The sequence below is a fragment of the Amyelois transitella genome, chromosome 15 (assembly GCF_032362555.1).
Source record: "Amyelois transitella isolate CPQ chromosome 15, ilAmyTran1.1, whole genome shotgun sequence".
Taxonomy (NCBI): Eukaryota; Metazoa; Arthropoda; class Insecta; order Lepidoptera; family Pyralidae; genus Amyelois; species Amyelois transitella.
Window position 1 is genome coordinate 1,844,555 of NC_083518.1, and position 261,921 is coordinate 2,106,475.

At 36.1% G+C, this 261,921-nt stretch overlaps 17 protein-coding genes across 28 annotated transcripts; 12 read left to right on the forward strand and 5 right to left on the reverse strand.

The window, feature by feature from the left end:
- Window positions 1-4,490: 4,490 nt before the first annotated feature.
- On the forward strand, window positions 4,491-34,480 carry LOC106141171 (homeobox protein unc-42). The gene is made up of 6 exons (XM_060948317.1): window positions 4,491-4,998; window positions 18,996-19,162; window positions 20,173-20,280; window positions 26,304-26,487; window positions 29,551-29,694; window positions 34,371-34,480. Exons 1-6 carry the CDS (start codon window positions 4,491-4,493, stop codon window positions 34,478-34,480), a joined length of 1,221 nt encoding a protein of 406 aa, XP_060804300.1.
- A 2,564-nt stretch (window positions 34,481-37,044) lies between these two features.
- LOC106140546 (cilia- and flagella-associated protein 61-like) lies at window positions 37,045-61,606 on the forward strand. Its single transcript, XM_060948331.1, has 30 exons — window positions 37,045-37,190; window positions 37,799-37,933; window positions 40,581-40,741; window positions 41,554-41,698; window positions 42,883-43,018; window positions 43,861-44,015; window positions 44,768-44,858; window positions 45,202-45,413; window positions 46,423-46,517; window positions 47,385-47,505; window positions 47,850-47,961; window positions 48,641-48,717; window positions 49,002-49,178; window positions 49,848-49,926; window positions 50,747-50,872; window positions 51,432-51,544; window positions 51,936-52,067; window positions 52,456-52,650; window positions 53,494-53,622; window positions 54,182-54,342; window positions 54,950-55,134; window positions 56,347-56,542; window positions 56,916-57,085; window positions 57,656-57,756; window positions 58,492-58,624; window positions 58,924-59,097; window positions 59,806-59,919; window positions 60,581-60,679; window positions 60,937-61,008; window positions 61,451-61,606. The coding sequence occupies exons 1-30, from the start codon at window positions 37,045-37,047 to the stop codon at window positions 61,604-61,606; spliced, it is 4,098 nt and encodes a 1,365-aa protein (XP_060804314.1).
- Window positions 61,607-62,127: 521 nt separating this feature from the next.
- Window positions 62,128-73,460, reverse strand: LOC106130467 (REST corepressor 1). Of its 3 annotated transcripts, none has more exons than XM_060948146.1 (11): window positions 73,187-73,460; window positions 72,738-72,875; window positions 72,443-72,657; window positions 72,133-72,321; window positions 71,675-71,755; window positions 70,290-70,405; window positions 69,768-69,999; window positions 68,978-69,131; window positions 68,579-68,740; window positions 66,864-66,958; window positions 62,128-66,315 (listed from the first exon to the last, which is right to left on the reverse strand). In XM_060948146.1, the coding sequence occupies exons 1-11, from the start codon at window positions 73,290-73,292 to the stop codon at window positions 66,223-66,225; spliced, it is 1,581 nt and encodes a 526-aa protein (XP_060804129.1). In that variant the 5' UTR covers window positions 73,293-73,460; the 3' UTR covers window positions 62,128-66,222. The 3 variants fall into 3 exon arrangements, with proteins under 3 accessions (XP_060804129.1, XP_060804128.1, XP_060804130.1); XM_060948145.1 differs by having other exon boundaries at window positions 72,738-72,890; XM_060948147.1 differs by lacking the exon at window positions 71,675-71,755 and having other exon boundaries at window positions 72,738-72,890.
- A 3,516-nt stretch (window positions 73,461-76,976) lies between these two features.
- LOC106130468 (uncharacterized) lies at window positions 76,977-95,047 on the forward strand. 2 transcript variants are annotated; one of them, XM_060948166.1, is made up of 16 exons: window positions 76,977-77,384; window positions 78,233-78,417; window positions 79,513-79,586; window positions 80,193-80,298; window positions 82,768-82,937; window positions 83,107-83,332; window positions 83,914-84,047; window positions 86,380-86,510; window positions 87,070-87,254; window positions 88,287-88,409; window positions 90,136-90,297; window positions 90,817-90,982; window positions 91,450-91,551; window positions 91,988-92,175; window positions 94,253-94,417; window positions 94,896-95,047. In XM_060948166.1, exons 1-15 carry the CDS (start codon window positions 77,267-77,269, stop codon window positions 94,406-94,408), a joined length of 2,226 nt encoding a protein of 741 aa, XP_060804149.1. In that variant the 5' UTR covers window positions 76,977-77,266; the 3' UTR covers window positions 94,409-94,417; window positions 94,896-95,047. The 2 variants fall into 2 exon arrangements, with proteins under 2 accessions (XP_060804149.1, XP_060804150.1); XM_060948167.1 differs by lacking the exon at window positions 90,136-90,297.
- A 90-nt stretch (window positions 95,048-95,137) lies between these two features.
- LOC106140429 (uncharacterized) lies at window positions 95,138-120,880 on the reverse strand. 4 transcript variants are annotated; one of them, XM_060948019.1, is made up of 15 exons: window positions 115,198-120,880; window positions 114,681-114,930; window positions 114,049-114,228; window positions 113,191-113,294; window positions 111,680-111,781; window positions 111,142-111,217; window positions 110,252-110,393; window positions 108,896-109,107; window positions 108,326-108,552; window positions 107,029-107,158; window positions 105,638-105,818; window positions 104,717-104,905; window positions 103,260-103,440; window positions 99,708-99,817; window positions 95,138-97,059 (listed from the first exon to the last, which is right to left on the reverse strand). In XM_060948019.1, exons 1-15 carry the CDS (start codon window positions 120,381-120,383, stop codon window positions 96,752-96,754), a joined length of 7,578 nt encoding a protein of 2,525 aa, XP_060804002.1. In that variant the 5' UTR covers window positions 120,384-120,880; the 3' UTR covers window positions 95,138-96,751. The 4 variants fall into 4 exon arrangements, with proteins under 4 accessions (XP_060804002.1, XP_060804005.1, XP_060804004.1 ...); XM_060948021.1 differs by lacking the exon at window positions 95,138-97,059 and adding an exon at window positions 101,518-101,591 and having other exon boundaries at window positions 99,714-99,817; XM_060948022.1 differs by lacking the exon at window positions 99,708-99,817 and having other exon boundaries at window positions 96,917-97,059; window positions 115,198-120,879.
- A 1,316-nt stretch (window positions 120,881-122,196) lies between these two features.
- On the reverse strand, window positions 122,197-128,421 carry LOC106137593 (collagen alpha-5(IV) chain). Of its 5 annotated transcripts, XR_009657167.1 has the most exons (8): window positions 127,920-128,281; window positions 127,418-127,465; window positions 126,382-126,469; window positions 124,529-124,572; window positions 123,683-123,730; window positions 123,375-123,462; window positions 123,118-123,275; window positions 122,197-122,376 (listed from the first exon to the last, which is right to left on the reverse strand). XR_009657167.1 is itself a non-coding variant. In XM_060948078.1 (5 exons), the coding sequence occupies exons 2-5, from the start codon at window positions 128,015-128,017 to the stop codon at window positions 124,840-124,842; spliced, it is 1,137 nt and encodes a 378-aa protein (XP_060804061.1). In that variant the 5' UTR covers window positions 128,018-128,163; window positions 128,293-128,421; the 3' UTR covers window positions 124,116-124,839. The 5 variants fall into 5 exon arrangements, 2 of the variants coding, with proteins under 2 accessions (XP_060804061.1, XP_060804062.1); XR_009657166.1 differs by lacking the exons at window positions 122,197-122,376; window positions 123,118-123,275; window positions 123,375-123,462 and adding an exon at window positions 124,771-125,742 and having other exon boundaries at window positions 123,713-123,730; window positions 127,920-128,280; XR_009657165.1 differs by lacking the exons at window positions 122,197-122,376; window positions 123,118-123,275; window positions 123,375-123,462; window positions 123,683-123,730 and adding an exon at window positions 124,771-125,742 and having other exon boundaries at window positions 124,116-124,572; window positions 127,920-128,280.
- A 796-nt stretch (window positions 128,422-129,217) lies between these two features.
- Window positions 129,218-133,909, forward strand: LOC106137595 (N-alpha-acetyltransferase 20). Its single transcript, XM_013338455.2, has 5 exons — window positions 129,218-129,411; window positions 131,014-131,129; window positions 132,781-132,910; window positions 133,150-133,286; window positions 133,737-133,909. Exons 1-5 carry the CDS (start codon window positions 129,359-129,361, stop codon window positions 133,820-133,822), a joined length of 522 nt encoding a protein of 173 aa, XP_013193909.1. The 5' UTR covers window positions 129,218-129,358; the 3' UTR covers window positions 133,823-133,909.
- On the reverse strand, window positions 133,903-137,772 carry LOC106137594 (protein crooked neck). The gene is made up of 5 exons (XM_060948077.1): window positions 137,591-137,772; window positions 137,323-137,508; window positions 136,756-136,871; window positions 135,787-135,943; window positions 133,903-135,507 (listed from the first exon to the last, which is right to left on the reverse strand). The coding sequence occupies exons 1-5, from the start codon at window positions 137,627-137,629 to the stop codon at window positions 133,906-133,908; spliced, it is 2,100 nt and encodes a 699-aa protein (XP_060804060.1). The 5' UTR covers window positions 137,630-137,772; the 3' UTR covers window positions 133,903-133,905.
- A 520-nt stretch (window positions 137,773-138,292) lies between these two features.
- LOC106141882 (macro domain-containing protein RSc0334-like) lies at window positions 138,293-140,416 on the reverse strand. The gene is made up of 4 exons (XM_013343515.2): window positions 139,880-140,416; window positions 139,585-139,677; window positions 139,209-139,284; window positions 138,293-138,892 (listed from the first exon to the last, which is right to left on the reverse strand). Exons 1-4 carry the CDS (start codon window positions 140,258-140,260, stop codon window positions 138,594-138,596), a joined length of 849 nt encoding a protein of 282 aa, XP_013198969.1. The 5' UTR covers window positions 140,261-140,416; the 3' UTR covers window positions 138,293-138,593.
- Window positions 140,417-140,554: 138 nt separating this feature from the next.
- On the forward strand, window positions 140,555-143,245 carry LOC106141704 (mitochondrial ribonuclease P catalytic subunit). The gene is made up of 5 exons (XM_060948206.1): window positions 140,555-140,704; window positions 140,960-141,764; window positions 141,897-142,280; window positions 142,598-142,790; window positions 143,068-143,245. Exons 1-5 carry the CDS (start codon window positions 140,659-140,661, stop codon window positions 143,215-143,217), a joined length of 1,578 nt encoding a protein of 525 aa, XP_060804189.1. The 5' UTR covers window positions 140,555-140,658; the 3' UTR covers window positions 143,218-143,245.
- A 585-nt stretch (window positions 143,246-143,830) lies between these two features.
- On the forward strand, window positions 143,831-151,477 carry LOC106139334 (uncharacterized). Its single transcript, XM_060948300.1, has 6 exons — window positions 143,831-143,992; window positions 144,206-144,386; window positions 144,944-145,085; window positions 146,566-146,677; window positions 147,308-147,489; window positions 151,371-151,477. The coding sequence occupies exons 1-5, from the start codon at window positions 143,899-143,901 to the stop codon at window positions 147,484-147,486; spliced, it is 708 nt and encodes a 235-aa protein (XP_060804283.1). The 5' UTR covers window positions 143,831-143,898; the 3' UTR covers window positions 147,487-147,489; window positions 151,371-151,477.
- Window positions 151,478-167,575: 16,098 nt separating this feature from the next.
- On the forward strand, window positions 167,576-171,983 carry LOC106137591 (hornerin-like). Its single transcript, XM_013338444.2, has 2 exons — window positions 167,576-167,669; window positions 170,070-171,983. Exons 1-2 carry the CDS (start codon window positions 167,658-167,660, stop codon window positions 171,663-171,665), a joined length of 1,608 nt encoding a protein of 535 aa, XP_013193898.2. The 5' UTR covers window positions 167,576-167,657; the 3' UTR covers window positions 171,666-171,983.
- Window positions 171,984-183,332: 11,349 nt separating this feature from the next.
- On the forward strand, window positions 183,333-184,382 carry LOC106140846 (uncharacterized). The gene is made up of 2 exons (XM_013341027.2): window positions 183,333-183,350; window positions 183,510-184,382. Exons 1-2 carry the CDS (start codon window positions 183,333-183,335, stop codon window positions 184,380-184,382), a joined length of 891 nt encoding a protein of 296 aa, XP_013196481.2.
- Window positions 184,383-200,397: 16,015 nt separating this feature from the next.
- LOC106138070 (adhesive plaque matrix protein-like) lies at window positions 200,398-211,162 on the forward strand. 2 transcript variants are annotated; one of them, XM_060948186.1, is made up of 3 exons: window positions 200,398-200,433; window positions 204,004-204,195; window positions 209,653-211,162. In XM_060948186.1, exons 2-3 carry the CDS (start codon window positions 204,181-204,183, stop codon window positions 210,988-210,990), a joined length of 1,353 nt encoding a protein of 450 aa, XP_060804169.1. In that variant the 5' UTR covers window positions 200,398-200,433; window positions 204,004-204,180; the 3' UTR covers window positions 210,991-211,162. The 2 variants fall into 2 exon arrangements, with proteins under 2 accessions (XP_060804169.1, XP_060804168.1); XM_060948185.1 differs by lacking the exon at window positions 200,398-200,433 and adding an exon at window positions 203,656-203,776.
- A 13,008-nt stretch (window positions 211,163-224,170) lies between these two features.
- LOC106141791 (uncharacterized) lies at window positions 224,171-237,691 on the forward strand. Its single transcript, XM_060948188.1, has 3 exons — window positions 224,171-224,191; window positions 224,277-224,314; window positions 235,066-237,691. The coding sequence occupies exons 2-3, from the start codon at window positions 224,297-224,299 to the stop codon at window positions 237,286-237,288; spliced, it is 2,241 nt and encodes a 746-aa protein (XP_060804171.1). The 5' UTR covers window positions 224,171-224,191; window positions 224,277-224,296; the 3' UTR covers window positions 237,289-237,691.
- A 7,699-nt stretch (window positions 237,692-245,390) lies between these two features.
- LOC106139751 (myb-like protein P) lies at window positions 245,391-256,345 on the forward strand. Its single transcript, XM_060948018.1, has 2 exons — window positions 245,391-245,411; window positions 252,965-256,345. Exons 1-2 carry the CDS (start codon window positions 245,391-245,393, stop codon window positions 256,343-256,345), a joined length of 3,402 nt encoding a protein of 1,133 aa, XP_060804001.1.
- A 3,844-nt stretch (window positions 256,346-260,189) lies between these two features.
- Window positions 260,190-261,345, forward strand: LOC106139750 (uncharacterized). Its single transcript, XM_013341246.2, has 2 exons — window positions 260,190-260,201; window positions 260,353-261,345. Exons 1-2 carry the CDS (start codon window positions 260,190-260,192, stop codon window positions 261,343-261,345), a joined length of 1,005 nt encoding a protein of 334 aa, XP_013196700.2.
- Window positions 261,346-261,921: the final 576 nt, after the last annotated feature.

Below are 261,921 nucleotides of genomic sequence, written 5' to 3' on the forward strand. Positions count from 1 at the left end.
CTATATCCCTTGCAGGGTAGACAGAGTCAACAGCCTTGAAAAGACAGATAGGCCATGTTCAGCTATTTTGTTTAATGATATAATTGAGATTCAAATAGCGATAGGTTGCTAGCCCATCGCCTAAAAGAAAATTCCCAAGTTTATACGCCTTATTCGCCTTTTACGACATCCATGGGAAAGAGATGGAGTGGTCCTATTCTTGTTTGTTTGTAAAATCTTTATTGCACATAAAAAGAAATGTAACAAAAATAGAACAGTCATTGGATATAGAAAAATACCTATGTACAATGGCGGACTTATACCAATCGGGATTTCTTCCAGTCAACCAAAATAAAAAGGAAAGTCCATAATCAAAGAGGCAGCGCACATTAAAACCTCTTTTTTATTGCCGTGTGGTTCTCGGCACCACTAAAATAACAACAATTTAAAGCAAAAACATGTTCGACTAAGTACATATATTTAGTAGGTACATATTTAGGTCCCGGATGCCTCCACTCGCAAAACTTTCGGCTTACATTAAAACTTTACGAGGAGAATCTTTCGTGTGTGGAATAATTACTTCTACCTGCCATGTTTCGCTAATCTGTTCTACAATTTGATGTAGGCATTGGCTGATGTATATATATTACTGTTATAATGTACGCGATTCATATGTACATAAATTACGACTTCATTATCAACGGGGTAGACAGAGCTAATGATACGAAACTCGAAAGGAAATAAGTGTAAACACTTTTTGTCATAGGAAAATATAACGTTATTGTTAAAATATAATATTCTTTTTAAGCGTATGAGTTAATAAACAAAAAAGAGTTAATTTATTTGTGTTTTTTATTCCACAATGATCACCATCAACTACAACACCACAATTATACCAAAATATCTGAACACAGCCTTAACATAATATTTTTTACTTAGTTAACATAAAAAAGTAAAAAAAGAAAATTTAAAAAATAAATAAATACATTAAAATAATAAATAATACCTTCTTATAATTAAATGTAAATTACAATTACAGTTATATTTCTAATCTTCAATAGATACCTATCTACATAAAATTATATGAAGATACCTACTACTATATAGGCATAAGTTATTTTCATATAGTATGTCTACTATACTTACATATAATTTTATGCAATATCCGAAAAGGTAATTATGAAGATTTATTTTATAAATTTAAGACCTTGATGTACTCATAATAAGAAATAAAATTTTTAATTTAAACTCAATACAACCCAAGTGATACCTACCGCAGCTTGAGACGACACTCACGTAAAAATAATAAGAAGAAAATCCGTTCGAGGAATATTAACTAAACCAAATATAGTTATGCTAATTTTCTCTACGAGCGTACTTTACTTACATACGGTACACGCGAGTACAACTTTCGAAGTCTTACTTCAAGGAGCGTGGAATCAATTAAAACTAAAGTGAAGTTGGAAGACATTTCACTCCCCACTTTCGGGAACTTTCCCGCTCGGTCGCAAGGCGAATCCTTGTTTTAATTTAACTAATTTGGAGTTAGTGGAGCTAATTTAGAATGTGTAATGTGATGTGTTACACAGTACACACTACTCTACGAACTAGTAGGTATATTATGCCTTTTTTAAGTATTTGGAAGCGATTAATAGTCAGGCTGCCAATTGGGATTCCTCTTGTAGGCGGGCTAATAACCTGTCACTATTTGAATTTCGATTATATATAAAGGCAAACAGCTGAGTGTGGCCTGTCAGTCTTTTCAAGACAAGTTGGCTTTATTTACCTCGCGAATTATAAAGATGTGAATATAAGTATGTATTAGAGATGTCGTTAAATGCGACTAAGGAGAATAAGCTTGGGATTCTTCTTTCAGGTTAAAGGTCGCAAACTGTCACAATTTAAATCTCAATACCTACCATCTTAAGCAAAACATATGAACATAGCATTTCAGTCTTTTCAATACTGTTGGCTCTGTCTACCCCACAAAGGATATAGACGTGATAACGTGTATTTATATTAGGTAAAGATTCTTATTAGGTGGTCCTATACATTTCCCAAGTTACCTCCAGCCGTCATATTTCATCTTTGATGTGCGTTTGTCCATCAATCGGTCAGATCATTTTTATTATATTTTGTCATTTTATAAACTGACTTACTGTTTTTCTGACTTACCATGTAGTTTCCGGCAAGATAACAGCACCCCTTCTCTTCCAGGCAATGTCGAAAATGAAACTTAAGAAATGAAGAATTAAAATCGCAATGATGTGTATCAAAATATTTTTAATCGTATGGAAATATATCACTATTAACCTATGGTTTGGTAATGATAGAATTGAGATGCCAATAGTAACAGATGATGATGTATTATATGCAAGATATGATATAGATTTAAATATCTTTGATCTCACATTCAATAGAATCGAACACCGGTAAATCTACACTGCTAATAAATATCATTATATCACAACCACTACGCCATAGGGTTGTGGCAAAGGGTGCGCAAAAGCACTTGTTCTACTTATTATTCAAATTGAACAGATCTTATCACGATCAATTTGAATGCAGGTTTTGAAGTGAAAAATGATACTTTTATTGAAACTTGTAATATATATTACTGCGGCAGCAAATGATGACAGTTGTTGTATTTTATTTTGATAAAGAATTTGCATCGCAATCATTAGAATTTCTGCGATCCTTAACGGCCTCTGTGGCGCAGCGGCAGTACGCTTGTCTGAGACACCGGAGGTCCCGGGTTTGAATCCGGGTCAGGGCATGATGACAAACGAACTTTTTCTAATTGGCCTGGGTCTTGAATGTTTATCAGTATTATTTAAAATAAAATATAGTATCGTTGAGTTAGTATCTCGTAACACAAGTCTCGAACTTAGATACTTCGGAGCTTACTCAATCTGTGTAATTTGTCCCGTATATATTTTTTGTTATAATTATTTATCCTTATAACATTCGGTTCAAAATCAGCAGACGGCCATTTCCTTGATTTACAAACACCAGCGGGACTAGCAGTGCACGCGCGTCGACGTTTTTATCGTGCGATTTATTTTTAATCGCGTTTATATCGCTGTCTCGTTTTACATCTTAATAAAAAGCGAAACAGCGATAATTTATCGCGCGACAAACAGCTAGCCCCTCAGATGTCATTCGGAATTTAAATTCATTTATTACTTATCATGGTAGGTATTATGATAAGATGTTAAGTATACCTCCAAGATAGCAAAGAAAAAACATAATGTGTGCAAACTGCTTCATCCGGCAAAAGTTGCACAATCAATGTTAAACTTCTAAACTTAGAGTTATATGAACTAGCAACCTGTTTTCTCTGAATTGGAAAGCACTATTGCATTCAGCTGAACGAGGCATTTGAGTATTGCCATTTAAAGCTCTGTAATATATATGTGTATGTCTGTGTATATATGAAGTATACTTCCATACTAATATTATGAAGCGCAAACTTTATATTTTTTTCTTTGTTTGTAAACTGGACCTATTTTTATGATACTATTACACCATGAAATTGTGTATGGTGTTCGTAACACAATTTTGGTAAATGAAATACTTCAACAATTTTTGTTTATTTTGTATTATTTATCTAGACTCTTTTCTGTTGGCTCTGTCTATCCCACAAGGGATATAGACGTGACTATATGTATGTATGTATTTATCTTGACATCTATTTCGGCCCTAAGTCTAGCATTCCGGGACCTACTCATATTTTTTTTTGTTGACACAAAGATGTGTTTTACCTATAAGTTCTATATCGATTGGGTACAAAATATGCCTATATTTTATCGGAAAAAATAAGCACCAACTTTATTCTCGTAGTGGTGACCGTGATTCATCGTAGTACTATAAAAATAATGCAATTTTTACTATAAAAATACTTAATTGTGATATGAAACAAAATTTGTAATAAGTTCGTAATGAAAAACTATGAAGCTAATGTATTTGAACACTTAAGATAAATAACACTTCTCCTATCTTGCCGCATTTAAACCAGTATTATCTAACTTCACTTGTCAATTTTAAATCTATCATTATAACACCACAACGTCACGAGGACACCGAACACATGAACGCAACAAACCTCCACCTATCCCTGTTCGTCTTTCTACCTCAAGAACTTCATACATGATTTGTGTTTTGTGAAACAAAACATGGTGCAATGCATAAACTTTAAGCGCAAGATCGACGCGGAGTCATGGGGACAATAAAACAAAGAAAACCGTATCTGGCCCGAAGCGCATCAACCCCAACTCGAGCGGACCAATCGGCGCGCTAGTCTCCTCCACCGCCTCCCGAAGCCCCGCCCCTCCCGTTTCGCTCCCCAGCCGAAACGGGACGCAGCATCCCTATAAAGATTTTACATCGATTATGTGGATGTGGGAGCACCCGTTCCTGTCGCTCGCGAGGGCGGCGTCGTGATATCTCGTCGCGCAGTCGCGAACAATTAGCGCGCGGGGCGGCGTGGACGGTCGCGGCGCGTCACTATAATGTGGTTAGTCAGTGAGCGTCGGGGCCGTTCCGACGAGAGCGAGCACGAGCTGCGAAGCGCGGGAGAGCGCTGTTCGCTGAGCAGTCGCGCCGGCCACAGCACGGTGGAGTTCAAGGCGGCGGCGTGCGCGGGGGCCGCTGAGCCGCCCGCGCCGCCTCTAGCGGCGCTGCCGGACCCGCAGCAGTTCAACATCTTCCCGGCTTTCTTCAGCCGACAACTAAACTTCACCGGCGGAGGAGGGTGTGGGCAGGGCTCCAAAATCATGGAAGAGTTAAGGCCGAACTTAGTCGGGGGCTTACTAGGGGTCCCGGGGTTGTTAGACGAGCATCAGTCGGATGCGAAGTTTCTGCCGTCCGGGGCAGAGAGCAAATACACGCCGGACAAAGGCAGGAAGTGTAGCAATGCGTCGTCGTCTTCTGCTGAGGAGTTCGGAGGACTGTACGGTGGAGACCACGCAGCGACGCCGCCAGCGCCGCCTCTGAGCCGCTCCTTACAGGATCATTCAGGTATGTATTTATTTTTTCACTCAATTGGTATTAGAGCAACAGACTTATAGTTGAGATAATGTGTAGAAGGAAATATAACGATACACCAGATTCTCGTTTTTGAGTTTTTGTTGGTACTGAAATGTAAAGAGGTGTAAACTCCTTAGTTGTTCTATGGCTAGGTATATTCTTTTTATAATCAGCTCACCTAAAATTGAAAATATGTATCCCAACCTAGATAAGTCACAACTCTATTACGAGTAATAACACGGTTAGTAGCGCAAATGTACCCTTTTTATTAAACGTAACTATCTTGCCGTGTGGTTCCCGACACCAAAAGAAAAATGAATCCACTCCATCTCTTTCTCATGGATGTCGTAAAAGGCGACCTGTCACTTCTTGAATTGAATTCTATCATAAAGCCAAACAGCTGAACGTAGTCTATCAGTCTCTTCAAGACTGTTGGTTCTATCTTCGCCACAAGGGATGTAGACGTGACTGTATGTATATATGTAACTATCTTAGCTGTTATAACTTGATCGACTTTGTTTAATTTTCCTTTTGTGACTTGAAAAACTTATCTTAAACCCAATGTCTGCTTCACTTTAGAGAACAAAGGAGAATTATTGTCATTTATTGACTTAATGATGTGTCCTTTTGAAATAGAGGGTACGTACTAGGAACTGGTAGAGGAATGAAATTTCACTAGAAATAATTAGTGCCCTTGTACTAAATTTCTCTTTAGTTTAAGTGCTATTCTTATTTTTTTCCTTTATGTACATTAATTTATAAACCTGGCATGATGTACAATTTGGAAAGAGCTCTAATAAAGTATCACTAACACCTGTGACATTATGTTTATTGTCCATTAAAAAAAGTGCCGTGTGGTTCCCGGCACCAATAGAAAAAAGAATAGGACCACTCCATCTCTTCCCATGGATGTCGTAAAAGGCGACTAAGGGGTAGGCTTATAAACTTGGGATTCTTCTTAAGGCGATGGGCTAGCAACCTGTCACTATTTGAATCTCAATTCTATCTTAAAGCCAAATAGCTGAACGTGGCCTATCAGTCCTAACAAGACTGTTTGCTCTGTCTACCCCGCAAGGGATATAGACGTGATTATATGTATGCATGTATGTATGTCCAATAATAAAGTTTTTATATCGAATTGTTTCATCTTGATGATCAATCGACAAACCCAGAACTGAGGTTACCAAGAATTTGTCAAGTTGTAGAGGGAATTGTCGGTTTTTACGACATCCATGGGAATTATGTATGATTATATCCAAATTGCTGGGATCCTTACGACAAAACTGACATATCCTGGAAAGGTTGGACATATTAGCCAGTGTAAAAAGGAGTCATCGTTCATAAATACACCTTAAAAAACGTCATTAACACATGGCATGTCTTAAGAATCCAACTCGGTAGCTTTTGCATGTAAGATCTACCTACACTCCGATCTTCATTTAATCTGATCTGTTTATTTATTTATTTAAACTTTTATGTAATCATCATTCAAATTAATAAATTCTATAATCATGCCAAAAAGCTGAAAGTGGCCTCTTTTTTCTTTTCAAGACTGTTGGCTATGTGTAACCCGCAAGGAAAAAAGACGTGCAGCGGTAGGGCACAGCTCCATTTCAGTTCGCGGCAAAGTCGAATAATACCGTTCCACGTCTTTCCCGTGAATGACATAAAAGACGACTAAAGGACTTATCAGTTTCACCTAGTGCAACAACTCCGTTCTCTCGATGACAAGAAGTAACTTCCATCTGACCTCTGCAACCATACAGTGAAAAATATATTGAACCATGGTTACACATTCAGTTGTCTTAATGTGCAGATCTAATCACCATGTTTTTCCTCACCCTTAGAACATCGGTTAGCAAACGATCCAACTGCCATAACTCAGAAAGGATTTTCTGGCATTACACGGCCGGGATTTGATTTGAACCTGTGACTCCCTGCGCTTTTATTCGAGCACCCTAACCGCTCGACCACTGCCTCACAACAGTCTTGCATCTTTAATTTACAACAAATGTTCAGCGCCCTACTGCATTGGGGTTCTGTAATATCCATGATTTGTACTGAAAACCTGGGCATGCGCAGTTCAACCCTGCCTCTCGTCACGTAACAGCATTGTTGCTGTTCAGAATACGTGATGATGGTGTGCACGCGCCTTTATTCTACAGAATATATATGTACCCACATATATAACTGCATCACAGACTGTGGAAATATTTTGTTTTGCAAAAAGTGTACGTCTGTGGCGTTCTAGCAGAAAAACGAATGGACAGATTCTCTATTGCCTTTTTGTAAAGATAGTTCTTAGCACTTTTTGAAAATCAGTTTCAAATTGATACCTCTAACTCGAATAGGTAAACCGACATTACGTCTTTCCATTTGCCAAAATCTCTGCATATTCCTCTCGTCCACATTCATCACTTTTTTCGTGTAAGCTTTAGGGTTTAGTAATTCAATTGAGAACACTATTGACCTGGACTTTAACTGAAAGTTATTGGGACAAAAACGGAGGTTTCAAGGTATACCTTCGAACATGCTTGAGATAAAATGTTTGCAAAGTTTTGGACAACATTTAGAATATCATAAATTATCTCTATTCGGCATTCTCACCTTTGTGGGGACCTTTTTTCTGATAAGTTTTGATGAAAATACTTGACCGGTTCTAGAAACCTATGACTCTATACAGCATATACAATAGTATGACATGCCATCTACATAAATTCATATAAAAACTACCTCCTCTTTTCCAGAAGGATAGGCAGAAACCACAACTTTGCACTTGCCACGATGCTTGTAAAATAATTTTGTTTCATTCACATTCATATCTCTCTTCATGCAAATTGTCGGTTTAATATACTCTTGAGCTCTACTCATACAAACATGTTATGTACAAGTAGAACCCTGTTGCCGTGTGGTACCCGGCACCAATATAAAAAAGAATGGAACCTCTCCATCTGATTTCCCATGGATGTCGTAAGCGACTAAGGAATAGGCTTATAAACTTGGGATTCATATTATAGGCGATGGGCTAGTAACCTGTCACTATTTGAATCTCAATTCTATCAAAGCTGAACAGCTGAACGTGGCCTCAGTCATCAGTCTCATCTTGACTGTTGGCTCTGTCTAGCCCGCAAGGGATATAGACGTGACTATATGAATGATTGAGTGTTGAGAACCCTGTTTACAGACTTTGGCACCAAAACCGCTTGAAAATTCAGCGTGCACTCCGCGGGGCTGTAGGCGGTCGTTAGCGGCATTTCGTATTCATGACGTTTGCCCGGGGCCTATTGTTTGCAATATTACTCTAATTGGAATTGTAATTACTCCACACATCCCGGATAGTGTGGGACGTGATGAAGGATACTAGCTGCTCGGTGCGGTTTTGCCCGCAATCTGCCTCTTTGATTCTGCAACTTTCCGTTATGTACTAGGGAGATCAAATTTAACATCACATTTCCAATTACATACATAGATCATATAATCACGTATGTATCCTTTGCAGGGTAGGCAGAGCTAACAACCTTGAAGACTGAAAGCCCACTTTTGGCTTAAAGACTTAGTGATGGAATTAAAATTGTGTTGATTTCCAAGTAACATAAAATATTTACATCAAGAAGAGAATGCAGGGAATCATCTTCGCAAAAAATTTTATATAGAAAAAAAATCACACCTCTTTCTCGAAGGGGTATGCGGAGCCTACATCTTATCACATCTTGCCACAATTTCTGCATACTTCTGGCGTTTTAAAGGCACTCTTACTGACCTTTAAATAGAATCCAATATCGGTCTTTGAAATTCGTATTCATGACATCAGCCCGGGGCCGACTGTTTGCAATATTACTCTAATTGGAATTATAATTATCCTACACCCATATTCCGGATAGTATGCGCCGTGATGAATACTAGCTGCTGAGTGTGACTTTGGTACTCTGTCATCTTGAATAAGAACAATTTTTTTCTGTTGACGAGAAGCTTGGTCAATGATAAATGTTATAAAATGCTTTAGACACGCGGCTCCACTTTTATAAACCTGGGCCGTAGCAAAAAATTACAGATTTCCTGATAAGTTCTTACACCGATATTAATTTGTTCACCATAATTAAGTAAAACTAAAGTTAACTGTTAACTGATTTATGTTACTGTATTAATGATTTGACAACACAAAACCCATATAGAAAGACCTTTTATAAAAGAAACCTTTCTTCACATGTCTATAACGGAGAATATTTTTTATTTTTGTCCAAGTGGCTTCATAATTCCATAGATTCTACATACATAACATTGTTACTCTTGTTCAATTTATTCAGCATGAAATCATAGTATAAAAACATTCCTTTTATTCATCAATAACAAAATAAATTTATCATATAATTTTTGAGCCCTTTGTCTATTCTACAAATGTCATCTTTATTGATACACATTTAAATAATGTACTAAACATATAAGACGATCCCTTCAACATTATAACACAAATCAATCTTCATAGAACACAGTCTCCATTGCTGAAACATTCTTCTCAGTCAGGTACAACTGGCAATACTTGAAAATAAAATTTATTTCTTGTCAATGCTCTCAGCTTAACTTTTTCTTTTTCCTTTGTTTCATGAGTACCATTGTTATTATTTTTGTCATCTTTAACAATCGTAGCGTCAGTAGTAGTTCGATCATTTTGTTCCTTTTCCATTTCTTTCTGTTTATTCATTTCCTTCAATTTATCCAAAAGTTATTGAAGTCCTGGAAATTTTTGTGCTGCTAATTTCACGTCATCATCTTCATAATTACCTTGATTGACTTTTTTGAAAATGTCGCTTTGTACATTTTTATTTTCACCGAGATTCAATAAATTTGTTGCAGGTCTTATATTTGAAATACGGTTATTATTATTTATACCATGATTGAGATTCGGTAAATGATTTCCTGTATTTAATGGGTTTCTGTTATATACATTTTGATTATTTCCTTGGAAGTTGTTACGTGCTGGGAAGTTATTAACATTATTAGCATAAACAGATGATTGTTGACCCTGATTGGCATTATGAGGTACTACATCTATGCCCAATATATTTTCAAAAGTTCCCAGCAGACCTTGTCCAAAAGCAAATAGGAATTGGCCTGAAAAAAATAGTTTTTAATTTTGCAGGTAACTATTTATTCATCGTACAAAAAAATTAGCGAAATGAGGTAAAAATGACAGAATGAAAGTTCATACATTGACGGCCTCTGTGGCGCAGCGGTAATACGCTTGTCTGTGACACCGGGGGTCCCGGGTTCGAATCCCGGCCAGGGCATGATGAGAAAAGAACTTTTTCTGATTGGCCTGGGTCTTGGATGTTTATCTATATAAGTATTTATTATATAAATATATTATAAAATATAGTATCGTTGAGTTAGTATCTCGTAACACAAGTCTCGAACTTACTTCGAGGCTAACTCAATCTGTGTAATTTGACCCGTATATATTTATTTATTTATTTATTTATACATTCATATGAATTTAACCTCGTTGGAAACATTTTACTTATTACTTATTCACTCCTTTTTGTTCTCTACAAATATTGTACAATCCTAAACTTAGATTTGATTAGTATTACAAACATAAATTTTGTTCTGTTAATAATATTTTAGTTAATACTTACCAATTATAAAAAATATCACTGTAAATATCCGGGCCGACATGTTTCAAAAACAATTCTTCAAACACTACTAATTGATACAAAACGGAGACACTTACTAACATTGTAATTATCACAAGACCGCTGGTTTCAATTAGACAAATTAGAAAGTAGTTAATTAACAATCTACTGATGTATCCGTTAGAATATAATTAAGAATTTAGTGGCAACTGCCAAAATCTAAATTTGCTTTATTCTTTTTTTTTTCGGAAGGGAAAGGTCTTGACAACGTAAGTACCTTGATCCAATTAGGGACATTCTGGTTCTAGTGAAAACCCTAAACTGACAAGCTCGCGTGAAAACACTGATACCTATAGGAAAATAATTATACAGGCATAGTGGCAAATGGAAATATGTCACTGCTTACTGATATGAACCTACATACATATAGTCACGACTATATCCCTTGCGGAGTAGCCAGTCCCAACATTTTTGAGAAGACAGAAAGGCCACGTTCAGCTCGGCCACGGCTGTTTAGCTTAATGATAGAATTGAAATTCAAATAGTGATAGACTGCTAACCCATCGCCTATAAGAAGAATCCCAAGTTTATTAGCCTTTCCCTAAGTCGTCTTTTACGACATTCATGGGTTAAATCCTGTGGTCGTCTTCTAAAATGCCAGAAAACACAGTTTATCTTTAAGTAACGATACATCGATTCAGTTACATAATAATAATCGATAAATTTAATTAACTGACCGAGTTCTTAATTCAGTTACGAAACTTAAGAGTTAGTTGCCTAGACCGTAAACTATATCGCAACTTAAATACTAATTGATATTGTTATACATTAAAGATCCGACATCTATAGAAAAGGTGCTATCAACTTATATATTTTCGAATGTAAGCTAATTAGGAGTTATAGTAAGAGAAAAAAATATGATAAGGTATATGTATGAAATCAAATACTTTACGACTACCTACTTAAAAGACACTTCATCCGAACGGCTCATTCATAAAAATAAAATCAACTTACTATAACCAATTCAAATACCTTCACTATAACCGTTCGCGCGTTAACAATTCATTTGACAGCTGCTAACATTTCATTCAACAAAACATAAAAACACTACACAAAAACAAAATTAAACCATAATACACGTATGATAAGGTTGACTATACTAAATGTTGGCTTTTTTCTTTGGACGCGTGGCAGTCGCGTGTGTTGCCACCTGTGCGGTGTGTACACCCCTTTATTTAATTTTTTTTATAAAAATTTGTGCTAAATGTGTGATTACTAACAGTTATGTGTGAATAGCAAGGAAGCTGTTAAATGTTCGCTTTTACTGTGCTGTCATGTTAAAGTTGATGGTCATTCGTTTTTTTTTATGTTGAATGTAGTCTCTTAAACTCAGTGGTCTTAAGCTTTTACCGTGAGGGAAAACATGGTGCTAAACCAACATATTATGGACACTTTTTATTTTACCATAACTCAAAATAGGTTTAGTTCCCCTGCAAAGGTTGCGGAAGTCAGGCGGGAGTAGCTTCGTGTAGAAACCTGACTTACCCAATCCAGGATTCAGGCTCCTCTTCAGAGAAGTAAAGGCACCGGTATTAACTCTAGTAGAATGATGATATGAGAAAAACTAACAAAAACAAAATACTGTTATAAATAAAAAAAATAAAAAAACAATTTCGATCATAAAATTTCGTAAAATAATTACGATAGTTAAACAATTCAAATTGAAACACACAAACTTCAACTAAATAAAAAAAAATGTGTCAAATCAAAGTGCAATATGCGCATTACAAATCTGTAGTTAAGCACCTCTCGACATAATGGAGTGGACCCCCGCCGGGACTCGAATCCGTACCCCAGTGATCCGCTAAGCCTATTGTAATTACGCACTAGATCGGCCGGTACTCAACATGGCACTGTTGGAATGGGTTATGACTTTATGAGGGTTAATGGTGAGTTTTTAAGACATTTTTAATTAATTTTCCTGATATCTTATGTTAAAAAAATTTTAAGCTAACCTTTCGACTACATGACTGTGAAACTTGCATCGAATTTAATTCAGTGATTCTCGCATCAAATTTTTTATTAAGTTTTTGAGTCACTATAGTTGAACGTGGCATTCGTATGTTTTGAGACTATTAGCTCTGACTACCCTGTTAGGGATAAAGTACATGGATATACTCGATTCAGTATGTTTATGTGAACTTCAACAAAATCTGTAAACATTGTGGCTTTAACTTTCGTTCCTTTTTAGGCGCAATCCCTCAGAAGAAATAAAAAATGTTTAAATAAAATATCTTTGCCAATTTATTTTCACTTAAAGGTACTAATAGATGTACGGATAAGACAAGCATACCGACAAAGCTTGCGGCATTTGTGCAGCTCAAACTATTAGGGTCGCGACATATGTGCTCTGCCGGGGGGCCTGGGCCCTCCCGAGGTGGGCCAACTGGGGATATCTGTATTATAATCGTATTTAAGATCAATCGCTGAAATAATTGAAAATTCGGCTGAGGAATCCCTCTTTGCTGCGGCTGCGTGAAAGAATAAATAAAAAAATAGTAACGCAAAATGATCCCTTCTTTTTGCATTTTAATTACGAATTTTATAATTGTTTAAATAATAACTATATTAATTAAAAGTATTAACTTTCAAACATACAAACAATCATACCGTATGGAGAACACATAGACAAATACTGAAAGGTCATATTTAGCTTCTTTAGTCTACCTAAGTTGAATTTTAATCCTAATGTTTTAACTTTTTTGTCGAGAACTGCATGTGCCACCTCAGGTTCGCGTCCAACACCATTCGAAGACGTTTGACGACATACTATACTCGTAATATCCACATTCAATTAAATCATAAAGAAAAGCACTTTGATATATTTATTTACATTTAAAAAAAAAAACAATTTCATTGTTACAACAGAAGAAACAATCCCTCGCGTCGATTTTCACAATGGCGTCACCCGACACCTTTTCGGCCACAGATGGCGCTTTTATGTCAATCGTCGTAATTAGGGGATTAGACCCCCTAAATGACACGTTGTCCTCACGCCCTGCGCAAATGTTAGTGTTGACTGGATTTTGACTTATGGACGTAAGAGTGATTCTATTGTTGGTGATGATGTGTTGTGGTTATCACCTTACATATCAGAGTCATAAATATTTGTGCTGATTTTCATTAAATTTATTCAAAAGCGCAGAATAACTTATGTTAAACTGTTAAGAAAATCATCAATCGCTAAGTTAATGTATTTTTCATGCAGACTCTATGTTGAATATTATGTACTTTAGACCGATATTTTGAAATATTTAAGACTAGCGACCCGCCCCGGCTTCGCACGGATACACAGCCGATACTAAATATATCTCTATTAGAACTAACTAAAGGACCGCCCGCAAAGCGGCTAAGTCTTGCTCCCGGCAACAATGTCACTTCTGCCTGCAGTCCCGGGCCGTGCAGCAGAAATCGTAATACATATTTTAATTTCATCACAACTTCAAAACCAAACGTCCAATTTTAATCATTCAAAGACCAAATATTATCTACATAAACTGGACTTATTGATGAAATTATTTATTTTAATAAGGATTAATAGCATGAGTAAAAAAACGCGTTTAAATGTAGACCAAAAAAAATTCAAGATTTTTAAATAAAAATGTGGTTGTTGTGCCTCACTCGACGTAGATATTTATACGATCTACAATTAATTAAAACATTTTATGGTTCTATCTTTTGTAGTTTAGGCAGCGTACGCAAAATAAGTAACATTTTGGTTGATTTTTTTCAGTTTGTGTCCGAAAAATCCAAATATATTACGGAACCCTATTTTTTTCCAAAGTAAAATATAGTCTATGTTACTCGTGGATAATGTAGCTTTCGAATGGTGAAAGATTTTTTAAAATCGGTCCAGTAGTTTTTGAGCCTATTCATTACAACCAAACAAACAAACAAACAAAGTTTTCCTCTTTATAATATTAGTGTAGACTAGAGGCCGCCCGCGACTTCTTCCGCGTGGAATCAATCCCGCGGGAACTCCGGGATAAAAAGTGGCATATATGTTATTCTGGTTCTTCAGCAACCTACATGCCAAATTTCATTGTAATCGGTTTAGTAGTTTTTGCGTGAAAGAGTAACAAACATCCATACTGACATACTCACAAACTTTCACATTTATAATATTAGTAGGATATACTAACATAATTTAGATAAAGGTACCTTGACATAAGGAAGTGCAATCTTTGCCTACTCTTTCGGGAAAAACACGCGATTTTATACATAATATTAATTGCATATTTAAGAAGCACATAAAATTTCATAAACTGCGTCATAAACACATTCGTGAACGATGGTTTTTTCTAAACTCCGCCGAAACCAATCACAACCTCTCTCCCATCCCATAAACTATGAAAGCGTTTAAAAATTCCATCTCTAATGGCGTAATCACATAAAAAATGTCAGGTAAAAAGGCCAAACCGATATATACTCCATCAAAGCGGCTAAAAACGCGGCGGCGACTAAAAAATACAACCTTTTAAGCATTAAAAGGCCCGTTTACCGTGGACCCAAACACTTAGCTCCATGTTAATTGGTAAGTAGCTGTAAACGCCGTCAAAGAGAATGCGTGAAAACTTGGCCGGGACTCGCTTTTAAAACCCCTCAAATTCCCTCGTCATTCGCGATGGGAGAAACCAAAAGTAAACTGATTATTCGGCCAATATTCAGAGATTTGAGATTTTTAACCCTCTGATGTAGAATTAAAGAGTTGGATAATTAAGGAATGTTATTAGGGTTATGTGATATCAGCACTAATGACCTGAAGTACCTGATGCCTTCGAAAAGGATTGCCGGATATTTTATTATATTAAAAATTCTATTGGAATCAAAAAGTCGAGCTGAAAAAGTTTGACATTGACGCGACGAGACAAACTCAATTATCCAGTGGCTGCATAGAAATCGGAATAGTATAATGTTATTCAGATTTATATTAAGTGGGTGAAAAATATAAAAGAAGTTATTGACTGATTGACTAACATACCAGAGCCTAAACCTCTGTTTCAAGAGAGTCGACATTTAGCAAGTATGTTTCTTATGTGGCCTAGGAATGCATTAAGATAAGAATACATACACACATACATATAATCACGTCTTTAACCTTTGCGGGGTAGACAGAAGAGAAGAATTCTCACAGGTAAGAAAATTAACGGGATATTTTTCTAGGGGAGCCGCAGGCGTTACGTTTGATTTCTTATTTGCCCTCAAAGGAAAAGTATATATTTATGAAATTCATTCATATAATCACGTCTATATCCCTTACGGGGTAGACAGAGCCAGCAGTCTTGAGAGCCTGACCGGCCACATTTAGCTGTAAGGCTTAATGATATAATTGATATTTAAATAGAGACAGGTTACTAGCCTATCGCCTATAAGACGAATCCCAAGTTTATAAGTTTATCCCTTAGCTTCCTTTTACGACATCCATAGAAAAGAGATGGAGTGGTCCATTTCTTTTTTAATATAAGTGCCGGGAACCACACGGCACTTTATTTACGGAATTGACTTCCAAAAACTACACTAAAAATACTTTTTATACTTAAAATACTTAAGAAGATATCGATGGCCTGTTTCTACAGACAGTCACAGCTGAAAACTCGGCCAGTCAAGTCATTAGTTATAACAGCGTTAGCTACGCAATTACCTACAACCAGATGAACTTGACCCGCCGGGGCTTGCGCCTCCGCTATGCAAATAAGGCCTGGCCTTCTTTACCTCTAAGTGGACGTATTAGTGAAATGGAATGCCGCATCCAATGATGATTCAGAATTACGTGTAGTTTTTTATTAATGTTTTGTTTCAAGCTGTATTTAATTTTTAAATAGCTTAACATATCTTATTTTAGTACAAACTTGTCCGAAATACTTTGATTCCATACCGGAACCTATGCAAATATCAGACTTTCAAACTTAGCCTACACCCCAATGAGATATCCATGTTTCTTTAGAAATTGTATATGGATTTTTGTTGGCTGAAATAAATGTATTTTTTATTTATTTAGATAGGTTGCAGGTGAAAACTCGGCTATCGATGGCACTATAGACAGTTACAGCTGAAAACGGCCAGTCATTAGTTATAACAGCGTCAGCTACACAATAACGAACCAACTGAACTTGACCCGGCAGAGGTCGTGTCGCCGCTATGCAAATAAGATGGCCATCTTTACCTCTAAGTGGACGTGTTTCCATTAAAATGAAATATATTTAATTTTTATTTAGATTATTTAAATACTTTCATTCTAAACCGAAATCGATCCAAATATCCAATTTTTAGAAACTTTCAAACTTAACCTACTCCTAAATGAGATATCAATATAGACAGGTTACAATTGAAAACTCGGCCAATCATTAAGTCATAACAGCGTTAATGACAAAACTACAAACGACTGAACTGTGGCCTTCTTTGCCTGCTAAGTGGACGAGATTAGCAAAATCGAATGCCGCATCCAATGAGCCGTTTTAGGCATCCACGGATTTCCTGCGTTTTGTTTTTATATTTATTTTTGTTTTTATTTATTCTGCCAATAAACGCGACCTTAAGTATACTGTTCTGTCTGTTATGTACGCTTTCATGACTAAACCGCTAGAACAATGTTTATGAAATTTTGTTCAAATATAATTAAATATAGGTCAAACATTACCACTTTGATAGACATAGACCACTTAGACACATTCAAAAGTTATAAGTAAGAAAAAAAGATAAAGTAAGATAAGGTAAGAAAGATATAAATACCTAACACAATGAAATGGTATACGTTATCATTTCTCATTAATCAAGATTTTTCTGTTTACATAGGCTAAGAAAATTATTTCAAGTAGAACGATGGAAATGAAACGTAAAAGATGATAAAATTGTATCAATTTCTATGAAAAGTTTTCATAACAAAACTCATCATTTGGACGAGAAACCTGTCGAAACCAAGTCACATCTCGACAATCGACAGTCATTCCCGTCGTCCTTTGCGAGGTGTAACAGCGTTAGTTAAGCAATTACAATCTCCAACCGAACTTGACCTCCGCTAGGTCACTGCACGTCGCCATGCAAATACGATGTTCTTTGAGTTGAAGTGCAGCACGCGAGAGAGATCGGATGCCGCATCTATTTATTTTTACATCCTTGTTCATTATTTGAATTGATTTTGTAGATAGATAGATAGATAAACTCCTTATTGCACCATAAGAAAAATATATATATTTCTACCTTTTTGTACTTTTTCTTATAGTTAACAATTGATATAATATTATTTAAAGCCAAAATCATACTTATTATCCTTATGATATTAACTCATAAAACATATATTTCTATGGTCACGTCTATATCCCTTGCGGGGTAGACAGACCCAATAGTCTCGAAAATACTGAAAAACCACGTTCAGCTGTATTTCTTTGTGATGGAATTGAGATTCAACTAATAACAGGTTGCTAGCCCATCGCCTACTAGAGAAATCTAAAGTTTATAAACCTATCCTAAGTCGCCTTTAACGACATCCATGGGAAAGATATAGAGTGGTTTTATTTTAAAGTGCCAGAAACCACACAGCACGCAATGAGTGATGACTCCATTAAAAATTTGTTATTCTGGTTAACAGATAAAATAACACAAAACATGATATGTAATAATACTCGTATATAAATATGTAATAATAAGTCTTAATTTTAAATATTAAGGCTAGCTTATAATGCTAACTATAGATATAATCACGTCTATATCTCTTGCGGGGCAGACAGAGCCAACAGTCTTGAAAAGACTGATCGGCCACGTTCAGTTGTTTGGCTTTAGTTTAGGTACCTTAATAAAATTAAAATAATGATCAGTAATTTAGATACGGATGAGTCGATTTTAAATAAAAATAATTGAATCATGGACTTAGTCTCATCATCATATAAAATTGGAACGTCATAAATCGTACATACATTATATACATACATATAATCACGTCTATATCCCTTGCGGGGTAGTCAGAGCCAACAGTCTTAAAAAGACTGATAGGCCACGTTCAGCTGTTTGGCTTTATGATGGAATTAAAATTCAAATAATGACAGGTTGCTAGCCCATCGCCTAAAAGAATTTATAAGCCTATTCCTCAATAATCCCAAGTTTATAAGCCTATCCCTTAGTCGCCTTTTACGACATCCATGGGAACGAGATTGGAGTGGTCCTATAATTTTTTTTATTGGTGCCGGGAACCACACGGCATCACGTACAGCACGTCATAAATCGTACTTCAGTTAAAAAAAAAATCTTTAAAACTTCAATAAAAACTTCACTTCAAAAAAATCTAACATCACCCTTGTATTACAGCGGAAGGCGCTTTCAAAAAGTTAAAACCGGAGCCTGGTGGGAACAACACGTCATCAGGTACCTCAGCCCTGTCTCCAGCCCTGGGTCCCCAACACGCGGGGCACACCCCCACCACTGCCTCCTGCCCCACGCCTGCGCGGAGGAGGCACAGAACGACATTCACTCAGGTAGACATACATACATACATATCGTCACGGTATTCATTCATTACTGTCTTCATGCAATCTTGTCGGTTTTGGGTACTCTTGACATACATACATACATACATATGGTCACGGTATATCCCTTGCGGGGTAGACAGAGCCGACAGTCTTGGAAAAGACTGAATGGCCACATTCAGCTATTTGGCTTAATGACAGAATTGAGATTCAATTAGTAATTAGGTTGCTAGCGCGTCGCTTAAAAAAGAATCCCATGTTTGTAAGGGGTAGGCCTTTAGTCGCCTTTTACGACATCCATGGAAAAGAGATGGAGTGGTCCTATTCTTTTTTGTATTGGTGCCGTGAACCACACGGCACTCAGTAGAGTTCTCGGTGGAGTTGGATACAAATACTGGATCGTTGTAAACCTTCAGCCTACCTCAAACCTTGGATGCTTTACAAGCAATGGGCATATCCAACCACCGTCTCGTCGTCCAACGCCTGCGCAGAGGAGACGGTATGACTTTCACCTGGATAACTTCATAGTTTGGTGGAAAGTTAAAAAGAAGCTTGATAGAAAACAGATTGGAACTTGTTACTGTAAAATGTTCTTTAGAAACTAACTTTTACCCGCAGTTTCGCCCGTATTTTTTTAACGCTATCTACAAATAGTGACCAAAATTAGCATACAGAAGAACACAGGTTATTCGCAAATCCCACGGGAACTAAAGTTGTTACCGAGATGAAAGGTACCCTATGTCCTTCTCCAGACTCCTAATTATACATACGTGATATTTCAAGAAGATTAATTCTGAAGATAACCCTCAAGATGAAGAGGTAACAAACAAACAAATATACTCACTTTCGCATTTATAATAAAGTTAAGATAAGATTTTACCTTAGCTATATTTTCTTTCATTTTCAGCAAACATTCTTCTTCTCTTCCTTTCTATTATTACTTTTTCACATTACAACACTCCCTTATTCTTATAATTTTGTTGTATTTTGAATGTATTAAAGTATTATTTCTCCATCAGGAACAATTAGCAGAATTAGAAGCGGCTTTCGCCAAATCGCACTACCCAGATATTTACTGTAGAGAAGAATTGGCGAGGACCACCAAACTCAACGAGGCGAGGATACAGGTTAGTTTATAAGTTTTATCCCGTATAAGAAATCCCGTACATATCTGGGGGCACGGCAGTGTCCCCTCCAAGTCGAGCACAAAAAAGGGGCACGACCGTACCATCCTTTTCTCAGAGCAATTCAGGCTATTTTTATACTAACCTAACTTTTTTGTCGGCCTCAGTGGAGCAGCGGCAGTGTGCTTGTCTGTGACACCGGAAGTCCCGGGTTCGAATCCCGGCCAGGCCATGATGAGAAACGAACTTTCTATAATTGGCCTGGATATATAAGTATTTATAATAAAATATAGTATCGTTGAGTTAGTATCTCGTAACACAAGTTTCGAACTTACTTCGAGGCTTACTCAATCTGTGTAATCTGTCTAAAATATTTATATATTATATTTATATTTTTGTTTGTCATTTGTATAAGGCCGAATATCATCTACGGCCGGATCACAATGTGAGCTTCTCCAAATATATAAAAACACACATATTATGGAATTCAAGGTTATCTTGACTGAGAGGTGTTTTGTAAACGTTTTGAATAAAAACTCTTCTAAATCAAATTTAAAATAGAACATTATGTTATATTCTGAATATGCGTAGAAATCGTTCGATACCGGACTTAAAATGCAGTTGTTTTTTCAGTACTTTTAACAATACATCAAAAGATTTGTAAGTTACCTTTTCTCTTAGAAATGTTCACATTGAAAAGTATGCAACACACGTAGCGCGTAGCCTCGTAGCGGGTCTACGACGGCTACGACGCTACGTGAGCCAGAACATCGCGCTTCCACTGCATTGTCTACGAGTCGCGTCGTAGCTGCTACGACAGCAGCGCCACGAATTTACAATTTTTACTCATAGAGACTATAAATCTTACATATAAAATTCTCGTGTCACAATGTTTTTCTCCGTACTCCTCCGAAACGGCTTGACCGATTTTCATGAAATTTTGTGCATATTGAGTAGGTCTGAGAATCGGCCAACATCTACCACTTAGCGATAAGGGTTGACCCTTAACATTTTTTTTTGTTAACTAGAAATTACTCAACATTTCCTTATATGGAAAAACAACGTTTGCCGGAACAGCAAGTATTATATAATAGTCACAATTTTTAAGAATTAACTGACTATATCATTTGACTATCACTACAAAGTACAGTCCCCGTATTTTCTCTGTCTGTATGTATGCGTTGATCTCAAAAACATTTTGAACGAATTTTGTTCCTGTCTTAAAAGTTGGAAATAGGGTTTATTAAGGCAGGTATATACTTAAATGCTTTCCCGTGCGAAGCCGAGGCGGGTCACACACTTTTTTTCTGGCTGGGTTAAGCAGAGACTACTTCTTGCCACTTGTCTCTTACTCTCCAACTTCCTTTGTCATCCACACATTCTCTTTAAGGTCGTCGGCTTTCAACGTTCAAATTATCTTACAACATAATAAAAAATACCACTCTCTATCATGACTCAGAAATACATCGACGTAAAAGAACACCCGCAGTCACAAGTCGCGACACAACACGGTGAATTGGCGAAATATCAATGATGCGCGAATTCGCGGATAAGTTGGATAATACAATTTGGAGCGAGCCCGGGGCTATTGAATTAAAGCCATCTGTCCCTTTCACCCGTATGAATACGAAGTGCTTGCCAGATAGAGATCTCAGTTTTAAAATCGGAATCCCCTGGCGCCAATATTGATTTGCCCCAAGAGCTAATGTCGCTTTAAATATTTATACGGAACAACTTTTTGCTCCTTTTTTTAAGTGACGGGTAATGTTGTTCCGTGGAAACAGACTCTTCTAAGTTTTTTTTTTTAATTTTAATTTTGTCAGTTTTTATAAGATACACATGCAGTTCTATCTCTGAATCGTAAGGATCAATTTCCCCATAATAACCAATTTTTTACCATTTTTGTAATGCGTAATACTAGGACCGTCATCAAATTTAATTTAATTTTTTTTTCTTTATGTTCATAGAATAGATATATGAATATATTCTTATATTGACAAAGCTATTTCAATTTTAAAATTCTTCTAGACATATCCTTGACTAATTCAAGGGAACATGCGGCTATGTCTAGGAGGAACAAAGAAAAGTGTAAAAGTTAGCACACTAAAGTCCATAAATGTCTTTCTAAAAGGTTAATGCTGCCTATTTTTGCTTGCTGACGTATTTTAGTACCTAACCTATTAGTTAACTTATGTATATAAAAAAACCTCAAAATATACTTAAAAATTAAATGTTATTATTATTATGCAATCCTGATTAAAACTAGAAAAAAAAAATATGTTACTATGTGTTTAAACACTCAATAAGCTATTAAAAAAATTGAGAATGATTTTAATTTACAGAAGATCAAATCAAAATCGATCTAAGAATAATCACAGGGCAAATGAGTAACATTAGCTAGATTTATCACGATACTCTCACAAGTATTTCATAATCCGCGACACAAAGTAACATCACACACACGCTCAGCAACCTTACAAGTGATGTTTTATTCACGGACACATCTGACAAACAATTACTCTTTCTGCCAAGAGCATGTGACAATGTTCCGAGAAAATGAAAGGTTCTACGAAACAATATTACGTAAATACCTACTACGGTTAAAAGCTTGTGAAATGCGCGTAGGCGTTGCATGTACATATATATATATATGTATATATAAAGAACGTCGTATGTGTGTGTTAGCTATTAACGTTTACACGACGCTACATAAGAATGTAAACGCGAAGACGTCCCTTCGAGAGGAAATTTCGATATAAAAATACGAGTTGCGGGGTTAGAGGGGCGCGCGGGAGGGGCGGCCCCCGAGGCATTGCAATCCCATCAAATGGATACGTAACGAAGTTAGCCAGGACCCCCCCGCGCCCCGCGAGCCCCCCCTTTGTCTCTACCCTCAAATGAATTCTACAATTGGAAATAAGAAAATGTTTTGTCGGATCCTGTGCTTTTTCAGTTTTAAGGCGTCCGTTTTCGCTGGGTGAGTTGTGCGCTGTCGAATTGTTGGATCTTCAAAATCGAGTTAGCTGTTCGATATAGACGTTTTGTTCGACTTTAAACGTTCGGATAAACGTTACTGGGATTAGTTGAAGAATTTTTTAAGGCACTGTTTTTGCAGCTAATAGTGGTTATAGATTAGAGAGATCATGGTCGTCGGTGTCACATGGGATTCCGGGTTCGATTCTCGGTCGTGGCGAAATTTAATATTATTTTATTAGATTGACTTTCTGATTGTTTTTTTTTTTTTAATAATCGTTGATGATAAAGTCTGAAACTTATTTAGCCCCTAAGTAGTCATTCTTTTACATTATTCCGATTTCTGTATAGATAGGTATGCGACGTGGGATTATAATAATATTTAATTTCTGAAAATCATAAGATATTCAAAAATTTCAAAATGAAAACTTATTTAATCTAGATTAGAAGTAAATACTGTCATCATGTAGGTACATTTCATTTTATAACCAACAAAATAACATGGACAAAGAAGACATCATATTTTACTTACATTCTTTACTTTTTTTGTAGAAGAACAACAATATTTCTCGAAAAATCCTGCACCGGAAATTATCAATTTTTCATTACAACGCGCGCCATTCCGAGAAAAACTGATATTTTCGGTAGCCACAAAACAACGCGTAACTAAATAAAATACTTACCTACACTTGGAAAATTTAATCCAAATTTTCTATATAATCTAAACTCATATATACATACACATAATCACGTCTATATTCCTTGCGGGGTAGACGGAGCCAACAGTCTTGAAAAGACTATAAGGCCTGTTTGGCTTAATGATAGAATTGAGATTTAACTTATTCAATTTCAATATGAATATTTCATAATCATAATAAAATAAAAGTATATTGTAACCATATTAAAGGAATAAAATCCTTGAATATGGTTACAATATACTCGTAGGTCTTAGTATTTAGGTACAGTTTCTGTGAACACATATTCTACCTCTTAAGGCGTCGGAATTATATACATATGTATATTTTAAATTAGCAGCATATAAAGGCTCTGTCTAATTATGATCATATATAGATAGATAACAAAATCCTAACAATTCGTTAAAATTTTCCTACAGTTCATATTTCAAGTACTTCTACAATACAATACATACATAGGTAGTGTATCGGGTTATTTGTATGGGGTGTGCGTGCGAGGGCGCCGCCCCCTGCCTCCCTCTAATCAGCTCTAATCACCATATCAAACGACAGCCATTCCCGTCCGTGATGACAACACGTAGATTAGACGTGGTTAGCATTGTTTTTTTAATGGACGACAAACGCAATTAAATGCTCTTTTGTTTTGTTTTTTTATGCAAGTACGTTTAGCTTGTGTAATGTTTTTTTAACTGGTTTTTTGTGCCGTGTGAGTCCCGCGCACCAATAAAAAAAACAGTAGGACCACTCCATCTCGTTCCCGTGGATGTCGTTAAAGGCGACTAGGGGATAGGCTTATAAACTTGGGATTCTTCTTTTAGGCGATGGGTTAGCAACCTGTCACTATTTCAATATCAATTCTGTCATTAAGCCAAACGGCTGAACGTGGCCTATCAGTATTTTCCAGACTGTTGACTCTGTCTACCTCGCAAGGGATATATAGATGTAGGTATGTATGTATGAAGTAATTTCCTGGCTTTAGTCTCGGTTGCGTCCTCACCACTCCGGAGAGGAGCCCGCGGTAAGCTCTTGACCATATATCCTGGATTGAGTGAGTCAAGTTTTCACACGAAGCGACTCCCGTCTGACCTCCGTAACCTTTGCAGGGGAACCTAACCCGTATTGGATATTCAATTCAATTTAATATAATATAAACATATATAAATATAGAATAAACCATTTGCGTTATCACTTTGCATAAAACACTAGCAACCTGGCTTGAAGATGCATCAAATAGCACTCAAACCAGGAAGCTGCTCTACACAGGTGATCAACAAACTCAGAGTGACAACAAATAAAATAAATAAATAAAAAAAAAAAAACCCGTATTGGATCATATGGTTACGAATCCAGTTGCCTGAATGTGCAGGGCGTTCTCACGATGTTTTCTCTCACCGTAAGAGCATTGGTTAGCTATCAAACTAATGTACGTTACTTCGAAATTAGCAATCGTGTTTCTCATTATAAGTGTTAATTAGAAAATTCACATGATACCAACAAAAAATCACATGATATAAAGGAATAAATAAGTATAGCTTTTACCAGCAGTTTCGCTCGCGTGAATTAAGCGCCATCTACAAAAAGTGACAAATTTAACGCCATCTACCAAATTTTCACAGGTTTTACGCAAATCCTACGGGAACTTTAGTTTTTTATTGGGATGAAAGGTACCATGTCGTTCTCCAGACTCTGAATTATATATACTTCTGTGATATTCGAAAAAAAATAATTCTGTAGATAATCCGTGAAGTGGTAACAAACAAACAAATAAAAACTTACTTTCGCGTTCATAATATTAGTTGGAATGAACTTCATGTCCACCTTTTACAATACAATACAAATTGTCTTTATTGACCAAAAAAAAATACATTTGTAGCAGAAACATACCTACATTTTGTTGAGCAAAGACGGACTTATCGCTAAGCAATCTCTTCCAGCCAACCTTTGGGTAGTGAAAGGTAAAAGCCTGGGACCGGGTGGGCAGCATACTTAATAAGTGGGAAGTATTCCTGGTGTAATAAATAAACTAAATATATATATACACTAGCTGTGCCCGCGACTTCATCCGCGTGGAATAATTATTTTGGACATCTTCAAGGATGAATAATTTTCCCCGTTTATTTTCACATGTTCCATTATTTCTTTGCTCCTTATAGTTGCAGCGTGATGTTATATAGCCTAAAGCCTTCCTCGATAAATGTTCTATTCAACGCTATATTTTTCCATTCGAACCAGTATTTCTTGAGATTAGCGCGTTCAAACAAACAAACTCTTCAGCTTCACAATATTAGTATAGACAAACTATAAACTTTTTCCACTTATCCACAAAAACATATGACTAAAGTGAACCAATGATTCCAGGTGTGGTTCCAAAACCGGCGCGCCAAGTACCGCAAGCAGGAGAAACAGCTGCAGAAGGCTCTAGCACCAGCCGTCCTGCCTGGCTGCAACGGCATGATGAGGAACATCCAGGGTTACCGGGGGTACCAGCCGTACCCACATCCCAACACCATCAACCGGTATCCGCAGGTACATACATACATACATACAGGTATACATACATACATACATAAAATCACGCCTCTTTCCCGGAGGGGTAGGCAGAGACTACCTCTTTCCACTTGCCACGATCTCTGCATACTTCCTTCGCTTCATCCATATTCATTCATATACGTCTTTATCCCTTACGAGGTAGACAGAGTCTCAGAAAGAAAGAAGGGAGAACTTTCTTGAGATAAGACAAGAAATTGATAGTCAAATAGTCATAGGTTGCTAGTCCATCGCCTAGGAGAAGAATCTGAAGTTTATTAGCCTATCCCTTAGTCGCCTTTTACGACCACCGATCACTATAGACAGACAGACATATATAAAACAACTTTTTAACCGGTTCGTAGTAATTGATTGATATAAATTGTTATTTAACGATGATTACCTGCGGATAATGTGTCGTGGAGTTTTCGACACTTTAGAATAGGGCCATGTCTTTCCCATGGTTGTCGTAAAAGGCGACTAAAGGATAAGCTTATAAACTTAGGTTGCTTCTTTTACGCAATGGGCTAGCAACCTGTCACTATTGGAATCTCAATTCTATCATTAAGCCAAACAGGTGAACGTGGCCTATCAATCTTTATGGGACTGTTGGCTATGTCTATCCCGCAATGGATATGGACGTGACTATATATATGTATGTAGGTACTCTTGTAAAATAACAAATCATTCGTTAATCACATCGTGTGAAATACCCAAAGATAAATAACAAAACCGAAAAGCAATATATAAAACTAGCTGCGCCCGCTACTTCGTCCAAGTGGAATAGTTATTTTGGGCATCATTGAAGCCCTGAAGGATGAATAATTTTCCCCAATTATTTTCACATTCTCCATTATTTCTTCGCTCCTAATACTAGCAGCGTGATGTTATATAGCCTATAGCCTGCCTCGATAAAATTTAAAAATACAAATAAATATGTAGCTTCAATTCCAGCTAAATGCACTTTATAACTGGATCTGCAATATTGAATCGATAACCTTCTGTCGGGCGGAAAACTGCGGGCGAACTCACCCGTCGGCCGGCGGCGCGGCGGATGTAACATGACCGCCGGACAGACATACATACGACTAGTCATACATATATACTTATATTATAAAGCTGAAGAGTTTGTTTGTTTGAACGCGCTAATCTCAGGAACTACTGGTTCGAATTTATTTTTGTGTTGGATAGACCATTTATCGAGGAAGGCTTTAGGCTATATAACATCACGCTGCAACTATAAGGAGCGAAGAAAAAATGGAAAATGTGAAAAAACGGGGAAAATTATTCCTCCTTGAGGGCTTCAATGATGCCCAAAATAACTATTCCACGCGGAGGTAGTCGCGAGCACAGCTAGTAGTTAATATCACGGTTAACATTTCACCAATAAAAGCTGTGCTTAGCCTATCAGTCGTTTCAAGACTGTTTGTTGGCTCTATCTTCCCCGCAAGGGATATAAACGTGACTATATATATATATATATATATCTCTGTATCGGGTTTCGCAATTCGGCCGCTCATTACCGTCCGCTAATCACTGCCCTGATTACGTAGTAATGGGATTCGGCGGAATAATGCAAATACAAACGGACGGAACGTGCACACGCAAATTATATATATCGATTGTCATTCCAATCAATGAATTGATCATGGGAAGCTGAATTAGTAATGATTGTTGATCTAGTTTGGCATATTAAACTGAAGCTAGTGAATCTTACGTAAAATGCAAAATTATGACTAGATGCCGTGCCGTGGTTCCATGCACGACATGTCTGTCTGTCTGTGGCATCATAGCTCAAAAACAGATGAAGCTATTTTAATTGAAGTTTTTACAAATTTGAAGCTGAATTAGTAATGATTGTTGATCCAGTTTGGCATATTAAACTGAAGCGAGCGAATCTTATGTAAAAGGTAAAATTATGCTTACATGCCGTGCCGTGGTTCCCGGCACGAATAGAAAAAAGAATAGGACCACTCCATCTCTTTCCTACGGACGTTTCAAAAGGCGATTAAGGGAAAGGCTTTTAAACTTGGGATTCTTCTTTTGGACAATGGGCTAGCAACGTGTCACTATTTAAATCTCAATTCTATCGTTAAGTTAAACGTGGCATATCAGTATTTTCAAGACTATTGGCTCTGTCTACCCCGCAAGGAATATAGACACGATTATATGTATGTAATAAACCTAATCACTAAAAAAAGGAAAATGAAATAATAATAAATCTGGAAGATTTCTCTAGAAATAAGTAGACGCCTTGCACTAAATTTTTCTTTAGTTTAAGTTCTTTTCTTACTTTTTTCTTGATGCAGATAAATATATTAATAAATAATTAATACTTACTCAGGAAAAAATGTGACACCAACCGTATTACTTTAATGAACGCAAAATATGCGCAGTGTAAAATAATAAATCGGCATATATCTACTGCATCACTGACCGCATAAAATTCGAATTTAAAATGGCGGCAATCGGCCGGCTCGGTTGCCTAACGTAATTCAGATAAACCAGCGCATTAACTAAAGTGTTAATCTGTATAAAACGCGGTGGATAATTCCCGATTAACATAAATAGGCAAAAATGGGAAAATGAACCGTCGCCGCCATTACTGAGGTCGGCGGGGTTTTAACTCCTGCCACGTTCGGCTGTTTTCAGCACTTTTTAGGGTGTGGAGTTTCGGGAGGAAAATCTTTTGATACTGGCGCAGTGGTAATGCATTATTGGAAACTTCCTGGGTTCGAATACTTCCCATGCTGAAGTAGATACAGAGTAGCGTAGTGCAAATGAAATAAGAAGTGACACATACATATCTCACATTTCGGCATTTTCTTTCTAATAAATGTATTATTTGTAAGTCAAATTACTCACACGAAATAACGTACTAATTTCTAAGGTCCGAAATCAACCTAAAACATGGCCTACAAGGGAGAATGCCAAGTTTACTAGCCTTTTAGCCTTTCTCTTCGTCGCTTTCTACGACATCGATGCGAAAGATATTGTGTGCAGTGGACCTATTCTAAAGTGCCGTGACCACACGGCAATTAAATTTACATTGTATAACATATTTTTTTTTCTACCTCACAGCACCACGGCAGCTATGAAGAACTTCAGAAAGACATCTTCTCACTGTCACAAATGGGAGGTGGTTCATACCCCATGCCGCAGGGCTTCTCCATGGGTCACAGTGCCAACATGAGCGCCGTCGGCATGAGGCAGGACACCATGGGTCAGTATTCAATCCCATTTATACCTTAAAAGGTCATAAATTACCAAATGGCTACAAAATTTTAATAGGTATGCATTGAAAACTGTTCAACATATTTTTAATTATCATGGTTTTTTTTTCATATTTATTCTGTAAAACGTTATATAAAATGATTATTATGCCTAAAAACGTTATGAACTCATCAAATTATAATATAATTGTTGTGGTCCAAGTTACAATTTGTGGTAGTCCTGTCATTAAGCCAAACAGCTGAACGTGACCCATCAGTATTTTCAAGACTTTTGGCACTGTCTGTACCTGGCAAGGGATAGACGTGATTATATGTGTGTATATATTCAAAGTTCAAACATTTCATTGTGAATTTTCCCTTTAAAAATGTCTATAGGATGTTCTAAACAATAGATGTAAATGACCCCTGCACCTTGTGAAGAAAAGGTAGTCAACTTTCAATGTGATTAATTCGTTAGCCTTATTGCAATACGGATCAATTTCCTTCTTCCAGCAGTAGTGGTTTTATACATTTTATTAAAAATGAAAAGATTATAACATATTAAAAGTCCACCGACGTTCTATCACAAGTTTGGAACAAAAAGGCTGTCAGGACCACGCCGAGTTTCTTGAAGAAAATTAATCACAAAATAACGAGGGTCTAGAGGTGAAGCAAGCATCATTTTTGATTTGTTCTGTTTATTTTATTGTTAGTAATGAAACTAACAATGACCGCTTATATTAAATATAGAGTACTAGTTTCTACCCGCAGATTTGCCTGCGCGATTTAGTGCCACCTCCAAAAAATACAGGTGTTTCGCAAATCTCAGGAACTATAGTCTTTACCGGGATGAAAATTACCCTATTTCTTTTTCGTTAATAACATATACGCAATATTTCAGAGGATTGGTTCAGTAAATAACAAACCAACTCACTTTTGCATCTATACTAATATTATAATGCTGAAGAGTTTTTTTTTTTTTTTGTTTGTTTGAACGCGCTAATGTCAGGAACTACTTGTTTCAATTGAAACATTATTTTTGTGTTGAAAAGACCATTTATTGAGGAACGCTTTCGGCTATATAACATCACGCTGCAACTATTAGTAGCGAAGAAATAGTGGAAAATGTGAAAAAACAGGGAAAATTATTAATACTTGAGGGCTTCAATGATGCCCAAAATAACTATTCCACGCGGACAAAGTCGCGGGCACAGCTAGTTTATAATATTAGAAACAAAACCTCTGTTTGATGCAAATCTGATACTAGGACACTGTTTTGCGAGACAGAAATTGTATATCCCTTGTAGAGTGTAGGAAAAAAAAATTACCACGTATCAGAAAACACTAAAACAATTTGTACAAGGTTAAGTAACACAAACTTCGTATTCCAAAATACGAAATAATTTCAAATACTTTAATCCTCAAGATAACAGGTAATTACAATGACACACGTGAACTAACAAAATTCATCTGTCTGTTGTTTTATGATCTAGTTAATTTGTACAAATGCAGAGTGGCGCAGCTTCGCGCGTTTTATACAAATACCCGGATAAATGGTAGTAGCCCCGGGTGAACCGAATAAGAGTTCAATTTGATGCGAACGGTTAACTCATTTTCTTTTTTAGTTACAATTAAGCAATTAACCATACCATAAAGATGGATTTTATAAACTAAGAGAACATAATATAATTCGATCATATTTACTATATTTATAGAACATTAATTGATTGCATACATACATACATACATATAATCACGTCTATATCCCTTGCGGGGTAGACAGAGCCAACAGTCCTGAGCGGACTGATAGGCCACGTTCAGCTATTTGGCTTTAAGATAGAATTGAGATTCGAATAGTGACAAGTTGCTAGCCTATCGCCTAAAAAAAGAATCTCAAGTTTGTAAGCCTATCCCTTAGTCGCCTTTTACGACATCCATGGGAAAGAGATGGAGTGGTCCTATTCTTTTAAATAAATAATTAAAACCTTTATTAATCAGTCAAATATTCCACACGGCTCAAAGGTTCCCATCTCCCTAGCTGCCGTTACAGTTAATTTTTTTGTTGAATATCAAAAGGTTTTATCGATTTTCAGTGAATCAAATACAATATTCAATAAATGGCAATAATAGTCACTTTAATTAGTGACTTTTTATAGTGAATTTTGAGTTTAAGTTAGGTTTCGTGACAATTTTTTACACCACATGCTACCTACAACAAAAATACAATTGACACATGATTCGCATTACTAACTCGATTAATTGATTGAGAGATCAAAGCTATATTCACATTAAGTTCTCATTATGTGCAGGTAGTTATAATTTTATAACGTTACCGAAAGTTATACTATAACTGTATAATTAACGTTAATCAGAAACGGAGCAAGTTTCCCTGCAAACCTAATGTAGCAGTACGGAGATTGGTAATTAGTGATGCTCAACTTAAGACGAATGTTAATTGGTAGGTATGTATACTTAGTAATATATAAAGTATATATCTATATCGATACTATCTATCCCGGCAAACGTTGTTTTCCCATATAAATAAATTTAAAGTAATTTCTAGTTAAAGAAAGTGTTAAGGGTGGACAACCCTTATCACTAAGGGGAATGAAAAATAGATTTTGGCCGATTCTCAGATGCTCTACTCAATATGCTCACAAAATTTCATGAGAAAGCTGTTTCGGAGGAGTACGGGAACGAACATTGTGACACGAGAATTTTATATATAAGATGTATTTTACAGCACTCACATATATAAACCGCTCGGTTGATTGGTAGAAATAGTCCCAGAGTTTAAGTCTACCATTTACACGTTTCGTAACGAAGTTGAATAAAAAAATGAAGCGTTAAATTAAAATTGTATAATTTCCGTTCTAACGGGCATTTTGGAAATCGTCTCTTAGTACATCTCTTGACAGCATAAGAAACCTAATGCCAAATTTCAAATCCCTAGACCAAGCGGTTTGGGCTATGGCACGTATCGGTCAATCAGTCAGTCATATATTTTTATTTATCTGATGTATTTAAAATAAAAAAAAAATCCTCATTAATCCTACCTAAATCGAATATGTCTCGACGCAAGTGCGCGATAGAGCGAAAACGCCGCGGGCGCACATTCCGGCGTAAAAAAAGTGGCGGGCATCGCACCGTAGATATTCTAATAAGAAAATTTCCAGTACATTTACTTTGGCGGCGTCCTCGCGGCGTCTTGGCAAATACCTTATTTCCTGAGGCGAGATTGCATCTTGAGATAAAATGTTGAAGGCACAGGAATGACAGTCTCGGCATTTCCCGCTCTAGTTACAGACGGTACGAACGGAAAATTAAATAACAAGAAAATGAAATGAAATCTTTTACATACATATCATCACGTCTATATCCCTTGCGGGGTAGACAGAGCCAACAGTATTGAAATGATTGAAAGGCCACGTTTAGCTGTTTGGTTTAATGATAGAATTGAGATATCAAATAGTGACAGGTTGCTAGCTCATCGCTTAAAAGAAGAATCTCAAGTTTATAAGCCAATAGCCTTAGTCACCTTTTACGACATCCATTTCCATCCGTGAGAAAGAGATGGAGTAATCCTATTCTTTTTTCTATTGGTGCCGGAAACCACACGGAAATCTTTTAAATCTGTATAATAAACTGATTCAGTGATTATTTTTTGGATATTTTAATCCAATTCCATCCAGTGGGATTATAACCACAAGTGAGAGTCTATAACGCATGAATAACGAAAAAAATTCCTTCAGAAAAAAACTTAGTCTTTATTACAGCACTGACTAACTAGTACCTGGTCTCGAAGTTATAAAAATTATAATTTACAAGTTAACGCAAAAGCAATAATTTTACGTTCATGTTTTGTGCAGCCGCGGAATGAGCATAATATGACTTTAACTGAAAATATTAAGAAGGCTTATTTTCGATTTACTGTTACGAAGAATAAATGATACGATTGAACTGACTATGACCTGAATACAAATTGATGAGCCTATTGTGAGTTTTTGCCAGCAATACAAATCACAAGCTAATTTTCTACAAGGTACACATCTATGTTCTCGTTATTTTGTAATCTTGAGAAAACGCGGGCGCGTTTCGAGAACCCTCTATCTTGCCTACCCTCTTACGATACAGTAAATATATATTTATACTTTATACATATATAATGTAGCGAGGGGTGTTTTGTGTCATGGAGTTCGTAGACCGATTTGTTAGTGGCTTTTTAACTTAATTACGACTCGTGAATTAAAGATGGCGTTTCTGTTTTATGTATTTTAAGTGATTATGAATGATTTTGAAATTAATTTGGACATTTTACATGTTAAAATATAATTAAAACTAGTAAAATTAAAATTGTATGTAGCTTTCTACATCCGCGACCGTTAGTATTTAGCAACAAAATTGTTGACTTATGTGTATAGTTAAGACCTATGACAGCAATTCATCTTCTGAAAAAGTTGTAATAGGCGAGCGTTATGCACAGAGGCGTTTACCTGAAGAATTATATATTAGCTAGGTTAGGTAACCCAATAAAACAAGAGGCACCCAGGGTAAACCGGATTTGTCCGTGCTATTACCTGACTTGCATACCCCTGAATCGTGTTCATGAGAGAATACCCAACCAATGACGCCAGATGAGGAAACCAAAGATAAAAAAATATTGACATTTCCTTTCTTAATATTCCAGGCATGAGCGCTGAAGACGAATGGTACAACAAGTCCCTCTCAGCCCTGAGGATGAACAGCGGCCACCATGCAAACCTAGCGGCAGCGCCTATGTTGCAATACCAAACCTAATCGCTGCTGCACGGCGCCGATTACTCGCCGGCGCCTGCGCATGACTACGCACCTCCATAGTCAACGAGCAATGGATTCGTAAAACAATCGAGACGCGATAACATCGGGTTTTCATTGCGCGGACTTGTTTTAGGTGAAGTGTGTGGTCAGGACGATAAAAGGTGTCTTTAAAGAGATGTCTAAATAGATTTAAAGATGGTGTTTGAACATATCGTGCTGTAAATAGCACTTTTGGTGATCAATTGAGAGGCTAATACAATATAGGTACTGAAGTTACTATAAACTAAGTCTTTTTCTCGAAATATAACTGATGAACTTGTGTTTTTACTTAACGAGTGTCATAATAAAGAGCCAACTTAATTTGACAAAAAAAATTACTTAAATAATTTTTTTATATTTTGCAGTTTACGATTTACTTCGCATGTGTTTACTTATACACGAAGAGTAAAAGTCGTATGTTCTGGACTAAAAATATAATTTGAGACCATTTCCACGGTAATAAAAACTAAAATGACATATTTACTTGTATGTAACTTTGAAAAGGGTCAAGTTATCTTACAGTTCTTCCTCCAAATCATGTTGTAAGTATATCACACGTGGAAACTTGTAAGCCAGTTCCTATTATATCGATTAATAATATTAATTGGAAAATTGTAATTAATTTAAATCTAAAAAAATTGGGAACTCTATATGGTCTTAGGGTTTCAAGTGCATGACATTCTTAAATTTGCAATTTAACTATAAAAATAAAATGAAAACCCAATTTGTACATAAAAAATATGTTACATTTCGAAATTTGTAAGTAACAATTAAATTTTCTTATTAAACGTCGAACAACGTTTAATAAATTAGATATATAGGTTCAAATAGCGTTTTATTTCTAAAGTAATATTTGTTTCATGACATAAAACTATATTGAGGAAACTAGTAATTATTGTACAGTCATTAAAAATTATATTGATAAGTACAGTTAACTGTGGATTTGATTGTTGTACGGATTGATTGATATTTAGATACTGCTAATTGTGTTAACACCCTCAAAAAGAAATCATTAAATTCTACTTACTCTTTAAGTGACACAGGCGTCAAAAGCCTTTGTTGCGTTAAGATTGCGTGTTGTATATTAAAGAATGTCATATAAAGTCTATTTAAGGCACTGAAATAATGGAAAACTATCTTATTATGTATACCCCGGGCTCCTCTCCAGAATTATGAGGGTGCAACCAGGGCTAAAAGCCAAGAGGAAGAATCTTTATACGTCTGTGTTGAAAAATACATTTTCAAATTAATTTACAGCCATGAGGAGAAAATCTAAAAACAGTTGACCAATATTAACCATACTTTATTTTATAAATGTTTTTTTATAACAAACAGTGATATCAAAATGAATACCTTTATTTCAGTGCCTAAAGAAGTAGACAATAGGTGTCAAGTTAAAAATAATTTGGAATACAAACTCTGTAAATAATCGTTTTGCATGATAAATGATAATTTTCTAAGGTGTTAACAGCTCAACGATATGTAATGTTAACTATCGATTAGTAAATTAATGTTAAGAGGCCATTTGAACGTAATTCGCCAAATATACCAAAGAATTCTAGTCAATCGATTTTCCTACAATTATGCCATAATAAAATTCTCAGTGTAGTTTAATAGAGTAAAATAAAGATTGATCCATTACATACTTTTTCTAAATCATGATCAATGGTATAATAAAATTTATCCAATACTATCTAATAATTTGACATCACAGATAGAATTTTGACATCAATTATCATTATTATAGTTGAAATATTGATTGATTTAGACAAAGTGAGTGATGGACAAAATTATAATTTGGATTTTGTAAGATATATACAAAGTCATATCAATTAAGACTGTTTCTGAAAATCTCGCCATATGGCCATACTGTGCATTTTATGTAAATATAAGTTAAGGAATTTGTCTAAATAATGAACATGTGTAAAATGAAATAAATTGTCTAAAATGTATTAATGAATATTTATTTAATAATGACAGTTCTTCTTAACTCTCAACAGTTTTTGATGCTCTATCTATTATTAAGTAGTGCGTCAGAAACTCAGAAATTGTTGAGGTGGATAAATCTCGAAACCATTGATATATGTATGTATATACATATTTGTAAAAACTTACAAGCTGTTAAGTTCTCATTCCAACATAATATTATAAAGTCCCATTAGGTATTACTCTATAAAGAACAAAACTCAATTTAAATGGGCCACCTACCTCTCACCTATGATCTGCTCGAGTATAAAGTCAATGCATTTCTACATCTTATGAAAGAAATGATACCTTCATGGTCTGACAATGTCTTGAGATAACCTCACCTACTGCCTCGCTAGAAATTATACTTGTCAATGTTGACGCCATAACCAAAGAGTGAGTTTAGATCTTGGAATATAAACGGTGTGACTGAAAAATAAAACGGATTAATTCTTGAGATGAAATAACAACATTGATATTACAAATACGTTACTAGACTCGGTACAAATAAGAGAGAAAGGATCACTGGTTTTAAGATCTATCTGTTTGTGTTAAACAAAATGGCGGGTCGTTTCTATCACCCCCCGGCCATGGCGCGGCTCCGGTTTGCCAACGCGGATGACGCCCAGGCCATCATGGCGCTCGTCAATGACAGCATGTCCAAGACCTTCCGCGTCACAACCGCTTCTGACATCATCTATCTTTTGTAAGGATTTTGGTACCTTTTTGTGCAGCAAAGCATTTTTTGAAACTTAGACTTAAACAACGTACAACTTAATACAACAACGTATATGTCAACTGCCTTGAAAAGACTGAAATTCCACGTTCAGGTGTATGGCTTAATCATGGACTTCAGATTGAAATAGTGACAGGTTGCCATCGTCTACCACAAGAACCCAAGTTTACATGCCTTTTTTAGCTTTAAACAGAGTAGCTTGCGTATATTTCGTCGTTATTATAAATCATACGGAAGGAGTTTTATTACAAGATGAAATTAATAACCCCTACACAATGAAAATTTTATTAAATTAGTTAAGTTGATAAAGCGTGAAATGTAGACAAACAATAACAACACACCACCCTATTTATTATTATCTATTGATGAATAACACCCATGAATATCTTTATTCACGAAGTGGGTAGGTCACCCACTTCGTGAATAAAGATATTTTTATTTAATTATTTTTTTTTACTTCAGAAAAACAGTCATCTTTCGCGGACCCGGGGCTCCTATTCGAAACCAAAACTAACACGAAGATGATGATTAAAAAAAATTTTTGTAGATCATGCCCCTGGTACTAACACTATTTTCAGAGACAACTGTGTGTTATCAATATGTCAGTTGGACATCCACGATTCTATTGTCGGCTTCATGGCAGTCAAGGACTACCCACTGATACCCTCGGTCCATCCCAGCGCTTGGGAAGGATACATCTGGAGTAAATACAAGTAATTATTACTCATCTATTTAAAAAAAATTGAAAATGCCGTGTGGTTGCCGGAACCAATAGAAAAAAGAGTAGGACCACTCCATCTCTTTCACATGGATATCGTAAAAGACGACTAAGGGATAGACTTAAAAACTTGGGATTCTTCATTTAGGCGACGGGCTAGCAACCTGTAACTTTATGTAAATCTCAATTCTATCTGTAAGCCAAACTGTACGTGGCCTATCAGTATTTTCAAGACTGTTGGCTCTGTCTACCCTGCAAGGGATATAGACGTGATAATATGTATGTTTGCTCTCTATTTTTAAGAGATTTGGGACGAAGATGCGTTTTAAATTGAGTAATTTCACTTCGTCAGGAGTGATAGGCCAAGTTCAGCTGTTTGGCATAACGATAGAATTGAGATCTTTTACAACATCCATGGGGGAGAGATGTAGTGGTCCTATTCATTTTTCTATTGGTGCCGGGAACCACACGGCACAAAATAGAGAGCAGATATACATATTGCTATTTACCTATATTGACCTATGTGGCGCAACGGGAGTGTCGTTGCTTGAATCATGCTAAATACCGAGTTTAGGTACGGGTAAGAGAATAATTAAAATCGATCATGTCTTTATTCCTTACGGGGTAGACAGAGCCAAGAATCCCAATACGACTGACTGGAAGGCTACGTTCAATATGCCTCAATGATGGAATTGAGATTCGAATAGCGATTGCTAGTCCATCGCCTGAAAGGGGTATACCAAGTACCTAAGCCTTATAATGTTACTTTGAGAGAGAAATGTGCCGTGTGGTTCCCGGCAGTGCCGTGTGGTTCCCGGCACCAATAAAAAAAAAGAATAGGACCACTCCATCTCGTTCCCATAGAGGTCGTAAAAGGCGACTAAGGGATAGGCTTATAAACTTTGGATTCTTCTTTTAGGCGATGGGCTAGCAACCCGTTCACTATTTGAATCTCAATTCTATCATTAAGCCAAAACAGCTGAACGTGGCCTATCAGTCTTTTGAAGACTGTTGGCTCTGTCTACCCCGTAAGGGATAAAGACGTGATCATATGTATGTATGTATGTATGAGAGAGAAATCTGTATTGGATTTTTGACAGATCCATCGAGCTTAACTCAAGGAACACACTATGGATCCACCTGTATGTATGTATGTATGTATGTATGAGAGAGAAATCTGCATTGTATTTTGACAGATCCATCGAGCTTAACTCAAGGAACACACTATGGATCCACCTGTATGTATGTATGTATGTATGTATGAGAGAGAAATCTGCATTGTATTTTGACAGATCCATCGAGCTTAACTCAAGGAACACACTATGGATCCACCTGTATGTATGTATGTATGTATGTATGTATGAGAGAGAAATCTGTATTGTATTTTGACAGATCCATCGAGCTTAACTCAAGGAACACACTATGGATCCACCTGTATGTATGTATGTATGTATGTATGAGAGAGAAATCTGCATTGTATTTTGACAGATCCATCGAGCTTAACTCAAGGAACACACTATGGATCCACCTGTATGTATGTATGTATGTATGTATGAGAGAGAAATCTGCATTGTATTTTGACAGATCCATCGAGCTTAACTCAAGGAACACACTATGGATCCACCTGTATGTATGTATGTATGTATGTATGAGAGAGAAATCTGCATTGTATTTTGACAGATCCATCGAGCTTAACTCAAGGAACACACTATGGATCCACCTGTATGTATGTATGTATGTATGTATGAGAGAGAAATCTGCATTGTATTTTGACAGATCCATCGAGCTTAACTCAAGGAACACACTATGGATCCACCTGTATGTATGTATGTATGTATGTATGAGAGAGAAATCTGCATTGTATTTTGACAGATCCATCGAGCTTAACTCAAGGAACACACTATGGATCCACCTGTATGTATGTATGTATGTATGTATGAGAGAGAAATCTGCATTGTATTTTGACAGATCCATCGAGCTTAACTCAAGGAACACACTATGGATCCACCTGTATGTATGTATGTATGTATGTATGAGAGAGAAATCTGCATTGTATTTTGACAGATCCATCGAGCTTAACTCAAGGAACACACTATGGATCCACCTGTATGTATGTATGTATGTATGTATGAGAGAGAAATCTGCATTGTATTTTGACAGATCCATCGAGCTTAACTCAAGGAACACACTATGGATCCACCTGTATGTATGTATGTATGTATGTATGAGAGAGAAATCTGCATTGTATTTTGACAGATCCATCGAGCTTAACTCAAGGAACACACTATGGATCCACCTGTATGTATGTATGTATGTATGTATGTATGAGAGAGAAATCTGTATTGTATTTTGACAGATCCATCGAGCTTAACTCAAGGAACACACTATGGATCCACCTGTATGTATGTATGTATGTATGTATGAGAGAGAAATCTGCATTGTATTCACAGATCCATCGAGCTTAACTCAAGGAACACACTATGGATCCACCTGTATGTATGTATGTATGTATGTATGAGAGAGAAATCTGCATTGTATTTTGACAGATCCATCGAGCTTAACTCAAGGAACACACTATGGATCCACCTGTATGTATGTATGTATGTATGTATGAGAGAGAAATCTGCATTGTATTTTGACAGATCCATCGAGCTTAACTCAAGGAACACTCTATGGATCCACCTGTTGTGCTACAACCCAGCATACGGCCGCGACGTGGTCGACAACATTCTGAAGTCTGTCTTCATGCACGACCCTTACGTTCAGTACATAGCTATGATCAAAACTTTGATTACTTGTCCGTGTACGTATGCGTTTGTTTGTTGTTTTAGAGTAGCTGTTTTTTAGGGATGAGTAGTTACATCAGATTATACTATCTGTCTATACATATAATAAATATAATATACCGACGCCTTCAAAGGTAGAATATGTGTTAACAGAAACTGTACCTGAATAATTTAGACCTATTGTAACCATATTCAAGGAATAAATGATTATGATTAAGATTAAAATTATAACCAATGACAATTCTTGATGGATTATGCTAAAAAAATTATATGAGGATATCTATATCTAAATAGATCTAACCTGTAAAAGGTCAGCTATTTTCCATTTTATCGATGCGATGAAGTCGCGGACACCAGCTAGACATTCAATCATACATAAAATCATGCCTCTATCCCGGAGAGGTTGGCAGAGACTTGATTTTATGTATGATTGAATGTCTAGCTGGTGTCCGCGTCCGTGTCTTTGGCATCATCCACATTCATTACTGTCTTCATTCAATCTTGTCGGTTTTGGGTACTCTTGACATACATACATACATATGATCACGTCTTTATCCCTTACGGGGTAGACAGAGCCAACAGTCTTGAAAAGACTGATAGGCCACGTTCAGCTGTTTGGCTTAATGATAGAATTGAGATTCAAATAGTGACGGGTTGCTAGCCCATCGCCCAAAAGAAGAATCCCAAGTTTATAAGCCTATCCCTTAGTCGCCTTTTACGACATCCATGGAAACGAGATGGAGTGGTCCTATTCTTTTTTTAATTGGTGCCGGGAACCACACGGCACACTCTCTTTGACTACCCTTGACTCCTTTCTATATATTTTTAGTGTTAATCCCTGGACAATCAAGGTCTGAAGGTGCGTTCAGACGGGTGCAGGCGATGGAGCGCGGCGTTCCCGGGGACCAGCTCCCAGGTCTCTGCATAGCCGACAGGGTCGAAGTCAGCCCTAGGTTGAGGGTTAGACGAGCTGTGTTAGTATCCCTTAAAGAACTATTACTAAACTAGAGGCCGCCCGCGACGTCGTCCGCATGGAAACCCTATCAAGCCCGCGGGAACTCCGGGATGAAAAGTAGCCTATATGTTGTTCTGGGTCTTCAGCTACCTACATACCAAATTTCATCGTAATCGGTTCAGTAGTTTTTGCGTGAAAGAGTAACAAACATCCAAACTTTCGCATTTATATGATTAGTAGGATTTAAATGATATAAAAGTATTTTTGTTTTTGTCTCCTTCACTGCTAAAGTCTCAACTGATAGCGCATAGATTCTGCAAAGATGCTTATAGTAAATCCTCTGAAAAAGCTGTCAATATCGTCATGCCTTTTCCTTCAAGGTGTTCTTTTTCAATGACAGTTTTTAAGAGGCAAATTTGTACCTTTAACAGAAAATTTAAAGTGAAAATCTTAAAAAAGACTATTTGCGCCAATTACTTATCTGTGCGCAAGTGCGCAAAAAATCTTCCCGCCTTTTTTGAACGTTTTTCCGAATACACATCTTTTTATCGAGTCCAGAGTTTTATTTCGTCAAAAATTATAAATCAGGACTAGTTGTCCTCATCAAAGACTTGTCGGCAAATGACCAAAAGACCGCGGTCCTTCGAGGTGGACCGGAGTCGGCCCAGGTCCAATCTTCCTTGGACACCAACTTTCACAAAAGCCCCGATGGGAAAGACCACAACAAATACAGGGAAATCATTGGAGAGAAAGTGATTCTGCGGGTGTGTGACGACCCTCAGTAATACGGAATAGACGCGAAGAGAGAGAGAACTTCTAATGACAAAGGAATACGAACAGCGGTATCCGCGAAATTAAAGCTATCTTTGGTCTTCACTCGGCAACAAAAGCGTGCCTCTTACATACATACATACATATGGTCACGTCGATATCCCTTGCGGGGTAGACAGAGCCAACAGTCTTGAAAAGACTGAATGGCCACGTTCAGCTATTTGGCTTAATGTTAGAATTGAGATTCAAATAGTGACAGGTTGCTAGTCCATCGCCTAAAAAAAGAATCCCAAGTTTGTAAGCCTATCCCTTAGTCGCCTTTTACGACATCCATGGGGAAGAGATGGAGTGGTCCTATTTTTTTTGTATTGGTGCCGGGAACCACACGGCACGGCCTCTTTATTCATTAAAACTTTTTCTTCATGATAACAGCGAAGAAGACAATGACGACATAGTGCCTATAATCGAGCACCAGTCGCCTCGCCTGAGAGAGATCTATGGAGAGTTCTATATCAGCGAACTCATATCTAGGCATCCAGAGTCTGAAAGAGTATTGCTGGTTTGCGAGGTATAGTCACTTGCAATGAAACTTGTACCCCTTTTGTTTGTATAAAGAAAGGGGAATATTTCTCTACAGATGACTTTAAGAAAACCAATAAAAGTACACAGAAGAACTTCAATATTTTAACCCTTTATTAACAGTCACATTGCTTAAAAGCTCTTCCTACCCCTCAGGGAAAAAGGCGTGATTTTATGTATGTATATTGCTTTAAAGAAGAGAGATCTTTTCAGCATGAACATTAAACCTTAATTTTGTGACTGATTTCCTAATAATCTCATAAGTTATTTTTTTTTTTCAAACATGTTGTAACCAAATCTGATATCACCTCCGACACATCTTCAATTCGATAGTTGTATACATTCCTAAGGGGCCCACTGTAAATAAACTTATCTCACTAGTCAATATTTTAATAGATACAGGAGCACAAACAACTTTGTTACAAACATACATATAATTACGTCTATATCGCTTGCGGGGTAGACAGAGCCTACAATCTAAAAAAGACTGATAGGCCAATTTCAGCTGTTTGACTTAATGATAGAATTGAGATTCAAATAGTTACAGGTTGCTAGCCTGTGGCCTAAAAGAAGAATCTAAGTAAGTCTATCCCTTAGTCGCCTTTTACGACATAACGGGGAAAGAGATGGAGTGATCCTATTCTTTTTTCTATTGGTGCCGGGAACCACACGGCAAATTCAAATTCAAAAATATTTATTGTGGTACACAGGTATAAAAGATATAAAAATGATAAACATGTAAGGTGTCACTGTGGCCTGTCTATAATAGACGTACAATAATTAAGGTTAGGCAAACAACTTTGTGTTACGAAACAATATATTTCTCATCAGCACAAAGAGGTGGCCGTGGGCGTGATGTGCATCAACACTCAGATAAATTACGAGGCTCTGGAGGAGAACTTCGAGCTGTCTCCGTTTGGTGGTCTTCGTTACATGGAAACGCATACCTACGTCAAGTCCAATCCAGAAACGGATGAGTGCGTCAGGTGATTTAACATTTGAAATTCATCAGGACTTTCGCGTTTTTTCATTATTTTATTTACTCTTTTATTCAATACTAGCGACCCGCCCCGGCTTCGCACGGGTGCAAAATTATAAATGTTATTATACATAAAAACCTTCCTCTTGAATCACTCTACCTGTTACAAAAAACCGCATCAAAATCCGTTGCGTAATTTTAAAGATTTAAGCATACAGATAAACAGACTAAAATAGCGACTTTGTTTTATACTATGTAGTGATGATATTCTTTATCATAATTTACGTCATTTTCTTCTGTATTTATCGTCTTCGTCTCTTTTTCTTACTTTACTTTCTTTATTTCCTCTATTTTTGTGCCGTTTGGTTTCCGATACTTTAGAATAGGACCACTCCATATATATTTCCCAGAGATGTCGTATAAGCCGACTAAGAGAAGAGCTTATAAACTTTGAATTCTTCTTGTAGGCGACGGGCTAGCCACTTGTCACAACTTGAATCTCGATTCAATCATTGGGTCATACAGCGGGACGTGGCCTTACAGTCTTTTCAAGACTGTTGGCTCTGACTACCCCGCAAAGGATATATGTCATAATACGTATTTTTTTTTTTATTCATTATGCTAACAACACATAACTTTCCATAAATATGCATTAGAGTGTACCCGTCGCCAACCTTTTGACATTAAAGAATTTTTAATTTTGAAAATTTAACTTTGAAACTTTAATTACTCGATCTTATCTTGTTTTGATATTTTCAGTATGTCCCCAAGCATGACGATGACCCCGGATATATCTTCAGTCCACAAATTTGATTCAAGTCTAAAAATGAAGGATTTTTTAAAAGCCAGAGTGAGTTGAGTTTATTGCAAATATTGATGTTTGACAAATTTGATAAAACTCACCAACAATACAGCTGAACGATCAGTCTTTCCAAGACTATTGGCTCTGTCTATCCCGCAGGACGTGATCATATATATATGTATATGTAACTTGGGATACTTCTTTTTAGGTGATGGGTTAGTAACCTATCACTTTTTGAATCTCAGTTCCATCATTTAGTCATACAGCTGCAAGAAAATATAGCCTTTTCAGATACTGTTGAACTTTGAATGAAAGGCTTTGTCTAACCTATAAGGGATAAAGGCTTGATTATATTTTTGTACATCCTTTAATATTTGGACTACGACGAAAGGTAACATGGATACCGGAAGACGACAACATGCCTGACAGTGCAGACTTGAACCTGATTGCCGGCCACCGAACCACGCCCACGTACGCCGGCAGCCAGCTGGAGATCCTCCACCTTCTGGAAGACGAGGATGAGGAGTTGGAGTTCGATATTGTCAATATTGACCACGCTCTGCTGAGGGTGCCCGAAGTTCTTGGCTATAAGAACATTGAAGGGTTGGTACTAATGTTTATGAGGACAACTAGTTCTGATTAATAATTTTTAACGAAATAAAACTCTGGACTCGATAAAAAGATATTCGGTAAATGTCAAAAAAAGGCGGGAAGATTTTTCTTTTTTTTTTACTATGGAAATTGCGCACAGATATCTAATTGGCGCAAACAAATGTCGAAATATAATCATGTTCCTCGTGGCTTGGAAGCTCTTTGATTCTCCTTTTAGGCAATGTGCTAGTTGTCTGTTTATTTTTTACCTGTTCATGCGTTATCTACTGAACCAGTCTTCTTAAAATTATGTGCATAAATTCTGGAGAAGAGAGTCTGGAGAAGGACATAAGGTACTTCTCATCCCGTTAAATCTTTAAGTTTCCGAGATTTGCGAACTCCCTGTTACTTTCGTAGGTGGCGCTAAATTCGCGCATGTAAAAGTCGAAAGCGGGTAAAAGCTAGTTTGTATTTTTTCAAGGCAAGAGTGAATAAGCACTATTTGAGCTTGCGCGCACCAAAGGCTATCTTGTTTTCCACCAGGCAGAGTGAGGTCAAGCGCATTCATATCCATTGTGAAGAAAGTATATACATATAATTTTCTTGGCTTTGTGCTCTGCTTGGGCAGGACACCTTAGTCTACGAGGTGGAAGCAGGAATCATTGGTTTACAGTCACATATTCAGTGGAAAGACTATATAAGTTTTCCTCGGTATTTTTCCATTTCCCCAATATATGTGTATATATATATAAAGGTATATATGTATATATTAGTATATATATAAATATATGTGAATTATATTTATATATATATACTTATATATATAATTCACATACATATTTAGTATTCCATCAATACTACAGCCATTTACAAATCAGGTTGGTGCCAAATCGTTTTAGAAATTTAATGGTACCACTAATGGCACAAAGAAGTTGTCTGCAACATCAATTCCCTACGCTAGTAATAAGAGTTTGGCTGTTGAAAATAATCGAAATAGAATTAACGAAAGTGCTATTTTTAGACTGGCTGATAGTATTACAAAGCAAATAGAGGAGACGAGCAAGATAAAGAAAGAGGACGAAGAAAAAGCTGCTAAAAATAATAAAAAGAGGAATCGTAAGTATTTACCGAGTAAATAGTAAATTATTTGTTTGTCTATATACATACATACATACATAAAATCACGCCTCTTTCCCGGAGGGGTAGGCAGAGACTACCTCTTTCCACTTGCCACGATCTCTGCATACTTCTTTCGCTTCGTCCACATTCATAACTCTCTTCATACAAGCTCGGCGGTTTCGGGTACTTTTGACCTGACCCTTTACCAGGACGTCCTTAATTTGATCAAGATACGTTCGTCTAGGTCTTCCCACTCCGACCTTTCCCTCCACACTCTCCTTGTATATCTGCTTAGTCAACCTGCTTTCATTCATCCTCTCCACATGACCGAACCATCTTAACATACCCTTTTCTATTCCTGTAACTACATCTTCTTTCACATCACAACATTCCCTTATCACGCTGTTCCTTATCCTGTCACTCAATTTCACACCCATCATACTCCTTAACGTTTGTTTATATAGACGTTATAATATAGATATAGGAGTTAGAACGTTGCAAAATACAAACGCCCTGAGATAGAAATTACCAAAAATAAAAAAAAGGGAACCTTGGATCTCGATAATTGAATCTTGGAGCCTGAATGTGCGGATTTCCTCACGGTGTTTTTCTTAAGATCATCGGAAATAATACATACATAAAATCACGCCTCTTTCCCGGAGGGGTAGGCAGAGACTACCTATTTCCACTTGCCACGATCTCTTCATATTTCCTTTGCTTCATCCACATTCATAACTCTCTTAATGCAAGCTCGGCGGTTTCGGGTACTTTTGACCTGACCCGATATCGGAAAAAATGAATAATATAATATCTATACATATATATACACATATAGAAATATGTAAAAAGAACCTATGTTTCCAGCCTCAGCGCCAAGTTTCTCCAGCAATTCTACCAGCAAACCTCACGAGCCTAACCGCTACGCCGGGGCTCCCAACGCATTTCTTCTGGAGCTTTTTGCTATCCATCCCGATTATGATGAGAGGTTTGTCTTTACATCTAGTCTATTTCAATTAGTTAGTCTACTTTTAAGGGTAAATTGAGTGTTTGAAGATCTCAAAGTTTATTGCTGGTTAGGCCAATGTGAAAAATGCATTTTTCAGATAAATATATATATACTATATATATATTTGTTTTACTTATCCCGTTGATTTATCTTCCCGAGAATAAACCTCTGTTAGTGCACATGGGCCATATAAGAAATCTAAACGTCAAATTGAAAAGATGATTTAGAAAACAAATCATTTTTTTTTACCTATACAATATAGATTGGGAATTAGTTTAGAAGCAGTCTGTCTTCCTTGGGTTCCAATATCCTTTTATTTTCAGATACGGGTTCGACATATTAGAAGCTGCGTACGAGCTGTTTCCCAACAGGGACTACTGCATACTCTGCCTGCCGTCCAATCATCCATCTTTTCCCCTACTCGATCACTTTACGGTAAATATACCTCTAGTATAGCCACAATCTCCTCTCTGTCAGGAATGCGGATGAAGATAATCATTTGTCTTTCCTCTTTTGCTTCCCCTAAACCATTTCATTCACTTGGAAATGATCTTCCTTGCCATTCCTCTCAACACCGGACAATCTTAAGCTATTCTAGCGTCTAATTAGGCTTTGAATATCTTTGTGCTTGTAAATTTTGAAAATTTATTTAGTCATATTAATTTAGAGGTTTTTACTAAAACAAAATTTCTTGTGTAACAGAAGAACAATTATAACGGCATTAATACCGGATTTATCTTTTAAATGAAATACACATACAGCACATTATGTTACAAGTTATGTACATTTGTTTGAATACTAAAAGATGCTCTTACGGTGAGGGAAAACATCGTGAGGAAACCTGCACATTTAGGCAACTAGATGTGTAACCATGGATCCAATTTGTATTAGGTTTACCTGCAAAGGTTGCGGAGGTCAGATGGGAATCGCTTCTTGTAAAAACCTGACTCATCCAATCCAGATTCCATAGTCAAAGGCATACCCCAGGCTCCTCTCCAAAGAGGTGAAAATACAACCGGGACTAAAATCAGGAGGAAGGAAGATACACATACAGCACATATGAAAAATATATATTTTCCAACTAAATTATACATAAATAAAAACGTGTCCTCAGTTGGTGACACCTTACGGGAACAGGCTCAGATTTATCAACGAGACCTTGTACGTGGCGCACGTCAACTCTGTCAGAGGGTAAGACACTTAACGGCGAACGAATATTTAAAACAAATAAAATGAATCTCTTCGTCAACCAGTTCATTTTTTTTTTTTTTCTTTTTTTTAATCTTTGTCGGTCGTTAACAGTTCAGTGACATTTATTAGGAGGCATTTGCTTATAAGACATTTGACACCTCCACAAGCAAACGGAAACAGAGTCTTGGAGGACTCCCAGAGCACGCGCCAAGACTTCTAAGTATGGTGTACCTATTCGAGTACACCCATTTCTTTACGCCATAAATGTTTAAATAATCTTTCAGCACCATAGCGGTTCGTCCAGGTGAAGCCCATGACCTGGAGAGATTGAGCGATATCCTGGAACACGCGCCGAGGCCCCAGGCCCTGCTGGACCTGTTTGAGTCCACCCTCGACTCTAAGATCCTGTCATCATTTATGCTGCTGAGTGAGAAGCAACCAATCGGAGTCATTGTTATTGGGTACGATAGAATAAGTTGCTTTATATACTCGTAAATACTTCTATAACTGACATCTACAACATTATCGCGTGAACCTAACCCATATTGGATCTTGGTATAAATACGTCCTTAGTGTGGTCGCAGCCAAGAAAAACGCACTTCTGATTCCTTCCTCTTCTTCTACTTCTTTTTTCCCTCTCACCTTCCAAGTTAGAAGCCCATGGTCCGCCTCTGACCACGATACTAAATAGCGTAATCCAAGGCTTTACCGTACCTTACTATCAAATTCCTCTTACTCAACCCCATCTTCAAAATGTCATGCCAGTGAATTTTGTGATTTTAAAGTAATACAATTTACATACATACATACATATGGTCACGTCTATATCTCTTGCGGGGTAGACAGAGCCAACAGTCTTGAAAAGAATGAATGGCCACGTTCAGCTACCTATTTGGCTTAATGATAGAATGGAGATTCGAATAGTGACAGGTTGCTAGCCCATCGCCTAAAATAGAATCCCAAGTTTGTAAGCCTATCCCTTAGTCGCCTTTTACGACATCCATAGGAAAGAGCCATATCCATAGGAAAGGACCACTCCATAGTGGTCCTTTCCTATGGATTTTAGTTCTTTTTTGTATTGGTGCCGGGAACCACACGGCACACAATAATACAATTTGACTGTATTTTAGACCTATAACAGACGGGGCCGCTGTTCGTATGCAGTACGATTTAGAAGCGGAACCACGTCGAGCAGGAACTGATGCCACTGTATGTACTATCAATATAATGAAATCCTTTAAATTTCAACTAACGTAATTAAAAATGAAATATGAAGCCTCTGCCTAACTAAGTCCGGAGGAGGAGGCGTGGTTTTTATTTATGTACTTATTTTAATTGGAAATTTATTTTAAAAAGAAAACCGCCTCCAATTGATATCTTCATTTTATGAAGTTGATTAAGTTTTCAAAACTTTCTCCATAATGTAACAAACAGTTTCCTGCAAACCGCATCAAAATCGGTTCAGCGAAACGAGAGAAAATCGCGGAGAAACATACATACATCATTTTTCGCTCATCATAACACAGGTTATGAGGTACGAAGGTGGACTTATCGTTAAGGCAATCTCTTCCAGTCAACCTTAGGGTGGGAGCAAACTGAAGAATAGAAAGGCGATATGATACATACGTATGTAAAATCAAGTCTTTATTCGTTACTAAGTAAACAGAGTATATCTGTATTGCTTTTCGATGGAATTGAGTTTTAAATGGTGCTAGCTCATCGACATGAAAAAGAACCCTATATTGTATGACGGTGGATTAATTTATGCCGTGTGGTTCCTGGCACCAATACAAAAAAGAATAGGACCACTCCATCTCATTCCCATGGATGGCGTAAAAGGCAACTAAGGGATAGGCTTACAAACTTGGTATTCTTTTTTAGGCGATGGGCTAGCAACCTGTCACTATTTGAATCTCAATTCTATCATTGAGCCAAATAGCTGAGCGTGGCCTTTCGGTCTTTTCAAGCCTGTTGGCCCTGTCTACCCCGCAAGGGATATAGACGTGACCATGTATGGTTTAATTTGCAGGTGGTGGCTGGTGTGCTGTCCCCAGCGTTCGAGCCCCACGGCCGCTGGTTTATGCGCGACATCTTGCGGCAATCGCCGTACACTACACTCTTCTGGTTGTGCCGACTCTTCGCCAGGGGTGATGTGGTAAGTTACATACATACATACATACATACATACATAAAATCACGCCTCTTTCCCGGAGGGGTAGGCAGAGACTACCTCTTTCCACTTGCCACGATCTCTGCATATTTCCTTCGCTTCATCCACATTCATAACTCTCTTCATGCAAGCTCGGCGGTTTCGGGTACTTATGACCTGACCCTTTACCAGGACGCCCTTAATTTGATCAAGATACGTTCGTCTAGGTGGTAAGTTAAACTAGCAGAAATCATCTCGGCGGCGGGATAACGACTGCATATCATTTGGCAGCGTGCGACACCACGTGATTCCCAGCACTTTAGGAATGGGACTACTTTATATCTTTCCTATTGATGTCAGAATATAGTGTCAGCTTATTAATATCACTTGCAGGCTAACTTGAGAATAAGTGTCAGCTTATTAATACCACTTGCAGGCTAACTTGAGAATAAGTGTCAGCTTATTAATACCACTTGCAGGCTAACTTGGGAATAAGTGTCAGCTTATTAATACCACTTGCAGGCTAACTTGGGAATAAGTGTCAGCTTATTAATACCACTTACAGGGCCCGAGCCGCAATCTGACTTCCATGGCGACACACATGACCCCAGTGCACCCTCGACGCACGGTGCCCAATATCACAGGGAATAAGGACTTGGATAAGTTGACACAGGATTTGTTAGTATTTCATTATTAATTCTTCCAGAATTTTCTAATCAGTCTGACAGTCAATTCTATTCTACGACTATCGTCGTTTGGCAAAGATCCAGTTCGACGACTTACTTTTTGCCTTCGGGGATATAAAGCCAAAGGTCTTTTTAATTGAAAGATTCCACGAAAGAAAATTAGGGCTATTATTATTTTGCATCTTGTTAACCATCATGTGAATTGACTCCAAAACCACTCAAATATTGAGTTAAAAACAAAGTTTTGAAGAAGTAATGTCCTGACTGCGAATACAAAGGTCTGCTCCTGCGTTATTCACAATTTCCCTTTCAACCAATTAATGTAAACTAGAAAGAATAAATAATAAAAGTATTTATTCTTTCTAGTTTACATTAATTCCCAGGGCTGTCCCCTTCGCGTTATGGGTCCTGGAACGGCCGCTGACCTCGGTACCAAAAGTGTTTGTCAACAACAGCATCGTAGTGGTGGGAGCCAGTCGGACGGGACTGGCTTTCCTGGAAACACTTATCATGGGGTGATGAATCCTATTTAATATCTCATCATCGCACATTGATTATCACAATCCCATCATCTCATGACTAACACATCACCATTCATCCTTACATTATAATTTACTGATTTTGGTTCGATTTTCGTCAATCCGCTCGAACCAATTATTTTTAAACCTGGTTTTAGCTATTAAAGAAAAAGCATGTGTTCCCATGGATATCGTAAGAGGCGACTAAAGGATAGGCTTATTTACTTAGAATTCTTCTTTTAAGCGATGGGCTAACAACCTGTCACCATTTGAATCACAAGTCTATCATTAAGCCAAACAGCTGAACGTGGCTTAACAGTCTTTTCAAGGGATTTGGACCTGATTATATGTACGTATGTATGTTAACACATTTGTTACCCGCCAGTTCCACAGCACCATACCTGACCTTCACCAACGTGACCCTGGTGACGGAGCACGGTCTACCCACGGTCGCCGAGTGCCTCAAGGCGGCGGACACCTGCGTGCCCAAGTTGGGACGGTACACCGACCGGTACCTCAAGACCGTGCCGTTCTACTTCTACGTGGACGTCATGACCGCTGTCATGGTTAATATTGACAGGTACATACTGTAGAAACCTCTCCTCCTTCACTCCTCACTGGCTCGACAATGCACCTGTGCAACTGTCCCACTACGTCCACTCTCGCCGGCGGCTCTCGTGATAATGACGTAGTGACATTACACAAGTCACACGAGACAGTGTATTTGTATAATTCATATACATACATACACTACACATAATTACATACCTACATGAAATCACGCCTTTATCCCGGAGGGGTACGTAGAGACTACATCTTCCCACTTGCCAAGATCTCTGCATACTTTCTTCTGTTCATCCACATTCATAATTCTCTTCATGCAAGCTCGGCGGTTTCGGGTACTTTTAACCTGACCCTTTGCCAGGTGCATTGCATCAATCTGTGTCTTTTTCAGCTTATTCTCATCCGAAATGTTTTTAGCAACACACGGCATTCTTTGCGGACTTCCGTTGCCTCTCTTCCAATTATTGTCTTTTTTTATTGGTGCCAGGAACCACACGGCACGTTCCCGGCGATGGGCTAGCAACCTGTCACTATTTGAATCTCAATTCTATTATAAAGCCAAACAGCTGAACGTGGCCTTTCACTCTTTTCAAGACTGTTGGCTTTATCTACCCCGCAAGGGACGTAGATGATATGTATGTATGTGCCGGGAACCACACGGCACGGCAATGATCTGTCATCATAGCTTTTCGATCTACCAATTGCTTTTCAAACTGTTGACTTCCAAAGACGGTGGTCATTAAAGTCATTCAGTACTTAAACGATTCTGGCGTTAGTTCATACTATGTTATGAAAATTTGAAAGCATTTTCACTAACTGCTGTTGTTTCTTAATAAATATTTCTTTTTGTTACATTCAGACAAAAGAAATGCATTCATCTGAAAGGCGGCGGGGTCAAGTACTACGACGACTTAGTGCTTACATGCGGCCAGCAGTTCCAGCATCCAGACTATTTGAGCGAATCTCTTGAACTGGTGAAAGAAATCGAGTTAGTATATTATTGTTCCTGTAGGAAGTACTTATAGTTACAAAGTCAGTAATTCCTACAGACTTAAGAGGAAATATTAATATGGAAAATATTCTTAATTTTATGTTAAAACTGATTATTTCTCTCCTCTTTTCTCCTTCTATCATCTGTAGGAATAACTAACTTTGTAAAGAACTATCTTCCTACAACTGGTAACCCCTGAGAACACGGAATTTGCAAATGTAAAGCAGAATTGGCGGACTTAATGCTAGAAGCATTATCTACCAGTCAACCATCGTGTCTGACAGAGAACTTTATAATACATATAATCACGTCTATATCCCTTGCGGGCTAGACAGAGCCAACAATCTCTCTTCAAATAGTGACAGGTTGCTAGCCCATCGCTCACAAGTAGAATCCCATGTTTATTAGTCACTCCCTTAGTTGCCTTTTACTACATCCACAGATAAAAGATAGAGTGGTCCTATTTTATCGAAACGCCGGCAACCGTGTGGTTGCCGTTGCAAGCTATTACATGACGAAAATCTCTATTAATCAGTGAAATCGTACTCTTCCCCAGAAAAGGGAGACCGTGCGAGCGTATGCTGATGGATAATCCAAAGTACCAACCAGAGCGAGTGCCACCTCCCCCCGACATGCCGGACAATCTGTTCCTGGTCAATTCACTGTTCGAAGCCAATTTCAACCTGAGGAAGCTCGTTAAGATGATATCTGAAGCGAGTGAGTTTAATATATTAGATATAGTATTTAAATAGCATTATATAGCATAGCATAGCTATAGCGCATAGCTCTGTACGGTATACGCATGGGTATTGAAGTAGCCTGTACTAAGATAGATTCATCAAAATTTTTCATCGTAATCTGAAGTGATCTTGGAACTCTGTATTCAGAAACAAGAACTTTACTACTGTCAAGATGATTATAATAACTGATAATAACTTAGCAACAAAATTTTATATCAACTGAATAAATCTGAATTCTGTGCTGTTTGGTTTCCGGCGCTTCAGAATAGAACCACTATATATCTTCCATATATATATCGTAAAAGGCGACTATGGGATATGCTTACAAATTTGTGATTCCTTTTGTAGGCGATGGGCTAGCAAACTGTCACGGTTTTAATCTCAATTCCAACCTTAAGCCAAACAGGTGAATGTTCAGTATTTTCAAGACTGTTGACTCTGCCTATCCCGCAAGAGATATAAACATGAGATTGATATTCCAGTTGATTTAATTTTGTAGCTACCTGCATAATTATGAATTCATCATTGACCACTAGAATTCCTTGAAAGGATATCATTCAATTAAATTTTCTCTACATTCCCAGAAGACACACCGCGCTGCCTCAGCGAAGACAACCATGTGATAGTGTACGGAGACTGTATAGAAGTGTACTCGTGCATGGCCGCTCTCCTGGAGCTCGGTATTCAGGCCAGCATGATCACGTTCGTGGAGCCGTTCCCGCCCGAGGACAGCAACGCTATGCGGGTCAACTGCTTCAATGATGAAATCGTGTGTACATATTATATTGGGATAATAAATAAGTCTTTTTATTTGAGAATAGTTCTGCACTGGACGTGGGAAGGAATCCAATTTTCAATCGACATTATTTAAACAACTTAGATTTTATCCGCAGGTGTATAAGTTTTTCGCTAATCCCGCGGGATTTTTAGTTTTAGCCGGGATTAATAGTTTGTCCTTCTCCAGACTCTTAATAATATATACGCAAAAATTCAAGAAGATGGGTCCCCTAAATAACGCTTGAAGCAAAGAAAGAAGAGAAAAAGCTTCAAGAAGAAGGAAACAAACTAATAAACTTACTTTCGTATTTAGTTGGGATGGTCTTATGAGCCGAATTGCTGGAGATGAGCTACTCTCGCTTTATGGTTTCAAAACCGTATCCTTTCTTGACTTCCTACAAATTATCTATGTATTGTGCCTTTTATACTTAGTAAGAGAAGCCATTTAATTATCTTTCTGAACTAGAAAAGTATAACTTGCGCCATTTTTAAGAGATTCACGTAGATGAAACCAAGTATCAATGGTCTTCAAAATGAAGACACTGTAGGCCAGTAAAGTGGTAAGAGAAATGTCGAAAATCGGACCCCGGTTCCCGAAGCATAGCAATGGAAGTTACAATTTGGAACACGCAAATACTATAGAGATATTATTAGTATACCTCTAGGTTTGGATTAGAGATATACTAATTTAGCAGAGTAGTGGTTTAATTTAAATAACGGAGCAATCGGTAAAAAAAAAGATATTTTATTTTAAGTTACATATAAGATGAGTAGCAAAGACATGACATGAAAAATAAAACAAAATCTATCAAATAAATAGAATCAATTCAAAGATGAATTAGAAGAAAAAAAAACTCTTAAACTCTAAAGAGGTTTGTCCCTCCAACAGATATATAATTAAACTAGCTGTGCCCGCGACTTCGTCCGCGTGAAATAGTTATTTTGGGCATCATTAAAGCCCTCGAGGATGAATAATTTTCCCCGTTTTTTTTTCACATTTTCCATTATTTCATCGCTCCTAAAAGTTGCAGCGTGATGTTATATAGCCTAAAGCCTTCCTCGATAAAAGGACTATTCAACACAAAAAGAATTTTCCAATTCGAATCAGTAGTTCCAGAGATTAGAGCGATCAAACAAAAAAAAAACCCTTCAACTTTATAATATTAGTATAGATTAAGAGCCAAGAATAAAGCGTATCCTGTAGGTGGACGGAAGAGTTCAGGCGAGCATCAAAAAGTTGGGAATCCGCGAGCTTCGTCGCTGCACCCTCCACGGCTGGAATGTGCACCACAACAATATCATCTCCGTCGACCTGATGGCCCCGCTGCATGCAATCTTCCTGCCTTGCTTCGCTTTATTCTACTACGGATTGAAAGCAATTGATCTGTACGCTTTCAAAGGTAAGTTTACTGATTTCTTAACTATAGTTTACTTGTGTGTTTCTTTGATTGGCTTCAGACTGCATAGCCGGCCATTTGTGTCATATTCCTAAGCGTGTCACTCTCTATAAAATCTGTATCTCCTAGTATATCCATGTAGACTCAGTCAAGCTTTGCTTAGCTGGATGTGGCCCCAATCTTCATAGGTATTTATTTTATTATTCGATCAAGATTTAAGACGCAGTTCACCTGTAATTAACTTTGAAAACAATTATGATATCATCTTTAAAACAAGAGAGAAAGAATGAACTGAGCGCCGGTTTCAAATTCGTGGACACTAATTCAAAGACAAAACTTTACCGAAAATATATCAACAACTAAACCTTGTTTTCAGCTATAAACGAGAGTGGGTTAGTTTACGACGGCGGCGTCGTGGTGAGTCCCCAATTCGAAACCAACGACCCTCACATCTACGCGGCGGGGACTTGCGTCCGCTATTCTAGAAAATTGTACGCTAAGAGGATGAATCACCGCTATTATTCTTCAGAGGACGTCGGGGAAGCGGTTTGTTTCTTCTGATTCTTCTTGATACCTCTTTTTCGTAATTAAGCCACTAATTGGTGTCTTTTTGCGTGGATTTAACCAGTTGATTGAAATCACAACCACACTTTTTTCTCATCAAATAAAATAAATATATACGGGACAATTTACACAGATTGAATTAGCCTCAAAGTAAGTTCGAGACTTGTGTTAGGAGATACTAACTCAACGATACTATATTTTATAATAAATACTTTTATAGATTATCATCCAAGACCCAGGCCAATCAGAATAAGTTCTATTGTCATCATGCCCTGGCTGGGATTTTAACCCGGGACCTAAGTTGTCGAAGACAAGCGTATTACCGTTGCGTCTTAGAGGCCGTCAAATCAAAGTCAAACATACGCTAATTTTTATGAAAATTCCAACGGGAAACAAAAAACAAAAATTTAAAATCAATTCACAACCAATTTCTAATTAAAGTTCGTACTGTTTCATAGCGCAAATGCGCGCAATAAGCAGCGGAACAAACTACACTGCAGAACAATCATTTTAGATATAAAGAGTTGTTTTTTTTTCCTTCTCTTTTTTCAGCTCGCAAGACAATTTCTAAGAAAAGTGGATCCGTTCGTAATGGCCGACCCCCGCCCGGATCCGACTGACACATTGCACCCATGCAGCTCAAGTGTTCTCGGGTACATTTAATAATTCTTTGCATACTTACATATGTAAATCACTGCTTTATCACTAAGGGGGTAAACAGAACCAATTGTGTCGGAAAGACTTAGGTCAAGCTCAGTGGAATGACATAGGTTATATGGCTTTGAGTTCACTTCCATAATATATAATATGTTATTCCCAAGTTTATGAGGTATACCTACCTATTTCTTACTCGACATGAGTAGTCCTTGTGCCACTACTTGTATTAATTTTTAAATATCAGTTCGTCAAAAATAACTCACTTGATTACAGGTTTAGAACGTCTCAAACTAGTGCCTCCGCTGTCAAACTCGTAATCGGAGTACAGAGAAAGTATGTAATTTTTATTAATTAAAAATAAATTAACGCAGCTGTAATACGATTGTCTAAGAGACAGTAGGTCTCTGGTTCGAATCCCGGTCAGGGCATGACGAGAAAAATAACTTTTTCTGCTTGTCTTGGATGTTAATCTAATAAGAATTTATTAGATACATAACATACGGTATCGTCGAATAAGTATCTCGTAACACAAGTCTTACTTCGACGTTGACTCAATCTCTGTTATTTGTGTCGTAAAATTATATTTATTTTATCATGCAACACTTGAGGCTTTTCTTAACTCCCTTTAAAAATCCTTTTTGTCCAGTTCAGTATTACTCGCCCCCTATTCTAAGAGTGACAGATGAATGAATGTAGGTACCTACAAAAAAATTAATTGACATGTTTGACAGATGGCAACCAGTGTTGAAATTCGAATCGCCGTTGATGGTGGCGGCCACCGTGCCCGGGCCGATGTACTACGTGAAGCTGAGGAAACCAGGGCCAGAAATACCCATGGAAGTGCAGCTGTCACTTCCTCATCAGGTAACATTACCTACTAGTCGTGAGTATTTTCAGACTGAGAATATTGAGGTGTTCATTTTACAAACGTAGTAAGTCAAAATCGGTTTTGGTGGTTAAGGCGTGAAAGGGTAACAGACAGAGTTACTTTCGCATTTTTAATTTTAGTAGGGATAACTATCCAATCTGTCGCCTTAGGCCTTTTGTCAGCGAATAGAGCACTAACGCAGACCGCCGCCATTTTGTATTTTATATTGTACTTACGTTATATACGTTATATATGTATTTTGTATTGTACTAACTACATATTATTTTATTCCCAGGGCCACACCCTGTTGACAGACAAACGAAATAACTACTTCCGCGTGCAAGTGAACGTTTTGCATTGCGTGGATGCTGTCACCTGCCTGGCGAGGAAGTATTTCTCCACGGAGATCCTGTCGCAACTCTATGGGAAACACGAGGCTCTGTTCAACAAGCTTTTGGCTCGATTCAATGTAACATCCAGATTTTTTTACATCTTCGTTGCGTTCTATATAACTTAAGAACAACATAGTCCAGTTATCTCATTTACAACTAATTAATCTGTTTAACATAAATTCTAATCTCATCTTTATTATGTATGAGGTAGCTAGTCTTGAAGACTGAAAGGCCACGTTCAGCTGAATGATAGGTATATATCATAATAAGGAATGGAGATTCAGTTAGTGACAAGGAAGAATCAATCAGCCTTTTTTTCAATTGACTTAAGTACCTACAATCGTAGCAAGTTTTTTTCTTTACTCCAGACCAGCATGGAAACTTGCACTTGATGAATGTGCTCCTATTCCCTTAGTCGCCTTTTATGACATCCATTAGAAACAGGTGGCGTGGTACTATTTAAAGGCTTTTATCAAATTTTCAAGATGTGGCCGGCTGGGTTCTTTTCAGTGATAAAATGAAAACTTGACACAGTTAAACTTAGTTTGCATTCGTGTTTTAGCTATAGATTTACGTACACTACAATAAACAAATTATAACAATAAAACCTTAAACATAATAACAAAATATAACTTACAAATCGTCGCGGTAGCGCACGGGAGGGTTCCTCATTGTGCTTGTACATAGTGTTGCCTGTTATAATTTTACTTTTATTTTTGTCTCTGTTTCTTAGTTTTGACTTTTCCAAATCCTACTGATGTAACATTTTCTTTTTGCTATGGTAGTTGGGACTGATTGAGGATTTTTACGAGTTCTTCACTCAGCCCTGGATGTCCCTTCTCTATCAAGAAACCTTCGATAAATTGATGACTGATATAGCCGAACAAGATATTGGAAAGGTTAGCCTTAGTACCTAGTAGGTACATACTCGTACATAGGTAAGGTCATACTGCTTTCCCGCAGAAGTACCTAGGCAGAGACTACAACTCTCTTCGGAATCTTTTCATAGTAATGCTCTTGACCTGACCGTTCACCAGAACGTCCTCGATTTGATGAAGGTAAATTTACATTCGCCTTCCACCATACCATTCATACTGACAACCTGCAAAACCTATCATATAAGTAGGTACCTAGTAAGCTACAGTCTTGCCACATACATACATATATATACATACATATGCCTTGCGGGGTAGGCAGAGCCAACAGTCTTGAAAAGACTGAATGGCTTTATGATGGTATTTAAATTGAAATAGTGAGAGGGTGCTTGCCCATCAACGCCTACATGAGGAATTACAAGTTTATAAGCATATGCCTTAGTCGCCTTATACGACATCCATGGGAAAGATATGGAGTAGTGGTTATATTTGAAAGTGCCACATGGCACTCCTATTTTATAGCCAACGAAACTATGTATTATATTATATATGGTTTGTCAACTACATCAACTTGTGTAGGTACTTTTTATACTTACTTCTATAATAAAATGCCCATTTTGTATTAATTTCCTTTTTCTTTTTTTCACCTGGGTTCAAACGTTTTAATACCTACTGCTCGTTTCAGACTTGCGAATTTATATCTAAGGAACCACAGAGCGATGACAATGCGGACGACTCCGACATGCCTTCGGGGACTTTGATAGAAGTGTTGCGTGGACTCAATGTAGGTACTACTGGAAGTTGTTTCGTGCAAACATACATACATACATACCAATCGCGTCTTTATCCCTTAGAAAATCCTAATTTTATAAGCCCTTCCCTTGACTTTGAACCTGCGCTTAAGCAACTGGCACACGTTTTTATAAAATAAAGAATGAGGAAAAAATATGCTTGTCTTGTCAACGATCGTGAATAACTGCAGACCATGGTGCCTTTAAAAATACAAATCAAGAAATAACAATTAAAAATTGATTGTTGCAGGAGAGGAAAGAAATCGGCACTTTCCGTTCTGTTCTTGATAATTTCATTGGAAAAACCAGTATATCGCAATTAGTAAGTATTAATTTTGCTTTTTTTTTAATTAAAACTGATTTTTCTATGCATATACCTACGTTATGATTGTTTCTCTATAGATACTTATAACCTTTAAGAATATAGTCGCATCCTCACGATAAATTTTCAATGTATATTACAGGTAGCAGTTGAAGGGGATATACCTTCAGTATGTACCGTTTTGATTTACTACCAAACCTTTAGTTTTTGTGTCTTACTTCTAAATACTCGTAGTTCAAAGTAGTAAACCAAAACCAAGTCCCATATTGAAATCTAACAACCTTGACTTCTAACATTGAAATCAGTATGTATTCAGTATATCATAGATACTATAAGTCAAAGATGGCGTTCACAACAAGATGGCGTGCGCTACAAAATGAAATCCGCTACAAGATGGCGTCGGTTACAAAATGGCGGACTGCATATACATTATTTTTTGCAGGAATGCGGGCAAAGCGCACAAATCCGCGGAGAGGCGAACGCGTTCTGGCGTGCTGTGGGCGGCGATCGCATCGTGGTGGCGCACGTCGCCCGGTTCCTCAACAAGAACTCCGTCACCAACCCGCATTTCGCCGCCCCCAAGCCGGGGTTCTATTGATGTTCGTGAAATACAGTTGTATTCAACTTGTATATAACTTCGATTATTTTTTTGTTACACAGTACCTATAATACCTCTTTTCTTTCATGGCGCCGGATATATATGTAGAGATTACCTTTATTGAACATAAATTATATAATAACGTATGCTATGGTAATGTACAAAAGGCGGCCCAATCGCATTTTGCAATCTCTTTCAGGCAACCACCATTAGACGAGCCATGATCCATTTACTTTTTCACATCACAAGATGAAGATCCACATGGGGTTGATATTCATTTAATAAAAAATCTGTCAGATTCGCTCCTCTCCACAGAGTAGAGGATACCACTGCGGATACGAGTAGGACTAATGCCGGAAGAATGATAACTGTTGATGATGATTTATGATAACATTAACCCTATAAGAACCTTTCCGCGCAGCAAATAAAACGTGTGTTTGCAGTATGGAATTGAAATCAACATCATGCAAAATGTGTATTCTAGCGATGAATTATCAAACAATTTTAAATAAAAAGCCAAATAATTATTATACATATAATTATTATTATCCTTAAAATAAAAACTCCCTAAAGTCGGACTATTTGTGTTAATGTCGGGATAAATAACCGCTTGAGCTCACTTAACCATAAAAAGAACTTCATAAACTGATTTAATTACTTAATATACAGAACACAATAACTAATAAAAAATATTTTTATTCCGTAACAATAATCCTACTAGCTCTAAATTAGCATCAATAAAATGACTTCATTGAGTGGACGTCTTTGGGAGCGATTCATTTTATGCCACAAATAAATCGTAAGTTAGTTTTCTTATTCGGCAATAACACCCCGTTGTGTTTATGTCGGGTGTTAAAAATATTCAAAATTTAATCAAAATATCTTACAATCAAAATACAGTTTATTATAACCGCTCACTTTGTGAAATGTATCTTCTTAGCTTGATTTAGTGTTTAATATTTTGAAATAGGCGAGAAGTTACGAAAAATATATTCTACTCTTGAACACATTTGATAAGTCGAACTACAAGAAATACATTTTATTTCTTTAGTGATTTGCGACTACAAACTAAAACGCAAGGCTAAATTATATTTTGTCAAACTTCTATGAACACACAGATCAAAAGCGGTAAAACTCATTGGCCATCATTAAAATAAATCTCGAATATCAACCAGGCAGTTGGCCTTACAAATATACAAATACATGTCAACTATTAGTAGAAATGGGCGGTACAACTAATTTATAAAGAACCCATGACCCAAACTAAAAGTATTTCGATACTCATAAAAAATATAAAGAAACAAATATTGCTACGTCAGTTGATAGGCGGACGTTATCTGAATGTACTCGTATCAGAAATGTGCAATGAAGATGTGGGAGAGTATAATTATTACTTATCTTAACAAAATATTAAACTATGGTGGGTACTTATATACACAATAAGTTATGCCAATTATGACGCAGTGAAAACATAAAAAACTGAAACTAATTTCGTAGTTATCATGTCCCGCGTATTTTGCATTTTTTTTTTATCTTTTAAAACGTTACTAAGAACGTAACGTAACTCAGAGACTTAATCTTTCCACTTGCCAGGATCCCTGCATACATGTCTAGCAGTAATAATATGATACTACATAATCATAAGTGTTATCATAATATTTTTATTTTTATACTTTGCACTATTTTTTCAATTTTCACTACGTCACAAGGGTAGGTAGTCAATTATAAATAACTAAGGTCGGTAACACATCTTCGATCATCAACACTGCTCACTCGTGATGTATTTATTACAACTAGTAGAACATTATGCTATAAACAAGCGATCATTCAAATTACACTAAATGAAATTGAACCTAAAGTCATATATGATAGAGCCGAATTGTCGATTTAAAAAGAAAAAAAAAACGATACAACAATATTACCAACTAGAGGCAAATTATAAACGTAATTGAATAAATTTGTCATACATTTGATTATCATGCAATAATTTTAATTGTAATCCCATATAAAGATGACCATTTTTATCTAAAAATTCAACAACTCGGCTCTTAAGGGGACTACATAAATTTAATATAATGATGCCTCGACAAATCACACTAACCTCTTCTAATCCAAGATGTCTTTTAAGTGTACAAAAATATAGTCAATATTAATAACATTTATCATTTCTATACATCATTCTGTTCACGATAAATACAAAAATTAGGCTTAACATAAATCGACACAATTTACATAAGACGGGTACATCGTAAGGTACCACCAATCATATCAATATTATTCAGTTCAGAATCTGATAAAATCTGAAACTATCATAAAATAGTACTTAAGCGAGTATCTTCGAATAAAAATATGCCCTAACATCTAATTCATTGTTAGTTCGCTATAATACTACAAGCAAATAATGGACATAATTCAAGAATTGATTATGCTTATAGATTTTTTAAGACTACCAAACAGGCTATTAATTAAAGTATTATATAAAGTTATACCAATTTACGTAGAACAAGATATCTGAACTAGTATTTAATGCGAATATATATGGGATGTGAACAAAGTTTGTTGCAAGCAACATATCCGAGATCCGAGAGCACAGCTCTGCAGCTTACATACAACCAGAAACTACCTATAAGTACTTTGTATATTTAAAGAGATAATTTCACTTTTAGTAACTATAGTTAAGAGGTTGACTCTATTATCAGGTTTTTTGACTCCCCAAAATCGTGTACTGTGTGAGACATCCTTCTCAATGCAGACTACGCTCAAGATTACAAAATTAGCATAGTGATAATTACCAAAAGTGAAACTAACCCTTCAAAAATAAATAGCGCGATATTAAACCAAATATCAAGTCACTTAAAACGTTCAAAAGAAGATAAACGTTACACCCACGAGACTTAAATCTGTGACTTAATTACTTGTGTTATGTCACGTTTTCCTGTTAACCTTTTTAATATCTACCATACAAATTAAAGGTCTGTTAACACTTTGACACAGGAAAAATTACTATTTCAAATTTCCTGTTTTAATGCATTAAGTGTTCACAAATTCTTGGAAAAATATATATTTATTTTTATGGAAAGTCATTTACATTATCAAGTTAATCTTTCAATAAAACATATCACAAATTTTTTGGAGTGTTAGGCGAATTTAGTTCAAAATCGGGTGAAATGTGTGAAGACCTTTAATTCAACCAAAATGTCCATCGGCATAACTGTTGTTATTTTCCACGATTACGTTAATTTTTTTATTCTAATACTATATTTACATCCATACTATGCGTATACTGTCATTCCTTACACGAAAATCACAATTCACCCCCCCACCGTCGCTCGAATCCAACTGTTGTTTATAACACAATTATTAATGCCCATATACCTACATGGACGAAGGAAAAAGATAAATGCCAGCGATTTTGCCATACAATTGAATACTAATGCTGTCCAAAACACTTAGACATAGACAAAACACCACCTAATCGCAAACAGTAATCCTTTTTTAAGAAAAAAAAAAACGAACGGAATGAAATAAAATTTAAACAAACCGTTATTCATGTTCATTCCATCTGGTCTTTTTTATATAACAAAAGTGTTCTAATTTGAAATTCTATCTACCATCTATTTCAGATTTGATACATAATATAGTAAACTATTTATTAGGAACGCCTCTGGTGTATACTATTTATAAGTATGTGTTTTAAAATTTTATATTTTTTACACTTCCTTCATAAAATACTCTTTAAACTTGCACTCATTAATTTATGTCTACAATCTAGCGATATGGTAAAGCATTTAAAATAGTACATACGCTTATAAATATTACATAGTTTCAGTTTGTGCCTATATCATAGCAATTGTGACATTTACATGGTTAAACTATGAAATCCAGCGATCATTTCTATAACTCCGGTTAACCTTGAAGATTGAGGGAGTACCACTTCAATGGCCACCTTCCTCGATTTTGTAAGAAAAGCTTTCATAGAGACACTATGAAAGCTTTCATAGGGACACTATGAAAGCTTTTCTTACATCTCAAATTAAATTGCTCTTGATTTTAAATATAATCCCTATAAGGCTTTTTTACTACAATCACTCTTTCTATTACTTGTTTGAAGTCAAGTTCAAAATTTAATTTAAACTAACAAGCTTACCTAGTTGAAACTGCACTTAATGTCTGCACATAAAAAAATATGTATCCACACTTAATTGTGTATTGTGTTATTTTTAAGAAATAATATGTTATTAAGATCCTACATACATATTTTGATGAAGTCTAATTTAACCTAGCCTAGGCTGAAACCACAACAGGACATATTATATCACGCATTTATACAGAATAGTTTATATAGAATCCTAGAGTAGTAGGTTATATTAAGAAATTAAATGTACACTTATTTTCAAAACCAAACTTAAGATTAAAACTCGCAGAAAAGCACGGTACTTAGATAAAAAGGCAATTACAAACTATCAAGCGAACTTATAAATGTGGCTCAAACTGTGCTCTTAATGTTTATATTCACATTTGCACAACTGACTCAGAAAATTTGCACTAAACACAATTGGATGCGATGACGGGTGTGGGATAAGTTAGATGCGAGGGCAAGCCTAATGCGGCGTGGATCACTTGCCGGGTTTGTGTTTGGGCGGCGTGGTGGGCGGCCCCCCCTGCTCCGCGGACGCGCCGATAGCTACGCCCTCGCTGTCTACCTCCATCTGAATACATACATATTATATCGCATATGTATTTATCAACAATGTCTCGAAAAGACTCAAAGCTCATGTTCAGTTAGATAACATAAAAAATGAATTGATCGCCTTATTGCCGTGCCGTATATCTGCCGTGTGGTTCCCGGCACCAATAGGAAAAAGAATAATACCACTCAATCTCTTTCCCATGAATGTCGTAAAAGGCGACTAAGGGATAGGCTTATAAACTTTGGATTCTTCTTTTAGGCGACAGGCTTAAACCTGTCACTATTTGAATCTCAACTCTATCATAAGCCAAACAGCTGAACGTGGCCTATCAGTCTTTTCAAAACTGTTGGCTCTGTCTACCTCGCAAGGTATATAGACGTGATTATATATATGTATGTATCGCCTTATTGAAGAATCTCAAGATTAGCAAACGTTTCCTTTGACTAACTATTACAATCTACAAGGAAAGGGAAGTAAGTGGCTGACACACAACAAGTTTATCATTTCTTACTACCTTCTAAACTTGTGGTAGCAATATTCAAAACAATTTCATCGCACAATCTTACCTTTTCATCCTTACTAGCGGCCTGAGGCGAGCTCGTGCCATTGTTGGCGTTCGCGCTCTCGTTTGCCGTGTCCGTGGCTTCTGTGCTTGTGGCGCCTGCGTAGAAAAAATATTAATTTAACATTATTCCAATTTAATTTAATTTGTGCCGTGTGGTTCCCGGCACTAATACAAAAAAGAATAGGAATACTCCATCACTGTCCCGGATGGATGTCGTAAAAGGCGACTAAGGGATAGGCTTATAAACTTGGGGTTCTTTTTTAGGCGATGGGCTAGCAACCTGTCACTAGTTGAATCTCAATTCTATCGTTAAGCTAAATAGTTGAACGTGGCCATTCAGTCTTTTCAAGACTGCTACCCCTACAGGCTCTGTCTACCCCGCAAGGGATATAGACGTGACCGTATGTATGTATGTATGTATGTAAATATGCAAAATACGAGGGTCAAACTGAAAGTTTTTAGAAAATCAAAAACTGAGCATTCTACTATAATATTAGTCTTATTATATCTTTTCAAAATAGTGTCCCTTTACGTCAATACATCGCTGCATCCGATGGAACCATTGGGAGAAGCACCTTGCCCACTGTTCCGGTGTCTCTTCGACGGCCCTTTCAAACGCAGCGACTGCTTCCTCAGCGTTCACAAAACGTTTACCGCTAAGTTTTTCTTTTATTTTGGGGAATAAATAGAAATCACAAGGTGCAAGGTCGGGGCTGTATGGCGTCGAAGTCGATGGTTCGCCGGGCGGTGTGCGCCGAGGCGTTGTCGTGATGAAGGAGGATTCTGCTGCGAGGTCGTTTCTCCCGAACTTTTTCAAAGACAAGTGGCAAACAAACATTGGGTTACCACTCTGCATTAACTGTTTTTTGATCTTCTAAAACAATTGTTGCGTAATGGCCTGTCCTTCCGAAGAACGAAGCCACCATCTTTTTTCCCACACTTCGACCTCTCTTTACATTTGTGGGCAATCCCTCGAACGGAAACACCCACTGGGCCGACTGCCTTTTAGTTTCAGGATCATAACAATAAATCCAGCTTTTGTCACCCGTAAGTATGTCGAATACGGCATTTGAGTCACCTCCGTTAAATTTTTCAATCATATCACGGCTCCAATTAACACGACGGAGTTTTTGGGCCTCAGTCAAATTATGGGGTATCCACCGGGCACAAAGCTTCCTGGCCTCTAAATGTTCATGGAGGATTTTATGGACTTGGCTCATACCAATGCCTAGACTTGTCCGAATCTGCTGATAGGTAACTCTTTTGTCAGCCTCTATCATACGCCGCACAACACTGATGTTTTCTTCAGTCGTCGCCGTAGAAGGCCGTCCCTCACGCAGATCATCGGTGAGAATAGACCGACCACGCTTAAATTCATTGAACCAGTTGTAAACAGTGGCACGAGATGGGGCTTCATTATGGAAGGCCAATCGAAGTCTATTGTAACTTTCTTGTTGATTTAACGTACACCGAAAGTCATAAAAAATCATTGCAAGAAAATTTTCTCGCGTTAAATTCATATTTTTGTAACGAATTATTTTCACTTTGCCGCCAAATTGCAAAAATAATGACAATTGAATGAAATTTTTACTCATAATTATTGCTAAAGAGTTCCAATTTTGAAATCCGATTAAATTCTTTTTATTATATAAATAACAAATGGCCAGTTCTAAAAACTTTCAGTTTGACCCTCGTAATCTCCAATTAAGTTCTCACCGGTGCGTTGTATCTGTAAGTTGACCCTGGCCGCCTCGTCCGCCTCGTGTTCCCTCAGCACGGCGTCCAAGTTGTAGCGGCGGCGGTATGACACGAAGAAAGTGCGCACGTGCGCTTCAGTTTTCGTGCCGAGCGTCTCTGCAATAGCTTGGAAGTCGCGGCCTGTTCACAAGACGAAATTGAATATATTGATTGATGAATGATTGGCTACCATGTTAGATGGAATATTAAATAAGTATATAGATAGTATTAGATATGTACAAGCGGCATTTTAAATCAAAATGAGTCAAACTCTCGCCGACAACTGCTGAAATGAAAGTGGACTATACTGGAAAAAAATACCTAATTGAAGATCAGTTCTCAGGAGATATGTGTGATTAAAACTTGCTGAAAACTCACCATATTTCCTGACGGCTGTAACTGCCATTAGAAGCTCATCGTTCGTCCAACGCGAATTGATCTTTGCCGGGGGTTCCCCTGGCCTTAATTCTTCAACGCCCGCATCGCCAACTTTACGCTTCATCGCGCTCAATTGTTGTTTGTTCTGCTGCACCTAAAAGTAAGTCCAATATTAGAATTATTTGTTCATAAAAACAGTAACAAACAAGCAGAATTTTCCTTAACATAGAAAATTAAAACAATTCAGTGTATGTCTCATGGTAGTCACAATTCTACAGGAAAATAGATGTGCTATCTGGATTTTCCAATTTGTACGTGGTATTTTACTAGGGGGCCGACGCAGAGCAGTAGAAGCTTTGATGGATAAAAGCGGATTCGAATCTAACGATCTAGTGACTAAAATGTGTGCAGAATAATGCTTCAGCAATACCGCGTAAAGTATTGCATTTTCAGCGAAAACTACAAGTCGTTTTATTGAAGTACAATAATATTATACAACCACATTCTCACATTACATCACACATTCATGCTTAATCGAAAAAAGGGACAATATTTGTGTTGCATGATGGCCGATACACCGCTCCCACGCAGCAAAAACAAATAAATCATATCAAAATACATATCCTCTGAAGCCACAAATATAGAAAAAAGAAGCACGGAGAAAAATATGAACAAGACCAAAGTTTAAAAGATTCCTTTAACACATTTTTTGCTAACAGGGAGCGATGTGACCCGAACGGCGCCGACGTAACAGTGAGAATGTGTTGCCATCAACGTGGGGAGCGCTTACTTGTCTTTTAAGCGATATAATTTCCCTGTCCATCGCTTTAAGCATCGCCTCGCCCTGATTGACGAGGCCTGGCGTGGGGGCGTCCCCGGGCTGCGGGCCGGTCGCCATGGCCACGAGATCGTCGTGATTGATGTAAATGCCACGAGGCAAGTGATGTTTGTACCGCTGCTGTTTGGAGCCCGGCCCTCGCCGCCCGGAAGGCCCGCACAGGGGTCGCATCGTGCCCGTGCGTCTGCCACAACCGCCAACATTCAAACAACGGTCCCAATAGGTTGACTGATCGGAAGAATCACTTTCAAACTACCAGACGGAGTTACTTTAAATCTAAAGGTTTTTCATTGTTTTGCTTTTTCGTCATTTTGTTTGAGCTACAGTGTACTTTTATGGGTCTTGCGGTTTAATTTCCCATCATAGGATAAATTGCAAAACTATTAAAAAAAAAAGTCATCAACATAACTATACCTAGCCTACCAACATCCCTATGGCATGACATGCAAATTCAATGTAATAAAGAGTACCGACCTGGCATGCACGAGGCACGCTTGGCACAACTTCTGCGAGTTGTGGGGCGTGGTGTGAGAGCAGAAAATGCCGCATACGGTGCACGTTTTGCCAGCGCCCTCTGCCGCCGTCTCGCCCTAAACCCCAATCAACATTTTACATTCCTGCCTCCAAATCTATCCACAACACACTATGCGGGGGGCGGACAACACAATGACACTCCTCACACACTTCTTTTAAAAACCCATTAGAATATTAACATAATTTAATTCTGCACACATTAGTTCACTAGATAATTCCATTTCCATTTGGGGCTGTTAAAGGAAGCATGCGGGGGATTCTTAGGATTAAGGAAAAGGATAGGCTTTTGTTACTTAATATTTGATTTTAAACGGTTGTTAGTGTACGAAATGGGTAGAATGTGATTCAGTTATAAAAGGAATTGATAGATAGATTAACATACGATTAGTCATGTCTCTAGTCACGTTAGGTAAAATATATCTTAAATTCATCAATATTGTAGACGAACAGTTAAAACCGGAACATATTTCTCTGATTCAAAACGTGGTTATATGACCATGTCACGAAAGTCATGTTCAATATACAATATTTACACTGTTCCAAAAGGGATATTGTGAATTAGCAATGAGTTATTGGTAATAATTTTTTCTGCAAAGGGAATGCATCTCAAGAACAAGTCATCACTATTAAGATATATGCCATTTACTATTTTTCTCGATTTGACAAGTACTGACCAGAATCTACTTAATTTCAAATGATCATCAAAAAATAAAATTAGTAAATGAATGAAATCTTAGTTTGTAGATAAAAATGCAGAGCGTTCAACTTATAAAAAAAAAGGATAAAAGCAATGTAAAAGCCAAATAAAATTTGAAATTTACCATTCTCTGAATATAACAACGAATTACGGTGACATGAATGGATCAATAATTACTAATGATAAGTATATTTACTTTATATACATCATAATGTGCGTATATCTCTCACAAGGTTTATCTTACGAAAATTAGTATCGCAACCCCCACCCCATAGATATACCCCATGAAGATAACGCAGTTCCTATTGCATGTTTTTTATACTCAATAATTCTTCAACAAAGTAAATATACTATGCTTAATAGTATCACCGCTAATGATATAAAAATAAAAGTAAAAATAAAAGTTAATAAGCGTGTATCGTATAACATAAAAACTAGCATGATACAGATATGACATGAAGTGCTAAATGATAATGACGACCATAATTCCAGATTTCCAGAGCGGACCAATGGAAAGTATGGAATCTGCCAAACATCAAATGGATGACATAACACCAATTAAAGTGACAGTATGATTGAAGACATTGCACATCCATGGTGACATCTTGTGGGGAAGCGTTACACCCACCTGGCCTCCGGAAGTGCGAAGCGAGGCGCCCGCGGTCTGGCCATTCCCGCCACGCACAATACCTCGGTGGATAGTCCACTTCTGTCATATCCAAGATACACGCATAACTCAACATAGTTTAGCAGTAAATGTCATTAGTCATGTCACTCTTCCACTTTAAGGAAACAAGATGATTTCATTTGAGGGAACTCTACATGCAGAGCTAATAAGGTGTTCAAATCACTCTGCTCGCTTTTATGGCATACATTTGAGTATCGTAATATTAAAAAACAAAGCTACTACTCTGCATTTCTATTTACTAACTGCCATGTGTGATTTGAGGGAAATCAAACCATTGAACAATCCAGACGCACCATCTGAGATCGCTAATCATCTGAATTCCTGTTTTGACATAACAATGAGACTATACAATGAAACAAAATGTGACAGTTTAATTTTAATCTTGTCAAAATACATACCTTTTCATCATTGTCGGATTCTTTATCTGAGCCTCCGGGCTCCGAGCCAGCTCCTGATTCTCGTTTGCCAGTGCCTGAACTGGTGGCATTCCGACCCTCACCTACTACATCCATGAGGGATGTGCGCGCTCTTGTTTTCTTCCATGAGTAGTAATATTTAACTAGAGATGCTATTGATTTATCAGGCAGCTGTAAAAAAATTATTTACACTTTTAAATATAAATGTAATGTAAAGCATATCATCAAAAGTTTTTAAAAAATGATATGATGATATTTTTTCATGTCAGCAAAGAAATATGTATGTAATTACCATTTGCCGTATTCTGTGAAAGCTCTTGCCGTGGAACTGGAAAGCCTGTTCAAACAACACCTTATCCTCGACTGTCCACTCATCAGGGAATGGGGTGAAATTAGCAAGATCCATTGATGCTCTGTTGAGGTCATGTTTATGCCAAAACAACATGCCAAGTGCTTGTTCTCCGTTATATCCATATTTTTCCTTTGCGGTGGTTATATATTCGTCCACTAAAACAATTGTGAGATTTATCAATTCACAATAATAAATCGTAAATAATTTTAAAACAAAATACTGGATTTTCACTTACATTTAATATCAGAAATATCTGCAGTAGGTGACCACACCAACAAGGCACGATCTGATATTTGCTCTGGTTTCCGCTGCTCTACAGGTTCAAGTTCAGGACACACTGCCTGGTAATCCCTACCCACTCTAATTTTCTCAGCTGCAAATGGGATTACTGCTTGGTTTCATGGTAAATGTGGGATGATAGATGGTTCGTCGCATGATGGCAGATGGTGGAAAGCATAAAAAAAATAAAGCACATCAGATGAGTATGAATGATTAATATCATGTAATAAAATGTAATATTAGTAAAAGCAATCAATATGAGACGCCTACCAGGTGCGCGTCTCGTCTTAGTTCAATCTTCGACATCATGAAATGACGTTTCGACATGCAAAAGCCCAATGTTAGTAAAATGTATGTTCCTCAAATATTCGTACAAGCGGTGTATTATCTTGGAATATTGCTTACCATTTTCATCTTCAGAGCTAGAATCTGGACTTCCATGACCATTGGGGCTTGGGCCCCTCGACCGCTTCCCGTTTCGAACATCGGTACTTCGTTCAGCCAAAACCATGATTTTTCACTTATTATCACTAAAATCACTACACAATCACACCGCGAAGAATCTCATTTATACATTAAAGCACAATATGGGAGGAAAATCAAGTCAAATGCCGAGCCTCGCACTTTAATTCAAACGTGATTCAAACCACCGCATCAATATTCTGACAAATCGTCAAAAGAGAGCATTGGTTCATTTAACGGCGTCGGTACCTGGGTTCAAGCATTCACTTTGTGCTTTTGAAAGTTTCATATCAAATTTCTCTAAACTTTAAAATTTTTGAGTTGTAGAAAAATTTTTAAGTATAAAATACTGAAAAGTTTACATAAAATACCCCAATATCATTTGTTTAGACCTAATTAGAACAACTTAAAATAAATGGTATAATTTTTTATTATAGTAACACTTAATGTACGGACTCTTCGGAATGAACTGATACATAAGTATTTAACTAATTACAATTTAATTAGTATTTACAGATTATTTAATGGAAATTAAATTTAAACATATAATTTAATATTATATTATAATAATTGTGAATAATATAACATCTCCAGTAACTCACTAGTGACGTAGTATGTAAACAATGTACTCAGTATTAGCATTTTCTTATTTTTATTGAGAGATGGCGTTAGCATCTCAATCCCACTGAAATGAAACGTATACACTAGCTAGAGCTTCGGCTTCGTTTTTTTTTCATGAATTGAAAGCAATGTGCTACTAGATTCACCGCAAAACTTCCTACTCATTTGACTTGACACTAACTATAACTAGGATCTACTTAAGGAATCTTGATGATGTAGTCAAAAAAGGAAAATAAGGTTTATTAGAAGAAGTCGATGTATCTAACAAGGTCAATAGAAGCTCTTTTACCCGACTGCATATTATGGAATTATCTGTCGCAAAGCAACGTCCTAACCTAACGAAGTATCACGGACGCATTAAAATTTTAGTTCGCATTTCATAAATCAAACAATCAAATCTTGTGGTTTTGCTACGATCACGAAGGTTTCATAGGCATTCTCATTATGTAGGAAACAAAACCGCCGTGCCACACGATTTGACTAAAATGTAGAGTTTGTGAAGTTAGGGCGCATAGATCGAAAATCTTTGGCTCTACATGAAATCGGACCAGCTTTTAGGTTTAAAGCGTATGGATTTCAAAGCTTGGTTTTACAAGAAATGACGTCAAATTGGACTCTACCAAACCTCCCATGCACGCGGTAATGGAATGTCCACGTCACTGTTTTTTACTACGCTTTTATTAGCTTGGGTTGTATGTATGTATGTAACGGAATCTTTGAGCTTAATTTTTTTAGTGAATGGTTTGAAAGGAGTTTACAAACTGACACCATGAAATTTGATCTATACAGAGTAAGCGCCATATGGAAGATGATGTTGTACTTAATTGACCCCTCTCGGCTTGAATCGTGGTATTAGGTATTTTCAGACCCGGGTTCCCCTTATTGGTAAAAAAATTGCCAGGAAGATAACTGACATCAGTATTGCGGGCTTGATCATAAAATAAATAAATATAAATCGTATATTTTACTAAGACGTAAATAGTAAAAAGCGACTAAGGAATAGGTAGGCTGATAAACTTGGGATTCCTCTTTTAGGCGATGGGCTAGCAACCTATTTGAGTCTAAATTCCATCTTTGAACCGACAGCTGGACGTGGTTTTTTAGTCTTTGGGCGAATGTTGGCTCTGTCTACCCTTTAAGGAATAAAGACGTGATTATATGTATGTACCTTAGATAGGTACCTACATACGTAGACATAACATGACATATGCTTAATCAGATTTTATCCCTTGCGGGGTAGAAGGTGACAACCTTTGGATTTCGTATAAGATGTAATTGAGATTTGCGTCTCAATTACATCTTAAACCGAACCGAACTAGTGACAGGTTGCTAGCTCATTCCCTCGCAAGAAGTATCCCAAATTTATAAGCCTTTCCCTTAGTCGCGTAGGTACCTTATTTTAAAGTGCCTACCATACCGACGTTGTGTTTGTCAGTCAAATCACAAAAGACAAATACTTTTTTGTGGAATTTTAGGTGGAATGTTATGCACTATCATTGCCTGAAAAGGGTCTATAACAGAGAAGAGAGGAATGAAATGTGGTAAGCACTGTGCTTGGAGTGAGCAGTGCCTTGATACGAGCACTGAAACCTTTATATAAGGAGTCGAGGACTTGTGTAAGGATAAACGGAGCACTCACTAAGTGGTTTATACTCAAACTCAAAATATTTATTGCATAACTGTGTATTTGATGGAAATACATTTAACAGTATCAACAGTTTACCAGGCAGGCATGCAATATTATTTAGCATTGATGATAATACTAACTGAACGGGCCGAGGGTCTGTTGTCTGTCTGTCTGTGTCTAAATAAAAACAGAATTTAGCCCGTTCAAGATACGTCTTGTCGTCTTCTCGTCTTATGGTCGATGTTGATCGTCCTTTTTTTCCTCAGTCTGTCAGTCGGTTTTGGTCATCTAAATTGTCAAGTCAAAGAGTCTCGTTTGTCCATGGAGGCTGAACGGCCGCTACACTAACATTGAGTAAGTTTAACTTTGAGAAAGGCGTTAGGCAGGGATGTGGTGCGTGACCGTGGCTTTTAGTTTGTGGACAATTGTGTGACAGATTTGATGAAAGTGGATTAAGGATGAAAAGAAAGAAAGAAAGAAAAATCTTTATTTTGATGAATGAATTACTCGTTAAATATCTTCTCTATGCCGACGATCAGGTTATAAGAACTTTGAATAAAAAAGGAATGAAGGTGAAGTAAGTAAAACTAAAACATGGATTTTTGAAATGGAGAAGAATTTTTGAAATGCCATCATGTATTGCTTTGATTGGAGGAGAAAAAGTGGAGCAAGTGAAAGATTTTGTATATCTAGTATCAAAGTTTACATCCGATGGCAAGTGTGATAGTTATATTGAAAGGAGAGTAAACGCGGGGAATAATATGGTGAATGGAGCTTTGCTTGCCTTTATGAGCAGTCAGAAACTGTAAACAAGTCCAAAAAGGTTCGCCTGGCTGTGCATTGGGACTTGTTGCTTGCAAAAGAAGCACGAAAGCAGAATAAATGCGGTGGAAATGAGAACTTAAGGAATATGATCAGTGTGAAATTGAGTGACCGGATAAGGAACAGTGTAAAATAAGGGAATGTTGTGATGTGAAAGAAGATGTAGTAACAGGAATAAAAAAGGGTGTGTTAAAATAGTTTGGTTATGTGGAGAGGATAGTTGAAAGCAAGTTGGCTAAGCAAATATACGAGGAGAGTGTGGAGTCGGAGTGGGAAGACCGACGTACTTAGATCCAAGACGTACTTAGATTCCTGGCAAAATTTCAGGTCTCGAGTACCCGAAAGTTATGAATGTGGATAAAGCGAAACAAGTATGCAGAGATCGTGGCAAGTGGAAAGATGTAGTCTCTGCCTACCCTCCAGAAGTAAAGCGTGATTTTATGTATGTATGTATTTTTCACTTCCAATGGAACGCAGCTAATAATCTATTAAAGAAACATGAAACGCAGCTGGAATAGTCATTGCTTACTACTGCAGCCAACCAATAACAAAAAAAATTAAATAAATTTTAACCAATTAGCTGGACTATAAAAATAAAAGACTTGCGCGGATTGGTTGATAATTTTTACCTATGACAATATTTGGGTATACGTCAAAATTGACAATACATACAACTTGATTTTCCTGTGTTGAGTTTTCGGGACGTATTTTTCTCGTTTGAGAATGTTATCAAAATAGATAACGATTATGTTGCTTTATAATTCTCTCACCAACAGGTGGTGAAATCGCACCAGAGCGTGCTTATAATTTAATTTAAAGTTTTCGTTTGACATGGCATTGCCGTGACCGGGACCGCGTTGTGATATTTTTATTATTTCACTTTATAAAAGGCGTGCAATTATTTTGTTATGTAACGTTTATAGTAGTGTTTTCGGTGTTGTATTATCATAAGAATGATGAGGACAGTGGCTCTGATCAGCGGCGGCAAGGATAGCTGCTACAACATGATGCAGTGCGTAGCCGCCGGGCACTCCATCGTGGCTCTGGCCAATCTCCAACCGATACAAAAAGGTTACTTTACATCTTTCCAGATTTAGACATGCATCTTTCAACACCATTCCAATATGTAATTTTTAATAAATAAGCATAATATTTTTTTTGCAAGTAAAATGTCTTATAGTATAATAAATCTCAATTTTGAATTGATTCAGGCCATGTTTACTATTGGATGGACTATGAACTGAAATTAAACAGGTGTTGTCAAGGATTATGTTATTATAGCAATATGTAATATTAATAACTGATATCTTGATGATTTTATTACTATTTTTATCACATTATCCTTTAATAAATTACTGCATTATTTGAAAAAACAATTCATGCTTATTGCACTTTTTTCTGAATTAGAGACATTTATATGTTTTATTGGCAATAGTATGAGTTCCTCCCTACATCCCAAACCCACATATTAACATGCTGTAAAAAGCAATAATGCTAATTTGTATGAACACCAAAAATGTTATTCATTGTGTTTACTTAAGATAGAATTTATCTACAACACAATGATTTGACTATAACTATTTTCACACTATTTTAAATCCCAACTAGTATCATAAATATATTGCTTTCACATTTACAAACTTATGTTTGTTTAGTTTGCCTCTCCATAGTTTAATTGCTAAATCAACTATATAATATAATTAAGACCATGAAAAGAACAATAAAGAACTGGAATTACTTTTTGATATTGAATCATAACAATCAGAAGGATAAACATGAAACACAAATAATAGAATTTATTTTTAAGAACTGTTATAATCAACTGAGTAAAGTCTTATTTATTTTTTGTTATTATCCAATAGGAATCTGAATTATAACTATATGTAAGTTAGTATGAAATATTTTAATTTATATTGTAGATGAACTGGACAGCTACATGTACCAAACTGTGGGCCACCAGGGTATAGATTTGTATGCTGAAGCCATGGGCCTTCCCCTCTACCGGGAGGCTATAACTGGTGTGGCTGTTGACCAGGGTAGGAACTACCAACCGACGGACAATGATGAGGTGGAGGATCTGTTCAGGCTACTATCCAGGATTAAGGTAAATGTGATTTTATACTTGGTTACCTGAAGCAAATTGCTATTTTTAATTAATGGTTTTCACGATGGAAATATTAAGAAAATTTGTAGGAGTAAATTGAGTTTTAAGTAAACAGAGTGCGAGATAAAAACTAAGAACAAACTTTCGTTTTGTATATTTGTAAGTTGGGTGAAGCCATAGGGTGCAGGGCTAGGACTACGCTTCTACAAACAATACCTATATATCGATTGTTAGTCTTCCAAATTAATAAATAAATAAAACTATTTTAAATAACCATATTGATACAATAACCATACAGAAAAATTTCTATTCTCTCTACCAAAATATCTTTATGTTCCATAGGTTAAACAATATCACTGCATTGACGTCAATCATTATAACAGCGAGATAACAAAATAATCTTTTCATTCACAAAATGACTGAGAAACATCATGGCGCCAAACTTCCTTTATTATGCATACACTTGCATAAACATGTGCCGTGTGGTTCCCGGCATCAATAGGACCGCTCCTTCTCTTTCCCATGGATTTCGTAATAGGCGACTAAGGGATAGGCTTATAAAATTGTGATTCTTCTTTTAGGTGATGGGCTAGCAACCTGTCACTATTTGAATCTCAACTCTATCATCAAGCTGACTGTTGCCTATCAGTCTTTTCTAGACTGTTGGCTCTGTCTACCCTGTAAGGGATAAAGAGGTGACTATATGTATGTTGTATAAACATCAAATGAGTGCATAATTTGAAATGTCCTTAAATGAGAACATTATTTTTAATTTTGTAAACAACTTAATAATGAGTTGAGCACATACATTAATACTAATTAAGCACTAAGATGGTCATAAAACTTTAAATAGATACGTAATTTTTAAACTGTTTTTTGTAAGACTTTAAATATGTGACAGTACCTATTAATAATATGCATATAACCTACATGCTTGAAATCACGTCTCTTTCCTGGGGGGGGTAGACAGACTCTACGTCTTTTCACTGGCCATAATCCCCGCATAACAAAAGCTTTTCAATTTGTATGTAAAGGAGATAAAGATACTATTATAGTATTTATGTATGTTGGGGCTAAGTTATATTCTATTTTCAGGATGAATTAGATATAGAAGCTGTGGCTGTGGGTGCAATCTTGTCAGACTACCAAAGAATTAGAGTTGAAAATGTGTAAGTATAGAATATAGAATATTTATTTGCATATGACTAGGGTTTTTTTTTTACTAAAAATTTATCATAAAAATCACTTTGCATGCTATAATTATAAATAACAATAAATTATTCCTTAGTGAATAATAGAATTTGACTCTAAAAATCTCTGGAAAAGTGGTTGACACACACATAAAACCACTGAATGGATTTGCAAAAATTTAACAAGCAATTAATTCAATAATGTTAACGAAAATTTTACAGAAATTCTCATAGGAACAGAGTCCTTGATAAAAGTTAAATTTTAAACTTTTATTAATACATTTTTAATTTAACAAGCTGCGCGCGCGCGAATTAAACACCACCTGCAAAAGGTGATAAATTTAGCGCCACTACAAAAGACAGATACAGATTTTTCGCAAATCCCACGGGAACTTTATTTTTACAGGCATGAAAAGTATCCTGTGTGTCTCCAGACTGTTACGCAAAATTTCAAGAAGATTGAATTACTAGATAATGCGTAAAGAGGCAACAAACAAATAAACTTACTTTCGTATTTATAACTTTAGTTGGGATTAGCCTCCATGTCTCATTATTTATTACGTAATTGTTTTTTTTTTATACCAGGTGCCGAAGGTTAGGTCTAGTCACATTGGCATATCTCTGGAGGAGGAATCAGAAGGAATTGCTCCAGGAAATGATAGCATCCGGGATTGAAGCTATAATCATCAAGGTGTGTATATTTGTATCAAAGTGTTAGCCGTGTGGTTTCCTGCACTTTAGAACAGAACCACTCCATGTATTTCCCATGGATGTCGTAAAAGGCGACTAAGGAATACGCTCATTAACTTGGGCGATTTTTCGTAGGCGATGGTCTAGGAAACCTGTCACTTTTTAAATCTTAATTCCATCACTAAGCCATACAGCCGAACGTGGCCTTTCAGTCTTTTCAAGACTGTTGGCTCTGTCTACCCCGCAAGGGATATAGACGTGACTATATGTAAATATTTAAATACATATCCAAATGCGCGAAGCGTTAATTGAATTTATTCGTTAAAAAAAAATATGATTTTTTTTTATTGCAATACCAGTATAGGTAATGATGTGGTCCGTATTCGATTATTCAAAAAAGGAAACTAACTAACACTCCGACGACTCATGTACGGAAAGCAATTACATTACTAACCGGAATAAAAAAACTTAATTGAGTCACCTAGTTATCATTTTCGTAGTCATAAAAAGGTTATCGCGTCAGGTATTACTAGGTTTTTTTTAAACTAAAGGTGAATTTCCGTGCATCTTAACGATTATTGTGCGCATCGTTTCCGAAATGTATGCGGCAAAAGCCTGCGTGCACGGATGTCGTAGGAGGAGACTAGATGTCCAAAACAAACATAAGTGTATCAGAAATTACAAGGCCAGTAACCGTTTTAACAAAAAAAAAATTTCACAATTTTGATGTTGAATGTATGTAGGTTTAGTGTGAATCCACGTGCAAAAGCTAGTATTATGTATGTTGTAAGTCGCAAGTACCTTGTTTTAGATAGCTTAATTTTTATGGCATTCAATGTAGCAATGTAAATAAATGCAATTTATTTGCAGACTTTTAAAAAACAAACACGCCTGTTTTTATTAACACGATGGTTTATCCGTTATCTGTTCATTGGCATAGTTTTGTTGAATAGAGATAAATTTTGTTTTGAGTATATAAATAAATATTATTTCCGTCATGACACATACATATTCCTGATTGCATTCTCAGTTGGGCTTTAAGTAAAGCGGAAGCGTGTGTTTCTCAATTAAATTATCTCATCAAAATATCTATCGTTGCTTAAAAATTTCAGTTACAATTTAGTAATGTATTGCTAGACGGGTAAAAAGTGTTACGAGTTTTAAAAATTAATCATATCACTACCTGTATTTCAAATCCATCGTTAAGCCATACAGCTGAACGTAGCCCTGTCTACCCCGCAAGGGATAAAGACGTGTGATGTGATAATATATGTAGTATGTTAAAGACTCGGTGGTCGAATCGATTAGGTGCCCGGTTAAAATCGTGATGTAATCAAAAAGGCACAGGTTCGAATCCCACTTCGGCCATGTACCAACGACTATTTCCGAAGCTATGTACATTAGTTTGAATACTAACTGACGCTCTTACCGTGAGGGCACATTCAGGCAATTGAATGTGTAATCATGATAAATCCAATACGGGTTAGGTTTATAGGTATACCTGCAAAGGTTGCAGAGGTCATACAGGAGTCAAAGCCTGACTCACCCAATCCAGGATCCATGGTCAAAGGCATACCCCGAACGCCTCTCCAGAGTGATACGAGGCTAAAGTCAGGAGGAAGAAGAATATGTATGTTGTATGAAGAAACTACCCGCCTTTTCCTCATAATATTAGCCCTTATTACTTCAGTAGTGATAAACGCCTCGGTTTATTTTGTTATTGATAAACCACTGCACTTGTGTACTTTTGATAAAGGAGATTGATAGGCGCACGCATTCAATGTTATTTATTGCTCAGTAAATAAATAATTTGTTATGAACGAGGGAAATTTTCTTGGTTTATTGTAACCGGGTTTCGTATTGGCATTGGCACAGAAGTAGTGAGGTTCCCGGCACAAATTGAAAAAAATTGGACCACTCCATCTCTTTACTATGTATGTAGTAAAAGGCGACTAGGGGATAGGCTTTTAAATTTGGGATTCTTAGGCGATGGGTTCTGTCTACCCCGCGAGGTATAAAGACGTGACAATATGTATTTTTAAATTGATCATTTACTTTTCACCCTTTTACTGCAAAATATAGAAAAATATATAAATTCTTTATCGCACTAAAAGAAAAAAGAAAAACAAAAAAAAAACACAAGTTATGAGGTACTTACAAAGGCGGACTTATCTCTTAAGCAATCGCTTCCACTCGACCTTAAGGTGGGAGGAAATTAAAGAATATAAAGGCGATTGGCGCAATACATATAAAATAAAATACAAAGCATAAATATAACCTAAACATAATATTAATACATACTACATTCAATACAATTCTGTTATTACGCCAAACATCTTGTCTTTTCAAGAATGTAGGCTCTGTCTACCGCGCAAGGGATACAGACGTGATTATATGTATGGTTGTATATGTACTACATTAAAATATAAAGTGCTCTTTCCACAATACTCTATCAAATGTTTTCTTCCAGGTCGCCGCCCTAGGCCTTGATCCTAGGATACATCTTGGCATGAGCATTCGGGACATACAACCTCATTTACTACTAATGCAAGAGAAGTACGGACTGAACGTGTGCGGCGAAGGCGGCGAGTACGAGACTTTCACTCTGGACTGTCCGCTGTTCAGGAAGCGGCTCGTTATGTGAGCTTTTGTTTTCATCTTGTTTACTTCATGTTTACATTTTGTTTACATCTTGTTTGCATCTTGTTTACATCTCGTTTACAACTTGTTTACATCTCGTTTACATTGTTTATGCTTCTCAGTACGGGCGTCATTGTATTGTATTAATTTCTCATTTCCCCCATTACAGAGACGAAAAAGAAACTGTCATCCACACTGACGACCCCGTTGCTCCAGTCGGCTACTTGAACCTCAAGCTCCACTTAGAGCCGAAAGACAATACGGAACTGAAACTACCTCCGAACGTGAAGAACTCCCTGGACTTTGTGGGCGACCTCAGCGACACCGTGTTCAGTGATCTCAGTGACATCGAACTCAGCGAGGCGGAGATCGACTCTATTGAGAAGATTGAGAAGGTAGGTACTTAATTCATTGGGGTAGGCTTATAAACTTGGGATTTTTCTTTCAGGCGATGGGCTAGCAACCTGTCAACTGTTTGAATCTCAATTCTATCATTGAGCCAAACAGCTGAACGTGGCCTATTCATTTCGAGACTATTCGCTCTGTTTACCCATCAAGGGATACGACGATGATATGTACTCGTATGTAATTCATTGAAATAAGCTCTAACAAAAAAGGGAAGATATTGTTTTTTTAAACCCATGGAACTGTCATGTCTTAACCCCCCAAATAGGTTAACAGGAAGCAGATGGATGCACGACCCTTACAAAAAACATTCACAAATCAGATGGTTTAGTTGACAGCTCGTCTTTTACGTCAGTATTTCGGCATTACAATGGTACCAAGAAATTTGAATTTATTTTGAGTTTGTAGCGGGATATTTTAAGTTTGTTTCGAGCTCGATCGCCAAATGGAAGATATTCCGCCGCGATTTAGACTCTTCGCTGTTATTGGCTCACAGCGTCGCGTGATTGTCTGTAGAGATGTCGCCACAAGTTTAGTAACAAAAAATTCCTCACCATCCACACTGTTTCAGGAGGAGAAGAAGAAGCAAAAGGAACTGAACCCGTTGCTCACATACTCTGGAGACAGGACTGAGGCCGTGGACGAGGACAAGACGGATGAAACTGACTGCATAGACGGATACAGCTATGAAGAACCTTTGGAAGGGTAAGCGTATAGTTTTTGTACAACTAGTCTAGCCAAGACCGTGTCAAAAAAAGAATAAGACCGTTCCATATCTTATCCGTTGATGCCGTAAAAATTGACTATGGGATAGGCATATAAACTTGGGATTCTTTTTTAAGGCGATGGGCTAGCAACCTGTCACTATTTAAATCTCAATTATATCATTAAGCCAAACCGCTGAACGTGGTCTATCAATTTTTTCAAGACTGTTGGCTGTGTCTGCCCAGCAAGGGATATAGATGTGAATGTATGTATGTATGCATGGTCTAGTCAATATACTTAGTAGAACATTATGTACTTCTTAGGATAACTAACATAGTCCTATAAAACAAATCACGAACTTACTTTTAAGTATCATCTTCTACCTCCTGGCTTTAGTCCCGGTCTGGAAAGGAGTCCGGGGTATGCCTTCGACTATGGATCCTAGATTGGATAAGTCAGGTTTTTACATGAAGCGACTCCCATCTGACCGCAACTTTTGCAGGGAAACATAACCCATCCTAACACATCTTGTTACCTGAATGTGCAGATTTCATCTTCGTGTAGGTAAAAAAAACTGTTTATGAGTTAACTTGAGCATGAAAGAAAGAAAGAAAGAAAGAAAAAATATTTATTTGGTACATAATAATATATCAAGAACATAAAACCTTAATCTATAACAACATTTGTACCAAAATGGCCCCCCCTCAGCATTTGTCGTGGTATATACCGCAACGCTGGTCTTCCGTGGGCACCAACGTGGAAAATAAAATAAAAAAATAAAAATAAAATAATAAAATAAAAAATTAAAAATAAAAATTATATGGCTGCTCTCTCGGTACACTATTGCTCGTTCGTTTTACAATACGAAAAAAAAATCACATAAAAATAAAAAAGGAAGTAATTTAAGCTGCTTATGACTTTTGTGTATCCAAAATATGACATTTTAATTTAATTTTAAAAGATCTAGCTGTGACTGATTGTCTTATAGGAGGAGGTATGTTGTTCCAACAACTGGTTGCAGCATATCTAAAACTTCCTCGAAAGGCAGCTGTTCTATGTCGCGGACACATGAGACGATCCGGTACTCGGGCTCTTGCAGTAAACCTCAATTTGTCATACAAATAAGACGGGCTTTTATTCTTAATTATACCAAAGAGTAAAGATGCGAAATGTAGGTAACGTCTAGATTCCATGTTGAGCAAATCATTACTATTTAGATAAGGGGTCACGTGAGATCTGCGGGGAATAGAGAAGCAGTACCTAGCACAAGAGTTTTGCATTTTTTGAATATCTCTTTTTGTGCGAGCTAGTAAACAATTACCAGTTACCACATCAGCGTAGTTCAGTTTCGATAAAATAAGACTTTCGCATAGGTAGATGCGCGTTTCCACACTCACGTAATCACGTATTCGATACAGCACTTTTAGTCGGTAATAACAAGTTCTTATTGTTTCATTAACAGCTTTCTCAAATTGTAGATTACTATCCATTATCACACCAAGATTTCTAGCTTCACAAACCTCTTCAATTTCAGTGTCTTTAACCTTTATCATTGGTGTCTGAGACCTAATCCTAGAAACCTGAGCCTTAGTGCCTATTATTAAATATTTGGTTTTCTTTGGATTCAAAACTAAACCATTTTTAACCGACCACTCCGCAACGAGCGTCAAATCCGCGTTAATTTCATTAACTGCATTTACGGTATCACATGGCTTAAAGCTTTTATAAATTTGTAGGTCATCCGCGTAGAGATGGTGTTCAGTATTATTTATAATTCACATTCACTTTCTTCTTTATTCTCTTTGACATCAGAATAAATAAAAAACAAAAGATCGAGTGATTGAACATTTCTGATTAAAGAAGCTTTTAATCATTTGTTAACTAAAAGAAAGTCATCATATGAAAAGTAAGAGGAACAAAAGGTATGCGTTGTATCGACATATGACGCTACTATCGACACCACCGGTGCCTTGTGGTTCCCGGCACCAATACAAAAAAGAATGGGACCACTCCATCTCTTTCCCATGGATGTCGTAAAAGGCGACTAAGGGATAGGCTTACATACTTGGGATTCTTTTTTAGGCGATGGGCTAGCAACCTGTCACTGTTTGAATCTCAATTCTATCTTAAAGCCAAATAGCTCAACGCGGCCTATCAGTCTTTAAAAGTCTGTTGGCTCTGTCTACCCCGCAAGGGATATAGACGTGATCATATGTATGTATGTAATAATTTTGTTAACTAAAAGAAAATCATCATATGAAAGTAAGAGGAACAAAAGGCGTTGTATCGACATATGACGCTACTATCGACATTTACCATATGTCTCTTTAAGGTATACGCACGTAGTAGAGGACCACAGGACCATATACGGGAACAAACATGGATGGTACTACATCGGCGGTGTAACCGGCGACGGGGCGGACACAGTCCTGGCGACTGAGGACGCGATGAAGAAACTCATTAGTAGGTAAACTTGATCGAGTTACTATTATTTAGTTGCATGTTTTTATGTTTTAGTCTATGGGAAATCTTTGATAAGTGAGTATTACTTATGTTATTTGATGCAAGGAATGAAATTTAAATGCTGCTATAACCGTTAAAAAATGAATTTGTAGGAATAAAAACATGATTGCAGAGATCGTGGCAAGTGGAAAGAGGTAGTCTCTGCCTACTCCTCCGGGAAAGAGGCGTGATTTTATGTATGTATGTATGTAAAAACATGATTAATATGATTAACTTCAAAGTTTGTAGCTATTAAAAGTTCACTTATTTGATGAACTAGTTATGATGAAATGAATTGTTACGATAAAACTTACTCGTTTTTAAAGCTGAAACAACTAAACGCAATTTGCTCAAATTTGGCAAAGAGTAAGGAATCTGCTATGAAAGTTATTTTTATTTTTAATTATCATAATTACAATCATTTTTTCCTTGAATATGGTTACAATAGATTTTATAAATAATCTAGATAAAAATCGAGTGGTTAATCAAGCAGGTTACGTGACTGTCGCCTAAATTTCAGATCTCCTGGATTCGGAAGGCATGTACTTAACAGATATATGTTCGGTCAACATATATATGAGGGATATGAACGAATATTCGGCGCTTAACGACATATACGTGAAACACTTCAGCTTCCAAAACCCGCCTACGCGAGTTTGCGTACAGTGCCCTCTACCGGCGGACGTGGGACTTATTTTAGACGCCGTAAGTACTCTATTTATTACATAGATGGCGTTAGTCCTGCTTGTGTCTACCTGTGTGGAGAGAAACCCGATGTGTGCCTTTTGACCATGATCCTGAATTGGGTAAGTCAGGTTTTTACACGAAGCGGCTACCGTCTGATCCCCGCAACCTTTGCAGTGTTATTGTATCCTTCATAGATGGCGCTATCTGGCCTTATATTTGAATTCTGAAGCGAAAACCTAACAAGCAATCCTTATGGTGCGGAAGAATGATAGCAGGATAAATATAAATTGATAAGTACATTTTATCAAAGTAAATCAGTGTAGAAATTGATCACTGTACCTAAATATGGGATCGATTTACCATAAAAATTCTCTGTGAGAATAAGATAAAAAAAATTGCAGTATTTCTGTAGTTCACATCAAAATCAATATTTTATTCAGAAAATAGGCCTTCACAGCCACTTTTTCACGTTATTTACATTTCAATAAATTAAGTTATATACTACATATTAGTATTTGTCAAAATGCTACAAACAACAAACTTCCTTAACACTTAACCCCCTTGAAGAACTTCAAAATTATGATAAGATGACTTGACAAAATCATTGAAGTTGTCATTCAAACCCATTATATTCTTGTTCTAGTTGGCAAATAGACAAACAGTAAGTTGTTCTTTTTTTTCCAAATTGAATGCATGTTGCATGTATACCTTTTTTTCATATTACTAACTGAAAAAACCAATACTTTGATTTTCGTACTAGTATTTAATTTATAAATCTTTTATGAAAACATAACTATAATAGGTAACTTAAATTATGGTTTGGATCGTCTATGCCCTCAAAATTTGCGTCTTAACAGTCGTTAAACGTTTAATCATACGCATGATTATCGCTGTTTCGCTTTTTATTATGGCGTGAAACGGGACAGCAATAGTTTTTCGCTGAATTAAAAAACGCCGTCGCGCGTTTCGTACCACGAGGGCAGGACTAATATTCCTTTTGATGGTCAAATAGTCGCTTATATAATTATAATAAAGTTTGTTTGTCTGTAGGTAGCGCACAAAAACACGCCAAACAACGAGACTGAGCCGCCGAAGGAGCGAATGACGATGCACGTCCAGGGAATATCGCATTGGGCGCCGGCCAATATTGGACCTTACAGCCAAGCTATAAAGGTTAGTTTTATTTGTCAGTTAAATTAGGTGTCATGAAAGCCTTTTTCGAGGGTCTTAATTAAATTTCGTATATCTTCCAATTAGTGTGGTAGATCCTTAATTTAACCTTATATCAATTCTAATTGGTCCTTCGAGCCAGATCCCTATAGAACTTGTCAACTCAATTGATAAGCTTTGCAGTTTTTATTTTCACATTTAAAGTTGATCAGGATGGCTCAGGCTTCATAGGATTATATGGCGTTTGCAATTTGTCGGTTCAATGAAGAATATTTTTAGAGATTACTTTTAAAATACTTATTTAAAAGCATACCCAAATTAGGTCAGAAGCAATGCAATCTGAAAGCTTATTTTGTTATTGATAAACCACTGGGCTTGTGTACTTTTGATAAAAGAGATTGGTATATATGTATTTATGTATGTACATACATATAGTCACGTTTATATACCCTGCGGGGTAGACACGTCACGTTCACGTGTTTAGCTTTATAGGATAGAATTGAGATTCAAGTAGTGGCAAGTTGCTTGCCCATTTTACTACATCCATGGGAAAGAGATGGAGTGGTCCTATTCTATTTTATTTTAAAGATTTAAGCACACAAAAAGCAGTTCGAAGCAACGCAGTTTGAAAGCTGCACCTATGTACTTTTGATAAAGGAGAATTGATATATGTGTATGTAAAGGTCCGTACAGATTATATAACATAAAATGTTAAGTATTAAGGTCATTTACATACATACATATGGTCACGTCTATATCCCTTGTGGGGTAGACAGAGCCAACAGTCTTGAAAAGACTGAATGGCCACGTTCAGCTATTTGGCTTAATGATAGAATTAAGATTCAAATAGTGACAGGTTGCTAGCCCATCGCCTAAAAAAGAATTCCAAGTTTGTAAGACTATCCCTTAGTCGCCTTTTACGACATCCATGGGAAAGAGATGGAGTGGTCCTATTCTTTTTTGTATTGATTCCGGGAACCACACGGCAATAAAAAATTAAGGACATTTCAAAGTAACAATAAGTTTATTATTGTTATTGTAATGTGTTAAGGCGGAAACATATTTACGTGTCGTGGCGTGTTGTGATGCTTACTGTCGTGACGGTGAGTGTGCACACTAACGTGTCGTGACGTGGCGTACTTTGGCGTTATTTCTTAATAGTACTTAACGAGCCTTTGTAGCGTTCAAACATACGCAATGTTTTCTTCCGACTCGGATTGTGATTTTGATGAAGATCTTCAATTTCTATTAGCACTGAAACAGGAAGATAAAATACTGGGTTCACCCTATAAACAGAGAGAGACAAAACAAAGGCTAATTTTATCATCTTGTTAACAAATTAGAGAGTGACGACGTGATCTTTGTATTCTTTGCACTTTGGAGTCATAAAGAACTTTTCTCTGACGCACAAGTTCTATTAGATCGTCAGTAATTTTTTTACTGCGAATTGCTGCTAATATAATAAATTTAAAAATGTGCTGTAGAAACACATTTGCCTTGAAACACAGTTGTTTCGTGTCGCGCCATAACCCCCCACCGCTCTGGCGCGAGAAGTCGGCGCCACGACAGAACGCGTTGCGATACGACGCGACATGCAAAAATATGTCCCTAACCATATTAAATGTACCAAACTGATATGCTTGCTTCTGGCGCGTCACGACACGTAAATATGTTTCCGCCTTTATACGTGTCGCGTACGCTAAGTGACGTAATGTGGTGGTCGGTGGAGGTGGGCGAGGTGATCGGCACGTGCGGGCAGATCGCGCTGGTGCCGGGCAGCATGGCGCTGCTGCGCGGCGGCGCGCGCCGCCAGTGCGCGCTGGCGCTGCGCCACCTCGCGCGCGTGCTGCGCGCCGTCTGCGCGCGCGCGCACATCCGCAGCGTGGTGCAGGTGAGCGCCGTTTGTATGCTGATTTTAACGTTTTGTTAGTTTCATCTCGATTTTGATTTGTAACGTGTTTACTGGAGAACTATTTGTTGATCTTTGTTGAATTTTATTTTGGTGGAAATTAAAACTACACTTGCGTAGGTAGGTACTTTTAATAACGCATTTGGACTCCATCTTAACTATTTACATCTATTTTTTTTTTGAATTGGTATCATTAAACATTGATTTTACATACAAGCAAATTTCATCCTAATCGGTTCAGTAGTTTTTGCGTGAAAGAGTAACAAACATCCTGCCATACTCACAAATTTCACCTTTATAATATTAGTAGAATAACATGTGATGTAATCTTACAATTTTGAAATCTAACTTGATGTTAATATGTATGTGTTTCATTGTTAATATTAGTTTATTTGCTATAATCCAAAAATTTACTGATAGAGAAAGCTATCAGCATTAAATCCACCATTGTGGCTCGGTTAAATATTTAAACAAGTAAACACACGTTCTTGGCGCCACCAGAGCGTGTGCTACATGACGCACGGCGGCTGCGTGGGCGAGGCTCGCAGACAGCTGGAGCGGCGCACGGCCGGCGCCATCGTGCAGTACGCGGTGGTGCAGGCGCTGCCGCGCGGCGCCGCGCTCGAGTGGCACGCCTGGGCGCACACCGACAACAACCGGTTCGAGTGTGAGTGTGTACATGTGCCGAAATCTACACGACACAAGATAAAAGATTAAATCTATCAGCCAAAAACAGCCTAAATCGCACAAGCAAATATTTCACGGATTGGAGCTATATATACAAACTCCGACACAACATCGTTGGAGCCGCGGTTCCCCAGGCATAACACCTAGCCTGGCGGAAGATCTTCCCTTTGGTGGCGGTCGAGCCGAATTATCGCTCCCGCTACATATATGTATATATATATATATATATATACTGAGAGAGTGTACGCTGCATGCCACATTGCGCACCGGCGGGCAGTACGCGGTGCAGGCGCTGCCTCTATTACAGTTACGCTATACAGTTAATTTTATTTTCCAGACGTGGTCACACTTATAAAGGGTCTTAGCATTACCTAAAAACACGTCTAGATGGTGTAAAATAACCTATGAAAATTTTCTTTTGAAACTTCATTACATATTTATTTTCAGATGAAGAAACAGGTTGTAACGTGGGCGAGTACAAAGTGGCCATCACTCGGAGGTGGAACTACGAGAACACAGTCGCTGCGTTTGTGTGTTACGTCGCTACAGGTAAATTCAGGTTTTAAATTTAGGTATTCTAACAAATAACTTCAATCATTTTCTTTTTTTCTATCTAACTCACCCAATACAGGATCCATGGTCAAATGGAGTGGTGAGGATGCAACCGGGACTAAAGCCCGGAGGAAGAAGAAGTTAATATTATTGTGTTCATTTTGGTACTATAAAGTTCACTTACTAATTATCTCATGCAAAGTTATCAAATTTGACTGGAAAAGATTGCATAATGCGGCGAATATGGCAAATCTATTTGTAATAACATATTTTAATTCTAACAAGAGTACCCGAAACCGCCGAGCTTGCTTGAAGAGAGTTATGAATGTGGATGAAGCGAAGAAAGTATGCAGAGATCGTGGCAATTGGAAAGATGTAGTCTGTTTACCCCGGGAAAAAGGCGTGATTTTATGTATATATGTAATTCAAACAGGTTCTTCACCATCAACGTGTCAGCTATCGTTTCCAAGCGAGGAAGCTTGCCTGTCTCACCGTCGGCTCGCCGCGGCCATGTCGCAATCGGACGTGGAACAAGTGTTGGAGTACGCGCTCAACAAGTTGCGCAACAAGCCGCCCGGCAACTGTGAGGAGACCGCGCTCAAGATGAGGATATTCTATCAGGTCGGTGGTGTTCTCTCACTCTTCATAGCGTATCCTCGAGCGAAAAGAAACAGACTGTCCCATTGTGCCATGGTAGGACCAGTGTTTGGATAGTAGGATGGTAGTATGATTTTTGTAGGACACTTACGTAATTGTCAATATCTTCTGGGTTCTTCCTTCGGCAGATCAAAAATGGGTCATCAGCATTGCCATTCAAATTGGCAATGCTGCTAGCCTTCTGGGCACACTCCCGCATGTTGATGCTATGCCGGGACTGTACAATTTGTAAATTAAATTTTAGTTTTTAATCATCTTTTTTGTCTTTCTTTTTTATAAATAGTTTTAGTTTTGAGTTCATTTTAATTTGTATTAGTTAAACCTTAATAAATTTACTGTCATCCTAATTTATGTATGTTTATGTATTAATAATGTACATATTTTGTGTATCTTGTATGTACTCTCTGTCAAGAAAGTATCGGGAATGGATTATTTATTTATGGTTCCAAATTCAAATTTTTGTTTTTTTTTGTTGTTGTTAGATTGGCACAACTGTTTTCCATTTTGGCGCGGAGTTTGAGTTGCATCTGTTGTTTACATTAAATACAGTGCTATTTTTAGTTATATCATATCTAGTGTGTATTGCTAATTTCATAATGGATAAAAACATCGAACAAAGAGTTTGTCTTAAATTTTGCATTGCCAATGGAATATCGTGTTCGGAGTCACTGAAAATGTTACAGAAGGCTTACGGTGAATCGACTTTATCAAAAACTCGTGCTTATGAGTGGTACAAAGCGTTCAAAAGCGGTCGAGATGTGATGGAAGATTTGCCTCGCTCTGGTAGGCCATCAACGTCTGCAACTGAAGTTAACATCGCAAAAGTGAAGGAAATAGTGACTGAAAATCCTCATTCAACTTTGAGAGAGATAGCCACCGAACTTTCTGTATCTCACGAGTCGATCCGTACCATTTTAACTAATAATTTGGGTATGAAACATGTTGCCGCTCGGCTAGTCCCAAAAAACTCAATCGCATGAGAGTCGCTGAGGACATGCTAGAACGAGTCAATTCCGACCCAACATTCATGAAACGCATTGTTACTGGTGACGAGACGTGGGTTTACGAGTTTGACATGCAAACTAGTCAACAAGCTTCGGAGTGGCGCCTTCCAACTGAACCGAAACCGAAAAAACCACGCCAAAGTCGTTCAAAAGTCAAAGTCATGTTGACTGTTTTCTTTGACTATCGCGGTGTTGTGCACTCGGAATTCTTGCCGGAAGGTCAAACGGTAAATAAGGAATATTATTTGAGTGTTATGCGGCGTTTAAGAGAGCAAATCCGACGAAAAAGGCCAGATTTGTGGAAAGAAAATTCTTGGATTTTGCACCATGATAATGCACCTTCGCACAAGGCCATCATTGTGAACGAATTTTTAACCAAACACTCAACAAATACCATCGAGCAACCACCATATTCACCAGATATGGCTCCAGCCGACTTTTTTCTTTTTCCTAAACTCAAATTACCACTTCGTGGCACCCGTTTTCAATCGGTAGAAGACATAAAAGAGAATTCGCGGCGAGAACTGACCTCAATTCCGGAAACAGCGTTTAAAAAATGTTTTGATGATTGGATTATTCGTTGGCGTAAGTGTATCGTTTCTAAAGGAGCATATTTTGAAGGTGATAAAATAAATTTGGATGAATAACAAACAGTTTGTGTATTATTGATCTTTTCCTGCTTCTTTCTTGACAGAGTAGTATTTATGCATTTTTTTTGTTTATGCACCTATGAATTTTGCAGTATGTATACTAAAATAAATATATATAATAGGACAATTTTTTTGTGCAATAAAGTTTTAAATAAATAAATATCTGAAGCAAGTTTCCGACTGAAAAATTACTTTCCGTACATACTATTGGTATATTTTGTAAAATATAAAATAAAAAAATATATACCTATATTTTCTAGAATCGTTAATAGTTTCAAATTTAATCAGTAGAAAAACACCATTACTCCGAAGAACTTTCAACTGTAATTAATATCTCGAGGAGACAATGAAATTTGATACTAGAAAACGTTCATCGTTGCCCACCAGGTGTGGAGTTCCCCCAGTGCCGCCACTCTGGTCTCGGCGCTGGAGAACGTCCGAGCGAGACTGAACGTCCGCGCGGCCGCCACGTGCGTGCCCGTGCTCGCGCTACACAACGCCTTCACTTTCCTGTCCATTAGCGGGTTGAGACTGGACGAATGAACTGAACAGGTGAGCGGGTGCTGAACAAAACTGTTTGAAAGTTCTTGATGAGACTATTTGAACAAGTCTATCACAGCCCCGGAGCATGGCACGCGCGACGCCGTTCTTATCGCGCGACAAATCTCTGTTTCGCTTTTGTTTTTTTTTAAACAAGATAGCGATAGGTTTTCGCGCGATAAAAGGCGTCGCACCTATGAAGAAGCAAAACATGTTTTTGTGCCACACACAATCAAATCTTAAGTCTTATAAAAACCTGTGTAGTTATACTTTTTGGTATTGTGGTATATTTTGCCCGAGGCTTCGCTCCCGTGGCATTCCAGGGTCTATGCTTCCAGGATACAATCTACATATACCATCAAAAAATCTATGTATAAAATTGAATCAAAATATACTAAAGAGATTTTTACTACAACATCTTGTTATTCTATAAAAGAACCATACGCGTATGAGCAATACAGCGGATTTATATGGATTTTTTTTGTTTCAGGTTTTCTCCTCAACAAATAAGAATTCAGATGCTTTATTGCCGGTTTATAAAATATATTTGCTGAATATTTTCAGTGTTTATGAAAATTTTGTTATTACGCTACCGAGTTTACCGTACTGTAAGTCAAATTATATAAATTATTTTTTATTGCACATTTTTGTTTTATTTACACATGAAAACCTCAAAAATGAAAGCCATTAATTCAAATTAAATTTATTTATTTTTTTTTACAAAATTGACCGAACAGTGCGAGATTTCTAGAACGTTTACACTTGCATTAAGTAGACATAAAGTTATCATTATTCCTCTTACATGTAAGTCTTAATTTCACCTGTGTCAAAGCAATGCGAACTCCGGCCGCGGGAAGCCGCGCCGGTTGTGTACATCGTAAAAAAGTTATAACATGATTTGATGGATTATACTTCTGCGGACATAAATTTTATCTTAAATTGTCTCTAAGTAAATTATGATTAATATAACCAAAGCACAATTATAAACTAAAACACGATAGATACATTACAAGTATTCGATGACGTCGCTCCGAATACAGTGGTCATAGTATTTGTTTATATATTACATACGGGGTCATTGCACTGTGGAGCCGAAAGCGGTTACCGTAAGTACAGCGGGCTCTGCGAACCACACTCCCAACTTCGCTATATTTAATCTATCTCGTAACACAGTTGAATAAATAAATAATTTTTCATCATGAAATAAACATAATTATACTCTGAGTTAAATAATTTATTTGATCTTTCTATAATAAATCTATAATCATTGGGATCGGCATACATTTTCCAGAACGGCTGTGAGATATTAACATAAAAGGAAGCCTTTGTGTTTTGTACTTTGAAATTAAGTAAGAGACGATCACTTGACAGAGCTGCTGAAATTCATTCATACAAATTAAACTAAATAAATCCTTAACATAAACTACGGTGTAATTAATAAATCAACATTGTATAAATCGCATGATTAAAGAGAAGTTTGCAAATAACAAATTCATAAGCAAATTCATACGCGTTCGGGCGTCACATGTCATTGAGTTGAGCGAAAATATTATCTTTTTATATTAAACAGAACGACAGATTGTATACTGGTGTATCCATATGAAGTACAACTAAAATAAATACCTTATAAAGCAAAGTTAACAATAGTCTTATCTAGAACAAAAAGAAAATGCGCACTGTCGCGAGAGCAACCGATTGGACACAACAGTGACGATACAGAATTTGAGAAATAAGAACGAAATGCATACAAAGGCAGAATTTTAATATACACATTTATTCCAGCTCTAGGCATCGACGGTACATTGTAATAATAATAATAATCGAGTTAAACTTAAAACAATAAAACTTTATACTTATTTAACAGCGATTTCACTCACAGAGTTAACCTGTCCGGTCCCGAGCGAGGGCACACACATCGCACGACCGTCCGAGAAACTTACGAACAAAACTATTAATATTAAAAACAGTACGAATTGCCCAGCTACCCATATAGTGAAGTTAGTTATAGTTACTGTACAGTATACACGTTAGTTCAGCGACCTACCGCCAACCACTGGTGGAATCCGATCCGCGGGTACCGCCCCCGCTAGAAGCATACAATATACACATTCCGCCGTCACGTTACATCTCGATGGAAACCGAAAAGCACTACGGAAAATAAGACAATATACAGCTAGTATCTCTTCACTATCCGATAACTTACGTAGCCTACCGGTTAATCGTTATATTAATCAGATTTATGCAACAGTTTTTACCTTACAACCGTATTACCGAAGCGAATAAGAGTTACAATATGCTAATAACAGCTATATATAATACACAACGGGTCAGTTCAATATGTACAGTTCAGCCGTCGTAGTCGAGGCTGATGGAGGCGACGGCGGCGTCGGTCTCCCGGGAGTCGGTCTCCGCGGAGCCGTCGTCGGAGGGCTCCGGCTCGCCGTCGGGCGCGTCCGCCGCCTTGGCCCGCAGCCGGCTCTGCAGGTACTGGCGGTGCGCGTACTTGTTGAAGCGGCGCTTGGCCATGAACAGCGTGGCGATGGTGCGCGGCGCCAGGCGCACGGCGGCGGCGCGCGACGTGATGCCGCCGCGCCGGCACTCCGCGCACGTGTAGTCCAGCACGCTCAGCGCCGGCACCGTCTGCCTAACACACTCTGCGGAATACGCGCTCCGATTAGGCGGGCGGCCGATGTGGCGGAAAGCGCAGACGTATGGAATTGTTAATGATCGGCGGTACATGGGATAAGTAAAGCTAGAGCCACTTATTTTGTTTAGAGCAAGGTCAAACTATACACGTTTTTTTTTTTGATCGAAATTTACTTTATTCACTATGGCTGTTGTCATAATTAATATTATGCAAGAGAGCAATATACCGATGTATCACAAGGTCTGCGTCTGCGCTTTATTAGTGCGTTTTATATTAATTATTATTATACGAATCACAAGAAGAAATATCGACCAACAAATATTTATTTATTTTTTACTAAATCATTGTATAGATTTTAAGGAATTATAAGTCTTTTTGTTCCATACTTCTTCCTGTGATTGACGTAAATATATATCACCTAATATATACAGGAACTTGATTCTTCAGGGTGGCAGTGCTTATGAGAATTATTATAAACGAAGAAAGTTGTAACATAAATGTGGACGCCCATACAATTTCCTGGCAAAAGAATCAAGTTCGTGTAAAGCAGGCCCTTTAGGGCGAGTCTAGACCTCTGCATGCACACATCATGTGTGTGTATTTGTCGCGTCTCCGTTTGCTATTCACAAACGAAGGTGTTAAAAATAACATATATAAGGCTCCAAAATGCTCGCAAACCACACGGCGTTATTTTGCACAAGTCTAGATCCGCCTTAAGGCCGCCTGCGGGATGAAAAGGTATCAGAAGCTATCGTAGGCGGTATTTTTATAATCATGCGCCCAAGATGAACTTCTGTAGTACCCTTTCTACATAGTCTGAGATCACGTTGCCAACGACATACCAAAATTGTTTGCGGTGACTTTATGCCTCAGTTTTGGTATCATCTAGCAAACGCTTTTCCTTAATTCCTTTAAAGGCGGCAGTGGTATACACTAAGTGGGAACATTATCGTTATATTTAGGCGCTAAGCTCAATTCTACCGCCTTAAAAAGGTTTAAGACTCTCCTGTACACTCTAAAGTTTCCATACAAACGTAACTTTCACTTCCATTTTAAAGTTATTAATAAAATCGCCAAACTTACAATTGGTGTCGAACAACAACTTACAAGAAACTACATTTTATATCACAGCGAAAAGATTATTTGAGTGTAAAGGTTGAGTCTAAATTCATGCAACTCATAATTCGCTCATGCGTTCTAATAACACTCTTCTACGTTATCAAGTCCACCTTCTCCCACATTTCTGTAACATTTACCCATTCTTACCGGCTGACTGACCTACACAAATACACACAAATATTTTCTCTTCATTTTATTGTTTTTTTTTTTTTTTAATGTCATATATTTGTTTTCTAACTCGTGTATTCACATCATGCGTCTCGTAAACAGTTCTAACACACATCTAACAAACAAGCTTCCTATTGTTTTGAGCTATCATTTCGATATATTTGGACCAAGCTTATCCTTACAGAGATTGCAACGTGACCAAAAATTTAAGACAAGAAATATGACCTCCTACTAACATTTTCAATAAAGAACACTTCCTGTCTATGACAACTTCAAATGCGTACAGTTAATTCGAAATAGGCTATCTCTTTCGCTCTTATTTCATAGTTATATTTATTTCCTGCTGTCATTCGTTTGATATGGATAAAATGTGTGGGGGATTGAAAATAAAACAGTGCTGGATATGAAAAAGAACTTCCTATTAAAATCTAAGCCCATTTTCAGTTTCTTGTCGTTACTAGAGCGAGGGAGATAGAACTGATCAACTCTTATAATTTTCCTTTTAATTCTTACCCATTCTAGAATATGGTTTTTTTTTTGATCCAGTGATTAGACTAAAGATTTCCATAAATGCGAGACCTTTTTAAACCTATAATTGTGCTCGATTTAACGCTTATGATTCAATGGCACATAAAACCTTTCCATATGGACGTACGCCATAACGGATCATGTTTATACGCTCTTGACTGTACAATTAATTACATTGGGTCACATTTCCAGTTCAAACCTTTTTGTCCGCGGCTCAAACTCAAAAGAACAAAGCTCATTACGACGCGTGATGTAGGCAAGCACGCAAAGAGAACGCAAGCAGAGCATTTACCAATAAAATAATACAAATAATTCAAATACTATGATAAATGAGTAATGTAACAAGCGCGGAATGGGAGCCAGCGAAGCGCAAAATGCTGAAACACAAGGGGGAAACTATAATAAGAGCATGCTGAATGTATTTTCAAGGGACTACAAGCATTGAAAGAGGAATGTATGTTATGGATGTAGAATGGTCTTATTGTTGTAACAGTCTGCAAATTTTGTAATTGTTTATTTGGAATGGGACATTTCACGATATCTACTATTAATCAAACAATTTTGAAGCTCTTTGACCCAAAAGTTTTTTTTAACGTTTTCTACTCCTTAACACTTACAATTTATTTCATGCAAAAAGTTACCTTTCATTATGCTTTAAAATTTTTTATTGACGGAAAATACCTTATTACATTAAACCCACTGACAGAACTTCCCATAGCAAAACTATCGACAAAACATCCCCCAAAAAGTCGCATCCCACCTCCGATACTCCCACAATTTTCAAACCACTCTACATCCATACAACAGGCTATTTTGCGTTGTACTCGTTCCGTGACGTACCTTGATGTAGTTGCCTATCGCACAGCTTACAAATGACGAGCTGCAAATTCCCCTTGGGCCCGATGAAGGAGCGTTCACACAGTGGGCAGTAGCGACCGATGCGATACGCCCTACACACACATAGCGCACGCGCAAAAACCCGGAACATAGAAACACGCCATTAGTATTTGATGCCGAGTGATACCACTTGTATTCTGAGCGGCGGTGTTTTTATGTGCTTCGTGTTAGTTGGGAGTTGAGAAGAGTGTCGGATGAAGGCATTTTAACTGACTATAATGTATTTTGTAAGAATATAAATAAGCTTTAATAATTTGAAGGCTATTATATGAAATTTGTAATTTAATTTGAATTAACAGGACATGGAACGAATAAAGTTATTCAAAAGATATTGTACTTTTTTCACTGTCACGCTTCAACTCGATGTTATTAAATATTATGAAGCTTCTAAAATAGTATTTAAAATGCCTTCGTGAAAGTAAGTTAAAGAAATAAATATAAATAGAAGTATAACTGTAAAATGGAATATTATTCAAAAGGGCCATGAAAAAGATAATCTTAATAACCTCATGGCATAAATCAAGTTGATTATTTGAATTACTCATTAGTGGAACCATTTTTTAATTAAGCTCCTCAAACAATTTAGTGTAAAAATATATAAAATTTGAATATGAACTACTCCATAATTTTAGAGCACTTACAGAAAGATAAATAAATAATGGAAATCCGAGTGTATTACCATAATATTTTTAAATCTATTGTGTATACTCATTAATACTGTTAAGAAGTCATAGATTAAACAAAAAAAAAGTAAACAGAAAGTACCATAAAGACCGTTCCACAGTTTGTGTATCGTACACCGCGCTAGAATACAAGTGGTAATGGTGACATGACAGTTAGCGCCTCAATGCCGCCGGTACACGCCCAGTGTTAGTCGAGACAAGATGAGGTGAACGTTAGTCTGTTACAGGGGACACCGATCTCTCGAGGCAAAGTTTCAAAAAAAGCAAAGAGTAAAAAGTATTACGAATCTAACTATAAATTGAAAGATGTTGAACAGTAAAGTTGTTATTATAGGTGGGAGTTAAATGAGTCTTCGCTTTGGGGGAAGTCGTTTGAAAGAGTATGTCTCCAAAAGAAAACAGAAGAGCACAGACTCATTATACTATCTGTCACCTTCGCTCCGATTTTATTGACATACCTCTCCAACGTCTATGATTCACACAGCGATGACAAATTTAAATGTTCACACCTATATGTAAATTTGCCAATATGTTTTTGAAATGCTAGTAATTTTGAGAGTTTTAGTGTCCCACAACCAAAGGTGTAACGTAAAGTCACTATAGACTTTGCTGTTCTGTGAGTGAAGATTGTTTGCTCAAATGTGTTACTTTATCTGTGCAAAATTTGACTGTTTTAAAATATAAATACACAAGTAAGTAAGAAAATGCTACTTGTATCTCAAATAACTTTGCCAATATATTTTTTAAACCCAGTTAGCATATGAGCAAACATCCATCACAAAGACATAGTAATAAAACTTATGATTACTGATCAGCATGCAACTTATTATAAGGGGGGATGGTGCTGAGTAAGAACGCTGCGTTGGGGCATAGAGAAACATTATGCGGGGCCAAAATGCTACGTTACCAGAGACAAAGCGGATGTCGTAGTGACACATAGAATGAACCACATCGTGTTAGTCCACATCAAACACGCAATGAAACGATGATGACGTCAAAACAACTACCAAGACCAATTAAAACAAAAATAATGACACATAAATCATTGAATAGACTGTCAATGTATGTACTTCATTTGCGTCCACAATAATCCTCCTTGTATTTTTAATGCGTTCACGTATTCACGTAGCCCCTCTTGGATTTACTTGAAAATAATATTTTTTTCTCTGATTATTTATATATTTATTTATATCAAACATTTTGACAAATTCGATTCTTCACTATGGTCGAGTGCCGTAGTTTTTTATTAACTGTTAATGATTAGACACATACCATTTACCTTTGCAGTGAAGAACCAAATGGGAGGTAACATTTACATTCTGAGATCGGGGAAAACAAGGTATTTTGAATCCTCAGCTTACTATTACTATGCTAGATATCATATGCACAAACTATTTTGTAATTTTTAATCAATACTATTCTAAAGAGGCTATATATAAAGTCCAAAAAAATAAATTTTTCTCCAATAGTAAAACAAAATAATTTGTAAATGTTTGTAGTGTGAGAGAGAAATATTTAGACCATACATTAGGTATGTTCTACATTGCAAATTACATACACACACATCCGTGTCTTGTGTTTTCCGGCGGAAAAAAATAGAAATACCCCTACCCCATTTCTTTACATGGACGGCATTGGAGGAGATTCGCGCTTGAAACAAATAGCGCATCAAATCTCGTCGAGTAAGAAATCTTAAAAAGTATAGCATACATAGATTGTAACAATATGTAATATCTTTAACTTTTAGTTCTTTTCAAAACTGAATAGGTTTATATTTTACCTATATTACAAAATATTATCAATTGTTTGGGATTGCAATACTTTCGCCTCACACTACTTAGGGAATACTAAGTCTAAGACAAATATTTCTATGCGGCTTGATTATATATTTTTATGTAAGTGATGATATTACTCAAAAATTAATTGATTGATTTTGACGAAATTTGGCTTAGAGATAAAATAGACTTTCAGGAGTAACAAAAGCTTTTTTTAGAAAGCACCACGTAAAATAAAATTGTTATTAAATTCAAGCCCCATTGAAATAGAATATTTACATCCTTGGTTTTGTAAGGGAAATAATAATAAAATATTCAATAATATAAACACTAGGTTTAATTTACAAAATGCGTAACCGTAAGAAAATGTAAAGTTATATTACAGATAATTATTTGTGTAACATGATCTAGAAAGTATTTGTATTTATTTTCCCAGCCATTTGTGTCAATCTACCTCATAGCAGAAACTATGACAATGCTATTCATTTCACGATACATATCTTATATTAATTTCCTTACAGAACTTTAATTTTAAATACATTTCAGGAGACTGTATTTTTAATGACAATTGTAACTAGGAGGCTGATAATTTAATTCCTAGTATTATTTTAATGTTCAGTTTTTCCCTTGTTGTTTTTTTTGAGATGAGATAATCATTTATTTTCAACTGTGAATAGGCTTATATACTTGGGATTCTTTTAGTATCATCAAGGTATTTCGTGTAGAATGAAGTGATAATAAATGATTGTTGTTATATGATTTGTTTTGTTTGAAGAGGGGGTTTTAAACACTGATTTTTAAAAGAGCCTTGTAGCGTTTCTGAACGCAACTTGTATTGACACAAATGTCAATGTCATCAGATAGACAGAGGACAAAAATTAGAAACTTGTTTTCCCGCAAAAATCGTTTTAATTTTTTCTGGGAATTGTTATTCTGCATCGCGTAGCCCCACAGCCTCCTAGCTATAATCACCAAAATGGCAATCTCATACCGTACACGTACACCATTATAAATGTGTCAACTATAGCAATACCGACCTGGCGCAGGGCGTGCACAGCGAGTGCGAGTAGACCTTGTGTCCGCCCGGGCCGCGCTTGGTCTGGTGGTGCCACTCGGCCGCGCCCCCCGCGCCCGGGGTCCCCGGAGCCCCGGGCGCGCCGCCGGGCTCGCGCGCGCCGCACGACCTGCACACCGCGCACTCCACGCAGTGCCACCGCCCTGCGAATGTTACAACTCAAATATAACACCGGACAAATCGTACCGATAACGTTATCCATCAATCCATACGATCAAGTCTGTAATCCCTTGCGGAGTAAAAAAAACCAGCAGTCTTGAAAGTCTGACAGGCCACTTTCAGCTTTAGTTTAAAAAACTTTATTTCCCCATAAAGAATTAATAATTCACTTACTGAGAAACTTACAATTAAATTATTACTTAGCTATTTGGCCTAATCATAGAATTGAGATTCAAATAGAGACAATTTGCATACCCATCTCCTATAAGAATCCCAAGTTTATAAGCCTACCCTTTAGTCGCATTTTACGACATCCATGGAAAAGGATGCAGTGATCCTATTCCTTTTTATATTAGTGCCGGGCACCACACGGCGAAGTATTAATATTGAGAAACGTTATTAATATTGAATATAAAACTGTCATTTATTATTATTTAATTTTCATCTTACTGCCCATGTTTAAGATCCCGTTCTTGTTTTGTACATTAGATGTACCAAATTAACATTATTTTCTTTCGTTCATTCATTATTTGAATCTTAATTCAATCGCTAAGCTATACACCTGCTGGTCTTTTCGAAATTGTTGACTCTATCAACTCTGCAAGAAATATAGATATGATCCAGCGAGTTATATTGTTGTTGTTGTTGTTGTTGATGGTCGCGTTGCTTCGATGTGGTGCTTTGGAAGATATTTTTTAACTTGTCATTTTTTTTTTGTTTCTTTTTTCCCTCTTTTTTTAAAGTTATTTGAGTACTCAAGCCAAACAGCTGAATGTGGCCTTTCAGTCTTTTGATTACGTAATTATATGTCATGTTATGTTTTTTTTATATGTACGTCAATTAACCAATCCATATTGTTAATTTGGTACATTAGAACAAAACAAGAACGGGACTTTAAACATGGGCAGTAAGATGAAAATAAAATAATAATAAACGACAGTAGCTTGCATGAAGAGAGTTATGAATGTGGATGAAACAAAGGAAGTATGCAGAGATCGTGGCAAGTGGAAAGAGGTGGTCTCTGCCTACCCCTCCGGGAAAGAGGCGTGATTTTATGTATGTACATTCGGCACAGACGAGGAATCTCTCGTGAGTATACTTCCTGTTGGCCTCCAATCTCAGCTTGCACACTTTGCACAAGTCCACTTCGGCGCCGTCGCGACTCTCCTTTTTTATGTCCTTACTGGCTTAGAGGCTTCGTGACTGCTCCGCTTCACTTTTGTGAGACGGTTTCTCTGTAATGTGAGTACATCCACTCACCACTGGGCACTTTGTCGAGCCCCACGCAGTAGCTGTGGAAGCCGCGGTCGCAGAGGTCGCAGAACAGCATCTTGGTGTCGTGGCGCGAGTCGCGGCACGCGTTACAGGTCTTGCAGTCGGCGCACTGCCACGGGTACTCGCGGCACTTGCGGACCGTGTCGGCGCTCAGCTCCACGCAGCCGGGATGCACTGCGAATGTAAACAACATATAAACATATAAACACGTCTATATCCCTTGCGGGGTAGACAGAGACAACAGTCTTAAAAAGTTTGATAGCTTTTCAGCTGTTCGGCTTTATGATGGAATTGATATTCAAATAGTGGACAGGTCGCTAGCCCATCACCTAAAAGAAGAATACCAAGTTTATAAGCCTATCCCTTAGTCGCCGTTTACGACATCCATGGGAACGAGATGGAGTGGTCCTATTCTTTTTTTTTATTAGTGCCGTGAACCACACGGCACCTTTAAAGAAATTATAGTCATTTCTTATAATCAAACCCAATTAACATATTATAAATGCGACAGTTTGTTTATTTGTTTGTTTCTTGCCTCTTCACAGGTTATCTATTGAATTAATCTTATAAAAATATCACGTTTTCGTACGTATTATTTTGTAGATCTGGATTTTGGTATTCTGTCCTGTACTATCTGGGTAAAGAAAGAGTAAAATTTACATATAATGTCCTTGCGAGGTAGACAGAGCCAACGTCTTCAAAAGACTGGTAGGCCACGTTCAGCTGTTTGGCTTAGTGATAGAATTGAGATTGAGATTCAAATAGTGATATGTCGCTAGCCTGTCGCCTAAAAGAAGAATCCCAAGTTTACAAGCCTATCCCTTTAATCGTCTTTTACGACATCCATGGTTAAGAGATGGAGAGATCATATTCCATTTAAAGAGTAAAATAAAGTGCATTACTCACGTTTGCCATTACATTCGGCACACACGAGGAATCTCTCGTGAGTATACTTCCTGTTGGCCTCCAATCTCAGCTTGCACACTTTGCACAAGTCCACTTCGGCGCCGTCGCGACTCTCCTCTTTAATGTCCTTACTGCATGAGGCTTCGTGACTGCTTCGCTTCACTTTCGTGAGACGTTTTCTCTGTAATGTGAAATGGAATTTTATTAATTTCGACAGGGTCAGTGAAGAGCGGTGAATCTTATTTATTTATTTAAACTTCATTGCACAAAATACAAATGTATAGCACAATTGGCGGACTTAATGCTAGAAGCATTATCTACCAGTCAACCATTGGGTCTTACAGAGAACTTAATGTGGGGTTAAACTAAATAAATATATTTATACCTACACAATCTTTTTGTTAAGAATATAATTCCTTTCGAGTTATCTCAATATTTGATTATATAAGTAGAATTAACGATACAGTAGTCTAGTATATTACTATATTACACTGATTAATTTATTTCATTTCCATTTAAGATTACATTACATTGTAAATTATCTTTGGAGAATAAAATGCATTATAATCTCTATCTGTTTTATGCTGTTTTGTGTATTTCACTCTTATGGTACAATAAAGTTTTATCTATCTATAATACTTGGGATACCACTTTAGGGTACAACTGCTTACTCAATCAAACCTGGAAATACTACAAAGATTCCCCAGGTTCTGCAAACTATTGAAATGCGCCTTGGTACATTTGTACATACGTGTACGTGTATTGTGATTTGAAAATCCTAACTATTGTTTGTTTGTTTGTAAATACTTTATTGTACATAACAAATTTTAAGTAGTACATAAAAATACATTAAAAATAACGATGTACAAGGGCAGACTTATCCCTGTGAGGGATTTCTTCCAGTCAACCAGGTAATTCAAAGAATCGTATTATGTTAAGGGACAGTAGCTACAGCTAGGAACAATGGCTGGACACTATAAAAAAAATGAAACTATTATGAAGATTAAAAATTTAACATTCTAAATACAAAAGTAAACGAAAAAAAAAAATCCCGCTAGCCAGCTTGCAACTAACCTTGTGAGGAAAAGAATGGTGTGTTCCATATTGAAAAGGAAAATCTCCTTTGGAGTTGAGCACATGATATTCTTCTTGTATGACACGAAAATGACAATTTATTGCTGCATACATTCATCTCATATATAAAATTCTCGTGTCACAATGTTCGTTCCCGTCCTCCTCCGAAACGGCTTGACCGATTCTCATGAAATTTTGTGAGCATATTGAGTAGGTCTGCGATAAAACCCCCATGAAAAAGCGAAGGTATAATACCTTGTTCAGAGGATGAGTACTCTACAAGTACATTTTTAAAACCTGTCCAAACGAATGTATACCTTGTGCAGATGATGATAAGTGTTGACGTCGGAGTCCGCGCTGGAGTCCCGCTCGGAGTCCGAGCCCGAGTCCGAGCTGCTCTCGGGCGGCGCGGGCGGCGCTGCCAACGCCGTGTTCAGCGGGAAGTATCTGAGAATATTTATTATTTGTAAAAACATTACAAAAAAAATGCTTCGAATTAAAATGTTTGCTTAACTGAAAATATGCGTGTCACAGCGGAATGTGCAAAAAGAAAAGTATGCAATAAATTCAAATTCCAGACGAGACAAAAAGATACATATATTATATCGTGAACTTTTGAATAACAAAATAATTTATTATTTTATATTTAAGATAATAAAATAAAAGTAGCCTAACTAAGTAGGTTTAACAAAGGTGCAATTTTTATCACATAATCCGTTTTCATAGCACGAATAGTCACACACATAGATTTATAGTACTCTTTATTACTTCCAGTCTAAATTCTTAAGTACTAATAAAAATTCCGAATTGTTTTTTTGTCAAATTATTCTCAGCGTGCCGTGAACGCGATCAGCGAATCCCAGCACGTCCCATTTATCCACACATAATTCAGTGCGCAAGGATTCAACATCATTGAATAATTTGAACAAAATTCTCTAGATAGAACAAAATCAGATTAAAGTAAAATAAACATTAAACATACTGAAAAATATAAAGTAAAAAAAAAAAGATATATTTAAAGAATAAGTTCTCTTTTAAAAACGGCTGAATCCAACCGGCGGTTATATGACAAGAACCAAACTCGCTACATTTACAAATAATTCTTATTCTTGAATATAACCTAGCCCATTACGTTTGAACCCTAACCTTTACGTGTTATCACTTGCATTCTCTACCACTATGCTTCAGGGCCTGGGGTTGGAAAAACATACTACTTTTATAAGTTCTGCTTTGAAATCTGAACTTGTTAATAGACTCGCAGTTATAGGTACGGTAGTATAGCCCGTGCTGATAATGTCCCGGCTGTAACGGGTGCGGGTATAACTAACGGACGGTCCCATGTTCTTTATTCAAACACGTTCAAAATCTTTCTGGCCAGTCCCTATCCTGTTCTAAATTTGAAACCCGTAACTCGCCTCATGACATGGGTAACACGGGAGAGTAGCGGCTATGTTTGTTCCATATTTAAACCCGTTTTTTCAACTCTTACTGGCCAGTTATCTTAGTTGTTCGGAAATAGCCTTCGCTCCACACCGCAAATAGGTAGGTTTATAAACCGTCATTTTTAAGCGCTGCCGTTCCAAATTCAAAATTTCTTTTTAATAATCGCCTCACCTGAGCTGGTCGGGAGTGTAGCGCCTGTACGCGTGCTGGTACTGGCCGGGCAGCAGCGCGTGCGGGTAGAAGCCGGCCGGGGGCCGCACGTGCGCGCGCGGCGCGGCGGGCGCGGCCAGCCGCCGCTGGATGGTGAGCGACTGCAGGTCCACGCAGGCCGGCCGCCGCAGCGCGTTCATGCGGCTGTTCCACTCGCTGGCCGAGGCCATGGCCGCTAGGGCCATGTCCTGTACACACATTATAACCTCAATAACTATTATTGTTTTCGAGTTTGCTTAGAATGCAACGGAGAACGAACGGTTTCCGACACTTCAGTATGGAACCATATCTTTCCTATGGATGTCGTAGGAGGCGACTAAGGGATAGGATTATAATCTTGGACTTCCTTGGGCAACCTGTCACTATTTGAATTTCAATTCCCTCATAAATGTACAATACATTTCACACACAGCTATGTTACATCGATTGAGGATTTCCGAGATGTCAGATCTGAGAAAACCCTTGATAAAATTAAGTTTAAAAAAAACAAAGTATCCGATTGCATAATAACTAGATACCGTTTCATCTTACCTGTCTAGTCTTCTCCGGGTCGACTTTAGGCGGTTCAGGCTTCACGTCCGCTTTGACTTCAGCCTTCATCTCCACTTTGTCCACCCTCTCTTCTTTCACGTCGTCCTCTGTCAGCTGTCTCTGTCTCTGATATGAGCGGTACTCTTCGTACTTGTGCGGATAGTCTGACAGCATAATGTCTAGAACTTCGCTCGCGTCTACTGCTGTTAAATCTGTAAAAAATATCGATAAAAATGTGAACATATTATACTTTTGTATAAATACAAATGAATTGAAATGAAAATTCACAAGATAAATAAAAAAAAATTTTGTGATTATATTCGCTTCGATTGCAAACAAAATCTATCTCATGCGCAAATGTTCTCTTTCACAAATGTCGCGTCAGGGACTTAGAATAAAATTTTATTTACTAAGCAAAATATTTCATTAAATTACGGAGTAATTATAATATTATATTTTTTGTTTGTTTGTTACATCTTTATTGTACATATGTGTAAAGAAAACAAAAATACAGTAAATTGGTAATACAATATACAGTGGCGGACTTATCCCATCTAGTCAACCATTTAATAATTTTTGACGATAACTGATTTTGCTTTGATACATACATACATAAAATCACGCCTCTTTCCCGGAGGGGTAGGCAGAGACTACCTCTTTCTACTTGCCACGATCTCTGCATACTTCCTTCGCTTCATCCACATTCATAACTCTCTTCATGCAAGCTCGGCGGTTTCGGGTACTTTTGACCTGACCCTTTACCAGTTTAATAGTTGGTACTTAAATACCTGCATATTTTTATTGAACCTAAATTTTCTTTGTACACATAAATTATACATTTCGGTATTGTTTTTATTATGCAAATACATATAAGTAATTTTTCTGTTTTTCTGAGGAAGTTTCATATCGAAAGTTATCATAGATATAAACCTTCCTCCTCTACATATAATGCAACCCATGCGAAGTTCAGTGTGGTTCCCGGAACCAATAAAAAAATAAATAGGATCACTCCGTCTCTTCCCTATGGATGTCATAAAAGGCGACTATATATATATATATTATCCTTTTTTTTTGGGACAAATTACACTGATTGAGTTAGCCTCGAAGTAAGTTCGAAACTTGTGTTACGAGATACTAACTCAACGATACTATATTTTATAATAAATACTTATGTATATAGATAAACATCCAAGACCCAGGCCAATCAGAAAAAGTTCTTCTCTCATCATGCCCTGGCCGGGATTCGAACCCGGGACCTCCGGTCTCACAGACAAGCGCACTGCCGCTGCGCCACAAACTTGAGATTCTCCTCTTAGGCGACAGGCCAGCAACATGGTATCTAACAGTGTGACGTACCGGCGGGCGCGGCGCGGCCCAGCAGCGCGGCCAGGCGCGCGCGCTCGGCGCCCGCCACGCGGCGGCGCCGCAGCGCGGGGTAGCGCCGCCGCAGGCTGCGCGCGCCCAGGAACAGCGCCACCTGCTCCTCGATCATCATCACCTGCGGCCCGCAACGTTCATCACTTTAACTGCCGACTACTAGCTGAATCACGTTTCTATAGCTTTTTTTTATATATCAACTCAAATAATGCCGTTTCACTCTTGCCTTAAAAATACTCAAGCTGTATGTATCGGAAAGAGAGATGCGGTTCGCTTTTATCATGCGAAAATCCCTACACACGCCCTCTTAAAAATTAAAAAACTAACCCTTATGAAAGTTATAGTTATTATATGGATTTTTAAATTATTTCTCATCTCTCTCACCTGCGACGTTTTACCTAAATGTCATCTTTCCAGGGATTGTAGTTGATGACTGACCAAAGATGACTTTCACAATAATATATTTGTTTAGACTGTTTTTGGAATGAAGGTTTTTAAATACAGTAAGTAGATGTTAACTTAGTTAAATAATTTAAGGTTTAGTTCTGTTAAGGAGTAGTTTGGTTCTTACCCAACGAAATAATATTTTATTCACACTATTAATAAAGACAAAAGTTTTATATTTTGATATGTTTGTTATAAATAAATTCAAAAACTAATAAATTTGGCACAGATAAACTGTTTATGACCAGTATCAAGTCAATCAAATGAAAAACACAATTACCTAATACAAGTATAAACTTATGATCAGTATGAATCCTTACTTTAAAAAAAAAACTAAAGGAAAATGGCATCAGACTCCAAGTCCTGTGCACTTGGAGTCTAATGCCATTTTCCTTTTTAAGGCATGACGCAGAAAAATAATTTACCTGAGACTCCTCATCACCTTCGCCGGGTGGCGGCCACGTGTATTCTTTCACGTCTTCCGCCGTCCATATTTTATTACTGCAAAAGGGAACCGCATTATGATATTGTGTAACATTTAACTTAACGTTAAACTTGTGTGTTACGGCTTTTAAGATTGCCCGAAGATTTGCAAGTTGTACCAAGCAGGTAAAATTTACGGGTTTTAAAGCATTTTGTGACTCGTTTTACACGTGTAATCTTTGGACATATTAAACCCAAAAAGCATACGTAATATCGTATAATAGTTACAATATATCAAACTATTTATAAATAATACAGGTATTAAACGATCATTGTAATATGATTCGAAAAGTCCAAGATAAAATAAAGGTACGTTACGTGCGCGTTTAATATTTGTATTATTTATAACTAGTACAATGCAACGCAAAAGTTTAAAATCAAATAGGTACATTAAAGACAAAACACTTAGATATTTCAGACTTTGAAAACATGTTTACAGCTTTGTTTTAAAAAATCTATGTAATTTGAATTGAAATTTACCTGTCAAATAAGTCCGCGAATTTCGATTTCTTCAATTTGTTGCTCTCATTCGTGGAGCTCTTGACGGAGCTCTGGGAATCTTCGTCCAGTAAGCATGAAGGCCTGTAACAAAGTCAACATACATACATACATAAAGTCACGTCTATATTCCTTACGGGGTAGACAGGGCCAATAGTCCCGAAAAGACTGAATGGCCACATTCAGCTGCTCGACTTAATGATGGAATCGAGATCCAAATAGTGACAGGTTGCTAGCCCATCGCCAAAAAAAAGAATCACAAGTATGTAAGCCTATCCCTTAGTCGCCTTTTACGACATCCATGGGAAAGAAATGGAGTGGTCCTATTCTTTTTTGTATTGGTGCCGGGAACCATACGACAAACAAAGTCAACGAGTCATTTATTTTTCACACAATAGAAATCGAAGCAAGAATAAGATGTAGTAACTAACGAAAGAGTACTGGTGAATATGGGTGGTGGAACCGTTACGAGGCTCACATATAAACGCGTCTGTAGCGGGAGCGATGATTTGGGCTCGACCGCCATCAAAGGCAAGGCCTTCCGCCAGGCTAGGTGTTATGCCTGGGGAACCGCGCGATAGACGATGTTGAGACGAAGCTTGTATTTATGCTCCAATCCGTGAAATCTACTAAATTGCAATTTATCACACGCGCCGGCAAGGCTGGTGGCCTTTTTCGATGACGCCATAGACTCTTCGCTACTATTGGCTGAGCGCGACGTATTCTCACTATCATTGGCTGATGGCGTGTGACGTTCGTGAAGTCGCCACACGTCATTCACACGGAAAAAGGCAGAGGTTCAAATCCCACCTCGACTGACCACTTGTACCAATGACTCTTTTCCGAAGTAACACACATTTAGGCAACTGAATGCGTAACCATGTTCCAATATGGGTTAGGTTCCCCTGCAAAGCCGGTTTAGAGGTCAGATGGGAGGCGCTTCGTGTAATCTTCTCGTAATGTGACTTATCCAATTCCAGGAACATGTCAAAGGCGCACACAGGGCTTCTCTCCAGGGAATTGAGGATATAACTAGTTTAATGTCAGGAGCCAGAATCTCTCGTATAGAGGATAGTACTAAGAAACTGGTCATCCCAGAATAAAATAACCTTATTATTTAAAAAGGTATACATACAATCACTTCTATATCCATTACGAGATAAACAGTGCCAACAGTTTCGCAGAATGAAAGGCTTCATTTAGCTGCATGGCTTAATGATGGAATTGAGATTCAAATAGTGACAAGTGGCTAGCCCATCGCCTAAAAGAAGAATCCCAAGTCGCCTTTTATGACATCCATGGGAAGGAGATGGATCTAAATTACATATTTTGTCTTATGATTTAAAAGATGTGTCATTTCTACACTTTAATAGTAATTTTGGATCATTGCGTATTCTCGGTCAAGTGGTACGGAGTGTTCCTATTCTATAGTGCCGGGAACCACACGGTAAAAATAGTAAAATATGATTATGAATACTATACAACAAACTCACTTGGCTGGCGTCGCGTTATCATCCATCATGCATGTCTCCTCTTCGAAGAGTTGCACGGTGGTGGTGGCAGGTCCACACACACGCCCGTATATACCAAGGGTTTCCTATAACAATGGTTTATTTTGTAGAGATATTTTTGGAAGCCTTACCATAATAAACATAAGATACAGTTTTTTTTTCATAGTTGGTTATTCCCACTAAGAGAGTATTACTAAAATTTTTCACTTATCTGCATACCATATTTTCACATTTTAAAACTGAAACTTTGGATTTCGGCCACTCTTATTTTTGCAACGAAAAATAAGTAAAACTTTGCTTATAAAATTGTATACCATTTTTTTATTTGTTAGTTTATTATAATTTCGAAAGTGATAAGAACAATTAAATTTTTTTTTACTTTTATGTATTTGGTTGTTAAAATTATACTATCAGTTAATTTTCTTTCCTTCATTTGCAAGAAAACTTTTAGCGCCAATTTGTACTGCCTGCTGTGTTCCTTTTTTGAATATTAAAATGAGTTGCCTATAGGAAAATTTAAAAATCTTTGTAATTTTTTTTTTTCAATAATTTTATTTGCGGTCATTGTTATTTTGTACATTTTTCCATCAAATTTTTCGGCTATGAACATTATCAAATTAAAGACTCGAGGTCAAACATGACAAACATTAAGGGATTCATTTTTGCCTTAAAGCTATGAAAGTTTGAAATACCGTCTGGTGTTATTGGTCTATGCTGATGAAGTATACAGTCACTTATAAATAGTGTCATCTAGCTAAGCTTAAAAGAAAGAAAACCCTACTGGAACAAATGCAATAATGAATCAATGGCGTCTCAAAGAGGGAAGGAAGTTATCCTTACCTTCATATACATAGCGCCGCGTCCTCCCCCGCGGCCGCGGCCTCCCCTGCGGGCGCCGCGCGCCGGCGAGCGGCCCGGCCGGGAGCCCCGCGCGCGGGCACCGCGCCCGCCGCGACTTGGCGACGGGGATTTCATGAACGAATCCTCTTTGGAAGTTTCATCCATCACGGAACTGACGGACTGGAAATTTAAATAATGTGTTCAATTGATCTGGCTGGATGTAAAAAACATATTAGACCGACCTAATTATGTCGTCTAAGGGCGGTCGGATTCATCTCAGATCATCAGAAAGTGATACAACGGCAATAAAAAGAGGTTTTCAATATAATTTGTAAATAAAAGTTTAACTTTCAGATAAATTGTACTTCCTTCAGTAAACCTTATTTTTACATAATTGTATATACATAATTAACAACAAATTATTTTGAATAAGCCTAGCGTTTATTACGTGTGAATCCTCCCTGGGGAGGAGCTTGTTATACTTTACGACCATAATCCAGGAGTATATTAGTTAATTACAGACGTGTTACGGAATTATCGGGAAAAGGATTGGCAAGACAAACTTAACATCAGTTCTTTAATAAATTTAATGTAGAATCTATTGGTCTAAAAGTATTTTAAAAAAAACTAACCTGAGAATCCCCAAACAGCTTCATATCCCCACTCTCGCTCAGCCGACGACTCGACAGCGGCGTTGAGCACACTGACTTGTCCAGGGCTTCGGTCATCCTCGGCAGCTTGATCCTTGAGCTCGTGGGGTCTATGGGCTCGGGCTCGGGCTCGTCCGGGGCGCTGGGCCCGGACGGCGGCGCGTCCGGACGCCGAGCCCCCCGCCCGCGGCCGCGGCCTCCTCTCGGCTTCGCGATTATTGCTGGACGGTCTCTGAAGATAAAAATATGCTTACATTTAAGTGTATAGTAAAAAAAGGTGAGTCTATAGACTCAGTAGAGTCTAGATAAGCAAAAAAATCACCTTGCCATCAAAGTCAAGAGACTGAGATGGTTTGTGATGACTGTTTGATACAATTTACAACACATTTTAGTAGTAAAAGAAAATCATCATTAATATTTGAATCAAATGGATTTTTACCATTGCTGACTAAAGATCATGACTTGTTCTAGATACTAAAAATAAGAAATGTGTAGTTACCTAGACAACCTCAAAGAGCGCTGGGGCCGTTCCTCGAGTGCAGTGACGGGAAGCGCCACCACAGGCGCTGGGATCGGCTTGGCGCCCTCCGACAACGGAATTTTACGCGGACGACCCCGCTTCTTGGGCTGCGGAGTCATCTCCACTGCCTTCGGAATGTTCACCTCTTCATTGTTTAACTTAGAACCATCCACTTCCAACGGATCCTGAGACATCTCATCAGCACTGATACCGAAATTAGGAAACTCAAAACTCTCATTTATCATCATCTCCTGAACTTCTGGATGACAATTCTCCCTCACAATGTCACATTCTCCACTCCCTGATGATATATTCGAATCAACTTCTAAAGTAACAGTCTCGTTCTTGTCGTTAATAACAGGTTTTACTTGGATCTGATTTGCTTGCAAGTTAGACAAAATGTTGTGCAGTTTGGAGTTGCCATTTTTAGAACAGTTTTCGTTGTTCAGCAAACTGTGATTTACAGTCTTTCCCTTATTATCATGTTTAAAATCTACAGATTTATTGACAGAGGTCTCCTGACTTACTACGACAGGGGAAATAGTGAGAGATTTGTTTGATAACAGCTGACCAAGTTTTAATCTCTTTGTTTCGAGAACAGATAGCTCTGGTTCATTGCTTTGGAGTGGGCTCTGGTCTATTTGCCTTTTTCCAACATTGCGTCTTACTAAAGATGATGATTTATCCATACTTTCAACAATTCTGGAACTACGTAATCTTTTGCCCACTGGTGCACTCTGTGTAACAGAAGACTCGTGTTTTCTTTTACTGTTGACAACATTTCTTTTTGGACTCTCCTTATCATTAATTATCTCATTTGTCATCTCAGCCTTCTGCTCTTCTGTGTCTGGCTTACTGGGATCCTCTGTTATAATCTTTGCAGAAGCTCCATGGTCAGTCTTATTGATTTTCAAAATTATTCTTGGTGAATCTTGTCCAGAGCTTTGATTGACTTTTTCAGAAATATTAATCTCTAATGGATTTTTCAAGTTTTCACTTGCTTCTTTGGATATTTCTTGAATGGTTCGAATTTTTATCGCTGCTGGACTGACATTAGAATCACTAGGTACTTCAGGGCTCTGACTTCTGTTTTTTCTGTCATGGATCGAGTCAGAGTACAAATTTCCAGTACTTTGTTGATCAGATTGTTTTTCAAGGCAGTTTACAGGCTCTTGACATAGTAAAGAAGGTGACGATGACCTATTCGTTTTCTCTTCTGATGGCTCAAGTCTATTGTCTAAGGAATCATCAGACGTTTCCAATAGCTTTTTCAACAATGTACAGTTCTGTACAGATCTGTTTTGTTGTTTAATTAAATTCCTTATTTGGGATACATCTGATGTATCAACAGGTGGTTCAACTAATGAACTTGAGTTTTCAGTTTTCTGATTTATTTTATTATCCTCTGGTGTAGATTCCTCTTTTTCAAGTATTGAATTTTCTAGTTCTAATGATGTGCTATTAGACACTTGTGATATTTGTGTTTTCTCCTGAGTGGTATTTGACTCAATGATAGGTTTATCCTCTATTTCTTCTGTTTTCTTAATTTTTAAAATACTGCTTGAAGGCAGCTCTCTATTAGAATTACTCATGTCATTTGTAAGTATTTCTGCTGTTTCAGGTACACAGTTTTGTTTTAATGAAGTATCTAATTTAATGTTTACATCAGCAACTCTCGCTTCTAATTCTATGTTTTCTTCTTTATCACTTACCCTGTCTATTTTGGAGTTACCTGAGGAGATTCTTTCTAAATCATATATTTCAGATGATTTTAAATTAACCTTTAAATTAGTTTTGGGTAGTTCTTCACTAATGTTATTAAAAATATGTTCTCTAGTATCATCAACATTGTTAATTTTTTTATCTACACATAATCTTTCACTACTTGATGGATCTGCCACAGCTTTCATATTAATTTTCATTACTATAGGTGGATTTTTTACAGAATTATCCTCTACATCATCTTTTAACTTTTGATTACTATCATCCTCTGGCTTAACCACCGGTTTGATATTCAACTTTGTGACAACAGGAATAGAAATTCTTAAATCTGAACCTTTTTTAGGAGATAATGGTGAAACACTTTCCTCAGGCTTCACCAATGGCTTTATAGTGAGTTTAGTTACAACAGGAATAGCTGCCTGGTCATCTGAGGATTTCAGTTTGCAAACATCTTCTAAGTCATTAGGTTTCAATATAGGTTTGATATTTAACTTTGTAACAATTGGTATATTGTCTGTATTTTCATCGCTGGAATTCCCAGTCTCAGAGGATTGATTCCCTGAATCTTTAGATGTCTCCTCATCTGCAGGCTTAATAATAGGCTTAATATTAAGTTTAGTAACAACAGGTATACTATTTTCTTCGACTTCAGCTTTCATTTCATCACAGTCTTTTTCTTTTGAAGAACTTCCTTCAGGACATTTTATGGGCTTAATATTCAATTTTGTAATTTTAGGAATATCTTCTAAACTAGAATTTATTTCATTATCTTTAGGTTTAATGACAGGTTTAATGTTTAATTTTGAAACTACAGGAACCTTTTCTTTCATACTCTCTGATGATTCTTCACACTCTGATGGCTTCAAAATTGGTTTGATATTTAATTTTGTCACTACAGGGATGTTTTCTGGGCTCTCATAAACTGCAGTTGATTTTTTAGGTGGTTTACTATCAATGTCAACCCTAGTAACTGGCTTAATTGTAATTTTAGGCACATGGGCATTTTCTTTTACCTCTACTACAGAAGAAAGGGGCTCTGTAGATATTTTAAGTTTGGGGATCGGCTGAACATCTGATACACCTTCTTTACTGGATAAGTCTGAAGGAGGCTTTATGGGTTTTATTGTAAGCTTGGGACTTAAAGGCTGACCTTCTGCTTTTGCTACTGTTTTGATTGTTAATTTAGGTATTTTATCTGATTGTTTATCCTCAGATTGGCTGATAATTAACTTAAGTTTGGATGAATCTGAGTCCTCCTTCTCACAATGTTGAAAGCCCTTTATTGTCAGCTTAGGTATTCCTTTCTCAGGATCTTCTTTTTCATTGTGATGCATATTTATGTTCTTTATTGTCAGTTTACGAATGTCCTCCTTCTCATTTTGTAAACCCTTTATAGTAAGTTTAGGAATATTTTTTTCTGTATAAAATTTGCCTTCACTCTGAGTTCCAGGCTTGCCAAGTTTTATGGTTACTTTAGGAACCATATCCGTTGGCCCTTGATCAGAAGCAGATGCTTGATCAGATGTGCTTGTGTCATCATTTTCAGAATATTCAGATTCAGATATTTCGCTACTACTAGACTTGCGATGGACTTCATTAATCTTCTCTGGAGGCTTTGGAATTGGCTTGATGTTAATTTTTGTCACTAATGGAATTTGTTCTTCATCTTTTTCTGTTCTGTTTTCAGTTTTACTTAAGGATCGCATTGAATTGTCATTCACCTGTGGTGGTTTAGGAATGGGTTTAATGTTCAGTTTAGAAATACTAGGCATTTGTTCTACATTTTCCACTTTTTTATCCTCAACAGGAGGTTTAATAGGTTTTATAGTTAACTTAGGCACAGGAGGAGACTTTACCTCATCAGATTGTTTGCTACTTAACTTAATGGTCAATTTTGGGACTTGTTTAATTGATTCAGACTGTTCTTGTTCCACATTCTCACATTTGCTTTTTGAAGTATCTATCATTATACTTGCCTCTGACTCAGATTGGTTTATTAAACTTTTACTACTGGAGCCTACATTTGTAGGTATTGCCGATTGTTCTTCATTTACATCTTTTGATTCAGGTGCTAATATTAAAGCACCTTGGCCTGCGCTAGATTCTTCTTCTATTTTTTGTTTATCTTCTTTTCTACACTCATTTGAAGGAATTTCTATACTGATTTCATGCATTACCTCTTTATTATGATCTGCCATGGCATGGCATTCATCTGAGCTTGTTGCACTTGTAGAATCAGTTACTAATGGGCAAGGTTCACTTATAATAGCTTCAGTAGTCTCTGCAGATGTTGATTGACATTGCTCATGTTCAAGCAACAACATTGGTTTGTCTTGCACATTATGGCCAACAGTACTTGATTTTTGTCTAATAAGTTTTATTTTTTTAGGAGGACTCCCAGATGTTTCTGCTTTGCAGACACTAATTTCACTTACATTTCTAATCTCTTCATTTACATTACCATGTACAGTTGCAGGCACAGCATCTGATGAACTAGAAACATCTTTAATTTCACTTATTGATTGTTCTGTATGTTCATCACTTGTTGAAGTGGACGACACTGTGGAATCTGGCCGCCGATCACTAGGTGCAGGCCGCACAAGCCTCCGCCTCAGGGGGGATCGTGTTGGCGCTTCATGGACCTGAACTTTACCATCACAAACACTATTATCACTAGACGTTGATTCAGCACTTCCTACTACAGTCACATTGTCATATGTAGACGTCACACATTTCACTGTTCGGTCTTGGGCTAAACACACACTTACATTAGAAACACTTTGCTCTGTCTCCACTTCACTGCTGGTAGGAAGATTGAGAGGTGGACAGTCACTAACAGACTCAGTATTTGCACTTTCGTCTGGATTACTTTCAGTCATGACAGGTGTATCCGCTGGTTCTGATTCAACCACAGGCTCACTTGATTGTGGGGAACCAGTATCAGCCAAACCAGCTACAGTCGCCGGAGCTTCTGTATCACAAGGAGAAAACGTACTTTTTGTTTGTTCACTCACAGACGCGTCGTGCTCCTGACCACTTTTGTCACTTGGTTCAGGGCATGGCACTGATATTTGGACGGCAATGTCCTCTGAAACCACTTTAGTTAATTCTGGATTGTCACTAATAGGGGCAGACTCGCTGTTAGCGTCCAAAGAATGCGGCAGTCGTTTCGGCGCGCCTGGACCGTCTACAATCTCATCAATCATGTCCAGGATAGCCTCAGTGCTGGTGTTAGCATCGTGCGATGACGGCGAAGGCACACTATCGCCGTCAAAGTTTTCTTCCGACATAGCAGGCGTTTGGCACCAAGTTCGGGCTTCGGATGTTTCCATTGACGAACTACTAGTTGCGTTGCCTTTCTCAGCCCCATTATCTTTTTCCCGCGCCGCTGAACGGCGGGGTGCGTTCGCCGCAGCGCCCGCATCATCTTCTGAACTCTCCATTATCTACTATTTTGCATTGCTGTCATATCTGAAATGGAAAACGCTCGCTGGGTGTTATTTACGTTACGAATGGGTAACCTGACGACGTGCAAGATTGACAAGCCACAGGCACCATTCTAATTCACCATAACGCTACAAAACTTGGTTCACAGGGCTCAAAGTGTTGATTATATATCGGCAGATGTACTTAAATTTCATATTCACGACGTTTACGTCAGGTATGAGAGCGCGAGAGGTCTTGGAAACGGTTCAACAGCGTAAACCGGCAAACAAAAAGCTTGTATACGCCATTTTTAAAAACCAAAGACATGGCAGGTTGGGATGTATGGGCCAATAAAAAATATCCTATTCGGACAATTCGGCCATTGTCGTGTTGGTAAACTGCACAAGAAGCCCATAGATCGCTCCACTTCAGCTTTGGCTTGTAAAAAAGAGTAATAAATATGAATTCGACATGTGTTAGAAAGAGTAAAATTATATTATTTGAAATGCAAAATTATTTCATGTGGCAAGAACCGGGAGAACACGAAAATACTCGAAGTTGCCATTTGAAGCAAAGCTTGTTTTTAAGGTTGATTGTATTTGATGTGTATCATCAATCCAAGCATCAATCTGTCTCAGTTTATTCACGAACGTGGCCTTAGGTAGCGTAAGTTTTATTTACCCTCTTTTTCTTTATCTCTTAAACAGATAAAGATATTTAGGCTTGTCAACATTCATAAATCTCCTCTTTTTAATCCATTACTATTAATATTATAATTTTTAAAATATGTTTGTTTATCAATCTTTCGTTCGCTTAGTTTAGTAACAGGTTTAGTAGTTTCGCGTAGTTTAAAGTGAGCTGAACGGCGTGTGAATGCTAATAATACTAAAAGCAAAAGTGTGTCGATTACGCTGACAATTTAGCATGAATCAAACATCCGAGGTTAAATATAGGTAAAAGTGTGTACACCAATCTTAAAATCTTAAACCTTAAAAATTAGTGACTCAAATCTGTCAATTAAGATGAGATACAAATAAGGCCTATACAGAAAGAAAGCTGGAAACTTAGCGTAAAAAAAGCGTTAGGCGCTTGAAAGCGCTGGTAACCCGCGCAGGAATTTATATGATCACACGCCAATAAGCACTGAACGATGCCGACAAGTTCCGATAAGCTTCAACACGCGCTGGTCAGCGCTGGGCGCTGCCATTTATAATTAGCCTTCGTCTACTTCAACCTGCTTCCTTTGTATAGAACGCTTACAGGCATTGGTAAGCGTTTAGGTGGAAGCTTTCCACCTTTCTTTCTGTATAATTTCTGTTTGTACGACCTAAGTAACTACGGGCCTGAGTTACCTAAGTAGTTACGTTTGATTTCAAAGTTTGTTAGGAGGCAAGACCAAATATTTATTTCGGGTTTTACCACGTGTTTTTAGATTATTCCTTACATACATACATACAATCACGTCTATATCCCTTGCGGGGTAGACAGAGCCAAAAGTCCTGAGCGGACTGATAGGCCACGTTCAGCTATTTGGCTTTAAGATAGAATTGAGATTCGAATAGTGACAAGTTGCTAGCCTATCGCCTAAAAAAAGAATCTCAAGTTTGTAAGCATATCCCTTAGTCGCCTTTTACGACATCCATGGGAAAGAGATCCATGGAGTGGTCCTATTCTTTTTTGTACTGGTGCCGGGAACCACACAGCACTTTCCTTTGTTATTACATTACTACATGTATAAAATCTCGCCTATACCCGGAGGGGTAAGCATAGGCAAAAACATAACATACAAATTAATAACCAAATAAAAGTACAATCGAAATAGTCGTTTTTTTTAATTAGAATAAATACTTATAATAACAAAATAACATTAAATTAAATAAACTTAGTTGAACGCAAAGAGTTGATTTGAAATAATAACATTAGAACAGGTTCACGAAAATAAAATTCCTTTGAATTGACCAAATAATAAAACTGATATCATATTATAATTTACTCCCATGTTGCAATTCTCTGTAGACAAAAAGGTTAATAGTAAGAGGTATATATTAATACTCTTGGTGTTCTTCAGAATCGACAAAAGTTCACTTGGAAGTAGTTACATTATTAAGAAAACTATCTGAACTATCTAGTTAAGTATCTTTTTCGACTCCAGGAAGTCATTAGTCCCAGTTACATTTTCATCTCTCAAGACAGAAGTCGCCCCTGTATCATTGCACCGCGACGGCGTTTATAGCGCGCGAAAAACTATCGCTGTTTCGCTTTTTATTATGACATGAAAAAGGACAGAAACAACGTCACGCGTGCCATGATACGGGGGCTGGGGTGCACCTTTAATCATAATAATGAATTGGATAACTCATACAAAGCAACTTCCGTTTAACCTCCGCGACTTTTGCAGAGAAACCAAATCCATATTGGCTGATGATGATAATATATCCAGATGCATAATTGTTCAGATTTCCTAATGGCGGTTTTCGTCATCATAAAATCATCGGTTGGCACTCAAACTAAAGTACATAACTCAGGAACGAGTCATTGGAACATGGCTTCATGCACAAAATCATTTTGATTGGGCAACTTATTGATTTGACCACCGACACTCACTACTACTGCCCCATTATTTCAATGCAATTTTATACTGGCCGAAAAATGGTATAAAGGTGGGGTAAAAGGTGGATGTATGCAATCACAGACCTACTCTTTATTGGATATTTAAGCTTAAACAGTCCAAAGCTTAATACTTTTACTTACCTTTGAAAAATAAGTATTTCATTATTCAGTTCTCAATGTATTTCTGTTCTTTCATATACTAAATCCAACTAAGGGTAGTACTCTGAATCTAAGTCTATATCATCGTCCTCAAGAGGGTTATTTTCAGATAAAGCTTTTGGGCCGGCGACTTTGTTACCCTTAAAAAAATTTATTTAATTAACATTACATGAGCTTTAAAAACTTGCATTGACACAAATTTCATATTATTTTATTTTTGAGGTACATCAAATACATACGAATGCATATTGTATCCATGCTAACGTGGTGTTGTGCAAGCGTGGTCCAGCCAAGGGATTCATTTGGGCAATGTAGGCAGTGACCCAGCTAAAATTACAATTACATGATAAAACATATACCTATCTAAAGTGACGGACCAATGTTTTCTCAAAATGTTATTTGTAAATTCCCGATGGAACGAGAAAAATGCAAAATAATGCGTACTCAGCAACAAGCAAAAGACAAGTAATATAAAAACCCTTCAAATTAATGAAGTAAGATTCACAATTTATAGGATTAATTATACAAAATTCCAAATTGTACTTACAATATCCAGATACTAAACGAAGTCATCATAATGCAAGCTTTAATAATCCTGTAATGAAAAATAATGACTTAACTTTCGAGTTAGTCGTACTGGCAAAGTAAAAACCACATATTCGATAAGTAAATGTACCCTCTATTTGGCCCTTTTCGTACGCAACAAGGCCCAAATGCAAATATTGCTCCAAAAATGCTTGTTAATACAACTATTGGTATATATTTATCATCCATTGTTAGATTCGATCGAAATATAATAAGCAAAAACAAATTTTACAGATATTAATAAAAGATTATGTTAATACTTGTTAAAGTAAATTCTATCCTCTTACAATAAATATGCTAACACAATATGCTAAGCCAAAAATAAATCATTACATATAGACACGTATTTATTAACGTATATTAGACGTAGAATGTCAAAAGAAGAAAAGTCTCAATTAAATTACGAGTATTTATTTAAACAAAAAAAAAACTTTTCGGACAGGTATAAAATAGTATAAAAATAATTCTGTGGTTGCAAACAGAGATCTAGTTAATGTGCTTAACGTAGTAATCCAAATTTCTGGAGTTCCTACAGAAATAAGATACATTATAATTGCACTTTTGTATAAAATAATAAATTCGCCACTCTTGCTTCATTTCCTATGATTTCTGACATCTGACGGACTCGTACATTAGCAATTTTAATACATTGTAACTGAGGAAAGAAAATTCATCTTAAATAATTATACCTTTTATTAAGTAGTAATGTTAACAACTTTAGTTAGATTTAAGATAATAAATTGTAAGTGGAATTATACTAAACTTAATCAATAATGATCCCGTATTCCGCTCCAGTAAAGATACCTACCACGGAGAAAAATAAAACCTCTTCTTTCTGTGTAGGTATGCAACCTGAGGATGAAACAATGACTGCTTTAGAAATAGATTTATTTTTAAAATAGGAAACAAGGTATCGCTTATTGACGTCAACATAACTTAAGTATAATTATTATATTTACTTCCGCTTCCAAAGCGCAGGTGTAGAATATGATAATCCTGCTTGATTCTGATGATTGATAGCCGATTATGTATATCTACCTTATTACCTACCCATTTGTGTATTTAACCATGTTTAACCATCTTCTTGTACTATGTACAACTAAACATCCTGTCATAGTCTTAATCTTTTATCATATCGTCTGGTATTTCATCCGGAGGTTCATCAGGTATATCCGTGGGATAAAGATAATCCGGGGCCAAACCTTCTCCGCCTGGTTTATTATCTGGGTCTTTACCCACTCCACCTGGTCTACTCTCTGGTTCAACACCAGGAACATAATCTGGTCCATCACCTGGTCCTTCACCTGGACCAAATTCTGGTCTTCCATCTGGTCCTAACCCCGGTCCTTTATCTGGTCGAAATCCTGAACCACCATCTTGTCCTAAGCCAGGTCTATCGTCCGGTCCACCATCTGGCCCAAAACCTGGCTTTCCATCTGGGTCATTGCCTGGTCCAATTCCTGACCCACCATCACCATCACCAGGTCCAAATTTTGATCCACTATCTGGCCCATAATCCGGCCTGCCATCAGGACCAAAACCTGGTAGTTTGTCCGGCCCATTTCCTTGTCCTAAACCTGGGCCAATTCCAGGTCTCTTATCTGGTTCTTGCTCTGGTCTATTATCTGGTCCGCCATCCGGCTTATTACCTTGCCCTAAACCTGGGCCAATTGGGCCAGGACTTCCATCTGGTTCTTGTCCTGGTTTATCTTCTGGTCTATTACTTTGACCTAAACCTGGTCCAGTTCCTGGACTACCATCAGGTCTTAGCCCTGGTCTATCATCAGGTCGCAAACCCGATCCACTATCTGGTCCAAATCCTGGACCACTATTTGATCCCAAACCTGGTCCATTGCCTGGTCTACCATCTGGTCCAAAGCCTGATCCATTTTCTTGTCCAAAATCTGGTCTAGAGTCTGGTCCGAATTTGGGGCCAAAATTAGACCCTTCACCTGGCTCAATCCCATCACTAACATCAGGCATTTTCACCACCCTTAGGTCAATACCAGCGACTGTATTACCCTGAGAAAAAATAAAGGACCTATCATTGAGCATTTATATCAATAGACCAGTTGGTGGTTGGTTGGACCGTACCGTTTAAACTATGTTCTTTATAACTATAAAGAACATAGTTTAAACGGTACGGTTCGCATCTACTTAATTAGTTTCTGTTATCGTTCTTGTCAAATGCGTTAAGTTTCTTGTATTTTCTTCATTAGGTGTAAGAGAAGCCAATGTTTTGTTTATTTAAATAATATCTCACTCTCATATTGGCGCATTCCCAATTGCACTCTTCGCATTAAGCTTCGGGACCTGGGTCTGCTTTCCTACTTCTTCCGGTTTACAGTGATTTCCCTTCTATCCGGACCCAGCGGAAGTGGCATAGCCAGATATCTGCTTCAAATATAGTTTGCAAGCTTTCACAAGATATGGCCATGCCAGCACTGGTGGCTCTCTTGCATTTTATCTGCTCTGTCATGAACATGAAGGCTGCCGTGAATACGGGAGTTCCTTACGTTTATCTCACACACACAGACACACACAGGCACACATAGCTCCTGCTTGTGCTGCTCTAACTGACCATATCTCACAGTTAAACATCAGGACAGGCCTGAAGGTGGATTGGATAGATTTAATTAGAAAGTAACATACAGTACATACAAATGCATATTGTATCCATGCTAATGTGGTATTGTGTAGGCGAGGTCCAGCCAAAGGATTCATTTGGGCAATATAGGCGGTTACCCAGCTGAAATATAATCATATATTATAAATACCTTCTTCGATTTCAAAGCAACAAGAAAGGCTAGACGGCTCTAGAACAACAGACATCATGTGCTTTGTCACAATGTAATTATCTCGCGCCTTTCCATCGTCTATCTATATGGCGTGGGCTTGGAATTCATTCATACGTGGTCCCCACTCCCCACCCCAAAGTACTATGGGATTCGCCAAATCTTTTATTACGAGAACTGCTAATTCTATCTAAGTTCTGTTTCCGATACCACAGCTTAAGGATTTTCAGGGCAGAGGGAGTCCTATAAAAACGACGAATGTAGCGCCAACTACAAAAAATACATGTTTTTCACAAATCCCACGGGAACCATAGTTTTTACCGGGATAAAAAATACCCTATGTCCTTCTCCAGACTCTAAATTATGTATAAGGATTATTTCAAAAAAATTAATATATCTTGATAATATAATTATAAGTAGAATACATAATGCACATATAAAGTATAGAATATACCTATATAGGGTTATCTACTATACGCTACGATCGCCAGCAACGAAAACTTTACTTTTTTTTTATTTTTACTACTTTGATGATGTTCCTGACATCCACTGAGCACCGCTCGGTCACTCAGGTAGAGGCAGATTGAGGTCGAATGCACCCAAATTTCCATTAGAATGAACGCCTTACTCAAAATGATAATACATTCAAGTTTGATAAAATTAAACATATAACAGTAGACAATATAGTAGATATATAGGTATATTTTATGTGGTTATGACGTCACATCAGCATCATAAAACGCTTTTCTTGCTAAGTTTTTATAGTGTAAAAAGTAAGCTTGTGTATATTGCACATTACTAAGCATTTGGCTACAAACTCCAAATTTAAGTACTAGATAAAATTGGATTGCTCGTGCTGTCTACATGCTTTACAAATTCAAAGTTCACAAAAATATACTCACAAAATCCAAATGCTAAACGCTGACATCATAATGCAAGCTCTAATGATCCTTAAAATATAACATTAGGGTTTCAGTCGATAGTAAGTAAATTGTTTTAATAAATGAAAAATATATGCAAGTAATGTAACAATCCTGCATGCTATCTATAGGTTTACATTGTTGTTGATATCTCACTTTGAAAAGTCTTTTGAAGTCACGCAGGGAAGCTTATGAACGACATAGATAATTTTGGCGTGGATTAACATACATACAATTATGCTTCTTTACCGGAAGGGTACCAAAGCCTACATCTTTTCATTCACCACGATCCCTGTCTAATTCTTTCTCTTCATCCACATTCATAATTCTCTTCATGCAAGCTGGACGGTTTCGGGTACGAAATTAAAATTTACAGGTGCTATTAAAATATACATTAGTTTGGTGCTATGCGTTAAGATCATTTCACAATAATTAACAAGTAGAACACAATAAATAAGAAAGCAATTTTAATCTGGTATCTCACCCTCTATTAGGACCTTTCTGTACCAAAAATGGTCCGAAAGCAAATATTGCTCCAAAAATGCCTGTCAGAACAAATATTGGTATATATTTATCCTCCATTTGTGGATAAAATATTTATCTAAAGTATTATTTTGGATCGATTGCAGTAAGACTTGTCAGTTCAATTTATTCAGTGTGCTTGATCGAGTACAGATTTTTCAAGACGACCCTTGCAATCATTTTTTCTTGAGTTTTCAACATAATTCCTGTAGGTAATAGAGATAATTAATATAGTACTAAAAATATGGGATGGATTAACGATAGACTAATGCGTAGACACGAGTGAATGTTGACTTGACGCAAGGAACATATATACCAAGATAAATGATAAATACCTTTGACGTATCTAGTTTTCTCAGAAAATAGGTTATTTATGTAAAGAGACCTATTGTAGATTCAAAACCTCACTCAACAAATTTAAAAAACATTATTTGAAGCGTCACTCATTCGTTAAAGGATTATTGTCGTTGTCAATTTAGTGGCTGACTTTATGGCTGGCGTTACATAATTAAGACTCAGAAATCTTAATGGTGAATATGCCAGGGAAAGAGTGTAATTTGTCTTCTTTCTCCTGGCTTTAGTCCCGGTTGAATCGTCACCACTCTGGAGAGGAGCCCGGGTTATGCCTACGACCATGGATCCTGAATTGGGTGAGTCAGGTTTTTACACGAAGCGACCCCCGTCTGACCTCCGCAACCTTTGCAAGGAAGCCTAACCCGTATTGGATTGATCATGGTTACACATCCAGTTGCTTGAATGTACAAGTTTTCCCACGATGTTTTCCCTCACCGTAAGAGCATCGATAAGTTTTCAAATTAAGGTCCTAACTTGGAAATAGTCATTTGACATGGCTGGGGTGGGTTTCGAACCTTTGCCCTTTTTCGTTACATTTTACGTCTTTTAGTATAAATTTTGCTTGACTCCCAGTGCTTATGTGAGTTTGGCGACAAAGCTTATGCGTGAATTAAATTTAGCCACCACTGTTTATGTATAATATACAATAATTTTCTGTCTGAGGTTGAATTTGATAGAATAGACTGACAGCTTAGCGTGATGCAGTGATTGGTCTGATTAATTATCTCCAAAATCCAGAAATTATTTAACTTAGCTCTAATCTTTTATCGTAAGAATAAAGTATTTACAAGAAAGTATCGATTTAGTTTGAATGTTTATTTAAATCTTATTGTTAATTTTTCAAAGTAGGTACATACTTCTAAGATAACTAGTCTATGCTGAGCACGAATGTCAAAGTCATGCCGGTCATTACAAATTTCAATCCTTCTATTTGTTTGTTGGTTTGGTTTGTTGCATGTTTGTTGGCTTAATTCGGAAAATTATTTTTTACAATAGGTACAATAATTAAATTCCAGTGATATTCAAAACAAAAAATTAATTAACAAGATGACGACTATTCGGCCTTTTACTTGTGAAGATATGTTAAAGTTTAATAATGTGTAAGTATAACCCACTTATCTTCTATTCTAGTATTTCTATTAGGTTCAATTCAAATCCATTCAGTAGATTTTGTGTGAAAGAGTATCATCCAATTTTTGCATTTATAATAATAGTTAGATTTTTATATGATTTCTATACTGATCTTACAGTGAGGAAAAACATTGTGAGGAAACCTGCACTTGGATGTGTATCCATGATAGAGATTGCATCTAAGTGTTACAATTATTTTAATGTTGTCTTATTCAGTTTTGTACTATGAAGTTACCAATGTAATTTTTTAATAAAATTTACAATCATTTTGTTGATTAACCTCTGATATGCCGGATCGTAGACCTACGCTAAAAAAAAAGTTACAGTAGTATGCCGGAGCGTAGATATACGCTTCTACGATATCTTTGAAAAATTAACTAAATCAGTTTGCATTGCGGCGAATGAGTGTCATCAGAGAAATCATACATTTTCATTGTTCGTAGCAATATTTATATTGTTATTAAGAAAATAAAACAAAAAATAAAGAGATTGATATTATAAATAGTTTTTATTCGCCAATTCTCTTGGACGAAAAAGAATTGCCTATATATAATAAATAACTCTTTATTCGGTGACGTAAACTATAACAAAATAATGCTGAAGTAACTATATGTTTCTACAAACAGTAAATGACTATAAGTTTGATTTTTAGTTCGAAAATGATGATTAGAAAAATTACGCGTCTGCGGCATTTCACGCGGCAGTTAGCGCGATACTAACGCGGCGCGGCTCGGCATTTCAGAGGTTAATTGTAATACTACCTATCTTTATTAAATGAAAAGTTTTCATTATTTTATTCAAAAATACTATGGCTACTATAGATATATAAGAATCCCAAGTTTGTAAGCCTATCCCTTAGTCACCTTTAACAACATCCATGGGAAAGAGATGGAGTGGTCCTATTCTTTTTGTGCCGGAAACCACACATAATGATAATGTATTGTACCAATATGAAAGTATGTATGTACAACCATACGTAAGTATGTATTATTATCTGGCGGCCTCTGTGGCGCAGCAGTAGTATGCTTGTCTGTGACACAGGATGTTGCGGGTTCGTCGTCGTCGTCGAATCCCGGCCAGGGCATGATGAGAAAATAACTTTTTCTGATTGGCCTGGGTCTTGGATGTTTATCTATATAAGTATTTATTATAAAATATAGTATTGTTGAGTGCCGTGTGGTTCCCGGCACCAAATAGAAAAAAGAATAGGAGCACTCCATCTCTTTCCCATGGATGTCGTAAAAGGCGACTAAGGGATAGGCTTACAAACTTGGGATTCTGTTTTGGGCGATGGGCTAGCAACCTGTCACTATTTGAATCTCAACTCTATCATTAAGCCAAATAGCTGAACGTGGCAATTCAGTCTTTTCAAGACTGTTGGCTCTGTCTACCCCGCAAGGGATATAGACGTGACCATATGTATGTATGTATGTATGTTGTTGAGTAAGTATCTTGTAACACAAGTCTCGAACTTACTTCGTGGCTAACTCCATCAGTGTAATTTGTCCCATATAAATTTATTTTATTTTATTATATGCCCTGGCATATTAATTTGTAAAAAACTATTGCAGGAATTTGGATCCTTTGACTGAGACTTATGGCCTATCTTTTTACACTCAGTACTTAGCTCATTGGCCTGAATATTTTCAAGTAGCAGAGTCACCCAGTGGAGAAATTATGGGCTATAGTAAGTAATTATGAGAAATTATGTATACTTTTTTTATTATTTGGTCCCTCCTTGCCTACTCATACTTTCCTTTATGCTATCCTATCCATCAAATTCTTTTTCTATCTTGTCTTATTTCTAATACATTCCACTTAAATATTTAAAGCCCTCTTAGTAATATGACATTCCCCTCTTCTCATGATGTGCTATACAATACAAACAAACCACAAACCTTGTTATTTATAACTACAGTCAAAACTGTTTATAACGACATCGTTTACAACGACCTATCGGTTATTACAGCCAGATTGTATGGTCCCGTCCGAATTCCTAGTAAACTATTCAGTAAACAAACCGCTTATAACAACATCGGATACAGCGACATATCGCTTACAACGACGAAACTTTATCGATATTCATCGGCTATAACGACCAACCGATCCGCTCAAAACAAAACAATACAAACGATTTTAAATCTTATTGATAAGCATTGAAGAAATATTTTGTATATTATTACTTACTCCCACTTTGCGGCCATTTGACCTTGCATATTTTAGACCAATTGTTTAAAAACACAATACAGAAAACTTCAAGTGTTACAAAATGATACAGAATATTGATATTGATAACAGCATTAAAACTCTCTCTGTTCTGGATGCTATTCTAATGATGTCGGAAGCTTGGGAAAAGGTCACACAGACCACTATAGCTAACTGCTTTCGCCATGCAGGTTTCAAAGGTCTCTCTCTAACACAAGCGGAGGACGACGAAGATATTCCGAAATTTGTTGCATTTAATGAACAGTTTGATATTGATGATACTCATACCTTGAGGAGTATGAAACGTAAAATGCAAAAAATATTTGAGACTGACTGATGTAGTGTAATTTTGTAACCCGTAACTAGCGGCTAAGTACATTTTGTATTCTAATTATTTCGTAATAAATATTTTTATGTCTTATCTGACTCTTTTACATTCATAACCTACACTTATACTAGATAAATAACTACATATGATAAAACATACATATATGTAACTACTGTACTTGTGTATATGACTGTATTGCATATAACGACAATCGGATATAACGTCGGCAACTATACGGTCCCTTCAATGTCGTTATATCAGGTTTTGACTGTATTCATGTCATTTTATAATAGGTAAAATATAAAGATACTAAATAAAAATGAAAAGAATGGAAGCTATATCATATAAATGTTAGCCAATCTCAGCCATTTAGTGCAACAACTATGATCCAACCTGGGTTAGAAAGTCCAGGGTAATGATGATGAAACTTAAGTTATGGTTGGTAAATTGACAAGTGGCTAGTTTTATTAGGGTTCTGTACCTAAAAGGGAAAAATGTAACCCTATTATTAATCCTCCGCTGTCTGTCTGTCTGTCTATCACCAGGCTTGTATCTCATAACATACACTGTGATACCTGGAAAGGTGAAATTTTCACAGAATATTTACTTTTATATTACCTTATAATGAAATAAAAACATAATTTTTGGGCAAATTTTTGGTCCATTTTAATAAACAAGTAGAAACGTGAATATAAAAATTAATATTTAAGTAACAAACGCGATGATGGTGATGATGGTAGGAAACTCTTCGTGTGCGAGTCTGACTAGCACTCGCCAGTTTTATATGTATATGATTTTTTTGCAGTTATGGGTAAAGCTGAGGGGATTGGTGAGAACTGGCATGGTCACGTGACAGCGTTAACAGTCAGCCCTGACTATAGAAGGCTAGGTCTAGCCGCGACATTGATGAAAATACTGGAAGATGTATCAGAAAAGTTGGTTACAAATTACTTTGAGCATTTTACCAATGGAAAGCATTTCATTATTTCATATATATCTTAGTCTTGGAAGTATATATACATATATATAATAATATATATTTATATATAATATATATAAGTATTTATTTCAAAATAGTATCTCATAACACAAGTTACTTTGAGACTATTTCAATTTGCCTGACCTTTGCCAGGATATTCCTGATTTCATTAAAGCGTCTGCTTTTTCTTTTCAGGAAAAAAGCCTTTTTTGTAGACCTATTTGTAAGAGTAAGTAACAAAGTTGCCATTAATATGTACAAGAATCTGGGCTACATAGTCTACAGGATAGTTCTGGAATATTATTCTGGAGACCCGGATGAAGATGCTTACGGTATGGTTTGAATTTTTTAATTCTCATACAATACATAAATCCCGCCTCTTTCCGGAAGGGGTAGGCAGAGACCACATCTTCCCACTTGCCGCGATCCCTGCATACTACTTTCTCTTCATCCACATTCATAACTTTCTTCATGCAAGCTCGCCAGTTTCGGGTACTCTTTATCTTATACATATATAAAATTCTCGTGTCACAATGTTCGTTCCCAAAGTTCTCCGAAACAGCTTGACCGATTTTAATGAAATTTTGTGAGCACATTGATTAGGTCTGAGGATCGACCTACATCTATTTTTCATACCCCTTTGCGATAAAGGTTGTCCACCCTTAACCTAAAAATTATTTATATGGCAAAACAACGTTTGCCGGAACAGCTAGTCATCCAATACAATTTAAAATTTTCTATAACCCAAGATCCAGCCTTAATCTTTTCAATTATTGTTTCAGACATGAGAAAAGCCTGTTCAAGAGATGTGAACAAAAAGTCAGTTATACCATTAGCACATCCAGTAAGGCCGGAAGACGTGGACTGATTTGAAAATGTTTAAAATGATCATCAAAAGTACTGATGGAGTCACATAATAAAACAAGTTTTTTAATAATAAATGTATTACAATTAATTACTGTTCTCATTATCCAATGGGGGTGTGAAGCTTTCTGTTTGATCTTGCTGTACATCTTCTGTCTCTTTCTCCCCATCGGGCTCCTCTGTGACTTCTTTCTGTTTTCGCCATTGTTTAGCAGCGGCAAGAAGTTTCAAGTTCGGTCTTACCATTTCATCCTCTGGGAAAATATAATCGAAAACTTCCTCCCAACCTTCTTCAATTCCATCCTCACTGACAATCTTCTGTCTCTTTTTAACCCTCCTAGGCATTTTCGACAGTACCTTCTCAAGTTTAATTTCGTCCCCAATTTCAGTTTCGAAATCTTTCCAGGCTTCCAAAAGCAACACTCTGGACTCCTTCTCACCAGCACTACGAAGGCTATCATTAGCCCTTTCATACACTCTTCTAGCTAATTCTATATTGATGTTATCTGGGTTCTCAGCGTTCAACTCAAATTTAGCATATGAGAGCCATACTTTCACATGAACAGTTCTTTCTAGCAGTCTTTCATATAACTGTCTGGCTAGCTCGGTTTCTCCTTGAGACACTTCAAAATCAATAAAACTCTTCCACAAGAGCTCAGGCATGTCTAACCGTGGTTGTCCCACAGCAATTTCATATATCGCCCTGGCTCTATCAATATCTCCTAACAACGTCTCCAACTCGGCAAATTTGATCCAAGTTATGCAGTTTTCTGGCCCGTATTCTAAAAACTTTTGGTACAATATTCTGCATCTGTCAAATTCCCTCAATTGGATCTCCAAGTCAATGTATCCTCTATACAATTTATCTCTCGGACACATACCCAAAGCCATCCCCAGAGTTTTCCGAGCTTGTTTCAGATCCTTACATCTAACTTCAAATTGGGCATACATCAACCATATTTTTGAAAAAGTAAATATTTTATGAGGTATCAATTCTAAACATGTTCTGTATACTTGTCTCGTTCTTTCGATGTCTTCTGCCTCTAATTCTTCATATAAAGCATAATTGATCCATAAGTAAATGTATCGGCGCCAAAATTGTTTGTCTTTGGAAGGTGGTACATTCGCAATGGCTCTTTCATAAGTATCCCTGATGTCCTCAGGATTGCTTTCATTTTCCACAAGCCTGATATAGTCAAACCACGCGTCATAGTTAGTAGGATTCTCTATGACTTCCTGCTCATACATGTATTTCCTCTTGTTGACTATGACATCTTCAATACCAGACCTGTCCCCATATTTCTTCTCATGTATAGTGTACGCTTTGTACAATTCTTTATTTTTATCCTTTGGAATATGATCTAAAGCATATTTGTATATAACCCTTGCCCTGTCATGTTCTTTTTGATTCTCCTCAAATTTCGCGAATGCTATGAATAGTCTTTCGTCTAATTCCTCGTCTCCAAAGAATTCAACAGCTCTTTCATATACTTTCCTTGAACCATTGATGAATCCATGATTTTCTTCAAATCTGGCATACTTTATCCAGTTTTTAACATCAGGGTGGACCATTACAAACCTTTCGTATATTTGTCGTGCCCTCTCCAACTCTTTATAGCGCAGTTCAAAATTGATGTATGTCTGCCACGCCTGCTCATCTGGCTGCCATTCCATCCATCTTTCAAACACCTGGGAAGAAATAGAAATTATTGTTTTAAATGCCAAAATCTGTCAGTCTGTTTGTTCTGCTTTCACAGCTAAACCATTGGACAGATTTAAAGAAATTTGGTAAGAATATAGTTAAAAATCTGCATTCTACATACTACATACGATTCTTCTTTTGTTTTTAGTTTTTAGAGTAGCAACCTGTCAATCCCACTTTCACCATTAAGCCATCCAACACATACACACAAGGTTACCCCATAAGAAAAGCAGAAGAAAATATAAGTGTATGCTAAAATATCTTACTTGTCTAGCTCCGGCCACATTCTCCAACATTTCCTCCATATAAGTGTACTTGTACCAGAACTGAGAAACCCTCGGCAGGATCGTAACGGCTCTGTCCCACAGGTTCCTTGCGTGATTTACTTGCCTGTTGCGCATCTCCATCTCTGTATATTTCAGCCTGCAAGTAAAAAATTATTTGTGATCAAGTTAAAACCACATCAGAAAATCAGACATCAGAATGACAGTAGACAGGTCAAGGTGTATGGATGAAAAACTCATCAGTTTCACCTATTCAAAGATCTCAAGCAGGTAAAACAGTGCTTTTTAATATTAAAATCTGCATACATACATATCTTCACGCCTTGGGGGTAGGCAGAGAATATGGATTTCAACTTGCTACAGACCTACATATTTAGATCCAAAGTTGTGTGTCACCCTCCTACTACTAGGATAGATAATAGGGGTGCTGAGAAATAAAGTAGATAATCATCGTTCACCTTGTTTTTGAATAATACCAAACATGTGCGCAAAAAAAATTCAATGGACATTAATGAGCTGCCAAAAATCATGATCAAGTCATTCAGTTCAATGTGGACATTCACTCCTTTCAGAACTGTTGACTACCTCATGAAAGGAGGTTTGTAAAAACTACTCATGAGATATACCTCGGTCACCAATACATGAATATAGGTAAGGTAGCACAGCTATCTGCTAAGCTAATGTTTACAGAATTGTGCTGTGTGGTTCCCAGCTCTCTGGAATAGGACCATTCCATATCTTTCCCATGAATGTTTTAAAAGGCTACTAAGGGAAAGGCTTATTAACGTGGGATTGTTTTTGTAGGTGATGGGCTAGCAACATGTCACTATTTAAATCTCAATTTCATCATTAACCCATACAGCAGAGCTGAACATGGCCTTCTTGGCTCTGTGTACCCAGCGAGTTATATTTAAATCATTTTTAACATTATATGTGTACAGTAATACATACCACAAGGTAACATTTCTGTGGTCCACGTCCAGAGCCCGCTCGTAAATTGAGCGAGCTCGCTGCACCTGCTTTTGTGACTCCTCCCATTGTGCGTACTTCAACCAATTACCTATCACCTAAAAAAAAAAAATAAAGTGAAATAAAATTTCCTTTTGTCATATTTTGACTTTCTGATTGAAGTGTCCAGAAATGAGCAATGTCAATCTGATTAATGGGGTAGTTCAAAGTTGTTTGAGTAAAAGAAAGTATACATAGTCCTGAAAATTGCGGAATACTATAAAAGAATGAAGAGAAATATTATCTATATTTTTCTTCATTCTATAACATTCTATTCTATTTTTTTTACAATTTCCAATATTTCTCCTTATAGTTGCGGCATGCTGTTATATAGCCTAAAGCCTTCCTCAATAAATGGTCTATTCAACGCAAAAAGATTTTTTCAATTCGAACTAGTAGTTCCTGAGATTAGCGCGTTCAAACAGACAAACTCTTCAGCTTTATAATATTAGTATAAATTATAATATTAGTATAAATTCCGCACGAACATTTGTTAATATATGTACTTACAAGCCTGTTTTTTCGAATGTTATCCTCAAATGCTTTCCGTTTACGATGTTGATAGTCTCTAAGCTCCTCGGGGTCGGATATTTTCTGTTTCGGCGGCGGTGGAAGTATTTCCAAATCTCTTTCCTTAGCTTCTCTTAGAAGCTGTTCAGCAGTAATTTGTATCTCCGCTGGCGCTTTGTTTTTCACCTAAAGAAACAAATTTAGTTGTAATTAATGTTAGAAATTTCTTCACATAAAATTTATGAAAACCTTGTAAGATAATTCTTACCTTTGCCACTTTTGGCATTTTTGTGGGTTTCCCTTCCATGTTATTTGATGTATATATTACACTTATCACTTGACACCTACGGATAAATTAAATAAAGCAAAAACCTTAATTTAAATTGAATAAAAATCCACGCTTCTATTTGGTTTCACAACACAACAGCAAGCAAAGCATATATTAATTTACTCTTTGAAGCAAAGTAAATCAAATGCCAAGCCAATGACATTGACAAGTTGTGACAGTACCATATTTTTTAATAATGGTAAGATAGTTTGTTAATAGTTATAGCGCTGGTTATAGGCGAGAATGCAATGACTGCCTTGCCTTGTGCGTGTAAATAATTAAATATTATCATAATTAGATATTATTATAAAGAATTATTTTTATTAGAATTTACAGGACTTCTAACGTGGTCACCATGAAATCTAACGGAACCATAATCCCTGTGTCCTTATCATAGCATGATGGTGGATGGACGGTAGGGTTGGTGACCAACTCGGTTATTGGTATAATTGATTGGATAATAATGTACTCTTACTCATTGGCCTACTTCAGTAATACACTATTGATCAGTACCATTTATCATTACGACTGATTGCACTCTACTTCAGACCATTGGATTATTCTGCTAGCAAGTCTGCAAAGTATGATTCTGTGATTGCAGAGCTTAAATAGGGGTTTTCTAAAAATAAAATTTACTTTTTAATTCATGTGTTTTTATTTAACAAAAATCCTACGAATTTGTAGCTCAATACAACTTGCTGCCTTAAATATTACACAACAATTCATCACAAATTTGACTTTTGTTGATAATAGAATATTCACTTAGATAATGACATTATCTTAGTGAATATACTATAACTACACATAAATACCCACGTCAAAGCAAATAGAATTTTTAATCAAGGCTTATTCTACTCATCATAAAAGGGACCAACTTATTAGGGTAAGACCTTGAACATTTTCTGGTACATGCAAAAAATTAAAAAAGTTTATATCCATATCATTAATTATAAACCTCAGTGGGAAAGTACATGTGCATTAATGTCTCATAGATCTCCACGTCAATTGGCATAAAGGTGCAGAAGATGATTCTGTCCATTTCATTTGTTTCCAAAAACTTTCTCGCGGTGCGTAATGCTATGTGGGCCGCTAGTCGGTTAGGGAACCCGTAAATGCCAGTGGATATACAAGGGAATGCTATGGTGCGGAGATTGTATTGTTTTTGGTAGGACAGACAGTTTTCATAACAGGATTGAAGTTTGGGTGCTGATCCGTCTTGGGGCCCCACTGTGTGGATCACATCTGAAAATAAAATAAAGATAATTTCTAAGATGCATTTCGTCAAGTTATTGTCCATAATATTTTTTTCTTTTCAGTGAAACATATTGTTTACAAAATTTTTATACCTTTGTTTATTTATTTATTTAAAACATATCGTAAAAAAAAATTAAAATAAAGGCAGACTTAATGTGTGGCATTCTCTACAAGTCTACCAGCAGACCTAACAGAAAAACTTAAAGGAGTTAACGTAGGAGTATAATTTTAGAACATCAAATTTGCTTTCTTGTTTTTGTGACACCTCTACAACCATAGATAATTTTTACAAAATTAAACTAACATTTGGCTGGTAGGTTGTAGCCCCCAGAAACTTTTGCTCCTCCAGTTGGACAACCACCAAGGGTGTTACATTCATCCTGAAAAAAATAAATGATTGCATAAGTAGTTTTCTTTCTCATTAAATAAAACTCTGATCACATATGCAATAGTGTGCTTTAAAGCTCAGGGTCACTATTGCATCAACATCAAGGGCTCAACAAACCTTCCTGTTATGGGTGGGTTGCGCTAGTCTCATGTTTCTTGGCAGAATGCCTGGTATAAAGTACCTATACTTTATACACTAAATGCCAGAAAAGTAAATAAATAATATTTGTTTAAATAATGTTAAGATGTACCATGTTATAGTGACAAAGATGGCCCCTTATACGAAATTGTACCTGAAGTAAAGAACCAGCAGCTCTATGAATGGCTCCATCCACACCCCCTCCGGCAATCAAACGGGAGTTGGCTGCATTCACTATGGCATCCACCTGTTGAATTGGTAAAAGAAAGTGTGTTTATAAACAATATTGAGACAGGCTTGACAATTTATGAATATTTCAGTATTGAATTACCATGGTTTATGAATGTTTGTTTGTGGTTTCAGGGAGAGTAGTATCTTAAGCTCTACTGTGGTTGTCGTAGAAGGCGACTTAAAGGGCAAAGACTACAAGAAAATCATGAAATTTGTACCTCCAATTTCGTTATATCCCCTTTGAAAATTGACACTTTGTTTGCAAGTTCTAAATTTTTTTCTACGTTTATTTTAATTTTCTTAAATTCGGTCTCATCATCTTTATTAGGTTTCTGAAGCGTAGTTCCTTTCGTCTTCAGTATGTCCACGTATTTTTTCCATGGATCAACACTATCAACAACAATAAAATCACTAGTTTTGTACAACTTGCGCTTCTCTTCCAGTGGTAAGGATATGATCCTCTCTTTTTCAATCTTCCATTTAGGATCGGAATTCATTTTTGGCAAAGTATAAAATCGTGGTCGATGAACAAAAATACCTCTTCCTACAATTTCGTAGAAACTTGCGCAGCAAGACTTCACAGACACAGACGAAAACATAACCTAGGTATTCAATATTGAATTGGTTTTTACTAGAAAATAATATTGTAGTTTCTTGTTCAGAAGGGAAGAGAAGAAATATGAATAAACATTAACGGTAAGTCCTAATTATTTGGTAAAAAGAAAAGCTATAAATAAATCAGCTAAGTTCAGCTAACTTTGTTTTTATTGACATGAAGTTTTCATACTGGAAAAAATATTTTAGGCTGGATGCGAAATTATCGTTGCTGGTGGATATGTTTTTTATTTCAATGTCAACCGAACTATGTGACAGTGACCGATGACAGAACAATTTTAGGTAGGTACTTTGCTTGCCTGTTTGGTTCTTGTGTTGTTGTGTTTTGGTACACTTTTGGTGTTTATTTTTATTACTACAATATCTGTAGTTTGTTAAGAGAATGTATCGTTCAATACTTCGCATTGTATACTCACCATGTACATCACGTATGGAATCTCAATATTTTAAATTATTACGACATGTAGCATATTATTATAGGTTATGTCATGTCCCGTATATATTTTAGCTTTTGCCCTGGCCTTCTCTCTTGTAGGAATTTCTAGAAATAGAGTGCACTGTGCTTCTTATGAGGGTTATTTTATATTCTATGCTTGGGCAGTTTTTATCAATATCGGTTTAGTAGTTTCCCTACCTTTAAAATATATAAATTATTTTTAAATATTGATTGATAAACATTTCAGATAATTGGAGAATTTCTCGGTGCATGAAAAAGGCCGCAGTGGTTGTCAAAGCTAAAAACGCCACAGATCAGGTAAATTTTGTGCGGGAAGAAATAGACAATCATATACCAGATTGGACTTCTCTGAAAGCAAACACTTTGTCCATGAGAGGGAACATAGATGAGAAGAATATAGATGCAGTGTTTCTTAAACTTATGATGAATGCACAAAAATTTGAAGCAGCCAGTTCATTTGCTGAATATTTAAAAAAGTCAAATGAAGAATTAAGCATTGGAATAATAAATGGTTTGCTGGCTCTATACTATGAACTAAGTATAACACGTAAACTTACTGACGAAGAAAAAGAATTTATATTGAAAAGTTACAAAGACTTGCATGCTAGATATAAAGTTTTAGATAGTACTACATGTGAGCGACTGCTGCATGCCTTGTGTGCAATTGATGAATGGAAAAAGGCAACCAAAGTCCTTGCTGATATACATCTCAGTGGGAAACCAACACATTCAGCATACAGCACATTAATAGCTAATCTTTTTAAAAATAACAAAAAGACTGAAGCTCTGAAGTTAATCGAAGAAAGTTTAGATAATAATAGGCCGTTGAGACATGATGCTTATGAGTATTGGATCAAATATGTGCTTACAAAATACAAAGATAAGAAAACTATATTACGACACTTAGAAGGTATATGTGAGCATGTGTCAAAGAGTTGGGTGACATTGAGTGTGCAATCGGCTGAAGTTTTTCGTAATCTTTATTCAAATGCAGGGTGGACTGTACAGTATACACAGATCAGGAAGCTTGAGTAAGTAAGTTTTACAATAACATTGAATTGTTATTTAATCCAATAAAATATTTGCTAGGTGATAATTATAAATGAAAAATATTGGCTTCTAAATTTAATTGACTATTAAACACAGTATTTCTTCATTTTCAGTGGCGAATGCAACCGATGTAAAGAGAAACTTACACCTTTACAGCTTACCGATGATGAATTCCAAATGCTGCAAAATGTAATCAAAGACAAACTTATAGTAGGTTCAGATCTATTCTTGAAAACATCTCCGGGAGAATTGCAACAGTTCATGGCATTTATAGACAAAACTGGACCTTATGATATTGTTTTAGATGCGTTGAACATTGCATTTTCGGCCCGAGGTGGGCAGATGAATAAGCTCGGTTTGTTGAATGAAGTTGTTGATTATTTCCAAAAGCAGAATATGAAAGTATTGGTATTGGGACGGAAACACATGTTGGGATGGCAGAAAAGGAGCATCAATGACTTAAAGCATAAAGCGTGCTGTTTCTTCACTGATGACCTGTAAGTTAGGTAAATTCGGTATGATAACCTTTTTGATCGTATCATATATCTTTGTCTGCCAATTAGTATAATAAGGATGTCATGAAAATGATGGCGATGACTTTATTTTCCTAATAATTTCAATCCTACAAAATATTATAAATATTTTTTTCTGTATGCACTAATCTTGGAAAGTTCTAGATGGATTTTGTTCCTGTTTAAAATATTGAAAAGAGGGTTTATATAAGTGCTAACCGTGCGAAGGGGCAGGTCGCTAGTTACATTATAAATAGAAAACTAATGTGAAAATCTTCTAAAACCATTTTATTTTATTCAAGATCACAGGATGACCCATTCTTCATAACGGCGGCAATACTTAGTGGTTCCCACACTGACATAGTGTCAAAAGACCTCCTGAGAGGTCATAGGTTTGTGTTGCAAAATGAGCAACTGAAGATAATATTCAGGAGATGGCAATGGCAACACCAGTGGATGGTGTTTATCAGTAAATACGGGAAACTTATCTATCAGGTTAGTATCAGAATGTGTGTTATCATAGATTTATAATGTCTATTCTTGTTGAAGAAATTGGAGAGCGGACAAATTCAAATAAATTTTTTTTATTCATTCGTATGGCACATTTCGACATCACTTAGTAATTGTCATATTTTTTGGTTGGTTAACGACAAAACATTGGTTAACGTCAAATAAACTACTTAAAACCAAGTTTACTGCCGCTTCCAAAGCGTCAGTGCCGAAGAAGTCACCACGCTGTTATTACAAATTTCTAGTTTTTTCTTTTTTCTAGAAACCGCTGAAATTCGACCCGTACGCACAGAAGAACAACAACAGTTGGCACATTCCGTTCAAGAAGGAAGACGAGGTTACAGCTCAAGTCAACGACGGAACGCCAAATCTGAGTAGTTGGTTGTGTTTGAGACCGCAAATAGCTAGATAAATTATTTATTTAATAAAATATTGTTTTTATTTAATATAAGTCTGTTATTTTATTACTTTACTAGCGACCCGCCCCGGCTTCGCACGGGTGCAAAATTATGAATGTTATTATACATAAAAACCTTCCTCTTGAATCACTCTACCTGTTACAAAAAACCGCATCAAAATCCGTTGCGTAATTTTAAAGATACATGCATACAGACAAACGGACTAAAATAGCGACTTTGTTTTATACTATGTAGTACTTACAAATTCATTGGAAAACGTACCTATGTATGGATAGGTGGGCTAAAAAGCTTTTCTTTTTGTAGTCTCAGCCTTCTCTCTGTAAATGTAACTGCTTAATATTTAACTGTGGTGTAAAAAGCAATTTAATTATCAATGGTTTTAGGGGTTTTAGAAAGTTACAGTTACACTTTCTGAAACGCCTAAGGTTAGCTTATCGCCTTTCCTCTGATAGGCTTTTTAAGACCTGCACAGGCAGAGAAGCAGCTAGCACACTAAGTTGAGACATGACACGACACCACAAAATGTAAAACCTCTTTACTTTGAGTTATTAATATTCAAACTTCAAAACAATTCCAATTATGTCACCAAAATATCATTGCCAACCACAGTGATAATAATTATGTGATATTCGGTTCCTTAAATAAATTTTTAGTAGGTAATAGTATCAACAGTCATGCCGAAAGCCAGCTCATCTAGAAGTTCTAAAAATGATATGAAATCAAAATCAGATCAAAATGTCAAAGTGTGTAAACCCGGTTGCCCAGCGGGTAAGGCCTGGGGAAATTTGTCATTTTATTAAGTGATTTCGTCTTTTACGACATCAACTGAAGTGATATAATTGCATTTATTGCATGCCATTTTGAATAAAATTCGCGCCAAAGTAGCGCCCTTTTCTTTTTTTAAATTTTTCACATGCAATGGGTCTGGCATAAGTAGTAGTATTTGTTCACCTTAGTTATTTTTTAATAATTCTCCCGCAGAAACCACTTGTCCGAAAGTGTCGTCACGTATTCGTCGAAATATGGAGCGTGTAGAGATGTTGGCTCGGCCCAACGCCCGCAGATTACGCTCCTTGTGGGATGAAAAATGCAGCATCCTCTCCCCGGCTCGACGGGACAAAATAAAGAGCGCTCTCGAAGAGGATTACTTCTTGAGTCCTGAGTAAACATCTTCAATTTTGCTTTCGATCTGTGTATATGCGTTATCTATTTCGTTAAATGTTTTTAAGTAACTTAACTTTCGTCCGAAAGCTAGATTTAACTAAAATCTAGCTTTCGGGCAAAAGTTAAGTTAGTGACCTTTTACTCTACTACTCGGAAAAAAAGGAAAAGAGGTTTAATCTACCTAATTAGCATACTCACGCATCTGAAAAGGATCCGAGATTGTATAGGTGAGCCTAACCTACTTATATAGACGTCACAACCTATAGTCACGTACATATCTCTTGCGAGGTAGACAGAGCCAGCAGTCTTCAAAAACTGAGAGGCCACGTTAACCTGTATGGCTTTATGATGGAAGAGATAGAAATAATGACACGTTGCAAGCCCATCTTTTATGACATCCATAGCAAAGAGACTGAGTGGTCCTATTCTTAAATGCCGGAAACCACACGGCACGGCAGATGAATGTGATGTATTCTCTTTCGCTTTAATCCAAAGCTTCAATCTCAAGAGAGAATGGTCCTAAATTGTTTAAAGATACCTAAGAATGTTTTTTAGGCAAACGGAGCAGTATTTCCAAGCTCTGGGCCCGCAAAGACCATGGACGGGCCCTGGAGGTATGGTGGACCGCAAGGAGTTCATCGACAAGTCCAAGGAGCTGCGTCAGAGACAGAAGTGGCTGGTTAATTTTAGTGCACAGGTTGCTATTTTATTTAATACACATGTACTGATAACCTACCTTTATCCTACGTGGAAGATACGTAGAAGAACTTGATATGTTTCTTTGAATTATCTGGTTGACTGGAAGAGATCCCTTACAGGGAAAAGTCCGCCCTTGTGCATTGTTATTTTTAATGTATTTTTAACTATGTACCTACTTCTAAAAATTTGTTATGTACAATAAAGTATTTACAAACAAACAAGAAATAAAGATTAGGTAGGAAATAAAATTGACAGATATTGCAAATTCAATTTATGAAAACATTGTGATCATATCTCAGTAGTCCCATTGTGTTCTTCCATGGTGAGACTGGGGCAAAATATATACTTATACTAATTTTATAAAGCTGAAAAGTTTGTTTGTTTGAACGCGCTAATCTCAGGAACTACTGGTTCGAATTGAAAAATTATTTTTGCGTCGAATAGACCATTTATCGAGGAAGGCTTTAGGCTATATAACATCACGCTGCAACTGTAAGGAACGAAGAAATAATGGAAAATGTGAAAAAAAACGGGGAAAATTATTCATCTTTGAGGGCTTTTATGATGCCCAAAATAACTATTCCACGCGGACGAAGTTGCGGGCATAGCTAGTCATGAATGAGAATTATGAAATATCCATAAGGCACTAAGGTGGCACATTTTGGACGTTAAAGCGGAGCAAGAAACGATACTTTGATCGGTATTAATTAACCTTAACGGTAACATTTGTTATACATTATTATACATACATTCATATAGTAGCACCTATATTCCTTGTGGGGTAGGCAGAGCCAAGAGTCCTGTAAAGACTGAGAGGTACCATTGTAGGGAAGCTTTTTAAGGTGATCTTCTTCTATTATCGAAGTGGTATTATAAAACTTACGAGGGCGATGGTATTGGGTGTTAAAATATTCGTGTGGTTACCTTTGTAGGGAAGCATTTTAAGGTGATCGGTTACATACATACATATGGTCACGTCTATATCCCTTGCGGGGTAGACAGAGCCAACAGTCTTGAAAAGACTGAATGGCTACGTTCAGCCTATTGGCTTGATGATAGAATTGAGATTCAAATAGTGACAGGTAGCTAACCCATCGCCTAAAAGAGAATCCAAAGTTTGTAAGCCTATCCCTTAGTCGCCCTTTACGTCATCCATGGGAAAGAGACGGAGTGGTCCTATTGTTTTTTGTATTGGTGCCGGGAACCACACGGCACACGGCACGGTGATCGGTTAGGAAAGAACTATTTATTGGACACTCTTTTATACATTTTCCGAGTAGGTATTTTCTTTGTAAAGTTAGGTAGTATGTCTAGTCAACGTTCTCCCTACGATCTATTTAGTGGCAGGACCACCGAGTGATGCGATTAAAAATTTCTTATATTCATTAGATTTTCTTTGAATAAATTCTTTTTACTTTACTTTACTTTAGATGAGAAGTTAATGTAATTTTAGCAATATTTATAACCTATATGTTTAGGTGGCGTATTGTCTTTGTGACTACATAGCGAAGGGGCAGAAAGAGATGCTGGTCTCCAACAGACTCCGGAGCATCGCCGATGTCGTTCTGGAGAGGGTTGCTGAGATATTGGGTTAGTTTGATCACGCTTCTTCACTGTTAAGAGTGCATTTATTCAGTAATAGCCGTTTACGTACCGGCACCACTAAAAAAGAATAGGACCACTTCGTCTCATTCCCATGGATGTCGTAAAAGGCGACTAAGGGATAGGCGTATAAAATTGGGATTTTTTTAGGCGATGGGCTAGCAACCTGCAACTATTTGAATCTCAATTCTATCCTTAAGCCAAACAGCTGAACGGCTATCAGTCGTCTGCCTACCTGTTGGCTCTTTCTGCCCCGCAAGGGAAAAAGACGTGATTATATGTGTGTATGTATGTAAAATATTCGAAGTCAGGTATCATACTCAATGTTGTGGAACCGTTCGTAGGCCAGACGACCGCTGGAGGCTTTTTTTTGACTCCGAAAAACATGGAGTGCTCCAATTTACTCACTGAAAACCACCCGGTGCACATAAAAATTCTTAGTAGTATTCGGTTAAAAAAAAAACAGTAAAGGCTAATTTTCAAAGCTTCTTAAATCATTAATTACTTTTTTATAAACAGAATATTCCTTGCCAGAATACAGCACTACAGTTAAAAAACACAAAAAAGTTATCTATAAGTATTACAGTAAAAGGTTTTTAATATTATCCATCGTTTCAGGCGAACCCAAGCCCTCGAGAACTCACCCCGGCCGCCTCGCCCGCTTCATGGTCGCCATATCCGATCGGATCGCAGTTTGGATCGAGAATGCCGTGTACCGAGCGGATGCCCTGGAGCCGGACGATGACTTCCGCGACGATCATATCAGATTAGACGCCGAGAAACCACTGACTTGTTAACAGGTTCGATGCTACAATTGTTAATTTCTAGACGCTTTTGTTTGCTTTATGGTCGCCATGTAGGTCCAAATCCGACCGGATCGCAGTGCAGAACGCATACGATGATTTTCACAATGATCACAAAGACACCACTGACTTCTTAACAGGTTCGATGCTACAATCTTTAATTTCCAGACGCCCTTATTAATACGGGACATATTACAATGATTGAGTAAGCCTCGAAGTAAGTTCGAGACTTGTGTTACGAGATACTAACTCAACGGTACTATATTTTATAATAAATAGATACTTATATAGATAAACATCCAAAACCCAGGCCAATCAGAGGAAGTTCGTTTCACATCATGCCCTGGCCGGGTCTCAAACCCGGCATATTGCATGCATGCATATAATTAAAGATTATCCAACCAAATTTATGAAAAATCAAACCATAGATGCTGTGAAACCATTGGTCTTAATAGATCTGTTAATATTAATAAATTAACCTATAAAATAATGAGATAAAGCTAAATAGGTGACAAAAGAGAACGGGGAAATGATGTAATCAAAACAGCACGTTGCAATGATCTCAAGTTTACCCACTAACAAGTATCTATTTGTGCATAAATTCTATATTTACAGTTAAGAAGGTATGGCTAGTCTAATAAAATGATACAGAAAAAAATATTCTAATTTTCGAATGTTGGTTTTGAAAATGGTCATAATATAAAAGGTTTATTTATCTTTTATGTACTTTTTTAATTTTCTATTATTCATCCTCTGGTTCGTTTTAACGAAGAATAACATAGAAAATCTCAGTAAGAAGTTCCATCAGAAACTACGCCGAATACATCCTGGTGTTTATCCGGGTTACGTTAGTCCTTAGTAGGATGATGACGACCTGGGGGAACATCTGCCTACTGAGTACCATGATTTTGTCAACTTAATTACTTGAAAAATTTAGGTCATAGTCACACATTAAGTTGCTGAATATGCAGGTTACATCACTTGTTAACTGACAAATATAACTAATTTAAATCATGGTAACGCATTTTGTTACCTGGATGTTCAGGTTACCACAATGTACTCTCCGTATTTTATAAAGCTACTAGCTGGGCCCGCGACTTTGTCCGCGTGGAATTGTTATTTTGGGCATCATTGAAGCCCTCAAGGATGAATAATTTTACCCGTTTTTTTCACATATTCTCTGATTTCTTTGCTCCTTATAGTTGCAGCGTGATGTTATATAGCCTAAAGCCTTCCTCGGTAAATGGTCTATTCAAAAAGAATTTTCAATTCGAACCATTAGTTCCTGAGATTAGCGCGTTCAAACAAACAAACAAATAAACAAACTCTTCAGCTTTATAATATAAGTATAGAAGATACAAACAAAACTAACCTTGTTAAGCTTACAATGATGAAATAAACATGAGAAATTGCCAAGATGCATTTATCAATAGCAGGCCTGAATAATTTATGCCGCTAAACTGCTACACTTTATTAAATCAAATGGTGCAGTTATAAGTACCGCCCACAATTCCTGTTTAGAAGACACTTGGCACCTAAGGAAACAACCTTGGCACTAAATAAACAAAGGACTTTATTAATTCGTAGCAATAAATTACAATTTGTGTACATAATCATATTTTTTTCCTTTACGTTGTAGATAGAGTCAACAGTCTCGAAAAGATTGAAAAGCTACGTTCAGCTTTATGGTTTAATGATAGAATTGAGATTGAAATAGTGATAGGTTATTAACGCATTACCTAAAAGCAATCCCGCAAGTTTATTAGAATTGCCTTGAATTTATGTATATGTGCTTATAACTTGTAATCAGTATCTGATATTTAGGTTTGGAAAATTATGTTAAAATGTAGATTGATATATCTATATATATAAAAGCGAAAAACACTTACTTAGGAATCACGAAATCTTGAAATCTACTGAGCCAATAAAGATCAAATTTGGCAGGAAGGTAGATTTTAATTAGGAGGGATCTACTAAGAAAGGATTTTTGGAAATTCTATTCCTAAGGCGGTGAAATAGGGGTTGCAAGTTTGTATGAAACATCGTCATTTTGAGTGTGGGTTACGCGGACGAAGTCGCGGGCAACAGCTAGTATAGGTATAAAAATATATTGTGTTGCAACAAATTGTATTGTTCTGGCCAGTGATGCGCTCCAGTTGTCAGGCGTCATGAAGAACCAATAAATGTGTAAAACAATAACAGTGAAAGTCCCAATTGAACGTGCCTGGGGAATTCATATTCTGACGACTACCTACCTAAGTACTTATCTTTTGGCAGTATCGAGTAGACAAACTTGGACTTCTTCAAAATACTATGTATTTGGACAAATTTTTACCGGTCACAGCCTGCGGTTCCGACACACTAAGCTCGTGTAAAATGTACATTATATTTTTCGTAGTCAACAAGGTCTCCTTTTAATTTGGGCATTTGCAAGCAATGTAGAAATTTTAGAAATAAATTATCACTCAAATGTTGGTAGAATTGGGATCCCTAATTTTATTAAGCTATTTTTGATTCATGTTTTGTGTTTTGAAAGTTGACCAAACGTGGTATGCTGTAGAATAGACAACAGAAAGTCAAAGACATGATGAATCGTCAGTCGTCACAATGCTGTAGTCATTGTTGAGAAAAATCGGTGTTCTTGTAAATAAAATTTGGCGTAATCTCACCTGATGTCCGGCAGTGCCGTGTGGTTTGCGGCATTTTAGAATAGAACCAATCCATATATTTCCCATGAATGTCGTAAACGGCGACTAAGAAATTTATAAACTTGGGATACCTCTTGCAACCTGCCGCTATTTGTATGTCAATTCCATCATGAAGCTATTTAGCTAAACATGGCCTTTCAGTATTTTAGACACTGTTGGTTCTGTCTACCACGCAAGAGATATAGACGTGACTATGTATTTGTATGTCATCTATGAATTAATTTCTGCTAATTTATTGGTGTATAATAGAATGCGCCTTATCAGGCTTTATAAGTACTTGTTTTGATTTTTTATCAGCGACAAGTTTTATTAAGCATTCAATGTATTGACCTTAGGGTCTAGGCACGCCTAGGGCTGTCTTGACGACCTTCTAGGGCCCTATAAATGCGGTTCTCTTCCGTGGGGTATCATAGTCTGCACTTGGAAGGCCTGTAAGCAGTTCTAGTGAAACACTACCAACCCTCTAACCAAAATGAAATACGCCGTGAGTAATATATAAAAAAAGTAATTTTTAAATATTTAATTTTATTTTATTCGTGATATTAAGGTGCAAATGCGATTTCACATAATAAATTACAAATTAATACTTGTATAATTGCGATTTTTAAATATCTATATCCAAAATACTGAATACATTATATACATGATGCTATTAAGTTCACCATAGGTACATTTACGTCTATCATACATTAAAAATGCCGTGCCGTGTGGTTCCCGGCACCAATACAAAAAAGAATAGGACCACTCCATTTCGTTCCCATGGATGTCGTAAAAGGCGACTAAGGGATAGGCTTATAAACTTGGGATTCTTCTTTTAGGCGATGGGCTAGCAACCCGTCACTATTTGAATCTCAATTCTATCATTAAGCCAAACAGCTGAACGTGGCCTATCAGTCTTTTCAAGACTGTTGGCTCTGTCTACCCCGTAAGGGATAAAGACGTGATCATATGTATGTATGTATATGTATACATTAAAAAGAGCAAACCAGCCCAGTGTCTTATAACCTAATAGAATAACTTTAAAATCCGTTACCCTTCCGCTTGTGGCTTCGCTCTCCTAGGAAATTTAACAACGTCAAAATCGGTTCAGTAGTATTTTTTTAACATAAATGTTTTCCATCCATAAAATAAGTAAGAAAACATGGATTACTTAGCTTCTTTTATTTCCAGGTAATCTTCCTTCTCTCCTGCGTGGCTCTGGCCAGCGCTGCTCCTCAACCACAACTGCTGTGGCCCGGACTCCTCGCCCCTGGAGTTGTTGCCCCTGGCGTGATCTCCCCTGGCCTGGTCGCCACTGGCTTGGGAGGGGTAAGTACATCTTCCCTGTCTCTGTCAAAGCTTACGCTGTTCCTCATCGGAAAACCGGGACATAAACCAGGAGGATGGTAATGATGCTGAGGTCATGGGATGGGAGTCTTTCCTTTAGAAATCTGAATCAAGGATCACGGTCAAATGGCACAGAGGTGAGGATGTAGTTACATTCCATGTGAGTCTCTGTTTGGACTGCAGCCAGGAGGAAGAAGTGGACGAATACACTAGAAATATGCTGAAATATCACGTCATAAAATAAATAAATAAAAAATAAAAATCTTTTATTTTCAGACAACAAGATCCATATAAAAGTTAGTAGTAGGTACTTACACTATGTTAGTAAACTTTTATTTTACTTGATTATTTCTAACGAGTTAGGCAATCATGTTATTGTGTGAGTTTCCTTGATCACCCTCCTCACCAGAGACTTCCACAGCGTGCACTTCATAATGTGCTCTCACACTTTTAAGTGCATTTCTTATGACTTCAAAACTCCGTATCTGCAAAAGATAGCCTGCAAGTGATTTTAGTGTGAAAATTTTTGTCAGTCATCACGGTCTGCTGCTCCCGAATATTTTCACTTTAATGCAAAAGAGGGTTGTCGAAAGAAGTTGGCGTACCCAGGACCTATTGAACGTTTAACGATTCCATCATTCTAGTGTAGGTCTCCTTCAATCCTCTCTGTTTTGGACAGATAAAGTCTAGTTGTTTGCCGCTCGAGCTTCACAATGTCGTGTTCCACCTGATTGTGGCCTTTCAACACTTCTTTTTCGCTTCTACGACACCTTTATATCACCTACTATTGCAACAAAATTATATATTAATTAAAACAATGTTTATATTTCAGACCGTCGTAGCCGGTCCGACCGTACTCAACGGCCTCACTGGTTTAGCTTCAGCGGGCCGCATCATCGCTCCAGGTCTACCAGGAGTGGTCGGAGCCACCATCATCTAAACCCACCCCCTTACCCCCAACCTTCGACCCCTCCTTCTTTCCCCCTGAGAAATTAGACCATACAATTCTTTTGTACATAATGTTCAATTTACAAAATTAAATTGTTCTATCGATAAAGTCTGTGTTTCTGTTTTTGTTTCCTACTCGGAATTATATAGATGTTATTTTTACTTGGTTATCTGTGTGAAATAACGAAAGAATATAACTAGGTATTGAGAATTGGATTAAAAATATGTTAATAAAATAAAATGACTTAATATTGTTGTTTCTATCTTAATTCAATGAAGAAAGTGTTAACCAGAAAAGAAAACAATTATTTTTGTGTACAAATTGCATAAGACAATACCTAATAATTTAAAAAACTTAATATAGGTACAGGGTAAAAATAGGTTTCTTTGACACTATCAAGTTAACGTTGGCATACAAAACCAATTCACTCTTCTGCAAATTCCACGCGAACAAGATGTTCGTTCTAATTATTCTGTCGAAATCAGACTACAATACAAAGTAAAAACTATATACGGCTTTATTAAATACCCGAAAAAACCGCGCTCGAAATCGAAAATTAGTTCCACAGTTTAATATGAGCGACAGAAGATTACCAACCTAATTATAATTGCTCGTTAGACATACCTAATTGTGGAGAATGTTACCTAACAAACGTTTTCAGATTCACGTAAGAGTTGATTTTTGAACGAAAATCTCGCGACACGTGCGGTTTATGTAGATAGCTGAATAAAATTACCATGAATTAATCGAATCTCACTGGAATTTAATGAATTTGTTGTGTAACGAGACGAGACAGTATTGCTAATGTTAAACAATGTTAGTTTTTTTTTTATTGCGTTCAATTTCCGAATTCCGCGGACGTGAATTAAATTTTATTATTATATCTTACTAGAGGCCGCCCGCGGCTTCGTCCGCGTGGAAACCCTTTCAATCCCGCGGGGCCTCCGGGATATAAAGTAGCCAATATGTTATTGATATGTTATTCTGGGTCTTCAGCTACCTACATACCAAATTTCATCGTAATCGGTTCAGTAGTTTTTGCGTGAAAGAGTAAATCAAACATCACAAACTTTCGCATTTATAATATTAGTAGGATTGTCTAATTCTTCTTCCTCTTTGCGAAAGTCCCGGCGCCTTTGAGCGTCAGTGGTCGAATCGGTGCCCGGTTGAAAGTTAAAGGTTCAAATCCCACCCCGGCCATGTATGTGCCAATGACTATTTTCGAAGTTAGGTACATTAGTTTGAATACTAACCGATGATCTTACGGTTAGGAGAAAACACATCTGTTTTTTAAGTCCTTAAAAGGCTTTCTAGTTTGTTTGCGATTTGATACAAATCAAACTAGTTGGCCTTTGTTGTACTTATTCAGAAGACGCTGATGGTTTATTCTGTATTCATAAATATTTATTATATTATAGTAAATTTAGTTGAATTATTTTTATTTAAATTATTGAGTTAGACTTCCGGTTTGATTGCCATTTGATGCATTTCAAACCAAATGGCCACTGCATTATTTGTTTAGAAGTCACAAATGACTTATGATATATTCCTATATGTACTAATATTATATTTATATTATCCAAAACGGGTTAGGTTTACCTGCAAAGTTTGTGAAGGTCAGATGGGAGTCGCTTCGTGTAAAAACCTGACTGATTGGACTAGTTTGATAGAGGAAAATTTTAATTTTAGGTGACTACAATGAAATAGAAACATTATCTGCAAATCATTACATATTTTCAAAATCGATGAGTCACTATAAGATGTCTATCCGCGCGAGGCACGCCCTGTATTTTATTATTATGTCACAAAAACAGTCGCCACAGTATTTTTTACACTAATTACATAGTTTTGTGGTCGCATTCAAACAATAGATTACGTTTTAGATGTTGCCTAATGTTGCCGAGAAAATTGACTGAGACCTTAGAGTAACTATCGTTATTAGAGCACTCTTATGTTTTAAAGTACTAAATGTAAAACCGAAAAAAAACTAAATTTGTAAATATAAATTGTGTTAGAACAATGTTTATTTAACATAGTACATATAATCACGTCTCTATCCCTTACGGGGTAGCCAGAGCCAATAGTCTTGAAAAGACTGATAGGCCACGTGCAGCTTTTTGGCTTAGTTATATAATTGAGATTCATATAGGTTAGATAGGTAGGACAGGTTGCTTGCCCATCGCCTAAAAGAAGAATCCCGCCTACCCCTTAGTCGTCTTTCACGATATCCATGAGAACGAGATGGAGTGGTCCAATATTTTTTTTATTGGTGCCGGGCACCACACGGCACTTATATTAAATGTGTTTATAAGCATCTATTCCTATGAGGAAATTTACTGATTATTTTTATTGAATGGCAAATCAAGGCATGCATAGCGTTGGGTCTGGCTAGAGGTTTTTAAAGAAAAAAATTAATTTGGCAGGTAGGTTCCTTGATATAGAAGAAGTGTATTTAACGAGGATTTTCTGAAATTCCCACAAGAAATGAAGTTAGTTAAGTTCAAAAGCCATGTGTTTGATTACTAATTAGTCAATTTTCTCATAGTTATACTGAAGTAGTAGGTAGTTTACAAAGACATTTATAGTACCTATGTGCGCTCTACTACAGGAAAACGAAAATACCTCCTTCTATGACTGGAACACTTTTACTTATTATTTATTTAAGAGATTTAATTTATCGGAAAGTTTGTAGTTATTTTATACGAGTATTTATTTATTTTGTATAAAAATGCAGTTCGACGATCCGAAACATTAGTTCCACACAATTACAGTTGTACTTTACAAATTGTAATTATTACAATAAAGAATAAATAAATAAATAATCACGTCTATATCCTCTGCGGGGCAGACAGAGCCAACAGTCATCAAAAGTCTGAAAGGCCACGTTCAGCTGGTTGGCTTATTGATAGAATTGAAATAAAATTTATTTTGGAATACAATATCAATAGGTACATCCTATCCTATCAAGAGGAAAATCCTATTTTATCTTTATTTATTTGACGAAATATTCTTATCGAAATCATTAGTTTTATAATGTAGACAATGTGCATTCGTCCACTTGTATCCAATTTTGAAAAGAAATCTAAGTATTCTATTTGACGGCCTCTGTGGCGCAGCGGTATTACGCTTGTCTATGACACCGGAGGTCCTGGGTTCGAATCCCGGCCAGGGCATGATGAGAAAAGAACTTTTTCTGATTGGCCTGGATCTTAGGTGTTTATCTATACAAGTATTTATTATAAAATATAGTATCGTTGATTGTAGAATCTCATAACAAGTCTCGAACTTACTTCGAGGCTAACTCAATCTGTGTAATTTGTCCCGTATATATTTATTTATACTGTATCTGGCTGGTATCTCCTGAGCCGTGTGTATGTCAGGTATTTACACGAAGCGACTCTTTTCTGACCTCCTTAACCTTTTCAAAGAAACATTACCCTTATTGGAATACGATCACACATCCAGTTGCCTGAATGTGCAGGTGTTATCCTATTGTGTAACAAAAGCGAAGCCTTCGAAAGGTATTGGAAAGGTACGGATGTGTTTAGGAAGTGATTTTATATATATTGTTGTGTTGTTAGTATTGTGTAATAATACCTCGGTGATAGTAAATGCTCCGATATATTGAGCTCGAAAGGAATCACGTAATTCTATGTAAGTTTCACCCGACTTGGTTGAAAGAGGGTGTTATAATACATCCTGTTTGCTTTAGACCGTTAAGTTAGTGGCCGCCCGCGACTTCGTCCGCGTGGAATCAATCCCGCGGGACCTACGGGATCAAATAGCCTTATGGAGTTTAGTAATTTTCCGCTTTGGTTATTTGGGTTATAATAATTATGTTTTGAACTTGAAAAACTATCAATAAAGTTTATAAAATTGGGATTCTTCTTTTAGAAGTGGAGTTAGCAAACTGTTGCTATTCATCTCTCTTCTTATAGGTCTGTCTACTGGAAAGGAAGAGATTTCTATTGAAATAAGTAGCACCTTTGTACTAGAAATACTGTATTAAATGCTTCTGTATATAATTTGGTGTACATAAATAAATAATTAAATCAATAAACTATGTATGTGACCTTTCAGTCTTTTCGAGACCGTTTTTGCCTCTGACTACCCCATAAGGGATGATTGACGTGATTATATGTAAGGTATGAAGATGTGATACGTAATAGCTTCAGTGACGAGTGAAGCGAGATGATGACTGACATTTTATTATTAAGTTTATCACTGACTGATTCACTATTATACTGATTATGTAGAACGGAACGACGAGACAGATTGCGACATAATGTTTGAACATTGATTTTTAATGTCTATCTTACTACATACATACATATAATTATGTCTGTATCCCTTGCGGGGTAGACAGAGCCAACAGTCTTGAAATACTGATAAGCCACCTTCAGCTGTTTGGCTTGATGATAGAATTGAGATTAAAATAGTGACTGGTTGCTAGCCCACCGCCTAAAAGAAGAATCTCAAGTTAATAAGGCTATTCTTTAGTCGCCTTTTACGACATCCATGAAAAAGAGATGGAGTGGCCCTACTCTTTTTCTAATAGGAACCACACGGCACAATCTTACTAAGAATGAATTATGTAGTTCCGTGTTCTATACCTACTATTAATATGGGACCCTGTTTCTTTTTTTAAATGGATGCCGTAAAGGCGACTAAGGGAATAAACACGTTTTCCCAATACTCATCATTTACCAGAACGTCACCGATTCCGAAGACACGTTCATGTTGAACTTCTCATGCCTCGATTGTTTCGAAGTGTCAAAAATATGGAACTATTCATAAAAAACAATTTTTTTACGAGTATGCTCATCTCATAAGGCTATCAACCTAATTATCATGTTATGATTAATAGTAATGTAACAAGAAGCTTTCTCGCGTGGGTGTGGAAATGGCCAGATTCTGAGAAAAAGAAACAAGAGTTCGTCAGACTAGTGTCAATTAAAGAAAGTACAGAAAAGAAAGCTTGTAAAACATATAAGCTTTCTTTTCTTTTCTTTTTGTTTATCAAGTAAAATTGCGTATTATATAAACTTACATACAATCACGTTTTTGTCCCTTGCGGAGTTAACAGAGCCAACAGACTTGAAAATTCTGATAGGCCATCTCTATGATAGAATTGAGATTTAAAAGTGACAGGTTGTTAGCCCATCACCTACAAAAAGAATCAGAAGTTTAGTTGCGTTTCTCTTAGTCGCCTTTTACGCCATCATGGGTATGATGTGGAGTGGTTCTTTTCTTAAATGCCGAGAACTACACGACACACGATTGTCTTAATATATTATAACTAAGTTAAAATAAAGCTTCACATTTTTCCGGTGAACGATATACAGTAATATTTATGGGCTTACTTCTGTACTTTTTTATTTGCTACGAGCGTCCGTTCGTCTGGTTGCGTAACTCGCAAAAACTGACGCATTTTGTAGGCCGCTCCACTTCCGATTCCGAGCGGTGATACAATCGTGTGTCGATGTTGTTTTGTGTTAAAAGTAAGTCAGTCAATAAATAAATCAATATGGGACAAATTACACAGATTGAGCTAGCTTCAAATAAGTAAGAGACTTGTGTTTAGATTAGAGTTTCTACAGATTTCAGCTAATATAACCTCCGACTCAACATCAATGGAGCTGCGGTTCTCTAAACATAATACATACTCGTAGCCTGGCGAAAGATCTTCCCTTGGTGGCTTTCATTATATAAATCCTACTAATATTATAAATGTGAAAGTTTGTATATCAGTATGGATGTTTGTTACTCTTTCACGCAAAAACTTCTGAACCGATTACGATGAAATTTGCCACGACAGAAAAAAACCAATGAAGGATACAATATTGTATTTAACTTCCGCATGTTTTCTTTCTAGTTCGTATAACTAATGAGAACCTACATCAATAAGCACCTGTCCCGTTCAATTGCCATCAATTATACGTTCACTTCTCGTAACTTTGAGTAGTATGATTGGTATGCGAAGAAATTTTCTTCTTGCATAAAATATGTGGTCAGATGAAAAATTCCTCAAGAACCTCATCATAGACTCATATCCTAAATAATAGGATATGGGTCTATGATGAGGTTCAATCAGTTTTAGAAATAAAAAACTAAACTATAGGAAATATCGAAATGACGTCTTAACAAAAGTTGTTCAACCTGATGAGCATTTTCTTTTGGCGCAAAAAAATGGAAGATCTGTATGGATAATATATATAATAAATGTACGGAAATATGAGTAAATTTAATAAGCTTAACCTACGTATTTCCAATAACACGCAAACGGAGTTGCGGCCAACAACTAGTAATATTAATATTGACAGTCTATATTAAGTACTTCGACTTCTTATATTAGAGGTTTCCACTGTATTACGGTCTTTATAAAATGTTACAAGGATTTAGAAGTTATACAAGACTAGAGAAGTACTAATAGTTATGACGATCCGTCTTTAATTTCGTGCATACACACATACATACATACATAGATCAGGAGATCTCTTAGTAGCTAGGCGTTCAAACATGCTTAAGTCATGCATAAGTCATCCCTAATGTTATTGTATGTATGTATGTGTAACAATTAATGTTATATGTATTTTGTACGTATTAAGTAGATAGAGCCTCTTTTATTATACCGATTTCTATGCTGCCACTGCATTATGTTCTGAGATATTATTGAGGCTATGAAACATTATTACGTGATGGACAGACAGACATACATACATTATTTATTGCGCTCATTTGTAACACGTTCGTATTATCCGGGTTTTTAGTTTAGCGCGCGTTTGTGCGTAAATAATTAAAATTCCTTAGCTATATCATTACAAGCATAATTAGGTAAGAAAGATTTATTTACGTTTCTGACGAGTTTCATTAAAATGGGTTCATTCGTTCAAATGTTCCGCGTTTATAATATCGTCTTGGCGAAAGTCAGGTCAGGTCAAGAGTACCCGAAACCGACGAGCTTGTACGATTTAGGTAGGTGCGGGAAGGCCTAGACAAGCGTACTTACCTTGATAAAGTTAAGGACGTCCTGGCAAATGGTCAGGTCAAGAGTACCTGAAACGTGGATGTGGATGAAGCGAAAGAAGTATGCAGCGATCGTGGCAATTGGAATGATATTGTCTCTGCCTACTCCTCCGGGAAAAAGGCGTGATTTTATGTATGTATGAATGTATGGATCCTATTACACAAAAAATAAGTGTTATGACCTTTTAATTTCATTGTTCTCAATAAACAAGTAAGTATGTAATGAATACATCACACTGAATTGTTTCGTACGTAATTCTTGTAATTTATTAGCCATATTACTGCATTATGCTAACATAATAGTTATCCAATCGATATCTAACCATAAAATGCGCATAAATTGTTTTCTACAAAGCTTTGCAGAGGTGTGTCTAGAAAACATTATTATATAAATAAACACATTTTCTGTGAATCTGGGTTAATAATATGCTTTTTATAATAAAATTTCGGATACCTACAAATTTGTGGAGAAAATATTTGAAATGAGGCACAGAGTCAAAACCTTCAAGTGGGCCGTATGTCTATACCTATAATATATGTATAACGTGTTAGTACATGTTAGCAGACACAAAAGGTACAGATATCTGCAAAACTCCATACACACTTTTTCAGAGCATACATATGTACTACTCTGTCAAGAAAGTAGCAGGAAAAGATCAATAATACACAAACTGTTTGTTATTCATCCAAATTTATTTTATCACCTTCAAAATATGCTCCTTTAGAAACGATACACTTACGCCAACGAATAATCCAATCATCAAAACATTTTTTAAACGCTGTTTCCGGAATTGAGGTCAGTTCTCGCCGCGAATTCTCTTTTATGTCTTCTACCGATTGAAAACGGGTGCCACGAAGTGGTAATTTGAGTTTAGGAAAAAGAAAAAAGTCGGCTGGAGCCATATCTGGTGAATATGGTGGTTGCTCGATGGTATTTGTTGAGTGTTTGGTTAAAAATTCGTTCACAATGATGGCCTTGTGCGAAGGTGCATTATCATGGTGCAAAATCCAAGAATTTTCTTTCCACAAATCTGGCCTTTTTCGTCGGATTTGCTCTCTTAAACGCCGCATAACACTTAAATAATATTCCTTATTTACCGTTTGACCTTCCGGCAAGAATTCCGAGTGCACAACACCGCGATAGTCAAAGAAAACAGTCAACATGACTTTGACTTTTGAACGACTTTGGCGTGGTTTTTTCGGTTTCGGTTCAGTTGGAAGGTGCCACTCCGAAGCTTGTTGACTAGTTTGCATGTCAAACTCGTAAACCCACGTCTCGTCACCAGTAACAATGCGTTTCATGAATGTTGGGTCGGAATTGACTCGTTCTAGCATGTCCTCAGCGACTCTCATGCGATTGAGTTTTTGAAAAAAATTCAGGTCTTTTGGGACTAGCCGAGCGGCAACATGTTTCATACCCAAATAATTAGTTAAAATGGTACGGATCGACTCGTGAGATACAGAAAGTTCGGTGGCTATCTCTCTCAAAGTTGAATGAGGATTTTCAGTCACTATTTCCTTCACTTTTGCGATGTTAACTTCAGTTGCAGACGTTGATGGCCTACCAGAGCGAGGCAAATCTTCCATCACATCTCGACCGCTTTTGAACGCTTTGTACCACTCATAAGCACGAGTTTTTGATAAAGTCGATTCACCGTAAGCCTTCTGTAACATTTTCAGTGACTCCGAACACGATATTCCATTGGCAATGCAAAATTTAAGACAAACTCTTTGTTCGATGTTTCTATCCATTATGAAATTAGCAATACACACTACATATGATATAACTAAAAATAGCACTGTATTTAATGTAAACAACAGATGCAACTCAAACTCCGCGCCAAAATGGAAAACAGTTGTGCCAATCTAACAACAACAAAAAAAACAAAAATTTGAATTTGGAACCATAAATAAATAATCCATTCCCGATACTTTTCTGACTGAATGTATATACAAGAACACGAAATAACTTATAATATGTATATAAGTATGTTTATATGAAGGCGTAGGGACGCATTAAAATACGAATTGAAATTCCAACAATAACGGGAACACGCACACAAATCTCACGTCCTCACCGCCTACGGGGTAGATAGAGCCAATAGAAGTCTCAAAAGTCACGTTCAGCTGGATGGCTTATTGTATTAGATATAGTGGGGGAAAAATGCAAATATTCACGTATCTTGAATCTATAAGGAAGTATTACATAATCTTCATTAACTCAATAAATTTGTATCGTATTATTCAGATTTTCGCGGTCGGAACACAATACGAACAATAGTAATGAAGGCTGTCAAAACATGATGCCGAACGAGACGCTTTCACATCGCAGCGTCTGAAAACAGAAAAAGAATTATTGCAATTACTGTTAGTCTTCGTGTACTTGAGGATTTTTGCAACAAAAGTAGCCTTAAGTTAGTATCTTAAGTTTATAGAGCAAACGGTTATGATACCTGACCTAAAAAGAATGTGTTATGCATTAATAGGTACAATTCTTCATTTAGGCGATGGGCTAGCGACCAACTGCCTAAAAAAGAATCCCAAGTTTGTAAGCCTATCCCTTAGTCGCCTTTTACGACATCCTTGGGAAAAAGATGGACTGGTCCTATTCTCTTTTGTATTAGTGCCGGGAACCACACGGCATCGTAAGACGGAGACGTTTCATGTAAAAAATTTGGCTTTAATCACTCGTGAAGCTTATGAGTATGATTATTCAGTTGCCTCAATACGCAGATTTCCTCACTATGTTTTCTCTCCACAAACGGATCTACGCTTATTCTGATAATCAACAAAAAGTACCGATACGGTCTCATTTTATAAAATAGAATGCAATTGTTAAAAATTGCAAAATTTGTTACCAAAGTGAATAAGTGAGGCCATCACATAATATATAGTGATACATACATACATATAGTTACGTCTATATCCCTTGCGGGGAAACAGAGCCAACAGTCTCGAAAAAACTGAAAGGACAGGCTCAGCTTTATGGCTTCATGATGGAATTGAGATTGAAATAGTAAGGTTACTAGACCATCGCCTGCAAGAAGAATCCTAACTTTAATACCCTTTCCCTTAGTCGCCTTTTACGACATCCATGAGAAAATGATGGAGTGGTCCTATTCTTTAGTGCCGCGAACCACACAGCTCAAAAAATAAATACAATAATATAAGTATTTTCCGGATCACCTTTTTGTATGGACAAAGCGTGAGATATAAAAACATTATGTTGTTTATAGTTGAAGATGCATTGCGCATCGTTATTTCAATCAAAGTTGCGACATAGTTTTTTGAAAGTTCGAATTGTATCATCAAATATACCTCTTGCCGTGAGGTGCCGTGTGGTTCCCGGCACCAATAAAAAAAAAGAATAGGACCACTCCATCTCGATCCCATGGATGTCGTAAAAGGCTACTAAGGGACAGGCTTATGAACTTGGGATTCTTCTTTTAGGCGATGGGCTAGCAACCCGTCACTATTTGGATCTCAATTCTATCATTAAGCCAAACAGACTTTTCAACTTTTCAAGACTGTTGGCTCTGTCTACCCCGTAAGGGATAAAGACGTGATCATATGTATGTATGTATGTAATATACCTCTTATTTTGGACCGTGGTCTTGGTGACTCCATGATTTTTACTCGTTCCCACGAAGCACGGAACCGGGATTATTACCAGGATGATGCATGTGTATTATCAAACTTTTCCGTTTCTAAGCAATGTGATGACTGACAGACAAATATTGGGAATTTACATTTTTGTTTGGATGGAGAGTATAGCGAGTATATAAGATGGTTTCACGAAGCACAGGAACAACAGGAAAGAGATGGGGTGGTCCTTTTCTTTTTTTATTGGTGCCGGGAACCACACGGCACATATTTATTATCTCTATTAGGTATATATACAACCTAACCCATATAAGTTACCTACATATTCAGTTGTCTGAATGTGCAGGGTGGTTCCCGGCACCAATACAAAAAAGAATAGGACCACTCCATCTCTTTCCCATGGATGTCGTAAAAGGCGACTATGGGATAGGCTTACAAACTTGGGATTCTTTTTTAGGCGATGGGCAAGCAACCTGTGACTATTTGAATCTCAATTATATCATTAAGCCAAATAGCTGAACGTGGCCATTCAGTATTTTCAACACTGTTGGCTCTGTTAACCCCGCAAGGGATATAGACGTGACCATATGTATGTTTGTATGTATGATTATCTACATTTTACAATTTCATCTATCGTTTTTATGTAGAAAAACTCAATAAACATAAATTCTTTTTTTTTGTCAGCTTCCCACGTCTAACGCACTCTTTGTTTACCGTCCAAGCCGTCAGCTGTTTAGTTAGAAGATTACCGTTACATAATCATTATTAAGTAGAACCTAACACGTGTGTACATCACGCAACGTCGAACTTCCTTCTCGGATTAAACGTTATATGGATTGCACGAGATCGGAAGATACCTTACGATACATTTGTTACATTTATATGTACCAAAGACGGGTCAAAACTCCGGTGGTTCGACGGTTTTTTTTTAAAATGCTAATGTGTTTTTGTTGGCAAAATTTTAATTTTAATTTACGTAGATAATCACTTGTATAACGCAATACACCTTATTTGATTCCTATAAAAGAAAACATTAATCCTACTACTATTATAAAGGCGAAAGTTTGTATGGATGTTTGTTACTCTTTCACGCAAAAATTACTGAACCGATTACCATGAAATTTGGTATGTAGGTAGCTGAAGACCCAGAATAACACATAGGCTACTTTTTATCCCAGAGTTCCCGCGGGATTGATAGGGTTTCCATGCGGACGAAGTCGCGGGCGGCCTCTAGTATTTTGTATCTACTAAAATATATATTTGAGTTTTCTCTCATCTTCGAAAGTAGTCCAACTGACTGAGAAATTCCTATGGGTTATAACCTTGAGACCTTCCAGTTTGTGTTTTCTGGTGACTGCCACTTTAGAATAAGGCTACTCTATCCGTTTCATATGGATGTCGTTAAAAACGACTAAGTGAATAGGAGAACATTCCTCCCATGCTGGACGGATAGCGAAGAAAAACAAAGTGTATACTATCTGTGTCTTTTCCAATGTAGATTGTTAAAGCCAATCAAGGGAGAGGCTAATTAACTTAGGGTTCTTTTTTGTGAGAGATGATGAGATGTGAGCATGATGGGGTCTCTACCTACTACCTACCCCTCCGGGAAAGAGTATGGATGTTCTTTTTTTTGGAAATGGGGAGGCAGCCTGTCACTATTTTGCTTTTCAGTATTTTCGAAGCTGACTCTTGACTCGTAGTTGACTCTGTCTTCTATGCAAGGGACGTGATTTTATGTATGTATGTTATCACTATCTGTGCCCGCGACTTCGTCCGCGTGGATTAGTTATTTTGGGCATCATTGAAGCCCTCAAAGATAAATTAATAATTTTCCCCGTTTTTTTCACATATTATATATAGTTGCAGCGTGATGTTATATAGCCTAAAGCCTTCCTCGATAAATGGTCTATTCAACACAGAAAGAATTTTTCAATTCGAACCAGTAGTTCCTGAGATTAGCGCGTTCAAACAAACAAACAAACTCTTCAGCTTTATCATATTAGTATAGATTAAAAACTATGTAACAGGCAGGAAGGAAACATAGTACTAAGTCTAAAGATTACTTCGTAACGTAATATTCTGTGAATGATCTCCGCTATCTCCCGGCTTTCGCTCAGGGTCGACCAGGTCTTCGTAGCTATTAAATTAGACAAACATATTATAAACTTGTGAAATACAATTTTATGTACTTACAAGATTTAAAAATTCTATACTAATGAACGAGCAATACCTTGTTGTATTATTAACCTATTTGTTTGTACTCTCGTTTTCAAAAACGACTCTAATGATGGTCGTTGAAATTCAAAATACAAATGTATTTACACGTAGACCTAAAATAGCTAGGAAATTTCGTCCTTTCGATATGTTCACCAAAATTTTTTTTGTAAAGATTGAATAGTATATATAGGAAGAAGAAGGTATATAAAGCAAATAAAAAATTTCATTTGGAAGTTACTGGATCAGACCTCGTACGTACGTCAATAAGATATCTTTAAAGTCTTTGCTCGACAGCTATTAGGCGTAATTATAGAATTGAGATTCAAAAAGTGACAGATTGCTAGCCCAACGCCTTAAAGAAGAATTCCAAGTTAATAAGCCTTTAACGACATCCATGAGAACGAGATGGGGTGGTATTATTCTTTTTTTATTGGTGCCGGGATCCAAAAGGCTAAAAAAAAATAATTACGAAATCAACACACAGTACATCCATTATTTATTTTGCATAAAAACTAGGACCATTATCGATTCACTAAGAATACATTATTCAATTTTTCATAAAAAAACTTGGTACAATTGGAGCACTTGCTATATTATAATTGGTAATATTTAACATTCTCTTTGTACCTATACCTGTTACTGAAGTTGGTAAATGATGACATAATGACCAAATGAAAGAGTTGTATAACCACGTAAATCGTTAAATTACTTATGATTTTGTTTTTCATGTTGGTCATTCCGGGATGTAATTAACTAAGTTTATAAAAAAAATCGAAAAGCATAGACTATCAAGTGGTTCTGACTGAAAGTGTGGGCAACCTTTTTTAACCATTGCCATGGTTTGTTAGTTAGTTTGTTAGTTAGTTAGTAGTTATTTTTGATTTTATGTCCAACCATTAATTTTAGCTCAGCTCAAGAGGGAGAAGATCATCACGTCTATATACTTTACGGGGTGAATAAAGTCACATCAAAAAACTCGAAGGCCACACTATCTAGATCCAGATTAGTGACAGGTTTTTATCTTATCGCCTAAAAGAAAAATCCCAAGCAACTGGCTTTTTCTCGCTTCCAGACCAGCATTGAAGTACTCGTAGTATCAAATTCTTTATACTTAGACTAGCTGTGCCCGCGACTTCGTACGCGTGGAATAGTTATTTTGGGCATCATTCAAGGAGAAATAATTTCCCCGTGTTTTTTCACATTTTCCATTATTTTTTCGCTCTTAATAGTTGCAGATAAATAGCTTTAAGCCTTCCTCGATAAATAGTCTATTAAACACAAAAATAATTTTTCAATTCCAACCAGTAGTTCCTGAGATAAGCGCGTTCAAACAAATAAACAAACTCTTCAGATTTATAATATTAGTATAGATATTCAGGAAGCCATTTGGTTTCGGCGATCGGAACTGTTCCGATAACGTACTGGTGTCAATTGTTTTTTTATAACAGCACGTAATAGGTCCCCGTAATAGTTATTTTTTGTGTCTTTTGTATCAAAATACTGTTACTTTTGCTATAAATAAAAAAAAATATTCGATGTTATTTTGGTGAATGAGGTTAGTGGCATTATAATAGGTTCGATAGAATTTTGAATAGGTTTTCATTAGAAAAGGCGATTATAATACCTATTGAAAAGAGTGTTTTTATCACACTTTACAAAAGGAGGTTCCAAGTGTTTTTTCATTGTTATCTGTTTTCGGTAAATATTATGCGCGATAACTTTTTCCAAATATATATTTTGGGAAAAACCAAAATTAATGAACAGGTAGATAATAATGTGATTACAATACTACATCTAATTGAACCTAAGTAAATGTTTTTATTTTATGTATTTAAAAAAAAACAATCAAACAATTTTTCCGCAAAAATAAAGCCTTAATTTTAATAAAATGTTTCATATTTTTACTGCTCATGTCATTCATATAGATCGAATCAAAAAACAAATTTTAAATAAATCCACGCTGTGCTTACTTAATTCCGGGCGACGACAAAAGAAGAATATAAAGACATTCCATTTCTTTCGGTCGTGAGATCATAGAGAAGAATGAAAAAGAAAATACGTTCCATTTCTTTTGTTCCAAATTCAAATGACACCAATACAGATCGATGCACCAAAAAATCGACGTAATTCACTTCCGTCGCATCTATTGCCTCAGCGGGTTCGCTCCCAGTGAAAGGGTCCACTTTTACCCTCCCAGGCGGGTGCGCGTGCGCACGTGTTGTGGTGCGGTTCACTTATAAATTCGGTGAAAACACACAAACGTCACATTCCAAATTCGGCCGCTGCCACGGCCGATCGTGTTTACTAGTTCGAAGGAAGATTACAAATAAGGCAAAATGAAATTAACGGTGAGTGTGCAAGTGAAGTGATGTGACGTGACTCTCTAACGTGAATTAGAACGCGGTTGATGTTATTTAATTAATGTTGTGAATATGCGGTGTTAGGGTCGGAGGATATAAATTAATGTTGAGGAAGTGTTATATTGATTTTACTGAAACGTAAGAAGTATACTGATAAACACAATTTTTAAAACAAAAGTTTTTAAAATTCCAATTTGTCTTGAAAATTGTAATAATTATTAAATTTTAATGAAAACGTAGAGCACAGTGTAATTTTACGTCAAATATAAATTTATAATATTATACTTGATAAATAGATAGATTTGATCCATATTACAAAATATAATTTTATTTATTTATTTATTTTATTTTATTCAGAAAATATACAGTCTTAAATAATGATTTAATAACTATATGAGAGACTATTGACCATTTACATATTTTCACATGTAAAAATCTAAACAGCCTGTCAGCAAAACCATACTACATACGTAATTACTAGGACAAAAGGAACCAGAAAAAAAAAATAGAATTGACAAATAGATTTGAACCATTTGAGAGTCATTAAGCCACCGGACTAAACCAAGCCTTGGACATCCCATTTACAAACTGTCTCGGGCTGGAGTTGAACAGATCCAGCTCGGAGCCTACAGCTAGTTTATTTAGCTCTTGAATGTCAAATGTCGAGTCGTTCTATAAATTAACTACTTACTATTAGACTTATCACATTATCTAAATGTCGCATCGGACTAGAATTTCAATGCTTAATTTCAAATCCTTCAATGCTAGAGAGAGGTTTGTTAAAAACTAGAACTAGTTCTAGATCTAAAGAAAGATCTTTGATCAGGATTTTAAATGTGTAAAACATTGTGTCAGTCTACATTCATAGACAATCTGTACTTAAAGATAGGCATTGGCCAAAAAATTTTAGCATATTCCTAGTAGCAACCTACACCGCTATGCTTTAGGACAAGGAGTCCGCTAAAGCCTCCGTAATTTTAAAATATTTATGTCTAAGAAAAAGGCTTGAGAATATGATAAATTGTATATAAGCACATTTATAATTATTTTATTCTATAAACTAATATTTAAAATGACAATTCTAATTATGCAACTTTTCTTTCAATGTTATTTTTATAAGAGAGCCTTCTTGTTATTATTAAGTTTACAGAGCGTGAACTCATACTTATTATACATAGTTAAAAGACATCGATAACATTCCTCGTCCGTCCAATTATCTCGATACTATATCTTAATTACGATCATAAGTGCAAGAGAGGCACACATGAGCGAAGTAAAAGTGGCAAAAGTGAAAACAAATTTGTTATGTGGGTCTTAATCCGAGCATCGTATACGGGTGCATTAACTGGAGTGCACCCACTGATTTGAATATTATAATGCGCTGGACATATAAATAATATTACAATTTTATAATTCGCAACAATAACAAATTCTAATAATTAATAAACATAATAATCACGTCAATCCCTTGCGAGGTAGACAGGGCCTGCAGTCTTGAACGACTGACAGGCCACGTTCAGCTGTTTTTTTTCAATGATATAACTGAGATTCAAATGGTGACAGGTTGCTAGCCCATCGCCGGAGAGAATAATCCCAAGTTTATAGGCTTATCCCTTTGTCGCCTTTTACGACATCCATGGGAACGAGATGGAGTGATCCTCAAGCGCAAGGGTAGCAAAAGCGGCTTCTACTAGTAACGTCATCAAATCACCTAGATTCAGATGTGAGCCTTGGTAAATTGTACAGCTAAGGATGCAAACGGGATAGAATTCATATTGTAGATTAAGATAAGTCAGGTCAAAAACCCTAAATTTTTAATTCTAAATAAAGAAATATATTTTTAATCCGATAATTTATTCCGAGGTAAAAAGCGAAAACTATAACCTACGAATTTAATCCAGCGTATGTACATTAAAAATCAGTGAATGCGGTGCAACTAGTTTGAGAACCGATCTCATTTACATTAACGAAAGTGAAAAAAGTGTTTGTACGGGAATCTCGTCCGCCACGTAACGAAATAAATATGGAAGGTCGCTCACCGGAATTCTAATTGGTTGTTATAACATCGTTATAACGTTTTGTCAAATTGGAAGAACTTTTAAGAATAAAGTCTAATAAAATGAAGTAAAACAAAGTCTGCATTAGACACATAATTTTATTTTACTAAATTAATGTCGGTTCACCGTTCGGTTGATTCAAACTCGAAATATGTTTCTCAAATTAAGTCGGACTACTTCTTTTCCTCATTTTTTCAAGTCAAGTTTACTTGATATCGGTTTCAATTATTTGAAAGTACATAAGGTTTTATATTTTTTATGTACATAAATATAGAAATAAAAATAAATAAGGCTGTAAAAGAGCCTAATAGATTTTTATGTCTGTTTTCAGGTTGCATTGATTGCCATACTGAGTATATCCTCATCATGGGCTAAAGAACTCAACAAGGCTGAAGACCCAAAGGATAAAAGAGAAGCCGCCATAGGCTACGGATCCCAAGGCATCTCAGCTCACAGTTACCAGGCCCCTATTGGACATGAAGGAGGCAATTCCATCAGCGTTGGTGCTGGTTACAGCGTAGGTGGAACCAAGCCCAGTTACAGCTTCGGTGGCCACTCAGCTTCTCCACTACAGTTTGCGCCAGAAGGTCTTCAATCCAGCGGACATGCCACCATCAAGCTGCCACCCATCACTCTTCAACCTTCCCATGGACTAGCAGCAGGCGACCTTTCACAACTCATGAGCCAACTATCTCATAGCATCAACTCAGGTGCTCTTAATCTTCAAGCAGGAGGATTTGACTCTTACGCCTTAGCAGCTGCTCCTCAGGCCGAACATGGTGCCCAAGAACTGTCTCTACCTCAATATACATTCGGAGCCCCGAAACTTCAACAGTATACTTTCCAAGAGCAACCGCAAGTAGCCAGTCCACCGTCTTACGCAGCTGGTACTAAAGGTCTTGGTTCGTATGGTTCTACCGGACCAGTTCTCTTTACTCCATCCGACTCTCAAGCAAACGTAGCTTTGCAAAGCCATGCTCCTAGTTCTGGCCACTCATTTGAAGCATTAGGACCGGCTTATGCCATCGGAGCTGCTCCCAGCTCAGGTCATAGCTACGGTGGCGCTGCTGTTGGACATTCTTTTGGCGAGGGTGCTTTATCTGGACACTCATTCGGCGGCGCTGGACTTTCTCTAGGCCAACCTGGACATTCCTTGGGTGGATCTGGACATTCTCTGGGTGGATCTGGGCATACTGTTGGCGCTGGATACACCCTTGGAGGTTCTAGCCATTCCCTTGGGGGATTGTCGTTAGGTAGCTCTGGCAATTCGTACGGTGGATCGTACAAGACTCTATTGCCAAGCAAAGGATCTTTCAAACCATCTGCTTTCTTGGGATCGTCAATTCAAGGAGACTCAAGCCACGGGTTATCAAGTCTGTCCAGTTCTCATGGAGCCCCATCATTTGGCAGTTTCAGCAGTGGAGGTCATAGTGGCTTATCCCTTGCATCTTTGAGTCACGGATCTAGTTTTGGTGGGCATGCACCCAGTTTTGGAGGCCACGGAAGCAGCTTTGGAGGGTCTTCCACAAAATACTTAGCTGCGTTTGCTCCATCGAAATCTGAAGGCTATGGGAACACGGAGTCTGTTTCTAATTTCGCTTCAAGCGGTCACTTGTCTTCTCCTGGTAGCTCGTTTTCCTCACCTTCCTCCTATGGTCATAGTAACAACGTGCACTCTGCCTCTTCTTCCAGTCCACAATACTATGTGCCGTCTTCTAAATACTCCTCTTCCAGTTTTGGTGAAGGAAGGTCATCGTACAAATCTCCTAGCAGTCATGGATCTTTGAGTTCGTTCTCGTCAGGGCCCAAACACAGTTACGGACGCGTCAACCGTTATTCACCCCCTAAGGATATTGAAGGCTCCTACAGTGAAAACACATATAACACAATCAAATACAGCGAAGAACTGAAACCACGCACTCATTAAGTTTATATGAATATGTTTTTACAAAGCGGCCTAAAATGTTGATTTTCCTGTAAATAATTAAAGAAGTGAGGGTGATGCGAGTGACTGTGATCGCTGTGGTTTGATTGTAGGCGAGTCTCAGAGAAAATGTTTGGTCTGTCGTGCTTAGTCGCTAAATAGCGGCAATTAACATATTTGTTGGGTCACTTCCCTGTAAGTACAGGGATAAGTAATTTTTAAGCCACACTGTGCTTTGCAAGTCGAGTGCTGATTAGGTTGCCATTATTGGTTGCAATAATTGATTTTGTATTCTTGGACTTATTTTCTCATTGAGTAGCTTATCGTTGGTAGGTAATACAGTATTATACAATGCTTGTTTGCCTCCAAATTGATCTTAAGCCGAAATTGTTAACGCCTTTCTACTTTATCGATAATATTACTAGCTTAATGTTCCTGTTCTTCTTGCATTGTCTTCAGGTTTGAGTCTTACAATTTGTCCTTAGGGACGCAAAGATATTTGAGATTAGTTCCGATATCCATGTGAAACTAGTTGTGACCACATCACGAGAAATCTTCATGTAACCACCGCGGATCGTATCATATGCACCGTAAATTTCTGTAAATAGGTAGACTGTTAGCTATTTATTGTAACGTTTAGTTTTAAGATTGTTTTTAATAAAAATGTTACCGAGATATTTGTATTATTTGTTAGCCTTTTAACCCTTAAAACATAGGCTTATATTGTGAAATTATTAAGGCTTATGATGTGACATTCCTAAAATAGCTTTTAAGCTAAACTATAAATATTCTGGTAACATCAGCCGTAGTAAAAATACTGATTTTGAAAAGGAGAGATTAATTAAATTCGCTTGATTTAAAGATAATATCAATTGGAAAAGTTTTGAAGATGAAGATATACGTAAAATTCATCGAAAAAATTATAAAATCTTACATACGATAATCCTAAATTAAAACTTATAAAACCTTTTTTGCGAAATCAAGTAAAAGCGACTATCTTTTATTGAAATGAGCTTGAAAAGAGAAGTAAGATCGGAATATTGTAATGTAAATTTTCTCTCGGACCCGCATGAATGTGGTGATGCGTGAATCAGGAAAGTGCTATCGTGTGATGCATTGTTTTGCATCCGAGACAGGGCGTGTCCGCTAGTTTGAATACATATAAAGATAATTTTGTATGTCAACGAACATTAAATAAAAACTTAAAATAATAAGTAAAAAGGTTTAGCATTCATGACTTGTTGTAACCAATTGAGATTGGTTGGGGCTTACTGAAGAATGGATGAATTGGCATTTTACTTCTTGCGGGCTGGGAAAACCTAATTATTTAATTTTCTAACCTTAATTACTTATATTGAAGAAAAAATTTCGATTCAGACGACGTATCAATGACACTTTCCATACTTTTAAATTAGCAACGTTTTTCTGATTTGTACTTGCGCCTGACCCAATCATTGACGGACGAGTATTCTTTTGTACTTTGATTTTTGCGTCGATGTTCTCAGAGAAAGAAAGAGACGTTGATTGGTAGATACTACCATTAGTATTAAATCCTCTTATTATTGGTTGTGTATTTATGCAATAAAAATTGAATAAATAAGTGCCGTGTGGTTCCCGGCACCAATAGAAAATATAATAAGACCACTCCATCCCTTTCCCATGGATATCGTAAAAGGCGACTAAGGGATAGGCTTATAAACTTTAGATTCTTTTTTTAGGCGATGGGCTAGCAACCTGTCACTATTTGAATCTCAATTCTTTCTTTAATCGAAATAGCTGAACGTGGCCTATCAGTCTTTTCAAGACTGTTGGCTCTGTTTACCCCTCAAGGGATATAGACATAATAGGGATGTGGACTGTACTTCAAAAAGGTATAAAATTTTACCACAAAAAGGTAGTTTCAAGGGATAAAGACGTGATTATATAGAATAGAATAGAATAGAATAGATTTATTTTCAAAATTGGATACAAGGTATCACTTATTGACGTCACATAACTTAAATCTAATTATAACTACTACCGTTTCCAAAGCGCATGTGTAGAAGAAGCGGCGGAACAAACTACACTGCAGCATTTTCATAGGACGTCAATTTACAAATATAGATCTCTTAAATCAAAATCGTGGACGAATGCACATTGTCTACATTAAAAAACATGTATGAATGTAGAACTGATTATGTCAATACGAATATTTCGTCAAATAAAATAAATATAAAATAAAATATGTACATACTGTACAAATTATGTCAAGATCATGTCAAAATACACAAGAATTAAGAGGCTATTATGTGCAGCTCGGGCCACACATGTTTATCATTAATATAATCATCCGTGCTGTAATAGGCTTTCCTACAAAGCTCAACTTTAATATACTGTTTGAATTTTCTATCATTCATTTCAAGAACACTTTTTGGTAATTTATTATAAAATCTTATACAATTAATCAGAAATGATTTCCCTACCTTAGCCAGCCGATGTGCTGGGATCGACAACTTGTAATTGTTCCGCAGTGATCTACTAGTACATTCACCTACTTTTTTGAAAGAGTCTAAGTTTTTCCTAACATGCATGATGTTATCGAATATGTATTGGGAGGGCAAAGTTAAAATATTTAGGTTTTTGAAAAAATCTCTAAGGGAATCTCTTTGTTTAAGACCGTAGATATATCGAATTGCCCTTTTTTGTAAAATGAAAATAGTTTGTATGTCTGCTGCTGATCCCCAAAGCAGTAGACCATATGACATTAAACTATGAAAATAACTAAAATATACTAGCTTAGCAGTTGCCACATCCGTCAAATGCCTAATACGACGAATAGCGTATGCTGCAGAACTAAGCCTTTTAGAAAGTTTTAAAATGTGAGCATGCCATTTCAAATTTGAATCTAATGTTATTCCTAAGAAAGTAGTACTATCAACAAAATCTAATCTTTTACTACTTATACTAATATCCACATTTGCCTGCCGCACATTGGGAAGTGTAAACTTAATGCATTGGGTCTTATTTGCATTTAACAATAAGTTGTTGATTGTAAACCAGTTAGAGATGGCGGCTAAAGTGCTATTCACATCATCACAGATTTCGCTACGGCGGTTCATTTTAAAAATTAGTGACGTATCATCTGCAAACAACACGATGCCAGTCTGTTTCTCAATCATGCAAGGCAGGTCGTTGATATATATCAGAAAGAGAAAAGGTCCCAAAATGGAACCTTGCGGTACCCCAATTTTTACCGTCGCTCCTTTCGATTTTGTATTATTTAAATCTACCGTCTGTAATCTATCACTAAGATATGATTTAATTAGTTCAACGGCAGCAGTATCGAACCCGTAATGAGCGAGCTTGAGCAGAAGAGTTCTATGATCTACGCAATCAAATGCTTTGGTCAGATCGCAAAACACTCCGATGGCATCCTGTGAGTCTTCCCATGCATTGAGAATATGAGTGACAAGAGCCACACCTGCATCTGTTGTACATTTCCCCTCAGTAAAGCCGTATTGCTGACTATGAAATAATTTATTAGACTTAAAGTAACGCTGCATTTGATTAAGCATGATTCTCTCGAACACCTTGCTCAAAATTGGTAAAATTGAGATTGGTCTATAATTACCAGGATCTGATTTTTCACCTTTCTTGAATAATGGAATTAGTTTACTATACTTCATTAAATTTGGAAATATCCCTTGGTCAACACAATTATTGAATATATATGCTAAGTCCCCAGCTATAATATTTATAATATGACATATCACAACAGCCGACATACCCCAATAATCCTCAGACTTTTTCAGATTAAGTTCTTATGTATGTATAAATAAATACTATTCTCCAACAACGAAAGATCCACAAAAAGGATATATATAGCCCGACAAGTGAAGCCCCGGGTAAAAGTTAGTATAAGTCACTCTCGGGAAGCATATTTCTTGCTGAGACCCCGTCCATAGCGATTTCTCTCAGAAGAAAGTGGTGGAAATTGAAAACATAAGCGTCATCGCGTAAGGCTCATAGAATATTAATTGAGTTGAGTCACGTGTTAGTATCACACTATATTTTTAGATGCTGTTACATTTGAGATGACGTTATGTAAGTATTAAATTTAATGGCATTTCATTGTGTTGGTTATGCGTTTTATGAGCCTGTTACGTGGCTGATTCACAAAGTTTTTCTCACATAAACTTATTGGTTATCTTTCTTATTTCGTGGTCAGCTGATACAATTTTCGCGAACAGAGTGTTCAGGGACACTGTGTGATACAGATAAAGATCTGGGAGGGTACGAATTGAGATTCAAATAGTAACAGGTTGCTAGCCCAATATAGCCTAAATATACCTAAATTAATCTGGGTGTTAATAATTTGGTAATCTGCATTAAATACCTTAATTTTTTTAAAAGGTTTTATTTAATTTAACCTGTATTTATTATATGTATGTTAAGTAGGTACAAATATTGCAAACTAAATAAAAAGCACTTCTTTCCTAGACCATTTCACCTTCCGTGTGGTTTCCAGCAGTGTAAAATTGGATCACTTTATATCTTTCTCATGGATGTCGTAAAATGCGACTAAGGGAAAGGCTGATAAACTTGGGATTCATCTCAATTCCATCATTCAGCCACACAGAAGAACGTGTTCATTCAGTCTTTTTAAGACCGCTGGCTCTGTCTATCCCGCAAGGGATATAGAAGTGATGATATGTGTATGTCCTTCTTCGACTTCCATGAGGAAGAAGGAGAATATGAATTCTACGGACTTTAGCACACACGTTCTGTTCTGATAACAATGCATGAATATGATGAGCATGAACTGATCTGAGGCCCAGGAATGGCTCCATATAACAGATCTTTTTAACGGTGGACGGCATAAATCAAATCAATCTCAAAGTCATTCTCTAATTCTTTCGACAAGTCAAAAAGTTAAAAGTGGCCTATCAGTCTTTACAACACTATTGGCTCTATCTAACCCGCAAGGGATATAAACGTGATTATATGTATGTATAGATATCTAAGTCGACTAAAATGAGCCTGCTGCGCCAGGAGTTGGCTCCATTCAACAGATCTCTGCAACAATTTACAACATAACGACATATAAACAATTGGGATAAGTCCGCCATTGTACATATTTTTTAATTCCAGGAACTGTGTTATATCTTTTTTTTTGTGCAATAAAGAGTTTACAGACAAACAAACAATAAATCTTATTCGTTGCACGGCTGAATAAAAGTTTCCAATATTTGTTTCCACTTGTCTATATCCTTAGTCTAGTTAAGTACATGACATAACATATTGTTTTAGTGAAATCCTGATTCGTACGGCTAATTTTTTTAGAACAGAGACATCTAGCGGGATTTTCTAAGACTCTCGAGAAGTGAAAGGAATAAAACAAATGTAGAACATCGAAGCATAGCCATCGATACTCTTTCCAAGTCTCATATCAGATAAACTTCAGTTTCGTTGGTTTACATAGGTGTCGCTGTCTTCATCATACTGCATATAACATAAATATATAACGTCTTTATCGCTTACCGAGTAGACAGAGCGAACTGTCTCGAAAAGACTGAAAAACCACCGTTGAGTTGGATGGCTAAGTGATAGAATTAAATTTTATGAAAATTATTGGGCTTTCCTTTTATTGTCTTTTACAATTTACACACAAGAAATTACCAGCTATTATATTAGCTATTATTATAAATTAAGGCATGAATATGCCTTTTCCTTTAGTCGCCTTTTACTACATCAATGGGAAAGAGATGAATAGGTCCCGTTCTATAGTGCCGGAAACCGCACGACACAGTGTTTATTCATATGATATTACTAAACTATCTGAAACAATTTCCTGGTCTCCAGCAAAAATAACGAATGACTCTTGCAAAAGCTTAAATATCATGGTAATTAACGAACTTTACAATGTAAAGCTTATTATAACCTGTCAACTTATAGGCGCGTTGTAAACTTTTCGTAAAGTTTACAACGCGCCTATAAGTTAAAATATACATAATTGACAGCTATATTTTTTGTTTGTTTAAGTTTATATAACTTGTAGCAATATTTCAACAGCGTTATATGTAATAACTAATAACTAAACTTTACCAGATCAGACCGATGCCGTGTGGTTCCCGGCAACAATAAAAAAATAGGACCACTACATCTCGTTTCCGTGGATGTCGTAAAAGGCTAAGAGGCACCAATAAAGAAGAAGAATAGGACCACTCAATCTCGTACGCGTGAATGTTGTAAAAGGCTAAGACTAAGGGATATGCTTATAGACTTGGGATTCTTGGTTCATATGCATCTAAGACTCAGGGTTTAGATACTGAACTTGGGACCTCTATTGCTACTGGGCTTAAAAGTTGACATAAAACTTCATATTTTTTGGACAATTGTTTTCTTACCTTTTTGGTTGTTGACTGTACTACGAACGTGTCAAAATAGTATTAATTAACTGTCAAATTAGCAAATTAAGTACTTGAATGCAAAATTAAATACAAAAGTGGAATTATGAAGGATGTTACCGTAATGGTTACATCATATGGAATGCCGTACATTGAAATATGTAGATTCATATTAGCTATCAGTGAGTATTATATTTCTAGAAATACATACACACATGTAATCACGTCTAAATCTCTTACGGGATAGACAAAATCAACAAATCTTTCAGCTGTTTGGCTTAATGATAGAATTGTGATTCAAATAGTGATAGGTTGCTAGCCCATCGCCTAAAAGAATCCCAAGTTTATAAGTCTATACCTTAGTCGCCTTAAAAAAAATTCTGAACATTGCTGTTCATTAAAAACAAAATAAGGTGAATAGGAAAAAAATGAAAAAAAGTCCGTCTGTTTGTTTGTACACGCTGATCTCTGGAATTGGTCGGATTTCTATGAAACTTGTCCTGTTATATAGCAATTAAGGTAAGACACCGTTTTGAAAACCACAACTCTATGTGGGGAACCATGATGTCCTTGCTAAACTATTATAATTATAAAAATGACGCCTTAACCAAAGTTGTTCAGCCTGATGAGCATTTTCTGATGAGGTATAAAAATCAAAGATCTGTATCTCCTGTCAGTAAAACTATAAAAATATAGAAATGACACCTTAAAAATATTTCAACCAAGCGAACGAAGTCGTGGATATCAGCTGGTTTACGATATATAGCTGAACGTGGTGTTCAGAACTTTCGAAACTGACATTGGCTTTCGACAGATTCTGAGCTCCTCCCAAGAGAGGACGCGATCGGAACTTACGCTAGGGGCTCTAAAAATTTAGTACAATTTAAGAGTATGCACATACATACATATAGTCGCATCTATATTGAAAAGACTGAAAAGGCCACGTTCAGGTGTTTGGCTTAATGATAGAATTGGGATTTAAATAGTGATAGGTTGCTTGCTCATCGCCTAAAAAAAATCGCAAGTTTGTGAGACTATCCCTTAGTCGTCTTTTACGACATCAATGGAAAAGAAATGGTGTAAGAAGTGGTCCTGTTCTTTTTTGTTTTGGTGCCGGGAACCAAACGGCACTTAAGGTATAGTGTACAAATGAAAACCGGAAAACGATTTTAATTTGTACTATAAGTATAGTACACAGATATTTATAGGTAGGACCAATCAGACTGCACCTGCAGTCAGCCGCATTGCTCTCACTTTCTAGCGCAGACTAATTAGGATAATGGAGCTGTCTTTGCTAACTATATGTAAACAGATGTTCTTATCCCTCACTAATATAATAATACGATAGTATGTTCCGTTTTCACAGCTAAACCGCTGGATCGGTTCAAATAAAATTTAGTAATGCATGTAATTAAATGCCGTTTTCTAATACAGGAAATTTTTTTTTCAATAATCAACCCCTTTTATACTAAAATGGGGGTGAAAGTTTATATGAAATTTTTATTTCATGCTAGCCGTGCGAAAACGGTGCGGGTCGCTAGTTAGTCATAAATATGTTTTGAGTAGTGTCTATTTATTTTAAACTTTGTGAATCTTTAAAATGTTTATCAAACTTATCATATTTGCTGTTGGAATAATATCAAAGAAAATTGGTAAGACTCAAACTTTTCTGTGGATGTCAGAACAGACAAGAATTTTATACTAAATTTATTGATTCTCTTATTAGGATTGGAGTCTACGCTATTAACTAAATATACTTAGTGATAGTGTATATAAAAGTTAAGAAAAGTCGGTGTCAGGCAGGTATCCGCCGACGTTTTTATTATGACATACATAGATTTAATCACGTCTATAACCAGGGTAGATAGAGCCAACAATCTTGAAAAAACTGATATGCCGTGTTTAGCCGTTTGGCTTTTCTTTTTATTCTATTAGAATTGATATTCAAATAGTGATAGAATGCTAGTCCATCGCCTTAAAGAGGAATCCCAAGTTTATAAGCCCATCCCTAGGTATACAGTACGCAAAAATCTTAATATAAACTTGAGAATCGTACCTCAACTAACTACTTAGTATGTGCATAGTAATACGTTCATTTGAAACAATGTTTTATTTACCTATCCAAGTTCGGTGTTTACCTAAGTTGGTAAGATTTTATTAAAGCAACAATACTCTTGCAAATTAGTGAGAGTAGATTCTATCGTAAAAGGCGATACTTAATGTTTCTCTTCTTCATATTAACATTCCGCCCGCGGCTTCTCCCGCGTGAAAAGTACCCTATGTCTTCCGTACTCCAACATTGTATATATTTCAAATTTAATGTAGATCGATTCAGCAGTTTTGATGTGAAAGACGGACAAGAAAAACACATGAACACATTTATGATTAATTTATTTGTTCAATCACACCAATATTCCTTGCGAGGTAGACAGAGCCAGCAGTCAATGATCAGCTATTAGGCTTAAAGATTTAGAACTGAGATTAAAAAAGTGACAACTTGCTTGTCCATCGTCTAAAAGAAGAATCCCAAGTTTATAAGCCTATCGCTAATATATACAATATAAGTATGGATATGAAATTATGAAGACGCCTTTATGTTATTTTGAAATATACCTACAAAATTAAAGTTTCGACAGAAGAGACCTTTGTATTAAACTTTTTTATGTTGCCCTTTTTTACTAATGCAACAACTTAATAAGTAATGAATATTTTTTTAATTTACCTAATCCGGATCTTCAGTTAAATAAGCATGCCCCGGGCGAAATATAGTTTCACATTTTATAAAGTACCACAAATTAATATGGCGTTAGTACATTTTTCTTTCTACATATAATAAATATATAATTTCCGCATTCCATTCGGCGTTTCCAAGGTGTGAAATGTCTTGTTTTGTTTTCATTATTATATTCACATTACGTTGTTAGTATGTAGTTACCTTCATTCATACATGTAAATACGTATATCCCTTGCCGGGTAGACAGAGCCAACAGTCTTGAAAAGACTGAAAGACTTTTCAGCTTTGTTAATCTATCGCCTACAAGGGGAATCCCAAGGGATAGGCCCTTTGTCGTCTTTTTCAAAATCCATGGGAAAGAGTTGGTGTGGTTCAATTCTTAAGTGCCGGATACCACACGGTACCTACGTATGTACATGTAAAAGCTGACCGTACCAACTTTGTTTTTTTTCACGAAATGTAAACCACAGTGATTATTTGCAAATAGATATATAGATATTTTAAGCTAATTTAAGCGTTAAGTAGTTAACATAATGCTTTATATTCTCAGTTCATAGATATTGAAGTAAGACTATATAAGTCTATGAATTAGACAAATTTTTATTAAAGTTTGTAGGACAAAGGAACCCAAAAAAGTATTGTATTCGTGAGTTTAAAATCCAACAGCCCACTGGTCAAAATCATAACCTTTTCGCTTCGCCGTAGTCGGGTAAAAAAAAAAACAGGCACGTGAGCGCAAAAAAATTGTAACTGTAACAGCCTTTTAGTTCGGAATATCGATGATGCAGCTATTAAGAATTTTCCATGTTATTAATAGAACTTTTTACATGTGTAATTAGTCAATATTGATTGATGGAAGCCATCTTACGGAAGCGGAAGTGTCGGATATGTGCACGGTATTACATTAACACAACAACAAATTAAGAACAACATACAAGTACGAGACATAAAGGTCAGTTCACACTAGCAGTACCTTAAAATACATTTGACATTTTTCTATAAGATAATAATACTCGGACGACCTCAAACGATTATTTCTAGTTTTAAATTTTTATTTTTTAAAGTACTTTGAATTGTAAGTTAAAACAAAAATAGTTAATGCGCTGAGTAAATAATTAACCTATTTGTCTTAATTTAGATGCTTCTATTGTACCTACTTCTAGAGTAGGAACTTGGATATAATTTGCTAAGCATTGTAATAGGCGGAACCCGGTTCTCCCTAGAGTATGATTTATCGACTGTTGATTTTGTTTAACTGAACAACAGAATATTAATTATTAATAGTACTAACACACTGTCAGTGTGAGTCTACCTTAAGCCAATAATGAGACAAACTAGCCAACGCTATAATGGGTGGTCTTATTATGACAGATTACGCAACCAAATTAAACGCAATCATGTCAGCGGAATTGGTGATACGATCACAGTTATCTTTAAATTATCCGATTATAAGAATCGCTTACGGCAAGGTTTTGAATACATCTGATCTTCCGATCATATTCGTTCGGGTCGTATAATTTATCCAGAATTACATTGATGAAGACAGTGTGGTTCTTGCCACTTTAAAATCTTTCTTTTAGTGGATTTCGTGATGTAAAAGGCGGCTAAGGTAATAAGAACAGTCTTTAAGTTCAAGTTTCCATACTGGTAGCTACGATCAAATAAACATTGTCTATGGCTTAACAAAAAGAAGTAAACTTAGTGAATGTTGCTTATAGATGTAATGTAGTTGGTTTTTTTTCACGTGCATATTGTAAAAGTTAATCAAGGGAGAGTTAATAATCTTACTTAGACTTTACTTTTAGACTATATTTTCTGTCTAATTCGCACGACATCGCTATTTTCAATTTTGCATTATCCTTCAATCTATATAATACAAAGTTTCAGATCACAGTTCAATCGGACATTGAATCGTCAACATTAACTTGCATCATTATACAATATACATACACGTCATGTTAAGTGAAAAATATTTTGTTAAAAAACAACCGTGTCTATTATCATAATATGCTATGCATGATGATCATTCAGATCTCAGTTTATGAATGTGGACTCGATATGGACATGAAAATAAAACTACAAGAACACTTAACACCTATTACCAAATTACGATCGCTTTTTAAGGAGCGGCCACTCATCTTACAATCGATGCACTTGTGAAATAAAGACCGATTGATATTAACTAGGTCAGTGTTGTATTGTATCCTTGAATTGCGAAACTTTATGGGAAAATCTATGATCGATTAATCGGTTTAATCTCGTTTGCGATTAAGAGTAATTCGAGTAGGAAATGCGTGTCTTCCGCGTACAGTTTCCGTGCACGTCCAAAGGAAGGCGATCTCTAGAACTGGATGCAGGACAAAGACCTATCGAGCGGTCATTCCCTCGATCTGGACTCGGAGGAAAGTTGTCCACACTCGCTCATATAAATACGTGAACTTGATACACTGTCGCACTTTTCCACGAGCAACTGAATCGAACACTTTTCCTCTCGGAGCACGGTTCCCGACAAATAATGTGATTACTTGTGACCGTAACATCCGTATAATCATGGCGAAAATACTCTTGGTAAGTTTATGTAATGAGGAAGCGTCAAATTTAGATAAATTGCGTCTCAAACTTGTTATCGGTCTGGTGTAATGCAAATGTTGCATTAACGCGGTGATTGATTGGGTTCCACGCCCGTTGTGAATTAGTGTGATGGATCGGAGTGTTCGTCTGTTTCAGGTGATCATTGCTTTCGCTGCCATCGTGTGCGCCGAGGAAGATGTGGAACAGAAGAAGCGAGGAGCCGGAAAGACTACCAGCCTGAATTCAATCCCGACTGGAGTCCAAAAGCCAGACTACACTTATAATATTTACTCGCAAAACCCGAGCGGAGGACAAAGCAGCTCACCGAGTTCATACCAATCGTCTCAAGCAGCGTATCAAGCCCAAATCCCTAATTCCTTCTATCCTAGTCAGAGTAACCAATACTATACTTCAGATACGCCCACAGATTCATCGTATCCACAACAACCTCAAATAAACTTAATCCCACCAACCACGCCTTCACAATTCGTGCCCCTAAACTTCGTACCCAGTTCTGGTTACCAAGCTAAATACCAAATTGTACCGTCGAAGAACTCCCAAGGCAACTTGCAGCTAGCCATCGTTCCGCAACCGTCTAGCTACCCATCTCCAGTACTTCAGTATCAAAATCCTCTAATACCATCGGCTAGTCAAATCCCCCACCAGCAGAGTCCTTTCGGCGGAATTCCTAATGGATATTTCAATGTAGCTCCAAACTTTCAGCCCTTCGCCCTAGGAGGTGGTCAAATAGGACAGCCGTCAACAATGGTTCTAGTGCCTCAAGCGAATCCCTCGTTATACAATAACCTTCTTTACCCCAATCCAGTGCAAAGTTTCTACAACTATTATCCCACAAATTCACAAGCTAAGTATAGTGTGTCATATGGATCCTCCCAGTCTCCGGAAGGATCTCAAAGTGCTCCTAAAGACGGTAGTGACGTCCAGAATCTCGATTATGCATCTTCAGATCAAAGCTATAAGAGTGCTTTTGCACCTAGTCGTAGTGCTTCGTATGCCAAACTAAAATGACCTAATAGCTAATATGTATTTATCGTACTTGTTTTGTTGTACTTGTTTACCACGTAATATACTTTTACCAATTTATCAAAGAAACTGTATGTGCTTTAACATCCGTAAAGAATGTTTAGTATAATTGTATGTCAGAATACAAATAGCAATTGTTTGCACTTACTCACATCATTATACTAATGATTTTGAAGATAAATATAGTTGTTACAATATTTCGTTGCCATTTAACCAATATTTATTAAGTTCTGGAAGACTGGTCTAACTATAATGTCTTGTTATTTGTTGTTGTTTAATATAATTTAATAAATGAGTACACGTTGTATGATAATTGTTTCATTCGTTGTTATTTTTAACGAGCTTAGTGCATATAGTCTATTAATATTTTCCATCAAGGGAAATACTATTTGAATTTAAATTCTATAATTAAGCCAAACAGCTAAATGTGGCCTATCGGTCTTTTCAAGACTGTTGGATCTGTCTATCCGCCAGGGATATAGACGTGATTTTATTTATGCATGTAAGGGAAAGGCTTCTAAACTTGGGATTTGTCTTGTAGGCAATTGCCAACCATCTGAATCATAATTCTCTAATCGAGTCTTTTAGTGACTATTGGCTTTGACTACCCTGTTACGGATATAGACGTGAGGTATAATGTATAATAATATTCTGTCAACTACCAACTCAATATAATCTGTACCTAAATATTTTTAACACTTACAATGCCTCTCTAATTCCAAAGAGATTAACTTTCAATAGACGATTTTAACGGAATTGCTTTGATGTTATTGTTTGGGAGTCGGGCGTAGTCTGAAAGTGTTGATCAAGTTGAGAAAATTGTTATTTCTAAAGGTTACTGCATGCGCTATTGTGTTTCAGCAAAATAAAGAGAGTACAAAAGAGTAATTTGAAGAAAGTTTATTTTAAAATAGAAAATAATTCTATTCGGGTATATTTAAAAATATAAATTTAACATTATTAAGTTACATATTAGTTATTTTGGGCATCATTGAAGCCCTAAAGGATGAATAATTTTCCCCGTTTTTTTCACATATTCCATTATTTCAGGAGCAAACCTTATAGTTGTAATGTGATGTTAAATAGCCTAAGGCCTTCCTCGATAAATGGTCTATTCAACGCAAAAATAATTTTTCAATTCGAACCAGAAGTTCCTGAGATTAGCGCGTTAAAACGAACAATAAAAATCTTCTTCTTTATAATATTAGTATAGATTTCTGGCGTCAATGATTCTTCCTAAACAAAATTGACATTTAAATAGTACTGGACCGCCTTGTCCACTAATATTCGACTAAAGGATAAAATCACTATTGCAGATATTATTAATATCTTAACTCAACTTTCTCCGTCAATTAAATCTCTGATAAAGGCGAAAACAGTTAAGTCTAGAAGCTGTTTGAGAACTATGATATTAAGTATTTAATAAACGTTGTAAATATCAGTAAAAGTTTTAAAGCTAAGAACTAGTTTGGAGTAACTGTTATTATAAATTACTATTTATAAAAGTAAGTGCCGTGTGGTTACTGGCACCAATATAATAAAGAATAGGATATGCTTATATACTTGGGATTCTTCTTATAGGCGATGGCCTAGCAAAGTGTCAATATTTGAACTAACTTGCCTAAAAACTGAACGTGGCCTGTCGGTCTTTCAAGACTGCTGGCTCTGTCTACCCCGCAAGGGAAATAGACGTGACAAATGAATGAATAACGTCAGTAAAGTCAATCGGTTCTAAAATGATACGTATTTTGGTTATAATGCTGGTAGCAAAGAAAAAAATGTAGTGTACCTACTTGTTGCTTTTTTTCCGCGTTTGTTGTAAAAGCCATTCAACGTCAAGTCATGTAAACATGGGATTCTTCTTTTAGGTAATTACATGGGTGAAAGTAATTTATCATCACCTGAATATTAATTCCACGATTAATTTATTAGTTAAACTTTGACTTCGAAAGATAGGGTTTTTAGGGGAACTTTAAAATTTGTATAGAGACTAATGACTCTGTCTTTAGTTTGACCATAAGGTTATATATGTGATACAAACGAAGGTATCTTCAATGTAAACGTGGTATTCTTCTTTTATTTGAATATTAATTACACGATTAAGTTATTTGCTTAAAGTTTACTTGAAATCGAAAAATTTGTTTATAACTTCAACAATCGTGAGTATATCTTTTCACGCATAATTTTTCTCTTCTGTGTGACGATACTGTAATATCATGGTAAGCATTGCAAAATATCCAATTACAAAAAGAAATACGTATCTATAAGAATCGAATGATTCTTTTCTTAACCTAATAAGAACAAGACAGATATTTTTTATATTTCATTCCGCGACTTTTTATATCATCAATTACCCGTTTGAAGGTTGCCTAAGGGATTGATTTTTTTCCACTTTAGTTATATTTGTTTGTATATCAGCAACATCTTCTCCAAAGCATGTCCAGCCTAAGGCGACATCTAGCAGAAATTATTACCCGATTAATTAGACACAACCTCCTCAATGTTGTTATTTATAAATCCTCTTACCTAACCGTAAAAATATTTGAAATGTTCAAGAAACTTGCAATAACTCTGACAAGTTGGTGAAAAATAGTCGCGTTAGTACAAATTCTTTTTAATGAACGTGAGATCCGCGGAGTTGTGCAACTTTTCGCGTGGAGAAGGTAATGAATGAGGCAAAAGTTGTACTTATTATAGACGCTGAACGAACAGAGTCGGTGGTCAAATGATTGACGAATAAAAACGCATGATACACAGGTTCAAATCCTACCACATTATGACTCTTTTTAGAGTTATGATGTGCCGATGATTTTATGTTTACGGATAACATCGTTAGGAAATCTATTTTTATATTTAACAAGTTATCTCTTACCTTCTATATGTATGTCTGCGATATTTATTTGGTTAAACTTAAAGAACATAGTGAAAGATAAAACATTTCACGTTTACACGTTGGAGTACATTCGTATGGTCACGTCTATACCCCTTGTGGGTTAGACAGAGCCAACAGTCTTGAAAAGACTGATCGGCCACGGTCAGCTATTTGGCTTAATGATAGAATTGGGATTCAAATAGTGACAGGTTGCTTGCCCATCGCCTAAAAAAAGAATCGCAAGTTTGTAAGACTATCTCTTAGTCGTCACTCAGAAAGATAATGAAAATTTTTAAGATGCCACCTCCTTCATTTCACACATCATATGTTCTTCGTCATGTGTACTAAAGAGTGAAAGGGAACGCTTAACTTGGCTCGATTCGTATTATTTGTATCATTTCTGTGATGAGCAATTCGCCACACCTGTCTCATATAGGATGTTGTAATGAGATCTTAGAAAAATATATTATTATAATCTGTGTTAATTAATGCAATTAGACTGTCAATTGTAACGTGGAAATAAAATATAGTTAATTGAATTTAATAGCACTTATGATTATACAATTTCCATTTTAGAGAGGGTGGTATTTATTTTATTTAAATTCTGAGATATATTTTAATCATTAATTTTGCAGTGGAGTCCTGTCCGACTATAGATTTTTTTTGATGTTTTTGCTTTGATAACATACATGATGTTAGCTATATATAAAACTAGAGGCCGCCCGCAACTTCGTCCGCATGGAATAAATTCCGCGGGAACTCAAGGATAAAAAGTAGCCTATATGTTATTCTGGGTCTTCAGCTGCCTACATACCAAATTTCATCGTAATCGGTCTAATAGTAGATTTTGCGTGAAAGAGTTACAAACATCCATACTGACATTCTCATAAACTTTCGCTTTTATAATATTAGTAGGAATATACAATCTTATTAGCGTTGTCTTTGGTCATAATTAATTGATGTATTGTTTTCAAATTTGAGATGATATCTTTGTTAGATAATTTCTGAAGGATTACTACCAGATAATGACAAAGAATTTGTTTACCTATTGACGTAAAGTTAGTCACAGTAAAGTTTAAATATTTCACTTACCTATTTTTTTATTCTTAACCTCTGGTTCAACGGTTAATAAGTACGTGTATTCTGTGAATATTTTTTGTTAAACTGTAATTAATGAAAAGGATTGCGTTTAGAATATGGCTATAATGCTTTTAAATTGTTTTATAATAATTGTAAAATATAAAATTAAAAATATAATTTAATTATAATTATTATTTTTATTTTGAAACAGCCTGTGTTTGCAAAAGTAAATACTGAGTAAAGCCTAGTTGAGGACCGGTCTCTCATCACTTTCAACAAGCGCACGTAACTTATATTAATTGATGATATTACCTCATGTTGCGGTCCACTTTCAAATTAGATTCGGGTGCTAATTACCCAAATGAAGATCGATATTTTCAAGGTTTGCCAGACTCAGTTTCTAGTTCTAAAATTAAGGTATATTGCTTAATGGCTTACAAATTCGCCAGACGATCTATGTAGCGCAGTGGTCCTTTCTCTGTACTTCAAGTCTCTCATTCGATCTTCGGTCAGGACATGATTAAAAACGAACCATTTCTGATTTTTATTTATATAAGCATTTATTATAATTATACTATAGTTAAGTTTGTATCCTCACTAATCTTGAACATGCTTTGGGGTTAGTAAAAACTGACTAATTTGTAGTAGTACGAGTAGATATATATTCATTCAACAGTCGGAATAGCATATTTACTCTAGTATAAAAAAAAAACATGTGAATATCTATATGAAGAGTTCAGAAAAACTGCATCTGTGTTTAATAAAAAAAAAAATGTTACAATTAAAACCTTTTCTTTTAGAAACAAATTAAAATTTAAAGTTATAAAAACTAATGTTAGTAAGCAAAGTAGACCATAAAAGACACCAACGATAAATATTGAAGTGTTATGTAGTAGGTACACTTGATTTCACGATGTTATTCCAAAATTTAAAGTCAGTTTGCAAACAAAAAGATCTTAATAATAATTTCTTACATGTAATCTCTCATATGTTCTACATTTATCCTACGTTGATGGAAATAAACTCTTTATCTCTCAATCTAACGTAACAACATATGTATATCATACCTTATCATTATAACGTTTCGCCGACCAACAAATCTCTGCCATCAGTCATGCGTCTGCGTCGAAATTTATCAGTTTTTTTAAAGTAAGCGACATGAAATGTCAATTTTTTTGCATTTTTATTTTGAATGTAACTATAAAGACTATCAGATCTAAGCATTTGAATAGATTAAGTAATTTAATTAAGTAACCAATCAATATGTATTTCCAAATTTCTAAAATTTCCTACGAATTTTCAAATGTCCATACAGCTGAGCGTGGCTCTTCAGACTATTCAAGAATGTTGGCTCTGTTTACCCCCAAGGGATATAGACGTGACTATTATGTATGTATGTACGATGTAATTTTCCAAGTTCTTATATATTAGGAATATATCTTTTCAAACAAATAAATGCTCTGCTATAAAACCAAAACTGAAAACAATTGCATAACTACATACGTGTCAGTAATGTTTGTATAAATCAGATGGTATCTTAGATATGAGAGTTTATTCCTAAGCTTTATGGCTACGATATAGTGAATGTGATGCTAGACTTTCTTAAGGATGTATTTAGCTAGAATAATTTATAGTTATGTTAGTAATTAAATATACTAGTAACGATTCAATGTGCAATTTCAGAATGGTAATCTAAGTTTATAAGACCAACTTGGAGCCTTAAAGATTAGCATGGGTACTATATGCTTCCAGGCTCTTTAAAATAGGACCACTATACATGTCGTAAAAGGCGACTTCTTCTTTAAGGCGATGGGTTAGCAACCTGTCACTATTTCAATCTCAGTTCTCTCATTGCCTCTCTCTCATCTTTTGAGTCGTGGAATTTGCGCTGCTTTTTTTTCTTACTCTTCTTTTTTGCTTCCTTTATAAGATTTTAATATTATGTAGATGAACATCCGATAATCTGATCTGATATATCATACAAAATAAAAATTATGCACTAATAGATCGCTACCGGCGTTTAAGATACTTTGATGTAACTGATACAAAAACCCTGGAGCCAGGTATTAGTAATAGTACAGGCACTAAACAACTGGTCCCACCCCCGGCTTCCTACGAACTGTTAGTAATAAATATAGTAATTACAGAATTGACACATTGTAACTCTTGCCCTTGTTATAATTCCCTTTTCTTCTTTCGTTGACTTGAAGACAATATTTTATTTATTATATATCATTATCAAATACAATAAAATAATACTTTTAAAAAAGTATTCGAAATGGCATAAATAAATGATTAAGTAAAATGGTTGTAATTTGAACCTGGCAGGCTGAACCTTTTTTATTTGACTACAATTGTTTTCAGAAAAGTTCAAATAAGTTATTTTTAATTTAACACTTTCTTATTTATTAATACCCTTTTAAATTAAGATTGAACTTATGATAAATAAAAAAATCATTTCAAAATGTATTTTTTCTATTATTTACGCGTGATACAAAGGTATCATCTACTTGGTTTAGAAGTTTCACTTTCAAAATTCAAAATAATTTTTAAATTTTTTATTAAAATATTTTTAAAAAGAAGCGTTTGCGTTCCCGTTAATTTGAGACATGATCATTGCGTAACACTTACTCGGATACCGTCCCTTTCCTGTGAAAGTCGTCGAGACAATGTACGGGCTATACATAGCTTGAATTCTTAGAAGCAGGATGAATGCTATCGTGTGGTAATCTGAATTATAGACCTGCTAGTTTTTCTTCTATTTATTGCGTAATAAACTCTATGGATTTTAGCTTTTCTAACACTTCTTTTCTGATTTTGTGCATACGCAGTCTTAGTTCATTTGTAAAAATATTCGTTAATAAAATAAATTATAGCAAGACAATGGTTAATCAATTTTATTGAAGTCAAATAAAGATTGATTTCTTTTCTAATGCCATTTCTATTGCTGAGAAAAACCTTTTTTATGTTTTCTTGAAAACATCTATATCTCATAAACCAACTCATTTAGTATATCAAACAAGACGAACCGTAGTACAGTGGGATCAGGAGATAGCTGTGCCACATCGCCTTGATTGTTGTATTTGAGGTTGCCCAGATATATCCCGAGCCGTGTGTACCTATACTTCCTATTCAAAATAACACGTATTGCGTATTAGGATGTAGTCTTCTGTTGCTTGCCACGCATCAGTGACAGGTTGCCAAAAATCACCCACCGTAATATTGGATAACATGAGTTGCGCAAGCGCGTGCCATTGTACCGATTCATGGTCTGAACTGGACAGAGGTTTTGACACTGTAGGGAAACTGAAGATTAATTTTTCTGCAGTTTTGGCTGATCAAAGATTACTTAGGTACTTTACTTTTCATGTAATTGACGGTCTTTGTGGTGCAGCGGTAGTGCGGTTGTCTGTGACACCGGAGGGTTCCGGGTTCAAATCCCGGCTAGGGCATGATGAGAAACGAACTTTTCCGTCTTGGGTGTTTATCTATGTAACTATTTATTATAAAACATAGTACATATCGTTGAGTTATTATCTTGTAACACAAGTTTCGAACTTACTTCGAGGCTACTCAATCTGTGTAATTTGTCCCGTATTTATTTAAAAAAAAATGTTTTATATTTAAAATTTATTCAATCTTAAGGCTTACCTTTCCTTTCATGGTCAAGGGACAAAGATGTGAGTCCGCAAAATCCCAAACAAGTACTTTTCACAAATTGATGCTGGCAACCCTAGCGATAGTATGTGATATTATTAGCTAATAATAATAACCCGACTACAGTCATCGATTGTCTTATGTCAGTATGTCTATATGATAGCACCCAGTGCAGGTGTTGAGATGAATAGACAGATTGTATCTTGAAATAGTGTTGATTACTATTTAATATGCTTATATATGCGAGTATCATGAGAGTGCCGTGTGGTTCCCGAAACCAATAGAAAAAAGAATAGGACCACTCTATCTTTTTGTAATGGATGTCGTAAAATGCGACTAATGGATAGATTAGCTTATAAATGTCACTTTATATGAATCTCAATTCGATTAGTAAGCCAAACAGCTAAACGTGGCCTACCAGTATTTTCTAGACTGTTGGCTCTGTCTACCCCGCAAGGGATATAGACATGATTATATGTATCTATTATGGGAGTATGTGGCAAGTGGGTTCTCCGACTTAGTGTTATATCGGATTCGAATCCAACTGCTGCCATCAACTCGTATATTAATCTTTTTAAATACTAAACAATAAAAAAGCCCTAGTTGAAGAAATAGAGAAAAATATTTATAATTTAAATTATGACGTCGTAATTGACAAGTTATGAAAACAATTTGGCTTAGATAGATATGTTAAATAGAAAGGCCTAATGAGTTTGGAATTCGGAGATGGGTTGCGGAATTGCTCTAGTTTCGAAACTATGTTTTTTTGTTAAACAAATTTCGATTCTCGATAAACTGTTATGTAACGATGCACGTCTGCACAAGTACTTCTATTTGTTGTATTTTTCGGCGGCCATTGTATTTAGACATAGACATGCCATACGAATACTCTTCTAAATTTAAATTTTGTGGAACACGGAACTGGCCATTGTAAAACCGCGCTGCGTTTTGTTTTTATTAAGAGTTTGGTTTGGAATAAAGAAAAAGAATAGATGGTTCAACATTCTTTTGACAGGTTATAAATAAAACGTTACTTTATGTAATAGTTATTTAAAATATTTTCAACATTGAAGTAGGTATGTACGTATTTGTTTATTTATATTTTTGTTTGGTGATTGTTTTGTATGTGACCCTTGTTTGAGGTGATAATGATTAAAACTTTAAAAGTGAAATTTGGATGATCAAAGCTATGTGCAAAATATTATGTGCAAAACACAAGCATTTCTAAGTATTTTGGGCACCTTAAAATGACTGGATTTATTATTTTCTCATTTAAATGTGCATTAAAAGTTAAGCGGAAGTTTTAACTTAATTGGCTTCACTCATTTGACTATTCTGTTTTGACAGGTTTATTTGCTTAACTCGGGATTAAGTCAGGTCGTAATAGCCACAGACTAACCTTTCATCACTTAACGAAGTAATTAAAAATACGAGAGTAATTAATTTGTTTCACGTTCCACCATCACTATGGAGTATTAAGTAGTGGTGCTTGAGATCAGATAAAAAGATGTAGTTTTTGTTTTTAGAGAGCGCCGGTGGCAAATTGGTTAACATGAAACAACGGGTTCGAATCACTCTTAGACTTATGTGACAATGACTTTTTAGCGAGTTTCAAATATTTATTAATGAATCTGATTCTATTTTTTCCTCTCGTGAGTCAAGAAAACCAATTTTACCTCATCGTTTGATTCGTTTGTTTTTTTTTAGAGTTATGGCTAAAGTATTTTCACTGTCATTATTAGACGTACCCACTCTTTAATTATAGTAATTTATTTATTCCCTTCACACGATATGTACACATAGTTTCATGGAGATCTTCTCCTTAACTCGCGAAAAATGCATCAAACTATATTCTTAACAGTATCGTGAGTAATTAATTTGTTTATTTGTTGTAAATTAATTAACATGATGGATATGTTAATAAGTTTTGGTAAGAGCGTAATTACTTTTTTCCATTTAAAAAGCCATCGTCATTCATTCCGCTTTTGTAAGAGTAAATAAAGAAATGTTAACATGTTATTAACATCTTAATAAAATGACTGACATGGGATGCGCGTGCATATGCATCAACAAGGCGTTAGTAAGTTTTTTAGTGTTCCAGCAATTGCATAGGTTCTTTGGGATGTTAGAACCTTAAGGAGATCCCGGGTCCGAATTCTGTATACTGTAGTTTGGTAATAATAAAGACGGTTCAATAATCATACATATAAACACGTCTGTATCCCTTGCGAGGTAGACAGAGCCAACAGTCTTGAAAATACCGATAGGTACGTTTGGCTTCATTTAAGAATTGAGATTCGAATAGTGTCAGGTTTCTAGGCCATCGCCTAAAAGAAGAATCTCAAGTTTATAAGCCGTAGTCGCCTTTTATTACATCCATGGGAAAGAGATGGAGTGGTCTTATTCTTTTTTTATTGGTGCACTACACATTTTTAGAAATTTCTGTACTTTTGCTAATTGTAGTAAGGAGGAGTATCCTATTCAGTGGCGTAACTACAGGGTGGCAAGTCGGCAAAATGCCACGGGCCCCCAGCCAGAAGGGGCCCCCGGTCAGAGGAGAATCCCAACTCCCAACATTTCTTATTTATCATACATGTTTAGTAAAAAAAAGTTTAGTCTTTGATTTATTTTTGTTGCTTACTCAGTTTCCTACACAAGTAAAAAAAATATTAAAAATTCAAAGCTTTTGTAAAAAAAGGGTTGTAACCCAGTTTTAGAACGTACCTATCCGATGAATTTGCCACGGGCCACGAATGGTATAGTTACGCCACTGATCCTATTAAAGGAGATTGACAACACGGCATCAATATTTATCAAGACACAAATATGTAATATACCTATAAGAAGCCTCAACACGAAAATTCATTCGTATCTTTGACCTTTTACATTAGCACATCCTTCACATCCTTCAAACTTCACGACAGGTACATGCGGACCATCACTTCATTCATTCCCATGACTTTCTGCCGTTCAACACAAACTTATACAGACAGGAATAATGCACTGACTATATTGTAACAAGCTGTAGTGTTCCGTACGGCAAATACCCGGAATATAAGTTGAACTTAAATGGTAGAGACATGCAGTGTGAGTCGTCACGCCCTTCATTACCGTAAATTTTAATACAGCGCAGTTTTAACATTTGCGGATGATTCATCAGATTAAATTCGCTTAAGTAGATGTACTTATCACATATCTAGATTATAATTGGATTCTAGAATAAAGAAGTTACCAAATAATATCAATATTTAATTATTTTTTACTAAAAATATCACGGAATTTGTGATATTTTCTAATAATTTCGGGATGATTCTAATGTCGGGAATGCTAAGATGGTTTGGTCATGTGGAGAGGTATAAATGAGAATAACTGTTGGAGTGGGAAGGCCTAGACGAACGGTAAAAGATCACGTCAAGAGTATCTGAAGCCGATGAGCTTGCGTGAAGGGAGTTATGAATGTAGATGATGCGAAAGAAGTATGCAGGGATCGTGACAGGTGGAAAGATGTAGTTTCCTTTGCTTACCGATAAAGAGGCGTGATTTATATATGTATGTAATTTTGGGTATTAAGACAAACAAAATCCTAAAAACGTATTAAACTATTGTTTGTTTATCAAATACTAGCTGTGTCCGCGACTTCGTCCGTGTGGAATTCTTATTTTGGGTATCATTAAAGCCGTCAAGGATGAATAATTTTACCCGTTTTTTTTTTCACATTTCCATTATTCCTCTCATAGTTGCAGCGTGATGTTGTATAGCTTAAAGCCTTCCTCGATAAATGGTCTATTCAACGCAAAAAGATTTTTTCAATTCGAACCAGTAGTTCCTGACATTAGCGCGTTCAAATAAACAAACACTTCAGCTTTATAATATCAGTTTAGATATGAAAAGGAATCCTAATTCTTTTTCTGATAATATCGCATGCATTATATCACCCATACCCACTATTGCAGACACGAAGCATCGTCCAGGAGGGTGATCTGATTGACGTACTTAGATGTTGTGATAACTTCCTGACCCTTGTGTTAGAAATACGATTATCTTATAGCGTCCGGCAGGTAAGTTGACCTATACTTGTACTGAATTATTATGACCAAATAGCGGTAAGACATTGCCATGACAGACAGCTACCGTTGAAATTAATTATTACGGTTGTCATTAATTTAGTGACTTTGAGCTCTGTTGGTCTGAAAAATAGGTTTAACCTGGTTTATATTGGAGGTAGTAGGTATAGATTTGACCACTTGTAACTATTACGTACATAAAATATTTAAAATATTCCACCAAGTAACGAAATAGTTTAGACTTGGTGTAATTTTGTTCTGTCGTATTGTGAATACAGGATTGAACCACACTCTGGCATATTATTTATGTATATATACTACTACTCTAGACTTGATTGGTTAGAACGTTACATACATTAGTTTATGCTCTAGTCGACCTGCAATAGATTATTTGATATTAGTACATAGGTATTGTGTTTATTTTTAAATACAATACCGCCATTTCTCGGATCAACCAAAACCATTTTCTGAATGGTGGAAACACATACATACATACATATAATCACGTCTATATCCCTTGCGGGGTAGACAGAGCCAACAGTCTTGAAAAGACTGATAGGCCACGTTCAGCTATTTGGCTTTAAGATAGAATTGAGATTCAAATATTGACAGGTTGCTAGCCCATCGCCTAAAAGAAGGTGGAGACACCTTTAGTAAAATACCTTTTAAACCTTTTAAAAGTAGCCTATCAATCTCTTCAAGACTGTTGGCTCTGTCTACCCCGCAAGGGATATAGACAGGACAATATGAATGAATTTTCTGAATTGGCTAACAAACGTTGGAAAAAACCGATCGCCCCACACAAAGTAGGTCCACGCAAACGCCTAAGACCTATTTATACCTAGTGCTAATAAACGCAGACCATTGTCACCTTTCCCCGTTCAGTTTCACTAGTGCTTTCTCAGCAAGTAGAGCATTACATCGCTCCCTTCTGTAATTGATAGTTTAACAGAGAGATCGATTGTAAGTCACTGCCAACAAATGATAATGTCATACGCGAGTTGTAGTGAAACCGAGTTGAGAATCTATACTAATATTAGAATAGAATAGATTTATTTTCAAAATTGGATACAAGGTATCACTTATTGACGCCACATAACTTAAATCTAATTATAACTTCTACCGCTTCCAAAGCGCATGCGTAGAAGAAGCGGCGGAACAAACTACACTGCAGCTATTATAAAGCTGAAGAGTTTGTACGCGCTTATCATAGAAACTACTGGTTCTAATTGAAAAAAAAAACACTTTGTGTTGAACTGAGCATTTATCGAGGAAGGCTTTAGGCTAAAAAACATTACGCTGCAATTATTAGGAGGGAAGAGATAATGGAAAATGTGAAAAAAACGGGGTAAATTATTCATGCCAGGGCTTCAATGATGCCCAAAATAACTTTTTCACGTGGACGAAGTCGCGGGCATAGCTAGTAGGTGATAATTCTAATCATTGCAGGACTGACATGTTGAATCTTGCGGGTCTATCGCTAACTAAGTATAACCTAAGATCAGTGTATGATGAGCCTACCTTTGCCTTGCGATGTATGCTGTCAGATTATGGAATCAGCTTCCAATAATCCATATACATATTTATCTGTATTTATGAAAAGAGGAATAATTGACTGACTCACATATAAACACACAGCCCAAAGTGCTAAGATTTTAAATTTGGCAGCTTAATGGTCCAGGGCTAAGAAAGGATTTTCCGAAATTCCCGTGGAAAAGAAAAATTAATGATTAAATACATGTAGTCACGTCTATATCCCTTGCGGGGTAGACAGAGCCAATGGTCTTGTAAAGATTGAAAGGCCACGTTTATAAGCCTGTCCCTTGGTCGCTTTTTAAGACATCCATGGAAAAGAGATGGATTGGTTCTATTCTGAAGTGCTAGGAATAACATAGCACTTTAGAATAGGACTTTGGCACCTAGAATACCTACAATAATTACAATTACTAGTATATTAGTACATATATATATGTATGTACAGTCACAGGCAACATCTAGACTTAATAAATTCACATTATGTAACGAATTCACCAATCACACACATAACATTCTATTTTTTTGTACACTACTCAAAAAACATCGATGAAGTCAAAAGTCAGGCAACATAATAATTCATGTGAGACCAGAGGAAGTCTATCAAATTATGCAATGTTAGGTAAATTGCATTCGTTTAAATAAATGCATTTGATTCGATGTTGTGACGCGTGGTCACGTGATCTTGAATCGTAACCAAAGATGCCGTTGCCGTAAAATAAAGAGGGTCAGAGGAAAAAAAGCTTAGAATATTTCAATTTTGCTATAAGTTTTGTTCATTGGAATTTCAGGATAAAAAGCCTAGTTTTTTCATTGAATAATTTAAACTTTACATACATAGTAACATGTGTATCCCTTGCGGGGTAGAAAGAGCCAACAGTCTTGAAAAGACTGAAAGGCCATGTTCAGCTATTGATCAAATAGTAACAGGTTGATTCAAGTACAGTGTTAATTCAAATAGTAACAGGTTGCTAGCCCTTCGCCTACAAGAGGCATCCCAAGTTCATAATCCTTTACTTTAGTCGCTTTTTACAACATCCATGAGAAAAATATGAAAAACCACACGGCACCATGTAAACCTTTAATAATCTAGTAAATATTTAATAGTAATTTACCCTTCTTCGTCTGGTCCACGTGGTCCTCAGCAAAAGTTTGTTTGTTTGTTTGTAGAAGTGTTACTGAGCTCCGATTTTGTTAAGACGGCACTATAAATTACGGAACTATACGTTACACCTTTGGTCGAGTCTTCGACTCCAAAAAAGAACGAATAATGTTTATGTTTTTAAGACTAAATAATGTTAATTATTTTATTGTAGCTTTTACATTTTGTAAAATATAATTTTTTTCTTCACACTCAAGTAAACCTCTTTATCCGAATAACTCCGACTTCGCTTCCGATAAAACTGATCTCATGAAATGCGTATTCGTTTGTACGTTCGTTATTTTTGTGATCCTGCATTTTTTTTCATAATTAAAATAGTCTTCATTTCAACTGTTGAAATGTGAGTATGTTAATTATTTTAAAATTAATGGTTTTACACATTTCTTAAGACACACATCGACTGGCATCTCAAAGAGATCTAGTACAAAAAAAATATTAATGTTAATATGATGGATTACTTGACGATATGATAGTTGTAACTTCTTTAATCTATACTAATATTATAAAGCTGAAGAGTTTGTCTGTTTGTTTGAACGCGCTAATCTCAGGAAGTACTGGTTCGATTTGAAAAAATATTTTTGCGTTGAATAGACCATTTATCGAGGAAGGCTTTAGGCTACATCACACATAGAACATCATGCTGCAACTATAAGGAGCGAAGAAATAATGGAAAATGTGAAAAAATCGGGGAAAATTATTCATCCTTGAGGGCTTCAATGATGCCCACAATACCTATTCCACGCGGACGAAGTCGCGGGCGCAGCTAGTTTATATGTGTGAATTTTTTCCTACGTCGCATTTACACACTTACTACGCACCTACCTCGTAAAAAGCCGTTTAAGTGCCTATAATATGTATATGTTTATTTGCAGGGATACAAATATTAATGTTCAAAATAAGTTACATTTTGTATTACTTAAAAACCTACATGTAATGCTTCCAATGCGTAGAAGCGCCACTAACAACATGTTTTGGAATAGGAAATGAGAACTAGAAAAGGCGTCAGTTATTTATAAATCCTCTAACGACCAGCCCCGGCTTCGCTTCGCTTTCGGGGAGTATTTACACATAAAAATCTTCGTCTTGAACTACTCTATGTATTAAAAAAACCATATCAAAATCTGTTGTGTAGTTTTAAAGATCTAAGTATATATACATACATACAGACGCAGGAAGTTATATTACTTCATACTATGTAGTGATATTCTGTATAAGTATATTTTGCAATACTGACCCTTTTAAGTTACAAAAATGAACAATAAAATAAAAAAAAACAAGTTGTAATTCTTATCACTCGTCAGCCATCATACATTACTGCCCTACAGTGCACATGGATATGATCTCAGGTATTAACACGCCTTACACAAACATAGAAATCAGAATAATATGAGACAATAGAAATGCCATATTATATACATGAAACTATACGAAAGTTGTGTTGTTTTCAGCGCAATAGTAAACCAGCTAAATAAGTTACATGAACACGTTACGGTATGACAAATTTAATTTGCAAAATCATATTAGTACGAGTAGTTACCACTTCTATATTCTATTATTATTCAGAATTCTATGCTTATGCAATGTGATCATCACGTGATGTTGGAATGGCTGTGATAGGATGATAGTGCGTGACTGACTTGATGTGACCGCTTCGTGTTACAGATCTCGGTAAGCGGCATCAAATCTAATACTATATCAATTGTCTTTTATTTAACTACTAACTTCACATAACACACAGACAGAGCCAATAGTGACATGACTAAGTACACGTTTAGTTGGATATCTTAATTATATAATCGAGATTCATAGATAGTGACAGATAGATAAAATGTTTATTCGACAATGCTACAGACACAAAAGAAATATAACAATAACAAATCCTTTAATATAATAACGTCTATATCCGTGTGGTTCCCGGCACTAATAAAAAAAAAATAGGACCACTCCATCTCGTTCCCACGGATGTCGTTAAAGGCGACTGAGGCATAGGCTTATAAACTTGGGATTCTTCTTTTAGGCGATGGGTTAGCGACAATTTGAATCTCAATTCTATCATTAAGCCAATCAGCTGAACGTGGTTTTTTTTAAGACTGTTGGCTCTGTCTACCCCGCAAGGGATATAGACGTGATTATATGTACATATGTATGTTTATATACTTGGTCACGTTCAGCCGTATGAAATTTTTAATTTCATAATCTTGTTTTGTGCAGATAAATCCTACATATATTCTCAATGCGAAACATTGTAGATATGTGTGGATGTGAGTTTGTCACTCGAACGAAAAAAAAAATACTGAACGGATCGTCATTAAATTTTGCAGTAACAAAGCTTAGCCATTGGCATAATATGTTAAATTTATTGACATTAAAAGACGGTCGGAGTTGCGGGCTACAGATAGTTTTACAATATAGTTATGTGCATACCTCATGATTCTATTTTATCGCAATGACTTTTTAGATAGTCATAACTTTTTGACGTTATTACGTCAGTTATAATTTACTGTGCAATAAATATTTCCTATCGAACTTTTAGTTTCGAAGTGAACTGGATAAAATTGGCCAAGCACGAGTCGGAACAGAGGAACAGGTTCCTCCTTTTTTATATGAGCATTTGTAATTCACACTTAGTAGTACAAAGCTTTTATTACGATATTTCTGATGTTAATCTTTCAAACAATTAATAAATACAAGGTTCACATTCACAGGACTTAGACTTTCACATTCATGTCTGTTTTTAAAGAAATGATGTGGATAATATAAAATGTATCGACTCTTTTCATTTCATCATTAATCATGTGAAAATCTCATTATGTTTACTGGTACAAATTATAATAAAATAATTGTCATATCTTTTGGTTTACAAAATTGGTTGACGTCAAATAAATTACTTAAAACTAAAATTACTGCCCCTTCCAAAGCGTCAATGCAGAATATGTAGTAACAAACTGCATTGCAGCATTTTCGTCAAAATGTTGTAAATTTATCAAAGTTAAAAATTTTAGTATACATTTGTTATTATATATTAAATTATTTTTAATTTTTAATTCATAAGATGACAATTAAATAAAATGATAAGAATAAGATATAAGGAACCCTAAAAATCTTCTAATAACCCAGTTATTAAGGAGAATTCGATCGATTCATGGCTATTTGGTAATAGTGTAGCAGACACATCAACATTGAAGTAAAATTATATCCCATAATCAACTTGTAATGGCTGCTATTAAAGTTATAATGACCGCTTTTAGTCTTAATTGTAATAAAGATATGATTTTTTGCATTGTTGTAGTTTTTATTTTTCGTATTACTGTAGTTTTTCTTTATTTATAAGTTTTTGTTGACAAGATGACGCAGCCAAAACAGAAAAGCTGATCAAATTTGATAAGAGATTTAGAAGAGTATGTGCAATTAAATATATAATCGTCTGTCTAAGCGAATCAGCCATCGCATCATATTCAAAGCGTAATTTTTTTATTTCGACCTAGCTTTAAGCAACTATTATTAAAATATGTTAAACTTTTACCAAAAACAAATAGTAGTACCGCAAATCCTTCGACATGTTGCTCGGGATGAGAGGCTTATGACTAAATAGCAAAAAAAAACAAACAACTCAATTTTATATTTATATTATTAGCAAATTGGAATGTTAGGTATGACTTATGTTTTTTTTTTATTTTACAATACTTGCCAATATAAGTAAGTAGTAAATAATAAATTATAATCCACGGATGACCTGTAGGTATGTTACAAAAGGAATTTTTGTATAAGATTAAAAAGTCTCAATCTATGAATATGAATTGAAATACTTTGTGTATAGTAATTGTGGGATAAAAGTCAGCCAACTTGTTTCCCATCCCAGTGAAGATGAAAACTTACTTAATTGTTTTGTTTTGGCAAAGTTTGGAAAGATTTCAATTATAACTCGAACATGGTAACACTGCAATTTCTAGACTTTCTAAAGAATAATATGTAGTATGTACGTTTGGTTTAGAGCAGTGATTGAGAAATTATTTTGTTTACTGAATACATGTAATATATATGTTTATATTGTTCGATTTGAAACTTATGAGCAATAATATTGATTTGAACTATGATATAAATAAATTATAATTTTCGATACGTATAAGTATTGAAATAATAACAAACATTAGAAATATTAAAAATGTTGTATTTTCTTGCATTTAATATGTACATAAAGTATGTAAATAATAATAAAATAATTATGTACCTTTTTTTCGCTATTATTATAACGTTATTTAACTTGCTTGATTCAAAGGTATTTTAAAATAATAAATTGAAGTAAGCTTAAATGTCTATTTAGAAATTATCTAAAATTATGTGACTTACGATTATTCAAAGTGCTAAGAATGACCTGATGACACATTATAATGATGACTTTTAATTTGGATGTTTTGCAACTGTTATCTTTATAGCATTATCTATTAACTTACATACATACATATGGTCACGTATATGTCCCTTGCGGGGTAGACAGAGCCAAGAGTCTTGAAAAGATTGAATGGCCACGTTCAGCTATTTGGCTTAATGAAAGAATTGAGATTCAAATAGTGACAAGCCGCTAGCCCATCGCCTAAAAAATAATCCTAAGTTTGTAAGCCCATCCCTTAGTCGCCCCTTACGACATCTATGGGAAAGAGATGGAGTGGTCCTATTCTATATAACTTTTTATGGATTAATTATTGTTTATTACAGTTATTTCTAAAGAAAGTGATTATTACACTGTCTTTAGTTACAATTTACATAGCAAGCATACTTATTAGCGCAATAAGACCAGCTTATATTAACAAAATACGATATTTTCCTAACAATATCGACTAATCTTCAGTTAGATGGGAGACGTTCGTTCGAGACGTTCATAGCTGGATACTACTATCACTCGCCAATATGTAGAGTAGTGCGGTATTTAACAACAAACCGTTGATACACGTGCCCACTTTCTGACCGGCGGGCCGGCTGAACGCATTCGAATCTCACGTTCTAAAATTAAAAAGTTTGTAATTTTTTTACATTCAAAATTTAAATATTCTAATTACCCTAACTATATATTTTCATTCTTCACAATATTTGAATTAAAAAGTAAATTGCCAATTGTCAATTGATATGTCAAAACTTCCCGCGCAAAATTAGCAATTTTCTTCAACTATCAACTAGTGCAATGCAAATAGTGTAATTAGTGATTAGCAAACTTTTCTAACCAATGGTCTATTAAAATTATAGGGTTTCCTTGCTGCGCTTGCGTGAAGGCTTTCATCGCAACGGATATGTGGACAGGCGGCTGTGGAGTCAAGATGCGGTGTTGAAGAAGTGTAGTGACCATAGACTATAGTGTGGGTTGATGGTGTGTGATTATAAACTTCTTGGACTTCGTGAATTAAAAAGCGAGTGTGCGCCAAAATGCTGGTTTACAAGGTGAGCTGAAAAAAAATATTTCATTGTTTCAAACCATTGAAAAATTGAAAGGATTCTTATTAATTATTCTTTACATTTTAAAGACTATTAAAGTTTTAAATTAAAGGAACGTTAAGCAACCGGCAAACTTATTGAGAAGCAAATCATGTTCTTTGCCATCATTGGGCTTTATGTTTATTTCCTCTGTATAAAAAATAATTGATCGGTCTTAATATTTTTGAATTAAAATGTTATCAGAACTTATACAAGTTAGTTAATAAAAAGATGACAAGTTGAAACATATATCTGCCGGAATAGAGTTACTAGACGGTGGTTGGTAATAATTACATACATACATGCATATAATTACATACATATAATCATGTCTATATCCCTTACGGGGTAGATAGAGCCAACAGCATTGAAAAGACTGATAGGCAACGTTCAGTTGTTTGGCTTAATGATATAATTGGTAATAATTATGACTTCAATTTCTAAGTATAACATGACTGCTAATGTTTCAAATCGCTTCTAAGCATTACATACATTATATGGATCATTTTATGCCTCTGTACGAGTTAATCTCCGGAAATGGCTGAGTCTCATGTAAGTGCGGGTAATAATAAAGATATTACCTCAATTTTCACTTTTAAGCTCGTTATATCGTCATCGGTGAAGAAGTAACATTCTAATAGGTACAATCGTATTGGTACCGGTTATAGAAATTGCCTATTTATTCCGACTTTTTTGATCATATTGAGCTATGCAGATACATACTTATATATATCACGTCATAAATTTTAGGAGGTAGATTGAGCCAGTCTTAGAATATACAAAAAGTCCACGTTCAGCTCGGTGACTAAATGACGGAATTGATTCAGATACAGAGCAGGTTGCAATCCCATTGCCTAAAAAAATCGTTATGCTGAAAGATATATAAACAAAATAATAATCACATGTAATATAACAGTAGGAATAGTCTGTTATTATAAATGTGCTTAAAGAATACCAGTACGATATTAATTAAATAACAACCTACTTTTTTTTGTTTGTACACGCTTATCTGAACTAATGAAGGGATTCTTGACCCTATCTAATTGTGTCATATTAATTTTATGTTGGTAACTTAAGCTCCCGAAAATCCTCGTTCGCTCGGGGCATTCGCGTGTAAATAATATAAACTAAGTAGGTACATTACTGTGTATGGTTTATTCTAAATCCGTTAAGGTTTTTTTCTGAAAGATATACAAACTTTCGCATTATTAATATATAAGTATTATTTGTTGAGTATCCAGTGATCGGTCAACCAACCAATTAGCCCTCGAAGCATGGCAGGCGCTACGCCGTTTTTATCGCGCGTAAAACTACCGCTGTCCCTTTTCATGTCATATTAAAAAGTGAAACAGCGATAGATTTTCGCGCTTTAAAAACGGCATCGCGCGTGCCATACTACGAGGGCAGGAAAATGTTATGATGTGATAGAAAATAAAAAAAAAATTTATAACTATATAGCCCTTAATGGAAACTACATTTTGATGCAAATTGTTGACATTTGAAAGTTGAAAAATAAATGAGAAAAGCTACATACGGCAACTTGTGCTTCAAAGTGAAAATGTTAAGCAAGTACATGACGAAATAAGCCCTCAGATCGTACTTAGAGGCCTTTTTTGGTCGTTCTAGTTTATATCATTCTACCTACGCATGTAAAATCATAAATAAATTTAAGTCACCAAGTAGGTAGGACCTATAAGTAAAGCGTCCCATATAATATGGATATGATGTTTTCTAAGTGATGCTAAGCATGATTAATACATACATTTCACATCTTTAACCTTTATAGGGTAGATAGAGTTAGTGCTCACAATACTGTAAGGCAGGCACCGTTCAGCTAGATAGCATAATATAAGAATTGAGATTCAGATAGTGACAGGATGTTAGCCAATTGACTAAAAGAAGAATTCCAAGTTAACCTTTCCCTTGATTAGCTTTTACAATCTGAAGAGAAGCATCTGAAATTTATGATTTTTTTTGGGGCCAAACCAATACGATCTACTAGATGAATGTGCCGATTCCTTTATTCGCCTTTAACGAAATCCATGGAGAAGAGATGGAGTGGTTCTCTTGTAATAGTACCACGAACCACACGATACTTAAGTGCCGTTCATGCCATCTCTTACGTCAAAATGTCATCCAGAAACATCTCTCATGCAAGTTTGTCGGTTTGGGTACACACCTTTCGCAAAATGAAATCTACTTTTACCCAAGACTTTTTAAATTAGCTTCTGTCTGCCTCTCTCCGTGGCCAATTATTTCTATTTATCTAATAAATAACACATATTACGTGTTCATCAGATATTTATTTTTATGATGCTCACTCGAGTATTGTGTAAATAGTAAGACTTGCCTTGTGACAGCCGCGTAGGCTTTAATAGACCATTCAAATTCAACATAAAATATATCTGTTATTATATCCGCAGACAATAGCTCTACATCATATTACTTCACTTTTGCTATAAAAGGGTTAATAATAAGTGTTATTAATTTTAACAAATAAAAAAATTTGATAAACCATTAAGCCATTCAGATGAATGCCACCGTTGAATATTAAAAAAAAGAAAAATTAAGCAGTGATCATGGCAAGTGGAAAGATGTAGTCTCTGCCTACTCGTACGGTAAAGGTCATTTTATTAATTTACGTATGTATCTTTTAGTTTCTAAAAGCTCTGTGTAAGAGATAAAGTAAAGAATAAAGACGACGAGATCTATATTTGTATAAAAACGGTCTCTTGTCTCTAAAACAAGTATTCTTTAAACGTATTTATTATAATAGTAAAGTGGTAAATTATATTTCTGTTGCCATTATAAGATGGTAGCAAGTGGTTTGGATGAAGTAAATGTTTCTAAATTTCATACAAAAGGCAATGTCGCAACAATTGTTATCTAGTTCTGTCAATTTGAATAGACAAGCCATTTTGTTGTATATTATCCAAAAAGTTATGAAACATAAGATGAAACTAATCCATATATTTAACAAAGCCGTTGTCAACCGATTAACCTGATTTTTCGTATGAAAGATTATTTTGTATGTTTTGGCTTTAAAAATTATTAAGGTCTTTTTTAAAGGCCATAAAAAATTAAGAATAAAATAGTTTATTTTAAGTAAAGATGTAGTCTCAGCCTACCTCCGGAAAAGAGGTGTGATTTTATGTATGTATTTGGCCTTACAATTGTAGACAGATGATTTTTTTTTCATATGAATACATCTTGAAAAGGGGTAGATGAGAACTTAGTGAAAATATCTTGAAATCTCACGTGAATGGGAAATGAACAAGATTTTTCTCATGTAAAGTCCAGTATAATATAAAAATTAGATGAGGTTAAGATGAAAAATTAAGTTAAAAGCTTAGGATTCTTCTTATAGGCGATGGGCATAGCAACCTGTCACTATTCGAAACTCAATTCTAACATTAAGCCGTACACCTACACGTGGCCCTCCAGTCTTTTCGAGATTGTTGGCACTGTCCACCCCATAAGGTATAAAAACGTGATTATATATATGTATGTATTTAGGTAAATGTTTAGCCACTAATGCATAATCATTATTTTAGATTTTGAATCTCTAGACATAGTAATAAAATGTCTAGAGATTATTCAAATCAATTTAATTTGCACAAACAGTCTAAAGTCTAGATTTTTTGGTCAAATTATAGCTTTTAAATCACCTAATTTGAATATATTATTATGAATAAACCTCTGTGGTGCAGTGGTTGGTGCTTTGTTTCATTCGCAATTTTTAAATTCTGGTATCATATACAATGATCTTAAAACTAAAAGACGTCGTAGACCGAATAAAATGGAAAGATAAAATTTAAATAAAATAAATTATTATTTAATTACCCTGCAGGAGATATAGACGTGATTATATGTTATATATTAAAAAAAAACAACTGGGAATACACAAAGATGCAACATTTGTTATAAACTTTATTGTGGATCTCATTTAATCTGTCCTAGTTGTATACCTTCTTACCAATAAAAACAACTTCGTTCAATTAGAGCGTGAACGAAGGGCGAACATCCAAATGAAAAACGCGCTAAATGCGATTAGTCTATTACATCATGAGCACAAACAATTAAATGTAATAAAAATCAATAGACATTGGTGAGAGGTGATTACGTTTTGGCAATAAAAATATGTAACGTCCGGCGGTGTACAATTAAACACATTGCCACGCCTTGAAGAGCGGTTAATCGGTAATTTTTATGGATACTCTTATTTGAGCATGGCATTATTTGAGTTTGCATTCAGCACCTTAGGCCTGGTCTTGCTTACCAGGCAGATTGAGGACAAACGCACTCATATTATTATTAAAAAAATACTCTTATTTACTTGTGCCTCTTTATAGAGTACTACAGGCCGCCCGCGACTTCGCCCGCGTGGAATCAATCTCGCGGGAACTCCGGGATAAAAAGTATATATGTTATTATGGGTATTCAGCCACCTACATACCAAATTTCATCATAATCGGTTCAGTAGTTTTTGCGTGAAAGAGTAACAAACATCCGTACTGACTTACAAATTATCGCATTTATAATATTAGTAGGCTTCCAAATTGTTGTATTAAAATTGGTTTTCTGAACAAAAACATCTTAATATTTTACCAAAGAAGATGCGAATATTGGTTTTTTACAAGTTTAATATCTCTTATGTTCCCAGTACACCTTAAGTTAAATCAAGCGACAAGAGCTGAGCTAATGGCATTACTTCGAATGTTAAACTGATTTAGATGCAGATAATGGAATGATTGATTTATATCTAAGTATTAAAATTGAATGATGTAGGTAGATAAATCTTACTTTTATAATTGAAGGTGATTAAATTAAAGGCAGCAGCAATGATGAAATGCCAATTAATATTTCGACAAAGGAGAGTACGGGAAAGAAAGGTGGCAGCCGTTCGGAACAGCCTCAATACTATCGCATTCGCATGTGATGTGAAACTTCTAAACAAAAGGCGATTCCGTTTCACAACACTCTTCAAATTTATGCCTCGTTACTTTTTGAATCGAACAATTCACACATCAATCCGCACCATTCTATTTGGTACAACATTCGACGCGTAAATATTGCCTCTCTAATTATAACACTATTTATTGTCAAACCACATATTGAAGAACATTTGCAGCCGTGATATGACCATCTCATTTTGCTATTAAACCTAAAATAATGATGACACGGTATTAGTATGACCACGTAAGAGCATGAAAGCGTTAGTATCTCTAAACCACATAAATTACAAGTAAAAGCAGCTAAAGCGCTGCAGGTTAACCGGTTTCATAATAGGCTCTAGTCTATTTTTTGCCATTCACCTGTTTACCGTAATGGTGTCTGCGGGCGGAGGCTCGGCCCATCTGTGGCGAGTCCATGCGACCGCCACGCGCCAGCACAGACCACTTATTTATTCGCTTTTACTTTCAGGTCGCGCCAGTTTTCCTTTTCATCATCGTCGTGGGAGCCGAGAAGAAAATTGAATTGCAAGACATCGAGGAGGATAATTTGAAGAGTGAAAAGGAAAAAGAGCTAGAGAAGTCTGAGGCGCGAACGCAAACTTCGGCAGGTCAGGGGCTGCTTCCGTTCGAGTTCCTCAAAAATGGTTTCCTTCGATACTTCGAGAATCCTACTCACTCGCAAGCCGCTCCGCAACAACAGCGTTACGTTTCGCAGTACGCTGTTACTGAACCTCCAGAGAGTCCGCCACCATCAGTACAACCCAAAGTACAATACGGCCCGCCAGCCGCACAACAAGCCATGGTCGGGTATTTATCCAACGTTCCAATGCAGATCTATTTAGTGCCACAATATTTTAATGATCAACACGAGCAGACTGCGAGCGCCCAGCAGCAACAGTACTTGAACGCAGCTCGTTTAACGGGCTATGCATCGGCGCCTGAAGCAGTACAATCACAAACAAATTACGTAGAAGTTCCAAGTTACGTCGCTCCGACTGGGAAGACATATGTGCAGCAGTATACATCACCTGTCGCCTATGTCTATACGCAACCGACCGTTGCCCCAGCGACGGTCGCTCCAGTTGTTACTTACCAAGTTCCTGTAATGCAGTATCCCACAGCAATAGCTGCGCCACCAGTTGTAAACAAGGCCTACTATCAAACATCGCAATTCGAAGGGAACACCGTTGAAGAACAAGAAAATGAAGAAGTTAAATACACAAGTGCGACTGAAGTGCCTTATACAAAGGCCACTCCTGAGTTTCCTAGGTATTACTCATCACAGGCTCCTATCAGAGAGCAGTACAGACCAGGCACAGTATCTGAGTTACCACCACCGAATCCATTAATCTTAAAACCACAGCCATCTCATTTAGCGCATTTACCTAAAGCTCTTCCATTTTATCGACCGCTCACGAAGTCTGTTTATTCTGGAAGTCATTTAGCTTCTGCTTACTCATCACGACCGTTCGAGGCTTATGGGCCACCTTACAAGAGGCGTCCCACATCACTTCTAGACTCATACATACCATCGGGTGTTCAGTTAGAATATATGAAGAGAGGTTTCACCAAAGATCCTCTGCTGGCCTATGAGGAATTGTCTAATGGGAGACATTTAGCTCAGTCCCCATCCTCACTTTCCTCGGTAGCTCATTCCCATTCTTCTATTACCCACTCTCCCGTTATTCCCAGACATTATGAAAGGGGCTTCCTTCCGAATCAAATGTATCACACGGCTGCGGGAGGGGTCACTTTTGGACACTACAAAAGAACACCGAAAATTGAAAATAAGGCTTCCAAAAATTAACCCACTCGAGTCAATATTTAACTTCTTAGAATAGATGTCATCTTTATTTTGACGGTCTTAAAGATCGCAATGGACTTATGTTAAGGTTTTAATGTAATATAAGTAACTGTTAGTTTAAGAACGACATTTAATTTTTTATGAGGCTAACTTAACTTAAAAAGTGCTAATCTGAGAGGTCAGTATTTCATAAATGTGTAATTATTGTTATTTATAATAAATGTTGTTAATATGTTCTGGTTTTATTTATACCTAGAGAGTAAAGAGGAAAATATACAGAGTTTTTTCATAACGTATTTCATAATTATAACAGTTAAAATTTGCATAACAAAATTAAGAGATTCTTTCAGGTACATTACATAACTACATTTTCTTAAAATGCACTATTTAGATTGGGTAATTTTTTAAACTTTTGCCAAGGATGTCGCTTCTACTTACGAGAGTATTATGATATATAATATGACAATCTTTACTTACTTATACCGCAATTTGCGAAATTTATAAAAACCCCTTTTAGAATTTAGAAATTTTAAGTCTTTAATATGTGATGATACTGATAGTGACTCCTGATGAGACATAGCCTTCCTATCTCAAATCGAAAAAAGTTCTATAGGACTAACGCCCATAGGATGACGATTTCCATTTAGAAATACATACATATAATTACGTCTATATCCCTTTCAGGATAGACAGAGTCAACAGTATTGAAAAGACTGAAAGGGCACGTTCAGCTGTTTGGCTTAAGGATAGAATTGAGATTCAAATAGTAACATGGTTGTTAGCCATCGCTTAAAAAAAGAATAGGACTCCATTTCATTTCCTTGAATGTCATAGAAGGTGACTAAGGGATAAGCTTAAAAATTTGGATTCCATTATAAATCAATAGTTAATTAAACTCGTGTCATCCTGCTTACACAGTCATCAAGTATATTTAGTAGAATATTAGTTCAATATAAATGGTTTTCTTCTGATCATCTGTTTCACAAAACTTTGATTAAATTTATCTACTTTGGCTAGCAAAAACAATAATGATATGCTCCAAATCTCCAAATTGTATAATCAAATTTACATTAGTCTGATAAATCCTTTCACGACGTAATTATATATCTGAATAATTTATGTTATTCAATTCTAAATATAACTGAATTTTGCTGAATAGCAATAGCTCGAGGTATAATAAAAACTTAATACTCGTAATAAGTTTATGTATACAATAGTAAAGAATAGGACCACCACATGTCGTTCCCATGGATGTCGTAAATGGTGAATAAGGTTCAGGTTTATAAACTTGGGATTCTTCTTGAAGGCGATGGGTTAGCAATTTGTCCCTATTTGAATCTCATCTCAGTTGAACGCGGCTTATCAGTCTTTTCAAGATCGTTGGCTCTGTCTACCCCGCATAGACGTGATTATATGTATGTATGCATACAATAGTATGTGATCGCTGTTTCAAATTCTGTTTACAAGTATATTATGAACTAATGATTATAGGGAAATAATAAAACATGTTTAATATAAAGTGGGTAAGTTTTACTAAAAGAGTCGAATTAAAATTTCTAAAAGTACTTCTTTGAAATTCAGAATTACAGAGATTTCTTTCCTAACATAATAAAACATATAAAATTACTTCAATTAAAAGTAAACATAAAGGATTTGCAAGTATATTAACTAGAGATAATCTGCGTAAGGTTAGCGAAATTATAAATGTCTCAAATAGTGACAGGTCGTGTCAATATTTGAATGTCACAGCTGCTGTCGTAGCCTTTCTGATTTTTGAGTTTGTTGGCCCTGCCTACCCCGAAAGGGATTAATACTTGATTATATGTAAGTATTTTACATGTTTGATGGAGGAGTAAGCAGAGATTACATTTTTTAACTTTACCTGCATACTTCTTTCGCTTCATCCAAATTCATCATTCTCTTCATGCAAGTTCGTCGGTTTTAGAGTAATCTTGACTAGAATTACTATTAATATACTATCTTGACCAGATTACGTTCATTTAAGCCTTCTCCATTCAACGTTCTCATTCAGACTTTCCTAAATTGTATCTATATACTTGTATAAGCAACTATAGCCCAATGTTCCCGTAACGCTGAAGACCGCAACAAATGGAGACGCATCGCTGGGGCTGCTTATCCAAAGAAACCACGACCACTCTGTCAAGAGTGAACGACTGAGGAGGAGGATCTATACCTTTCCTTCATCGTTTCTACATGAATGTTGAAAAGAATCCTACTTCGAAGTAATATTAAAAATGCGAATTTTTTTAATAATATGTGAATGTGTGTTTACATAGATACATATGGTCACATCTATATCCCTTGCGGGGTAGACAGAGCCAACAGTCTTGAAAAGACTGAATGGCCACGTTCAGCTATTTGGCTTAACGATAGAATTGAGATTCAACTAGTGACAGGTTGCTAGCCCATCGCCTAAAAAATAATCCCAAGCCTATCCTATGTGTGTTTACAATTTCAAGGAAAAAATATTGAACGGATTTTCATGAGATGCAGTAATACAGCTTCGGTATAACAAATTATAATTAATAGAGATTTATTCTTATAAATGTGAAAGTTGATAAGAATTTGTGGATATGTGGTGTGTGTGTGTTTCGAACAGATTTTAATGAAAATTTATAGAATACACCTTCGACATTGGATTAACGTAAAAAGTTAAAATTTATAGATTCGAGCGGAGAAGTCGCGGGTAACTGCTAGTATTACATAGCACATAAGTTCAGAAACATAACCGTTTTGCAGATAAAAACAAAGTCATTTCATGTCTGTCTCGTACGTAACTTGCTACCATAAACTAATATCAATTACCTATGACCGACGTTTTCGCACTTACGTAAAAGGTAGGTACTATTAATAACTCTGAAGTAAAAGATTTATGACCGACAGATATGTAGATCATTGATCGATAGCTGTTATTGCCCGTGAGTCTACTGCGTAATGATCCATGATGATTTATTTATCAGTAAATGTTCCAACTTTAAATGCAATTTATCACAATCTTCCTGTGTAAATCGATAAGAGATTGTATCATCAAAAATTTGTCTGTATATTTTAATGGCGTGTCACATTTTTTTTGTTGTATTTTTATGATTAATATTTATATCAGAATTGCATTCCTAGTTGAAAGATTTAATTTACTAGTATTAATTTAGGTAGGTATATTACTACACTTGTAATTACAACGAAACTCCTGTTTAGGGGATAGGCTTACGAACTCAGGATCCTTTTTTTAGGCGATGGGCTAGCAACCTGTCACTATTTGAATCTCAATTCTATCATTAAGCCAAATAGCTGAACGTGGCCTATCAGTCTTTTTAAGACTGTTGGCTCTGTCTACCTCACAAGGGATATGGACGTGACCATATGTATGTATGTATGTACCTACCTAATATCTGCATATAAATAGTATTTGCTGCAATACAAATGTGTGTGTGTGTAAAATGAATCCACCTGAACGTGGCTTTCAACTTTTTTTACGACTATTGACTCTGTCTACCCCGTTTGGAATAAATATACATAAATGTATGTGCGTAAAAGTAGCGCCATCTTTTAAACATACTAGGAATTATTAAGTGACATGAAGATTTATTAAAACGATCAATGCTTCATGAAAAAGTAGTCGTGAGAGCAGCACCTTTCACTCACATCATGCAGGACAGTAACATATTTTAAACTTAGATTTACTTAGTTTTTAAGTATAACGGTAGATGGTGCTTTGATATCAGTAGTGTATAGAACTTACTCTCTCGCCCTATAAACAAATAAAAAAAACACATACACACAGTCACGTCTATATCCCTTGCGGGGTAAGCCAACAGTCTTCAAAATACTGAAGGCCACATTTAGCTGTATGGCTAACTGATGGAATAGAGATTCAAATAGGTACTAGCCCATCGTATATAAGAAGAATCCTTAGTTTATTAGATTTTCCCTTAGTCGCCTTTTACGATATCTATTGGAAAGATATGGAGTGGTACTATTCTTAAGTACCAGGAATCACGCATCTTTCATTTTTTAAAGCCGGAAACTACATAATTTTTAAGTTAAATGAAACAGGTGATTTGAAATCAATATACTAATATTATAAAGCTGAAGAGTTTGTTTGTTTGTTTGAACGCGCTAATCTCAGGAACTACTTGAAATTTGGTTCGAATTGAAAAAATATGTTATGGAAAATGTGAAAAAAAAAACGGGAGAAATTATTCATCCTTGAGGGCTTCAATGATGCCCAAAATAACTATTTTACGTGGACGAAGTTGCGGGCACAGCAAGTTACTAATTAAATTACATAGCAAAGAATTAGAGAGTAAATCAGAATAATTTTATCCACTCACGCCAATATAATTATTTATACGCATTACAATTGATTATACACTATCGCATTAGATTAATTATTTAATGGTAGATGTAAGAAAGTAAATAAATAAATGACGTACATACATATGGTCACGTCTATATTCCTTGTGGAGTAGACAGAGCCAAAAGTCTAGAAAAGACTGATAACGCTCAGCTATTTGGCTTAATAATGGAATTGAGATTCAAATAGTGACATGTTGCTAGCCCATGGCCTAAAATAAGAATTCCAAGTTTGTAAGCCTATCCCTTAGTCGCCGTGTGGTTCCCGGCACCAGTACAAAAAAGAATAAGACCACTCAATCTCTTTCCCATGGATGTCGTTAAAGGCGACTAAGGGATAAATAAATAATAAAACTGATTGAACTCGTTTACGACAGGTCCGTATCAGTAATAGTAATGACTCGTGTCTTTCGTATCAAGAACATCGCAGTCTCATGGCAATGAGTTATTGCGAGTGTAACGCAATAGCTCAATTTTAGAGATCCACAAAATAATTTAAAAACCATTTGGTTTCCGGCACCTTAGTATATAACCACTACATATCTTTATAAGACTAAGGGATAGGCTTTTAAAGTTGGGATCCCTCTTATAGGCAATGGCATGCAACCGGTCACTATTTGAATTTCAATTCCATCATAAAGCCATACAGCCGAATGAGGCCTTTTAATTTTTTAAGACTATTAGCTCCGTTTACTCCGCAAGGGATAAAGACGTGACTATATGTATGTATGTGTGTATGATCATCATCAACAGCCCTCCATCACTGCTGTTACCACCTGCTTTATCCTGGGATGACTCAATCTAATTCTTGCTAGCGCTGTTCTGTCATCGCTCAATCTATTTACAAAGTAAACAGTTTTATATAGGTACAGTGTGACATGGATTAAGCTGAAAGTTATGTCCACATTATGGTATGTGAAAGAAATAATCATAAGATATTAATCAAGAATCAGTGTTTTCGACTACTACAGTCGAAAACATTGAATATAGGTAATATATTATTAAAATATATAACTTATAAGTATTAAAAAGCCTTTTATACTTATAGTTATATACATACCTATATGTTTCTCTCTGTCAAATAAGAATTATTTTTAAATATAACTATTAGTATTTGATAGGGTTCTAAGAACCAAGATAATTTCAAAAAGACTTGACAGCCACGAATTAAGTTTCGATAGCGACATACAGTTAGGAAGTTTGTAAGACTCTTGATAGACTTTTACAGTCTGCCAGGAAGAGAAGCAGCTGTCTCAAAATAAGATTTTTCATTGTTATCAGCATGTGAATTCAATATTAAGTAATATTTATTATATTAAAATTATTTTATAATTAATTAAATTTATTATATAAAAAAAAATATAGGGAATACGGAACCATAAAAAATTAAGGTGTACTTTTGTTGGACTGTTTCGAAAAAATAGTAGATATTACAGTGTATTACGCTATAGAGCTCATTTAAACTTGATTTAATGTCAATGATCGTCAACAAACACTTTTTGGGTAAACGATGATTCTAACGTATTGGATTACATAAAATGGTATAATTTGAGGTTAGGTGGTTTTTCCGCGAAGTTAGCTGTCGCGAAAAATGTTTGTATTGATTGCGTTTTTTTTTCATAGTTTGTAAGCGAATAAGAAACAAAAAATGTCCTGTAAGTTTTATGGCACAGCTTAAAAATAAAAATATTTTTAAACAGACCGCATTGTTTTTTCAAAACTGCAAGTGTAATACTGAACTAAACGCAACAGCGTTTAGTTTTCACTTCTAAGATCAGGAATCTGCGTTTTACATGCATGAATTCAGGTGCAATAACCGAACGTGCATGCATTATACATGAGGCCGAGTTTTGTTTTGAAGATCTCACTTAAAGACGAAGAGAAGTGTCTCATGTGATGTAATAATATTTTGTTTTTGCATTCTTAGGGTCGATTTCTCTCCATTAATTTTATGTATAAGTTAAATAATGTGGAAAATTACTAGGTGAATCATTTATGACAGAGTATGTCCTGGTAAAAGGTCAGATCAAGATTATCCGCAACCGATGAACTTGCATGATAAGACTTACATACACAAGAATCCTAAATTTGTAAGCCTATCCCTTAGTCGCCTTTTACGACATCCATGGGAAAGAGATGGAGTGGTCTTTTTTGTATTGGTGCCTGGAACCACATGGTAACCATGATATGACTTATGAATGCGGATGATGCGAATCAAGTACGCAGGGATTGTAACAAGTGGAATGATGTAGTCTCTGCCTCTCTCTTCCGCAGTGTGTTTGGAATGAGACGGAGTGGCCCTCCTTTTTTTTATTGGTGCCAGGAACCACACGCCTTAAATTTATTACTATTTTTTAAGTTACTATTCTAGACATTTAAAGGCAATTACGTAACTTTGATTTGTAGTTTTGTTATTCAAATTGTGAGTTTTTTTTTTTAGTATATTTTATTAAGATTTTGCATAGGTGAAAAGTTAAGCATTAAATCAGTTGCATTACTAATTTCGATGCTTATAACTTCATATAAAACAAACAAGGAGATTACATCTGACTTTACATAATCAACTAATTATTTCGCCGAATGTCCAATTAGAAAATTCAGGTAAAAAAAGTTGAAATTATATAAAATGTCATAAATTCTCGTGAATGATTTATGTTAATTATATGTGAGATAACAAGTCGAGGATTTGAATCAACAAATAGACTGTATTTAAGGCTTACGTAAGTTGGCTACTAGATTTAAGTTCAGTTTTTAACCTCTGACCATAAAGATTGGTTGCAAATGAAAAAACAATATGTATATACAAACATGCACGGTTTCTGTTCAGGTTTGTTATTGTTTTTTACATAATACATATAATCACGTCTATATCCCTCGCGGGGTAGTCAGAGTTAACAGTCTTGAAAAAACTGATAGGCCACGTTCAGCTGTTTGGCTTAATGATAGAATTGAGATTCAAATAGTGACAGTTTGCTTGGCCATCGCTTAAAAGAAGAATCCTGAGTTTATAAGATTTTTAGTTTATTAAAAATTAATTAGTTGGTTATAAAATGACTGTTAGTTATTAATTTAAATAATTAATTAGGTAAGCAATGAAGAAAAGCAAAGCTATTGGTAAGTTTTACATGCATATATGTTAACACGTCTTTATTCATTACGGAGTAGAGATCAGTCTCTACCCCGTCGATATAGAGATGAGTCAATAGCCTCGATTAGACTGAAAGGTTACGTTCTGTATGGCTTCAGGATGGAATTGAGACAACTTTTAAAAATTATAGCTCAAAAGCCAGCCTTACGCACCTCATGGGTACCTTTGGAGATTTCAAATCCCTTTTCAGTACATAAGTGCTCAGCTAAGGCTCATCGCTCCCGCTACAGGTTGCCAGCCCATCGCCTTAAAGAAGAATCCCTAAGAAGAAGAGAAAGGAAAGAGTATCTTCATGCTATCTATCTATGCAAAGTAAATCTAGAATGTCTAGGTAGTTCGGCATTAGAATTACAATTTTTGTAACTGTATACATCGAATCCTTTCACTTGGCACTGACAATGAAATAGATGGACCGACTGATCTAGATCGTGAGCTGAATGCAGAATTAATATGTATACATATGTATGTATGTTATTTCAACGGTTGGGTAACAAAAGTATAAAAATATGACTCATTCTGTGACAGTTTGCCAAATTTAGATTTTTTGAAAGTTGTGATAGATAGTTTCAATTTTATGATAAGTAAGTATAATGTAAGTATGTTTCGGAGCAGTTGTACTGGCCCCTGGTTTTTCAAACGTTTATTTCATAACAGGAATAATTCTGTTATTTGTTTCGTAGACGTTTGAAAATCATAAATATTTAAGTGCGTCTAACTTTATTCTGTCTGGAAACAAGACAAGGTGGTGCACGAAAGCTTAAATAATGCCTTTTTCCTTTTGCCTGAAAGAACTTTACTAAATTATAAGTATCTTTGTACACAGACGAAGTGATTTCCTTTAATTTGTTTAAATATTAATCTTATCTAATCTTATAAAGTAAAGAAATTAATTTTTTTTGTTTTGTTATTTAGCAAAGTATCTTTGATGTAAATTGATGTTTAAAGTAATTTTTTCTAGTAAACGTTTAATAATTTTATTAGGTACACCGCATGTTAGCAATTGCAAGCTAGTATGTATTTTTATAGCAGCTACAATAAAATTACAAACGATCGTCTAAGACAATGTTTAAGATCTCACATTGCACAGAATAAATAAACCTGTGTTTACACTGTCGTAATGTTCTCAGACGTGTGTTGTAATTGTGAGGCCTAACAAATGCTAGTATCGAGTGCTACGCAACGCGTGCAAATGGCATGCACCTTTAGTCTGAGGTATGCTTAAATGTAATTAAAATGTAAACAATCTTGATATAGCCTTTATGACAAAATACGGTTAGTAGAAAAATTATAATCTTTATGACACCAACAAATCGTGTTAGATATAATACAGAGTTGAGACATTATTTTCAACCATGTAGCGGAACATAAATTTAGTCAAAACATTTCACATTTCTCATTTTATGGCAGCGACAATTTATATATATCTGTGTTTCTGTATAAATACTTTTTTACTTCCTTCTTTTTTCTACAAGTCTATAGATCTATATCTGTGTCAAAATATGTATCATCAAAAAAAAAAACTATAGTAATGGGGAAAAAAAGTAAACTAAAAACTAATTCATAAGACCATAAATATATATACTTCGGAATTATTATAGCCTGTAGGTATGTTTCATATTAAAAAAATGAAAGCATATTGCATAAAAACCTACACTTACAGAGGAGTCATAAGGCCAGAATGCAATACAATTAAAAAAGATGTTATCTACTTTTCGATTTAAACTAGTTTAACACTCACAAAGTGATGTGCTCATATATCTTGAGGTAACAGTTGTAAGTTCATTTCTCAGTCACGACCGACCCTTCCGATGGATAAAGATCTCAAAAAGTAATTATAACATTGGTAATTACGCATTGGTTATATTTATTACATAACCGATTAGTTTTCTTTTAATCTGGGTTATTTTGAAGTGCTTTTAGATTTAGCTTTTTTTTTTATTTATATGTACATATATATAGTGCCGTGAGGTTCCCGGCCCCAAAACAAAAAGAATAAGACCACTCCATCTCTTTCCCTTGGATGTCGTTAAAGGAAACTAAGGGATAGGCTTACAAACGTGGGATTCTTTTTTAGGCGATGGGTTAGCAACCTGTCACTATTTGAATCTCTATTCCATCATTTAGCCAAAAAGCTGAACGTGGCCATTCAGTCTTTTCAAGACTGTTGGCTCTGTCTACCCCGCAAGGGATATGGACGTGACCATATGTATGTATGTATGTATGTATTAGACTGAATATTATTTTCACTTGCTAGGTTCTTAGTACGTTTTGATTAATGCCGACAATTGAATAAGCTACAAGTCATGTGGTTTCCGGCACCAATAAAAAAAATAATAGAACTACTCCGTCCCTTTCCCATTGATGTCGAGGGGTAGACTTATAATTAGTCTTTTAGGCGATCAATTCAATCAATAAGCCAAACAGCCAAAAGTGGCCTATCAGTCTTTTCAAAACTGTTGGCCCTGTGTACTCCGCAAGAGATATTAGACGTGATTATTTATATGTATGAATAACCTATTCAGTCTTTCGGTGAAAAACACAAAAATTTTATATAAAAAAAACCTGATAAAAGCTACATTTTTTCTACCCTTTACTTTACAGAACTCACTTTTTAGGGTCTCATCTATTCTATTATAATGCAACATGGAATGCACTCAGATTATGATGGAATTACTTCATTTCACTACTAATTGGCAGAGAGATTTTTAGTTACCTAATATTAAGTCTTATCTGGTGTAATTAATGATAATTTCGACAGGCGAACGATGATCATTGTATTAATGTTACGTACATGATACGTATTGCGTATATTGGAGCATCACACGTCAGAATAAACAGATGATATATCAAAATTGTAAATTGTAATTGGCAGCAATTGCTCAATTTTGTTACGTTCGATATTTAAATCAAAATTGTTACTGTTTGCAATTTGTTATTGTAACGCAATATATCAATGTATCCCAGGCCTAATATTACAACATGCTTAGGATATTAAAGAAGGAAACGTTAATTTCGTCGATTTTAATTTTTTTTTCACTATCCTTAGAACTTAATAGATTTAAAAGAGAAAATTGATTGATTGTGTGCAGACTGCAGACAGACTAAGGGAAAGGCTAATTCAAAATTTTTATTAATTATTATGGGATACTTCACATCACTTAATAATTGTCATATGTTTTTGTTTCACAACATCGGTTGATGTCAAATAAATTGATTATTATTAATTATAAACCTGAGATCCTTCTTTTAGGCGATGGGCTAGCAAACTGTCAGCTAAGCTACAGCTATAAGTTTCCTTTCAGTCTTAAGTAGTACACTAAGAGGGACTTTCTCGATTTACGCGGACGAAGTCGCAGGCGTATAGGCAGACTGAATATATAATTACAATTTAAAATAGATAATAATATTTCATAACACTGTCCATCAAAATAATTAGCAAACAATGAGCCTCCCGCGATCCATTGATAAAAATATAGTTTTTTTTTACAGTCAAACACACAGGTTTTTTATGGATATATAAATTGTACAGTCATTTATAAATTATTTAGTGTCCTCTTTAATAAATATATCATTTATATATTTATTAAAGAGGACACTAAATTGAATGAATTACTGATATATAAAGACACAACCAACCAATGGTTCAGGTTATAGAGAGTCAAAATTTGAAATAAGAAATTTTTGGAATATAATGGGTGAAAATTATGATATTATGATGTGGGTGCCGTGTGGTTCCCGGCATCAATAGAACAAAAAGAATATGATCACTCCATCTCTTTCACATGGATGTCGTAAGAGGCTCTGGGAAAGGCTTACAAACTTGGTATTCCTCTTTTAGGCGATGGGCTTGCAACCTGTCACTATTTGAATCTCAATTCTATCATTAAGCCAAACAGCCGAGCGTGGCCTTTCAGTCTCTTGATGGCTCTGTATACCCCGCAAGGGGTAAAGACTATATTATGTTATGTTATGATGTGGGTTTATCTGCTTGACAACAATTCTCGTTGGAATTCTGTGGACTGTACAAACAAAAGTCGAATTAAGGTAATAATTAAGGTATTGCATAACGTCGAAGTTTTCTTCCGGACGAGCGACAGTAATAGGTGCTCGTTCCCGCCATTGTTTCAATTTACATCACTGCTCGAATTCATACATATTAAGTATCGCGTCTTTAAAAATAATGACGTTGATAGAGCCTTGAGAAAAATCAGAGATCACGTAGAATAAAAAATAAAATAAAATAATTTTAACAGCTGAACGTGGCCTATCAGTCTTTCAAGACTGCAGGCTCTGTCTACCCCGCAAGGGATATAGACTTGATCATATGAATTAATGAATGAATAATTTCAGTGAGTTAAGCTGGGCGTCGACAGTTACGTTATTTGTCGTTAATCACTTGCTTACAGTACATAATATCATCACACTTATTTTCCGGAAGGGTAGGGAAGCTATAAGAATACATATTTTTTTTAAATTCTTCTTTTAAGTTGTATACTATTTCCTTTACATTTTACAAACAGTAAATAAATTGATATTTTAATACGTAAATCTAGAATTCAGTTATAAATGATCCCTGTAACCAGTGTTGAGATTTAGTCAACATTTTCTCAATTCATTGACCCGTGTATTGCCAAAAATTGTTGTACTGACACAGAACAGTCTCCTCCACTGTGTATGCAAATCAATTGAAAGCGTCCAGCGCCACTCGCGGTACTGGTACATGTAAAGTGCGTGCGCTAAACTACGTTGTTATATTTTTATTTAGACATACATACATATAATCACGTCTATATCCCTTGCGGGGTAGACAGAGCAAACAGTGAGGAAAAGACTGATAGGCCACGTTCAGCTGTTCAGGTTGCTAGCCCATCGCCTAAAAGAAGAAAACCAAGTTTATAAGCCTATCCCCCAGTCGCGTGTTAACGACATCCATGGGAACGAGATGGAGTGGTTCTCTTTTTATTTTTTGTCGCCTTTATGGCCCTTTTATTGGGAATCACACGTCACTTTTTTTTAGAACTTTTCATATGTAGGAAAAAAAATGTTCAATTTCCATTAGGTTGTGTGGTGTACTTGCCTCTGAAAACGAGCTCTGAGTTCTGTTTCAGCCCAGGTGAGGGTAATAAAAGGAAATAATTCCTCTTTATTACTGGATGTTGTGTTTATTACTAAGTTTCGTTGAATAAGTATCCCATAACACAAGTCTGTGACTTTAGTACAAGCTCAATTTTGTGTGACTTGTCCCGTAAATACAAATTATCAAGACCAAAATGTCGCTTAGTAATAGACATCTTATGTCGGGCAAGACATTCTTAAGCCTCATAGATGCAGAAAAAGAAATTAATTACGTTTTACAAATATCTAAAAAACTATGACGAGTACAACATTCGAAACGAAAACATAATATTAAAGAATGACTACTTCATAATCAAATAAACTCATAAATGCACTACATACATCGAGGATCTCCAGTCAACGACCTTCGAAATTCAAAATCAAGTTTTTTGCACTAGTGAAAGCACGCACCCAAATTGGTCTTACAGACTTTACGTATACATGTGTGCGTGCTTTCGGACAAGAAGACGCATCTTACGTTTCCGAGGTATAAAAGATGGCCGCGTTGTATTTTACCGAACCATTACTTTGTCGGTTGGCCGTTGGAGTATCAAAGTACACAAACAGGTATTAGTTTAACTATGGAGTGTTGTGTTTGTGTAGTGTACGTGTTGTGTAGTGCTGTGATTAAAGGCTTGTTTTCTTTTGACAGAGCCAGCCGTTGACGTCAGGATGCGGTGGATTAGTTTGGTAACGTCTTTTTGTTGATTAATATCACTTAATATATTTTATCATTAAGCCAAATAGCTGAACGTGGCCATTCGGTCTTTTCAAGATTGTTGGCCCTGTCTATCCCGCAAGGGATATAGACGTGACTGTATTTATGTATGTTTTACTTAAAATTAAGTGCTGTTTGGTTCCCGGCACTAATGAATGGGACCACTCTACCACTTTCCCGTGGCTGTCGTATAAGGCGACTAAGGCATGCTACGGCAGGCAACCATTAAACCTTTGCACAAAACCTTCATGCTATATTCAGCAGACGAGCTTTTAAGCCTACAGTGCTTTTAGAAAAATTTGATAATTCATTATGGATGATTATCTCACATTTTATAATCTTAATTTTACATACATATTATCACGTCTATATCCCTTGCGCGGTTCAGCTGTTTGGCTTAATGATAGAATTAAGATTTAAATAGTCACAGGTTGCTAGCACATAGCCTAAAAAAAGAACCCCAAGTATATAAGTTTATCCCTTAGTCGCCTTTTACGACAGCCTCCTCGACGGTCCTACTCTTTTTCCTATTGGTGCCGGAAAACATATGGCAAACCAGAATTTAAAACATAACAAAACATATGATCACGTCTATATCACTTGCGGGTCAGACAGAGCCAACAGTCATCAAAAGACTGAAAGGCCGCTTTCAGCTGCTTGACTAAAGAATTTATTTTTCATAATATCATTTTGTGTTACAATTTTATAAGTAGATGACTCATAGTTTCTTGAAATTGGAATCAGTTGTCATTATTTTAAAAGCATGACCCTTACTATCTAGGCCTTCACATCACGTACTTATATTTTGTAACTTTATATAACCAAATTCAAAGCTTGCCGAAGCTAGAACTATTTTGAGTGCAATCATGATGGTTATCAAAAACATAACAATTATCTTACATTCAAATTTCATTGTTGCAAAATAGTGTTTGATGTAAGGTAAGTAATTAAATCTGAATCTTTCATTTCTGTAAGTGAAGTGAAGGCAACTTTGACTTTAAAGCTAAGATCCCAAGTCTAATTAAAAATCTAGGTCATGTTATTTTGGAACGTAATGTGTTCCTTATTAGCTTTAATGATCATTATATTGTAAATTATCCATACTGATGACATTCTGAATTACTGATTTCATAGAGACATACTGATTAACACTGACATACTAATTTCATACTGACAGTTTATAATAATAAGACAAAAAAAATATATTTTATTTTGTTAATTGTACTTGATTGTAAAATCTTCTGAAATTATTCGATAGATGTATGTGTGCTGAACGAGATAAATGTGATATTTCATACAAAAATGCCTATAAGGGTGCTAAGCCGCCATTAATGATTGGCCTCTGTGGCGCAGCGTCCCGGGTTCGAATCCCGGCCAGGGCATGATGAGAAAATAACTTTTTCTGATTGGACTGGGTCTTGGATGTTTATCTATATAAGTATTTATTATAAAAATATAGTATCGTTGAGTTAGTATCTCGTAACACAAGTCTCGAACTTACTTCCAGGCTAACTCAATCAGTAATTTGTCCCGTATATATTTATTTATTTAACATTCAAAATAGGTCTTCTTACAGAATCCATAGATTTCGACTTGTTTTGATCCATTATCTTTATTTACCGCTTTGGCTTCTCAAAAAAGATAATCAAGCCTAGAAAACGGCAAAACTCTTAATTGGTGTAAAAAATATTTAATTTTAATACATAAATGTACTTTCTAACGCATTGCATAACTTTATATTAGACTTTTAATGCGCATCACTTAACTCCGCGACCATTAACTTACGGAACATAGAATATTCATTAAATTTATAAAGATATACCACGTAATCAAGTTTTCACACTTATTTATTTATTTAAAACTTTAGTTCACAAAAAATGTACAAAAAGCGTTTGTGTCGCATATTGTTCGAGTGTAACCTCGGGATTTGTTGAAGACATACTTCTTTCTTCATCTGTCTTCAGCGGACCTACACATACATACATATAATTACATCTTTATCCCTTACGGGTAGACAGAGCCAAAAGTCTCGTCGAGACTGAAAGGCCACATTCAGCTGTATGACTTAAAGATGGAAATGAGATTCAAATAGTGATGGGTTACTAGCCCATCGCCTAAAAGAAGCAACCCAACTTCTCAGCCTATCCCTTAGTCGAATTTAACGACATCAAGTTAAGGAAATGGAGTGGTCTAATACTAAAGTGCGGGAACTACACCAGCCAATCTTCTCCTCTTTATTTGTTTCCAGTGATACACTTAGTCGCGAAAGTTTAGGTTTCGGAGCCGAGCTTACATCAGATGTCTTTGGGGGAAACTCATACTCATACATACATACATAATTACGTCTATATCCCTTGCGGGGTAAACAGAGCCTACAGTCTTGAAAAGGCTGATAGGCCACGTTCAGCTGTTTGGCTTTATTACTCATACTCATACATATGTACACATTATTCCTTTGTACCTATGCATTGTAGAAAGAGTTTTAGCTTTTTACTTAATAAAGCTAAAAGTACAATAGTGCCAGAAATAAGATAACTGGGAAAACCCCTAGATGATTGATAGCGAACAAAAAAAAAAATTTCAAAGTAACAAATATTACAGAAGTTCATTCATTCATTTATATAGTCACGTCTATATCCTTTGCGGGGTAGAGAGAGCCTTGAAGAATCCGGTAGACCACGTTCAGCTGTTTGGCTTTATGATAGAATTGAGATTCAAATAGTGACAGGTTGCTAGCCCATCGCCTAAAAAAAGAATCCCAAGCTTATAAGCCTATCCCTTAGTCGCCTCTTACGACATCCATGGGAAATGAAATGGAGAGGTCCCGTTCTTTTTTATTGATGCCGGTAACCACACGGCATACAGGCATTACAGAAGTTAACGAACACAATTTCATTTGGCTCAAGAAATTCGTTGCAATTTGACAGTCATCATGACGGTTGTGTACATCATGAACAGAGGTCGTACCATCATTATAATGGACGATGTGACATAATGCGAAGCGGGTTTGTGGGTTACCGCATCTCGGTGGGAAATGAACGGGCATTTTCAAAAACTTTGTCAATGCCGAGATGACTAACTAATTTGTTGAGACTTTCACTGATAAACATAAGTTAACTTACTTAGACGGCCTCTGTGGCGCAGCGGTAGTGCGCTTGTCTGTGTCACCGGAGGTCCCGGGTTCGAATCCCGGTCAGGGCATGATGAGAAAAGAACTTTTTCTGATTGGCTTGGGTCTTGGATGTACATAAGTATTTATTATATAATATAAGTATCGTTGAATAAGTATCTCGTAACACAAGTCTCGAACTTACTTCGCGGCTAACTCAATCTGTGTAATTTGTCCCGTATATATTTATTTATTATTTACTTAGCAATAACACAGACATACCGCGGTATAAATGTGAGATTAGAAGTTTCAAATCCAATATAAGTTAGCTATAGCATTGAATTAATTACTTCTATGCTTATAACATGCCGTGTGGTTCCCGGCCCCAACAGAAAAAGAACCGAACCACTACATCTCTTTCCCATGGATGTTGTAAAAGGCGACTATGATATAGGCTTATATAGTTGGTATTCTTCTTTTAGACTATGGGCTAGCAACCTGTCACAGTTTGAATCTCAATTCTATCATTAAGGCAAACAGCTGAACGTGGCCTATCAGTCTTTTCGAGACTGTTGACTCTGTCCACCCCGCAAGGGATATACATGTGATAATAAGTTTTATATATAACATTTTTTTTATAAAAAAGGCTGTGTAAATTAAGCGCAAGATTACATCGCTACTTACATGTATGTATGAGCTAATTTCGGAAAGTTGTGAACGGATTTGTTCCTGTTAAAATGTAGGAAAGAAGGTTTTCTGAAGAAGGTTTGTATGTATATAAATGCTACTCGTGTAAAGCCGGGGCGGATCGCAAATATAAACTAAAAGTGCTTTTTGTCACAAAACTGAACCCACCCTGAAAATAAAATCGATCGAACATCTCTGACGTAGTAAATCAGCTCAAACCATAAACGTTTTCAAAATTATATTGCTGAATACATTTTTTCCAACCACTTCTATCAAATTCATCGTAAATTGTTACCAAGGATATAGAGTAATTTACACAGTAACTGAACGGCGATTTCTCAATAACTACAGACTAATCGATGTCAGATTGTTACTAGTATACTAAACTGTTACATAACAAAAACTAGCATTATTCCGATAGAAACATATCGATAAACGGCGGGAACAAGGAAGTCTGTCTGTCTGTTTCTGTTGCAACTCCTGACCCTCGCTTTCTCTTAACACGATTCTTACTTTCATCTCGTTTACTTCAAACCTTTAGAGGTAATTCTTTGGTTATTCGATTTTTTTTATCGATTAGTTGCAAGATCATTTAATATAGCATACATAAGTACATTATTATTTTAAATATGTACATTGATATAAACACGTCCCTTTCCCGGAAGGGTAGGCAGAGATTAGATCTCTCCATTCGTCTCGTTGCCACATTCATTGTCATTGATCAACTTTTTCATGAGTGCTCGTCAATTTATCTATTTAAATTTGAGTGTTTCAACGTGTCTTATGGTAAGATATGATCTAAGGTGAAACACACACGCTCAAATAGTCTGTTGTTTCTAGATTAAAAAAAGAACTGTAGATTAATCCCAAACCTAACATGTTTTAATCTTAATTCAACAATACTTTACACTTTCTGCAATCAATGCAAGCCGTTATTTAATTTAAAAGTATGCATGCATATCTGATTTAATGTACATAATTCCATAAATATCGAATAAAAAAAAATTCTTATCTTATTATTAAGATATCGTACACGCAGAATAATTGTTGTTAATATAATACATACTCGTATGCTATATTTCTTCATGATTGTAATGCTGAGATGAAAACCTCACGTTATGGATTACTGCTAATTACATAACACATAATTGGATCTATCCATCACGCGTGGTCACAACATGTAGTGTGGCCGATATACATATATTCAAGTATCGATAAAGTTTCGATAGACAATCGATACAAACATACATATAATCACGCTCTTTCAAGAGGGATATGCGAAGATTACATTATTGAACTCTGAAATTTGCTAATAATATGTTTCGAACATGTAAATGTGCATTTATAATGTGTTAGTGGATGCCATTCATATTTTTGAATTGATTATAACCATAATATTATCTTAGTTACTTCTTCGATTATAAGACTGAGGTTATATAATGGAATATATACATATATTGGAATTGAGAAATCGTATGATAATTGAAACGGAATATTTGTGAATATAAGCAATATTAAAATAACTAATTAATATGAGCATCTATTATACGTCCTACATACTTTTTGTATGTATAAATTAAGCCTTTATTTTATGAGTATCTAATGATTAAATGTTATTTAAATTTTAAAAAAGCTTTTGTTTTGGTCAGACTGAGACTTGACTATGAGGATAAATTACTTCATGTTCTTATATGAAGATGATGACATTTATATTATATACAATGTTGTATAATGCTTCTATATAATAATATCACCAAAAATTTGTGAATGGAAATCGTAAGCTTATTTTTTTTTTAAATTTGAGATGTCCTGACGGTAGGTCGAGTCAAGAGGACCATAGTTCAACAAGCTTACAAACAGAGTATAGAATTGTGACAAGTTTAAAGGCATTGTGACATTTTAAAGATACGGCCGTAAAAATACTAAATATTTTTTTTACATTTTAAGACCTACTTTTTGATCTTTTTATTCTATAATTAAATAAAAATTACTCGTGCCTAGTTAAAAGGTTGTAACATTAATATGACCATTATGGCGTTCAAAATTCCATCTAAATTGCTCGACCTGCATACACAAAGACAAGTTACACGCTCGGTTGCGTCTCCTTCCCATAGCGATGGACCGCGGATGCCATTTTTTGTACAACATGTGAACCAACATACATATGGTCACGTCCATATCCCTTGCGGGGTAGACAGAGCCAACAGTCTTGAAAAGACTGAACGGCCACGTTCAGCTATTTGGCTTAATGATAGAATTGAGATTCAAATAGTGACAGGTTGCTAGCCCAACACCTAAAAAAATAATCCCAAGTTTGAAAGCCTATCCCTTAGTCGCCTTTTACGACATCCATGGGAAAGAGATAGATTGGTCTTATTCTTTTTTGTATTGGTGCCGAGAACCACACGCCACATGTGAACCAACATTGTACATTTAATTGCCAAGATGAGGTATAATTTATTGCCTCGTGTGTAACACCGGGGTCGTGGAAAGCGGTTACCGGGGGTCGGTTGCATGGCTCGAGAAAATTGAAGTTACGTAATGCAATGTTAAGCTTTGCCTTCGTGCAGTTACGCGGTTTTTAATGCTCTTCGTATCAAATTATGAATCAAAATTAAGCTGAGGTTAGAAGGAGGCGTAATGCCATATATAAAAAAAAATGATTATTTAGGTAACCAAAGGTAAGTACATAACACAAGTTGTGGGAGTCTCCTTTTAGGCAAACTTTGCTTGTGCCAGGAGGCACCGCTCTTTCATAACATAGCAATTATTATTACTACTAAATAAACTGTTAACAAACTTATATATATACTAGCTGACCCGCGCAACTTCGTTTGCGTGTATCCCGCTACTTATTACACACACATTATGACACTAACTCCCATATTATTCGCATGTGCCTCAGTAAAAAAATATCTAAATATGTACTTAGAAACAAAAGAAAGATACCTATTCTATTAAGTTCTTTTTCTGAACTTATCTTACCTTAAATTACGATTTTTTTTTTAATTATTTCCCTAATATTAAATTGACCTACCTAACTTTAAATTTTAACCAAAATCTTAATAGAAAATATCAATCCATAAATTACGGTTTTATATTTTAAAAAACTAATCTTACTAATAAGTGCGATTTAATACTAACCTTAGAATACAATACCTACTATTATCATACAATTATTGTTGTCGCGCTGAAAAGCACGTTTTATTTTTCTCAAAGAGCTGCGATAAATAAACGCGTCCGATCGCTTCCAATTTCAAAGTGCTAATGGGGAGCCGACGACGACGAGGGGTCTTCCCAAACTCCTGTGTGGGAGTTGGACCATTAAATGTTTTTTTAATACAGAAAAGTAGTTTTTGTGACTTAAATAAAAAAGCTGGATATATGTCATCGCGGACTTTTTTGTAGAACTAATAAAGACCAATGTTTTTGCTATACATTGTTCTTACTTGTATCCAACGGTATAAGCGGCGCACGCACAAATGCAATCTTCAATTAGAATTTTTTTCTGACTTCTTGGACATAAATCGCTATAACTCAGCTAATATAGTTTCAATGTATTTCAATTATATATAAAAACCTGTCGGAGAAAATACTCTTTCTATTAGTGAAAACCGCATCAAAATCCGTTGCGTAGTTTTAAAGTTTTATGCATACGAAGGGACTACAGACAAAATGGGCGACTTTGTTTTATACTATGTAGTGATGATGAATCACAAGTTACGCGTTTTTGGTTTCTCCATTACCGTGGGAAGCTTCAAAAATAAGAGAAGCCTACGTTTGACCTCTGAAAACTAATATTTTCATATAAAATGTAATGAAAGTTAGTTCATTTTTTAGCAGTGACTACAGATAGACTTACGCATTTATATTATAATATATTATAACTCATTTTGGTTCATTTTAATATATCTCTTGGAAATTTGCACGCACGTGGCTAGAGAGTTCTAAGTCGGACATATGGTATATCCTGAACAAAGAAATATCCCGTGATATTTGCGATAAAGGCTAACACGAATAAAGCCAGCGGTAAAGATACATACATATGGTCACGTCTATATCCCTTGCGGGGTAGACAGAGCCAACAGTCTTGAAAGACTAAATGGCCACGTTCAGCTATTTGGCTTAATGATAGAATTGAGATTCAACTAGTGACAGATTGCTGGCCCATCGCCTTAAAAAAGAATCCCAAGTTTGTAAGCCTATCCCTTAGTCGCCTTTTACGACATCCATGGGAAACAGATGGAGTGGTCCTATTCTTTTATGTATTGGTGCCGGGAACCACACGGCATCACGCAACCAGCGGTAAAGATAGTAACCTATATCGTAAAATGAGACCACATAGACCAACCGCAGACTAATAATGTTGAAGTTATGCAACCGGTGTTAACTTAGCATAGATGTCATCCCGCGACATATGTAAGCACATCAGGTAAATGTAACATTGTGTAATGACACAGGCGTTTACAATCTCAAGTTGTAAGTAGTTACATTGTGCTATTTTATTCCAGTCTGTGTAATATGTTAATAGTGCCGTGTGGTTCCCGGCACTATTACAAAAAAGAATAGGACCACTCCATCTCTTTCCCATGGATGTCGTAAAAGGCGACTAAGGGATAGGCTTATAAACTAAGGATTCCTCTTTTAGGCGATGGGCTAGCAACCTGTCACTATTTGAATCTCGGTTCTATCATTAAGCCAAATAGCTGAACGTGGCCATTCAGTCTTTTCAAGACTGTTGGCTCTGTCTACCCCGCAAGGGATATAGACGTGATCATATGTATGTATGTATGTATGTAATATGTTCTATTGGCATTTGTTCAGTTACCGCCTTTACTGGAGAGGAGGCCATTATCCGCGTTAGGAAACTTAGACATTTCTTAACGTTTTCATTTAACCTGTTTATAACACGACTTCGACTTCGATCCCTTACGGGGTAGACGGAACTAACCGTCAGGATGATACAAAGAAGCTACCTGAAGCAGGATGGTTTAAAAATTTTAATTGAGATTGAGACAGTGGCAGGTTTCAAGCCTACATAAAATGTGTAAATCTAGATGTTAATATATAGTAAATGTAGATATAATACGGCCTTTTTGAAAAAGCTTATTTTCAGATGTCGAAATTATTTTTTTTAAATACACAGAAGTTACAATTATTAAAGAAAAATGTCTCCAGATAAAACAGTACATTTGAGCGTGTGAATGACAAATCAGATAAATATATTAAAGGCTAGGTAACTCTTATCTTACGATGTTCATTTTGTCCATAGTTTAGATAACACATCATAAAAGTTGCAGGTCTAGTAATAAAATATACAAATGACATTGCTTAACGTGTCTTCAATCTACATGAGACTCAATTATAAGGTAAACTTACGATTGTGTGGGTATTCAAAGCTTAATGGCATTGTGAAGCAATTGAGGAAATGTGATAGGTATCTACAACAGCTTCGCAATAAATCTTTAACCTACGACTTATGTGTGCGGTGGCGGAATACATTATGTTAGTACAAAATACTTAAAGACCGGAATATTAAAACGTAATACTTTTTTATGCTTACATAATTAATAGTTAGTGAGTTAGCCCCGAATTAAGTTCGAGACTTCTGTTACGGGGTTTTAATTTAATGATACTATACATAGGTTTTAATTTAATGACACTATACTATATATAGGCGTGACTTTATGTATGTTTATACATAAAGTCACGCCTCTTTCCCGGAGGGGTGGGCAGAGACTACATACCTCCACTTGCCACGATATCTACATACTTCTTTCGCTTTTATCCACATTCATAACTCTTTTCATGACCCTTAGCCAGGACGTCCTTAATAAGATCAAGATACGTTCGTCTAAGTAATGATACTATATTTTAATTATAAATACTTAAATATCCAAGATCTAGCCCAATTAGAAAATGTTTTTTTTGTCATGCCATGACCTGAAGGACTATGGATCAAACTCGCGACCTTTTGGTACAGAAGCGAGAATCTACGACTGCGTCAAACAGGCCAACTTAGTTGCAACCTTCGCTGGTAAGCCGAGTGGGCTTTAGAGTCATTGACTATATTTACAGCGTAATTTATGTATGTAAATTATTATGTGTATCTAAGTGTATATACCTACCTATTATACATATTTATATATTTTTTAACTGTGATCGCACCACCACGTACGTCCATCTCAGTTTGGTCCAAGGTTTGACTGGCGGAGAATGCCTTATTGGATTAAGTTCCACAGTTAAACATACATACCTACATATAATCACGTGTATATCCCTTGCGGGGCAGACAAAGCCAGCAGTCTTGAAAAGACTGATAGGCCAGCTGATAGTTCAGCTGTTTCGCATAATGATCTCAATTCTAAGATTCAAATAGTGACAGCCTTTGATTATGGGGCTCTTCTGTTTCATAAAACCTCATTTTCTTCATCCAGCGTTTTGTAATATTGGCCAAGAATCTAAAGTTACCTAATTGAGGAGCACAGTAGAGAGTGAAGTATAGTAATTGTTGAGAACAATCACGCGATGTTTAATGAGCTATAAATTGCTGAGTGTGAGAGATACATAATGCCCATAATACGTGTAATAGATTTGGTGCTATACGAGTTTCATTATCGCTTAGGTACTAAGATCCTCGTGATTTGAATTAAAATTTATGTATATGTGGGTCACATAAAAATACCGTACCAACTTCGTACATACATATCTCTTAAATCAATTTTTATGTGACATTTCGTGGCTCACTGTGCCAGATTTAACAAATTTCATATGATCGACTGCCTTTGACTTGAAACTTTCGGAAAATTAAACTAAATCTTTTTAATAATCTATCTAACAATATAAAAAATAAAGATGAAATTCTTGATGTTCTTCTTCAAAGAAAATTATTAAAATGATGCTAATGAATGATATTTTCAATTTCAGATACTCGCCTGTGCAGTGCTGTCAACGACATTTGCTGAACCGGACCCAAAGAAATATAAACCAGACACAGTAACGAAGAACAAAAACTCAAACTCAAGTTTAACAGACGAAGAAAGAAAATTTTTAAGAGAAGTAGAAGCTAAATTTGGTGTTAAATCAGATGTATTGCCTGAAATAAAAAAAGTTAATGAAGAAAAGAATAAGACTGAAACAAAATCGGAACCGTCAATAAAACCACCATTTCCAGCTGTTATAGCTATAGAAATAGTCAATGATACAGAATCAAAGCCAAAAAATGGGAAGCGAACAATCGACGCTAACCTTGGTTATGGATATAGGACCAATAACGGGTATACATACTCTTATTTGGGGCGCCCAGGTCAAGAGAAAGGCAAGTTTATGATATACCCATATTCACAAGAAGATATTCCGCCAGCGCGTCCTAATCAATATTCCCACCAATCTTCAGGATCCTACACTTCATCGTCTCCACAATCTCCTAATGTAGAAATTCAACCTTCAAAAGCGTATGAACTGGTTGAAATGAAAGATGAACCGCAGCCTTATCAGTACAACAGGCCAACTGAACAAAGACTTAATTATGATATAAAAGGACTCGTCACACCTCCAGCGTATACCCCTCAAAGTCATCAACAACCTATCCAGGCTCCACCAACTACCTTGTATACAACCTATAATGGTGAACGGCTCTCTGGCCTAAGCGGACAATTTCCAATGGTTATGCCAAATTACTTTGTAGATCCATCACAATTGCTAAAGTATCCTCAGTTCCAAAGCGCAGGATTATCACAGGATCATTTACGCTCTTCGGGTTCACCAGTACAGCAAAAGGTTGTGCCTGTCTTAGTACTTAGAATCCCAAGTTCATATATCAAAAATCCATCAGCTGAGCTATATGCTAATCTACCGCAAAATTACCCCTTATCTCAATATTTAAATCAAGTTAATTTACAAGAATTAGTTAACAATTATTTCAAGAAAATTGGTTACTCTTTTGCACCTCAAGTTATGGCATATCAGAGACCGCTTTTAGCAGATGCTGTATCAACGCCAGTGACGCAATATGAACCACAACATTATTCTGCTCCATACATTAATCCATCATATACTCAATCAGATTATTCTGGGGTTCAGTATTCTGCTGTAAAACCAGTAATGGCTAGGTATCCTTTGAGTTATACTCGCCCTCAATACTATATTCCTTCCGCTCAGACGGCTTATCAACAGCCTGCTCAACAATATCAATATACTTACCAATACGTACCTAATACGTCAAGTCAACAGACGTATTATATTCAACCACAATCACAACAGACTGAGCAAGAGCATCAAACTGAACAAGTTTCTCAGCAAACACATGTTCAAGATACAGCTAATCAAGTAGAATATGTGTCTCAACAAGAAGTTCATGTCACTACTGCGGCTCCCTCACTCGAATACGGGACACCTGAAACGCCAACTGAATCCGAACATAATTCTGTTGAATCTGTAGCTCCTCAATACGAGGCAGCACATGCTTCTACCCAAGAATATGGAACACCAAAAGCCGAAAATGTGGAATACGCTTCAAAGGAACCAGCAGTTGAATATACTGGCCCTACGAGGGTAAACATACCAGTTGCGTACACTACTCAGGGTCATCACGATACTATTGCTGTATATCCTTCGCAGGCTGGTCATATTCCCCGTCATTATAGCTCACAAGCCGATCTTGGAGCACAATATTATTATCAAGGCCAATCACCTGCAAGTCATCAAAATAGCAACTTAGTATTAACTGAAAACTACCCAAGTAAAGACCACACTATTGCTACAGTTTTACCTTACAGTTATAAACAAGCAGCGAAATCTAATGCGGGCGCTGTCCAATCGGTTAGTTACGTTACACCAATGCCATTTTCTTCTAAATATCAGTCGCAATACAGAATAATGGTGCCACAGATGGTTTTTAAGAATCCTAGTAGTGAGAAGGTAGCTTATGTTAATTCTCACTCGCTACCGTATAGCCAAAATAGTCAGGAACATAATCCTGAGGCAGAATATACTGTGCCATCTCACTACAGTCCTCCTGTTGGAAGACAAAGACCGCCTTCTTACCCTAAAAATTATCATTCTACTCCGAAAAGAATGGTTAAACCTCAAGATAAATCAGATAACGTGTCGCCGAAGAAACAAGTAGAAAGATCTGAAAAGGAGGCGTAATTTTAATTGGTATTTATGTTAATTTTGTAAATATTAATGTAAGCGGAGATAAAAGTAAGCTTTGCTATGTTGGTCATCACACGAAGTTATGGTAAAATAAAATTACAGAAATCCTTGAGCTTAAAAAGAGATTTGAAAGTAACAAATAAAATGATGATGGAAGTAAATTTAAGGTTGTTACTGAAGCGTACAACATAGAGTAGGAATTTAAAAAACCTCCTTTACATCGAGTAGATATACAATCATATTTTTTTAAAATACAGTATACCTGTCTTCGTACCACGTACTTTAGTGAGTAAAAGTTTAATACAACAATTTTACTATTTGTTACCTAAATTATGCTTGCCTTAAATATTGATCTTATGAATTGTTATTTATTTCTTAGCCGGAAGAGGCTGTATAGATGTGCAATATATTTCAATTAGGCATTATTGATATATGTTGAAATTTTAATAAACTGTTGAACTTTGTTGTTTTTCTCAATTCACTTATATTGTAAAGTAACTTTTACAGTAGAATTAAAATAGATAAACACTTCATCATTCCTCTTGAAATCGTATGAGGCGAATAAGATACTTATGAGCACCTAAAATGAGTGCCATATAAGTTTTAGTAAGGCGAGAATGTATTTTCGCCTCAATAAAACTTTTTATTTAAACAATCGTAAAAACTTTTTCGAAATGATAAGAATATATCTATTAACTTACTGGACAGACATATCCAATAAAAAGTCACAAGACTTGGAGTCTATATTACCTAGAAAGTATAATAATGATAATAAAATGAAAATGAGGGACCATTTTGATTTTGAATAAATTTCAGTGAAGGTAGGTAGTATTACTATTTTACATTATTACTACGTACTAAAGTTACGTATTAAACTAAAAGAAATATTGAGATTTATTCTGCACTAGCTTAACCCGTGCCTGCGCCTACGCTTATTTAGCGCCACCATACTTTCGAATTTATAATATCACAGTTTGGATAACTGAGTTTGCCACTTGTCACTACATATAAAAATTTATTCATTTGAATACCAATCTAAATTAAGATAGACAAGCTTTATATTGCATCAAAAGAAAATCAGAACATCAAAAATAATAGCCTAATTGTACCCTACATACATATAATCACGTCTATATTCTTCGTCTGTTAACAGTTTCGAAAAGACTGAAAGGTCATGTTCAGTTCGTTTAAATGTACCCTAAGGTGAAGACACTGCGGACCAGATAGATACCGAGAAAGATGTCGAAATGATGACCCTAGGCTCTGAAAGGCCTCCGCGCCAGAGGGTGCAACAGGGAACACGCCGACAGGGAATATTAAATTTTCTCTCTTAGTACATCACCAAGGAAAAGTAGATGTTTTTCGAAATATGTGCATATATATCCAAGAGATCATGATTCTTCTTGTAGGCGAGGAGTGCCTCTGCACCAATCTGGGACTATTTATTTTATTTTTCTTCTTTGTGGCAATATATTTGAACCTCAGTGCCTTCAGTGAGCTCTCAGGGATATAGACGTGATTATATTTATATATTTTCAATGGACTTCCAAATCAAATAAAATTTCATTGCCCTTATTTTTTTCACCTTTTTAAAATAGACCAATTAGAAAGACACAAACTCCAATCGAATAGATAAAGGCTTTTTTTTAGTAAAAACCGACTACAAGATTGTAAAAGGCAGTGAAACCCTTTATTGGCTTTACAATAATATATATCCTAGACGAACGTATCTTGATCAAATTAAGGACGTCCTGGTAAAGGGTCAGGTCAAGCGTACCCGAAACCGCCGAGTTTGCATGAAGAGTTATGAATGTGGATGAAGCGAAGGAAGTGTGCAGATATCGTGGCAAGTGGAAAGATGTAGTCTCTGCCTACCCCTCCGGGAAAGAGGCGTGATTTTATGTATGTATGTACTATATATGTAGGAACCTAGTACTTCATATATTTGCTGTTGCTTTCTTCATAAAATAAAAATCAACATACCTGCCATCTAGCGGTCGCCATTATCAACAGATATCATAGCTTCAATAAGGCTTTCGACTTTTACATTTTGATGTAACGGTATATAGTAGATGGCGCGCTTGGTCTCAAGCCTTATAAGGTAATACACATATCTCATCTCGATCCCTTACGAGGTAAACAGAGTCAATAGTTAGAAAAGTCAACGTTAAGATGGATAAGTTTTTGAGATAGTGATCAGGTTAGTGGTTGCACATAAAAATAAGCAATTTGCATAGTCTATGTTTTATCTTTGCTAACTAATATATAGTTACTATATTTTAGTCACATGCGATGTAAGTGTCCATTGCAATGACTTCACTTGCTTTTGTATGTTTATACATATATACTTATAATCCCGTCTATATCCCCTTGCGGAGTAGACAAAGCCAACAGTCTTGAAAAGACTGAAATGCCGCGTCCAGCTGGAATTGAGATTCTAATAGTGTCAGGTTGCTAGCCTCCAAGATATGGAGTGCTCCAATTCTATACCGGGAACCACATGGCACATATTTCAAACAATAAATATACAATCACACGTATTGATTTTGCTGTAAAGTAAAAGTTCAAGACTTGTTTTACTAATTCATCGATACTTAATTTTATGAAGATAAACATCAAAGCTCATTAAAAAAGTCGTGAGCCGTGTGGTTACCGGCACCAATAAAAAAAGAATAGGACTCCATCACGTTCCCATGAATGTCGTAAAAGGCGACTGAGGGATAACTTGGGATTCTTATTTTAGGCGATGGGTAAGCAACCTGTCACTATTTGAATTTCAATTCTATCATTAAGCCAAACAGTTGAACGTGGCCTATCAGACATTTCAAGACTGTTGGCTTTGTCTTCCCCGCAAGGGATAAAGTCATGATTATATGTATGTATGTATGTACAAAAAGTAATTTTGACCTTGTGACCAGGAATCGAACCCATAGACAATCATTGGAAGTAACAGGCTGTCAGGATGTCAATTGCAACGGTCTAATCGAATTTCCCTTATAACGATAAGACTTGATATCTGGATGATAAGTGCGAATAATTAAGATTGTCTAGGAGTGGCTTATCACGAACCGTTTCACTCTTAGTTCCGCATTGGACGCCGGTTATGTGGAATCAGGAAAAACTGAGGTTGGCCGGTGAGTTATCATTAGAAGTGATACACACAGACCGCAAGAACGGGCAATATACTTGTTGGTTTGTGGAAGTATACTCTAAATACCCTCCATTAATATTTGCTTGAAAAGTACGTTTTAAAATTTGAACAAATGAAGGATTCTTAAAAATGAACATATATCACAATTCAACACTTACTTATTTATATTACTATATAATCACGAACTTAAAAATTATATTCATAGAACCTACATCAGACCAACGTTTTAAAATTATCGCGTTACAAATATACAAAAAATGTAATTTACTATTGGTAGATATCAATCGTTTCGCTCGCTTGGTTAATCATAAGCAGAAAAATAGGTGTTAGGAGCGATCAAGCAAAAGTGTTTTGGTAAGAATTAGGAAACAAAAAATATCATATTATTTGTATGTCGGTTAGTAAAACTCTGAAACTATTGAACGAATTTAAATGACCTTACCTAGACACCCAGCATATAGGGTACATACATGTAATCTCGTCTATATCCCATGCGGGGTAGACAGAGCCAACAGTGTTGAAAAGACTGATAGGCCACGTTCAGCTGTTTGGCTTAATGATAGAATTGAGATTCAAACAGTGACAGGTTGCTAGCCCATCGCCTAAAAGAAGAATTTCAGAGTAAAAGCCTATCCCGTAGTCGCCTTCTAGAACATCCATGGGAATGAAATCGAGTGGTACTATAATTTTTTCTATTGGTGCCGGAGATCACATACACTGACACATCAACATACACGGATACATACAATTCATTCTAATAACTGTAACGCGTGACGTAGTACCATGATAGACTTTTCCACGTGTTCGAGTCGGGGGCAACAGCAAGTTATTAAAAGATCGATGTTTACCGAACACAGAGATCGTATGTCGCGTTACGTTAAGAAGGGAAACGCGTAGGAAATGCGCGACCGGCTAGATCGGTTGCGTAACCCACACTGTACAGGATATTCCATATACTACGTGCAGCACGCGGTTCCTGTCGGGTTGCTCTGCAGGTTACTGTTCCGTGTTAAAGGACTGCACATTTCCGATGATAAAACTATGATGCTTAACAGTTAATTTGTTTTGTTACTTATTTTTTGTAAATTTATAAACGGGAAGATCAAACTAACGTATCTTGATTAAATTGAGAAAATGGAAACAGAAGATTACAAGTTAATTTTACGGTGAGGAAAAATTGTTGGAGAAAATGCGAAGTGTTATGTGTAGTGTAATCATGATCCAATTTGCCTGAGTTTGGAGCCCTGTAAGGTTGCGAAGGTCGGAAGGGAGGTGCTCCGTTTAAAATCTGCCTAATCCACTCCAAGATTGTGGTAAAGTAACTTGGTAGTAAAAATATTGATAAAAAAGATGCTTAAAATTACGAAAGAAACTGTTTCGGGCTCGACCACCACCAAAGGGAAGATCTTCCACCAAGCTAGGTGTTATGCTTGGGGAATTGCGGCTCTGACGATGTTGAGTCGGAGGTTGTATTTATGCTACAATCCGTGAAATCTTTGCTTGCGCGATTTAGCATACGCACTGTAATTGGTTGGTGGCTTGTGACAGATTCTAATCTGTGGCGACATCTCAAACGTCACTAAGCTATCATTGGCTGAGAGTGTCGTATTCTAAGCTGTGATCGGCTGATGGCATGTGACGTTATTGATGTCATCACAAAAACTTATTTTTGAGTTAGGCCAATCTGCGTGAGATTTAATGTTGACATACAGACGCCCATTGACCTTGTGTTGATATAATGTTATCTATCTTGTAATCAACTGAATATATTTCAAAATCTCGTTTCCAAAGATAGAATATGCAAATGTATACAAAAATAAATACTTAGTCTATTTTAAGATGAAATTCTGCAATTGTTTTATCTCGACAGCGCTCTTTTTTGAAATGCAGCGATGGACCCTCGCTACATACATATATATTTATAATCACGTCTATATCCCTTGCGGGGTAGACTTAATGTTAGAATTGAGATTCAAATAGTGACAGGTTGCTAGCCCATCGCCTTAAACAAGAATCCCAAGTTTAAAAGCCTATCCCTTAGTCGCCTTTTACTACATCCATGGGAACGAGATGGAGTGGTCCTATTCTTTTATTATTGGTGCCGGTATCCACACGGCACTTCACACACGCTTCGCTTTGCATCGCCCATTTTTTTTATCCAACCCTATCTTTTTGTCAACATCACCTTTTTGACGTTAGTCTTTTCTTCTTTTTTCTGGTGAGGATTTCCAGGTGCAAATTTGACCATGATTCCAGGTTGGGTAAGTGAATTTTTTTAAGGAGCGCCTCCCGTCTGACCTTCACAGTCTTGGCAGAGGAACCTGACCCTTAATGGATCATCATCAATGTATAGGTTTCCTTGCGATGTGGACGAAGCATTACATTATTTAAACAAATTTCATAAAAAACAACATACAATAGTATTTTTTTTTAACCATAGTTGGCATAATACTTTAGCAAAACAAATAGAATAGAATAAATTTATTTTCATAATTGGATACAAGGTATCACTAATTGACGACACATCACTTAAATCTAATTAAAACTACTACCGCTTCCAAGCTACCGCTACTAGCGCATGCGTAGAAGAAGCGACGGAACAAACTACACTGCAGCATTTTCACCGGACGTCAATTTACAAATATATATATGTAGATCTCTTAAACCTAAATCGTGGACGAATGCACATCGTGTATATTAAAAAATATGAATTGATATAAAAGTAATGATTCCAATACGAATATATCTGTTCATTCACCATGTAATTATACATCGCTAAAGCTCAGCTTTTGCGTATATTTCCTGACAACAGCCTTAGGATCTAAAGCTCTATAAACAAAGGTTTCTCTCAGTGGGCTGTGGGCGTGGCGGAAGTAGATCTTACAGGATGCGCAAAAGCCTTACGTAAGTTTGCACTTTGAAGCTTAGATTATGCAGATTGAGCTATCTTATACCTATAATATACCCTTTTCCTAGAGGGGTAGACAGAGACTCTTACCACGTCCCACTTTCATACTTTTGTTGTCCATACTTTTGTTTTATTCACATTCTTCAATCTATTCATGTCAGCTCGCCGTTGAAACTTGTCAAAATTTTTTTTATTGAAAAGAAACTCAACGACATTTAGTGTAATTGAAAAGGTATAAAATAATTTTAAATCAGTTGTTTTTTTAATTTATATAAAGAGAGATAAAAAACGTGAAACGCTTTCGTTAAATTGATTTCATCAGAGTCGGACTTATGAACAACAGAATAATCGTTTTTGAAAAGTCTCCTTTTTCGACATCAATGGGAAAGATATGGAGTGGTCCTATTATTAAGTGCTGGAAACCACACGACACGATTATGAATAAGTTTGATTAAAAAAATAAAAAGTGATTTAAAATTTATACCAGTGAGTCACACTTTCCAATTAATTTGTAGTTGTTATAACCATGAGATCAAAAGGGCTTCTACGATAGGTCATACTGGTTTTGTAGAAAGCTCACCATATGGAATAACGAAAATGTAAACAAGGCATGTACGCAGCATGTAACTTTTATTACTCATCTATAGGTGATTACCGTCTCTGTAGCTAGACTTAAATGTTAATGCTCTGGTAGGAGTGTACCCGATAGGTGGTCAGTGGTTCTAAAACACACTACTATATATAATACTGTTTACATAATCAATACTGTTTGGTAAATAACTACTTAAGATTAGGTTTATCCAGGGCCCAATGTCAAAGGCATACCCCGGGCTTCTCCAGAGAGTGGTGAGGATGCAACCGGGACTAAAAAGCCAGGAGTAAGAAGACTATTTACTAAATTTTCTAAATAAGATAATTTTTTTCTTAGGTTTAAAAATTAAGTTTCACAGCTAATCAACTTTCTTACCATTTTTATAAATGCTTTTAGATCATAAATTAATTCTTGGAATAATACTTTTGTATTAAAATAAGAAATTTGTGTCATGACATTCAATGTTTTATGAATGCGAATGTTGAAACCTGAACATCGCAATTTACTTTAACAAAATAATATTAACCTAATTTAATAAAGAAATATAAACCCGTGATGTCTAAAAACAGATTAAATATTTTAAGACATTGGCGTTACAACAAATTGAGTAATATTAATATAAATCTCTCTAATATGACACGTTTCGAGAATTTACAAGAAAGTTTCGCCATTTGGTTAAATTTAATGACATATTCGACATAGGCCGTTAGGTAATATTATAATTATGTCGTTTAACTATATTGATTTTAACACCTTTATGAATATTAAGTTTAATCGAAAGTGTGCAGGGCGATGTTATAGAATAAAAAGTTTTTTTTTTTAATTTTTATTTTACAGTCGTGAAGTTATCTTTTACTCAGTATTTTTGAATGAATTTTGTATTCAATATTGTTACTTATAAAAAAAATCTCAATGTCTTAGATGTCAATAGAATCAGCCTAAGATTATTCCTGACACAAATATCTCTCACAGAGCCATACTTACTGGATTCGAATTCCACGTTTAGATGAAAGGAATTGAGATTCAAAGTATGTCCCTGCCCACAGAATACTAACAGATAAAACGGCGATATACTGTGCCCTTTACACGAGATAAATTCATCAAATCTTATCAGATTCGCTGACAAAATACCACGAACGCGCCTTCAGCCCTTTCACTTTCTAAGGACTTAGGTCAGCATTGTCATCCATACTTTGAGAGCCACTTGTTGGATGCAAGTGTGCAATACTACGGTGCATCTCTATTGCACCCTGCGCACGCGCACATACACAGTCCCACGGTCCGTTACCCTCGTATATAAACCTGACTCGCGGTAACCTTGAACCCACACCGCTAACGCCACGGCATTTAACACAACGTATAGTAAAACTACCCCATTTTGGTTTCGGGATCGGTTGTGTGTGAAAACTATGTGAAGTGACATTTGGTGCTAACTCTGTAACAAGATGAAGGCCGTAATGCAAGCGGTGAGTGACCCCGGTTATCAAATCGATAGGTATAAATTAAGGTGCGAGTTATACAATCTTGGCAGAGATTTGGGAGTCAGTCGATGAGTGCTCTCAGTTAAAATAATAACTATTTATATTTTTGTTATGGATTTTCGAAAGATCAAATTAATAAATTAGATTTATATTTAGCAATTTTGTAAGAATGCCTATTATGGAAATATCCTTAATTTATAAGTTTATAATTTTTAAAAGTTCATAAAGATAATATTTTCTTCTTTCCCGCAACAATTGTTTATTGAATTTACAAAAAAAGAAATATCAAGTACGTTGTATTTGTAAACGAAACAAACAAGGTACTTTCAATAATTTTATGTGTACACAACAAAATAATTATTTAATATCTCTGGATTTGTAAGTGATCAATTCTAAATAGTTTCCATCAATATCATTTTACACTGAGAAACGTTATTTATAAAAACACACATATTCTATTCATTATTATCATTATTTCATTTGAAACAACAAAATATTCACAGAAATAAAGTTATTTTTATCACAATTATACAAAAGCATGTATTAATTTTCAGTTATAGATAAATTATTTAAAAATGTTAGTTTTTAAAGAATAAAAACACTATTTTTATTTAATTTATAAGTCAACTTTGTAAACGGAAAATGTTAAGTTTCCATAATAGTAATAATGCAAGAAAATTATATTTGAGTATTTGTCATAGTATTAATAATAAAAAAGTATAAGTTACGTTTCGATATACATATAACGTATAGTCTGTTAGATTTAAATACTATAACATAAATAAAAGTAAAAATAAAATATACATATATACTGTATTATACATACACTTTGCTATACAGTTTACCTTATAAATAGTTACATCATATCAGATAATCTCACACATTGTATATAATTAGTACAATTAACAACAAAACAACAAAGTTCAAGCCTCCTATCGTACATCGCGAGGCGCGGCGCTAACTTTGTGCGCATACGCATTCGATAAAATCGACATAAAGTAGGAAGACTTTGTATGTTTCGCAGAGTTCATTGTCGGATAAAGGAAGTTATAGGATAATTATTCATTAGAATATAATTTTTGGTTTCTTCCGTATACTTTCCATTGACGTCGTAAAAGGCGACTAAGGGATGGCTTTTAAACTTAAGATTCCGCTTGTAGGGGATGTGCTGGCAACCTTTGACTATTTGTATGTAAAGTCCATATTGTGAATACATAAATACATACATATGGTCACTTCTATATCCCTTGTGGGGTAGACAGATCCAACAGTCTTAAAAAGACTGATAGGCCATGCTCAGCTATTTAGCTTAATGATAGAATTGAGATTCAAATAGTGGCAGGTTGCTAGCTCGTCGCCTATAAAAGAATCACAAGTTTGTAAGCCTAAAATCTCATAAAACATCAGCAATAACCTGTAAATGAAATTCCTCTATACTATTTATAAGTGAATGGCACGACTGCACATATGTCGTGAAGAACTCTACTTTACTCTCGTGCGGCAATTAATTTATATGTGTCCAATTAACTAAGAGTGAAAACACATGAGTAGTTTATTGCTTAATGTGGTCAGTGCCTTGTCATTCCCAGTACTAAGACAAAAAGAATGGGACCGCTCCATCTTTTTCCCATGGATGACATACAATGCGACTAAGGGATTGGCTTAAAAACTTGGGATTCTTCTCTTAGGCGATGGGATAGCAACTTATCACTATTTGAATTATAATTCTATTATTAACTTCACTCTATTAATTATTAACTAAAAAGCTTATTAAGGTCAAACACACTTAAACCTTTTATAAAAATGTTCAGCTGAAACTGCTAGGCCTTTGACGTGAGAGTTTCAAGCATAGAGAAGAATTAATAGACAGTATCCCAAAATTCCCACGGGAAGGAAAAATAAACAAGAATCGTTAACGCTGCCGGAAATCCGACTATAATCTATTGAATATGCATCAGAACTTTACAGAAGTAACGTTCGTTTAATGCAACAATAGTAACGTTATTTATGGCTACTTATAATATCCTTCCGTTACTTAGGCGTGATGAGTTACTGATGGTCTAGGAATTATTTAACTCAGGAAGCCAAAAAAATTGCATGTTCTTTAATAAGTTTAGGGACAACGAGAAAATCTCTATGGGAATGAATGATTTTGACTGGACTTTAATCGGAACATACAAATTGTTATCGTTTTTTTTATATTCCATTAAATCAATGCGAACTAATACAACATCGTGATCACCTATTGGTACTGAAAAAAAATAATAAATTAAAAATAATAAATATAATAATATCTAATAAATTAATTAAAGTATAATAATAAATAAACTAAATTAATAATAATTCGTTTTTTTTTTTCAGTAAAAAAAATACTAAGAAAGTCATACACTTAATTGATACTTAGAATGATGGATTAGAATCTGATGCGCTTATCAAGATCTCATGAATGAACATTAAACTCAAATTCAATAAATTTATCGTGTTCGTACGAGACAGCAGTTTGAAATGATGAATGTATTTATTTGCTTATTATTCTCTTATAAGATGTATCTTAAGACCACCCAAATCTCAATAAATTATCTGATTTTTGTTCTTCAGGTCAATCAAAGGCGTATTGGTACTCGTATTTCTATGATTATTTACTTAGTCTCGACAAATCGAAGTAATAAAATAATAACATTGATGTTTCACTCCGGGCATTTTCCTATTTCCCTTGGAGACGAGGCCTGGATCACATTCATGATCACGCAATACAAAAGTCAGATACTTACACAGAGCGAATCGTCCAACTTTATTTCAGTTTTATTAGTTTTTAATCAAATATCACTACGAGAATTATATTTGTACGTATCATCACAAAACGATTAAAAGTACTTTAATACGTTTCTTTTAATGTTTCTTCTTAATTTGTATTTTGGAGTATAAAGTTATTTTAGGAATCATGTCTCTACTTTGTCTTCAATAAATGTTGTTCTTAGTAGGTAATAATATTATAGGTCCTATCGGTTTTTGTGAGATTTACAGTAATTTTCATTTAATTTTCATGATAACTATGTTATTCAAAACCAAAATCCATAATTACTTTCAGCTTTGCCAAGATACTCGTAGTTTATTCAATTACCTTAATGATTTAAATTAATGGTACCTATCTTGTTCATACCCGATGTGTAACAAACACACACAATTCATCATCGATTTGTCACATAAACTTATTATTCGCTGCATTGATTCGGAATAATTGACTGCACAGTACTAACTGCTATTATAGCCACTATACTATGGTTATAGGAGCGTTTGATCATGAGCTGGCAAAAGGGAAACCTGGTTATTGACGGGCCGTTGACCAGAACTATTAAAGTGATTCTATGCTGAAGATGTAACTAGGAATTGTTTATTGAAATTACTTGTTGGGTTAGGCTAGTTAAAACCTAATTGCGTGGAGAAAATATTATTTATAGGATGATTTCTACTTATAATAATTTGGGATGCATTTATGAGAACACTTATCTTCATGCGCCTCGGTGGTAGAGTAATGTTAGTATCCAATTGACAAATTAAAGGTGCTCGTTTGAATTTTACTGCTGTCATATTATATTGAATTTTATTATACCAAGCAATGCTTTTAGGGAAGGAGTCACTGTTTATAAGCGGAATCAGAATCCGCTGTAGTTTAAAAGACATAAATAGATGTTAAATAAATAAACAAAATCTTGACATTTTCAAAGAAAGTAATTCTCTCTAGAAACATGTATTTAATATTAAATATGTTTCTAGTTGAGGGCCCAATTAATATAAAATAACATGACGTAACTCAAATTTATCGTAGCCCACAAGTGGGCCAATTCTGGGACATTCACGTAACTTCGATAAATCATAGAGAAAGCCATATTGTGGGGTATTTATAAATTTAACCTTACGACAATGGCATATATTTGTTTTATGAGTGATTCTCATTAGTTAGACGATATAATTTTGTAAGTTATTGAATTTTTTTAAATTATTTATTCGAATCACCCTCTTTTTGTTAGCGACATTGACATATCATATTTGTGAAGAGGCGTATGCAACACCGTTGTATCATTATCGGGTCTGCTTCAAATTTTTTTTTAGCAAAAACAGTTAAGTCAGAATAAATTGATTTAAATATTAGTAGGTATCAAATTGAGGTACTTTTTGATCCATCCGACTTTGAGATCACCTGTCGCAATTATCAAGATAAAAAAATATCTTTCTGTTTTCGTAGATCCTTTTATTAAATAACATCATTCAGCTATATTATTTTAATACACAAATAAAATTGAAAACCAATGAAATGTCTTAACCAAAAGACAGGTCCGTGACAACGAAAAAAATGGCGATACCAATTTCTTGGTGTAGCGCAGTGTCAAGATTCACTTTCATCCCTGACATGAAATTCTTCTTCGCTTAGCAAAAGCTAATTGATGTCATTGATATTATAAGCACAATTTATCCCTATATACAAAACACATTAACAAGGCTATAAATCCAAACTACGTAATCCCTGTCACGTGTCAAAGGTCGCGGAGACGCGAAGATGGTAGGATTTCACTGCCCTTTACTAGGAGCTTTTCACCCAGCGAAAGCTCTTCCTACTATGTTGCTTTTAACTTGCTACTACCTGTTATCTACCTATGACCGTGGGAAAGGGGAATGTTGATAGGGAAATTGAATTGAGTGGCGTATCAATTAGATGGATAGACTTGCGTGGATATATTTTAGTTGGTAACTTGTCATTGTTGGTGCAAGTAAGGATTACTATTTAGGTTTTTTTTGTTTATTGTTTGATTGGTTAGCTATTCGGAACTAGAGCTTAAAGCTTCCTCATTGAACTTGACCGTATTATTTTCTTTCTTATATCGCACTAGCTTTTACCTGCAGCTTCGTCCGCGCGTATTTAGCGCCACCTACAAAAGAATGAATCTGACGGCCTCTGTGGCGCAGCGGTAGTGCGCTTGTCTGTGTCACCGGAGGTCCCGGGTTCGAATCCCGGCCAGGGCATGATGAGAAACGAACTTTCTCTGATTGGCCTGGGTCTTGGATGTTTATCTATACACGTATTTATTATTATTATAAAATTATTATAAAATATCATTATAGTATCATTGAGTTAGTATCTCGTAACACAAGTTTCGAACTTACTTCGAGGCTAACTCAATCTGTGTAATTTGTCCCTACCTATACTTATACTTACAACTACCTATACTTTTTAGTGCGATGAAAGGTACCCTATGTCCTTTTCTGTACACCGCACCATATGTTTGCTGAATTTCATGTAAATCTGTTCAGTGGTCAACTGTTAAAACGTACAAATAAACAAACTCACTTTCGTTTGTGTAATATTAGTCTGGAAGTTTGGCTAGTATGAATATTCTTAAGATTCGTGGGTCGGCCTCAGACCATGTGATTACAATCTTAGGTAAATAAGGAAATCAGACACTCGTCTGATGTCCGTCACGAATAACCTAATCCAGCTTTGGTTGTGTTTTTTCAAATTTTTTGAAGTAAGCACACTTTGATATTACGTTTTATCAATAAACGTACTATAACACACCATAATTTACATAATAATGTGGTGGTATAAAACTGGTAAGGCTCGACATTTGACCCGAAGCTGCAGCATTTGCAATTTAAGCACGCTATTGAAAGCTAAAGTCGCCATGTTAAGCTTTCTATTGTGGAAATCTGCTCACGACATTCTGCCTCCATCTGGTATTCTTGTGACTATTATTTATATCTTTTACTGTGCGTTTCATGGCACTTAGAACAGGACTTCTATTCCATAGATGTCGCAAAAGGCGACTAGCAGAATAAGCACATTATTCTGGTGCAGTACTACTGTGGCAACTTCACTAACGTCACATGCCATCAGCCAATGATAGTAAGAATACAACGCGTTTAGCAAATAGCAGCAAAGAATTCTAATCTTGGAATTTTTCTTTTAAGCAGTGTAATAACTATCTACTGTATTTAAATTTGGATCTCAATTACATAATTAAGACATCCAGCTGAAAGGGGTCTTTGAGACATTTCAAGGTTGTTAAGTTATCCTGTATCCTTCTACTCTTCACTATCAAGTTTACAAAATTTCATGAAAATCGGTTCAGTGGTTTTGAAGCGAAAGACGGACAAACAAACACACTACACATTTGTTATATTAGTATAAATAAAACGAATATTTGTAACAAGGTAGACGCTGAAAATATCGCAAGGTAAACGACCGTTAATTCTGTGATACATTTTAATAACCATTTCACGGCTGAAAAGATACATCATGTCACTATCACATACATTCCAAGTGCGCACGCGCCGTTCATGACAATCATTCTAGGCAGCTGTTAATCAATACACAAGCATGTTGTTTCATTAGAATGATTCATTAGTATGATATATATGGACAGTTATAAAGTTTTGTGAAAGGCGTTGAAATTTTACATGTTTATATTTTCCGTTTAATTTAGCAGACTTAAGGCACAATACAACTGTTACAAAATACATTTAAATAATAACATTAATTTTCAAAAATAAAACATACATACATATAGCTATGTCTATATCCCTTGCGGGGTAGACAGAGCCAACAGTCTTGAAAAGACTGAATGGCCACGTTCTGCTATTTACCTTAGTTTATCATAAAAATTACGGAACATACTAAAAGTTATCACGTTTCTTGTTGTATGTTATTTTGAACAACTTCCAAAGGTTATTTATACTTAATTAATATTTTTTTTTAATATTAAAAATGACAATACACTCAACCACAAATTTAAAGAGGTTTAAGGTAGGAATGATTCCTCTGCGCTAAGTGAAACTTTTTGATGCGATAAAACATTTGTGCAAAATGGGTACACAATCATATGGCAGATAGTTCTTCTAACATTAAATCCACCTATAGTGCTAGTGTAGGCAGAGATCACTGCATACTTCTTTCGCTTCATCCAGATTCATAACTCTCTTAATGCATTCAAAAAGTTTAAATAAACATATTATTTAAAATCGTTAGGTAGCCCTTCAACTTGTAATTCATACATTGTATATCTTTGATGTGATTGAAGGAGAAACTTGTATATGGTAATGGTGGTAAAATCGTCTTGAAAAACTTGTACACAGCTATCTTGGAATAGGTTACTAATTAGTTTCAAGTCCATATACAAAGTACTTGGTTAATTTTATCCTGGTTGAAAGTAAAAGTTGAAATCTCAAAGAGTAATTATAAATTAAAGGTAGCATAAAGTGAAGGCATCAAAATCAGTATCACCTATTGATATAATTAAAATTGATCATTGATTTAAGATTTATCATTAGAAACGAATAAAGTTTATTTGTTTTTATTTGTAGAGAAGTTCTCTCTTCTTTATTAATAATATCAAATGCTCTTTTTATAGAAGTAAAAGAAAGATCTGTTTTTTTTATTTCATAATAAAATAAAAGTTATCGTAATGATCTGAAGGCATCCCAAAATATGTACCATATTATCTATTAGTAAAAAAAAATATAATTTAAATTTCATTTTGTTTCAGATACGGTTACTAGTAGTCATACAAATCATCAGAAATGTCCGTTGTCAAGATGGATTCAGCGATCGAGACTTACTGCGTCTCCAACAGATGGCTTCCAACGATGGCCAGGTTGAAACCATCACTAGTTACAGTACCAACATCATTCAGAGGGATCCGAATAGTCAGTCGATTAGTTCGGTGAGTGTACAATACCATATGACAGATCCTGAGAACAATGAAGAATACAACAGAGCAGATCGAACAAGAACAAGAAAAGTGTACCGAATTAAAAATCCCTTTGAACATCAAAATCATCAGGATGATCATCACGAGACCAACACTGCTGAAACACAAGACAGCGGCACCGCAGCTAGTAACCAGTATGCAGCTATGCAATACTCCCTGCCACCCGAAGAGTTCCTGCAGCAAATGAGAGCGGAGAATCAATACTATCAGCAACAACAAGTATCTACTCAAGCCCCTCATCTTAGCTACACAGCCACCCCACAACCCCAATACCAATATTCCACAATATCCCCAAATTATGACGACAACAACCATCAGTCAAACCAAATACCCCAACTTGAACCGAAAATGTCTGTTGGTCAAAATTATTTAACTAATACAAACTCGTATCAATACGGTGGTGGTAATTCTTATAATTTTGATAGTATTCAAAGTACACCAGCGTCTGTAACGCCACTTATATCAACGCCTCTTCCAAATAATCAATATGTGGGTACACAGTCAAACTCTTACGTTTCTAGTTCTTCGCCGATTTATATATCTAGTCCACCTAATTTGCAATCGTATGTTTCATCTCCATTATCAAATATTCAAGATGTATCTCCAGATTACAGCAATAGAGTGAGCTCAACTATAGGAAGCAACTCCCTTAATTACGAAAATGAGTTCCAAAAAAAGATGATGATAGATCATTATGATAATTCCGCTCATGGAGTAAGATACCCGGTAAACATGCAACAATACCAAAATGATTATCCATCCTCTACTCCGGTTCCTTCTTCGTCTCCTTATTCAGATCAAAGTCATGATTCGTGGCGAAATCAACAAAATGGAATTAACAGTGTATCGAAATCTCTTCAAGAATTATCACTTACTCAGTATCAAAATTATCCATATAATAATAATCAACAAGATTTGAGATCAGATGCTAATGATAACTCGAATAGTGACAACCACCGGATGGGAAATGTACCAGCTGCTAACAATTTATATCTAAATTATGCTCAACCAGAATATCAATCGGATAACTTGAAGGGGCGAATAAAAAGCTTTGAAGAAAATGGTCAAAATAATAACTATTACTCACATGGTGATTATGGATGGAAACTTCAAAATAAAAAGGCTTTAGTAAGTACAGAAAATTATCCGCAAGGAAGCTTTGGAAGATATCAATACTCTAATCAGCCTTCAGCTTTACAAAGTTCACCAGGTATGGCGGTAAGTCAGATGAATTTCCATATGGATACCGGCAGGCCGCAGAACTATGACCAAGTATCAAAGTCAAGCGCCGATACCATAGATACCCAAGATTTTGCTAGAGCAGCAGCAAAAGCACAAGAAAGACAGCAACAACAACAACAGCAACAACAACAGCAACAACTATACGGGAATAACTATCCGACAAACTACAATATACCGAATCCAACACCTGGACCTAATTATGGCATCAATGACAAGCAAAGAAATAGATTCAATGAAAACACAAATTCTAATAACTATCCATACAATGGCAATTTGCAAACAGATTTAATAACAGCTTCACCTTATTATTATACAAACTCAAAAGATAGCAGTTATGATCAGAAATCCAAATTACCATTTGACCATGACAAAGCTTTGAAAAACATTGTTCCCATAGATGTTTCAAATGTAGTTGGAAACTCAGAATCACAAGTAAGAGGGTTAGGAGGCCAAGATAATAATAACAGATTTAATGTACAAAACTCAGGCAAAAATCAACTTGAAGAAAATTTGAAGCAATATTACAGATCGGTCACAGATGCTTACTATAAAGATAAAAACTCTATTTATGGATTCAATATAAAAACAAAGCCAGAAGACATATTAAACAGCGAAAGCAAGCAACTTGACTCAAATTTACCATTTTATGCAAAGCAGCAACAAATTCAAGATTCTCTGTATAATCTACAAGACAAACGTTACTTTGAAGGTTCGAGTGCATCTCCAACTTTTGTTTCATCACCAAATAGTCCATATCAAGATAATTTCCAATCATCAGCAAACATTCAGCAACAAGGTTTACAGCGACCACAAAACACCATGCCTAGTGATATCGCGAATATATTGAAACTTAATGACGTACCATATCGTTTTTCCTCCAGTTTATCAGAAGGAGATACGTTGCGGTTTAATAACAATTTTGATACAGCAGTGATACCTACTCCTTTGCCAACTAGAATTAACCAGAATGTTGGAAGCCACCAAATTGATGTCTCGATTCTTAACAAACTGTTGAATAAACAAACTCCACTTAATCTTAACAGGCCCGATATTGACCCTCAGGCCAGTGGATTAATATCGAATATAAACGGATTTAAAGTTGCTAACCCCTTCAATGTAGATCTCAAATTAGTTGCAGATATGTTAAAAGGAAAACCAGCAATTGATGATAGTCATTTATTACCTTTGGGTAACCAATTCAGTAAGACCATCCCTTTGAAACTAGATTTATCGCAATTGCAACAATTACTTTTGAAAAATGATAATACTGGTAGTTATGCATCAATAAACGATGGTTTAAGTGCCTTTGCTAATCCATATTTGGATTTTTATAATCCTGGGCGACCTTACCAAGGTGTAAAGTATTCTCGTAGTCAAGAAGAAGAAGAAAGTGAGAGTATTATACCAATAGCAGATGCTTCCAACAACCATCCTATTGGTGCAGTTATAGAACAACTGGATGACATATCAAATGAACGCGAAGCAAGTACTGGATCAGATGTCACAGCTCAAGACGATGAAGGCTTGCCGAATAAATTCGAAAAACGCCCTAAGCATGCCATTATTTCAGGACACAGGATAGCTGATAGACACCGACATCCAAACTCTTTGCAAGGTCAGCGTTCATATCAAAGAAAATATCCAAAGTTACATTCAGATGAACCCTATCCTTTGTTAAAACCGCCTCCGCCTCAGACAAAAAGTCGGGAATCTCGTAATAACTTTGAAAAGAAAAACACTAAGCGACGTCGTTATAAGCCGAAGCTAGTTCGAGTTATGAAAACTGAACCTTTATATGAAGCTGGTACCAATACTGAAGAAGAAGACGAAGCTTCCGTTCCGACGTTACTACGGCCACCGCCGCCTATCGCTGATGCTAAAATGGATAGACTTGATGATGAGGAAAATACGTAAGAAAACACTTTCATGTATTACTAATTAAGTCAATAGTTTTAATTTATAGTCTGTTGAACTGATCTTATAGTCTGACAATAGGTATTAAGCATGTATTTTTTTAATCTTATCGCCTAATCAACTTTATTTATTTAAGCTCGGTGGCATTGTTTTTTTCAAAAGAGTTTTTCTTCTACATCATACGTTCCGTAAAATCAAGTGTAAATATTTTAAGCGTAGATACGTCAAGGTTATTGAACAATAAATGTGACAAAAGACAGCTACATTTTAGATGGTGTTTACGTAGGAGTTAGGTAAATGAATATATTTTAAATTTTTGATATTATGTAAAATCTGTGCGTAAAATAGAATAAAAAGTTATTAAAATACTTATGCAATTGACCTTTAAAATATTTCATTAAATTTTCACGGACGTCTTTAAGAATTTTATGAATAATGTTTATTTTCTTCCATATTTTGTTACCGCATTTATTAATTTTGAAAGCTTGAGTATTGTTATGTTTTAAAAGAAACCAACATCCAGAATCTGGGTGTATTGTTATTAATATAAGGTTGTTATATCTACTGTAAATAAACTAAGCTAAGTTAAATTATAATGACAAATCTGACGAGTAGGTTGTAAATATTCGATTCCTTCCTTTATTCATTAGTAATGTTATTTTGTGATACCTTAAGAACAATTTTGGTATTGTTGAGTAATTGCAATTGTTGTGAAATTGTTACAAATAAAGATTTTCGTTAATTAATTTGTAATTTATTATGACCCAATTGCTGTACCCACAATAATTAATTTCATACAAACTTTCATATCTTAAACAGTGTTTTTTTAATATTACGCAGGTGGAGATACTGTGTCGAGTGATTCTCTGATATGAACAAAAGTAAGTCAAACAATATACTTACTTTTTGAGTGAGTTTATTAAGTGTTTTCCTGAAAATGGCTGATAAGTTACTTTTCTGTTCAGAGGTAGCAAACATTTTCTAGGTTTCGAAATTAAAAAATGAGAGAGTGAGGTAAATTACATAGATGTGTGTGTCCGATGTAAACTACATTCGATGTTAAATTTAAATAATGTTTTTAGGTAATACATAATATTAGTAATGTTTTACACTCGTTGTAGTTTCAGTTTTTTTTTCATTCATTTTTCAGATCAAAACAAAGTTATAAAACGTGGTAATGCCTTCATCTGCGAAACTGAAAATTCTAATTTCGAATCTCAGACTTTGTTTACGGAAGAACTTTTGCCAAAGAAAACTATATTATCAACTGATTCTCAGGAAACTTTATGTAACACACAAAAAGAACCCCCCGACTCTCAGCCTTATGATGATTATTTACCCTATAGTAAAGAAGAGACTACTCAATTTTACCTATAACAATATCATTGTTTATGACTGTTTGCCGTTATAATAAATGAGTAAAATAATAATTAGTTCCGTTTTGTTTTGGATATTAATATTAATACAATATAAAAAAGGTTGACAATCCCTAATTTATTCTATTTCATAGAATATTCAGAAACGAACGCTACAAGCTTGATTTACGTAAAAAACTAGGATGGTTTTGTTCAGGGTAGAATCTTCTAAAATGAAAGTTGAGAGAGATGCAATCAATTTTAAAATGGCACGTCTACCGTGTCATACGCCACACGTTAAAAAATATATGACGCGGCTGCCTGTCATCCGCAACGAACCGGTTAAGGACATTTCCCGATATTTCCTTGGGGACGGAAATTAACCGGATATTTTTATGTTTGTTTCATCTTATTCGCTATGCCACAATAGAAGTAAAATAATTGAAAAAGGTTTTACGATCGTTATAAGAGACAAAAATTATATTTACTTCGCTGGAAATAACACAGTTTCAGTAAATATAGTTAAAACTAATATACTTTATCATACTAACTAGAAGTTTTCTCCTCACACGGAGATTTAATGGATGCATGATACTTAATTATTCAGAGTTTTTGAATTATTCAGTGAAAATGAGAGTCGTGTTACACGTAATTATGATGATAATTCGAGCTGCCAGATGACATCATAGCACGTATCATTGATGATTTCTCCCGAATCATTTAAATGATCGTCCGCAGATCAGTGTCCTCAAGAACAATTCTTAATACTGAATTGATTCTCTGTCTGATAACTGCTTTTTTACTTAAAATAGAGTTCTTAAGTTTTGCAACAGAGTTTTGTAAATACCTGACTAGTATTTGGAGATTTGGAATTCGCGAGTAGTTTTTAACTTTATTAGCCTGCTATAAATTGGAGTAATCCTATTTGTTTATCCGTCATTAATTAAATTCAAATCTTCAAACAGGTCATCTCATATGAAAGTCAACGTAACTGATAACTAACTACATTTCATATTTCAAGTAATGCAATTCACATCAATTCTTAACCTTGCATACGAGACATAACTGTTTTATATGCTTAGCATATGTAAGTTTATTTGTTTTTTGTGTCTCTAATAAAGGAATTTTTAAAGTTAGTAAAGACATAACTACTATATAAAATAGGAACGTTTTCAAGTTCTACAGTCGTAATTATGGTTACATATAAAGTCATATTTCAAGCGAAAACAGATATAAAAAATTGATAAATCGGTCTTGTTATTCAAAATTTAAATTAAATCGTCTACTCTCTTGTCCCAGTTGCATACTCTGTCACTGTGCTACGGGGCCTAGGGTCCGCTTTGCAATTTTTCTCTTTCCATTTTGTACCATCTGCAGTGTCTTCAATTTTAAGACCATTGTCACGCACATCATATTTCGCGTCATCAATTCAAGATTATATTAAGTCACCTTAATAAAGCACAATTAATTAATAATTACCATATAGAAATCATGTATTCAATAATTACAGTCTTCAATTGTTGATCTCATGTTATTGTCCATCTAATAAATGTTCTCGGATGGTTCACTTGCGTGTGTTCTGCTTTCTGCGCGTGCGCACATCGGCCCCATACTTCTTTTGTGATTGGATCAAATTATGAAACTTTTTGTGGGATAAATCTTGTCTGATGTCTTGGGTTACGAAGTATGATATCATGTGCTATTGACGTTGCATTGTTGAATTTAATTATATTTCAAACTACATGGTACTTATAAACAAATTGCCCTCCACCAATCTCTTTGTATCTATTTGTACAATTCTCTGGAAACCACAATTTTTGAAGCATAACTAGATTGACTCAATGACTGCTACTTTTAGTACTAGTTACTAAAAATAATTAACTACTACTACTCTTATATATATACTGTTTTATTTTATTCGAATATTTCCTCATTTACCTCAATGCACCAAATTGTAAAGTTTTGAGTTAAAAAAAATAAGAATTTTTTAAACCTTGGTTGGGAATTAAAGGTGGTTCGGGACCCTCTTTATTAAATTAGGGAATATTTTTTTAACAGCAATATGTAGGTAATTCAAATAATTACGGTTTCTCAAAATATATAGGTTTCTCTATATTTAAAGTACTAAAAATTTTGATGAGACAATGACAAATTCTGTAAGCTATCACCGCGACCTTCTTTGGTAACTCTTGAAAACTAATTTCTAATCTAATTTCCATAAAACTCGTAACTTATTAGGAAATCGTTACAATATTTGTGATGCGCCTATATTCCTATGGCAGTTAAGGAATTAAGTAATAGTTGAATTAATTCGTGCATATATTTCCGTTAGAGCGAGACAAACAAACCAGTTCGTCACTTTCGGCAACGAATTGGTTTGAATTAGTGGCGGATATAAATATGAAGAAAACAGCCGAATCCACACAAACAAGCGAGGCTTGTTGTAGGAGGAACAAGTTGACGCGGTAGCCAGCGATTAGCTAACCAATATGGCTACTTTTGTAAGTATCGATAAAAAGTTCATCGACAATATGACATAGTATATTGACATCTTTATTGAAAAGTGTGTTACACAGTCAAAGTACACCGAAAATAAGGGTTAAAATTTTCAGTTTAAGAAGCAAATTGTAACTGGGTCGGTTTTTGTTTCAGACAAAATTGGCATTCTTAGCCATCCTAGTGAGCAGCAGTTACGGGGGAGTGTTGCACGGACAAAGCCATCATGATGTCATCGAGCACCACGACCACGTAGACCATGTCGACCATCATACATCAGGCCTTTCAGCTCCTGGTGTCTCCAGTTACGGCGGCTCCAGTGCTTTGGCACACTCCAGTTTTTCACCTAGCAGCTTCCCGGCTGGATCTCTTCCCTCGGCTACTTATAGCGGCGCTGGATTCGTCGGTGGAGCTGCCTCTCACGGGCTCGCTGGCGCGTCACTTCACTCACACTCTTTTGATGGATCAGCGTTAACTGGAGCGGCGTTAACCGGACCCGCATTAGCTGGAGGAGCAATTGGTGGCGTTGTAGCTGGAGGCGCGATCGCCGGTGGACTTGGAGCAGGATTGGCTGCACCTTTGCCTGGCGCAGGATTAATTGGAGCGGCCGGAGCGCTCGGTGCTGCCGGCGTAGCGGCTCCAGGCGGCGAAGCCCCCCCACCAGGACCCAAAGCCCCCGTCATCAACGAAATTCACGGCCTGGCCAACGGCAACGGAGCTCCGACTCGGTACCGCGTCCGTGAAGAACGCTACAACGTTTACAGACAGGTCACTCACAGAGTGCCACAGCCCGTGCCTGTTCCAGTCCCTCAGCCCGTACAAGTGCCTGTACCCCAGCCTTACCCCGTCCAAGTACCAGTCGTAAGAAACGTCCCAGTACCAGTTGTCAAGATTCAACACGTGAAAGTTGACAAGCCCGTGCCTTACCCGGTAGAGAAGATTGTGAAAGTGCCCGTGGAGAAGGTCGTACATGTTCCCGTTGAGCACCCAGTACCCGTTGAGAAAGTCGTCGAAGTCCCTGTTGTGAAGTACGTGAAGGTACCTGTGCCAGTTGTGAAGACTTACCCGGTTCCTCATGTGAAGACGGTCCACCACAAGGTGCATGAACATCACCATTCCCACCACGGCCACGGCTGGCACGGCTGGTAAATGCCAAGATGGCGCTGATGATTTGCAGAGCCATATAAAAAAGTATAACACCTTCGTGTTAAGATGGTATACTTTTCTATGTGGCTAACTGTACTTACACGGGTTTTTGTAAATATCTAGCTCATCGCGAGGCTGCTATCTAGGGTGTAAACTAAGTCATTAATTTAGGAGATGTAATTCATGTCGTTTTGTAAATAGTAATGTAGCGTTACTTTATTAAAACGAATATCCAAAGAATATCTTATTTTTTATTTATCACTCGCCCCTTGGTATAAATAAATTAGTAAAAATAGCCAGCGTAGAGAAACAAGCAAAATTCTAAGATTAGAACCTCATTAAACTGTGAATTTCGATCAGCTGTTTTTTGTACTTTAATATTAAAGTCGTAATGTGTATATTTTAAGAACTATTGATAATCCACCATAAAGGATATAGACATGATATATATGTGTTAAAAATAAGCGAGCTTATTTACCAATTTGCCTAAAGAACCCTCCGGAAAAGTGGCCTGATTTTATGTATGAACATATTACCATATAAATGCAGCCAAAACCAAAGAATGACTTCTTTTGCTTG

Excerpts from the sequence above, each read along its gene's own strand:
- LOC106137594 (XM_060948077.1), bottom strand. The coding sequence starts at position 137,629 with ATGGAAGGGAAACCCACAAAAATGCCAAAAGTGGCAAAG. Across the intron at positions 136,872-137,322 it reads ACATTCGAAAAAACAGGCTT|GTGATAGGTAATTGGTTGAA; the intron begins GTAAGTACATAT and ends TTTTTTTTTTAG. Across the intron at positions 135,944-136,755 it reads CACAGAAATGTTACCTTGTG|GCTGAAATATACAGAGATGG; the intron begins GTATGTATTACT and ends TTTTACTTGCAG.
- LOC106141882 (XM_013343515.2), bottom strand. The coding sequence starts at position 140,260 with ATGTTTTCGTCTGTGTCTGTGAAGTCTTGCTGCGCAAGTTTCTACGAA. Across the intron at positions 139,678-139,879 it reads GGGATATAACGAAATTGGAG|GTGGATGCCATAGTGAATGC; the intron begins GTACAAATTTCA and ends CCAATTCAACAG. Across the intron at positions 139,285-139,584 it reads CTGCTGGTTCTTTACTTCAG|GATGAATGTAACACCCTTGG; the intron begins GTACAATTTCGT and ends TATTTTTTTCAG.
- LOC106137595 (XM_013338455.2), top strand. The coding sequence starts at position 129,359 with ATGACGACTATTCGGCCTTTTACTTGTGAAGATATGTTAAAGTTTAAT. Across the intron at positions 129,412-131,013 it reads ATGTTAAAGTTTAATAATGT|GAATTTGGATCCTTTGACTG; the intron begins GTAAGTATAACC and ends AAACTATTGCAG. Across the intron at positions 131,130-132,780 it reads TGGAGAAATTATGGGCTATA|TTATGGGTAAAGCTGAGGGG; the intron begins GTAAGTAATTAT and ends ATTTTTTTGCAG.
- LOC106139751 (XM_060948018.1), top strand. The coding sequence starts at position 245,391 with ATGAAGGCCGTAATGCAAGCG. Across the intron at positions 245,412-252,964 it reads TGAAGGCCGTAATGCAAGCG|ATACGGTTACTAGTAGTCAT; the intron begins GTGAGTGACCCC and ends ATTTTGTTTCAG.
- LOC106139334 (XM_060948300.1), top strand. The coding sequence starts at position 143,899 with ATGCCGAAAGCCAGCTCATCTAGAAGTTCTAAAAATGATATGAAATCA. Across the intron at positions 143,993-144,205 it reads TAAACCCGGTTGCCCAGCGG|AAACCACTTGTCCGAAAGTG; the intron begins GTAAGGCCTGGG and ends ATTCTCCCGCAG. Across the intron at positions 144,387-144,943 it reads GATTACTTCTTGAGTCCTGA|GCAAACGGAGCAGTATTTCC; the intron begins GTAAACATCTTC and ends AATGTTTTTTAG.
- LOC106140429 (XM_060948019.1), bottom strand. The coding sequence starts at position 120,383 with ATGGAGAGTTCAGAAGATGATGCGGGCGCTGCGGCGAACGCACCCCGC. Across the intron at positions 103,441-104,716 it reads GCTCGACAAAGTGCCCAGTG|GGCGGTGGCACTGCGTGGAG; the intron begins GTGAGTGGATGT and ends TAACATTCGCAG. Across the intron at positions 99,818-103,259 it reads CTGTGCACGCCCTGCGCCAG|GGCGTATCGCATCGGTCGCT; the intron begins GTCGGTATTGCT and ends ATGTGTGTGTAG.
- LOC106140546 (XM_060948331.1), top strand. The coding sequence starts at position 37,045 with ATGGCGGGTCGTTTCTATCACCCCCCGGCCATGGCGCGGCTCCGGTTT. Across the intron at positions 46,518-47,384 it reads AAATAATAAAAAGAGGAATC|CCTCAGCGCCAAGTTTCTCC; the intron begins GTAAGTATTTAC and ends CTATGTTTCCAG. Across the intron at positions 47,962-48,640 it reads CCCTACTCGATCACTTTACG|TTGGTGACACCTTACGGGAA; the intron begins GTAAATATACCT and ends ACGTGTCCTCAG.
- LOC106137593 (XM_060948078.1), bottom strand. The coding sequence starts at position 128,017 with ATGGAGGATAAATATATACCAATATTTGTTCTGACAGGCATTTTTGGA. Across the intron at positions 126,470-127,417 it reads GCGTTTAGCATTTGGATTTT|CTGGGTAACCGCCTATATTG; the intron begins GTGAGTATATTT and ends ATTATATTTCAG. Across the intron at positions 125,743-126,381 it reads CATGGATACAATATGCATTT|GGTAATACAGTCGCTGGTAT; the intron begins GTATGTACTGTA and ends ATTTTTTCTCAG.
- LOC106141171 (XM_060948317.1), top strand. The coding sequence starts at position 4,491 with ATGTGGTTAGTCAGTGAGCGTCGGGGCCGTTCCGACGAGAGCGAGCAC. Across the intron at positions 4,999-18,995 it reads CTCCTTACAGGATCATTCAG|CGGAAGGCGCTTTCAAAAAG; the intron begins GTATGTATTTAT and ends CTTGTATTACAG. Across the intron at positions 20,281-26,303 it reads TCAACGAGGCGAGGATACAG|GTGTGGTTCCAAAACCGGCG; the intron begins GTTAGTTTATAA and ends CAATGATTCCAG.
- LOC106130467 (XM_060948145.1), bottom strand. The coding sequence starts at position 73,292 with ATGGTTTTGGCTGAACGAAGTACCGATGTTCGAAACGGGAAGCGGTCG. Across the intron at positions 72,658-72,737 it reads AGATATTTCTGATATTAAAT|TGGACGAATATATAACCACC; the intron begins GTAAGTGAAAAT and ends CAATTGTTTTAG. Across the intron at positions 68,741-68,977 it reads TACAGCCGTCAGGAAATATG|GCCGCGACTTCCAAGCTATT; the intron begins GTGAGTTTTCAG and ends TCTTGTGAACAG.
- LOC106130468 (XM_060948166.1), top strand. The coding sequence starts at position 77,267 with ATGATGAGGACAGTGGCTCTGATCAGCGGCGGCAAGGATAGCTGCTAC. Across the intron at positions 77,385-78,232 it reads TCTCCAACCGATACAAAAAG|ATGAACTGGACAGCTACATG; the intron begins GTTACTTTACAT and ends TTTATATTGTAG. Across the intron at positions 92,176-94,252 it reads AGATGAGGATATTCTATCAG|GTGTGGAGTTCCCCCAGTGC; the intron begins GTCGGTGGTGTT and ends GTTGCCCACCAG.
- LOC106141704 (XM_060948206.1), top strand. The coding sequence starts at position 140,659 with ATGTATCGTTCAATACTTCGCATTGTATACTCACCATGTACATCAC. Across the intron at positions 140,705-140,959 it reads ATACTCACCATGTACATCAC|ATAATTGGAGAATTTCTCGG; the intron begins GTATGGAATCTC and ends TAAACATTTCAG. Across the intron at positions 141,765-141,896 it reads ACACAGATCAGGAAGCTTGA|TGGCGAATGCAACCGATGTA; the intron begins GTAAGTAAGTTT and ends CTTCATTTTCAG.